This window comes from Podarcis cretensis, assembly GCF_951804945.1.
Source record: "Podarcis cretensis genome assembly, chromosome: 7".
NCBI classification, from domain to species: domain Eukaryota; kingdom Metazoa; phylum Chordata; class Lepidosauria; order Squamata; family Lacertidae; genus Podarcis; species Podarcis cretensis.
The window spans coordinates 43,531,159-43,748,233 of record NC_137176.1 but is presented as its reverse complement, the minus strand read 5'-3'; the positions used below and the strand labels follow the sequence as shown (position 1 = coordinate 43,748,233).

At 40.8% G+C, this 217,075-nt stretch overlaps 1 protein-coding gene and 2 long non-coding RNA genes across 4 annotated transcripts; 2 read left to right on the top strand and 1 right to left on the bottom strand.

Moving 5' to 3' along the window:
• Nucleotides 1-698: 698 nt before the first annotated feature.
• APCDD1 (APC down-regulated 1) lies at nt 699-45,471 on the bottom strand. The gene is made up of 6 exons (XM_079982959.1): nt 44,662-45,471; nt 34,985-35,168; nt 31,766-32,297; nt 10,989-11,310; nt 1,495-6,706; nt 699-1,306 (listed from the first exon to the last, which is right to left on the bottom strand). The coding sequence occupies exons 1-5, from the start codon at nt 44,717-44,719 to the stop codon at nt 6,255-6,257; spliced, it is 1,548 nt and encodes a 515-aa protein (XP_079839085.1). The 5' UTR covers nt 44,720-45,471; the 3' UTR covers nt 699-1,306; nt 1,495-6,254.
• A 909-nt stretch (nt 45,472-46,380) lies between these two features.
• Nucleotides 46,381-215,742, top strand: LOC307219655. 2 transcript variants are annotated; one of them, XR_013840489.1, is made up of 5 exons: nt 46,381-46,934; nt 132,087-132,166; nt 166,748-166,809; nt 207,333-207,458; nt 214,433-215,742. It is a non-coding gene; the product is annotated as an uncharacterized lncRNA (long non-coding RNA). The 2 variants fall into 2 exon arrangements; XR_013840488.1 differs by lacking the exon at nt 207,333-207,458.
• Nucleotides 95,458-101,209, top strand: LOC307219667. The gene is made up of 3 exons (XR_013840502.1): nt 95,458-95,627; nt 99,786-99,974; nt 100,942-101,209. It is a non-coding gene; the product is annotated as an uncharacterized lncRNA (long non-coding RNA).
• Nucleotides 215,743-217,075: the final 1,333 nt, after the last annotated feature.

The window sequence follows — 217,075 nt, the reverse complement described above, 5'->3', positions numbered from 1 at the left end:
TTAAGCATGCTATTGGTTTGCAGACCATTTTTCTGAAAGTTCAGGGCACCATCAACATGCTGTCCTTGACGTTAAGCTCCAAACCTTTCAAGTGTTGGTAGCAAAGTGGCTTATGAAAAGCATTTATGGGAGTCAACGGAGCAATTACGAAACTGTATTCTGGCTTTCAAGACTTGTTGATACACTCAAGAGCTGAATTACATTTTAATGCTAGGCAATTGAATTACTTTAACTTTTTATTGTGTGTTCTGTTTTGGTTTAAATCACTGAAAGTGTTGGCTTTGAAAGTAGTTTCAGTGCAGATGAGAAGACGTCAGAATGTCTGTGTTAGTCATCTACACTGCCAAGAACTGTTTTGGGTTCCCTTAATTGAAAGTTGGAAAGCAGAAAGTGCTGTTGATTAGCTATTCTTTCCGAGACCTGGAAATTTTCCTAATTGCTGAAGTTTGTATATATGTATGCCAGCTTGAAAGAGTTGATAGAAGTTACTTTAATTCTCTTTTACACTGTACCAGAATGGCTAGTTTAAAAAGTTAATACTGCTTGACTAGGATGTAGATTACATGAAACGTTAAAGTATATCCCACATTTTCAGATGTAATTTAATTGTTCATAGCATTCTTATCTTAACCCACTTTGCGTTGCATTGCATTCCTGAATTAAAAGTTTTTATGAGAAAGAGAACATGTACAAAGGTAAACAATAGATGTACTTTTATTATGAGGTTTTGAAAAGAACATGAGAATACCTAATTCACTTGATTTCTTCAAAATGTGATCCCCCCACAGCAGCAGAGTTTTCTATTTGCAATCAGTTTTAAACAGAACATCTCAGAACTAGCTAGCTTATAACAATGTTTGAGAGACTTAATATTGAAATAGTAGTTCCTTAGTCTCATAAAACCTGCTTGACTTTTTCCATGGAGCAGGGTTTCATACCCCATCCCCAAAAAATAACTATTCTCCATTTGTGTTTGCGGCCAAAGAGCTCTTAACTTTTGAAGTCTTCTTCAGAGTTGAGACAAGATGTTACCACTAGGTGGCAATGTTTTATTATACATCATGTTTATTGCAGGCCTTTCAGCAACCTCCAATCTGAATTAATTTTTGTGAGCGGTTTTGGATTCTTAACAGGGACTTGTGCTTGTCTCCCACATCCCAACTATTTTAGGCAAATGCATACTATATTTGCATTTCTAAAATTTGCTTCTATTATCTGCCCTGATGACTTGAGAAGGGTTAACTTAAAAATGCAAATAAATGTGTAAGCATTAAGTAATGGGTAAGTATGTTCATTACAGTGGGCGCTCGGGTTGTGAACGTGATCCGTGCGGGATGCACGTTCGCAACCCACAGCGTTCGAAACCTGCAGTGGCGCGTCTGCACGTGCGCGGGTTGCGATTTGGCGCTTCTGCGCAAAGCATGATTTAGGTACTTCCAAAGAAACGCAACCTGAAGCGTCTGTTACCCAAGGCATGTCTGTACTTGATTAAACCACTATGGACAGTTTAGGGGTTTGCGCAGTAGTTGCTGAATGGTGTAAATGCGGGAAAACTTTTTCTCTGTGTGCCTACAACTTGCTGCACTGTGTGACCCATAACTAATGTGGCTTCAGATTTTCAGAAACCAAGTGAAATACTTGTGATTACTGATGTTGAAGGGAAGCTTTTTAAAAGTATTGGGCTCCATTTAGTTAGGGATGAAAGCTTACATGGCAGGATTGTCTTTGATTGTTGATGCCAAGGGAAATTAAAGATCAGTTTGGAGATTTTGGGGAAAAAATCTCTCAGAAAAAGAATGAATGCTTACCCCCCAGCTATATGTTTATAATATATAAGCTTAATGGTGTATGAACCATTTAACTCATATTAAATTGCTACTTGCTATCAAACAAGATTTATATTTAACTTTATATGGCCTGATATGCAGCTGTAGATAATAGTTACTCAATATAAAATATAAACTTTGTGCACATGGACACAGGAAGAGCTTATAGTTAAAATTCTTCAGCTTGGTGGATACAACTATTGAATACAGAAAAAACTACTGAGAAGACTTCCAAGAATTTTGGTTTCATTTACTCTTTATTTAATCACATTTTCAACAAGTACTGAAACTTCCCTGGCACTTTAAACTAGAGAAGAAAACTGGGAAGAAAAAATAGTTTTTTAATGTTACAAAAATAAAATATCTTTTTAAAAAACACACACCCTTGGTTTTATGCAAATATACAACCACCTTAAAATCTCAAACTTGCTCCCAGCTCTACTCTGTTCCAACTTCCCAATCAAACATGCCTTCAAACCTGGATGGTGCCTTCCTAGAGCACTTTACCAAACTTGAAAAGAAGTGGTATAGTCACGGGAGACTTCCACCTATTTCAGTATCTGTTGGAACTCAAACTCTGCTAATAATGTAACATCCAACAAATTCTTCACTTCCCTCACTTCCCAGAAAGTGGAAGCAGCAGCAAGGGGACTTGGTACTAACCAACAGGGAGGAACTGATCAACGAAGTGAAAGTACAGGGAACCTTGGGAGGAACTGCTCATGTCCTCAGAGGCAAGAGAAAACCGAGTGTAGTCCGACATGCATTCTGGACTTTAAGATGGCTGATTTCAAAAATCTTAAGGAACTACTGTGGTCAGAAATACTCAGAAGAGAATGGAGCCCAGTACGTGATTCTTAAAGGTGAAATATTGAAGGCACAAATGCAGACAATTTGCAACAAGAAAAGTGGGAGGCACCTAAACGGGTGTGGCTGCATAAGGAGCTTACAGATGAGCTGATGTGTAAGAAGGGAATGTATAAGAAAAGGAAGGAAGGAGAAATCAGGAAGGAAGAGTATACAGTTGCAGGGAGAAGGTCAGGCAGGCCAAAGCTCAGAATGAACTCAGGCTTGCAAGAGAGGTTTAAAATAATAATAAGTTTCTTTGGTTGTGTTTGAAGCAAGAGGAAGAACAAGCAAGTAGTAGATCTCTTGCGTGGAGAAGATAGAGAAATGCTATTGGGTGACAGAAGGCGGAACTGATCAACACCTATTTTCCTCTGCCTTCACCCAAAAGGAAAGCCAGTGCCTAACCTGATGAAAGCATAACAAACAATGCAAGGAGGGAGCTGCAGCTCAACATAGTAAACCAGGTGGTAAGGAGTTCAAATCTCCAGGGCCTGATGAGCTGCACCCAAGACTAGTAAAGGAGCTTGCACATTTGATATCAGAGCCTGTGCCTATAATCTTTGAGAATTCTTGGAGAACAGATGAAGTCTTTGCAGAAGGCAGAAATATTTCACCTGTTCTCCAGGCAGGCAAATGTCCCCATCTTCAAAAGGGTGGGGAGAAGACCCAGGTTACTATTGACCAGTCAGCTTAACATTTTACCAGGAAATGCCCTAGAACAGATAATTAAAAGATGCTTTGATTACAAAGACCCAGCATGTGTATCTCAAAAGCAAGTCATGCCAGAAGAGTCATTTTTTAACAAGCATGGTAGATCAGGGGAATGCTGTGGACATAGTGTATCTTGATTTCAGTAAGGCTTTTGACAAAAGTCCCTCATATTCTTGCAGAGAAGCTGGCAAAATGTGGACTGGAAGAGGTAACTGTTAGGTGTATTTGCAGCTTGTTGACTGCCCAAACCAAAAGAGTACTCACTAATGGTTTCTTGTCATCCTGAAAAGACGTGACAAATGGGATGCCACAGGGTTCTGTCCTGGGCCTGTTTTTCAACATCTTTATAAATGACTTGGATGAAAGTATTCGGGGCCATTGGAATCGGGATTCAAGATGACCTTAACAAGATTGGAAAACGGCCTAAACGGATTTCAGTAAGGACAATTGTAAGGTTCTATACTTAGGCATGAATAACTGCACAATTATAAGATGGGGGACATCTGGTTTGTCAATAGTACGTGTGGAAAGGACCCCCCCAAGCTTAACATGACTCATCAGTGCTATGCAGGAGCAAATCAAGGGAAGTAAGTACTGCTCTATTCTGCCTTGGTCAGGCCACACCTGGAGTATTGTGCCCAGTTCTGAGGACCACAATTTAAGGAGGATATTGGAGGTTTTAAAGTAGATGTTGGGCAGCCATATGCCATGTATGATTTAGTTGATATTCCTGAACTAGATGACCCTTGGGGTCCCTTCAAATTCTACAATTCTGAGATTATTATTTTCAGGGAGGAGCCCTCAGGGAGGGCTGATGGACAGGTGAAGCTTTGTAGCAGATTCCCAATTCAGGAATCATAATCTACCCTGTGGCAGAACAGTCAAAGAATCTGCAGCCCAGAGCCAAATATATGCAGAGGTTTCTCACATCTAGTTATGGCAGATGTGGAAATACAGGTGTTGCACATGGTGCTTTTCACTGTCATTGTCAAAAGTACAAGATCTCTCTCTGAATTGTATCTCTGCTTACTTCAGCATAAATGAGTTCCCCTTTCACTTCTGCAGATGATAAAAAATAAGTGGAGAAAGCAAGCCCATGGCAGCAGCTTCCAGTGAATGTTTATACATTAGAACTATAATTCTGCTGGTAAGAATGGTCCCTTTTCCGAGATTTTGTAGACTCAGTTGCATCCTTCACTTTCTGTTTGTTGTGCCTTACCACAGGTTGTATATAGTTGTGTCCCTTTGTTGATAGAAGACTCTGATCTTATGCTTCTATGTACAGAAGGGAGAAAAGTTTCTTTATGCCACCTTCCCTCTGCAGCTTCTTATTGCTCCTTTCCTTCTTATCATGCGTCCCAATTTGTAAGTTTGTATTTTATCACAGAACACTTCCTATTATACTAAGGGACCCAACACCGTGGCTTGGTTTACCCACGACTATTTTTCACCAGTGGATTTGAAACTTGTCCCCCTTGTACATGTCAATAAATTATATGTGAATACACATGCATGAAAGAGAAGATATAATTTGTTCTTCAAACTGCTGGTTTTAAATAAGATGGTATTTAGGGAGAGTATCTTTTGATTCTGTGTTTCCTGGCCTTGTCATTGTGGCACTATGCAAAGAGGCTACTGTGAATTTAAAGCAGGAGTGGGGAATCTGTCCCTCCAGATGTAGCTGGACTAAACTCCCATCATCAATGACCAAGCTGGCTGGGGTTCTGTCCAATAATGTGAAAGCGATAGGTTTCCCTGTCCCTGATTTAAAGCAATGGAGTTTACATGACCCCCTGTCCCATTCCCAGTGAAAAAAGGAATCATTTAATATTCAGTTTGTCTACTTCACTAATAAAAGGAAACAGACTTGGCTAACATCCTGCTCCTCGTTAAACTCCATTTTTTGCCACAACCTATTATGAATTCTTTAAAAAAAGTCTTGCAAAAATAAATATATCAAGATTAAGCCTTGCTTGCTTTATTGAATTGCCCAGTCTAATAAAATGAATGTCAAGTGCATTGCATTTGGCAAACTGTCCACTATCCTGAATTTCTTATGAAGATATGGTGTAATTCACCTTGGTTTCTATATTTGAGAGATCTTGTTGCTTTCTTCCCTTTGTCTTTGCTTTTTCAAAGTTGGTGGAAAGTGGTTGGTGGACCCCTGAAATTGCTTTGAACTGTGATAAGTTGGGCAACTTATTAAAGAACATTGGCGCCATATGTCACTCTAAATCTCCGATTATTCTTAAATTCACCACCTATATATACAATCATTTAAATTATCTGTGCAGGTTTAATTTGAGATTTTCCATTCAGCATTCTTGATCCTAAAGATCATGTAATATTTTATGTAAACTCTATAAAAGTGTATTTAATATACATCCTTAGTTGGATTTTTCATATATACATATATACACTGTAACATAAGAACAATGCAGTTTATCAGTATTGACACAATACGATAAAAGCATAATTCTAGATAATCAAATTCAAAGATGAAACTGATTTGGGGAGTAGGGGCAACTGCAACAGCACAGTTGGTAGATGAAAAGTTGTGTAAGATAGTTCAGCCCAATAAGTTTTTCTTCCAAAGAACAAACTGAAGGCAGGGTTGAAGGGTGAAGAACTGCAGTTTTAAAGTGCAATTACTGTTGTGCAGTCATGTCAGGCCATGGATCAGATTGGATGAAGTTCAAAGCAGAAGCAAACTGGTGCTATTCATGATTCAAGGAGGATAAAAGGAACAACAGTTCTTCAGGCATCAAGAAAATGTCCTTTTTTTGTCTGTTAAGATGCTTTATGACATCTCCCCATGTAGCCTAAGTCCTACACTTGCCCTGATAGGAGTCATTTGAAAATGCAGTTCTAGCTGTAAATGCCCAACGTTGGCACAGTACTAACAGCCAGCATCATAACCAAAACAAAAGCACAGGGAATTTTTGCTGGTGCTCCACTGCTGTACCATCCTAGTTTGTTTTCTTCTAAAGTTTCATCTACTCTTGGTGCGGATGAAGTACATTGAATTAAGGGCATTTGGTATGAGGTGGCTCTCTTTTCTGGTCTGTCGGGACTGGATCCATCACTAGGTCTCTGGCCATTATACAACAAGTATCTCCCTCTGGCATCCTGCTCCATTTTGAAGATCTCGTACTCTGTATGCGGCAGGCGAATTCCCAAAGCAATGCAGCCATTGGTGTGAGTAACATCTTGCTGCACCCCAACTTGCCAGGATCCTTCTGCCCCACACTCATTTCCATTGAAGACATTCAGTAGAGAGGCAGTAGCTATGTCCATGGGTGTAACCTTCATATGATTCACTGCAAAAAAACAAAGAAGGGACTGTTAATTGTGCCTTGAGGTAATATGCTTTTGTCAACAGCCAGATTTCTATTTCAGGAAGAGCTTGATTCTCTTCTGTAGAAGTTTCTAAACCCATTGACCTTGAAAGACACAGCATTTGCTTCTGAACTAAGCCTTTATAAATGTGAAGAGTAACTCAAGCGTATGGAAAGAAAGAAAAAAGGGGTTTAAAACCAAAACCAGTAAGAGTTGCAAGTGAAGTCATAAGAAGAGCCCTGCTCATTAGTTCCTGGGCCCTTCTAGTTCAGCATCCTGTTCCAGCAGTGCCTAGCCAGATACTTTAAGAAAAGTACAAGCGACAGCCATTCCCGTTGTTTGCCCACAGCAACTGCTTTTTCACAGGTAAGCTTCCTGTAAACCATTTAGCTATCATAACTGATCACTATTAACAGATCTATCCTCTTCTGAATGTGTCTCAATCCCCTTTTAAATTTATCTAAGCTAGTGGCTCTTAGAACAATGTCCACAAGTTAGTGAGTTGAATAAATATGCTCTCAGATCTAGCATTTAGTAGTGGAACACTAGTAAGGTACATGGTTGGCTTATTGTGGGAATTTCTTGTAGCAGTGCTCTCTGTTTTGACTAGATGAAAATAATCATGTCATTTTAAGAGTGAGCAAAATGTAAATCAGATACAGTTGTACCTCAGAAGTTGAACGGAATCCGTTCCAGAAGTCTGTTTGACTTCCAAAATGTTCAGAAACTAAGGTGCAGCTTCTGATTGGCTGCAGAAGCTCCTGCAGCCAATCGGAACCCGCGGAACCCACATTGGATGTTTGGGTTCCAAAGAACGTCCACAAACCTAAACACACACTTCCGGGTTTGTGACATTTGGGAGCCAAAACGTTAGACTCACAAGGCGTTTGACTTTCGAGGTACGACTGTACATAGATTTAATGACACTGCTGAATTCTCAGTGTGGTAACAATGCTCAATAATTTGAGCAGTACCAGAAAACAAGCTCTCAAGGTAGCCATTTTGTTTTTGCAAATCACCCATTTTATCTTTATGGTCACTTTGTATGCCTGTACGTTGCCATTCATTTCTCCTCTCTTCCTATTGAATCAGGGATAATGTACGAATGTGGTGACATCATGGAAAACAAAGCTGATCTGAGAGTGAGGACAGGGCTTCCTGAACTGCTGAGATAGGTGACCTCAGCCAAGAGAACCATTCTCCCCACAATGAGCAAACACTTTTTTGCTCACTCCCTGAGTAACAAAATTGTCTAGTGTGGTGGTGGTTTGCTTTCTGTTGCTGTTGGGAGACTTGCAAAAAGTGTCATTTCTTGCAGCTCAGCCTCGACAGCGTTCAAAGGAATTAGTCCTTGGGCATGACCTAGATTTAATATGCTACTCTACCTTATGATATACAAAACAGGTTGCATCACCTCCTCTTCTATAGTAACCATTGCTGGTCTGTATGGTATATGTATTCCTCCTTGGCATGCTTCACTTCTCATTGTCACTGGACTATCATATGACTGCTTTACAGCTATTGGACAATGTTAAGAAAAGGTTTAAATTTCCTTAAAATATGAAATCATGCAACTGCTGTGTAACACGTATGTGCGTGGAAAGGCTACACCAAGGAAGACGGCAAACCGCCAATCTTGATTGATTTACTGACCCTTGGCCATGAACAAATATTTCAGCAAGGCATGAACATATCCTCATTTTTTCTTGTTTTAATGAGCATGACCAATGCAAGCATTTAATTTTGTTAGCAGTGTTTACATCTCTTTGACATTCATTTCAACGGAGGACTTGAATCAAAGCTTATGCACTCACATGTTTATAAGCAAGAGAGTTCTGAGCTAAAATGGACTTCCCGTACCCGTAAGCAGCCTCTGGATTGGAGGGTTGTCTATTATTGCCCTAACTTCCTTATGCACATGCTAGATAAAATAGCATCAAAGGTGACAATTACTTTATACCTTTACTCATTAGATTAGATCATGTGATTACTAGAGTGGTTCTGATCTCTGATCTAAATATAACATAAAACTACATTTAACATTCTTTTTTTTTTAAAAAAAAAGCACGCTTAATTCTGATAGTTATTTTACAGGGAAAACAGCCACATGGTGCTGATTCAGTACTTTGCTCTCAATCCAAGCTTTAAACATACATTCATAGAAATTTGTTTCCATACACATATACCCCCAGCTATCCAGTTGCTCAATAAAGCTTCATTACAGTAAGCACAAAAATTAATACACTTTTTAAAATAAGGTGCAAATTTATTTGAAATTAATTATAAATCATTTTTCCAGTTTTATGCTCTTGATTTCTTTTTTAAGCCTCTAAATGTCATCAAACATTTTAATACGCCTATTTTTCAAAGTGTAAAACTCAAATGTATTTATATAATGAGCTGGGGACAATAAATTGGGTCAGTTACTTGTTCAATTTTCACAAACATTTTTAGCTTCTGTGTTGTGGGCATACTAAGCAAATGAACTAACATTGGTTCACATAATTAAGTCTTCAAGGAGAGGGGAAAGCAAGTTCCACCAAAAAAGAAAAGAAAAAAAAGACTGATGTCTAGATAGGAAAGGCAAGAGATTAAACAGTTTCTATTTCACAACCCTGCTGCCCCAGGCAAGCCTACAAATAAAACCAAGTTGGTTTTCATGAGAGAGGACGCTATAAAACTGCACTCAAATTTCATTTAAAAATTGTTCTGTAGCCAGGATATAAAGCTATGTCTTTTAACATATACTTGCTCAGAAAGCTAATGAAGTAACCAGTTCCAAATGGAAACCAAAAACCTCAGAAAATGTCAGCTCCATTACCATCATATATTATCCACACTTTTAAAGCTTCATGTGTGCAACATCTTGAAGAATGGATAATCTATAAACTTCAGAGCTTTAAAAAAACAACCTTGATTTATATCAGCCAAGTTCTCCTAATCCTGAAAAGACTGACTAGATTTAATTTAAAAGTAATTTAAACAATTTTGTTTTGAGTTCCAGCTGAACTGAAAGGGCCTCAAGAAAGGGAATTCCAAACAAACTTAAGTTGGTCCTGTTTCAAGTTTGGGTGGCATATTTTAATAAATTTATATGAACAATTCAACAAATCCTAACAAAAATCCAGGCCCCCTTGCATGTTATTTCAACACAGAAGCAGCCCTGTTTAGATTTGTTATGTTTGACTTCATCCTTTGACTTCATAGGTTAGCTTTTATGGTCTATGCTTAAGACTGGAATGCCCACCAATTGATCACAAACCCAGGAATGCCTTTATAAAAGTGATGGGCAAGGTCTCCAAGTTTGTCATGGATGTTAGGAGTGAAGGCTTTTTGTTCCTCAACTCTGCAGGAGTTTGGTGTGTTCTCTCACCATTTCGGAAAAAGAACTCGCAGCCTTACTCTTTAGGCACAACCACCTTTCATTTTATAGTTGCCATGTGTCTTTTTCATTTGATTCTTTTAAGAACTGTTTGTAGCTCAGCTATCCCTGGGGTTCTATTTAAAAGCCAAGGAGAACTGCTTGCTCTCTTTAAGGTGACTGATACACGTTTTATATTTATTTAACACAGTTGGCTGTGATTACAACACTTTAGAATTTAATTCCATTGTTTCATAACAGGTATCTTAACTTGATTTTTTGGTAATTAGTTCATGTCTGTCTTACACTACTTCCAAGCTTTAAGTACTTGCCCTTTATTTGACACTATTTGACCTTGCTGCTTTGCAGCAAGTTTCTTTCTTTCTTTAGAAGGAAGGAAGATCTTTATTTTCGTTTGCAACAGAGCTTCCACCCCTGCAAGGAGGTGAGGACCCAGAACAAAGATGTGTAACAGCTTTTAAAGGCTTTAGAAACTGCCCAACCCCTCTTCCAAAGACCACCCAAAAGCATCATACAAGCGTCACAGAAAGAGGTGGTCTATTACAGAAATCTGAGAGTCTGGCTCCTATCTGTCAAAATACCCAATAATGCTTACTGATTCCCCTTCCCTGGCCAGTCTGGGCCATTCAACTTAGTGCAGCAGCACAAGGCAGTAATCATGAGAAGTACGGGAATATAGTCCTACTTGAAGGCAGCAGGAAGCTTAAATAAAGCATTGCATGGCTACAAGAAACTGAGCTGGTTTACTGTGAGATGGATATCCAAGAACATGTGGAGCAATTTGGTATGATATTAATCCCTCCACATATGTGTTTTGCTACGTGCTATAAAAATTATGCTGTACTTTGGAAAGAGCTTTGGTTGAAAACTAATGATCTTACCTTTAAACACGAATTCTGTTCCGCCCATCACTCTGGATGAATGTACTCCCCGGCTGTAACGACCCTTGGCATAGATGGTGAAAGTGGGGTGCTTGCAGATTGGGTCAGAATAATGATAGTAATGACCTTCCCAGGTATTGTTGTTGTCATGGAAGATGAAGTGCCTGGTGAGAAAGAGCACTTCAGGACGCACTTCGCAGCGCTGACTCGCCCATTCCCCATGTAATCCAATAGTCAAATCAGCCTTCGGAGGTAAAATTGGTGGGTGGTGTTCATCTGACCGATAGATGATCCTGCATGCTATACATGAATGGTCATGGTTCTGAAACAAAACCAACAGAAACCTTGTAAAACTGATAGAAACTTTGTAAGACACATAGTTGCTAGCAAATCAAATTTCCTTATAGGTTCAGTACTTAGAGTGCCTAAGAGATGGGTGGGCCATCAGACGCATATTTTTGAAACTGGAAACTTTCAAAAGCAGGGGAAAGGGCAGGGTACAAATAAATAAAAATAATCATTTTGTAATATGAAATGGAAGGGGAAGCTCCCCCCCCAACTTAATTGCACTGGGCATATTCAAACACTTGAGCATATTTACATCACTTTGGGATGTTTTATGGGAAGCAATTTGTAAATAAATAAGTAAGTAATTTGGTGAATTCCAGCCTACAGATAGTACTTAAGAGTAGGTGAAAGTGAAACACTTTTTCCCTTATGTGTCAACAGCAAGAGTTACCACCTTCCCTTGACTGATCATGGCCACAGAATTTAAAGTTCCCCCTTTTTGTTATCTTGGGCTCTTTCATGCCATTTCATAAATTAACAAAAAAATTTAGCTTCTGCTTTTATGCATGCTAACATTTGTAGAATTCTAAAATTCGGATCCCGTTTGCATCCCCACTGTAGTGCTAAAAAGTCCCCAGTCTAGAAGCTCCTAGAGGCATGTTCCGGGAAAACAATAATGGCAGAATTTCTGTGTGTTCCACTTACACTGCATAAAAGTTTAACAGGCAGATTATTTTACAGAACCAAAATTTGGCAAGCAACCCTAGCCATTGTAATAGCCCTTGGGATGCAAGTGTGACCTTATGCCACTGATGAGGAGTCTGTGATCTTCCAGAGACTGTTGGATTCCAAATTTCTTCAGCCCCCACAACAGGTTCTCATCCCTGACTTGTGCTGTAATATTTACTTCCAAGGTTTGCTAAGGCAACCAAGGCAGACTCTGGGGCTTCTGTGCTGTGCAAAATGGAAGTCTTTTCCTTCTCGTTGCAGGTTCTACACAGTTGCAACCACATTTGATACATGGCCAGATTTGTAATGTATTTCCATACCTCTTTTCACCTTTTGCACTAATAATGCTTTTCAGTATAACCATATTCATTTATTCCAGTGAATGATTTACTATCCTACAGCGTTCTTGGAAAAACAAACCATATAATATGTCGTGCCATTTCTATTTGAACACACACTTATACTTTTGTGACCCAAGCCTTGCTGTTCAGTCCCAGGCAAGCAGCTGCCTATTTCAGTATACCTTTGATAATTTTTTTTTTAGTCTTTAGAAGAGCTCTGGGTATTTTAACAGGAAGCAGTTGCCATGTGTTGTCTCCACCTCCCAGATACCAAATGTTAATTGCGAAATGAACAAAAGAGGGAAATGCAAGACTGAGTAGTTGAGAATGTGGATCATTATGCACAGTATCTGCATAATATTTATATTTTTAGAAGAATAAGTAACTTTCTTAAAAGGGAATAGAAGAATTTGAAGTACTGAAGTGTGCCTAAAACTGTATCTTAGCACAAAGCATTTAAGCGACACTATTGATTAAAATCTTCAGCCCCTCGTGGGGATCTCCACTGTAGCTCTGCAACAATGAAAACATTGAAGACTAAACAAAAAAACGATTACGAGAAGCCCCTGTGTAACTCCGGTCAGTTTTAGTTTTGCTGGAACTTCCCTTGCAAGTCTGGGTTTTCTTGTTCTTTCCTGAGTTAATGCAGGCTGCATCTTCTATCAAGTGCTGTAATCCAGACTGCAGATTAATCCTGGAGAGTGATGGTAGATGGGAAAGCTTTCTTTTATTGGAGGGAGTTAAGACCATTCTAGTTCCAATCACTCTATGGGAATGGGCTTGCCTCCAGAATATGTGGTTTAAGAAGGCTTATAGAGGGTTGGAAATACAGCATAACCAAACCTAGCAGTTGCTTGAGGCGGCAAGTTTTGTGGAGTTTGGCTGAAGTACCACATGACCCAAGAGTTGTACCTCAGCATTATCTGTAGTGGAATTTCAGATTTTAAAGTGGAGTTGTTAAGAGTAGCAAAAAATCTTAGGCAAGCCACACATGGTGGCCATATATTAATAATGGTTCCTATGCCCAGAATGGACACTGCACATTTGTTTCATGTTGTATTGCATATGGATTTTCTATGGTAATTTCTGTGTAGAAAAAAACGTGAAACAGCCCTACCTCCAGAATAAACACAGGAAATAGACAACTGTATGAGACATGCATACTTCCACCAAGGAAAAATGACACCATTCCTCAAGAGATATTTGTCCTAGATATAGTGCCCTTTTAAAGAACAACAGATGAATTGACCTCCGGTACCTTTTTTTGCAAGATAATGTTAATTGTCCTTACTATGCAATGCTGCAATAAAATCTGATTGAGATAGAGCATGTAAAATTGAACTTTTTTTTATTGGTTACCACGCTCCAATCTGCCTCAGTACAGCTGTAAGACAGGAGAAGACTTGCAAATTCATTGCATGCCCAAGGGAAAACCATCTCTAAAACAGTGGCAGAAGTTTGTGGCCCAGTCAATATAGCTTGTGGCAGTAAGAGCCAGTGCCAGTGTGTTCCAGACCCTGAGTTTTAAGGTGAATATAACTGGCTTGCTTCAGGCAAGGAGAGATGGAATCCAGGAATGCATGAGACAATTTGCCTTGCTATAAAGTCCTATTAAGCAAAATAGACATGCAATATATTTCCTTGGATGGAAGCCAACAAACTATCTTGAATGTCTTGGAATACTCTACATTACTTTCCAGTCACTGAACCTCATATTTATTAATCACTTTCATGTTCTCATCCCACAGATGAAAATAATAAAATTCTTCATGCTACACTCACTTCAGGTGACTGATCTTCTTTTCTTTGTGTTTAATCAACCCCAAAGCTCAAACATTCTTTTTCCTTCTATGCATTTTAATGAAATACCATGTTAACTCCCAGAATCTCCTGCCCAAATTCAATATAACTTAATATAAAAAATACAAAAAATGTATGAGGTGTACAGATTTTAAAGTGACATATTAATTCTTAGGTGAAAACAAGCATTAAAAATCTGAATCTTAATGAGTGGAAATAGAGAACAGTTTGGAAAAAACGTTCCTCTCTCTTCCTTATATGTTGCATGTACCTTTGATGCCTCCTTTATCTGGAGCTGCAGTGTGCTAAATGTATCCTTTCCCAAATGATAAAAACAGTAAGATGAAACAATTGAGCTTTTCATAATGGGAGCAAAAGGAAAGCAAATGATTGTTCTTATCCTGGCCTTGAAGCCTTCCTTATCCTACTCCTTCCTCTTTTAGTGATGCCACAGAGAAAAAGAAATCAACCCACAAATGGTATGCAGAACGATTGCATTTTTGGGTGATATCTCACTTGGCGCCTGGGAACCAATTACTTCTAGCTTTCATTTTAGCATGCTTTGGATGTATTATATAAACACCACACACATTTCTGTTCTCTTCCTTAACTTATCTGAGACCATTCTTTTTTCCCTGGTTAATGCACCATAATTTTTTAATACAAACTTTGTAAGTTTAAAGTAAAAATTATTTCAGGATTTCTCTTCCTGTTGCCTCTTTTTCTTTTCAGCCTGGCACAATTCAAACTAAAATGTCCAGATTCTCATCAGGTAAATAACCTTCGATCCAAAAACTTTAAAGGAACTGTGTTGATTTATACCAGATGATGTTTGTAGACCAAGAACTGTTTTAAAAGTTGAGAGTATTGGAAAGAGTTAAGAACAACCAGTTTTAGCCTATTAGACATGTCGACTAAGAGAACCGTTTCATTCAGCTGACTTTGGTTAGCCTTAAAAGATGTACTTAGCAGCAAGCCATTAAGCCCATAAAATTGTTGAGTTACAGGCACAGCCAACTAATGGCAGAGAAGGGCATGTTAGGTCAGGATTATTATACTCAGTATTTTAAAGGCTCTTGAATCGGTGTCTAGGTCTTCTGGGTAAGATTTCCCATGAAGAGCCCAAGGGAAAACTCTTGAGGTGTTTGATTCCAAAATGGATCTGAAAATAACTTAAAACAAATGGAAAAGTCTGGGATTTTTTGCCCTCTGTTGCCGTGGAGCTTATGCCATGTAAAAATACTTTCATAGATATTTAGCACAATTTCCCACTAGTGTTCCACAACTCTGCTATCTCAGTCCCAAGAGAACACATTACTGAATGGCTAGCATCTCTCCCCCACAAAGTGATAAGTAGCAGGCTTTCCATGACCTCATAGATGAGGCAAACATGGATAAGGCAACTCATGGGGGTGGGGGAGGACCTGAAAAATGCAATTATAACTCAAGCTTACAAATGGTCCACAGAGTTTATTAAGACTGCAAAATAATTATATGGGAATGATACTGGAAAGTCCTTTTTTTAAGGACTCAAGAGTTCAGGTATCTAGAACTAGGAAGAAATCAACTGCATCTCACTTTGTGACCCTTTGAAACCATTCTGTACCAATAAATGTAAAATGCTGAAGCCGTCTGGCTTGTCTGCTTCCATTCAATTTTATAACTCTTTGAAGGCAAAATATAGCTCATTTTCCTTTGAATTTAAACATTAGCATTTTTGTGAAATATGAGAAATGAGGCAAACAGTGTCTTTCTCAGATGCATGCTTGCATCTGTCACCTATTCTACCGAAGCAATACTAATTTGCAATGACAAATGTATATATTTTGGAAAAGAGTTTTGCAAATTCTTAGAAGATGCAGGGGATAGAATGTGAAGGAAAGGCCATCACAACAACCCTCCACCACATTTTGATATCAAAGTGATTGACTGATAAACTCTCTTCAGACAATGCTTATCCAATATGCTGAAGAGTCCTTAATTAGTTGAGGGGTATGTGGAACACAATACCAAAGTAAGTGTATCTTTGCCAAGCTAACAAATGTGAAGTCATACATACATACATACATACTGTTGAACAGCACTAGTCTATTTTGCCCCCAAAACACAAAATTCAAAAACTGTAAGAGCCAATTTTTGAAAGCTACCTCATTTAATTAATTCATTTACTAATTCAATATAACAACAGATATTTATTCTGCTATTCAGCTGTTTTAGAATATGCACTGCCAACATAATGTTCAGGCAAATTTTATGAGAATCCCAGATGACTCTTGCTAAAACACTATAGACACTGCTCAGGCAAATGAAATGCCAGAAATACTGTACATTTCCAGAAAATTGAGAAAGGGAGCCCCACTAAAGAAACTGAAACTGTGCATGTGCTCCAGAATCATTCCAACAAGAAGCAGCTAACATATCCTCAAAGTAAAAAACGGACCATCATTTTGCTTAATTTTCAGACTATACTGGATTCAAACACTGAAACGTTGCACTTTATTGGCCACAAACAAATGGGCAGGTTGAGAGGTTTATAGGGACATTCAGAAGTTCTATATATTGCTACCGCAGGGGACTTCTGGTCGGCGCCAGCGCTTAATGGCGGCTCTCTCCCCGAGCTCCGGAGAGAGGGCTGCTTCACGAGTTCGGGTCTGACCGCTACGGCGAAGCGGGGACCCCTAAAATCACAGGCGCGGAAGCCTGTGAACAAGGAGACTCGGCGGGCACCATTTGCACCCCCCTTTACTGCAAAAGAGCCTTTTTAAAGGCTCCGGAGGAGCATCGGGGGATCGTGCGGTGCTGAGAGTCGCTACCCAGCCCGTGGAGTGAAGCCGCGTCGCCATCAGTGGAGAGCGCCGATTCCTTCCTGAAATTTGGACTGAAATTGAACACCCGTAAGTAGGATTGGAAAACTTATCGGGACTTTAAAATAATTGAAATTTGGCTGAAAGTGGGGATGGTAAATAAAGGAAGTCTGCCTCCCCTGGACTGCATGAACTTTTAAAGCAACGGCACGAGAAGCTGCAATTGAAGGAAAAGTAACTCTGAACTGTTTGAACTGTTTAACCTAGACAATGAATTTGAACTACCCCCCCAGCAAGCAGGAGCAGGGGGGGACGAAAAGGGAACTAATTTTAACCTGCATGAGAGGAAAAATTAAGTGAAAATTCCTGCTGTCTCTGACTCTGGGAACGGACTGCCTGGGTGAAGCACTTTGACAGGGGACTGTCAGACTGTCAGACAAGAACTGCCGCAAAGCGGTGACTTTATTGGATACAGTTCTCTTGGACTCTATAGAAATAACATTGTTGCAACTTAAAGATTGAAAGACTGTTGTTAAAAACTTCTCCCCTCTGAGGGCTTTGGGTTTCTTTGTTGTGCTTGCTTATTGGATACAATGATGCTCCCTCTAGAGGGCTGAAAGGTAACAGCTGTAACATAGTCTGTTAAAAAACAAGTCACTGGATTTTTCCACTTAAGCTGTTCCTGTGGGAACGACCTTGGGATATGAGTGGCCCTGCAGAAGAGATAGTAACAAGATCTAAGGTTAAAACACAAAAGAAAAGGGCCTCAATAACAGGCTTACTGTCAACAGGCGCAGCTGGACAGGAGAAGGGAATAAACGCATTTATGGATTCAGTGACACAAGCATTGCTTAAAATAAATGAATCTTTAGAAAATTTGACAAAGCAGAGCACAGAGAATACTAAACAACTGACAGAACTTTCAACAAAATTGGACTTGAACACTAAGAGCATTACATCTAATACAGAGACTATAAACAAATTGGTCCAAGAAAACGCTACAATTCGAAAAATAGCGGAAGATGCTAAACTAACTGCAGAAACCACACAGGAAAGTCTAATACCAGTGTGTAAGAAGCTTGACCAGCATGAGGCGGCCTTGTCTTTATGGGAGATGCAACGGAAAGAGAAGAATTTAAGATTTAGGTTGGTCCCTGAAAGTGAAGGGGACAACCTAGTGGATTTTCTCACAAAAGAACTTTCAGATTTTTGGCAGGTAAACTTAGAGGAAGAAGAATTCAAGATAACAACTGCCTTCAGATTGGGCAGAAGGCAAGGCAGGAAGATCCCAAGGGATTGCCTGATAACTTTGAGATCTAAAGAGGAAAGAGATAAAATACTAAACTTGCATTACCAGAGAACTCTTCAGATTCAAAATGTCTCTGTGCAGATTTACAAGGACATCCCTAAATATATTTTGGAGGTAAGAACATACTTTAAGAATCTGGTTGACCTGCTGAAGAGGAACAATATACCTTCTAGGTGGGAATTTCCACAAGGTTTGTCTTTCAACTTCAAAGGAAAGAAAGTCAAAATAAGAACAGTGCAAGATAAAGAACAATTCCTGGACAGAAACGAGAAGGACCTTTTGAAAGGAGTGTTAGAATCAACGTCTGAAACAGATCTTGGAAACTTGACTTTTGGACTCAAGTCACCAACGGAAGAAGATCAGCCGCAGGGAGCGGCTGGAGGTAACTAAACAATAATGTCTCTGCAATTTCTAACTTGGAACTGTAATGGACTGAACCTTCCCAGAAAAAGGCGTGAGGTATTTCATATTTTGAAAAGAGAACAATTGGATTTGATATGCTTACAAGAAACCCACGTGACAAGGGTACACAGAAGATTGCTTATAAACAAAAGATTAGGACAGGAATTTATTTCGTCGGATAAAGTTAAGAAAAGAGGAGTGGTGATTTATGCAAAGGAGAAATTGTCCCCAAAATTGATCTTTAAAGATGAACATGGAAGAATTTTGGCAATTGAGATACAAATCCAAGGAGAAAAAATTTTGACAGTTGGCATTTATGCTCCAAACGAAGGGAAGGCAGAATTCTACAAGAAATTGCATGAGACATTAATGGACTATCTGGATTACAAGGTGATCTTGTTAGGAGATATGAACGGCGTTGTCTCTACCAACATGGATAAAGCACAAAGACAGGTGGTTTCTAAAGATGGGAGACTACCTAAGACCTTCTTTGAAATGACTGAACATATGGACTTGATTGATATCTGGAGAACAAGAAACCCTCTTGAGAGAGAGGGAACATTCTTTTCAGAGGCACAGATGACATGGACAAGAATAGATCAAATATGGACTACTAGTGGAATGGCTCCAAGGATAAAAAAAGTGGAAATCTGCCCAAAAACATGCTCCGACCATAACGCAGTGAAGATGGAAATGAAACTGACAACAGCTGGTTCCTTCAGATGGAGAATGAATGACACCCTATTTAAAGATGTTGAGATTTACAAAAAGGCCCCAAAAACTTTGAAGGACTATTTTGAGATAAATCTGAGGACAGAGGTTGAGAAAAGAGTGATTTGGGACGCAAGCAAGGCCGTGATGCGAGGTTTCCTTATACAACAGAATTCTTTAAAGAGAAAGAAACAAAATGAGAAGAAAGATAAGATTTTGGAAAAAATAAAAGAAGGAGAAAAGAAATTGAGGTCTAAACCAAAGTCTCATGAGATTCTGAGAGAAATCAAGTTTTATCAGATGCAATATATGGAATTGATGAATCAGGAGATAGAATGGAAAATTAAGCAAATGAGACAGAAGTCATTTGAATCAGCGGACAAATGTGGGAAACTTCTAGCATGGCAATTGAAGAAGAGACAGAAATTAAATACAGTCACAAGTTTGGAGGTGGATGGAAAGAACATTTTTAAACCAAATGAGATCAGCAATTGTTTTCAGAGTTATTTCAGAAGATTATATGCACAAGGGCCAGAAAATGAAGGAGATATAGAAGATTTTCTTAAGAAATATGGATTACAAAAAATTTCGCAACAAAGTATGTTGATCTTAAACGAGAAAATAACAGATAAAGAAATAGAGGGTGCCATTCAAAATATGCAACTAGGGAAATCTCCAGGGCCAGATGGACTAACCTCCAGATACTATAAAACATTGAAGGAATGGCTAATACAGCCGCTTAAGGAGGTTTGTAACGAAATATTAGAGGGGAAAAAGGCACCTGAATCGTGGAAAGAAGCTTTTATTACACTTATACCAAAGACTGAAACTGAAAAAAATCAGATTAAGAACTACCGCCCTATATCATTACTTAATGTGGATTACAAAATATTTGCTGATATTTTGGCAAAAAGATTGAAGAGGGTTTTAGTGGAGGAGATTCACAAAGACCAGGCAGGCTTTCTCCCAGGAAGACATTTATCAGAGAATGTAAGGAATATAATTGACATTATGGAGCTGTTAACTGTAAATATTAATACAAAAGCAGTGTTGATTTTTGTGGATGCGGAGAAAGCCTTTGACAATATTTCTTGGAACTTTATGAAAAAGAATCTCCATGGGATGGGGGTAGGCCAAAGGTTTGAAAATGGTATAGGTGCAATATATTCTGAACAAAAGGCAAAGTTAATTGTAAACAATGTGGTTACTGATGAACTTTCTATAGAAAAAGGGGCACGGCAAGGGTGCCCAATATCCCCATTACTTTTTATATCAGTCCTGGAGGTTCTGTTGAATATGATTAGGGGGGACCAGCTGGTAAAAGGAGTTCAGGTCGGAGCCAGACAGTACCAATTGAATGCATTTGCAGATGACTTAGTATTGACTTTACAAGAGCCGGACACTAGTACAAAAAGAGTTTTAGAGTTGATCCAAATCTTTGGTCAGGTGGCAGGATTTAAGCTGAATAAACAAAAAACTAAAGTTTTGGAAAAGAATTTAACAAATGTTGAAAGAGAGAAATTTCAAAATGAAACTGGGCTAATGGTGGCAAAGAAAGTAAAATATTTGGGGATTAACATGACATTTAAAAATGTGAATTTATTTAAAGATAATTATGATAAATGTTGGACAGAGGTTAAGAAAGATCTAGAGATATGGTCGAACTTGAAGCTTTCCTTGTTAGGCCGAATTGCAGTGATCAAAATGAATGTATTGCCTAGAATGTTATTTTTGTTTCAGACATTACAAATTGTGGATAAACTAGATTGCTTCAAGAAGTGGCAGAAAGATATATCTAAATTTGTCTGGCAGGGCAAAAAGCCCAGAATAAAATTTAAGACTTACTGATGCAAAAGAAAGAGGGGGGTTTGCCCTGCCGGACCTAAGATTGTATTATGAATCAGCAGCTTTTTGCTGGCTACTTCTTGAGAATGCAGACATTCTGGATTTGGAAGGATTTGATAATAGGTTTGGTTGGCATGCATATTTATGGTACGACAAGGTTAAAATACATAAGGGATTCAAAAACCATATTGTTAGGAAAGCATTATACAATGTTTGGATTCGATATAAGGATTTGTTGGAAAATAAAACCCCTAGGTGGTTATCACCTATGGAAGCCAAGGAGGTGAAGAAACTCAACATGGAATCTAAATGGCCAAAATATTTTGAAATTTTAGAACAAGAAAGTGGTAAATTTAAACTACAGAGCTATGAGAAAATAAAGTCTAAAGTACGAGACTGGCTCCATTATTATCAAATAATGGAGACTTTTAAACAAGACAGGAAAATTGGATTCCAGGTGGAGAAATCGAAACTAGAAACAGAATTGTTAGAACCCAATACTAAGAATTTATCAAGAATGTATAACCTGTTGCTGAAGTGGAATACAATAGATGAAACTGTTAAGCCAGCTATGATTAAATGGGCACAGGACATAGGCCATGACATTATGTTTGCTGACTGGAAACAGTTATGGACCACCGGTACTAAATTTACGGCATGTAATGCCTTAAAAGAAAATATTATGAAAATGATTTATAGGTGGTACATGACCCCAGTCAAGCTTGCGAAGATTTATCACCTGCCCAATAATAAATGTTGGAAATGTAATGAAGCTGAAGGTACCTTCTTTCACCTTTGGTGGACCTGCCCAAGGATTAAGGCCTTCTGGGAAATGATTTATAATGAAATTAAGAAGGTACTTAAATGTACTTTTCACAAGAAACCGGAGGCATTTCTCCTGGGCATGGTCGGCCAATTGGTGTTAAGGAGGGATAAGACTTTTTTTATGTACGCCACTACAGCAGCAAGGATCCTTTTAGCAAAGTATTGGAAGACACAAGAACTACCCACACTGGAAGAATGGCAGACAAAAGTGATTGACTTTATGGGACTGGCAGAAATGACCGGCAGAATCCGCGACCAAGAGAAAGAGACAGTGGAGGAAGATTGGAAGAAGTTTAAAGAAGTTTAAAGTATACCTTAAGAACTGTTGTAAAATAGAGGAGTGATAAAATGTCAAGGGGAAAGAAGATGCAGAATTGCAGCTAAAACTGTTTGATGATTCAAGGTAAAATTGAGAATGACAATGAGCTTAAACTTAATTGGCAAAAAGGGTTGTTGAAAAACTGTAAAATAAGGATGCAAAAAGGGTGAGGTATGGGGAAGTCCGAGAAAGGAGGCTTATGAAAATGAGGTTAAGAAATGATATCTTTGTATGTGTTTGTATTTGTTGATGTTTGTGTGTTGTTGTTGTTTTGTGTTAAAAATTGGAAAATTAATAAAAATTATTATTAAAAAAAAACTATATATTGCTACCGCAGATGGAAGCAATATAAAACAAGAATTTGCACCAATGAGATATGGCATATATTGCAACGAAGCAGAGTAAGAGAGCTACAGAAACTCCACTCAAAGTGGAATGCCCTTTGTGTCCACACAATATACTCTCAATACAATCTCAAGCCACGCGATACACTCTCAATACAATCTCAAGCCATTCGATATACTCTCAGTGCTCTTCTATTCTGTGCCATAACCTACTTCACAGCACCGCTCAGAACTCATAGGCATGATGGCAACTTCATAAAAAGCGTACTCCTGCTGTACCAAGTCCAGCAACTCCTTTCCGTGTGGTCAAAGGTACCCAGCGAGGGCCAACCATTGTGTTCCATTGTGAACCATACAGCAATTATTTGGTTTTGTTCTATGGCTTTAGCTGTATAATATTGTTATAGTTGTAGTTTTTGTAACACAGTTGTAGAAGTGTTTTCAAGTGTTCTGTGTTTTCAATTATATTTGTGGTTTGATAGTTAGGGGGAAAGGAGAGATGTAATGTTTATGACCAATCCATTCCTTTATCAAGAACAGGATTTCAGAATGCTCTGAGCTAAGCATGAGATAGTCCACCTTAGGAAATGGGGCAAAGGGAATTCTGGAAGGAAGAACACTGGTCTGCATAACTGTAAGCAAGGAACTATAAAATAAACATGCCCTATCTAATTAGCATTGTCTGAGTCCAGATTCTTATTTCTAAGAGCCCCAGGCCCCTGAACACATATTTGCATCCCTGAGTATTTTGTGGGGGGGGGGGAGGCATAATAAGACAGACACAGAGTGAGAGAAACTAGGGAGGTGTTATGTGAAATTGTGTACTGTTCCTCTATTTCTCTCTGGTCACTGTATAGAAACTGAAAACGCCAGTTTCAGGAAATAGCATTAACATCAAAGATAGCTGCAATCCTCTCTGACTCTGATAAAGCCTGTCTCCTTCTCATGTTCTGAATAACTGCTTTGTGCAGTTGAAAGAATTTCATAAATGATCCAAACCTTGTACTTGGTCTTTAAATATTTTGTTTAAGGAGCAGATCTAAATGCTATAAAAGTGCTAATTGTCCCTGGATTGACTGCCATTGCCTTCTAGGTCTTCTCTGAAATAGTTGTGTCAACTGGATTTGACTTTCTTAAATGCTTTGTTTCCTGCTCATCTGTACCTCAAGTCTACAATTTTTTGCACTCTATGATTTTTTTTTTTAATGTGGTGCATTTGCTATCATTTGATTGTAATTTATTTTCCAATGGCTGAAGTCAGCTGTAAAGTTACAGGAGCGAGACATTCATTTTCTGGATGTTCTGACATATTTTAAGAAAGCAACTTGACATCCCATAGAAAATACTGACATGAGGATTGAGCCTGGATGTGGCAAGTTGCAAAATTGGAGCATTATTTCAAAAATAAAAATAAAATCACACTAAAATAATCTGAGAACATCCACTGGCAGTGGCTGTGAATGTGTGTGTGGGATATAACGCACATTCCTGTGGATTGAGGATTCATCAACTGTTTCTGGTGCTATCTGTGGCATCTTATTTATCTAGACTGAATGCTTCCTGTTTTATTCTCTGAAATCATTTCTTAAGAGGCTGTTCTCCCTCACCTCTCTCTTAAGCCATTTATCTTGTCTTTAATAGTTCAAGCAGGTTCTCTCTAATCTTTTATTTTTAATCTTCTCTTTCCATATTTTCCTTCCTTCTTTGGATCAAATTACCATTTCGATTTGTCAAATTGTGTAGGACACAAATTATTTGAACATAAAGAATGAGCTGATGTTATAACCCAGAAATGATCTAGAATTCATGTTTCAACCTCAGTCTATTTCAAACTTCCTGGTCTTCGCTAGCTTCCATATCAGCTCTGCTTGAAATTCCTGGCCCAGACTGCAGACATTTCCAAGATCCTGGCACTGAATTTCTGTTAAGCACAAGTGCCAGGTACCAAAAAAGAAAGGGAAATATTTCTATGTAGTGTCTGCATATATGCATCAATATAGTACTTGCCATTTTTATTCATGAGTACATTTTACAAGTTTAAGGGAGTTGTTTTTTAAAAAAAACAAAGTTCAGGCCAGTATTTAAAAAACATATTCTAATTCGCCTGTAAAAGGAATACATTCTCATAGTTTCAGCAAACATCTCCGAGAAAGGCTTATATTTATTTATTTATTACCCATCCACCCCAAACATTTCCCCTGAAAAGGCTGCTTAGAGATATTAAAAAAACACATAAAAACCAGCTAAAAACGGAGAGGGGGATTAAAAACAATTAAAAATTTATAGAATTAAAACTATATACATAAATTATATTAAAACCATACAAATAATTACAATAAAAACAGCATGGCACCAGCCCTTTCATTTAAAGCAGCCGGTTCCCAAAAGCCTGCTGGAACAATAAAGTCTCCACCTGCTGGCAGGAGGACAACAATGAGGAAGCCAGCCTAACTTCTCTAGGGAGGCAATTCCAAAGTCTGGGAGCAACTACTGAGAAGGATAATGACTGCATCCTACCTACTCCTATGCTTCTGAAAGGCCTTATTTAATTGATCACTTTTCCAAGTCAACCATTTAACTTGCTTTGAACTATTCTAAATGATCAGAAACAGAAGAAGCAATCAAGACTCCAGCCCTGCAGAACTTGGCTGGGTCATTGCTGCTTCTGCAGCTCCTGCCACACATGCAGGGTGCAAAGTGAGGCGCAGACAGGCTGCTGCTGCAGCAACAGCCTGGATCTGGAATGATTGGGCCTGAAGCCATCATATTCCAGGGCTTTTCACTGACTGACAGCAGTAAGGATCCATTTCTTTCCCTATCATTTGATGGGTGGAATTAGAGGGCTGATGTCACTGCAGGAGGTAGCTGGCCACAAGCTGCAACGTGTGTGTTACAGAAGGGGAGAACACGGTCAAGTTTGTAATATCTACTCTGAATTATATTTGTCTAAATCAGACTCCTTGATCCCTAAAAGTATGTGCCAGCTGTGAGTCACTGAATATTGTGCAGCATTCCCCAGTGTGTGTAAAATAATGCTTTGTAATTGTAGCCTTGGCTACTGGAAATCTAGAAAAAGACAGACCACACGCAGAACCTCTTCACAATTAAATTGTGTTAAGAGTGCATATTCTTAATAACTGTCCTGTTATTGAATCACTCCAGGATCTATCTAATTTACCGTTATTTGTGTGAATTCCAACAAAGAATGCAAATTGAAGCAAATAAGATATATGATTTGGTAAAGGCATAATTTGTTTGTTAACTGCTGTAGATTGTCATATTAAATAGCTTAACATATTCATAAATATTAATAAAATATATTGGTTCTGGTGGCACAAGAGCAGAACATGATGAATGTGTCCTCAAATCAATTGATTATATAAACATACCACTATTTTTTGGCTCATTTTGTTTTTGTGTTTCTTTAACAGCTAGAATTGGCCTGGATCTCCCTAGAGACTTCTGAAGGGGCCTGACCGCAACAACCAGAAGGCGCTGCCAACTGATCTGTTTGTGGGGCGTTTCCACCCACCCCTGGCATGCTCAAAGTAAATAAATTTTCTAGGCTGCAACTGCACATGGCCTATACTGCATATTCATTTACCCTACCGTACTCATCTTTTCTTCACAAAACCACCTGATATTTGGAAATACAGTGGTACCTCAGGTTAAGAACTTAATTACCACTGTAAATGTTTTGCATGAGAGTGTGTGGCGCTGTGGGTTAAACCACAGAGCCTAGGACTTGCCAATCATAAGGTCAGCGGTTTGAATCCCTGTGACTGGTTGAGCTCCCGTTGCTCGGTCCCTGCTCCTGCCAACATAGCAGTTCGAAAGCACTTCAAAGTGCAAGTAGATAAATAGGTACCACTCAGGCAGGAAGGTAAACGGTGTTTCCGTACGCTTAGTCATGCTGACCACATGACCCGGAAGCTGTATACCAGCTCCCTCGGCCAATAAAGCGAGATGAGCACTGCAACCCCAGAGTCGGCCACGACTGGACCTAATGGTCAGGGAAGGGTCCCTTTACCTTTACTCATTTCTTTTCTTCACAAAACTACCTGATACTTGGAAATAAATGTTTTGCATGAGAGCAATCAAAATGCTGCACTGAACAGATGCTATTACCCCACTAGGAAGTGCTGCTTTAACTAGTGCAGCTACACTATTTAATAACAGTAATAATAATAATTTATACCCCACCCATCTGGCTGGGATTCCCCTGCCACACATGCATTTGGGATCATATTGTTGAAGGGTATGAAGTTTATATAAATTTTTGAATAAAGACAGTCTTTATATTTAATTATATTTAATTGTGAATAAATGCTATTTACTTAAGGACCACAAAGAAGACATTTTAGCAGGGAAAGTCTGCTATATTCTGTGTGCTTGAACAAACTTTTGAGTCTTTGGAAACGTGCTCAAATTAGCAGCTTGGCTTAGATCTGTCTGGTTTTCACTTTGGGTCTTTGATTTATCATCCTGCCGCTAAACTGCTATAAAGAATTTGGAATAAGATCAATTCTGTTCAGCTTTAGCATTCCTAACATATCCAGGAATCATTTGCTTTTAATTAGCACTCAGTTCAACCATATTAGTAGTATAAATGTGGCTTCCACATCCAATTCTGCAGCTTTATCAACTTTAAAATCTTCAAGGTTCTCTTATTTTTCATAGATGCCTTAATTATTTTAGCTGTGTTTTTATTTTTTAAAATAATAATAAAGAGGAAATGAAACAAGCCTTGCCAGACAGATTCTGTACAATACACCTGATTCACTTCAGAGGTGATTTCCTCACCCAGCACACTATGTGACCATAAAAGCCTTAAAAAAAACAAGTTGATTTAATGTTTCTGTTTATGCACGGTGTCCAGTTTCCAGAAGAGTCTGAGACTAGTGGTTTTGAACTCAATTAAGCATTTAAGCTCATTTTCAGCTGAGTCCCCGTGGACTGACAATTAGAAAAGGAAAGAAGTTCAAAGGAGAAAGGTTATAACCTCATAGCTCTATATTTTGTGTGGTCTCAAAATGCATCCTATGCTTTCATCCTTCATATATTTAGGAAAGCCATTACGACCTATAGCTAAGTTACACAAGGGGTCAAACTGCACATGATGTTCAGATGTGTAAATGTTTCTTTGAGAGTTGTTGTTGCTTTACCCAACGCAGTTGTGAGAAGCTGTAAACTGATGTGAAAGTTTGCATTGGAGGACATCTCTTTCCATAGTAGATATTTTTCCTTTCCAAATTGTTCTGTGCAAGCTCTTTGACACCCAAGAGGGGAATATACAAATGCAAATATCTTCTCATCCATGGCACCCCCCCAAAAAAAAAACACTTGGGGGCAAATTATTATGATTACAACAATTTAAAAATAAATTACAGTAGCATGACTAGGGCGAGTAATAAAAAGATGTCACAGTTAGCAAAGACCAATGTCTTCAGCATAAAAGAGAAACTATATAATGAAGGTGTCAGACACACTTCTGTAGGGAGGAAATTCTGTAATTTAGGATCTGCCACAGAGAATGCCCTCTGCTGGATCACACCCACCCCCCAAATTTCTGAGGGTGGCCCACGCCCACTGATCTACACATCCAAAATGTTCTGTAGGGAATGAAGTAGTCTTTCAAATATTTAGAACATACATCATTAAACACTCTAAATACTAATGTATTTAGGCCCCAAAACTAACTAGTGACTAATGCAGCTGTTTTAAACATGAGTTTAAACATGATATCAGTTCTAAACAGAACTCCAGCCAGTAATCTGGGTGCTACATAATGGACCAGCTGAAGCTTGAGAAGATTAGACTGCTGTGGAAGTGATATGCTCCCCACTTGGTTTTGGGTTAAATAAAGCTCCCCCCACAAAAAAACCCACAGGGGAAACATGTAGTTTTGACCCAAAATATTATGGTCATGTATATTCATGTCTGCATTAAAATCAGTATCTGCATTGGGCCCCTACTGGAAACAGAATGCTTGTCAAGATGGACCTGGTCTGACCAGCCAGGAGGTTCTTCTGCTTGTTTCTCATGAAAACATAGCCATTGTGACTTTGAATAGAAGAATACAAAATGTAAAACAGTATTTAAAAGTATTCTGTTGAAAAATAGATTGCATTTCTCTTGCTGACATTCTTTCCTAACTGACAGAAAAAATCTATTTCACCACAGATATGTAAATATTTTGCATGTCCATTCAATGGTGCTTTATTAAGTAATTATGCGAAGCTGGTTACAAGCACGGTCACTTCTGCAAAAAATAATTGAAAAATAAAGAAGAATTCTTAAGCTAGAATTAACCCAAAACTTTTCTTCTGGAACTAATTGATGACAGTTAAAGTCTCGAATGTGGTTCCAATTGCTATAGGCATTCCTTTGAGATGCCATCAGAAAAGATGTGCAGACAGCCCCACTCCAAAACTGCAGCACTCTGCTTCAATCCCTCTTTCTCTCTCTCAGTTCCTCAGATTTACACATGATTTGCTAATGACTTGTTTCTCTCCTAATGCTCTAAACTATAACCCCTGGTCTTTTGTTGTGGCTATATCACCCCCATTCTATTTCCCAGCAATGCTTTCTTTGCCTACCTTCTCAGCAACATCTGCTTTCTTCAGTAGAATTCTCCACTCCCATCATTCAGCCCGGACACTGAGGTCCAGCGCCAAGGGGCTTCTGGCAGTTCCCTCACTGCAACGTTACAGGGAACAAAGCAGAGGGCCTTCTCGGTAGTAGTACCCACCCTATGGAATGCCCTCCCATCAGATGTCAAGGAAATAAACAACTACCGTATCTGACTTTTAGAAGACATCTGAAGGCAACTCTGTTTAGGGAAGTTTTTAATGTTTGAAGTTTTATTGTGTTTTTTATATTCTGTTGGAAGCTACCCAGAGTGGCTGGCAAAACCCAGCCAGATGGGCGGGGTATAAATAAATAAATTATTATTGTTATTAATATTTTGTTCTGGCTTCAATTTTCAAGAGATATCATGGCACATATCAAAACTGTTACTTCTAGAGGTACAGAGGTACCTTGGGCAACGAACAACAACAGGAAGACAAAAGGGAATGACTTATTTGAATTCAACTAGCAGAGAGGTGATGTATCTAAACCATGAAGTATGAAACGGTCATTTGCAAACTTGGACAGTTAGAAATATTAGCCAGAGTCTGTGTTCCTTGATTTTTATTCCCTCCAATCTTGATCAGGACATTGGAGGCTAGACCTTAGCAGCATGGTTCTCATTCCAGGACAACTATCATATCAGCAATTCCAAAGACAATTCTTATGTTATACCCAGTTTCATCTTTATGACAAAAGGAAGTTCCAGGTGCTAGTGTTAGGCTTATCTCAGTGTGAACCATTATGCACTCAATGGCTGCAACCTCAAAAACCATGAAAAAAAGAGCTACTGCTCACTAGTTCATTTTATTATCTGGACCCAATGCATTCTGGCTTCAGGCCCACCTTGGCACCAAAACACCTTTAGTTGCCCTGGTTGCTGACCTTTATTGGGAAATTGGGGAATGTGAACCCGTTGCTTCTCCTTGATCGCTTGGAAGCTTTGGGTACCACTGATCGTGGAACAGCTCTATGGGTTGGGAGTTGAACGGTATGGTGGTTCCACGCTTACCTGCAGGGTTATTCTGAGAGATATGCATTTGGGGGATTCCTACTCAGGCCCTTATCAATGTGTCTGTGCTGCGGGGTCTCACAGGCTTCATGCTTTTTAACATATGAGGCTGATGGGTGAGGTCATTGGGGGAATTTGGGGCATGGTGTTATCACTATGCAGATGATTCCCAGGTCTATTTCTCCTTACCATCTGAATCAGGTAAAACTGCACAGGTGTTTAACAGATGCCTGAAGGTTGTAATGGGGTGAATGAATCCCAGCAAGATGGACATTCTGTTGGTGGGTGATTGTGTCCAGGGTTGCACTCTCTCTGAAGGAAAGGTATGTAGCATAGGGATACTGAGCATAGGCTCAGGTAGCATGGAGTGCCTTTTTCCAGTTCCCCCTTGTTTGCAAGCTAGAACCATTCCCAGATTGGAGTAAACTGGCCACAATAATCCATGCCCTGGCAACCTCTTGATTAGATTATTGTAATGCATTCCAGGTGGGGCTATCTTTAAAGATGGTCCACAAGCTGCCAGAGTTCTGAATGAAGCAGTTTACTGGATTTTAAATGAACAGGTAAATAATACACTATGAATTTGGTAGCATAAAATATGAAGAATATAAATTAGTAAAAATCTTAGTGGATGTACACTGAATCTGAAAGTGCTCAAAAGCAATGACTTAGGTAAAGTTTTATTTGCTTCTTTTTATCAGGATTTTAATGAGCGTCTGTAGACCACACAACTGTGTTGTGACCTTAAGCTACTTTTACCTGACCTGCAGATATACAAGATTTCTAGTAAAACATAAAAGCAAAGCAAAATAGCCTCTGAGATGGTTGGCTGGTCGGCTGGAATAGTTTCCAGACATTCAAGAAAAATTGAATATATTCTATTATTATCAGGAACATTTCAAAGTGCATGGAAGCTTGGAAGGGCACAGGCTAAGGGAAAAGATGGGAACCTTATTACTTAAGAATCTGTTTGCCACAACAATACTTAGAAACATGTTGAAGTGTTAACAACAAGAAACTATAGTTTGGTTAAAGGAGGCAGTACAGCTTAGAATGACAAAAGACGTAATACAGGGGTTGGGAAGCTCTGGCCCTTGAGCCCTAGGCAAGCTAATGTAGCCTGTTGGGCAGTTTTGCCACGCCCACCTGTCACTCACATGACATTGTATGATGTCAGGTGCAGGTCATGTAAAGCTGCGGCCCTCAAAAAAAATTGGGATGCAAGTCATAAAGAAGCAGCAGTAATAAGGGATGTGAGAGGGCATTGGGCAAAAGCTGTGGAGGAAATAAGACTCATGCTTGTGGCATATGAAGATCTTTGCATGAGAGTTTTTGGCTTAGGTATTTGGGGCATTTCCTGCAATAAAGGGATACTCTTTGCATGTGCCTTGGAACTGAAAACCGAAATGTTCACATACCTTAGCATTTTGAAGAGGGGGCTGGTAACTAGATGGACGATAATACATCCTCTGAGCAGGATCAGTGTGTATGTCTCCAAGAAATAACTCCTCGACCAAGTGATCTAAATTATGGTGAAGGTACTGTTTCTCTACACGGATTAGTTGAAGCTCATGCATAGCAAAATTCAGTGCTCTGGTACATTCGTAGCCATTCTCTTCTCTCCATAAATCGTAGCTCACATTCTGTTCCCAGGCTTTATCTTCTGGTACAAATCCAGGGCATGTGCGGTTCACCAACTGACTTAGTCTCTCAGCCACTGCCTCACTATGGCAGATTATCTGTATGTTGTGCAGCTGGTAATCTGCTTCAGTCCCTCCTCGAATGATCCAGGATGCTTGGCGAAGGCGAATTTTGCCACGGATAACTAAGGTATAGATTGGGTTTGTGCATCGGTTACCTCTGTAGTAAAACTGATAGGCCTTGAATGTATTATTGTGGTAGAATCTGTAGGATCTAGTGATGAATTCTGGGCCCGACCTTACTTCACAACTGTAACCAAATTGCAAATAAAAGCATAAGCTTAATGAGGTGTGAAATGAAGTATATCAAAGTAGTCAATAAGAAGATGACAGCACTAATAACACATTTAATTAACACCACAATATTCGCAATAGTGAACCAAAATAGTAATTTTTCTCATCTTCCTTTACTTAACATTAAGTTTCTGGTTTCATTTTTTAAAAGACGTTTTAAAAGGTATATTAGTTCTATGCTGCATTTGATACTTTTATTTTTCATTTTATTGCTGACTTCCTCTTTTCTCCACATTTAGTGCACCAAGTACTTAGAATTGCAAAGGTAAAGGTAAAGTGACCCCTGACCATTAGGTCCAGTCACGGACGACTCTGAGGTTGTGGCGCTCATATTGCTTTACTGGCCGAGGGAGCCGGCGTACAGCTTCCGGGTCATGTGGCCAGCATGACTAAGCCACTTCTGGCCGCTTACCTTCCCACCGGAGTGGTACCTATTTATCTACTTGCACTTTGACGTGCTTTTGAACTGCTAGGTTGGCAGGAGCTGGGATCGAGCAACAGCTGTGGATTCGAACCGCCAACCTTCTGATCGGCAAGCCCTAGGCTCTGTGGTTTAGACCACAGTGCTGTCAAGGAAGACAAAGATTTCCCCCTACAATACCATTATCTGTTCACTTTTGCCACCAGGCAGGCAGTGGTGGATCAAATGCTACTGCTGGCAGTGGCCAGAGTAAGGCCCTGAAATAGAGCATTATGGGTATGAGGCAGTGAAGGGTTAGCCATGGAGCTGCTGAGCCCCAGGCTGTTCCAGGCCCCCCACATGCACCAGCCTGGAGCTGCCACAACAGAAAATAATGGCTGGCATGAGCTGGCAGTGCTTCAGATATGACAGCTGTTTTGATGCTCCTGGCCAGGGTTTAGAATTGCTTTGCCTATCATGCTTAGAGTAAACCCATTGAAATCAATGGAACTTCAGGTGACTTCAGTGACTCTACCCTAAGCGTGAATATGTCTGGATCCAACTTAACGTCTTTTTTTCCTTCTTCAGTTTTTCTTAAATATGTATATATAACATGAATAAGCTTCTGTCAAAGCCTCTAGACCTGAAGATAAATATTCTCATAAGCTCAATAGCTTTTCAATGAGCCCCTTCCTGTTTTATTTCTGTGTGACAATGTGGTTATGTTTCTTAAGAGATAGGCAACACTTTTAATATATTTCTACTTCCATGGTGATAAAATCAACAAGGAAAAGGAATGACCACACCTGCCTGGCTTCAGGCAAGCAAAGTAATAAACATGCTTTAATGTGTTTATAAAATAAACCCAAACTAGAACATCTGAAATATTTGTGTAAGGCTTATAGTTGCACCAAAAAAAAAAAAAAAAGGTTTTTAAGCTGAGCTCTTCCTAGTCTGCTTGCTTTCTGCAAGTACAACAGATCCCTCCTAAGTGATGGGAGCCCAACATCTTCTCCCTGACTTTCCAGTGATATCTGTGGTGGATTTGAGTGAGGATTACTGCTTACTCAAACACTATTTTTATTAACTTCAGTGATGGGTTTGCCTGAATAAGGACTGCAGGACTGGGCTTGAAGGGAATCTTATATCCCAAGGAGCCTTCCTAAGAAAATAATTGCGAGTACACAGCTGTATATTTGCAAGCTGAGACTACAAAATAAATACCTCTGCCTAACTGAATGTTTGTGATCTCAGATAAGCACTTGTGCATGCTTGGGCTCGTCAGCTAAAGCTTCATAATTTCATTTTGTTAATGAACTTTGTTTTATACACATGTCACATGATACAGCAATAAAGGCAAGGATTTATTCACTCGCCCTTGCAAGCGGTCTGAATAAGCAGATGACATATGAACATCCTATGAATAGGCTGGCAATTTTCAACAACACTGTGGTTTCCAAAGTAAGGAAGACTGAAATGCCTTACTGTTTAATATATGGACAATGGCCACAAAATTCTGAAGGCTCACTTTTGTGGCCAGAAAAGCTTCTGTGTCCATAGGAGAAGTTTTCAGCTTTCCTCTCAATAGCAGACCCCGCCCCGCCCCCACAATGTAAACTGCTTTAGAAGCATTTTTTAGTTTAGGGAGGCTGCTATATTGAAAGAGAAAGAAAAGACAAAAGCTCACTGTGTACATTAAACTAGCTGTGAGTTTAAGTGGATTATAGCCTACCAAAATATAAAGGTAAAGGTAAAGGTACCCCTGCCCGTACGGGCCAGTCTTGACAGACTCTGGGGTTGTGCGCCCATCTCACTCAAGAGGCCAGGGGCCAGCGCTGTCCGGAGACACTTCCGGGTCACGTGGCCAGCGTGACATCGCTGCTCTGGCGAGCCAGAGCCGCACACGGAAACGCCGTTTACCTTCCCGCTGGTAAGCGGTCCCTATTTATCTACTTGCACCTGGAGGTTCTTTCGAACTGCTAGGTTGGCAGGCGCTGGGACCGAGCAGCGGGAGCGCACCCCGCCGCAGGGATTCGAACCGCCGACCTTTCGATCGGCAAGCCCTAGGCGCTGAGGCTTTAACCCACAGCGCCACCTGCGTCCCATCTAGTAACAAATCTGTACAGTATGGTGTCCTACTTTTCTATGTCTCTAAAGTACTTGCCTCCTGACATTAATGTCTACCAAAGCATTGTAGCATGTTTTCTATATAGTATCATCATCATGTTTGTCGGCAGTCTTACCCGGTGGAGACCCAGTGTCCCTCGATAGTAGGAGGCATTTGCACAGTAATTCGGGCTCCATTATGAAGATGTTTCAACATGTGAGGACACTGTGACTCCTTGAAAGTTCTCCACGCGCTCTTCTCTAATGATCGAGGGTGTGACCTGCTGTCTGGATGAAGAAGTGCAGAACCTTCTCCCAGCCCTGTGAGAAATCAGAGATGGCATATGAAATAAATTCAGGTGAATTTGGAGAACTAAAACTGTTTGCATATAATGACTATAATAAATAGCTTTGCTTGCTAGTAATCTTCAGATGTAAAAGACTCCTTTCATGAATGGGCATTGTACGTTTGATGTATTTAGGGTAGAGTCCCACATTATGTTCCTGTGCATAAGCACTCAAGTAGGAGGATCAGTGTATTTTATTATATAAAAATGGGCATGGAAATTGAAAGCATGTAGAATAGCTTCCTCCTCACAGTGGAATATATATAACCATATACCTAAGAGACAACTTCATGCAAGGGAAAATGCTTTATTTGTTGCCACAGATACTTACCGTATTTTTCGCTCCATAGGACGCACTTTTTCCCCTCCAAAAATGAAGGGGAAATGTGTGTGCGTCCTATGGTGCGAATGCAGTCTTTCGCTGAAGCCTGGAGAGCGAGAGGCGTCGGTGTGCACCGACCCCTCTCGCTCTCCAGGCTTCAGGAAGCTATCTGCAAGCCTTGCAAGCCCGGCGGGAGTTCCCGCGAGCTCACGAGGCTTGCGGGCAGCAGCCTGCAGCCCCAGCGAGTGTCCACAAGCCTCGCGCGCCCGGCAGGAGCTCCTGCCAGGCGCGCGAGGCTTGGGGCGGCAGCCTGTTGCCCGAAGCACAGGGAGCCCTCCGGAGGGCTCCCCGTGCTTCGGGCGAGTGTCTGCAAGCCTTGCGCGCACGGCAGGAGCTCCCGCCGGGCGCGCGAGGCTTGGGGTGGCAGCCTGCCGCCCGAAGCACGCGGAGCCCTCCGGAGGGCTCCGCGTGCTTCGGGCGAGTGTCTGCAAGCCTTGCGCGCCCGGCGGTAGGTCCCGCCAGGCGCGCGAGGCTTGGGGTGGCAGCCTGTTGCCCAAAGCACAGGGAGCCCTCCGGAGGGCTCCCCGTACTCGGGCGAGTGTCTGCAAGCCTCGCGCGCCCGGCGGGAGGTCCCGCCGGGCGCGCGAGGCTTGGGGCGGCAGAAGGGTCTCCTTCTGTTCCTTCTCCAGGTTCGCTGAAGGGCGCTGCCCCTTCTCCCTCTCTGCGCAGCACCTCTCCTGTGAAGGAGGGGCGCTGGGCAGAGAGAGAGAAGGCGCAGTGCTCCTTCAGCGACGCGTCTCTCCTGGCTTCTGCTTTAGCCCTGCGCAGCCTCTTTGGGAAGGGGGAGCCTTCATCCCGCTGCCCTGAAGAGGCTTGGTGCGGTTACCCCAGAAGCCAGAACAGCCACACGGTATCCCAGAAGCCAGATCCCTCTTGCTGTTCTGGCTTCTGGGGTTCAGAATAATTTTTTCTTGTTTTCCGCCTCCCAAAACTAGGTGCGCCCTATCGTCCGGTGCGCCCTATGGTGCGAAAAATACGGTACTTTATTTTTTTAACAGTTGTATTTTTAAAACAACAACAACAACAACAACAACAACAAACACACTCTAGGATTATCAATAACAGCATTCTGTTTATCATTTCAGAAGGCGTCAAACTCCCCCTGCCCTTTCTCTTCAAACTTCTTTACTAAACAAAGTCCCCAACTGACCACAATTGACCAGAAATTTACTGAAACAGCCAGGTCCTACATCTTTCTATACCATTTCTTTAGTTTCAGAATTTGTTTCATGTTCTAATAGTTAACATGGCCCCATAGATTTGCATGTCATGAGCTGCTATTCTGGTGCCTCACAGACCTGCTAAGTCTGTTAAATGAGGACTGAGGTAACATCAACCAGTCGTGCACATGTGTATGTGCACATGTACACAATGCTCACTTTAGAAAATAAATTTGGAAAATATACACATACATGTAGTGCATTTCTAAGTAAGTTTACTCAGAAGTATGTCCCACTAAGCTTAACAATGCTTACAACAAACTATATTTAGGATTCTACTCTTAATTATGCAGTAGAAAAGCTATTTACCAGCATCATAACTTGTATATTTGGACAAACTGTACAATATAATGACTGCTATGTGGAATGGAAAGATATGTTAAAAAGTGAAAATAATATTGAATCCATCAGTTCTTGAAACTTTCCTTAGATGCTGTATGCATATAGCAGCCATGCAGAAACATAATTCTTGGCATGCACCAGTTCCTTTACTCTGATGTTGCATTGGACAACTAGTTTGCCACTGTGATTCAGTGAATAAAGATTAGGATTGAGACTTGGATTCCAATTCCAGCTCAGTCACCAGTGTACTGTAATGATTAAAACAACTTCCAGATCTGAACTGTCATTTTTAAAGCTGCAGAACTGCCATCTTAAAATTGTTGGAAATCTAATTTATTATGCAAGATTTAATGTATACATATGGTTTTTAATACATGAAAGAATCAGAGAAAGACATGGTATTTGCATATAGGTGAATTTCTGCATTAAATATACTGAAGCTGCAATCCTGAATGCACCCACTAGTGAATAGGTCTCACTGAACACACTGGTCATGTTCAGACACTGGACTAAACCGTAGCTTAGCATAACATCAGTGAGCCATGGGTTCACGTGCTTCTTTCCTCTCCTGCACCACAAGGGAACCATATGCTGTTTTGTCCAAATTAGCATTAATAAACATTAACTACGATTTGTTCAAAACAATGTTAATGTTAACCAGCTTATCAGTTCAAAGCCAGAAGCAAATACTTCCTTACTTCTCCTTCCAACTGTGTCAGAGAAGGATAGCAGAGAGCACATGAGCACAATGATTGCTGTGGCTTGTTTACATCACACTAAACTATAACATCTGCACTGGGCTCTAGACCTTACTTCTGAGTAACCATGCATAGGATGCCTCTGTAAGGCTGTTAGTTAATATTTCCACGAGGGTGAATTAAGACTTGCTCCATTTGGTACAAAGGCTCAATAAACTGAGTTCTTGTGAAACCTGTAAACATTAACTCTGTTATTACAATATAAATACAATTCATTTTGTCTAGCAAATGTTTCAAGTGAAACTTATCAGCTTTTGAAAGTTTCCAGCAAATAAAACACAATTTATTTAAAGGAGAAGCCTTTGTTTATCTAATCAATTCCCCTAAACAAATATATAGATATATATTGATGTGGGAAACAGCTAGATAAGCTCACCACTACCGATCCTAATACACTGCAAAAAACAAGAAAAAGAAAAAAGATTACATTGGAGATTATTATTTCTCACTGCCAAGCAGATGTTTCTGTTAGTAGCTCTGCTTTAGTCACTCTGGACATCAAAAGGATTAAAGTCTTGAAAAATCGCCAAATTCATTAAGCAGGAAAGTCTAGGCCTCAGCAGAATACTGGCAGCACTGTAAAAGGTAATGATTATATATGCTTGTACAACCAGTGTCTATAGATCACATTGGGGTGCTGTAGCGCACTGCTGCAAACTCAGTGTGACAGAGAAGATAATTAAGCTTGGGGCGCAGTTTGCCATTTCCCCTAACAATAGGGTCTCCAGGAATCAGATGGCAGGATTTGTCCCTTTAACTGTGTCTCTGACTTTTCTGTGTCTTTCAGCAGGAGCCATTCACTTTTATGAAAGAAAGATGGCTCCCATTCAAGTCTGCACTTCTGGTTCTTGACGGTGGACTGGCAGCCAGGCACACAGCATGTACTTCATTGTTGGCAAAGATCAGGTACAAATGCACATCCAGATGTGTGCTTTTTGCATGTGATTCCCCAAAGGTGCTGTAAATCACTGTGTCTTTTAATACTGGTGAGAAAATACCTATTATTTGAAGCACTGCAAGCAATTTTTATTATCCATGAATCCATTGCCAATGATATGCAGCATCGCGATGTGCTCAACTTTGGATTTGGCCCAAGCTGGTCAACAGCATTCAGTACTGCATACACACATGCAATATTAATGTGAGAATTATATTTAGATCTACCTAGGCTACAAAAGTAATTGACCGAATTTATGGGGGAAAATTAATCAACTTTATTTATTGGATTTCTTACCTGTCCTTAACCAAAAGGCCCCAGGGCAAGTTATAATATAAAAATATAATATTAAAATCAGTTAAAACAATTTGCAATCAGAAGTAGATCCTTAAAATTCTTAGGCGTAAATGTTTAATTGGGTAAAAATATCCTCCCAAGATTTAAACAGTGTGTGTGGAAATATTTTAAATACATGTATGTATCAAAACTTCTTCAAGACCTACACTCCCAGCACTTAATTAATGAGAATATACATTCTGAAAGAGGGGGTTAAATTTGTTTAGTTAATAAGGAGGCAGGTTTATAATAACTCAAGTTATTAACTCATCAAAAGGAATATTTTTTGTGCCTGCAATTATGCCTTTTAATCTAATCTACCACAGATTTCCATTTTCAAAATTAACAGATGGAAAGAAAAAATATCAAACTACGGTTCAAGTGGGATCCCTAGTTTAATAAATGCATGTGATAAATGTAGAACAGTATTGGTCCAAGTCCTAATTCTTAATATTGGCTACATTTTTCACCTATTAGGGAAAGGAGTGGAGTCCTGTTGCTAATTAAATCACATAGAGAACTTTTTGTGATAGAGCAACCTATAAATGCTGTAAATTAAATATTAAGAAAATCATGTCGTAAAACAGGAACACTATCACACAAACACATTCCAAGAAATTATAAGGTGTAATATATATTTTTATGTACAAATTTTGTACATTATGTATTTGAAATGTTCAATATGGCTGCAACAAGTACTACCTTGAAGAATTAAACCAAAGATAAGCAAATGTGAATTTACCGAACAACAACAAAAATATAAATACTGCAAGGCTGGTATGTCTCTTCAAATAATTTGTGATATTTTAAAACTGAATTAGCTAAACTGTTTTGAATCCACCTTTGCTGCCCATCTTGTTAATCAGAGTTGCTAGAGCAGAATGATTTTAGCATTTGACATCTGAAACATTTGTGGCTTTTTGTATAAGCAGAGCAAACCACGATAATGGACAAGTTCCAGCTGCAAACCTCTTTTGACATTCAACAGGTTTTATTTTGATTAATGAACACAAGGAGGATTTTTTAAAAAGGCTATTCCTGTGTTGTTGAGATACATTTATGAAGCAATATTAGCATGGATCCGAATCTTGAATTGCATTTTACTTTTATATTTCCATTTGATAAGCAACCAAACTTGACTTCAAAAAGGTGTGTTAGAATTTTATTGCCTATTTATGTAAACACATTTAATATACCTCTGGATTGCCAGATGCTGTCCAGCTGGCTGAGATACAGCTATGTGATATTTTGGCAGCATTTCTTTTCAGTTATTGTTTGGCTAGCTGCTGATGAATGTTAAGGGGTGGTTAAGGGGTTAGTGTGGTTAAACTGAGTAAGAGTCAATACACAACAGTGTGGCCCAAAAGGCCAATTCCATTTCAGCTTGTTTTAGCAGAAGCAATATATCAAATAGTGGAAAATAATATTAGCGTTATGCATCAGTGATATATTAAATCTGTCTGGGACATTCTATTCAGTTTTTGAGCACTGGTTTTCATGGATGCTGATGAATTGTAAAGGGGTGGGAAACCTGTGGCCTTCCAGATGTTACTGGACATCAAATCCCACAAGCTCCAGCCAGCATGGTCAACAAACAGGTATGGTGGGAGATGTGATCCAGGAACACCTAGAGGGCTTCAAGTTCCCTACCCTGCCATCAAGGATTCAGAAGAGAACAGAGAAAGAAATATACAAAAGAAGTCATAAAAGGAAAGGACAATGGGGTACATGCTTAGAACTGAGATAAGACTATCTAGATAGGTCTATCTAGGCCACTAACTTATTTTTAATAGCAGCCAGCTTAATGCTATCAAAAATCCCACATGCAGAGTAGAAGAGCAATAACTCTTCCTGGTGTTTTTGCTGGCAAGCAGCTGTTATTCAAAGATGAATTGCCTTTGGGCACAAACGTTCCATGTAGCAAGGTGGCTAACGCCCATTGATAGACCTACCTTCCTTGAATTCATCTATTCATCTTGAAAGCCATTTAAGCCAGTGGCCATCACTACATCCCATGACAGTGACTTCCAAAAGTTAATTTATACATCATGTGAAGTACTTTCTCTTCACTATCCTGAATAAATTTTACTGGGTAGCCACGAGTTCTAGAATTACACAGAAAAATTTAAAAAATTGTGCTTGTGCTTGTTTAATTTATAGCCCATCTATCCAACAAAGTCTGTAGTAGTCGTAATATTAAAAAAAACCCACCAACCCCAGTATAAAGTATTACACAAATCTGTACCACAATCATAATCGTTGCTGAATCCTACAGATTCTTATTCATGAACAAGTTCCTGATAGGAACAGAACATTTTTATTAAGCATGTTTAGGAGTTAAGATGCACTGAAAAAAGCTACAAGTCCAAGTATTGCATCCAACTGTCTATCCATATGGTTTTTCCACATCAGTTCTCCATCCCTGTGTTGTTAATCAGTGACTATGGCCTGAACAAGTTAATTTTCTCTCTTCTCCTTTTTCTTTTTAATGTTCCCATCTGATGACACTAGTGTGTGTGTGTGTGTGTGTGTGCATGCAGACAAGGCTCCCCATTTCAACTTCTCTTGGCAGCGGCTTGTTTGATCTGACTATTGGCCTTGATTTGTTTCACATTTCAGCCAAAGTTTAAAACAGCTGGGTAATTCCAAGCAGATGAGCCTGAGAGTCTAACCCTATAATTATACCTTCTCTCCTTACTTAGCCTCTAACTTCAAACCTTCCGTTTTGACTTCTAGACGCCCAGATCACAGAATTTTAAAGTGCACCTTGGCGTCCATGCAGGTCTGTCTCAACCAGACATATTTATACAGTCTATATATTTTGTAGTTTGAGTTGAAGGGGAGGAATAAAAAACCCTTTGATGAGCAAGTCTTCTGTCTATAAAAGCAAAAGATACACAGAATGCTCATGATCTTTATTATTTACTATGTGGCATTTATGTACTTTGCGGTGTCCAAATAAAGGGGAAGATGTGATTCCTGTGTTCCAAAAACTATAGCAATGACCATTTGGGATTTTAGATATCAATAGTGCATAAAATTAGGCATGCAACTTAGTAAGGTATCTAAATAATGCAGAGTTTGCTTTTCAGATATGCTTACTCTCCACAGCTGCCACTGATGATTGCTTAGCATGTTTGAAAATTCAGCAATGGAGTTCAGTGATGGGGTCATATCTGCCTAAGTGTCACTTCATCTCCTACTGGATGGTTATCCAGCAGTGAAGAGTAAGTATCCCAATAAACCCTTTTTGAAGTGTTCAAAGACCACTTAGAAGGAAATGCTACATACTTTATAGTAGCTCTGGACTAGGTATTATTAAAACTTGAATATTGTGTCTATGGAAGAAGACGTTTTTCTAGGAAAGAGCATGGTTCCTACAAAAGGAAATCTTGCCTCATCAGTGTTTTATAATTCGTTGGATGTGGGGGCTGTCAACAAACATGGATCAGGGTAATCTGGAAGATATTATATAGTTGAGCTTTCAACAAAATCTTTCCCAGAATCTCTTGAGTAAACTTAGAAGTCCTGGGATAAGGGGGGTCTATCCTCTTACAGATCAGTAGCTGGCTGAAGAACAGAAAGCAGAGGGTAGCAATAAATGAGCAATTTTCAAAATGGAGGGAACTAAGTAGTCCCCCTATGCCAAAGATCTATATTGGGGCTATTTCATTATGATCAGGGAGGAATATGCTTCAAGTTTTCTAAGTTTGCAAATGATGTCAAATTATTCAGATTGTGGAAATGCAAAGGCAGATTACTAAGGATTATTCAGAGAGCTCTCCACATATTGGATTAGGGCAGCAAAATGGCAAACAGGTTTCAACAGAGTAAGTAAAGAGTGGTGCACACTTAACCTCAACCCAACTATATATACCCTTATATGATTTGAAACATTGTGATTATGCAAGATATGATGTGGTTGTGGTAGATAGTTCAATGAAAGCATTAACAAATTCTGCATTAGAGGGGAAAAGGCAGAATTATTAGGAAAGGACAGAAAGCAAGACTGCCAGTGTCATAATAACTTTATATAATTGTATGATGTTGTTGCATTTAGAATCTATTATACAATTCTAGTCTTGTATATGATAAAAAATATACAGATTTACGCAGAAGTGGGCCAGGTGCATAAAAGGGTAAGCAAATGATCAAGGATGTTGAGAGACCTTCTGTATGAGGCGTTGGGGCTTTTTAGTTTAGATAACAAGGCAACTAAAAATGAGCATAAAAGAGTTTTAAGATTATGGACACTGTGAGGAAAGCAGAAAAAGTTTTTTTCTTCTTCCTCTCACAATACTAGAACGCAGGGTCAGTTGATGAAATTAATTCACAGCAAATTCAGGACACACCAAGGAAAATACTTCCTCATAATAAACTTATGGAACTCATTGCCATAAGATGTGATGGTGACCAGTTGGCTTAGCCTGCTTTAAAAGAGAATGAAACAGATTAAGGGAGGGTATGTCTATAAATGACTAAGGGGACCTTACATGTTAAGAAATAACTCTTGAAAAGCGGTTGCTGGGCAGAGGTTATTGCTCTCTACCCTTCTTGTGGACTTTCCAGCTGACTACTGTTGGAAACAAGATGCTAGATGAGATGGTCCCTTGGTCTGAATCCGCTAGTGTCCGAGTAGTGTAACTGAAGTCAATGAAATAAAGAGTTTGGGCCTGTGGCCTGAAACTCTTTCCACGTGATCAAGCATGCAGAATCCAAGTTATGCTCTAAACATTTTGCCCATGGATACAATTAAGAAAACAGACAGAGGAAAAATCACGCCATATAGCCCCCAAATGGGACAAGCTAATAAAGATCAAATGTATCCTGTTCAAAGCTTTATAGGCAAAAACCTACTTTTTCACTACAGACGGCTTTTATATTGTGTCTTTCAGAACCATAAAAAATCACCCAGCCGACCACAAGTAATATACAAGATATTTCTGCATGTGGAAGGGGCACTTTCTGACTCTAGAAAACACACCACACAATTTTTGCCTTTTCCAACTAGCTAGCTTTTCTGGAGAACCGAGAGCTCTTGCTTCCAAGCACTGATGTTTGTGGCAACATTTATATCTAAAACTAAAACAGGTAAAATACAGCTTTTCACTGCGGATAGCCCTTAGCCTAAAGTGACACGAGAAAGGGGAAACCATACATAAAGAATAATTATTATTATCCACAAGTGCAGCACTACCAACGTGTGAGGCTGCTCATTACTACGATAAAATATTCAGGTTGCCACTTCGAAGAAAGATCCGCCTAAATAACAATAATAACTAATAAATTTATTATTTATATCGCACCCATCTGACTGGGTTTCCCCCCAGCCACTCTCGGCAGCTTCCAGCAAAATATAAAAACAAAATAAAACGTCAAAAACTTCCCAAGTTGTTAAAGTTGCCTAAGAGAGGAAAAGCAATAAACATTTCTCGCAGATATAACGACAGTATAACAGAAACATTGCAAATGCGTTTATCTGCAGTACTCACCATGCAAGAGCAGGGCTAGGAACAGGTATCTCAGCAGGCTGCAGCAGAGACAGGACATTTCCAGCTCTCCAGCGGCTTCCCCCGTCCAAGCCTCTCACTTTTCCTTCCGCCTCTTTCTTCCTTTTATCCTCCGGCGCTTTCTTCCTCTCCCTCAACACTTTCTTCTGCGGGAAGCTTTGTGCCTCCCTTGCAATGCCAATAATCCCTTGCAAAGCCACACACGCACACAAAATCCTTGTGCGGGAAGAAGATGAAGGGGCGGGCTGGAGAGCCTCTTCTGGGCACCCACCTGGCGGAATCAGGATCCCCGCTCTCTCTTCAGGGCCAGCGGCACGAGCAGAAGGAGGAGGCAGCCAAGTCCCAGCTCCTCGCGCGGCGGCGGCGGCTTCTGCCCGAGGCTGAACTCCACGCGCTCCCCCTCCTGCGCGGAGGGCTTTCAATACAAGGCGGTGCGCCCCATGCCGGGCGCCCCGAAGGACTCTGGGCGCGCGCAGAGAGGCGTCTGGGGCTCCTCAGGCGCCTTCCCTGCCCTCTGCAACCTCTCTGGTCGTCCCTGTTTCCCTACCGGCTTCTCCTCCGCGGCTTATTCTCCTCCTCACTGAGCTGCTGCTGCTGCCGCTGCAGAAACTCCCCTTCATATTTCCCCTTCCAGCGGGCAGAGGAGGAGGAGGGGTCGGGGAGGGGCGCTGCTCGCCTCCGGATCCCGAAATCGGACACCCTCGACTTGAAAGGAGACTACAAAGGGCTGGGAGATATGCGGAGGGGGAGGATTGCGCCGTTCCCGCCCAGGGCGCGGTCCCCGCCTCTGCCCTTCCCCTCAGTCATGGGTACCAAGCGAGTCAGATGGCCCGGGCTGAGGGGGGAAATGTCGGGACTCATCAAAGAGCTTCGTTTATCAGGCGCCTCAGCAGAGGCGGCCCGGGCAGATCAAAGAGCGGGAAATCCCAAAGAGCGGCGGTTGTGTCAGTCGCTGTTGTCGGCTTCTTTTGGCAGGGAAGGAGCTGCTCCTAAGTGCGGAGAAGCCTGCCGTGCTCCACGCACACCAGTCCCTGGGTTCTAGAGATTTCCCACTCAGTCGGGTTGCACAGATGATTTGTGGTTTAAGGGGCTATTCATTAAAAGGGCGGGGCATCCTTATAAGGCCTCTTCACCTAAGGAAAACTCGTGCGTGTGTGCATGTGTGCTCCCCTCATAATGATGCATGCAGTACCTACCACAGGCAACCACAACCAATTAAGGATTTATTTGCTTTTATTTGTATAATACAAGCAGTGTTCATTCCAGCACAGGGTTGACTCTATAAGACACCAGCTATCGCCACCTGCTACTTTGGATACGCTTCAAAATACAAACTGTTGGTTATTTCTGAAAATCTGTTTCTGGTAGTTTCATTAGGCAAGGACAGGGCAGCCCATGGGTGAGTAGAGTTTTTTTTAAAAAAAGTGATGGACCCCTGGATGGTTAAGTTCAGTCAAAGGTGACTATGGGGTTGCTGCACTCATCTCACTTCAGGCTGAGGGAGCCAGTGTTTGTTCACAGGCAGCTTTCTGGGTCATGTGGCCAGCATGACTAAACCACTTCTGGCAGAACTGAACACCATGACGGAAGCCACAGCGCATGGAAACATTGTTTACCTTCCAACCGCAGTGGTAACTATCTACTTGCACTGGCATTGCTTTCCAACTGCTAGGTTGGCAGAAGCTGGGACAGATCAATGGGATCTCACCCCATCGAGGGGATTTGAACCGCCAACCTTCTGATCAGCAAGCCCAAGAGGGTCAGCAGTTTAGACCACAGCGCCACCCTCTCCCCTCAGCGCATCTCCGCAAGGTGAGGAATTTCTTGCTAAAGCAGTGGGCTGTGCTGGAACAGTGATGGGGAAGGGTGGTGGAGCAAAAGGAGTAAGGACAGTAGTTGTAAACTAAACCTCAAACTCTGATTTGGCAGTGGATGGTACAGTGTACAGAACAATTTCTGCCACTCCCCAGAGGAGGAAGAGACATGTGTTTGTGGTAGGTGACTCTCTACTGAGCGGAACAGAGGCAGCAGTGTGTGGAGGTAACAATATGAAAAGGTTTCTTCAGCAATGTTTGAAGCAAGAAGAGGACAAGCAAGTAGTAAGCCCTCTGTGTGGAGAAGACAGAAATGCTACGGAGTGACAGAAGGAGGAACTGCTCAACACCTACTTTGCCTCTTGTCTTCACCCAAAAGGAAGCAGTGCCCAACCTGGTGATAGCAGAATAAGTGATGCAAGGTGGGAGCTACAACCCAAGGTAGGAAAAGAGATAGTAAGGGAACACCTAGCTACTTTAAATTAATCCTAAACTCCAAGGCCTGCGCCCAAGGGTAGTAAAGGAGCTTGCGGGTGTAATCTCAGTTTCTGACTATAATCTTAGAGAATTCATATACAGTGGTACCTCTGGTTACGTACTTAATTTGTTCTGGAGGTCCGTTCTTAACCTGAAGCACCACTTTAGCTAATGGGGCCTCCTGCTGCTGCTGTGTTGCTGCCACACGATTTCTGTTCTCATCCTGAAGCAAAGTTCTTAACTCAAGGTATTATTTCTGGGTTAGCGGAGTCTGTAACCTGAAGCGTATGTAACCTGAAATGTATGTAACCTGAGGTACCAGTGTATATTTTATATATATATGGAAGTTTTCAGTAGAAAAATAAACTGGAAAAGGTGGAGAGAATTCAAAACAAAATAAAGTGCTTGAAACTGGTATATGTGGGTATATAGGTAGCATGATTATTCTAATGAGTATAAAATTATCAACAGGTCATTATGCTTTGTATAAATACACTCTAGATATCATTATATTTGTCCATACGCAACCTACAACTTAAAGCAATCCATTGGTATGTTGCGAGAGTAGTCATATCTTCTATCCATTGTTCAAAGGGGGCCAGGGTGTTGATGTATCAATATCAGTCTTTTTGCAGGAGTAAGCGCACAAACTGTCCATTTATGTTGACCCGCTATCAAACCACATATAGTTGGTATGTGGTGTAGGATAATATCATCTGGCAATTTTAAATCCCCCCAAGTAATATTTATACATGTAAATGCTGCAGACATAATGTATCTTGATTTTAGTGAGGCTTTTGACAAACTGCGCCATTATATTCTTACAGAGAAGCTGGTAAAATTGGGCTGGACAAGGTAACTCTTAGGTGGATTTGTAGCTGGTTGACTGACTGAACTCAAAGGGTGCTTCCTTGTCATGCTGGAAAAAAAGTGACAAGTGGGGTGCTGGGTGCATTGTTGTTCAGTGTCTTTATAAATGATTTGGATGAAGGAATTGATGGAGTGTCCATCAAATTTTCAGATGACACCAAACTGGGAGAGGTAGCTAATCTGCAGAAGACAAAATTAGAATTCAAGATGCCCTTAACAGATGGGAGAATTGGGGCCAAACTAAACAAAATTGAATTTCAATAGGAACAAACATAAGGTTCTAAATTTAAGCAAGAAGAATCAATTATAAGATGGGGGACACCTGGTTTGTCAATAGTACAGGTGAAAAGGATTGAGGGTATACTAAAAGCTTAACATGAGTCAACAGTGTGATGCAACAGCAGGAAAAAGCTAAGGGTACTGGGAGATTACATATGCTAAAGCTATTTTTGGTCATCTGCGTACTATTCATTGCTTTTTCCTGTAGGAGTAATTGCAGTCGTTAACAGTCGTCAACAGGTTTACCATACCCATTTAGTCAATCACCCATCTCTTACTACCCTTCTGAGAAAAACCCCACCCCACCCTCCCACTATATATAAGGGTCTGGTGACTTCTTTTTCAGTGTATCTGAAGAAGTGTGCATGCACATGAAAGCTTATAACCAGAACAAGCTTAGTTGGTCTCTAAGGTGCTACTGGACTATTTATTATTATTATTATTTATTTCGACTGCATCAGATCAACACAGCTACCTACCTGAATCTATCTCCCCAGTACTTAGCCATGTAGAATAGATAACAAACAGGTTCCACAGTCTAGAGAAAAATTCCTACAGAAATAGGAAGCAGTGGAACACAACGTGAGTGAAAGCCTCTGCCACCACCAGTCCAAACTGCTGACCACTTTGAAGTTCAGCACTGCATTCTTTGTTTCACCCAGCATAGAATTGTATCTTAGAGTTCAAGACGCATTCAGTCTGGAAACTTAATGTATAGACTTGGGAACAAATAACCATTAAATTTAATAAAAGTCTCACTAAGGAATCTTTTTAATTAAAACCAAATGACATAACTGTGCAAAACAAGACTGAGCAGATAAATCAACAGCCTAAATCTGTTTCATCCCACAAAGACACAAGCAGCCTAGTCCACAAGCAAGTTGGACTACTTGGATTTAGTTGAACTAAACTGGTGCTTGGCGATCAGAAGGTCGGCGGTTCGAATCCTTGCGACGGGGTGAGCTCCCGTTTGTTTGGTCCCTGCTCCTGCCAACCTAGCAGCCTGAAAGCACATCAAAGTGCAAGTAGATAAATAGGTACCACTCCGGCGGGAAGGTAAATGGCGTTTCTGTGCGCTGCTTTGGTTTGCCAGAAGTGGCTTAGTCATGCTGGCCACATGACCCGGAAGCTGTACACCAGCTCCCTTGGCCAATAAAGCAAGATGAGCACCACAACCCCAGAGTTGGTCATGACTGGACCTAATGGTCAGGGGTCCCTTTACCTATACCTTTAATTTAAATCCAGATATTCTGAACTTCAATGTGACTCTTGTCTTAAATCTAAGTAGTTCACTTTACAGTACTGCTTCATGGATCCCTGTCACTCATTCTTGGGGGTCTATGTCCCGCAAAATTGGAATTACCAATAGCTCACTGTATTGTCATGTGTAGAAAGGAAAACAATGACTTTATTACTGCTGTGGCCAGCTGTGTAAATGAGGCTCTGTTTGTGATTTCCTATCAGTGCCATTTCAAATGTGGTAATGCAATCACAACCCAATGAATGAGCTTAAACTTTATATAACATTCCAAAACCAACACAGACTATGCCTTGCCTTTTATATTCTTTGTTTTTTTTTATCTTAAGGATATATAACTTTGCTGACTGATATATAGTAGATTTGAAATCTTCACATGATAGTCCCATATGGTTATTACGGTACTTATGAGAAATTGGGGAGGCAGGGAGTGCAACAAACCTCCCTAGATATTAACTGTTAGCTTTTCCACCAATGGCCATGATTGGGAAGAGAAAATCACAGCTATAATATCTAGTTTAAACTGGGGCAAAATATATCAAAACCTAGCTATAAAAGGGAGTTATAGAAAGTACAAAGTATCTGTGGTGTGTCATTAGTTAATAAGAATTCAGATAAGGAAATAAGGATGATCGCTATAGTAATAATAATAATAATTATACCCTGCCTATCTGATTGGGTTGCCCCAGCCACTCTGGGTGGCTTTCAACAGAATATAAATAAATATAATGAAACATCAAACATTGAAAACTTCCTGATTGAGGGTTGCTGTATAAAATATTTATAAAGCAGTTAGGAAACTTTTGAGTTCCCAATAACTTTTCTTGTTGGAAGAATTTCTATACTTCATGTATTAAACAAAAAAGTAGAGGAAAGGGAACAAATCTGGGCATAATAGAATCATCTCAAAACTTTGTGATATTACTTGGCTTTCTCTGATAAACATACACAGTTATGTAGAGAGATGCAAAGGAAAAAATAGTTTATACTGACTTAATTTATTAATTAAATTAGTTAAATCTCTCACAGAGGAACCTAGACCCCATGTGACTCATACATCCTCTTGGCTGGGTTATTCAACTTGCTGCTATTATTTCCTCCACTATACGTGTCCTGATTGCATTTTGCTTTGTACCTGGTAACTGATACCCATTAGTGTTTCATGTTATTCTTGATAAAAATTATATTATAAAAAGTCATGATATTTTAGCGGGTCTTAATAAGCAAATTACCCTTCTGGGTTTGGGTTTTGTTTTTTTTCTAGTGGGCTAATATGGCTACTTTTAGGAATACTTTGTTATTTCATCTGCCTATTCTTGAGATACTGTTTTGTGGGCATCTGAACCCTAATGCATCAAATCTACACAAACATATAATAAATTTAAATATCTTTTGTGACTTTGTCTAAATGCATGTAAAATATGTTTTTTGTGATATATTATTCTCCTGGATATATTGATAAAAACACATTTAACTTTGTACAAGAGGTCAAAAGTATAAGAAATAGCTTCAGTTGTTGTAATGTATGGCAATACAGAATAATCAACTGGCCACAGTCAATCCTTAGGGGGCAAGTACAGTGCACTGCATTGTGTGGGTTTTCTTGTATGTGAGACACTTTATTCTGAAGTTGAAAAGAGTTCAAGAACAAACATCACATACAGGCTCTCAAAGGAATGTTAGCATATTTTCTCTGTCAGATAATTTTTTTTCAAAAGGAGAGAAAATTATAGCGTTCTGTGTGTGTGGCTTACTATTAGCAGATAAATGAGTGATCAGAAAGCTATCATGTTACAAAAAGTGTCCACTGCAGCCCATTGTACTGTTATTGAACATTTCCCACAATTCAGTAGACATAGAACTATTCCACGTGAAACAAAAAGCAAAATTAACACGTTGTTTCTCTTATACTAAAGTGGACCAATGTGTCTCTCCATATTTTTACTTGTTCTTTAAAGTGCTTTTGTTGTTGTTGTTACTGTGACATTTCTAGGCCAGAAATCTCTGCTACAAGCAGCTCTCAAAGTGGCATGCAAAATAAAACATCTCTATAAACCAATCCAAATAAAACAGCCATAATTAAAACATATGACATAACAACAAAACACAGCCCAGCAGCAAAATGAAATTGCTAAATATGCTTGGAATATATCATTTTATGATTACATCAGCCTGCCAGGAACATCTTCTATGCTCTGACTAATGTTCTGTGAAACACAGCTGAGCCTTCCCAACAGACATAAGCCCATTAGGATATGGATGTAGAAGGAAGTGTTCTCTCAGGTATTTAGCACATCACATTGGGTCTGAAGCTAATAGGTAACCAGTGCAAATGAATCAGAATAAGAGTATTAAGTTCTCTGCAAAGGGACCCCAACATTCCAATAAGCTATAACCCTAAAACAATAAGTATTTGGAAATGGGAGAGTATATTTTAAGGTCAGCAAGCTTGCAGTAGTTTAAGGTCTTGGAGTGTGAAACACAACCTTGTTTCATTTAAAACCATGGAGAGACCTGATATGAATAGAGACACTGGATTCTTATCTCATTTAACATGATAAAGCTAGTTTTGGCCATCTCATCCCTTGCTTTTTCCTGTAAGACCAATTGCAGTCATTAACAGTCGTCAACAGGTTTACCACACCCATTCCCACCACCCTTCTGAGTAATACCCTTCCCCACCCTCTCACTATATACAAAGGTCTGGTGACTTCTGTTTCAGTAAAAACAAAATAAATTTTTTTTCCTTCCAGTAGCACCTTAAAGACCAACTAAGTTAGTTAAGTTAGTTCTTGGTATGAGCTTTCGTGTGCATGCACACTTCTTCAGATACACACGAAAGCTCATACCAAGAACTAACTTAGTTGGTCTTTAAGGTGCTACTGGAAGGAAAAAAAAATTATTTTGTTTTGACTATGGCAGACCAACACAGCTACCTTTCTGTTTCAGTGTATCTGAAGAAGTGTGTATGCACACAAAAGCTCATACCAAGAACAAACTTGGTCTCTAAGGTGCTACTGGACAAATATATATATCAATATATCTATATATATATATGGGGAGCCAAGACTCAGCAAACTCCAAGCACTACTGAGTTAGGAGATTATGACCTGGTTTGTATGACGTGGTAAGACAAAATGAGATTGCCCAAATGTACACACTTCAAGAGAACACCTTGCAGCTGCGCTAAGACAAACTTTATATTAGCATGACATGACAGTAAAAAGGCCCAGGGAGGAGCAAAGTGGCTTTAATCTCTCCAGGAGGCACCACATTTGTGAGACCACAGTGAACTATAGTCTGGCTTACAGTGCCATGTGAACCAGCCCAGGGTATGACCCATTGGCCTTGCAATAACCCCCAATGTTACTGCAATTAATCAGACCAGTAGCAACATCTCCTGGCCATAGCTGCACTAGGTCATGGGAGAAATGGGGGTGCAATGGGCTTGCATTTCTTGATACAGAGCTACAGCAAATGCTCCAGTCAATTAAGCAATTCTGGCTATAACACAACTGTTGGGCAATACCCAAGCTTTGCCTAGTTTTGTCAGATATCAACTGCTTGCAACAGGCCAGAGCTCAGCTCAGTGCAGCAAGTTGGTGGATCATGTCCATCTATACAGTGGATCAAACCTGAGTTTTAAATGCAGCCTTTTGGATTGGGATACATAGTTCTCATGAAAATGACTGAAGTAGGTAAATAAAAATGAGATAAGATTTGCATGTTGGAGCCTGCATGGCATGCATGCCTCCAAATGTCCTGCCCCCTTTGAAGATAAGATCACTCTTGGCTGGACATCAGTGGTTAGCATGTACAGTACTGTATATAGTAAAGCTACAACTTACACACATTTAACTTGTGCACATTCAGCTTTATGTGCTTGGCGGGGAAAAAATAGAAAGGAGGTGAGCATCAGGGAAAGAAGACATTGGGAATTCCACCCACTATTGCACCCAATGTGTTATGACTATTCGCGATTTTGGCTTTAAGTGTGCAATCCCCAGAACGTAACTCCTGTGTAAGTTGCATGCTTACTGTAGGATCAGTCTATGCTGGAGGTGAATTACATCTCTAGACTTTATTTTTGAGCCACTCAGCAAAACTGACTCGCAGTAGCATAATACAGATGAAGGGAAATGTTTCTTTCAGGTTGGCGCCCAAGCCTTTTTGTTGCATGAGGCAATACGTGAGATGCCACTCCCTGACACCAATTCCATGTACTGGCAGCTGACTGGGCTGGAAGTTGAACTTTGCTTCAACAAATTGCTACAGCATAGTGTCAATGGATCTTACTCCTCAGGGCACAATGCATAGGATTGCAGCCATGTTGATATTAAGAAGCTGGTACTATTGTGTACATTTGTGCTTTTAATGGATCAACACAGTTGTCTGCATTTTTTATTTCTCTTTGGGTGTGTGGCTATGAACTCTCCTTACGGGCACAGCTATAGGCAGCATCAGTAAGTGGGGCAGGGGCAGCAATTACCTGATCTTTTGTCACTGGTGTTGTGGCTTACTGGGAGGGAGGGGGGAGCAGCAAGAAGCAAATGCAGCAGTAGAGCCAATCTAGACCTCCTGTGAACAGGTTTGCACTGTGCTGACCTCACTACTGCTTCACCTTCTCCCTCCCAGTAATCTGCAGCAACACTGGTTGTTTGTAAATCACCCTTGGATCTTTGGATGAAGGGTTGTATACAAATTTAATAAATAATAATAAACAACACTGCTGCCACACCTTGCAAATCCATACTGGCTCCTGGGGCTATTTACTGAATCCAGCAAAATATAGAAGACAGTTACTAAATACTTAAAGCTAAATTGCTTCCCAGTCATGCATATACACTACTTTAATCTTATTATCCATTGCTGTCTATTCAAAACTGTAGCTTGCATTTTTAATGCTAATTGTTTGGTCCAGATGTTTAAAAGTCCCTTTCTTGCTTCCCAAACTCAACCATATATAAAAGGACAGTTTAAACAAAAGTTTGGGTTTTTTTTTAGTTTCAGTTCTTCACATTTCCCATAAGCCCCAGCCAACATGGCTAAAGTTCAGGGATGATGGGAGTTGTAGTCGAGTTACATCTGGAGGCCTATAGGATTCCATGTCCTGATCTATGAATACAGAATCTCTATGCTGTATGACATAAACTTTACTCTAGTCTCTCGTTCCTCCATCTTTCGCAACATTATCTGGATTAAGTTGGAATATCACCCAGAATTTAATGGATCTTATTCTCCAATTAATCTGTATAAGACTGCAGCCTAAATTTAGCATTTTGAACTTGCTAGATAGAACAGACAAATGAAAAAGAAATAAACAGACAATTTAAAGTAAATAGAGTTAAGAAATGTTTCTTCTTGATACAGTAAAGGGACAGTTGTCGAAACATGTTAAGAATTAAAGGGTCCCGTCCCCCCCCAGGATTTATGCTAATAAGCATATATATATATATATATATATATATATGCACAGAAAAATATTTATCTGCTGATGTGTGACAGATGGTAAATTGTTTCAGCTGGAGAAAAACAATAACAAACTGGGTGTAATTTACAGTGCCATCTAAATTATATTTTCCTTTGCATGTTTTAGGAGAAGAGACAGTTAAACTATATAACGTTTCTGTGTTTCCTTCCCTCCCTCACCCCATATGTGTAAGAGCCAAATCCCTTTTATGCATAAACCATAGATTGTGTCACAAGATTAGACAGCAGGCTTTTTATGAAACTAAAACAAACCATCTGTTTTGAAAGACCCGTTTAGAAAGTTTTCTGGATTTAATGAACATTAGTTGCAGTCTCTCAACATTATTTTAATTCAAAGATGGTCTTATAGGAATTAGTAAAATGGAGAATTAAAGAAATGCATGTGGCGTGAATGAGTGCTTGTCTTAACTTGCCAAAATGAAGGTTGCCTAACACTTTTCTATGTAAACCCATTTTCAGTCTATTTCTGAAGTGTTTGGAACTGAAATGTCCATGACTGTTCCATATATGTATGATGACATATTTGCTATAATAGATATTGTCAAGATGGTTGGTACCCTATGCATCAACCAGAGTGCATAGTTAATGTGAAGACACCCTTGGCCATTCAGCAATTGGATTTGAACCATAAACAGCTATGGGGCTGGCAAGAAAAGAGGCGAAAAACACCCCTGCCTATACTCACACCATGCAGTTAAAACTTGGTTATGTCACATTAACAGCCATGGAGAATCTTAGGAGTTGTAGTTTGTTAAGGGTGCTAGGAATTGTAGATATGTGAGGTCAGCAACCTTAACTGCAATTCTCAGGATTCGGGGGGTGGGGGGGACTATGACAGGGACCATGACTTGTAAAGTGATAAGGAATGCTTTAAATGTATGGTGTGCATGTGAGAAAATTGGGGTTTCTAGCATGCATTGGGGCACAGCTGGGTCACCCATGAGGCAAAGTGAGGTAAACGCTTTGGGCAGCAGGATCCACAGGGGCAGCAGATCCAGTCTCCGAGGAATTCATCACCCACTGCTTGCTGCTGCTGTAGTTGGAGCGACAACTGTGGAACACTCCTCAGAGGCTGAATTTGCCACCTCCCCGATGCCCTAGAGGTGGGAGAAGACATTTAGTGCCTTCTATTTGCCAAGAGCCCCTTGTCGTGGCGAAGGGGCTTGAATAACTCAGAGAAGCTATGAGCTATGCTGTGGAGGGCCACCCAAGACAGACAGGTCATAGCTGAGAGTTTAGACTAAATGTGATGCACCTGGAGAAGGAACTGGCAAACCACTCCAGTATTTTGCCAAGAAAACTTCATGGACATAAAAAAGGAGAAGCTCTGAGAAGAAAGTGAGAGTTTCCAAGGCATGCTCTGGTTCATGGGGTCACGGAGAGTCGAAAACGACTAAGACAACTAAACAACAACATTTGCCAAGAGACCACTGTGCAATGTTGCCTCCATAGTGGTCTCTCAGTGAATAGGGGGCTCTGGTCTCCTACTTCAGGGGAGGAAATTGTGAGGAGTGCCCTCTGGGGTCTCCTGAGCTCTGCACTGGTCCAGCATGATTCAGAGTGGGCCCCACAACTGCCTTCGATTCACACTTCAGCCATTGGGTAAGGTTGATTTGATTCCCCCTCCTTGTTCCTGATGTAGATGTTTACTGACCCCCTTCTTCCCTGTTGGGGAGCACATGCCATTTTGTGGTTTGCCTCAGATGCCAAAATGTCTTGGGCTTGTCCTGCATTGAGTGGCGAGGGATTCCTTCAACCTACCTTCTGGGTAGTATTCGACTAAACACATGCACAAGTCAGATGACTTCCAGTTGCTCAATGGGGCTTTCCATCCTTCTCACCCTCACCGTGTGCCCCCTGGTTATCCCAAATCTGATCCAGAGGCATGGAAAAACCACCAGAACAGATTTAGGCTGCACATGGGTGGGGGGGGGAGGGGAGAATGGGGGAAAGTCCAGTTATCCAAGGAGAAGTTGTTCTGCTCATGCAAAGCACCAGTGAGTGTTTTGTCGAATATAACCCTCTGTCCTGTAGATACCATACTGGTAGGGTCCTTTATGTAAAGTTTTCCCCAAGATGCAGGGAAGCCTTTTGCTTTTCCTCTGTTTTTCAGCAGAAAAGAAGGGAAGGACTCCTTCTTTTAGCTATGTATTCTGGAACAGAAGAGCAGGCATGGGGAAGTTTTGGCTCTCTAGATGTTGTTAAACTACAAGTCGCATCCATGTTCCATGTTTGTGAGCAACACAATGTGCATGGCATAAAAGATTGCTGGTTATCTAACCAATAGGTTGCAATTAGTATTATTAATCTTTTGGTGCTATTTAACTCCTGTCTGCCCAGCTTAAGATATTAAATTCCTGCAATAATGATGTGAAAGTGCTTACTTGAGCAGCCTTCCCTCCCTCCTGAAATAATACCAGTACTATTCCCTTAACACCTGTGGTATTTGATCCCGTAAATGAAACCTGGGGGTAAAGCTTGCAAAGTTGCAAATGTTGAGCAAAAAACCCCAAGCCATACAACCTTATCATAAAATAAATCCTTGTGCCCTTTTCTGCAAACAGCCCTACAACTGTTAGCTCAGGGTTGAAAATTTGCATTCCGAGACATAAATATCCTTCGGAGTGAAGCAGTGGTTTTCCACACTCCAGAATAACTTCATATGGCTCAGTAGAGGTATTCACATTTCACAATAAATACTATGCTCACCGACTTGTAGATTTAGCACTAGGTTTTTGACACTTCTGGGGAAATCAGTGGGCCTTTGTGTATGTGTCAGGGACTCTAAGCATGCTCATGGGCACCCAGGGACATACATGTATGCGTGCTCATATGGACACACAAGGAAGCCTACTACATCCCTCCAAAAGGTAATTAGTTTTTATTGTCTCATTATCTTCTGAGCAATATGCTGGGCCCTGGGGGTGCCAGTGCTCATTTTATTCCACTTGAACCTCTGCACTTTAGTTTCCAAGAAACTCCTGCTTTCTGTTCTGCTGCAGTGCAGACAGAGATGGAAAGCATAAGGAGCGTAGTGGTACCCAGATGTCAGGTCATAACCTTCTTAGCCTTCATCTGGAAGGCAGGATGACTATGGCTTTACCATCACTCCAATGAAATGTTAGTTCTCTAGCTTCAAGGATTTTGCCCATCTCCCTGATTTTATTTATTTATTACATTTATATCTTTTTCTCTAAGGAGCACAAATTGGCTTGCATGGTTCTCCTTCTCCTCAGCTAATCCCCACAACAACTCTGTGAGGTAGTTTAGGCTGAGTGACTAGCCCAAGATCACTCAGTGAACTTCATGGCCAAGCAGGGATATGACCCCTGGTCTCCTAGGTCCTAGTCTCACACTCTAACCATCACACGCCACTGGCTCTCAGATGATAGCAACACATTCAGACAAATTGTATAGTTCAGCTCTCTTGGAATTGTGCACCACTTCAACATCTAGATATGGGAATCATGTTGTATGCTGCCTTGCAAAAAACAAAACAAAAGCAAAATAATTCCTTGCTCATGTAAAACATCTCCTTGTCATACTAGTTTTTTTACGAGCATAGAAAGGTGTTTTGTTTTTAACATGAAAGGGTTGCAGCCCTTTGCATTCTTACTTGAGTAAGTTCCATGAACTCAACAGAGTTTAGAAATAAGTTCAATGGAAATCCTTCAGGTAGGCATGAATGCAACTGAATTCTATGTACATGTGCCCAGAACTGAGCTGCATTTATATCCACATGAAAAATGGCTTTGGACTTGCATTTACTATTTCAGCAGAATGGAGAGTTCTGGCAGCTCTTTCTGTTAGGCTTTGCCGCCTTCCCTAGCCAGGTGTCTTCCAGATGTTGTTGGGCTACGATTCTCATCACCTTCAGACAGCATGGCCAATGGCCAGAGATTATGGAAGTTGTATTCTGAAGTATCTGGAGGGCTCCCGATTGAGGAAGGCTGGCTCAGTCAGCTCCTTCAGACTCTGTCCTCCATTAAAAAAAAAAGTTCCCTTGGCTTTTGGGACAAAATGATAACACTATTTTTAGGGGCAAATCTACACATGCTGTGATTTGTTCTGAATTTTTTTTTAGATAGGGTAGAAGGAGATTTCAGGGGATTTAAAATAGGATATGGATAAAAAGCACAAATATTTTTCTAAACTTTCTACTGTAAAATCTCTCAATAAAGGAGAAGCCTAGTTGTCAAAAATTGTTGCCAGTATTGGACTTCCGGGTTAGCGCGATCGGCTAATGGCGGATTCCCTCCGAGCTCCGGTGGGAATCGGCTCCGCTGGGGACGGGTCCTACTGCGACGGCGACGCGGGGACCCTCAGAAACCGCAGGCGCGGAAGCCTGCAGACTTGGTGACTCGGTGGGCACCTTAAGCGCCCCCCGATCCACGAAGAGCCTTTTTAAAGGCTACGGAGAGGGTACGGAGAGTGGCGTGGTGCTGTGAGTAGACCGCTACCGCAGTGGAGCGAAGCCGTGAGCCATGGCCGGAGAGCGCTGACTTTTTTCCCTGAAATTCGGACTTGAATTAACCCGTGAGTAGAATGGAATTTGGACTTTAAAATTTTTACCTTTGAATTCGGTACGACCGGGGGATGTGCTAAAGGGAAGTCCGCACCCCCCTTACCTACAGAAGATTTAAAGCAAGGACTGGAGAGCTAAGGTGGAGAGATCTTTTCTTTTTGGTGTGATTTAAAAGATAATATTTCCATGAATTTGACAGAAGAAGATTTGTGCTGGAGAGTAAGAGTGGATTTTTAGAAGTTTTTGTCTAAACCCCCCCCCCCCGGACTCGGGAGCGTCCTGTGTGTGAGCTGGAGGAAAAGGAACAAGGAGTTTGACAGCTGTCAAAAGAGCTGTCAAACGGGCAGTTAAAGTTAAAAATTCTATTATTTAACACCTCTCTGGACTAAATTCGTTACATTTGAATCAAAGTGGTTGGGAACAAAGTAGTTATAAATAACAAAGCAACAGACTGTTGGGAAAGGAATATTAAGTAACCAGAAGCCCCCTAGGGGGAACTCTGAAACATTACAATGGCTGCAGATGGAAAATTACAGGCAGAGATAGAAAGAATGTTTTTTCTCGTGGGAATACTGCAAGAGCAGAGCATGGCTATGAACAAACAACTTATAACCTTGAACTTTAAAACAAGCAACTCTGATGAATGCACAAAGGATCTGACTGGGGAAAAATCTGCAGCCGAATCAGAAGAGATATCTCTGGAATTGGAGGAGAGGGAAGAAGGAGCGGCGAAAGTGCAGGTGGAGAGTACTAACCAGAAGCTTACATTGCTAGAACATAAAGAAGAAAATTTTTGGATTACAAATCTGTGAAAGATGCGAAAGAGGAAGGAGGAAGCCCCTGGAACACTTGGAACACTGGAATTTAAAAGAAATAAGAAATATGATTGGGGCTTCCTCTTTGAATATGGGAGATCAGTTGACCTTTTGCAGCAGCTGTTATTAAGTATTTTGGATGGAAGAGAATTTGATGAGACTGTGCCAGAGCTCCTTCGAGACCTGATGACCAACAAAGAGGATTACCAACAAAATCGGCAGAGAGAGACTGACAGAGACTTGAAGGCCTCAGATGTGAGGAATCCAGGCTAAAAACTGTTTTTGTGGACACTTATTTGGGAAAGGAACAGAAACCGGGGTAGGGAGGGAGGGAGGAACAGAATTTCAAAACTTTTATGACCTTTGTGTTTGGCTATTATGATTTATGACCTATATTTAATATAAAAAGGGGGAAATTTGTGGAAGGGAACTTGGGTCGACCTTAGAAAAGGATTTAATATGTATAAGAAAATTGGATAAGTAGAATTTGGCCAAGCAATAAGAACTATTTTTTAAAAAAAACAAAAACAAAACAACAATAATATGTTAAGGATGAGAGATAAGAACTTGCCGAGCTAATTATTTGAACTAGGATGTATGAAGGGGGGGTGGGGGGAAGTCAGGAAGTGGGGTTAAGAAAGTAAGGACATGAAACTATACATGTTTTATTTTTGTTTTTTCCTTTATGTGTGTTTGTGTTTACAAAATGTGAAAATCCAATAAAAATTTTATAAAAAAAAAAAAAAATGTTGCCAGTATTATTCTTGAAGTGAATGAGACTTGCCCAGGCAGAGAACTTTGAGGACTGGAGTCTGAATCATCAAAGTGAATGCAAGCTAGGCTTATTTTTCATATGTTTTGTATTGTGGTTAAACAACTGTTTAAGACTTTAGAAGCAGCTTGTTAGTGTCCATGTGGATATAATTTAACTGTCTTTTTTCCTCACTCATATTTGCATTTTGACATTTTAAAAGACAGTGGTAAAGTATGAAAATAAACAAAAGAGAGGAATGAGGCCATAAAACAAAGTGCTATTGTTTTCCGAAAAGCCAGATGTAATACTGGAGATTGCAGTGTGATACTTCAGTATATTTATTTTTTTAAAAAGAGAACAATACAAAGAAGTAAGAAGACTGCATATGAACAATAACAGCAAGAAATGGTTAGAAATCAGGAGCACTGAAGCTCAATTATTCTGCAAATACACCAGCATAATTCTCTGCACAGAAATTAATTTAAAAAAAGAATAACTGAAATGAGAAGGGGCAAAAACATTTTCAGACTGCATTTGTCCAGAAGCTATTTGTTTTGTGGGAACTAAAAGTTGCTATCATTTCTATTATTTTATTATTAAAAGCCAGTGTGGCCTATAATGGAATCATTGTGCAGTCCTAGGCAAGATCCATATGTAATCCAGCCTGGCCCATAAGATTGGCTGGCCATGGCTTGCTGTGAGAGCAAATAAATTGACAAGACTGGATGCACAAACCTTAGTCCAAACCTAGCTAGATTGCCTGGGGCTGTTGTGAGGATAAAATGGATGGTTGTTAAAACCATATCTACTACCTTGAGCTCCTTGGATTGAAGGTTGTGATAAAAAGGTAATTTTTTAAGACTTCTAATTTCAGTGGTTTAAGTATACCTAGCAGTGGATGTGTCTAGATGTAATGCTGAAGCATGGTTTAGTGTTACGAGAGCAAGCTGCAGTGAGCCTCAAGTCTTATGTTCCTCCTCCCCTATGCTCCTTTAGTATAGCTGTAAAGAGGAGATTTGAAGCTTCTTCTTCTCATTTAGCCGTTACCATGCCATCTGGACCTAAACTGTGTGGAACTAGGGGCTCTAGTCTATATGTGTCAATTACTACCCATCTGTACAGAAAGAGTATGTGTTCAAGTCCAACCAAAAGTTGCAGTGCATTGCAGCAGTAATTTGGGCACCCTCGGTACTTGGATTATAAGGTTTATCACAGAAATAGAAAGGCTGATATAAACAGGGTTCAAATGAGATAGGCAATTGCCTGGTTGAATCCATAGAGAGGGTTTGGCGTGGACAAAATGTCCAAATGAGATGAAGCAATGTGCAAGTATTTTGGAGACACTGCGGAGGGCTGGTGATACTTAAGAGATGGTAAGGTGATAGGTGACTGATAGGCCTACTTGAGCTTCAGATAGAGACCAAAATGTAAATAGATTGGCCTGCAGAGACATGGGTAGCTGTTCCAAAATAAGAGAGGGGAGAAGGAAAGGTCAGAAATGGAGTGAGAGAAGTGCAGATATTATCCATCATGGAGCAAAGGGCTAGAGAGGTGTTGCTGTGAGTTGCAATACTGTAGTATCAACAATGTCCTTCAATAAATCAGCTAGATCTTTTCTTCCACACATATCTTCTCCTGTAATGGAACCTGTTGAAGGACCTTCTTCCCTTCCTCTTATTGGGTCCTCAGAGCACAGGTTCCTGGCAAGAAAGGAGGAGGTCAGCAAACTTTCATCTCCCTTGGGCGCAAACTAGTGTGGTTTGCCATTTATTGAGACATCCTGCCCAGACTCCGAAGAACAAATATAACACCTAAAATGATATAACTGGCTGGGTATGCCTCTTTGCACTACATGATAAATTCTTTTGGCAACCTTTGTTGGTATTTTGGAAACTTTGGGGTGACAATGGTGATACAATGTCATCAGATAATACGTAATGTTCAAGTTTATTGCTGCCCATTTGAGATGACTGCTTTTAGTTTAATTTTTATAATGTTTTTATTGTGTTTGTTTTTTGATATGCACTGTTGTGAAGTTACTGTAAGTTTTCTATGAGCAGGGTACAAATAATAAACTGATTGATTGACTGAATTGGAACAGGGCTGGGGACAGCTGCTGTAATGCGATGTAATAATAGTATCACAGCTGGCAAAAAACATAACAGGCTACACTTATCCAAAATAGCACCCTGAAGTAACTTAAGGGAGCCACTGCATGTTCTGTTGCATTGATACATATCCATCAGGATGAAGTGACTGGCTTTATTTATGCATCAACTCCTCCTGACAATCACATGTTTCTTGCCTGTTCTGTTTGCCACAAGTCTTATTCATCCATTCACTTAATATGTACGCCACTTTTCCACACACAAAAATCAATGCTCAAAGCAGCTCACAACAAATAAATGGATTCATTTCAAGCAAACACTACAAAAACAAATTCATAATACAACTATATCTAATCTAATTATCTTCTATCTATCTCTCTATAATACAAAAAACCACATTTCAATACTATAAATATATCAAGAAACATGCAGCATCCAATAGCAAAAATATCAAGGAAGCTTCACAGTTTCATCTTAGTCCCAACAGCAGCCTGCCCATGATGTTGTTCGCAGGCCCTCTCCCCTCAGCAACTTAGGTTTCCAAGGGCAAAGTGTGGGCTGGTTGGAAACACCCCTCCCCTGATGTTGCTTATCTCTTTAAATCTGACTTTTTTAAATATTTCCTGGCCTACTTGAACCACGCCTTACAATTGATTCTCCTCTGCTACTTCATTAATATTAAACAGAAATTCTGTGCAGTTGAAGAAAACATTTACAATACAAATATTCTACAAATGTCAGATGATTCACAAGTAAAAGCTATGACACCCACAAGTAAAATCCTTAAGATATGCTTAATGGATGCTGCTTTTGGTATATGATCCTTACAAATCTGTCACATGGATAAAACATGGTGCTGTTCTATTAACACAATCACTAGGGCCTTATACTGCCTTCTGAAAGCCCATTTTCTGACCATCTATAGGGGTTCATGAATGGTCTTGCATGCTGCATTGGTTGTATGGAAAAGTCTGGTTTCCACCAGCTCTATGGATAAATTATTGATCTGGCAGTTCAATCAGTAACATATTGCAAGTTTTTTTTGTTCTTGACATATTTGTCCAGCTAACTCTAGAGATGCAGAGCATCTCCATGCTTTTATTTCAAGCTGAGATTCTATATTCCCTTACCTGAGAGTAACCCTAATTGAACTCAGTGGGATTTACTTCTGAGTTGACTCTAACCACTACATCACAATGGCTCTCTTTACATCAGGGGTAGACAACATGGTGCCCTCCAGAAGTTGTTGAACTAACTAACAGCCATCAGCCCCGGAGGGCGTGGACAGTGGTCAGAGATTATGGGAGTTGTAGTTCAGCAACAGCTAGATGACATTACATTGTCTATCCCTGCTTTACTTGGGAGAAGATTAATTACCTCAGAAAACAACTCTCCCCTTTAATTACTTCCTCTTCACAGGTTTGGAAACTGATGGCCAGGTTGCTTGAAGGCCTGTTCTAGGATAGCTTGAAGAATGTGGATGGCTCCTTGCTATCTTTAATATATCAAAACTTGTTTTAACTACTGTTGCACGTCACTCCAATCTCCAAGCAATGTGAGATTTCAGGAATACACAGGGCACTTTTCAGGGTTTGTGTTGCCTTGTGGACAATGAGGCACAGCGGAGAATAGTGTATGATATATGGTTATTTACACATATATACAACCTGAGTCTAGATGGGAGAAAGAATGCCTGGCATTATACTCCAAGAGGGCCTCTTGCTTCTCTCATAGGCACAGCAACACCTTTCCTGTTCTTCTCATGGCTTCCAGGTTGGATCCAAAACTGCCATCACATTCTGGTTTTCTCCCTTTCCTGCTTGCCAAACTGCTTGCAAAAACACGGCTATTTTTCCTTCTACCTACCTCATTGCCCACTGCAGTTCTGCCCCTCCCTCCTGAAACTATGGCCTTTTGTATCTGCTGTCTCTGGACCATAAAGAATTGATGCTTTTGAATTATGGTGCTGGAGGAGACTCTTGAGAGTCCCATGGACTGCAAGAAGATCAAACGCATCCATTCTTAAGGAAATTAGCCCCGAGTGCCTACTGGAAGGACAGATCGTGAAGCTGAGGCTCCAGTACTTTGGCCACCTCATGAGAAGAGAAGACTCCCTGGAAAAGACCCTGATGTTGGGAAAGATGGAGGGCACAAGGAGAAGGGGACGACAGAGGACGAGATGGTTGGACAGTGTTCTCGAAGCTACAAACATGAGTCTGACCAAACTGCGGGAGGCAATGGACGACAGGAGTGCCTGATGTGCTCTGGTCCATGGGGTCATGAAGAGTCGGGCACGACTAAACGACTAAACAACAACAAACAATCTGCTGTCTCTACCTCACTTAAGGGAGGGGTTTCCCCCATTTTCTGTGTGGCCCAAAGTGTCTGTTAATGGCCTTCTTAATGGGCCAATACCCATTTCTTTGTGCTCTTTTTAGTGACCCATTTTTCTGACGGTAAGAGCTGTTTGAAGGTGGAACAGACTTCCACAATTGGTGGTGGACTCTCCTTCCTTGTGGGCTTTTAAGCAGAGGTTAGATGGCCGCCTTTCATGGATGATCTACTTGAAATTCCTGCATTGCAGGCGGTTGGACTACATGACCACGGAATCCCTTCCAACTCTATAATTCTGTGATTCTCTCCAGGCGATTACTTCATCAGGAGGCCAGCCTAGCTTTTTTAAAAAAAACAACAACATGGCTTACATTTTAACAATGTCTGGTACCCCAGAATTAGAAGGGGGATCAGAATTAGAAGGGGAATCTAGGTACCCCACAAACTTATGACAGTACTATACTGAGAATGTGGGACGCAGGTGGCGCTGTGGGTTAAAGCCTCAGCGCCTAGGGCTTGCTGATTGAAAGGTCGGCGGTTCGAATCCCTGTGGCGGGGTGCGCTCCCGCTGCTCGGTCCCAGCGCCTGCCAACCTAGCAGTTCGAAAGCACCCCTGGGTGCAAGTAGATAAATAGGGACCGCTTACTAGCGGGAAGGTAAACGGCGTTTCCGTGTGCGGCTCTGGCTCTGGCTCTGGCTCTGGCCAGAGCAGCGATGTCACGCTGGCCACGTGACCCGGAAGTGTCTCCGGACAGCGCTGGCCCCTGGCCTCTTGAGTGAGATGGGCGCACAACCCCAGAGTCTGTCAAGACTGGCCCGTACGGGCAGGGGTACCTTTACCTTTACCTTTTTATACTGAGAATAATCTGATGACTGAATTTTGCTTAGTGTTCACTTCTATCAACACAACAAACCATCCTATTCTGAGCAATTATTTCAGTGCTTGGTTATGTTTTATCCCAGGGTGTAGGGCTTTTTCTTGGGGGTGGGTGTTACTAAGAAAAAGAAAGAAAGAATATTTGCCATATACAGAAGATAATCTTTTGATTTTCTATGCATTGCACATGATATAGGTAAGTCCTTGCTTCTACCCCCTTTGCAATTTAGTGACTGGCTACAGCTAGGGAAGACCTGCTTGTGGGATAGGTACTTTCCCCACTGCACACTATATGTGAAAAGGCAAGTTGCTAAACTCTAATAACCAAGATTCTGATTTATAGACTTCATTAGCAATGATTTTACACCTTCTTGCCAATCTCTTATTCTTTTTTTGAACTCCAGAACATCAAATGTTTTTGTTCTCAGGCTTTGAACTATATCTTGCCTTTTGAATTTTGACAGACTTTTTCTTTTGTGTCTTTTATTTCGCAGTTGCTCAGTTTCTTACTGACTCTGTGTAAGTTGTCACAGATGTAGACTTCAGCTTGCATGCTTGCAAAGTGAATCAGTGGCAACATCTGTTCCCCCAGAGGCATGGGTGCATCAATCCCAAACCACCCACATAGTTCTTCTACCTATGAGCGTTGGTATTTCCTGATCCAGCACTCTTTGAAGCACATTCATTAAAAGATGCAGGGTGGGGTGGGGTGGGGGAAGTTGCTGAGTTTCTGAAAGACTGTGTTTTAGATTCATGTTATTCACAAAAACTATCAAATTATATTACACTAGAGCTGCTTCATGCATAACTCTGTTCTTCACGTACATGTGCGTCCTCTGGAACTCACACCCTGGTTCATCATAATTTATAAATAATTATTTTCTAGTGAAAATAAGATGATTCATCTTATTGTGTGACATGTTGAAAAATGATTATGTAACATACAACCATGCCTATATGAATTTTTAAAAATAGTCTGTACTTTCACAGATACATAGCAGTAAAGGTGTTAGGCTATAGAAATATTCACCCAAATCCCATTTCCCAAGAACAGTCCAAACTTCTTGCTGCAGGCGATGAAAAACATGGAATGTTTTGAAGCATGAACTATTCATCTACCTAATGAAACAAACAGGAAAGAACTGAGCCTAGCAATAATGAATCTGTCATTATCCAGTTTCTAATTTTTCTAGTCTTAAGATCAAATCTCCCATTTCAGTTCGCTTTTTTTTAAAGTCCTCAGAAAAATTGCTCAACATTTTAGTTACAGGTAGGTAGCCGTGTTGGTCTGCCGTAATCGAAACAAAATAAAAAAATTCCTTCCAGTAACACCTTAGAGACCAACTTAGAGATCAACATTTTAGTTCACATTTCTCTAAATTTTCTTGCATGCATTTTTGCCTAACACAAGCGAAAGGAAAGTCCAATGCTGTAAAGAAAAATATTGCATAGGAACCTGGAATGTAAGAACCATGAACATGGGTAAGTTGGAGGTGGTCAAAAATGAGATGACAAGAATAAATATTGACATCCTGGGCATCAGTGAACTAAAATGGACGGGAATGGGTGAATTCAGTTCGGATGACCATCATATCTACTACTGTGGGCAAGAAACCCGTAAAAGAAATGGAGTGGCCCTCATAGTCAACAAAAGAGTGGCAAAAGCTGTACTGGGATGCAATCTCAAAAATGATAGAATGATCTCGATACGAATCCAAGGCAGACCTTTTAACATCACAGTAATCCAAGTTTATGCACCAACTACTGGTGCTGAAGAAACTGAAATTGACCAATTCTATGAAGACTTACAACACCTTATAGAAGTGACACCAAAGAAGGATGTTCTTCTCATTATAGGGGATTGGAATGCTAAAGTAGGGAGTCAAGAGATAAAAGGAACAACTGGCAAGTTTGGCCTTGGAGATCAAAACAAAGCAGGGCAAAGGCTAATAGAGTTCTGTCAAGAGAACAAGCTGGTCATCACAAACACGCTTTTCCAACAACACAAGAGACGACTCTACACATGGACATCACCAGATGGGCAGCATCGAAATCAGATTGATTATATTCTCTGCAGCCAAAGATGGAGAAGCTCTATACAGTCAGCAAAAACAAGACCTGGAGCTGACTGTGGCTCAGATCATCAGCTTCTTATAGCAAAATTCAAGCTTAAACTGAAGAAAGTAGGAAAAACCACTGGGCCGGTAAGATACAATCTAAGTCAAATCCCTTATGAATACACAGTGGAAGTGAGGAACAGGTTTAAGGATTTAGATTTGGTGGACAGAGTGCCTGAAGAACTATGGATGGAGGCTCGTAACATTATACAGGAGGCAGCAACGAAAACCATCCCAATGAAAAGGAAATGCAAGAAAGCAAAGTGGCTGTCCAATGAGGCCTTACAAATAGCGGGGGAGAGAAGGCAAGCAAAATGCAAGGGAGATCGTGAAACATACAGGAAATTGAATGCAGATTTCCAAAGAATAGCAAGGAGAGACAAGAAGACCTTCTTAAACAAGCAATGCAAAGAAATAGAGGAAAGCAATAGAATGGGAAGAACCAGAGATCTGTTCAAGAAAATTGGAGATATGAAAGGAACATTTCGTACAAAGATTTCCATAATAAAGGACAAAAGTGGAAAGGACCTAACAGAAGCAGAAGACATCAAGAAGAGGTGGCAAGAATACACAGAGGAATTATACCAGAAAGAAACGGATGTCTCATATACCCCAGGTAGTGTGGTTGCTGACCTTGAGCCAGACATCCTGGAGAGTGAAGTCAAATGGGCCTTAGAAAGCACTGCAAATAACAAGGCCAGTGGAAGTGATGGTATTCCAGCTGAACTATTTAAAATTTTAAAAGATGATGCTGTTAAGGTGCTACACTCAATATGCCAGCAAGTTTGGAAAACTCAGCAGTGGCCAGAAGATTGGAGAAGATCAGTCTACATCCCAATCCCAAAGAAGGGCAGTGCCAAAGAATGCTCCAACTATCACACAATTGCACTAATTTCTCACGCTAGCAAGGTTATGCTTAAAATTCTACAAGGAAGGCTCAAGCAGTATGTGGACCGAGAACTCCCAGAAGTGCAAGCTGGATTTAGAAGAGGCAGAGGAACCAGAGACCAAATTGCAAACATGCGCTGGATTATGGAGAAAGCTAGAGAGTTCCAGAAAGACATTTACTTCTGCTTCATTGACTATGCAAAAGCCTTTGACTGTGTCGACCATGGCAAACTATGGCAAGTTCTTAAAGAAATGGGAGTGCCTGATCACCTCATCTGTCTCCTGAGAAATCTCTATGTGGGACAAGAAGCTACAGTTAGAACTGGATATGGAACAACTGACTGGTTCAAAATTGGGAAAGGAGTACGACAAGGCTGCATTTTGTCTCCCTGCTTATTTAACTTATATGCAGAATTCATCATGCGAAAGGCTGGGCTGGATGAATCCCTAGCCGGAATTAAGATTGCCGGAAGAAATATCAACAACCTCAGATATGCAGATGACACAACCTTGATGGCAGAAAGTGAGGAGGAATTAAAGAACCTTTTATTGAGGGTGAAAGAGGAGAGTGCAAAATATGGTCTGAAGCTCAACATCAAAAAAACGAAGATCATGGCTACTGGTCCCATCACCTCCTGGCAAATAGAAGGGGAAGAAATGGAGGCAGTGAGAGATTTTACTTTCTTGGGCTCCATGATCACTGCAGATGGTGACAGCAGCCACGAAATTAAAAGACGCCTGCTTCTTGGGAGAAGGGCAATGACAGGCCCAGACAGCATCTTGAGAAGTAGAGACATCACCTTGCCAACAAAGGTCCGTATAGTTAAAGCTATGGTTTTCCCAGTAGTGATGTATGGAAGTGAGAGCTGGACCATAAAGAAGGCTGATCGCCGAAGAATTGATGCTTTTGAATTATGGTGCTGGAGGAGACTCTTGAGAGTCCCATGGACTGCAAGAAGATCAAACGTATCCATTGTTAAGGAAATCAGCCCTGAGTGCTCACTGGAAGGACAGATTGTGAAGCTGAGGCTCCAGTACTTTGGCCACCTCATGAGAAGAGAAGACTCCCTGGAGAAGACCCTGATGTTGGGAAAGATGGAGGGCACAAGGAGAAGGGGGCGACAGAGGACGAGATGGTTGGATAGTGTTTTCGAGGTTACCAGCATGAGTCTGACCAAGCTGCAGGGGGCAGTGGAGGACAGGAGTGCCTGGCGTTCTCTGGTCCATGGGGTCACGAAGAGTCGGACACGACTAAACAACAACAAGCCAAAGGTTGTTTGTGTGTGTGTGTGTGAGAGAGAGAGAGAGAGAGAGAGAGCGCAATTTGATGACAGGCTGGTTATCATAATAATAAGGGTTAAAAAAGTTTTTGCCTGATTTTACTTATGTATTTAAAATATGTATATACCACTTTTGAGGGTATGCTCTTTCAAGGCAGCTTTTAAGTAAAATAGAGCAGTACAATTACACACACACACACACACACACACACACACACACACAGCTAAAAGACGAAAAGGTCAGCAACTTGCAAACAGGAAAGCATTCCAAAATTACTAAAATTTGATCAAAGCCATCAGCAAAAGCAGACCAGTAATAAGTTTGGGAAACCCTTCAGGGGGAAGTCCATGTTAAAAAAGGTGAGTCTTCAGATCTTTCCAAAAGATCTGCAATGTTATGCTCTGGCAGAGTCCAAGAGGCAATGAATTCCAAAGCCACTTGGCAGATGCACAAAATTGTGAGCCGCTTTGAGCTCAATATTTGTAGTTGGAAAAGCAAAATAGAAATATTATATCAAATAAAAAATGCTCTCTGCTTTCAACTTGCCCGTTTGAATGGTCCTGAACGGAATGGAAGATGTGCACAGCAGAATTAGGCTCTTGTGCTGTGTTCCTCAAAATTTAGTGGCACTTGCACTGTATGGGAAAACCAACCGGAAGACTAATTGTATATCAAGGAGGCAGTGATTCTAACATAGTTACCCTTCTTGCCTCTGTTCCTTCCCCCTCCCTCCCTGGCAGCCGTTAAGTTTTTGAAGGTGTGAGAACCTTCTCTGACGTCCTACCTAATCAGTTGGGAGAAGGTGAAGCCCCACACACAGCTGCCTTAATCAGTCTGGGAGATTAGTGCTGGGAACCTTCTTTAATGTTGGAAATTGTTGTTGGAGGGTGGGGCATTGAAAGGAGGTGGTTATCTATAAAATCAAATGGTTTGGAGAGGGTGATTTAGAAGCTCATGCACTGACTGATTGGCTGCAGGGCCCTGCAATCTAGGCTACTTGCGGGAGTCACTTTGCCACTTTTTCGGGCTCCCAAGTGCATGTCCTGGTATGTATATATATTGCTTGCTATTTAGGAATAAAACCTTCTCAGTCATGTTTCATATTGCTTCTGAATCCCTAACATTTGGTAAGACATGCCCATGTGAATCTTCCACTTTATTGTTTCTTATAAACATAATTTAACAAATTGGCCCCTAGACTATGTTTCATTTTTATTCATTCATTCATACAAAATATATTTGATAATATTTTTTTCTGAACAGGTAGTAGCAAATCCGTAAATATATGTCTGCCACCACTGATAAAAAATGCTTTTAAAATTCTTTCCAGAACATGAGGAAAGGCAAGTGCGAAGCAGGATATCCTTAGCACAACACTCATTCTAACGGATATGGAAAGAGCCTTTGTTTATAATGGTTAAAAACACCAGTTTATGTTAGCTGGGGAAACAATGGTATCACAGAAAGCTACTGATTGTGAAGTATTTCTTTTATTGACATAGTTACCGTAAGTTCAGTGCTCTTCACTTTGAATCACAGAAGTGATTTGTGGAACATACATACATAGGCTAACATACATAGGCAAAGTGAAACTAGCCCAGTTCAGACATAACTGGAAACCATGGCTTCCCCTATGTGAATGAGCTGCTGTGAGCCTTGGGCTTGCATCGTCATCCCTTCCCTCTCCTTTTTCGTGATCAGAAGTGTCTAGCCTTTGTACTTCCATCTACTTAAGAGCAAGCACCATTAAACACAATGTGATTTTTTTCTGAGTCAACATGCATAAAATCAAGCAGGCTAGCCTATTTTCCCATATCATACTGTACTGTTGTCCATGAGTCGAGTCGTTTGCAAAGTAATCCTCTGCCTTCATACATTGCTGACTTACATGCTCATTGTGGAACTTTACACTCTTCCTTGTTATACAAATGATACAGATATGTTCCCATCTGATTTCCTTACTTGTGTTTTTGGAGGCAGATAAAAAAGTGTGATCTTTGAGAAAGGAGGAGGAGGAGAAATGTTTGTTTGTAGCTGTCTATTTTCCTTGGCTTGGCAGTGACAGGGAGAAGCTGTTAACATTATTTTGACTACGTTGTGCTGAGAAACCATTTGGCAAAAAGCCTCAGAAATGGGAAAAGAGTTTTCCAGCACTTTCATGCACTCTGTTCTGCAGTGGAGCTTGCCTTGCTAGCTTTTTAAAAAAGAAGAGGAGGAGGAAGAGGAGAGATTATTGAGTACTTCAAAGTCAGGAAATGATAGCTTTACAGTTGCTCATGCACTCTTAATTTAGCTCGCTTTCTGGTCTCTCCTGCGCAGCAACCTGCTGGTTGTCGGCAGGAATGAAGTGCTCTGTAAGCAAGAGTTAATCTTCAAAATCAATCAGCATAAAGGAAAACTGAACCAGCTGGAAAGAGCAGCACAGTAACCAAGCGATACTGTCCTGCAATTTTCTCATTTGCTAGACATGGTAAATAGTTAAGAAGGCAGTAACATCTCCTTTCCTCATCCCTCTTTTCCCAGCACCCCTGTTATTGAAAGTCATCAAGGGAAGAGAGACAATCTTGGAACATTGGTCTAAAAGAATAGTATTTCTACTTCTGTGTAGAACTTGTTTGCATTTCAATCCCCCTTTCAGCTATAACCATTCAATTATATATGAAAGAGTCAAAAAACAGCTACATTAATTTTGTTGCAAACAAGGTGCATGGTAGGGTTACCATACGTCTGGAATTTCTCGGACATATCCAGAATACTGCAGTCAGCAGCAGTGTCCGGGTGGAAATTGGGGAAATCTCTGGGGAAATCCGAACATATGATGGCCCATGTCAGCAGTGTCATTTTTGCCAATGTTCCAGAAAAATATCACAAAAGTGGCAAAGCTCAACAACTTTTCTGATCGGATTTTTGCTGTGTCAACCCTAATTTACTAGCACACACATAACACACGTCATTATATAAAATGAGTCAATCCAAACCCCTGTTAAATGTGCACTCAAAACCACTACGAGATTGTCAATAAGAAATGTTAGCCCTTTATGAAAACATTTCTTTTTCCTCAAAGATGTTCCATTTTATGTGTACAATTGCCTAAACTGTGGAACTTAAGCATTTACAAGTCTTCATATTATTATTACATTTGAATCTGGGTGAAAGTAGTGAAGTGATCTGTTACAAGGTTTCAGTTCTCTTTATGTGTGAGTGTAAAGAGTGAAATGCAAACTTCCATTTTTTAATCGACCTTTTCACTATGCTGTGACCAAGACCTGCTGGTTGACTGCAGGGTCCACTACACTGCACCACAATGCCAGTCATTCCTGGTTATCAGCAAACAACCAGAGAAAAGGCAGTAAGGCAAGGTTTAATACAGGCATAGGCACACTCAGCCCTATAAATGTTTTGGGACTACAACTCTCATCATCTCTAGCTAACAGGACCAGTGGTCAGGGATGATGGGCGTAGTAGTCCCAAAACATCCGGAGGGCCGAGTTTGCCTATGCCTGGTTTAATAGGTTCCCTTGAGCTATGGTTACCAGATTTTTTTCAGTGAATCCGGGGACACTTTTTTTTATAAAAAAAAAGCTGAATAGCAACAGGGAGCCAGTAGTAGTGAGGCCCAAGCACATTTCCTTTATTTCATTTGTATCCATGCTAGGGGGAAAAAATAATTTTGTCAAGTTAAGTGGTTAAGGCAAAAACAAAACAGAATGTTTTAAGAAAAATCAAGATGCCAGTTTCACAAAAAGTACTGCCTACCCCCTCCCACTCAGCCGCCCTACAGCTGGGGGGAGGCAGTGGGCGGACTGCTTGGAGCAGTGGAGGCTTGGGAGTCGCGGGTGGGCGGCCGTTGCCCAGGAGGGGAGCAAGGCACGTGGGTTCTCTGCCGGGCAAGGTGCAAAGCCCTTCTTTTGCACTCTTCGACCCACCTCTGCCTCTTCCTGCGCAAAAATTATCTTTCCACCCCTCCAGCTGCATATTACTCCAGGAGAGCAGGGTGTGTGGACCATGTGAATCTGTACTGCCGGGCATCCCCAGTTCCCCTTCGGTAGTGGCAGCGGCAACAGCAGTCAGCAGCCTGGAGCCAGCCTAGTAGCACAGTTAGCTCTGGCTGGCTTCAGGAGCTGCTTGCTGCTGTGGCACCCGCAATTTTTCCTTGCAGGAAGTCCCCATATGGTATGTTGCACAACTGTGCCTTGAGTGGTGCAATTTCCACAGCAAGCAACTTGGGCTCACTTTGCACCCTTCCAGTTGGGTGAAAAATAGGTCCATGGCTCAACTGCTTAGTGACCTAAGTAAATAAATACTGTTCGGGAAACGTAAGGCTATGTGTCGCCTTAAGGATACTGGCTAAGACCCTGGGCCAATGATGGGGCAGAAGGGCAAATTCGCCCGCAGCCTCAAGCTCAAAGGGGGCCTCAAATACAGACAATTTCTTCCTTTAGTTTTGTTAAATCAGGTCTATTTACATACCGTCTCAACTTAGGGCTCCAAATTTAAGCAAATGAGACACTTGATTTGGAAAAGGCAATAATTAGTGCATGTGCACAAAAGAAGGCTAGAAAATTATTTTTAAAAAACCACACAAAAACCAGTATGTCTCATGTTCTTTGGGACACCAGGGAGGCCTTTGGGAGTGCGTGTGTGCCAGTAGATACCACATTGATGACCTCTGTCACAGCCAATGACAGTAAGCATAATGCCAATAAAAATAACAACTAGGATATGGGGAGGACAGCAGAAGGTCTCTATTGTATTTACATACAGCCTTGTTTTGCACAGTGTCCCACAGTGAAGCTCTGAGAGTCAAAGTGCTCAGGGACATATTCAGAACGATGGCAATGCTAAGCGCCTTGGTAACAGACCCTGAACTCTCCTGGCATTCATATATAGAAGCTACACATGAAGAAGAGGGAAGCAAGACTGTGCCAATAGCCATACACAATCTCTATAAGCATGATCCTACTGACCCCTTCTTCTCTTGTAGCTTTTATGTAAGAGAATGCCTTAATAACATTTTAATTGATGCTGAGAGTAACAAGTTGACTTTACTTCAGGAAAAGCAGGCAGCAGGCAGTCAGGTAGGTAACATTCACCTTCCTACTGTGTTAGGTAAAGGTAAAGGTACCCCTGCCCGTACGGGCCAGTCTTGACAGACTCTGGGGTTGTGCGCCCATCTCACTTAAGAGGCCAGGGGCCAGCGCTGTCCGGAGACACACACGGAAACGCCGTTTACCTTCCCACTGGTAAGCGGTCCCTATTTATCTACTTGCACCCGGAGGTGCTTTCGAACTGCTAGGTTGGCAGGCGCTGGGACCGAGCAGCAGGAGCGCACCCCGCCGCAGGGATTCGAACCGCCGACCTTTCGATCGGCAAGTCCTAGGCACTGAGGCTTTAACCCACAGCGCCACCTGCGTCCCCTCCTACTGTGTTAGTCCTCACCTAAAAGATCCTGTAATTTAGCCTTTTGGAGCAGGCCTGGTCCTGGAGCACATTTAGCCCTCTGGTGACAGCTTCCTTGTATGTCACTCCCTAATTCAGGCAGCCTATTCTGGTGAATTTCAAGAACCATATGCAGTTGACTGGAGAAGATGATTTTTTTAAAAAAAAATATTATTGTTTAAGAGACTTTTTTCACCTGAGAAAAGGGTTAAGAAAAATATGTTAGCTGCTCTTGAAATCTCAACCACAACATCTCATCGCACCATGAAAGCACTCTTGTTTCTTCCCTCCACTCCTCCTGAACTTCAAACACTCCAGTAATCCCTTTGACCTCCAAAGGTCAGTGACTTATAAAAGTATCTTTCTTTTGGTGTAAGATCACATTAATTATCCTTCCATAGCCTCTATATTCTACACATACCCTTTAAATCCTCCCGTGAAATATAAAGATGAATATTTTTCCTAGAATTATCTGGAAAGCCCTTTCAGTGTAATAAATGTTGCATGGGTAAAACTGAGCCATTAATTTCCAATGTACGTATTTCAAAGCTATAATACCACAACAGTTGAATTCGATATTAATACTACACAAATCATGAAAGTACATCAGCCACGAGTTTTTACACCAACTGATGTCAAAGCTAATATATACATTTCTAGATACACTACAAAATATACAAAATGTATTTGAGATTCTGGCTTTATTTTCAGTGACACTAGTGTTTGCAGAACTTGCTTCTAAATAAGGATCAAGAACAGTTTCATTTATATATGTATGACCAATAGAGATGACCAATAACTTTTCTTTAAGACTAGAAAATGTCATGGCAGAGGTCAGAAACGTCAAGGGCTTCTTTATATGCAAGCTGAAGTAGGAATTTTGACAGGTGCAGCTTGACTGAAATTTCATTTATATGCTGGTAGATCATCTTGTGATTTCTTCTCTTGCTCTCCTTAATTTAACTGTGGGATGCTTTACTTGGGGGAAAGTATCATATCACATAAAGGCAGTGAAGAAAATAAAAGTATTCAGTTGATTCAATACATGATTTAAGGAATAACTGAAGTAAAATTATATGTCCATAGTATAATATTTTGGAGTTATACATCAGGTTTAAAAGACAGAAACAGTTGGAAGTTAGGATGAGTGGTATTATTACTTTTTATGAGATGTTCCTTCAGCAAGATGGTCTAGCTACGGTAATTTAAATAAAATGCTACCCGGTGTTTTTAGTTAAGCATGTGATTCTACTAACCAACTTACATTCTACAAGTACTGTATCACAGAACCTGTAATGATAGTAAGCATGAGACTAGGCAGAAAGCATTTTTTCTTCCTTGGCAGGCAAAAAAAAACGTGAGCAGCCAGATCAAAGCACAGCTCTGTGCAAAACATCAACACCTTTGCAAATGAATATGAAAGGACTTTTGCTAAAATACAAATCCAAGATTATGCAAGCAACCTCCCATTCATTTGCAAGCAAGATAAGGAGGAGATGCCTAGATTAAAATGTACAAAGGGGTTTTTATGTTCACCTATTTGTAATCTGAAGTCCATAGAGATTTGGAGTTTTCAGTTACCAATACTGAGAAATAAAATGCTTATTAAGATTTTTCCATTAAGAGGGATATTCAACCTTCTCTTCAATTTTCTGCATCATATTTAATGTCCTAAAGTTAGGCCTGTCCTTTATTGGATCTCCTGAACCATCATATTTTTTTTTTTTTAAAAAAGTGGCATTAAAACCATTTTTGAAAAAATGTGAAACTAATACAAATTATTTTCTATCCAGTCAACTACTAACATGACAAAGCTATGGCTGTCATATAGCTTCTTAAATTCTTGTTACTGACCTTGGCTGCAATTCTCAAACCTTGCTTTGAATTAAACTACTTTGGAAGCTATTGTGTGAGAATTGTGCCCTCAAAATATGTTGCATTCCAAGCCCCATTCTTTTCACTAACAAAATATAGGGTGGTTGTTTGTGCATTTTGTAAAAAGCCATTATAGAATTTCTCTAATAGGATTTACACGTTTTGTATGACTTCAGAGAAAATGTTGCCATTTCCTTTAGAGAAAATGATGCTTGAAAGGATGCTGGAGGAAGCTTAAAATGAAAATTAGGGGTTCAGTCTGAATGTGATCTCTTCTTTTTTTCCTTCAAAAAAGAAACCTCATTCTTAGTGTCTTGCAACAGTGGTACAACAGGATCACTGGATGCATAGTTTTAATTTTCAGATTAAAAGAACACAATACTAGCTCAATGGGCCCACCCCATTTCCTGTTAATCCTTTGCCACACAGATCTATTGTCCCACTTGAACACACTACAAATGAGGAATAAGCCCTCTCCCTTGAGCTACTTTATTTAAACAGGCTGAGGTGGGGCGGGGGGGAGATTCCATAGCAACCCTACAATAGCTTTTCACTTAGCCTGGACTTGTAGTGCTAGTGACTGCAACAGATCTGTATAGTTCAAATATTACAATGGATATGAAGAAAAGAGCAGCTGAAACATTGGATGTAGACTATAACACGATTAGCAGCACACAACTAATCAACATCACACCTGCCCTGTATCCCTTCCAGTAAGACCTAAGGTTGTACATACCTCTGAAAGAGGACAGATAATGGCACTTGATATTTGCCCGATAGCACAGAAATAAGATTTATATGCACCAGCACTTGAAGTGCACAGACCATGGAAATTATTTATTTTACTTCTAACAGTTAGGTCCCACAACACGAAATAGTGTTCTCACGGTAAAGCCAAGTATCATAATTGGGCTATGACAGCACAACAAAAATGAACCTGGAGAATATTAAACGAACAGCCCTCCAGTTGTTGTTCAGAGATTCCCCAACAGCAATTTTTAACACAAGGTGGTGATTTAGATCTAATGTAGCTGTAGTGGCTAAATGACAGAGCTGCAGAATAGGAGGCTGTTGGTTCAAAGCTTGTTCACCAACGCAAATTCACTATTTGGTCCTAGAGGAGCCACTCTTCACCAGCCTCAGTTTCCATTATGGGTGATGCTACTCAAGCCTCATCAAAGGGTTGTTGTAAGGTTACTGTGGTTGTATGCATATAGATACTTTCACACTTCAAGCACGGTGGATCAGTGGCCACAAGGCAACACAAGCCTGCTGTCCACTGTATAAACATTCAGTGGAATGTAGGACATAGTAAGTTGCCTCAGACCATTGGTCCAATTAGTGCAGGGATGTATGCACTGAATAGCAGCAAGTCTCCAGGGTTTCAGAATGGCATCTTTCCTAGCCTCTTCTCAGAGGTGCTAGAAAATGAACCTGACTCTTCCTGCATCCAAAGCGGATACTGTACTGTGCTACTTAGCTACAGCACACCCCTGAACTTTATGAAGGGGGCTGATATACACCATAATAACAGAGTATACAACAATATTTTTAGTGCAAAAGGAAGAATTATTCAAGAAGATTTAGCTGAACTTAGATCCCCTTCAGATCAACAGCTACCGGTAACTTTTCACATTGATTCCAATAGGACCTAAGTACTACTAAGTTTTTTGGGATGTGAATATGTTGTTACCGGAAAAACCGAGGGCTCCCTTGGACAAAATCAAGATACCAACCAGAGCAACTTGGAAGCAAATCAGCAGCCTGTAGATCTGGTCTTTATTGAAAAAGACTGTCGCGACAGGACTCCCACCGCCCACAAGGTGAAGCAAGATGGAAGCCCAGAACAAAAGAAGACCCCAACTTTCATTAGCTCCTAATCCCCTGAGTTACACCCCTAGAAATACATCATATTTACATCATGACTACATTAAAAATAGGAGGGGTTGAGGAGGGGCTTCGCAGGTAATCTGAGTACCCTGACACCTGGCCGGACCCCCTTCTCTTCCCCCACATGAGTCATCTTCAGGAAACAAAGGGTAAGGCGCAGTTTCCTGGCCCCTGGGGGGAATCCGGTCATGGTCCTTTTGACAGAGTCCGTACGGAATACACTAACGTATGCAGTTTGTTGTGTCCTTGATAGTCTTTCGTCTGAGCTCATCAAGATGACTATCAAGGTTGTCATGCCAACTGGGAAGGGTCGCAGAGTACGTGACTGCTTGGTCAAGGGATTATGGCTGACTAGGATCAGGCCACCCCCCTTTGATAGTCCTTGTAATAAGGAGCAAAATTAAAGTGGTCCGGTGAAAATCCGAGGTACGGCTGATTTATGGTGAATTTATGAAGAATACTGTCCTTGAGGTTCAAAGTACTTTTGCTTTCCGGAAGCGGCTTGCAACATTTTGATTAAATCAGTCACGGTCAATTGAACTCGGAAACTTTGTATTGAGAGCTGTCAAAGATGGAGAAAAGCGAGCGCCCGCTGCCTGCAGTACCTGCGTGGCCGCCGCAAGGGGCGCTGTTCAACAACGCTGATTGGCTGAAGCGGCAGCCGATTGACCTAGAGTTCAGGCGGCCGGTCTACTCGTAATAAAGATAGGGCGAGGTGGAATGTTAAGGGAGAATATATGAAAATAAGGGGTTCTAGCGCTTCCTTATTTACGGAATGCTTTCTTTTCTTCTTTTAGGGGATGCCCCTCTAGAAGGGGCATCTCCAGGCTAGGGAAGTTGGGAGGTGTGTATGGTGCTTGTGCATTACGATGTAATGAAGGGGGGGGGTCTCCTGCTACAATGTGAAACAATATTATGAATATATTGTAACAGTGCAGTTGTGTTTTTTGAATTCTGTATTAAATTCTTGTGCCTTGGGAAATGACTGGAGATTGGTTTTAAAAAAGAGTACTGATTCTTTCTTGGATGAATCAGCAGATTGCCTTGAGGAGAGTTCATGCATCTATGACTTATTATTACGATGTAATTCCAAAACAGCTGAAACGTCCTAGTCTGTTGTTGAGTGAAGAGGAAATGTGAGGACCACACATGGATTTTGGTGTTTAATTAATTGCCCAATAATATTGTCATTTATCATCTAGCTTATTTGGAATATATTTATACACACACACACACACACACACACCCCATGTCCTAATAGAATTACTGCCTCTACAAAAACATATTCAGATATCTTTAGTCTAGATTTCCTTCTTATGAACTAGCAAGCCTTTGTTTAAACCAAATCTATACCATTAAGGACCTCAGAGGTAGCCTGCCATTCAGTAGCCATTCTTGCAAACCTCTGGCATATGAAAGAAGGAGTTGTTGAGAAATTGTGGTTCCGTGTAGACATCAAAGACTTCAGTTTTTTGCCATTATCAGTTTGGCTTTGAAGCAGCCCTCAAGTCCATTGTTCTCAAGCGGAAACTCCAAACCCAAAGTTTAAACATTAAGTGGAAGGAAATACAACTGACATAGCCTTCAAACTTCAAGAAACCTGAGAGACTAATGACATGTTACACTTGAACACAGTACCCTGATGCCCCCTTTTAAAAGCAGAAGTGCTTCAGGGAGGGAAATGAAACTGGCAAGGGAGGAAGGTGGTATTTTACCCTTTTCTCACCTCATGTTTTCCCCATACCAAATTATCCCCAAGTGACTTTTCAAATTTATCTTTTCCCTAGCTGAAGATGTATTTAGATGTTTTCAATCAAATAATTTATTTATTTTATTACATATTTTAATATGGAACTATTCAATGGGGACTCAAACTATGCAAGCGAAGTAAACCTTTGAGCTTTTACTGTATGTGAGGAAAAAGCTAGTACAATGGGACCTCGGTTTAAGAACAGTCCTGTTTATGAACGATTTGGTTTACAAGCTCCGCAAAACTGGAAGTAGTGTCCCGGTTTGCAAACTTTACCTCGGTCTAAGAATGGAATCCGAACGGTAGAAGGGTACCGGCGGTGAGAGGCCTCATTAGGGAAAGCGTGCCTTGGTTTAAGAATGGTTTCGGTTTAAGAACGGACTTCCAGAATGGATTAAGTTCATAAACCGAGGTAACACTGTAGACTGGCTGCTTGCTTTGACCAGTAATTAGCCAGGATGGGCTGCTGGTGGGCCTTACAAGTGGATGCAAGTCTCCAGGCACTGCCTGGATAGCTAATAAACCTCAGAGGGAGGCATGGTAAGGTGGCAGAAGAGAGAAGGCAGAGGTTGTCTTGGGTGGGTGAGCAGGAGAGGAGGGTAGAAAAGAGAAAATAGTTGGTGGAGAGTGTTTGGCTCCTACCAACAACACCTCATGATGGTGGTCTGGTGGGAAGATAGACTAGGGAGTGTAGCCTGCTCCTGAATGGAGCAAGGAACAATGGGGATAGTTCTAATCTATGCTACTGTAGCTCAGTGTACATGGTTTGACTTGGAGCAAGGGTTTTATTTCCCCACCACACACACTTCCCAATTGGTGGGCTCTAGAAGAAGTGGGATGTGGCATGTGGGAAAGAGGGACCCTGGGCCACTAGGATCCCATGGGGATCTCTAACTGTATCAGAATTGTGGGAAACACTTGGAAATCCTGTGATGGGGACATAGGAAGCTTCCTCAAATCAGGGCATTGGGAAAACTGATGTGTTTTTTTTTTACCTTACAGCATCAGAGCTTTCACACAGCAGTGTACTGATCTGGCTGTGATCTAACTCTGCTGTACCATTTAGTCCTGAATTAAATCAGTTTGGTTTGGTTGATTATTTATTTGGATCCTGGTTCTACTTTGAGCTGCTCGGACATGTCTTTCTTGCCCCAAGTAATATGGCTATGCCTTCCCATTCTGGAGCAGCAGGGGGACGGGGACCAAACAATCCTGAATTAAGGGCCTTTCTCGGCTGCTGTGCACATCCGGTGCATTTTGCACCCACCTTCTCAAAAGATTCTAGTTTGCTGCTATACTGTTTGCATTATCACATGGGATTAAATTACTTTTCATCCTTGCCTCCCCTTTGTCACCACGCTGAGAAGAAAAGTAGCTGCTTTCCCTTTTGAAATGGGCATTCTGTTGTGATGGACAGAAATCAGTGGTTTTATTTTTAGTATGGCTGGCACAACCTGAAGACCAATTGTGAGAAGTGGCAAATGAGTGGGGAGAAATAGGAAATGCTCTGAAAACATGCTGCAAAGTACACTGGCATAATTTTATTTTAATGTGATAAAGTGTGTGTGTGTGTGTGTGTGTGTGTGTGTGTGTGTAAAACCAACATAAAGTTGGTTAGTCCTGATTCGTATCTTATGCACAAGACCAGTAAAAGCAGATGAGTCTTACCAGTGTGTAATGGTTCTAGGGGGTTGCTTGTGTGTAAGTCATCGCCACACCTGGCTGGGTTACCTGGGTGAACCCTTTCTGTCCGGACCGCCACCCATCTGTGGCTGTCTCAATCGCTGGCAGAATCCGTCAGTGGGCGTTTCTTGAACTTCTTCCAGCAAAGAAGTTCTTTGACGCCTAGTCTCCGCCTACTTTCCCTGCGCGGAAGTCTTCTGCGCAGGGAGGGTATGGGCAGCGAAGGACCCGTGCTCTCCCCGCTGGTCTCCGGCGAGGAGTCATGGAGCCTCCTCACCGATTCCCCCATCTGCCCCCCTTCTCCACTGGTGCTACGCTGATTTCTTTCCCCAGCAGATGGGCTGCCTCTCTCCCTCCTGGGACGCTCTCCGGCATCCCTCTAGAGTCCTCCCTCCTCCTCTGGCTCCAATGGCAGTTCCCTGACACAGTGCTTTGGAAAGGGAGTGCCTAGAAGGCTATTGATGGGGATTTGGGGATTTCCTTAAAAAAGGCTCAAAAATTTTCGAGGTGTCCTGGTTTTTACTTCTTGAAATATGGCAAGCCTAGACTAGATGGGCCATTGGCCTGACTCAGCTGGCTCCTCTTATATGTTATGTAAGATGCATCTCCTTCAATTCTGTCTTTGCACAACAGTTCTCTTTACTCTGTTTGGCACCTTAGCAAACAAGCTGGATAAGGGAGTGGTCCTGAATAAGCCAGACATACCTGCACCTGTTGTGCAGTCTGCAAAGGCAGCACCCTGTCTTCATTGGTCCTAAAGACCACCTGTCAGCTATGTGGACTTGTGGACCCATTTGCCCTGTGGGCATCAAGTAAACGCCATTAGTTAATCTAAGAGGCTTTGAATAAGAGGTGATGAGAGCAGCTCACATGCTTTTCCAGAATGCCCACAATGCCTGGTAATGAATGTGGGTGAACTATTTAGGTACACGCCCTATTTGTTCCTCCCACTTTCATCACCAGACAGAGTCCTCTGTCTTCATTCTGCAGAACCAAATGCTGATGAATAAACTTGTGGGATTCAGTGAAACTTCAAAAATAAAATAAAATAGGGTGTTGTTGTTTTCTACCTGCATGTACAAACATCTACAAAATCCAAATCTTTGTGGTGAACAAATTCACTTTGGTCTTAACTATTCCCTAATTCACCTGCTTTCTTTATGCTCCCTTTTTAGTAATAAATTACAGTTTATGTTCTGAGAGAGATTAGTTTTGCATTCCCAGCTCAGTACACTTTTATTGACTCAAGGCTACATGTTTAAAAGGAACACGTGTTCCTTCTGCTCTGTTTTTTGGTACATATCAGCTCAGATGGAGCATCTGGTTTTCAATGAAGCCCTTCTTCATACACAGTTTTCCAGCTGTGTGGACTAAGGCCCAAGAACGTCAAGTATGTAGCCTAAAACCATACAATGAACCGGTAGTTCATTTTGGGATTAGAATCCTGACCTGCTTGGCTTCGAATAGTTTCTGTCTGCTTAAATATTGGAATCACATTTAGAACGATAGGTTTATGTTTTATTTGTATTATGGCTTATAGCAGGTGGCCATTCCAAGCTAGCTTTTTTCTTTCTTTGTTTTAGGCTTCGTTGAGATTCATACTTGCACAGCCAAACCTCATAGTTCTTCAGTAAGCATAGCTAGTTACTTTGAGAGAGTTTCCCTGATGATAAATCAGTTTTACAGATCCTGTTTTTACATTCTGTAATAGATTGCTCTCACTACATTTCCACGGTCCCTGGGGAGACAGAAAGGGTGAGTGGCAGCAGAAAGGGTGAGTGGCAGCAGCAGTTGTGTGATCGTCTCTTTTGGTGGCAGGGAACAACTTTTTTAGTCTTCTCCTAAAACCTGCTCTGTCAGTGCTTAGAAACAAGCATATTAATAGTTGCAGTCACTGAGTGATAAATATGGCCATGTGTGCACATTATTACTCTGAGGGCAGGATGCTGAAAGAAAAGACTCCTTATAAAGAATAATTGGGACACCATGAGTAACACTGGAAAGGGCTACCTATGTGGATCATTGTCATCAGACTGAGAGTCCCCATGCCTCCACCAGTGGTCCCACACAGTATCACACATGCTATAGAGCCTCTGAGTATGATGGTTTTAAGCTTTATGGTTGAGTTAGAGATTTATTTATTTTTTGTTACTTATAACAGTTACAGTATTTTAAACCTATCTTCACCTCTATAACAAGGTGGCTAACAATTATCATAACACCCCCCCCCCAACAATAGACTGAAGATTGAAAAGTACAGTAAATCTTAAGTTACAGTATAATTTGAAACAGAAGAAAAGGTATGGGCCAGATTCAGCTGGCCCAGGGCACCAGTGGAAGTCAGAGCAAGGACTCCCACTAGCACACAGTGACTTCCCCCTCTGCTTCCTTGCATACCCCTCACACCCCAAATCTACTGGAGAGTCAGGAGAACCACCTAGAACAGTATATGGAGGAGGATATGGGAGATGGTTCCATCAGCACAAGTATTTTTGTTTGTTGCTAGGCAGAACAATTGTATTAGCCCAAAGTTGAATTACATGCAGTGGCTCTCCTTCCAAAGGCAGCATCTAAAAATACCTGCTGGAAAAACATTCCTGTGGTATTTGGATAAAATGCTTACTGGCCTCCTGTCTGTCATCCTAAGCACACTTAGGCCCACTTCTCATGAAGCAGCCACCATGTAAAGGCCCATTGAGATTGCATCCACAGATCTGTGGGCAGCAACTTGCTGTGTAGACTGCACAGTTGTCATGTGTCCTGCTTTAAGGAAGGCAGACCTCTAATCTAAAACAGAAAATGTGTCATCTTGAAGAGCTGCCTGGTCTAAGTCTGCTTTAAAGACAGAAAGCCAAAACAAAGAAGTACAGCAGCCTTAAAGAAAGGAGAGCATGGCTGGACTTTTCTGTAGGTGCAGGAAGTTAAGGAAGTTGTCTGCTGTGTCCATAGCAACTGTTCCATTGCAAAAAAAAATAAAAAATTGGAACTGAACTCCTTTTACTTTTAAATGAACCAGTACAAGGTATGATTTTTCAAAATGGAAGGACTTCTGCAAAACCCAAAATTGCTGTGTGCACCAGTCTTAGGTGCTCGGTAGTCATGATCCCCTTTCCCATGTGCCAATTAAAACCCCAATGGGGGCGTCATGAAGTAACACTCCCCACCGGGCTCTTTCAGATCAGGAAACACAGGCAGCTGGTTAGGCTGCAGAGTGTTGAACAAAGGTTTAATGGGAAGAAATACATTTGTTATTCATGGCTGCCACACAACAATAAAATAAGCCACATCCAACAAAACTGTGAAGAAATGCTTAAGTGTTCTGTAAATGAGACAGAAAAAATGGAAGCTTTTTTTTGCAGGTGAATAAATTGGAGGACAGATTTCAGCACAGCACTAGCTGAAACAGTTAACCCCAGTTGTTTTGTTCAACCTGGTCTATGTTCAGTCTGCTCATCTAGGATTAAATCCCAGATATACTTGTTTTTCTTTTTCCAGATCTGGCGTAACCAACTATGTATTTGGGAGCTTCATTATCTGTATTTAGCCCAGAAAGTGCTTGCTAGGAAATTTGTTTTCATATTGGGCACTGGGCAATGCTAAACTTGTAGAAATGTAGGCCTGTTGATTCAGGCAAATGAGCTATATCCATTTGTGTTTTAAGGCTCAGCCTTCCTAGAACAAATTGCACTCTGAACAAGGTGCTTTTTGGCAGCATCCTCCATTTGTTCTACTTTTGAATACCCATTTTTCCTTGTGTTTGTAGCCCATTTCATGACATGTGCATGATTTACCCCTGTCGTGTAAGATGATACATTTGCATGCTATGACCTGTAAATCTGCATTTATTAATGGCATTTATTAATGGCATGTGAACTGTTTGTGCTATTTGTTTCAGCTGTTAAGTGGTTAGTTGAATAGATAGCCCTCCACGAGCCTGGTACCCCACAGGCCTGATACGCCAGACACTTGCCTGCTCCTGAATACAGTCCTGGATTGTGCTAAGCCTAAGCAAAATAGTATTCAAAGTCATCATGCAACCATAATAGAAACAGACCCTACCACCCCAAAACACCCCCAGCACAAATGGCTATTTTTTATCATTTTCTTTGTTCTAGTTTTCTAGGTTCTTAGTTTTCTTATCAGATTCAGACTATGTCTATATGTGCCAGAACTGTAGAGAGGCTATAAGCTGCTGCTGCTGCTCTTCGTATGACAAGTTTTATGGGAGTTGCTTCTTCAGGGCTGTACAGAAAGTGTACGCAACATTTTAAAAAATGGTTCAAAATAACGGCAAAGCAATCACCTTACCCTGCCAGAAGGGTATCCCCATCCATGCCTTAGGGATGGGTGTGGGTATACCTCTTTAAGAGGCTTGTTATGTTTTGGAGATAAACCCTCTCAGAGTTTTATGTAGGAGGGTGGAACTAGAGGCACCCTGCAGATGTGTGTATGGAAGCTAGCACAGAAGAGGGTACATCACAGTGGGGACTGGATATTGCACTGCTGGTACTAGATAGGGACTTGCAGGAATATTGTGGGGGGAGGGAATCATGTGATAGGGATGTAATTTCTATCATGTGGGAAGCCCTAATAATAACCTAAACATTACATAAATGGGATGAGCATCTGATAAGTAGCCAGGTTTCTTTCATAGTACTGGTAATAATTTGGGCTGAGGGCCTGGTTTCTCTTATTGTGTCACGTGAATTAGTTAATTTAATTAACTAAATTGAAAATGAAAGGGTAATCTGATACAGAAAACTTGGTCAAAGAGAAACTTGGGGAGGCCTACTATGACTTTGGTATTTTTTTGTAAAGCAAAGTATGGAAAACTTAGAAAACAACCTTTTGATTTCCTTCCTTTTAAAAACAAAAAAATATCATTTGCATGGGGGGGGTAGTCTGTAAGACAAAGGATTTTAATTCTTTTTGATCAGAACTTGAAGAAATAGCAGTGTTCCTTTCCGCTTCTGAAGGAGTTTAAGTATATTGGTAATTTTTTTATTTAAAATATGCAATTATTTGTATAAATGGTAACATTTTGCATTCAGTAAAAACCTGTGGGTTTTCAGACATATGTATCTACTTAGGCCAAGATGACACAAAGTATTGTTCTAGGATGAAAAAAATTAAAAAGGCATCCTTTAGATCTTTTGTCCTTTTATTTCTGAGACTAAATCCCATGGCAGCCATCAAAGCTCAATGTGCTCTTACAATAACAATTTTACCAACCAGAACTATGTAACACATTCAACTTCAAAATGGTCACTCAGTGTGTGTTCACTCTTCTCCCTACCTCACCACAAGAGCGACAATGGGGATGACAGTAACACACACAGCACACAGGAACGGATGGGTGAGAATTTGTGTTAGAGGATGCTCAGTCATTGTGGGAAGCAGTGTTTCAACCTCCCCCAAGTCTGAGAGCAAGTTTGTTTACTGGGGGTGGATGGTGAGATAAACATAGAAACCTGGGGCAATTTTAAAAAGAAAGAGAAATCTATGCTTCTTTATGACAGAGAAGTTTTTTTTGCAAGTTGGTGCAATCTCTCTACTGTTCCTATGGTCACAGTTCCAAGTTCTATCTGAATCACGAAAGGTGCTTGATGTGCTGGACCAATACTTGGAAGCACAAGGGGCTGATAGTGGGCAAATAATTTGAAATGGATTCCTAAAAGAGCAGAGGTGTTACATGTTTCAAGTTATCAAGTATGGGAGTTGGGGAAACAGCCTGTTCTGGACAGGGTTGTATTCCTCTTAAAGGAGCAGGTCTATAGCCTGGGAATACTATTGGATCCAACATTGTCACTGGTAGCTTTGGAGGCCAAGAGTACCTATTTCCACCTATGGCTCATTTGTCAGCTACAGCTCTTTCTGGATAGAAATCATTACAGGTGTTGAGAAACTGGGAAAAGAGATTTTCTTCCCCTGCCCCCATGCTCATAAAGTTAAAACTTGGGAGTAGAACATGGGAATTAGAACTTGGCAGCAGACCAACAAAAAGAAGTACCGTACTTTTCAGTGTATAAGACTAGTTTCCCCCCCTTTAAAATAATGTCAAAAATTAGGGGGCATCTTATACTCTGGGCCATCTCCCCCCATTTTCTTAAATTTGAGTCCCTCAAATAGTTTCCACATATTTGGTTAGGTGGTAAGGCTGCAGCACATCACTTTTCAGTCTAAAAAAGACACAATTGCTTACTGATATTTCACCTGGTTCCTGAACAAAACTGCATTCTGTGATGGTATGAAAAATTCTCATAGGAGTTTTGACACTTGCAGAGTTTAGTTGTGAGCCAACTAATAATAACATATTCAACATTTCAACTTCAGTCTTTTTTCTGGATGGAAATGTTAGGTCCAGCGTGAAAGTTTGCATCAGAATATTTCTTTCTTTGAACTCATTCTCAGCTTTACTGTTGCCCCTTGCTATCAGTACCAAAAACAACAGCTGAGATGAGACAAGTTGCAACACAGGCAGAAGGGTAGCTAATTTGAAATTAATGGCACTTAGTAATGAAGGCACTAAAGTGAGCTAACTCAGTCTTGATACAACTATAGATCCTTAACTCTACTGAAGAATTATATTCTATCTGGTACGCAGGCTGAAACCCTACCTGCCTGTGGACTGTCTCGCCAGAGTGGTGCATGCTCTAGTTATCTCCTGCATGGATTACTGCAATGCACTCTATGTGCAGCCTTTGAAGGTAACCTGGAAACTACAATTAATCCAGAATGTGGCAGCCAGACTAGTGACTGGGAGCGGCAGCTGAGACCACATAACACTGGTCTTGAAAGACCTACATTGTCTCCCAGTACGTTTCCGAGCACAATTCAAAGTGTTGGTGCTGAACTTTAAAGCCCTAAACGGCCTCGGTCCAGTATACCTGAAGGAGTGTCTCCATCCCCATCGTTCTGCCCAGACACTGAGATCCAGCACCAAGGACCTTCTGCCGGTTCCCTCACTGCGAGAATCCAAGTTACAGGGAAGCAGGCAGAGGGCCTTCTCGGTAGGGGTGCCCGCCCTGTGGAATGCCCTCCCATCAGATGTCAAAGAAATAAACAACTATCTGACGTTTAGAAGACATCTGAAGGCCCTGTTTAGGGATGTTTTTAATGACTGATGTTTTAATTTATTTTTATTCTTTGTTGGAAGCTGCTCAGATTGGCTGGGGAAACCCAGCCAGATGGGTGGGGTATAAATAATAAATTTATTCTTATTATTTATTATCACACATCATAAATCTTACCATCTCTATATTTATTAACTAAGATTTGTAACTCTAAATGGGTAACAGTCCTTGCCACAAGAATATGAGAGATCTTAATTCCCATGGAGAAATGACTTGACATCATGGGAGGCACCTGCTCCCCCATCAAGTAAAACAATAGAAATACAGTGGTGCCCCGCAAGACGAACGCCTCGCAAGACGGAAAACCCGCTAGATGAAAGGGTTTTCCGTTTTGGAGGCGCTTCGCAAAACGAATTTCCCTATGGGCTTGCTTCGCAAGACGAAAATGTCTTGCGAGTTCCTGCGGGGTTTTTTCCCTCCCCCCCCCCCCCTTCCTAAGCCCTAAGCCACTTATCAGCTGATCCGCTGATAAGCCGCTTATCAGCTGATCCGCTAAAAGCCGCTAAACCGCTAATAGCGCTAGTCCGCTAAGCTGTCAATGGGCTTGCTTTGCAAGACGAAAAAACCGCTATACGAAGAGCCTCACGAAACGGATTAATTTTGTCTTGCGAGGCACCACTGTACTTAACTAACTGACCAATCTCATCAGTTCTTCCCTCCACCTAACAAAAGTCCTGCCCCCCAACAAAAATCTTGGCTATGACCATGCTTGACATTATCAAAAGCCACCAATATGTCCTTGGTTGAGCTGGGATTCATATTAATAATAATTTATGCCCTGCCCATCTGCCACTTTTCCAGCAGTTGATGGATTTTTGGCTCTATTGGACTGAATCTGAAACTATATTTGGGATTTGTATTGATGGTAAAACTTTACTAATCATTTCGTTTTCTCCAGCTATTTGACATGAAATATGCAAGATGGCGGGGACGCGGGTGGCGCTGTGGGTTAAACCACAGAGCCTAAGACTTGTCGATCAGAAGGTCGGCGGTTTGAATCCCCGCAAATGGGTGAGCTCCTGTTGCTCGGTCCCTGCTCCTGCCAACCTAGCAGTTCGAAAGCATGTCAAAGTGCAAGTAGATAAATAGGTACCGCTCCGGTGGGAAGGTAAACAGCGTTTCTGTGCGTTGTTCTGGTTCTCCAGAAGCAGCTTAGTCATGCTGGCCATTTCGTTTTCTCCAACTATTTAACATGAAATATGCAAGATGGCAGGGACGCGGGTGGCGCTGTGGGTAAAACCTCAGTGCCTAGGGCTTGCTGATTGCATGGTCAGAGGTTCGAATCCCCACGGTGGGGTGAGCTCCCATCGTTCGGTCTCAGCTCCTGCCCACCTAGCAGTTCGAAAGCACCCCTAAGTGCAAGTAGATAAATAGGTACCGCTTTATAGCGGGAAGGTAAACGGCGTTTCCGTGTGCTGCGCTGGTGCTGGCTCGCCAGAGCAGCTTCGTCACGCTGTCCACGTGACCCGGAAGTGTCTCCGGACAGCGCTGGCCCCCGGCCTCTTAAGTGAGATGGGCGCACAACCCTAGAGTCGGACACAACTGGTCCGTATGGGCAGGGGTACCTTTACCTTTACATGCTGGCCACATGACCTGGAAGCTTTAGGACGACTCCCTCGGCCAATAAAGTGAGATGAGCGCCGCAACCCCAGAGTCGTTCATGACTAGACCTAATGGTCAGGGGTCCCTTTACCTTTACGCAAGATGGCTATACAACGATTAATGTTTTTACCTTCAAATTATGGATTATTGTGTTGATCTTATGAGTTCACCTATGATTATGGATTTCCAAAAGCTAGGGTCATAGCATGCCTAAAGTTTAACATGACATTATCCATAACAAAACAAAGAAGACTTTTGAAGTTAAGGATAGTATTAAAAGGCTACAGTGGCTAGGATTTGTTATCACAGGAACCTTACAAAAATTGTGAAACATAAAGTGGAAGAGAAATGGTATAAAACTACAGACAAAAGACATTCTTAGTTTAATACTGTGAATGAAACTGCATTCCATTCTAGTATGGGGAAAATGCAATACATCATTCTCAGGTCTGAGATCAACAAATTGAGTGGAATCCAAAAGATCATTACAAACACATTTAAAAAGCCCTCTCATTTCCAGGATTCAGCTAAAATAACTATTTTTGATTATTTCACTTGCACTAACATGTCACAAGTAACTGATTATGGCAGTTAAGACATACGAAGGAATGCCTTGAATTGAGTCATTTAATAACGATAGTTTTCTCTCTGTGAAATAAATTTCCATTTCCCCCCACAGTGCTTTCATACTTGATGCACTCGTCTCACATACCACGATGTTGTGTAAATACTGAATGTGAGCTAGTTTTCTTCTTCTTCTTCCAGAAATAGAATGTGAAAATACTTAGGACCTGATAAGTATAGGGTACAATACAGTACGTGTAAGCCCTGGTCACACATTGCATGGGCAGCAGAGCCTCATTGCTGGCTCTGCCACTGACATCACGTGCACATTGATAGTTATGCAGAGCTGCTGATGGCTGAAGGACCTTAAAGAAGATTGGGCTCTGGTAGATGGCTAGCTGCTCTAGTGCAGCAGGATGACACATATGTCATAGAAGCATTTTGTGATTGTGATAATGTGGATTGAATAAATGTAGGTTGAGCACAACTTGCCATCATACCCATATTTGGTTTTTCCTCACACCCACATTTGTCAGGCCACCACAAAGCTACTGTACAGAAAGTGAGTGGTGATTAATGTGGTAAATGTGAGCTGGATTGCGTTGATCGGCCATTAATGAAATGCAAAGCCACTGAATTTAGCTGGTGTAAACTTTTTGCAGGTGGCCCTTCACCTGGTTCTTTCCTTTAACTTTGGAGAAGCAGGGCTCCTGTCTTTAAAGCAACTGACTAAACCATTCACTCAGATCCCAAAATATTAAGACACTCCATTCTCCTATTTGGCTCTAATACAGTTTGCTCAACTAAACATGCCATTGCTTTTGTGGTTTGGGATTTATTATAGAAGTAAATTTCATAAGTGAAAGGTTTGTGCATGTGAAAAAGAGTGGCTTCAGGCCAAACTGGTTAATCAGTGCAACGGGAGGTTAAGAGGTAATGACAACAGCAGCACTGAAGACAGGAGAGGTACTGTGCTGCCATGGCTTTAGGTAAGCGTCAATAAATATGATGACAAGATTTTAAAAACAATAATGCAGAGGCAGAAAATCAGGGCCCAAGAGTACCAGAAGACTAAGGAAATGATTTGTGGTTGTGGTTACTACATGTAGAGACGTTGCCAAAATAAGCAAAAAATACACTTTTGGTAAAATGTTTTAAGGTAATCCTGCTAAATGTTTCATACAATGGTATGATCAAACGCTGCACACTGCCACACAACCATAAGTGTTGAAACACCTATTCTTGAAACTGCCTTTCACTAGTGATGCCCATTCTGCACTTTGACTATGCTTTGTGAAAAAGAAAAGGCACTTTCTGAAAAATCTGTCAGTTTCTAAACTTAGAATCAGATTAAGAAAGGGGAAAACTGATTTACAATGATGGAAGCTTTTGTGGACATCTTTCTAGTTCACCAGAACTAGGATCAATGAAGTGAGGCGTATATTTATAAACACAAACTTGCACACCTGGGAAACTTGAAGATCTATAACAGGCATAGGCAACCTCTGCCCTCCAGATGTTTTGGGAATACAATTCCCATCATCCCTGACTACTGGTCCTGTTAGCTAGGGATCATGGGAGTTGTAGTCCCAAAACATCTGGAGGGCCAAGGTTGCCTATGCCTGATCTATAATGTTTACTGTCCAGGTCATCCTTTAGCATATTCAACATAAAGTATTTGAATGGGCTCTATGCCAGTGTTACATGTTGAATGCTCAAGGGATGCAGAAGGTATAGTCACTCCCTCCCATTTTTGAATTCAGTTTACACAGAAGTAATATAAACAGTTCTTTGTGGGATTAACAATCTATTTACGAAAAGTCATATTGCTATCATGTATGACTAGTGCTTGTAATGTACTGATAGATTCGCCAGATACATAGGCATTATAGTTAGTAAAACATAGTACAAATAGAAATTTGGGAGGAATGTGTGAATCAGCAGCAGAGATAACACATTTCCAGCTATATCTTTGGAGTTTCTTCATACTTCCCACACATATAGTTCTAAACTTAGTCTAACCTGGACTCAGACATTTTTTTTTTAAAAAAAAAACTTTAACAAAATTAATTGCAAGATGCTAATATTAATACACCCTCACACAGTTCCCTTCAAGTTCAGGACATTATTTAGCCATATCTTTCCCTTTCATTGGACGTAACCAGCAACACCATCTCTGCCTCCTCTGCTTCAAATTCTTTTCGCCACATTAGGGCTATAAGCCAACTTCTCTTCTAAGCTTCTCTTGTATGAAGCTCTATCCAGATGCATCCGGGGAGAGAGAGGGAGAGAGAGAGAGAGAATCAAAGCAGACAGTGCAGTGATTGAGCCTTTTCACAGTTAGCTGTGAAGTGGTACTCTGTTCACAAGAAAATCCTGCAATTCTCTCTCTACATCCGGCTTCTTTGATGAATCCAGGCAAGAATGTCCAGAGAAACCTCCTGTGGCTGTCTCTACCATTTAGTATAGTAAAAAGTACAGATATACAAGTGCCAGGCAGTGGTGGGCAAAAGAAATATAGACAAACATCTAGTTGGCAATTTATGTAGTCTGGAGAAGAATTTATTTTTTGCTGTGGTAGACCTAAGTTTGAGCCACTGCCTCTCTTCACCCCTTATTTTATTTTATTTTATTTTATTTTATTTTATTTTATTTTATTTTATTTTATTTTATTTTATTTTATTGCCTTACAGACTTTTTAATGATTGAGAGGAAACTTTAATATCTTACTCAGTATGTATCTAGAACAAGCATGTAATGTGCTGATGACTTACTTTGTGATTATATCTCTTTACAATAAAAGCCTGGATCCAAAGAAATGCAAGATTCAGGGAGCAAGTGTGTGTGTGTGTGTGTGTGTGTGTGTGTGGCTTTAATTTGCCTTAAATGCTCTCCCAGTCTTGCTTCACAAATTGCTTATGAAACACACACACTGTGTGTGTGTGTGTGTGTGTGTGAGAGAGAGAGAGAGAGAGAGAGAGAAAGAGAGAGAGAGAGAGAGAGACCAAGATCCAGAGACAAAGACAGTGACAGAGAAAGAGAGTTAAAATGCAGTTTGTGATGCAGAGTTGGGTATGCTGTCTGGGGGAGAACAAAGACAAAAGCCCGACCTGCTCCAGAGTACTGTATGGATTTTGCAAATTTTCAATTCAATTGTAAATGAATGTTTCTGGGAGAACTCTATGTTCAGGACAATCAAATGGTACAGTCCTCTTGGGATTTAGAATACAGGTGAGAGATTCCAAGATCGAAAGCTCCCTTATAACAAACATTTTGCATTAGTGTATGTGTGGTGGGGGGCAGTCTGGAATTGTGAGACTGGTGTACTGTGCCATGTAGTTCTTTTAAACAAAGTTTGGCTCTATGTTTGACTCCATGTTTTGTTTGAATCGGTCTAGGTAAGAGGTTTAGTTAGGTTTTGGTGCTCAAGCTTTTTGCCACTGCAAGCCAGGATATAAAAAAGGGGATTTCAGGACTTTGAAAGGCTGGTCGTGTAGAACTTTATCAAATTTACATGGTCCTGTTGATCTATTCCCTTAGACTCACTTTTGATAAAGATAACAGACATATTTGATGTTCTTCCAGCATGTACTTAGACTTACCAAGTGAATTTTCATCTGTAAATTAGTAACAATACAGCAAACACTGGGATATGTTTGGATCTAGTTTGGACTAGAAGTTAAATATTCAAGTGCTTCTTTGTATATCATCCAGGGTAGCTGGAAAACTATGCATGTACTAAGCTGAATCTCAAACTGTGTGTGAAAATAAATGTTTTATAAGATAACCAGTAATGGAAAAGAGACGAGTTACTGTTGCCAAAGCTCAGGCTTCCTCAAACTTGGCCCTCCAGATTTTTTGAGACTACAGTTCCCATCATTCCTGACCACTGGTCCTGCTAGCTAGGGATAATAATAATAATAATAATAATAATAATAATAATAATAATAATAAATTTTTATTTGTATCCCGCTCTCCCCAGCCAAAGCCGGGCTCAGAGCGGCTAACATCATCTAAATAAGACAATATGCATAATACAATATACAATATGCAAATAAAATAACATTCAACATTCATTAAAACAATATAGAGTAGTATTAACTATCAGCATTTCAAAATTAAGCAGAAATCTACTCAACAGTTACAACAAGTAATTTCTAAACTCCAATCAATAAAACAACAGCAAACCACAGTGCACAACATAATACAATACAAAATAAGAAGCAGAGACTGGAGGGTGGGGCAAGGCAGGTGGAAGGAGGCCTTGCCTGATGGAGTCTCCCCCCTCACAGTTCTTCCTCCAGGCATAGCTTCCTTATGAAGAATCCCAGGGCCAGGGGGTGGGGCAAGGGGGTGTGGAAGGAGGCCTTGGGAGTTGTAGGCCAAAAACATCTGGAGGACCGAGGTTGAGGAAGCCTGCCTATGCTCATACTTTTTGAGATTCTCTTTAATAAGAATGTAATGAGAATAGGCAGTCTTCCTATACAAGACAAGGCCTATTTCAATGAGCAGAACCTTTTGCATAGCTCTCCTTCATTCAGTAAGGCTACTTCCAGGGGATAGTGCCCATGTTAATTAAGTAAAACCTGAAGTGTTATTTTCCAGAAAAGCAGAAAAAAGCTTAAATATTTTATCATAAAGTCATTTGATATTTGTTTGTAGCCATTGTTTCCTTTGTGATTTTTAAAAACGTTCATTCAGCTTTTCAGAATCCCTCCAATTTCCTAGAGAAAGGCTGAGGACCTGTGGTCTTCTATATGTTGTTGGATTCCAACTTTCAGCAGACTGATGTGATCTGAAGAGCCACAGCTTCCTCACTCCTGTCATAGATCCAGGGTGGGATTATATCTGATACTAAAAGGAACACAAATTAATGAGGAAGGTACCATACACAGATGCTGACACACACACACACACACACACACACTCTGAATAATACAAAGGGGAAAGTTATTAATTAATTAATTAATTAATTAATAAACCTACTGTCTTTAATGTTTTGTGTGGAAAGAGATTTGGAGTAAATAGCTCTATGATCTCCCATCAGCGGCACTTGTGTTCCTATTATTCTATTTGTCAGCACTGAAACACCTGTAGTCAAAATGTAAAAGATAATGGTGTATGGGGGTACACTGGTACCCATGCAGACCTTAGGGGGAGGGGGCAATTACCCATTAGAAATATTTGCTGCTTCACACAACACAGACTTCAGGCAAACAGGTGGCCTGGGAAGCCAGAAATGAAAGTTTTAGTGTTTCTCATGTCACACTGAGTTCCCATCAGCCTTGCTATCTTTGCAGGTCAGAACAATCCTTAAAGTCCTATCTAGTGATGCTCACAAGAGGAGTACAAAATATCATTAATAAGGATCATATTGAAGGATCATCTTGCGTGAGTCAATCCAGAACAAGCAACATAATGCTTTTCTCTTGGGAATCTATTATTCTAAACTCCTGTAGAGGCTGTTTGATTTGTTAAGGGTGTTCAGTCGACTCACTAATCTTTTTTTAGGAGTCTCCTCCTTCATATTAGCAATAATTTAAAACAATAAGAAACAATAGGTTACTCAATTTTCATAAAATTTCCCCCCTTTTAATCTCCCATTCATTAAAAACTTTAACAAAATATTTTAGACTGGGAATAAAAAGAGTTGTAATGTTGACACTGAATAGTATTATTAACATCACATGGTAGAGAAAGGGTGGGGGAACAACAGTTCTGGGGTTGAATGTGTCCCTCCAGTATTCTTCCTGGCTCCCAGGACTCTTCCCAGGCTAAACCTCTCACTAGCCCTGCTCTGCACACTCTGCAAGTAGTTTTGCATGGCCTTGAAATGTTATATTGGCTCTTGCTTGTCTGGATAGAGAGTTGTGTGTATGTGTGGGTGTATGTATCTCTGATTCTTGCATAGCTGGGATGAAATGTGAATGTAATTGAAGAGCCAACATGAGAGTGAAGCTATGTACAAACTACTATTTACTCTGCATCCAGTGCCTAAACTGCATCCAGTTCCCAAACTGCTGTTTTGGGACCTGGTGTGCACACGTTAGTCACAATCCATATCTATCCTGGAATTTCTTCTGAAATACTGATTTAGTTTCAATCTGAATTGAGAAAAAGAACAACCTGGCTGGTAATGTGGACACAGTCCAAGAGAGCAGCAATATGTCATTTAGTGAGTTTGGGATAGTTTGAGTAGGATCTAATGACAATATAGAAACACTTGAAAGCTTTTCTAAAACTCCCAAGTCAATGCAGGATTTGCAGGGTTTGTTTATAGGAAACAACAGTAGTGACCCAACTGACGATTGAGAAGATGAAAGGAAGCCTTTTGGATTAAACAAGATTTATGAAATAAAAGGATTAGAGCTTCACAAAAGGCAGAATTAGGGGTTTATTTAACCATTGCAGCATGACGTGATGGGATGGGGTACAACAGAATAGAGATAAAAGGGTGAAAATAAAAAGATGAGGGAGGGAGGCAATAGCGAGGCAAAGAATCCTTACAATGTCTCCAAAACCACCTCACAAGCTACAAATCTTCTTATAATTGAAAACAGCACAATGAAACAAAACAGGTTTCATTAGCAATTCTGGCTTCTTAGCAAAGAGTGCTTGAAAGGCAAGGCATTTTCTGTAATGAGATTTAGCCTAAGATCACCCCTAAAGAAAGGGGAAAATCTGTTTTGTGGTTTGATGACCAGAATTCTGCTGCACCTTGAAAATATTCTATACGGGAGGTGCTTGTCACCTAATCAATGGGCATTAAAAAACTGGCCTAAGTTTAACCAAGTGAGCACACAAACACGCAGCAAATAGCCTTACCTGAAAAGCTAATGGACAGGTGAAAGGACATAAAAGGCAAACAGTACAATTTTGATACACATTGGTATGATTTCATCATGTACACCAATAGATTGGGTCACCTACTAAGATCATCACTGTCACACACAGATTTACGAAGGCAAATCATGATGAATGATCGGTACACAGGTTTCCTAGAGGAGCCCATAGTTTGTTTCTGTGGAAAGAACTAGTAGCAAGCAGGATGAGAAAAAACTATGGAATGCATTAAAAAAGGCACAGGGGGCAGGGGGGAGAACACACATGCTGGTTACAATCCAACAACATAGAATTAAACATGCCTAATTCTGTGTTGGATTCAATCCCTGTTTCTGGAGTGAGCAATGCGCATGAATGCATACACTCGAACAGGTAATGGGAACATCACATCTGGAATCCTTCAGGATGATTCACACACTTTCCCCCTCCTGACTCTGCAGGGAATTGGCACCCCCTGTGATGAAATCCAAACACTGGCTGAAGTTATATGGCCAAACACACAGAAAAGCAGATGGAAAGATTTCAGTTCTGTACATACATCTGTAAAATGGACAGTCTCAAGTGCTTCTGCCAAGATGACAAAGGTCCAAAGGAATTTTTGAGAGTGATCCAGAAGATGTCACACTTGTGTATGTATATTTTCCTTGACATAATCATAGTAAATACACACCTGAATTTTACTTAGCCAACCATGAGGAAGAAAATAAACAAGAGATGAGCCTAAATATATAGAACTTACATAAAAGCTAGTACAGTACCATGGACGTTTGTAATGAGAAATGAATTTTAAAATAACACATTTTGTGGGGAAATGCTTGAATAACTATTTTTCCAGGCTCAGTGCTTAATGTGCCATTCTAAAACAAAGATGGATGATGTCAGGGACTGGCAGGATGCTGACAAGTGTGCACTGGAGAAAGGGAGGATGGAGTATGACTGGGGGGGGGGGGTTGTGTCATTGATTTGTGGGAAACTGCACTGGCCAGGAGGCAAGAGACAGAGGCAGGGGAAGCTTCAGAGCTGGAGGTGGAGCACAGGATGGGTCAGAAGAAGAGGATGAAGAAGCAGGTCAGACAAGTGAAGAGCCAGGATTGAAAAGGGATGAGCAGAGGAAGTTGCCATGCCAGTGCAGTCTTTGGGTGCGTGCCTGCAGACTGTTGGGGGGATGGAAGGTACATAAACTGGTGGAAGGGTGGTTGCTACAACTGCTCGATAGAGTGCAGACCTGGGAATAGCTGCCTAGATGCTAGATTGGTGTGGGTAGGTATCCAGAGTTGTTATCTTTGACAATAAAGAGTTAACTATCTGCCGTGTGTATTCCTTTGGCTGGGAAACACTATTGACAGGTAAAATGTAGTCCTCCAGGTGTTGGATTCCAATTCTCATCAGTCCTAGCATGGCCAAAGATGAGGGAAGATGGGAGGTGTAGTCCAACAACATCCGAAGGACACAACAGATTCCCCAGTCATGCCCTACCCTAGGAAAACCTCCATTTGTGTGTATGGATAACATGTCACAAAACCTTCCTCTACTACTGAAAAAAATAAGGTCATTTTCATCTTGCACAAGTCTTTGTGTGCGCATCACTTGTTTCAGCTCACACACGCTTTGGAACTGCTGAATCAGCATTAATTTCTGTCATTTTGAAAGGACTGTAAGAAGTTTGGAACAAGACGTGATGAGGATTGTATGGCTGGTGTCAAAGGCAGCTCCTCCATCTCTGTTCCCCTTCCACCTCTCTGTCATAAACTGTCTGATAAACTGTGATCATGTGATGTATCAGAAGTAAAATTGGAAGGTGCATTCACAGCAGAAATTGCAGGTACTGCAAGGCAAAGATGAAAACAAGCCATGAGAGTGCTACATCGGCTCTGGATCTTGTAAATCTAATTCCAGCCTAAGAATTCTTAGAGATATGTGTTCTGTAGTGATTTTATGGTTCATATTGTGTTGTCATTTTATTGATTGTAACCTGTCCTGAGAACAGTTGATATAGGGTGGGTTAGAAATATAATGATAACAATTAAAACCAATGTAATTTGTCAGGGTCTGTCTTGTCAGTATTACCATAAAATCTCTAGCAGTGTTTTTTCTATCTACTTAATTGGGAAGACTTTCTACACAATTGCAGTTCTCTGAAACTTTTTAGTAGAAACAACAACAACAACTCTTTGCTCTTTAACCCATGGCTAAGTTGACTATGGTGACCCCCTACAAGAGGTTCTGTTTTGGTTGTGATTTATTGAAACTTCTTCAGTAGTGGTATATGAATCAACAAAGTTATGCTGTCAATAGCTTTCAGCTAAAGTGAAAGTATGCATTGAATTTAATGCATGGCAATGATTACATAGGTGTTCAGAATTAATGAACTGCCTATAATGAAACCGATCTTGCATCTCTGTAACACAGACTCTTTTAAGAGTAAAACTATTGCCTTGGTTAGAAAATTGACTGGAATTGCTTTTTAAATTTTTTTTTAAAAGGAAGCACACACTGAATGACAATTTAACTCGGAAATTATTCAGCACTTTAAATTTATTTACATAGAAATCATCTACCATTCTGCAGCATAAGGGGCTAGAAGGTAAATCTACCTAAAGCAGGCTTGGCCAGACTCGGCCCTCCAGATGTTTTGGAACTACAGTTCCCATCATTCCTGACCATTGGTCCTGTTAGCTAGGGATCATGGGAAGCATAGTCCCAAAACATCTGGAGGGCCAAGTTTGGCCATGCCTGACCTAAAGGAACAGAAATTGAATAAAAACCACTTTCTTGATATAAATGATAGTGGTTCTTCAGAAAATAAGTAGTGAAAAAAGATGACCAGAAGAAAAACAGCTTTAAAAACTCTTTCAAAATGCATGGTATACAATCCCTATCCCAGCTCATACACTTATGTTTGCAATTTGAACTATATTCATATGCATCAGTATATCATACAAATTTAGAAAACAATTTTTTGAACTCTTGCTTGAAAATAAAATCCCATTAAACTCAGTGGGATTTACTTCTCAACTGACAATATGCAGATACAGTGGTACCTCAGTTTTTGAACATAATCCATTCTGGTAGCCTGTTTGGCTTCTGTAACATTTGAAAACCAAGGTGCAAAGGGCCATCTGCAATTTCCATTGATAAAATTGAAAAACATGCAGCGGAAGCTGTTCGACTTCTGAGGTGTGTTTGAAAATGGAAGCAATTACTTCCAGGTCTTTGGCATTCAAAACCCGAAACGTTCGGCTTCCAAGATGCTCGAAAACCGAGGTACCACTGTAATTGGGACTGATTTTTAATCTCACCCCTGAGCTCATCACAATACTTTCTCCCTTTGTAATTATGATCAGATAAATAGTTTTCAACTTTTTAAAATCTTTATTGGTATCTATCAGAAACCAGAGATCTGATTTTCATGCAATCAAGCCTACTCATGGCCTTCAAAGAGTTAGCTCATTGCCAGATGTTTTGCAAAATGCCTGCAGATGCCTTGATATGGAATCACGAATGCTTTGCTCTTGAAAAGATTCTCACGCACCAGGGTTTTCTGTCAACAAATTGGTGGCCTAAACACATGCAAAAACTTGCAGCTGAAAAGTTTAGAGATGGGGAAAACAGGGACATTCTGGGATCAAATAAGAAGCCAGGATGGTTTTTGTAATTCCAGGACTGTCCCAGGAAAATCAGGACACTTGGAGGATATGGCATGCGTGTTTTAATGATGTTTCATTTCAGATTTTTCTCTGTAAGCTGCTTTGAACTAAACTGAGACCTGCCTGTCCCAAATCGCTGCTTTCTGCAAGGCATTCTTCCAGTGGAAGGAGAGGAATGTGCAAGTGAAACAATTTGTATTGTGAAATTTATAAGCCTTCTCTTGACATAGACTAGGCTTGGTGTAATGCAGCAGTACATTAAAAGGATAAAAAAATGGCCACTCTACCCTCTAAAACAGTAAAAACATCACAAATGCTAAAATTCCAGTCCACTCAATCAAGTTCTCAGGCCAAGGACAACTTATAAAATTAGTTCAAATGCATATCCCATTGGTAAGTCTCCAGGAGGGAAGAAGTTCTTGCTGGAACCAAAATGCCTTTTTAGGTGTGCTTGTTTTATCTCCATGTATCTCTTGTGTAAGGGAGGAAAAAGGCAGAAGTTAAGCTAATAAAAATTGTTAAAATGGGGAGGTCCCCCCCAAGTTAATATTTGTCTTATTTGTTCTTCATAAGCCATAGCTTGTTGGAACAACCAATATTTCTTGCTTCTATGCTTGGATTTCACAAGACAAATGTAGAGAACTTTAATCACATTAAAAATATTGAGGTTAGATAACAGTATGTTTTGGAATTCCTACAGCACAGGGTGGGTCTGTTAGCCCCATAGCAACATGAATATATTTTATGCCCTGTTACTCAGCAGGAGAAAGAGAAGACCCATTCCTTAGCCAGGAAACACATTTGTTTACCACATACTGGCCCCGATCCAGGACTTCTTGCATGCAACAGCATTTAAATTGCTATGCATGATTATCTTTTCTCTGAAAGTACTGGTTGCTTGTTAGGGAAAAATGAATAGAAAGAGCCTATATCCATTTCCACAACAGAGTTTGTGGGGCTGATAATATTTGGAAGTATATTCACCTGTCTGACAGTGTAGGAAAGGTCCATAGATTGGATTTTGGTTTGGGTACAGAAACTGCCTTTGTTGTTTTGGTGGATGATTGACACTAGGAGAGGAAGAGAAACAAACCTTTTTCCAGACAAAATATCCTGATGCCAGGGAACTCAGTGGAATGACAAGCTGAAGGAAAAGTAAACCTTCTTCTTGGATTCATATTCCCACTAAATGTGCCAGATTAGCTCTAGGAGCAAGGCTTTCTTTGTGGTGGCCCTGGATCTGTGGGAATTAATGCTATCTCCTGGGAAGTCTGCTTGTCTACCTCACTTGTTTCTTTTCAGAAACAGATAAATGCTTTTTATTAAGTCATATCTTTGAAAGCTAGGGCATTAGACTGCTGATTGTTGGTGGTCTTGTTCCTTATTTGTTCTTGAATACTATCTGTTTTTACCTTTTATTTTTCTGTGTCCTAACGTTTCCTCGGCATACAGCATTGAGCATTGAGAATACTTGTGTGGAAAAGTAACATATAAATAAAAGTTGTATCCATATAGGGAAATCTGTTTCATCCCACCTTGATATGTTTGAAGACTTCAAGGGTTCTATTTAACTCATCAACACCCTGATACTTAGAAGGCTTGCAATACCTTCTGGGTCATGGAAAAGGCCAAATGGTAGGATTAGAAATCCAGAAGTTACAAAGGACTAAAAATTATTAATGGTGCAACAAAAATCAGTCTATGATTGCATTGAAACGAGACAGATGCACTTTCTTTCATTATGACATGCAGTGACTCCAACAAATGTTAAAATCACAGATTTTGAAAGCAGGTCTTGTACTATCTATTATTTCTTGGGACATTTGCAGGGAAACAAAACCAAAACGTGTACTAGAAGAAGCAAAAATCACCAGTGTCAAAGCAATGATTCTTCGTTGGACTGGTCATGTTCTCTGGATGCCTGAGTATCGACTTTCAAAGCAACTACTCTATTCCAAACTTAAAAATGGAAAGTGTAATGCTGATGGTCAACAAAAGAGGTTTAAAGACTTTCTCAAGGCGAATCTATAAAATGTAGTATAAACACCGACAACTGAAAAACATTGACCTGTGAGCGCTCCAGCTGGAGGACAGCCCTTACCAAAGGTGTCATGGACTTTGAAGATGCTTAAACTCAGGACGAAAGGGAAGGCACGTTTGGCAAACCTTCACCATGATCAGCCCTGTCCCAGAAACCTACGTCCCCACTGTGGAAGGACGTGTGGATCCAGAATGGGCCTCCACAGTCACTTATGGACTCACTGTTAGGACCATGTTCATGGAAGACAGTTTTACTCCGGTGCAAGTGATCGCCAAAGAAGAAGAAGAAATTCTTGGGATAGTCATCTTAAAGAAAAATATATCAGTATGTTTTGTAAAGTTTGACACAGTGGCTGTTATTTGTCTTTTGACTTACATGAAGAAATGGCTCATCTCTGGGTCAATGTGTAATTTTTTATAGTGATATAAACCAGGTTACCCAGAATATGGCCTTTCATTTTACCAGCCTCATCTCACCTGTATGCTTCTTAAAGTTAAGCAATGGGACCATTTTTGTACCAACAGTTTATTTGCATTACAAGCTATGAATAGTGAATGTGCTGATTGATTACCCAAATGCAAATCCCTACTCATAACTTTTTTTACATAGTCTACATGATTCAGAGGTGTGTGCCACTGTATGTGCTCTATAAAGATTGACCAAAGAAAGTTGGGTATGGAAAATGATGCCTACAGTTTGGGAAGATGACCTTAAAATTTGATTTGGGAATGACTCACTTAAATCTTTGAGTTTCTCCAAACGCAGTTTACTAGGTTTAGGTTGAATGATATTTTATTTATTGTTTATTTTAAAATTTGCCAACACTGTGATCAAGTGGGCATTTAACAGCTTTACCATGAACCTAGATTGCACCTCTTCAAGTCCAGGTTGTTTGTACGGTTAGTGATCCGTTTATCCCCAGCATACTGTTTAAGTGACTGCCCACTTGCAAACTGAAGGATAAAATACATTGGTAGAATATAAATCAGTCCTTTGGATATGATCTAATATGTATCAGTTTCACTAAAAAGGCACCAAGCAATCAGAAGCATTTACTGTTTGCATGTTGTGAGTTAATTATAATTAAATGTGATTTCCTTTTGCTTTTCCTATATATGGTGTCCGAATTTTGACAGGCTAAGTATATCTTGTGAATATTTCTCAGCCAGTGACAGACAAGCAATGTACAACACAGTGATCTGGAGGGGTGTTTGTGTCAAAGTTTTTTGCCCCTCATGAATGTGACCCAGAACAGGAATAAACTGTTACATTCTAAGAGTACCAGCAGGGAGTCACAGTAAGTGTTGTTCATTCTCTTGCCAAATTTTCTACCACAAAGAATCCATACTTAACATATCAGTTCAGCTGAGACACAGCCCCGTGCCACACAAATTACTACAGCTGGTGCTGTTTTGCTTCTAATTTCAAAGCATCCAGTTCTCCTGAAAATACATTAAATATTTCAACAAACCATACCATTCTTCAGGAGCTTCTGGGGCAAAAATTCCATGTAGATGCTTCTAGAAGTGCATCTAGTTCATTCACCTCCACCTTGAAATTATGGAGGCTGCTAAATGATTCAACAATTAAGAAATATTTTTGGCTTTCCATAGAAAGATTTGTATCCAATGGTGTATTTCATGGACAGAAGGCTCTTTAGTTCAGAGGAGGTTTCCATTAGTAGAAATGAGGGGAAGCAAATTTTGCTTCAGAGGGTTGGGAGGTGGCGTGAAGAGAGAGGAAATGGGCAAAAATGGCCTTCCTCCCTGTTCTGCTGACAGAAGCTTCCACTGGATCAAAAGCCCTTCCATCTGTGCAAGGGACACCACTGAATACAATCCTAAACGTGGTGTGTGTGTATCTGTTTATTTACTAGAAAATTCCATAGTATTTGGGTGAAAGCAAACGGCCATTTTGTAATGATCTCAGGCAGGCAAGCAAGCTCCAATAAGAAATTAATGAGTCTCTGGCAGTTTTATGTACGTTTATTTACAATTTAAATCCAGAGAGCAGCTCTGAGCCTGCCACCATTAGCTACAAGTTGGTCACTCAGAGTCTCCGCCCCTGTCACAGCACGAAGGGCACCAAAGCCCAGTTCTTCCTTTCTTACACTTTTGTTGCATTTTAACCCTTTCAGCTCTTCTAGTTCGGGGAGAAGGTGGTTGAAACCCACCCCCCCCCCCCGCTATCAAAAGAAGAAGCCTCTAAATGCTGCCTTTCTCCTAGTTGCATAGCAACCCCCTCAAGGCCGTCTATCTCCTCCCTTCCCTCTGTCTGCGAGCTTTCCGTGTCTGGGAACTCCTGATGAAGGTGGGCCGGGGTAACCCACTCCTGCTAGTCTCCAGAGTCAGACTCTGTCTTCCTCTGTACTGGCTCTGTACTTCATCTCCAGAGTCTGGCTCTTCGCAGGTGTTCAATTCAGCCACATCCCTGATACATTTTAAGTAGTGCAGAAATATTACATGGGTAAGTAAAAAGGCAAGAACCTGAATAGTTCTTGCGTCAGTTGAGTGATTGTTTTACACTGTTGTACATTAATCTTATGTGAACCACATTTCACAGTAGTAATGCAGTAGTTAAGTACAAATGCAAATCATTATTGGTTCCATTTAAATCATTTTTATATAATTGCTTCTAATAGCAAACTCAAGTGATTGAGTGCTCATCAGTTTATAAACAAAATGGGGCCATCCAAAAACAAATTAGCACTTTCTACATACATGGAGGACTAATCAGACATGCACAAGTCCTCTAGCACAATATACAGTGGTGCCCCGCAAGACGAACGCCTCGCAAGACGAAAAACCCGCTAGACGAAAGGGTTTTCCGTTTTTGGAGGCGCTTCGCTAAACGAATTTCTCTATGGGGTTGCTTCGCAAGACGAAAAAATCTTGCGAGTTCCCGCTTTCCCCCCGCTTTTTTCCGCCCTTTCCCTAAGCGCTAAGCCGCTTATCAGCTGTTCCGCTGATAAGCCGCTTCTCAGCTGATCGCTAAAAGCCGCTAGACCGCTAATAGCGCTAATCCGCTAAGCTGTCAATGGGCTTGCTTCGCAAGACGAAAAAACCGCTAGACGAAGAAAATCGTGGAACGGATTAATTTCGTCTTGCGAGGCACCACTGTAATACAGTGGAGGAAAGGCATTGGGAGTCTTTCTTCTTCTTTCCTTCTCCTGACCTCTCCCTCCTCCAGAGAGTTCTGGGAAGTTCTACAAAGCTCCTGCTCAAAATTGGCCAGAGCTCTGAACAGGACCACATCTGGAGATAATGTTCCACTGCAGTGTTTAATTACAGGTTCCATTTGTTGCCTTATACTACTTCCCTTAAAACACTGTATAAAATAGAACTTAATTTGCAGGCAAACTCTTCCAGAATATTCATTAAAAACCTGTTGGATAGTGGCCATAGTAGCTAAGATTTCAAAATGGTAGAGATGTAGGTTTGTAAATCCCATTATCAAAATTTTAAAAATTGCTAATTGTTTTGCTGTGGGCAGTTTATCTATGCTTGGGTTTCATTACTTCAGCTTCCCTGGGTGACACACATGTAAAAACACCCTGCTCACATCAAATCTTTCAGCATCCCAGTTTCTGTATGAAATAGGTCCAGCTATTGGTAATGCACTCTCTATTTCTCCTGAGCACTGCCCACTAACCCCTAGTAAATATACCAACTGATTATCATTTCATTAATTGTTTTTTTGTGAGATCGATCTAAGATAATAAATGTCAAATTACTGCAAAAATTCAAACACGACATATTACTTTCTGAGACAATTAAGGTAAATATTTCCTTTTCAAAAGACACTGTTATTTTCAATACATTGTACTGGTAAGGGCACTTGTTTAATCAAGGGTTATAATTTACAAAAAACAAAACAAAACTGAATGGTTTTGGAAATGTATCACAGATGTTCAACTGAGTTAGCTTTGCAGCACTATGTTGAAGGTCACAAGGTTAAGACCTTTGGCATCATCTAATATAGCTGGTGCCCCAGTATTGAAATGAAGTCATCTGCTTCTAATGATTTTGGTTTAGTTTTGTCAAGACAGAAACCAGCATGCCTTCCTATATTGTGAGCATAATTTACTGAAAAGGACAACGGTAACATTCACTTCTCACTCAACTATATTGGATGGAAATGAAATCTTAGAGAATGACACTGAAGCTCCCACACACATTGAACTGAACTGAAAATATGGGGGAAATAAGAGTAGTAGATGAAGCAGATAAACCTGAAAGCACACAGTGCTGCTTGTCTTAAGCTTTTTGCTGGTAGATATTCCCCCCAAACAGAAAAGATATTTAAATGTTCTAACACACTACCATTGTATCAAGCTGCATGCTTGATATCCTTGCCGTATGACTAATGTAGAGAAGTGTTGCACCCTTGCTGGTTATTTTTTAAAAAACGGCTTTTAGCTGTTGCTCAGATGCTATGTAGGCAGGCATATTTCAAAAGGCCAAGCTTTGAGGGGGGAGGGATCTAATTTAGTGGAGAGAATTTTGCTTTCAATCTCAATTCAAAGTGCTGGTTATGACCTTTAAAGCCCTGTGTAGTTTGAGTCCAGGATATTTTAAGGACTGTGCTTTCCAATACTAACCTGCCTCTGTGTTGAAATTGTCAGCTGTTTTGGTGCCTGCTGTCATCAGAGGTGCAATTAGCAGTGACTCAAGACAACTACTCTTAGACTGTGGAACTCCCTTCCCCTAGAGGCTCATATGTCTTCCACATTGCAGACTTTGCACTCCACTGTGCGGACAGTATTTTGCTGAGCCCTTACCCTGAGTGATTTTTTCTGCTTAGCTCTTTATTATTGGTTTTGCCACTGTATTACGGTCTGCCTCAACTTGATGCCCCTCAGAACTCACACGACAACTCCCATGTGCCCCAGCCAGCATGGCAGTCTGGAGGACACCAAGTTGAGAAAGACTGCTGCATTAGAGTTATTGACAACTTGCCCTTCCTATGTTTTAAAACATTTTTTGTGATGTTTTATTGTGGTTTCTTTTTTTAAAAAATAATATTTATTGCTTTTAAACCTTACAAACAAGAAGAAAAAGAAAAGGAGAAAAAAGAAAGAAAAAACAATACAATACAATATATAAACAATGCACCACACAACATTAACGCATTAAACTAAACAAAACAGAACAAAAACAATTTAAAAACATGCATCATACCATTTCAATGCCTTATCTTTCATTCCCTTGTTTCATCGACTTCCTCTCACCTCCCTTTTTGTATTCCACTTCTATTAATTGTTTCAGCAATTCCTTTCCATCTTTCACTATTTTCAGTCATATAAATATCTTAACTTATTTTAACCTTATTTTCCATTAATACTATAATACTTATTTATGCTTAACTCCTTATAACACTTCTACTAAAGCCATATAATTTCATTCCAACATTTTTCTAACACTCATTAATTTTACCGTATTTCTATAAATAAACTTTAAACTTTTTCCAATCTTCTTCCACCGTCTCTTCTCCCTGTTCTCGGATTCTGCCAGTCATTTCCGTCAAATCCATATAGTCCATCAACCTGGTGATCTTCTATCCGAGGCTCTTAACTCTTTTCCAGGTCCCTTCTGCAAGTCTTCTTCGTATACTTTGTCTTCTGCTAATCTTGTTGTTAATTTCCTTCCTTTGATGCTGAAGAGTAGGTCTCGGGGGAGCTCCAACCTAGCAATGTTTTTATTCCTTCTCGACATGTCATCCACATCTCCGTGATTAAAACTAAAATCTAAAAGATATTTCAGGACGTGTTTCAAAACCCCTTCAAATCTGAAGGTCCCCACAACTCCAATTTCCTCCTGACCCAAGTCCAGATCCCAAAGGTCAATAAATCCCTGCATGAGATGATCTATCCAACTTTCCTTCTCCAGTCCAAGCAGGGTTCCAATCTGACTTTCTCTGAATTCAATCATAGAGGGCAACAACTTGTAGTCATCAAATTGCCTCTGTAAGGCTGGGGCTCTCTCCCTCTCCATTTGTATTACTTTAGGTTCAACAACCACAACTTTCTCCCTCGCTTTCTCCACCATTTGGCATGTCAAAGTAGATTCCTGTATCAGTTCCTGAATAGTTTCTGTGTAGATGTTCACTTTTTGTCCCAAATTAGTCGCTTTTTGTCCCAAAATATCAATTTTAATATTCATCACATCCGTCTTCTTGTGGAGCTGTTCCAATGACTCACTTATCTTGCCTAATGCAATCACTAAGGCTTCTTCTGTCGACATTCTCAAGCGATCCAAGGTCAATCTCACGGTTTTTTCTTGCAGCTGGAGATTCCACCAGCCCAACTCTTATAACAATTTCAAAGGCTCCCTCTAGAGGAAACAATTTCTGTTTGTATCAATCCTTTTAAGCACAGTTCATGCAGTAAGATTAGTTTCAATTTTCAACTACTTTTACTCCTTTTTAAGCGCAGAAGGAGACAATGGAAACAATGTATTTCTCTTATTTAACTAACTGTCACAGTCAATGAACTTTCCCAAAAACGTCAGTCTTACTAGCAGTCCGTTTCCAGGTTCAGAGCGGTGGTAATCCAACTTTCTTCACTCTCTCCTGCAGGCTTACACGATCCAAAAATTCCCCCCTCTTCTCCTGCCTCCAAGGGGGGGGGGTTAATGATTTTAGCCGATGGAAGTTTAATCCTTTACATAGGACTTTCCAGGACTTTAGCTTGCAAATTCTTTGCTTCAATCTATTTACAAAAGGGGAAGACGGACTTCCTGTTTGAAACCTCCCCGTTTCGGTGCCAAATTAAGACGTTTAAAAATCCAATTTTCCGTTCTACTCATGGGTAGTTGTTTAGAATCAAATTGTCCACAGGAAAAAGTCAGCGCTCTCCGGCAACAGCAATGCAGCTTCACTCCGTGAAAGAAGCAGTCAATTCGAAGCACTGCGCCGCTCACCCCACACCACTCTGGATCCCCGAAACCGGGTCTCCCCGCGAGTAGGGGAGGCACAAAAGGTGCCGGCCGAATCACACGTTCACAGGCTTCTCCCGCCTGCGATTTTTAATGGGTCTCCGCCTTCGCCGTGGCGGCCAGACCCTGAATTCCACGGAGCAAATTCCTCCCGATCAGAGGAATTCCGCCATTGCCGGAGGTGCTAACCCGGAAGTCTGTTTTATTGTGGTTTCATGTCTGTAAGCTACTTTGAAGGCCTCCTTCTGGCAGAAAAGTAAAATAAATAAAAATGCTAAACGAATAAATAAGTTGAATTGTAGGAGCCTGCATTTCCCTTTTGTTTTTCAGACTGGATGATGATGTTTTACTATTAAATTAATTTCTCTCAGTGGCACAGTTCAGTTTAGACCATTAGAATTATATGTATTTGAACTAATTCAGAAGGTAAACACCCACATTTCATTTATTAGACATGGCATATATATTAGGGCTGTGCACCAGATTCAGAGAGGGATGCAGTGTTTACTCGAATTGATTTGACGGTGTATCCAAGTTGGGTATTGTCCAGGCCAGCCTGGATTAGGTGTGGGGGCATAATATAGACCCTAATATAGGCAATTTAATCAATAGTTATTTTGTTGTGTAAGCTAAAGATGCATGGATATGGTAGGTATGCTTCCGTTTCATTCTCTGCTTCATGAATTTTTAAGAAGGAAGAGCCATATACAAATTTTACCATGAATAGACGAATCTAAAGATGCATATGGCTGTTTTTCAGAGGAAGATTTGATATAAAATTATAAGCAATTGGCAGCATTATTCCAACAAGCTTCCTCACAAAGGACATAATCCCAAATGAATGCTTTTAAAAGGGCTCATTTACCATTTTATTTCCAGAGAATAATACAGTTATGTGTGTGTTTGCTGAGAGGTCTTCCCAGATTACTTAAGTATCTTTCTAAATTCTGGTTATTCATGTACTACAAACACTGGGGTTATCATAATATATTATCCTTAATATACAGGGGTACCTCGGGTTACATACGCTTCAGGTTACAGATTCCGCTAACCCAGAAATAGTACCTCGGGTTAAGAACTTTGCTTCAGGATGAGAACAGAAATCGCACCATGGCGGCAGCTGGAGGCCCCATTAGCTAAAGTGGTGCTTCAGGTTAAGAACAGTTTCAGGTTAAGAATGGACCTCTGGAACGAATTAAGTACGTAACCAGAGGTACCACTGTAGTATCTTTTTTCTTTCTTTCTTAAAAAAAAATTTAATTACATATTTAAGTAGGAACAAAACCAAGGAGAGCAACAGCAAAAACAATGAAAGGGAAATGTAGAAGGCATGAAGAAGCAAACATTGTCTTAGGTATGTATGGTATAGGACGATAGGAATAAACAGAATAATTCAGTTACATAAGGAAGACATCAGGGTTAACGTTAGAAAAATAATAGGCATCAAAATTATATATGACAGTCAAATAAATGCCAAATTTGTCAAGCTTGTGATAATGGTTGTCTGGATGTTATCATTATTCAATTTGCAAGTGATAAGATAATGGCTTGGATCCAAAGAACCATGTGGGAAAGGAGAACTGTATTAGTGCTCCTTTTTTGGGAACTCTTGCACAAGTGCCAGTAGAATATCTGCAGGTGGGTTGGGAGATCCGGCAATGATTGGCCAGCAGAGCCATTCTTGGCATGGCTCTGCCCAGTGCTGGTGACGCAGCTGGGGTTGGCACAAGTGGGCGTCATGCCCCTGCCCCTAAGCCAGATCACAGCAGGGACCCGGATGCCTAGCTGCAACACTGCCCACTGAGAAAGGTGAGCAGACTTGTGTGCCAAGGCCCCATGACTCGCAGTTTCCTAGAGATTAATAAACACACGGACACGAGTATTTAGGTTTATGGGATCAAATAGGCTACAACTTTATGGGTTACAGATGTGAGTGATTTGGCTTAGGCATTGGGTGAAGCCAGGCTATTATCTCGACTCCTGCCATCTGCAGGGAGTCCAACTAAGGGTAAACCACCACTAGGGGATCCCTATAACTTACATCAAATAGGGACACCCCAAGGAGTCCCCACTGGGGTCGTGGCATGGCCCAATCCCACGTCTGGGCATTGGACAGGATCCACACCCAATTGCTTTACCCAGTGCCTAACCGCCACTTGAGCCCAAACGGCTCATCACCAACACCCTCACACCTGCAACCAATCCCTGATGCCCTCTGTAATACCATTCAACCAGATATCATTGCCAGCATTGGAAAGGTGTACCCTGTTGCTACAGAACAAGACCTCCTGGTCAAAGCTGATGGCAGGGTGCCGTATCACTACCTGTTAATAGCTACCAGGTCAGGACAAGCACGCCAGCAACGCCTTTCCAACAGCTGAGACCAAATTATGGCTAAGTCTGGGTATGGAGCAGCAAGCTTATCAAAGTCCTTTTTAATGTTCTAGACACATTCTATCAAAATCCACTGACATATTTGCCAAACAGTGGTATCACAATGAATATCCATGACTGGGAATGAGCAGAAGTTAATGTGTCAAGGACACAGACCAATCGGACGTGAATGACCCCATTGTGATAAAAGTCTTGCCCAAGGATAGATGAGAGGGGCACCAACCATATCTCCCTGGGGAGAACATTCCACAAACAGAGGGAGGGGCATGATTGAAAAAGCCTGTTTTCATGTTGTCACCCTCCAAAGCTCCTGTGGAGGGAACACACACAAAAGGGCTTCAGATGCTGACTGCAGGGTCAAAGTTAATTTATGTGGGGAGAGGTGGTTCCTGAGGTGCTGGGGTTCTGAGCTGTATAAGGCTTTATAGGTCAAAAACAGTACTTTGAATTGAGCCTGGGAACTAACTGATAGCCAGTGCAGTTGTGCCAGACTCAGCATTACATGCACAGGAATATGGCTAATATAATGCATTCTGAAGCAAAGAAGAACCATTAAAACAAATTGCTGATGTATCCCATTCTCATTATTGTTGTACTTTTGGCTGCAAGCAGGAAGTCCATGAAATCTTGCTTGAAAGCCTCATGAGATTTCATGCCCAATTTACCAGTCTTAAGGGCTTTGGAAAGTTTGGATATGGTTCAGATAAGCATCTGCAATTCTATGTGCTTGTTAACTCTGAAAGAACCTGTGTGGTTAGTCTTATGTTGTTGCACAGACTGAGCCCTGTGTGTCTTCCTATTCACTGTGGAATTCTGTCTAACAATTTAGAGCACAGTTGGGAAAGAAGACCTATTGACAAATGTATTCACTAACGTTGGGTGTTTTTCTTCATAAAAGTTAAATAACAAAGTCAGTTTTTCAGCAGATGTTTAACCTACAATAGAGTAGCTTTGATATTCTACATTTGAATGTTTCCTGGCCATTTCTTCTTTCCAAAAGGCACTGAAAGTCAAGGACTCATGTAGAGATGTCAGCAAGGATTCTTCTACATTTAAATGTCTGTGAAGCTATCCCACTATTGACTTAACAGGAACCAACTGTGTTTTTTGTAAATGAACTCTGGAATAAATTGTAAATAATGCCAGACATCATACTGATTTCTGAGAAGAGGTACTCTAAGATCTTTGTTCTCCTGCAGCTCTAGGTTGATGGGAGACCATGAGTATTATGGTCATGCTAGGAACAATGTCTCTATTCTCACTTACAGAAATTTTATTGTTCTTTCTTTCCATTGTTCCATAATGCCCAACAGATCATGCAACTGCTGCTTTGCACAGCACACACAGAAGCAACCTTGTACATGGCATTGCTTGAGAATTCTAATAAATAAAAATATCAGTGCAGTTTTGAAATCAGTGGTTAAAATCTTTGAAAGGTTAAGTCTACCATCTTGATTCACAACTGCATCCAGTTGTATCCAAACATAGACAAAAACCAGCTCCTTTACATCGGGAACCATAGGGCCAAATTTGGTTGGAACTTTGGTTACAATAGACAATTTCTCTCTCCTCTATCTCTCTCTCTCTCTGTGTATTGTTAGGAGGGGTTTGGGGAGAGTGGGGGAGGAAGTTGGCTGAATGTGAGATTCTTCTAACCCCTGGATCCAGCAAGTACTCGACTATAAGCCAAGCTAGTTTACGGTGTTGAGGTGTTGAGGCCTGGGTGATGGGTCAATAAGGAAAACAAAGGAAATGGGCTCTGTGAGATGGCAAATGGGTATGGCCCCTGCCCTAGCACACCATTAGTTAGAAGAACGAAACCAGAGTTTATAGTCGAGTTGCAGTGATGTGACCTAGAAGTAAAGCAACAAGCTGGAGAGAGTCAGATTAACATCTGAGATGCTTTAATCTAAGTTTGATTTCTGCTTTAATCTAAGTCTGTGGCTATGGAAGAAACAAGACCCCTTTGGGGTGTTAATGCTGTGAACCCCTCCATCATAGGCTCAGGCTGTATATTTGGGTATATAAACCATTATTATCATAAAGACACCACAGTCTCGGCTGTGTCTCATTTCCAGAAGGAAACCTGAACCCTGGGTAAATGCCTGGAACCCCTGGAATTTTGCACCTCTCAGATAGTGGGCTGACATGCAACACAATCAAAGGTTGCTTCTCTATTGCTTTAAGCTTGCAAACTCTTGGGATAGCCCTTAGCTGGGACTGTGGCTGGTGCAAGATATTGTTCTACCCGAGATAGACAAGATGATGCCTGTCTCACCACTCCACAGACATAATGGCAGTTGAATCTTACTTCAGTGCTGCTGACAGGGCAGCCCCCTCCACTGCCTTTCGGGGCACCGGGCTAGCATAGGAGTTGCAGGACAGGGTGTGTGGGATGTACAGCTCTGCCCCCCCCCAACAACTTACCATCTCTCCCTGAGATCCTTTTCTCCTACTTAATGGTAATACTGGCCCTTGTTGGGACAGAGATTGCTTTATGAGTTTCAAATATTTCGTAGCCATCCTTTATCCCTTACTCCAGAGTGGAGTAAACAAAAAGCAGGCTAGATTAAAAAGGACCTAAATGGGTGGACAAATAAGAACAGAAAGCGGAAAGAGTGTAATAGTAGCACCCTATCTCCTTGGGAAGCGTGTTCCAAAATTGGGGTTCCACCACATAAAAGGTTATTGTAGCCAGCCTATTGCCAAGTGCTGGTGTGGTTTGTTGATGGCTTAGTGCCCAAGGGGACTGCTGGGGAAGAAGGCGGGGAGACCCAAAGCAGGTGGAGCCAGAGCCAATGACAGAGAAAGCAATCCAATTTTAGCATTTTCTCCTCCCTGCTGAGTTCTACAAGGACAACACTGAGACTAAGAAGGAGGAAACTCCCAGCCACCACACTCCATAGACTGGCTGTAAGAAGGCAGGCAGGCAGGGGAAGGCTGAGGCTGGTGGGGCAATGCCGCATTCATCCTAATGGATACTGGGAAACCCAGTGGTTTCTAGCAGTGAAGCTCTCAAAGGAGGGTGCATTGCTATTACCCATAGCTACTACATATATAGTTCATGTACCCAATGCTTAGGTGCAGCTCAATGAATGTATGAGTCCCCTGGCATGAACACTGCAGCTAGTAAATCAGGTTTACTTTCCTGCAGGGGAGAGAAGCAGCAGAATAAGAAGCAGCAGCATGATCAGTGCAGTCTTGAGGAGTCTACTTGTTCCCCATACTCTGGGCTTAATTAGGAGACTCCATTCCCAATGGCATGACCTAATGGCGGCAAACAGAGTATAGTTAACACATGGGGCAAGTCTGTGATGTGGCCTTCTGGAATGAAAGATTGCAATCTGCTAGTGGTGGCGGAGGAGATGAGGGGCACAGCAGAAAGGAGGCCTGTCCATGGAGACTAAAGTGGCACACACAGGAAAGAGCTTTGTTTCCTTCACAGAAGTTTAGGAAGAGCTGGGGTGAATTTGATTTCAAAGCCCAACAGTGCGGCTGTGGCATTTGTTTCCAATTCAGCAGGAATGAGTGTATGGTTTGAACAATTCTTTCGAGGTTCCTGGTGGGGGGAAGCATAACTCATCTCAGCTGGCTGTGTTAGGAGATCAAATGACAGAAAAATTTTCACTCAAAGCCCAGGGTATCCTTCTGGCAACCAGAGCTCTTGTACATCTTCATAGATCCGTTATCCTGTGCTGCGTGGACCCAGGTTTCCATGCTGGATGGAAACTGCTCGCCTCCAAAACAATTTTACTGTTGCCAGATGTTGGCTCCCTGCCTGCTTTTACATAATTCAGCACTTTTCTTTACTCAAGATGTAACAATTTAAAGAGGCTCTAGAAGTTTTATTTTAAATGGCTTGGCAATGCATATTTCTTATTCATTTCTTCCCAGCTCAGACAGGATATACCTCCACCCCATGTTGTGGATTTTCTGCTCATAGTATAGGTTACTTCTAATAAGCAGGAAGAACAAAACCCTCTCAACACAGTCATATTTTTGTTTTAAAGGAAAACTCATGGCAAGGTGGTGCATTCTCCTTCCTGTTGATTCCTCACACCCAAACGTAATATGATTTTCGTGCTTCTCACAATACCTGCGGCAGAGGATTTATTTTTCTATACGTTTTTGTTTCTCGCTCCTACTTGCTTACACTATGTTTATACTGCACATGTAATAGCCTAAATTATCATGGATTTGTGATACTTCTCTCTGGGATTGGTATAACAAACAGCTGAAAATTGGTGCAAAGCTCTGAAACGGATGCATCTCATTTAAAAAGTAACTTGCTGTGCCGCAAGGGGCAGTGAGCATATACAACTGAGATCAGTTTGTGCAGCAAGGAGTACTTTGTAATATGTGTAGTGTAGACCTACTTCTATTTACTAAATGATTAATAACTGTTAGCTATTTAAAAAACCCATCTTGGCCAAATTTAAAATATGTAAATGGAAGGACAGATCATGAAGCTGAGGCTCCAAAACTTTGGCCACCTCATGAGAAGAGAAGACTCCCTGGAAAAGACCCTGATATTGGGAAAGATTGAGGGCACAAGGAGAAGGGGATGGCAGAGGACGAGATGGTTGGACAGTGTTCTCGAAGCTACCAGCATGAGTTTGACCAAACTGCGGGAAGCAGTGGAAGACAGGAGTGCCTGGCGTGCTCTGGTCCATGGGGTCACGAAGAGTCGGACACGACTAAACGACTAAACAACAACACAATTCCCTCTTTCTGTCCCTTCAGTTTTTCTGCAAGCAGCATTGCAATATTTATGAAGAAGGGTTATAGACCTGAGTTACAGCACTTGTTTTACTCTTCAAAGGCAGATTCCATGCTCAGTCCATGGCATCTCTGGGTTGACTCAGGAAAGACTCCTTCCTGAAACCTTGGAGAACTACTGCCAGTCTGTGTCAACAGTAGAGATGAGATGTGTTAAATTGTGGGTGAACATATCAGACGACACAGCAATTCTTCCAAAGCAGCTCTTTATTTGTAAGCTGGAACAGCACTGAACAGCAAATAGCTCAGCCGGCCTGCTTTTATAGGCAGCCGGCTATCAACATTGTAGCAACAACAACCCAGGGTTTCCCGCCTAAAGTAACTGACATGGACCTGAGTGAAAACTATATACACAATACCCCTGGTGGCCAGGCTGAGAACTTCAATACATAACACCCCTCCCCACCAAGATAAGGCATTAGTTACAATCATAGTGGTTCCATTACATACAGCAATACCCTTATTGGTTTCAGTAAGGCACATAAGCATATTAACTGACCCTATTCACCATACAGCTTTACACGTGCAGTTTGTCCAGTGAACATAGTCTTTTAAATACGGGCTACTGGCCTTGTGGATTTCCTGAGCGGAGAGTTCAGCAGCTTCTGAGGCCATGGCCTCCTCAGTGGCTTTCTGCAGTGTGAGGTCTGGCTTGGCGAGGAGATGGCGTTGCAGACGGATGTCCCAGACTCCGCAGACGATTTGCTCCATCAGGGCATCGTCTAAGTCTCGGAACTCGCAGTGCATTGCAGCTTGTCAGAGGATGGCGGTGTAGTTGTTAATTGACTCCCCCTCTGCCTGGTTCCGGTGGTAGAACACATGGCGGGCAGCAATCTTGGTCGGCTTTGGCGCGTAGTGGTTGCGGAGCTTCTCTTGAATCATGTCCTACAGTGCTGCCTGGACTGCTAAAGGTGCAACCAATGCTCGGGCCATTGCGAACACCTCAGGGACACAAGGCTGAGGAAGAGGCCCTGCTTCTGCTCTACAGACCCTCTTGTCAGCTCATTTGCTTGGAGGTAGCAGTTGAACTGAGCGAGGTAGGAGTCCCATGATTCAGAGGCTGGGGCAAACGGTAGTAGAGGCACAAGTGAAGCCATGGTTCCGATGGCGACATGGAGGCAATGGATGGAACACAGTGCTCTAGCCAGAACGGTCAGCTCTGAATTGGTTCTGCTTCATGATTTCGCTCAGTGTTTCAGCTCCGTGATTCAGCTCATCTCAGAGGGTGGCCGCGTCGGCTGTGCTCTGATGTCCATCGATCCCATCCTCGTCGCCAGTGTTAAGTTGTGGGTGAACATATCAGACGACACAGCGATTCTTCCAAAGCAGCTCTTTATTTGTAAGCTGGAACAGCACTGAGCAGCAAATAGCTCAGCCGGCCTGCTTTTATAGGCAGCCGGCTATCAACATTGTAGCAACAACAACCCAGGGTTTCCCGCCTAAAGTAACTGACGTGGACCTGAGTGAAAACTATATACACAGTACCCCTGGTGGCCAGGCTGAGAACTTCAATACATAACAAGATGGATCCCTGGTCTGAATCAGTGTAGAGCAGTTTGTTATGTTACTGTGATCCCAAGAGCTGTGGCAATGCAGATTTTGCTGTTAGCATTCTGGATGACAGCCTAAATCCACACCCTGCATTTAAAGCACATCCAGTGCACATTTAAAGCACACGACTTTCCCCAAAGAATCCTGGGAGCTGTTGTTTGTTAAGGAGGCTGGGAATTGTAGCTCTGTGGGGGGGGGGGACTGCCAGGCCAGACCCTATAAATATCTAATCAAGTAATGTTAACAGTGAGCAGGTAAATAAACATCATTTTAGGCATTGATATTCTGCCTCATGATTATTCTGAAAATACTGGCCTCTTCACATTGTGTTGCTGCCTGGCCTATAACATCAAAAATAGTAACTGAGGAGTGCCATGAGAGAAGAAAGATTCTGTTCAAGGGTTGGTGGTTGTGTACAAAGAATTGAAATCTGAAATAAATGCTAACCACACTTACCTGGGAATTCAATCTGACTTCTGAATAGATTTGGTTTGGATTGTGCAGTTAGTTGGAGTACACTTTGGCCCATAGGATGAAATGTAATTATATTACTTTGCAGAGCATGTTGGCAGGGATTGTGACAAGTCAAAAGCTTAATAGAATTATTGTGCTCTTACTTTGCCACTCCCACTCTGTTATTGAAAGCTGAATGTTTCTAAAGTGATAGGTAAGCTCCCATCATATACAAATTATAGAACGCATTTTAAAAGTCTATTCTAATGCTTACACTTGGCATACTTGATCAAGTTATTTTAGGCTCAGGAACCTTCTGACTGCTGAGCGGGGGGGGGGGGGGCGGCGGTGGCAAAACCAGTGGTCCATACAGAAGTTCTCTGAGCTGTTTTGACGGATTCATGTGTCTCTATTGCTAGTAGGTTGACAGACTGAATGAAGGCCAAGAAGGCTCCAAATGTGTGTGTGTGTGTGTGGAGGAACCCAACACGTTTTGACAGCAGTTGATTTGGGTAATTAATGGGACTCATACACTGCAACAGCAATTCTATTTTCACCCACATTTTCCCTTGTTTTCTTAAATTGAGGAAAAATGCTTTGCTTGGTGTGCAATTTGTATTTAGTACTGATGGGCGATATCATCATTGTAAGCATGCAGGGCTTGAGCAAACTGCATCCTACATATCTAAGATTCAGAACAATACATTTTCTATCCTTGTTTCAGGGTATTTATCACAATGTAGTTCCTGATGACTTAGATGGCAAAGACCGACAGCATTCAGCATATTAACATTCTTTTGTTCTGACTAGTTATGCCACAATTTCAAACCAGAGTCCCATATTCACCAGTTATACAGGAGTTGCTGGAGCTCATTTATGTTCCTGTGTAATAGATTCTGGTTCTGGCCTGTTGTTCATCAGCATCTGCTGCTATCAAGTGCTCACAGTGGTGTTTCGGGTTAAGTACTTAATTCGTTCCAGAGGTCTGTTCTTAACCTGAAACTGTTCTTAACCTGAAGCACCACCTTAGCTAATGGGGCCTCCTGCTGCTGCTGCACCACCGGAGCATGATTTCTGTTCTCATCCTGAAGCAAAGTTCTTAACCCAAGGTACTATTTCTGGGTTAGCAGAGTCTCTAACCTGAAGCGTATGTAACCCGAGGTACCACTGTAATCTGAAGTGAATTCTAGCAGTTTCTTTTCCCTTTCATTTTAAAAAGTTATGGCAGTAAAATATGTATACTTTGAATTGAACATCTGATTTTGAAGTCCAATTGAATCATTCAGAAGTGATCCTTTTAATTTGCAGTTGTTTCCCAGATCAAACATTCTGCACCCTCTGGGAATAAATGCAAAATCTTAAAGTGCAAAAGTATGTAGTAAAATCATTGCAGATTAATGTTATCTTTTCCACACTGACGTAAGTGGCAAGAGCCCACAAGAAGAGCAAGTATTTTTTCTCAGAACAATTCCCATTCGCAGTTTGTACTAATCACCATAAATTATCTCCCACTCAGTAGCAGCCATGTAAATGTGTGGGATGCACTTAGCTATCCATCTGTGTCTGAATTCCTATGTGATAGCTACTGCTTAAGATGAAATGGGTTAGGGTACCCTTCACCAACCCAGTGCCCTTCCGCAACATCTGGAAGGCATGGGACTAGCAAATACTGAGTTAGGGCACATATCTTAGGACATAACCTTGGCCCTGAATACTGCTAGAAGCTCATCTGACTTTCACTGTCTTTTCCTCACCATGTCTCCCTCAGTTGGATTCTGTCCCTCCTCCAAATAATCTTTCTGAGACTGCAGCTAGAACTACTGTATTGTGTTGTGGCAGAACTAGGTACTTGAACTAGATAATTGTGGGAGGCAGCCCAGGACATCCATTGGGCTCACGTTAGTAAAAGTAGGATGAGGGCCGGAAAACGAAGGAGATATAGAAGATTTTCTTAAGAAACATGGATTACAAAAAATCTCACAACAAAATATGTTGGCTTTAAATGAGAAAATAACAGATCAAGAAATAGAGGGTGCCATTCAAAATATGCAATTAGGGAAATCTCCAGGACCAGATGGATTAACCTCCAGATACTATAAAGCATTGAAGGAATGGTTAATACAGCCGCTTAAGGAGGTTTGTAATGAAATATTAGAGGGGGAAAAGGCACCTGAATCGTGGAAAGAAGCTTTCATTACACTTATACCAAAGACTGAAACTGAAAAAAATCAGATCAAGAACTACCGCCCCATATCGTTACTTAATGTGGATTACAAAATATTTGCTGACATTTTAGCAAAAAGACTGAAGAAGGTATTGGTGGAGGAGATTCACAAGGATCAGGCAGGCTTCCTCCCAGGAAGACATTTATCAGACAATGTAAGGAACATAATTGACCTTATGGAACTGCTGACTGTAAATATCAACACAAAAGCAGTTTTAATTTTTGTGGACGCGGAGAAAGCCTTTGATAATATTTCTTGGAATTTTATGAAGAAGAATCTCCACGGGATGGGGGTAGGCCAAAGGTTTGAAAATGGTATAGGTGCAATATATTCTGAACAAAAGGCAAAGTTAATTGTAAATAATGTGGTTACTGATGAACTTTCTATAGAAAAAGGGACACGGCAGGGGTGCCCAATATCCCCATTACTTTTTATATCAGTCCTGGAGGTTTTGCTGAATATGATCAGGGGGGACCAGCTGGTAAAAGGAGTTCAGGTCGGAGCCAAACATTATAAATTGAAGGCATTTGCAGATGATTTAGTATTGACTTTACAAGAGCCAGACACTAGTACAAAAAGAGTCTTAGAGTTAATCCAAGTCTTTGGTCAGGTGGCAGGATTTAAGCTGAACAAACAAAAAACCAAAGTTTTGGAAAAAAATCTAACAAATGTTGAAAGAGAGAGTTTTCAAAATGAAACTGGGTTAATGGTGGCAAAGAAAGTAAAATATTTGGGGATTAACATGACATCTAAGAATGTGAACTTATTTAAAGACAATTATGACAAATGTTGGACAGAGGTAAAGAAAGATCTAGAAATATGGTCGAACTTGAAGCTTTCCTTGTTAGGTCGAATCGCAGTGATTAAAATGAATGTATTGCCTAGAATGTTATTTTTGTTTCAGACATTACAAATTGTGGATAAACTAGACTGTTTCAAGAAGTGGCAGAAAGATATATCGAAATTTGTCTGGCAGGGCAAAAAGCCCAGAATAAAACTTAAGATACTTACTGATGCAAAAGAAAGAGGGGGGTTTGCCCTGCCAGACTTAAGACTGTACTATGAATCGGCAGCTTTTTGCTGGTTGAAAGATTGGCTACTTCTTGAGAATGCAGACATTCTGGACTTGGAAGGATTCGACAATAGGTTTGGTTGGCATGCATATATATGGTATGACAAGGTTAAAGTTCACAAGGGTTTCAAAAACCATATTGTTAGGAAAGCATTATACAATGTTTGGATTCGATATAAGGATTTGCTGGAAAATAAAACTCCTAGGTGGTTATCACCAATGGAGGCTAAGGAGGTGAAGAAACTTAATATGGAATCCAAATGGCCAAAATATTTTGAAATTTTAGAAGAAGAAAGTGGCAAATTCAAATTACAGAGTTTTGAGAAAATGAAGTCCAAGGTACGAGATTGGCTCCATTATTATCAAATAATGGAGACCTTTAAACAAGACAGGAAAATTGGCTTCCAGGTGGAGAAATCGAAATTAGAAACAGAATTGTTAGAACCCAATACTAAGAACTTATCAAGAATGTATAATTTGCTGCTGAGGTGGAATACAATAGATGAGACAGTTAAGTCAGCTATGATTAAATGGGCACAGGACATAGGCCATGACATTATGTTTGCTGACTGGGAGCAGTTATGGACCACCGGTATTAAATTTACGGCATGTAATGCCCTAAGAGAAAATATTATGAAAATGATCTACAGGTGGTACATGACCCCAGTCAAGCTTGCGAAGATTTATCATCTGCCCAATAATAAATGTTGGAAATGTAATGAGACTGAAGGCACCTTCTTTCACCTTTGGTGGACCTGCCCAAAGATTAAAGTCTTTTGGGAAATGATTTTTAATGATATTAAGAAGGTACTTAAATGTACCTTTCATAAGAAACCGGAGGCATTTCTCTTGGGCATGGTCGGCCAATTGGTGTCAATGAAGGATAAGACTTTTTTTATGTACGCCACTACAGCAGCAAGGATTCTTCTAGCAAAGTATTGGAAGACACAAGAATTACCCACACTGGAAGAATGGCAGACGAAAGTGATTGACTTTATGGGACTGGCAGAAATGACTGGCAGAATCCGTGACCAAGAGAAAGAGATGGTGGAGGAAGATTGGAAGAAGTTTAAAGTATATCTTAAGAACTGTTACAAAATTGAGGAGTGCTAAAATGTCAAGGGGAAGGAAGATGTAGAATTACAGCTGAAACTGTTTGATAATTTAAGGGGAAATTGAGAAAGATAATAAGTTTAAATCTAATTGGTAAAAAGGGTTGCTGAAAAACTGTAAAATAAGGATGCAAAAAGGGTGAGGTATGGGGAAGTCCGAGAAAGGAGGTTTATGAAAATGAGGTTAAGAAATTATATCTCTGTGTTTGTTTGTATCTGATGATGTTCCTATGTTGTTATTGCTTTGTTTTAAAATTAGAAAATTAATAAAAATTATTATATAAAAAAAGTAAAAGTAGGATGAGTTGGTGGCTTTTTTTTCTACCCACAAAAATGTATGGAGATATCTATGCCACAAGGCATTACATATGTTAGAGGAGTGATATGTGCAGTCTCCACAGGAAAAAATAACAGACTACTAGGCCAGTGGTATGAACTCCATCCCTCACATTAAGTGAGCACATGTGTGTGTGTGTAATATATGCAAACACATCTGCCAATCAAGAATCAGGCTTATATAAGAAATAGAAACCCTAAGGACTTCAGGGGACAATGGCTATGTGTCTTTCTATCAGAGCCATGGTGTTAGAGAGGAAATAGAGCAAAAATATAAGTGCTTATTCTTTTTCTTCTTCTATGATTCTGGTATCTTACTGGATTTTCTTGCTCATTCGCATTGCATGGCAGAGGATGCATTCTTTAATTTGTATACAAGTACAAGATTGTTTACTGAGTGACAGGGGAAGAACATTGCCTATAAATGTTGCCTAATATGCTATTCCCATTTAAGTGAATGAGATCAGAGCTGGTCTTGGAGAAAATAAACTGGATTAGTCAGTGCCCATTTGAATGAGGGTCATACATGTGTTTATACCTTTGTGACCTATGTGGTCATCAGTGGTAGTTGTGGGAGCCCACTCCACAATATTTTTCTAGGATTGTCCCTCTGTAAATCAGGAGGAGTAAAGCTTGAATTGCAAGCTGGTAGCAAAATTGTATTTCCAACACAAAATTCTTTATTTCCTTGCTCAGCACATCCTTAAGGTTGTGATCAGTTTGGAGATGTGCTGAATAAATCATTACTATAGTTAAACTCATGCTGCTGTCTACTTGTTTGGAAAGATCTGGAAATTACAATTTAAATCAGTTTTTAGTTACTTTTGAGAGGCGAGAGAAGAACTTGGGTACTAGAGGGCCAGCAAGTTTAGCAATAAGATAATTTGATGCCTGTCCAAATCAGCCACAAGTTGAGTCCGTTTAAATGAGCACAAAACCTGTATGTGAAGCCACTGTTACCAAGATTTCAACATAGAGTTTCACTACTACAGTCATTGTACAAAACTTTCCATTACTCTTTTAATGTTCGTAAAAAGATGCATTGGGAGCAAAAACGCAGTACAATAGGAACCCCAGATGATCCTCTTCATATTATAAAGTGCTTTTGCTCCCAAAGGATACTGTTGTCTTAGGTCTTCTTTTCTTTTAACCATGATTAAGACAAGAATGGGACGCGGGTGGCGCTGTGGGTAAAAGCCTCAGCGCCTAGGGCTTGCCGATCGGAAGGTCGGCGGTTCGAATCCCCGCGGCGGGGTGCGCTCCCGCTGCTCGGTCCCAGCGCCTGCCAACCTAGCAGTTCGAAAGCACCCCCGGGTGCAAGTAGATAAATAGGGACCGCTTACTGGCGGGAAGGTAAACGGCGTTTCCGTGTGCTGCGCTGGCTCGCCAGATGCAGCTTTGTCACGCTGGCCACGTGACCCGGAAGTGTCTCCGGACAGCGCTGGCCCCCGGCCTCTTGAGTGAGATGGGCGCACCAACCCCAGAGTCTGTCAAGACTGGCCCGCACGGGCAGGGGTACCTTTACCTTTACTAAGACAAGAATAAAAAGTTTTGTGGGTAGAGGTTTGTAGAGGCTGTCAAAAAGCACCAGTCCATGTTGGCTCTATGTAGTGGGCATAAAACTTTGAAAAGCTCTCATGTCATATGATTGCTTATAGTATGCAGTGTCCTTGCACCAATACTGTATGTTTCCAGTGATGTCAGCAACCACACTGGCATGCTGACAATGCACGCACATGGGTGGCACATGTCTTAAGAAGCTTTTAGGTTTTAACCCATCACATGAAATGTTGACATGAGTGAGTACCTTTTGGCAGCCTTCATATTGGGAACTGGTGGTGGTGGTGAAATAATGTTAAAATCGTCCCAAAACTCCATCTATTATGTTATATCATGGTGTGCATTTTCTGGAGCTAAACCAAACACTGTATTTAAGATGCTTTTATTCATTGCCTGAGAATTGTTTGGGTCTCTAGGTTTGTCTGGAAGCAGAATATATGTATTAGTGATCAGCCGGCCTATTATGGAGGAAAATGAGTGGGAAAATCAGTGCAGCAGAGGGCAGTATATTGAGAAACATAGAATGATTTGAAGAACAAAAATTGAGTTAGCAGATTCATTTTCTGGCAGCCTAAGTGATGTCCCTGTCCATGGACTACTGGATCAGCCAAAAATCTCTGTCTGTCTGTCTGCCTTACATTTGCTGCAGAAGTAATTTTTCTACAACTAGTGCACAATTTAAAATCCCCTGGTGGTCCTTATTTTATGTAAAGAACAAACACTGACACATTGTGTGGTCTACACATGCTGAGATGAAATTTTAACATGAATTACAAGCTTTTTTATTTTTAAAAAACCACTTGTTGGGGGTCTTATATTAGTCATTATATTGAATTAATGCTTTTCTTTGTAATTTATTGCTAAGAAGGCAATATTGTCATAATGTAACATCTGAAAAACAAACGCCATCATTTCAAGAAGGATTAAAGACAATAGCAACATAGCAACTGTTTCTGTTTGTTTGATGCTTAATCCTTGAATCTGGGTAATGCTAGGGATTTTTTCAGGAACTGTTGGTTCACATCATTAAAGATGATTTTAGCTCTATTAAGACATTTGTTAAAGATGTTTTTGCTTAAGGACTTTAGTTGAGCGGCTGGGAATCAATAGGATAATTGTATACTGAATTTTGTGACTGTTGCCACAAGTAAAGAGAAATTGGACAGAGATTCAGGAGTTGAGGACACACCAGGCAGGCAATGGGCCATTCTAGGTCCCCACAGGATCTGCTCTATCTTGGCAACTTTCATTTTCTTTGTTTCAGTGATGTTGTGTTGAGATGCCAAGTCTTCTTACGCCAACCGTGCATGCCAACAATAAAATAATAGCTCTCTAGAGAAATGTAGTTTGAAAAGTTTATGTTTTTCACAACTAGATACCAGAGATGCTGCTGAATGCCACAAAAAGGCATTTTTCTGAGTTGTATTTATTTATTTTTATAATTTATATCTCACCCTTTCTTCATTGACCTCAGGTAAAAGTTACAAGAATAAATACAAACAATAATAAATTTAAATCAGTTAAAAACCATCCATTAACTACATTTTCAGGTCCAGAAATATTATTCATCAAAAGCCTGATGATAAAATACATGTTTTCAGTTTGCTAAAAGTAAGCAAAAGGTAGTGCCAAGTGGATTTCTGAGGAGAATGCAGCCCATAACTGAGAAGGCTCACTGTTGAATTAGTTCTCCTCAGGCTTTCCCCAGTGATAGCAACATTCAGGCTGTAAACTCATAGTAAAATAAAGACTCATACAATAATAATTCACAAGTGGCAGTACAGTACACATACATTCCCCCTCCCTGCCTTTATGGTGCCATCTCTGTGAAGGAAAAGTATCTATTGACCCTCAGAAACGAATCACAAGAAACCTTCAAAACCTTGTCCACTTCTATTTAATTATCACAGATGGTTTCCATCACTGAGTTACAGAAACTGAAAGGAAGATCTTCAGTAGTGTTTTATGGCTTCCTGGCTGTTATTTGCTAGCTGTGGCTAAGGATTGTATAAAACAGGATATAGCACCAGCAGCAGAAGAAGAAAAAAACCCCTCTCCCGAAAGAGACAGCATCATGAATAAGCAAACAAGCCATGTCAGCCATTATCCAGAGACTAAAGGAGTCAAAAGACTTCAAAGATTGCAGGAACCACATTGTGAGAAAAATAATGACCACACTATAAAAACAAATACAATATTCCGCTGCTTGCTTGCAAGATCCTGGCAGCCTTTCTTCAGCTGCAGAATCAAAACATTTCTACCACCCCTGAACTTCCCGGAGAAACCTCTGCTCCTTAACACCTACTGTGATCTGAGGTCATTGGGAGCCAATGTCAGCTCAGCATAAAGAAAGGTTCACATACTCAACTGAGACCCACGTTCAAGAGAGGGAAAAAATAGTTTTGAAGGCATTTTGCTGATTCCTTTCAACATCCTCCCTTATAATTCGGGTGACTTTAAAGCTATCCAATTTCAGTGTTAATTTCAACTGGCTGGAGAAGAGCACTTAGGATACACCTTCCTTCCCTTTAAGATGTCCAGATGGATTATTTGTCTTAGATTGAAAATTCAGACATTGGGAGGGCAGAGGTTGGCATCTGGCCACCCCTCCTGTGATTCAAACTGCATGTGACACACTCATCTCTGCCCTATGCATTAGTTCTATACATGAAGCTGTTGAAACCTAAAACTAAAATATAAAATGTCAATTTCTGAGTGATGCCAAATTTGCAACATGGCTAGCTTCTAATATTTATTGTTCTGATAAACTCCCCTAAACCATGGAGTTTTGCAAAGTAATGATTCCTCCTCAGCCTCATCACTATTCTTAGGGAACAATAACGGTAGAATTAGTAGCAAATTACTGCCCATCTCAAAATGCATAAATTATGATTGTGTGAAGAGGAAACATGACAGATGAATGGTAGCTAATCTGGAGAAATTCTGTTCATCTGTTTAATACATTTTAATCCCACCCTCTCTCTGAGAAGCTCAGAGCAGCCTACATGGTTCCCTTCTCTTCCTCTTCCTTAGCATCCCAAGACAAGTAAATGTGTTCTGTGGCTTGAATCTGAGGACTTCAACATAAATATCCCTTTTCCTAATTCAACATGGCATGATATTGGCTCACTACTGACAGGGGAGAGGAGAAGAGAAAAGCTAACTTATGCCTACCATGTGCAAATTCCTGATGGGTTTATAAGTTACAAAAAACATTGAAAAGTAGATGTTTGAAGAACCTTGCACATGTTCCTTTTCAGGCATAATGTTCAAATGGGGAACTTAGAATCTTAGAATTATGGAATCATAGAGTTGGAAGAGACCACAAGAGTCATCTAGTTCAACCCTCAACAATGCAGGAATCTCAGCTACAACATCCATGACTGATGGCCATCTAACCTGCGCTTAAAAACATCTAAGGAAGGAAAGTCCACCAACTACTTAAGGAGGCTGTTCTACTGTTGTACAACTGTTACCATCAGAAAGTTCTTCCTAATGTTTAGTCAGAATCTCCTTTCTTGTAACTTTTGTTCCGGTCCTACCCTCTGGAAGTTAGGATTATTACCTGGGATAGAAATGCTAGTTAGCAGTGTGATAGCTGCATGTCTAAACCATAGACTAAAATAGTAAAACATCACCACTGGATCTTATGACTTTTGATGTAATCAGATCCTATTAAGTGACAAGGTAAAAAGCTGTTTTTTAGGGCTGAAACAGGCGTTAATTATATGAACAGATAAATAAATAAAATTAAGGAAAACCCAACTGCATTTAAGCCCTGGGTTCATAATTAACTGTGCTGCATCTGCCAAACATGCGCTATGTGGCAACATGTGAGAAACATATGTAATAACCTGCAAGGTTCAACAAGTGCTGGCATTGATGGGTTATGGGCACTATTTATTCATCCAGGCCTTTAGTTAACTGTCTATTTGTGGCATTAAACACCCTTGCCCTTGCCACACCTGTTTGTTGTTATTGTTTTAAGGTGATACTGGTTTTATATAAATTTGATTTTATTGTGTATTATGTTATTATCCCAGGATTGAATCCACTAGAATTTTCCTAAATAAATAAATGGCATATGTCTAGTTCTTTCTAGCAGTTTTATTTGTGGGAGGGGGTTATTTGTTTGTTTGTTTTATTGTGCATTTTGTATTCAGATTTTCTGTTATGAACCACCCTGGGATCGTCAGACAAAGGATGGTATACAAATTAAATCAATCAATATCATTGTCATCACATACATTAGATTGATTATAAAGCCATTGGGTACTTTATAACTGAGAAGCAGGGAGTGATGAGAATAGAAATGGAATAGGTCAAGGTTTAAATTGGCCAATTGATTCTTTGCTTGGGGTTGGGGGAAATAGGACTTATTAAGGCAATTCATTCTATGAGTCTAGCACAACTCTGAGGAATGCCAAAGAAAGCAAGATGTCAAAATCGAAGTCACCATATGTGCATCATATTTTTCCATGGGTGATCCTGAATATAAATATACATTTAAAAAAAAATGTCAACTACTGCTTTATGTGTTTATTTCTCTTTGGAATGGAATTCACTGGGTTAATTTTTATTAGCTGCTATAATTGATAGCAGTTAGGTGCTTACCTCTCACTCTCATTTATTTCAGGTTGCAGACACTATATTTCCATAGTCTGATGACTTCATGCTGGAGCTGTTTCATCAGACAAGCCTGAGCTTGAACTAAAGGTACGTAGTATTTCCTTAAAACATAGATGTTAGTGTTATTTTTTACAGGTTGCTTAGCAAATGGCACATTTTTATGGTCACTCAACAGTCTGGGGTGGCAGCAGGGGTAAGCAAGAGTGGGGGATTTCAGACAATACTTTAAATACTTTTTTATTTCAGACTGTTTTTATTTTGTGTGTGTGGTGCTTTGCATTGTTTTCACTGCTACTGTTTTAATGCTTTAATGCTGGATGTATTCATGAGGTTCTGATTGAGAGAGTGTGTGTTTGGGAATATTGTAGTATTGATTTAATTTTCTTTTTTGATGTAAGCTTCCTTGGGAAGTTTTACCCTAAATAATAGCAAATTAATAAATTTTCATTAAAAGTTGTTGGTTCTAGTGGCGCAAGATTTGTGTGTGCCCTATTTTCTTTCTGTTACTGTCATCATTTTTAATTTTTATTATGGCTAGGGGTCTTAAAAACTGAAAGGAGCCCATGATTGTACATAAGAAATTGGGTACATAACCCCAAATATCAAGTGTTAGCATTGTGGACTGATTAATATTACGCTACTGCCATGAGAAGCCTCCATAAAATGGAATGAAGCAGTGATTCAGCTGCCTAATACACTTGATTTAATCTTAAAAGTCACATTTATATAGCAATATGGCCTTACAAGACAGAAGCATTTTAGGGGAAGCAGCCCCCAAAATATTTTTATCCCACAGAATATTGTGTTGTTTGGAAAGCTTCCCCACCAGCCTATTTGATTTTAGTGGTGGCTTTCACAATGGCATAATGGCATGGTGGCTAAGCTAACAAAAGGTATTCTTAAAGACCAACTAAGTTAGTTCTTGGTATGAGCTTTCGTGTGCATGCACACTTCTTCAGATGCACACTTCTTCAGATACAGTGTGCATGCACACGAAAGCTCATACCAAGAACTAACTTAGTTGGTCTTTAAGGTGCTACTGGAAGGAATTTTTTTTTGTTTTGACTATGGCAGACCAACACGGCTACCTATCTGTAAAAGGTATTCTGTGCTCTTTTCAACTGTTTAATAATGTATGGTGTTTAGGGATATATTAATAATATTCTATAGTTCCATTTCTCTGTATACAATCAATGCACAGCCTTTGTCACTGGTGAACTCAATTATGAGAGCCTACCCCAACCCGATCTGTAGTAATAGGAGTAAAATTGAACTGGAAAAAAACCAAGTCAGCACATCTTTAACCAGGTGTTCAAGACTGTATTCTTTGAGACTGAGAATTAGATTATCTTTTGTGGGAAGAGCTGTTTATTGTACCCCACATAGAATTAGTGAAACATTTCTGTCTTCCATCCTTTTTTGGGGGGAATCCCCCTGAATATCCTGTTTGAAAAGGCATGGTAAGAAACAGTGGACATAAATAAACAATAAATACAGCATATCTCCCTATGCAAACAAATGAGATTTGTAATAACATAGCCATGGCAATAAAGAATGTTTACCTCAATTTTATATAGCATAAGCTTATAACGTTTGGGACTTAGAGAATCCCAGATTCATTTCCTCTTACAGTTCCTTGCACCACAATAAAATTGTTCTCTTACAGCTGCCAACGCATCTTCTGCCAATAGCCTTGGGACTTTCTGAGAATCTCCTTGTTTATCCAAGAACAATTATTTTCATCACAGAGAGGCTACTTTGTATGTCATGTGCAAGGTTCTTAACAGAAATGGGGGCCACTATACAATCTATATACAGAAAAGGGCTTTGCTCCCCAGGCAGCGTGAGAAAGAATCTACACGGGGTTGCCACCTAATCCATAAAAGGGAGAACAAAAATTCAAGGGTTTAATAAGGATGCTGAGCTTAAATGAACAAGCAAGCAAATAAAACTTGGGTGTGATCCATAACCATTAAAAGTAGTGGGAAATCTGCCATTTATTTCAACGAGACGTTGATTCCATTCCATTCTGAGAAGCAAAACCACCATTGTTGTGGCCAGTATTAAATAGAAATTGGGAGAAATTCATGTGTTTTTCATTTTAATACAAACAAACCTAATTCACACCCAATATGCAAACCAAAATGCAATCTGAGTTTTATGTTGCAGTTCCCCAACAAAAAATGCATACAACAATTTGTGCGTTCAGGAAAAATGCATGAGCAGAATACATTACGGTATATTAGTGAATATTGTTTGGAAAAAATTGATTATGCTGCAAAACTGCATATAAGATATCTAGGAGAAGCAGTGGCGTAGCGTGGGTTGTCAGCACCCGGGGCAAGGCAAGTAATTTGCGCCCCCTAACCCATGGATTTGCGCCCCCTAACCCGTGGATTTGTGCCCCCTAACCCCCAGATGTTGCGCCCGGTGCGGCCGGCCCCCCCTGCACCCCCCACACTACGCCACTGAGGAGAAGTATGCATGAAAATGCATACAAATGTTAATGTAGGTTATTTTAAAAAAGCATAAACCATCATAAACCAATGTGGAAAGGCAATGAATGAAATCAAAATGGGCAGATAGGTATATCTCTAATTTTAAACAATTGACAAGGTAGGAACCATAGAGCGCTCCAACTCTGAGGGCAGAACAAACTGCTATCATGGTCTGTTCATTCATCTAGAGCAGACATGTTCAACCGGTCAACTGCGATCGACAGGTAGTGATCGTGGTCGATCACCCCTGGTGATCGTGGTCGATCACGGAATTTAAAGAACTGGGGAATTAATGTCTCCACCCTCCCGCTCCCCTCTCTCTGTCCCTCTTTTGCGTCAAGTGGGCAGTGTTTGGCATTTTCTCTTGGCGATTGGGAATACGATGATTGGCTTTAGCGCTGTGTGCGTTTTTTAGCAGTGGAGTTTTAGGTGAGCGAATCATGTCATTCCCCCTTCAAAGAAGCTCAGTCAACTCTGGTCAATCCTCAATAACAATTGGTAGATCACTGCCAGTTTTTTTTTTTAATACTGGGAGTAGATCACAGTCTCTTGAGACCTGATCTAGAGAATGGGCAACCCAACCTACAGTTAATTATAATGATAATTGTATTTTTAAAGGTGCAGTGGTTTTTCTTACATCCAGAACACAATGAACACCCAAATGGGGTGAAGGTTAAAGGCTAAAGGTTTTATTAAATAGCCCAAAGAAAGCTACAAAGCATTGTCATGATCTTACACCCCTTCAGTCTTTCATTGCCGAGAACCCAATCAGCCATGGGCATGACTCCTGAGGATGGAGATGCAGCCCTTTCTGCAGTCTAGACTCTGCAGAGCTTCTCCCTAACAGAGGTATTCTCTGGGCTTGTATGCCCACACATAAATTCCCACCAAAGGGAAAGATTGGAATTGTTGTTGTAATTTAGTCATTTAGTCATGTCCGACTCTTTGTGACCCCATGGACCAGAGCACATCAGGCACTCCTGTCTTCCACTGCCTCCTGCAGTTTGGTCAAGCTCATGCTGGTAGCTTCAAGAACACTGTCCAACCATCTCATCCTCTGTCGTCCCCTTCTCCTTGTGCCCTCCATCTTTCCCAACATCAGGGTCTTTTCCAGGGAGTCTTCTCTTCTATTGAGGTGGCCAAAGTATTGGAGCCTCAGCTTCACGATTTGTCCTTCCAGTGAGCACTCAGGGCTGATTTCCTTAAGAATGGATAGGTTTGATCTTCTTGCAGTGGGACTTTCAAGAGTCTCCTCCAGCACCATAATTCAAAAGCATCAATTCTTTGGCGATGAGCCTTCTTTATGGTCCAGCTCTCACTTCCATACATCACTACTGGGAAAACCATAGCTTTAACTATATGGACCTTTGTTGGCAAGGTGATGTCTCTGCTTTTTAGGATGCTGTCTAGGTTAAGATTGGGATTACATAAGACAAACCTGGTGCTTGAGTGACACAATGGCTGCTACTCATCATTAGTATTGTCAGCATACTGTCCCCTTGATTTTCTTCTTTCATATTAAATGAAAAAAATAATTGTCTCCTTTGTCTTTAGTATCTTTGTCACTTTCTTCTGAATCATTATCTATTTGTCAACATGTTTCTTGAATTGAATGGGCTACGGTGTTCTTTATGAGACCTCGCCACACTGTTATCTCCTGAGTCTCCTCCTTAATCTACCATGGGTTTGATCTCTTATGTATCAAAAGTTTTCCAGGCAGTTGCTCCAGTCTAGTTATAGCCTATGTGTAGATAATAGAGGATGGGAATATACTTGGGGTAGCAAATGAAGGCAGCTTAGCTCTGGTTGCCACTACTTTTTAAGGGAGAGGCATGCTCCACTGTCAGATGCAATATCTCATTGAAACCAGTGATTAAAAGCAGTATAAAAATGTTGCAAATAAATGAATAAGTATCATTTTATTTTGATGTTCAGCCGTGCCACCAACATTCCCCACTCCTTAAGGAAATAAAGTTTATGTTCAAAATTTTGGACTGACTTTGCCAGCACTTCTTTCTTTTGATAGACAATTCAGTTTTATGTGCTATCTTTCAGGTGTCTCACTATATGCCACAGGAAACCAGTCTTGCTCAGGATTTCCCCACCCATCTCTTTAAACTAAAAACAACTGCAATTCACTTTAATCTCTGAAGGCTATCCAAACATTGTGCTGGAAAATGGTCTAAACCAAAATAGCTGGCACAATGTGTGTTGACAAGCTTTAAAGGAATTCTGTCATATTCTATGGAAAAAAATATTGTTTCATCTAACTAGAAATCTGTTAGATATAAATAGCTAAGCCGTCAACATTCTCATGTGTTAATTAAAAAAATGTTTTGGGAAGAAAATACAACACTGAATTTATGTGGAGAGTGTCCCAGAGAATGTTAGGAAGGCAGTAATGCCATTGTCATCAATGCAATTCTTGGGTTCCATTGACTTCAGTGGGATTTAGGGCTTATCCACACTTATCTTTCCACTGCTCTTTCCAGGTATTGTCCACAGTTTAAAGCTCCATGTCCAAGTGCCCCCCCTTTTGCTCCAGAGCTTTCCATCTGAAAACCCACTCTTTAGAGTTCAATCAGAGCAAACATCAATATGCAGAAAACCCGAATTGATGTTTGCTCCAATTCAGCTTTAAAGAGCGAGTGTTCACAGAGCAAGCTTGAGGCAAAAAAACCCAATGAAACAAAACACAGGCATGAAGTGTTAAAGTGCAGACCCCTGCCTGCAAAGAGCGAGACAAAAGTTAAGTGTGGTTAAGCCCTTAGTTGTGCTTAACGTTCTCTGGATTGTGACTTAAACCCACTCCTATTGCCTCTGCTTGAAATAAGCAACTGGCAAGCGAACTATACAGAAGCAACTTTAACACAGCAACATTACTGGAAGGATTAAAGAAAGCTTGGTTGATTGCTGTTTGTAAGTCAAGACAGAAAGAAAAATTGTGACCGACATATGGGCTGCATTTTCATAAGCAACAGGTGTGTTTCATTCTGTTGAAGGCAATTGCTGTATCTTTTCTGTTTTCTGGCAGTAACTTATGAAGGATAAGACAATCCCATTTTCTAGCTTTGAACTTCATTTTTGCTTGGCAGTCAAAGCTTCTATTCATTTCAGAGATAGTCTGCATTTGCATTACAACCTCTGCTTTTCTTGGAATGTGAGATCACTTCCTGGCATAATGACTACATCTTTACTATCTGTGATTGCCTTGTGAATTCTTTTCTAGTGTCATTCACACCAAGATATATTTTGCCCTGAGCTTGTTACATAGGTGAGCTGCAGAGCATTATTAGATAAAACTAACATTTTTAAGCCCTTAAGATTTAGCCACATGTCATACTACTGGATTAAGTGGTTTCTTAATGATGGCAGAAACCATTAAGGTTCTTATGTTTACACTCACAGGAGAGGTTACCCAACAGCTTGCTTCAGGTGGAACTCAGTACATGTCTCAGGACTGCACATGTGAATTTGCTCTGAGCAATGGTTGCATCATTGTGGTAAGCAGAGAAGGAGCCCCTTTTGTTGCAACCAACTTTGATCCCAGTATGTGGCAACGAAACAGCAATTGGTTGCATCTGCTTAATTACATTCCTTGGAACTCAACACCACAGTCAATGCAAGCAACACCTATAACTTAGGAAGACAGGAAGCTGCCTTATAGTGAATCAGACCATTGGCCCATCTACACTGTCTGCACTGATTGGCTCTCCAGGACTTCAGACAAGTTTCTCTCCAAGCCTGGAGATTCCAGAGATTTGTCAGGGACCTTCTGCATACAAAGTAGATGTTCTGCCACTGAACTACTGCCTTTCCTCATTTGGCCATCAACCATCCCTTGTAAGTGACCCACTTATTAAAATAATATTGGACTGGTGGAAACATCATTGCTCTTTTGCTTTAGCCCCATGTCATGAAACTTAGTGGGTATGACTCAAGATGCCCCATGAAAACTCATCACCTGCGTTTCTTTGTATGCAATGATATTTAAGTTTAGCTTGCACTTTTCTGAAAGTGTTCTTAAACTCATCTCAAGGTTTACTATATATAAAAAAATCCCTATAACTGGGTGCAGGTCAGTTGTCCCCATCAAATAGATTCCACCCTTTTTTGCCAGTTTTTGGGGACCCCCCCCCCAAAGCTGATCCACACTGCTCTTTTGCAGATGCTCCACACAAACTGTAGCTGGAAGTGCAAGACAAAGAGGATAAGAAATGTGACTCGTGATATATCCACATATGTCCCTGTTCAGTATTCCTGATGTTTCAGTCTTTTCTGAATAATAAGTGGCATACCAACAAACAGACACTTACCTATCAAAGAAGACATGAAGCCCTGAAAAACTTTATCACATGAAATTGTAACAGGTTTTTGGCTAGTACGGTGCAAGGAAACCAGCAAATCTCTGTGCTTGTCTTTCCTGTGTGCCCATCTGATAATCCCTACCAGGATTATTACACTGGGTTTTTTGCACTGCACACAAAAAATTAGAATAAGGATTGAGTGGAAAAGAATATACATTTTAATGATTTGGTATTTATTGCTCAGTCTATATTGATGCAGAACATAATTAATCTTTTAGCCTAAAGAGTGGCTTAAAAGTATAATGGATGTGGTAAATGTTATAATCTGAAAAAATATAAATACAAAATTGGAGGATATCTGTCATTGATGTGATTTACACTGTGCCTGCAGCTTTGGAAACAAGCATCTACCTAAGCAGCCAAAGCCAGAAACTTGCAACTTGCCTAATACTCTACCAGACCATCCCAGTTATAATTAAATACAGTATGATGCACTGAATCATGCTTGACATAAAGATGTTACTTGTTTTTATTCCCTGAAAATTCAGATTGCTTCCATATGAAGCTCTTTCTTTCTTTGCACTCTTTTTGTCTTCACATTAACCAACAAGTAAAATAAATAATGTAATTATTATCATTAAGTATTCTAAAAGTTTGGTTTCTATGCCCTCACTCCTAATTTTTCTTCTGCTTTCTTTAGTTTCTGCCTGCCTCTCATCCATACAGATCTCTCTTATATCATAGAACACCCGTGAGCCTATTTTCTTAAACCTCAGCTGAATGACAGTATGTTGAGAAATAGAATTTCAGCTTTCCACTAAGAGGAGAATGCAGTGATGTTCACAACCAAATCCATGGAGTTTCTGCTTGACACAGTTCTTCAATGGATCGCCCAGTTGGTTGGAGCATGGTGCTGATAATGCCAGGGCTGCAGGTTTGATCCCCTTGAGGGACAGTTGCATATTCCTGCATTACAGGGGGCTGGACTAGATGATCTTCAGGGTGCTTTCCAAGTCTACAATTCTGTGACTCTGTTATTCTTATATCCTGCCCCTTGTATAAGGAGAAAAAAGAAATCTCAATGACCAAATATAAGTTTCCTCACTCCTTCAAACAGCAGCACTTGTAATTTGATAGACAGCAAATTTGCATTTTATACAGGAGCCAACTGCAGAATCATAAACTGTTATATTAGAAAGGCTGTAATAGACTCATTGTGCTTCCTTTAAACATTTATTTCACATATTGATAAAAGAGGAAACTAGTCAAACAGGGTCTCTGAATTAATTTTTTTTTAAAGCAAAATACTAAACTGATCAATGTTTGGCTTTCTAGTATAGCTTTCCACATTCAGTTGTTTCTGCTTTTTTGACCCAATTTCCTCTGGACAGAAGAGACCATGAAAGTTTTGCTCTAAACATATACAGATAGGTAGCCGTGTTGGTCTGCCATAGTCAAAACAAAAAATTCCTTCCACTAGCACCTTAAAGAGCAACTAAGTTAGTTCTAGGTATGAGCTTTCGTGTGCATCCACACTTCTTCAGAAGTGCTACTGGAAGGAATTTTTTGTCTAAACATATAGTTCATTTCCCCAATTTGCCCTATCTTCTTATTATTGTACCTTGGCAACAAAGATGCATTTAACTCCAAAGCACACCATATTTTAATTACCATTTTAAATCCTTCCCCTGGGTGAGAGTATTATCCAGATGGGAAGTTTCTGAAATCTTTAATAAAGAGTCTTACAGCACCTTAAATACTAACAAACATATTGTGGCACAAGCTTTTGTGTATCTGATGAAGTAGATTGTAGCCCACAAACATTTATGCCATAATAAATTTGTTAAGTCTTTAAGGTTCCACAATTAACAGCTTTTTGAAAATCATTTCAAATGTTTACAAACTGGGGTAAGCAGCAGCAAAAATGGCAAGTCTACAGCTTATACTGAATTGGAATGTTTATACAGAGTGTATTGAGGAAAAATCATGTTCTTTTTTTCTCCAAAGAGAACCCTCTTGGGATGTTTGCTCTGAATAGATATTTCTTAAAAGGATATCATTGTTTTGAAAAATAATAAAACTACTTGTAAGATAGCTTTAATGAATCAAATATGGGACAGAATTTTTATTAGTTCAAATCCATCATGGAAAATAACCTAAATTAGTCCAATCTGAAATTAGTCCAATTTGAAATTAGTCCAATCTGAAACAGATTTTTACTGTTTCTGCAATAAATGTGAGTGTTGCATTTGCATTTGCAAATTATTAAGTGACAACAAAGTAACCCTTAAAGAAATGTACCTTCCCGGTTAGTTATTTTAACCCGTGAGGCCTCCACTGTTCATCCATCTCTTCTTTGAACACTTTTGCTTCTGAACTGAAGCATTTCAAAGGTCAATACAGACATTCATTCCTACATATGTCTAATCTTGGACATTAGAGCTTTACTTTTACCTCTATCAGAGACGCCTTGGTCAATATCTAGTTAATCTTTACCCTATATAACCTGGTCCTTGCTTTATGTGAAAAGCAAATGCCAGCAGAACTAATTATAGAATTGAGAGAGTTAAGTGAGCCTCACCCCCACCCCCCATTTTCTTTTAAAAGAGCTGCAGGGGCTGTTTGCACAGGCTGGAGTCAAGCATCAAGGTGACTTTACCTAAGATTTATTTGAAATGCTTTTTTCCAGAGAATAAAGCAATGACAAATTATATGTTTATATACTGAACGGATCTTAAGCTAGCAAGACAGTATCAATCATCCACTATAGTTGTGATGCATTGGTGTCCAGAAACCCAGCTTTTTTTATTTAGGCAGTAATTAGTGCAAAATATCTTTTGATGTCAGTTTGAAATTTGCTCTTGCCTATCAAAGTGTGATAGGTTGTTTCAATACACTCCAAGATGTGGACAGTGCTGTATATGCTGATGGAAAAGTTCAGGCATAGGCCTAATAGCTTTTAATATGAGAAAAAGAGAGCCAATATACTACTGAACATAGCTTGTTAGTGAGTAACTGAGATGCACAAGTGGAAGGATGACTTCCAGGGTACCTTGAACTTGGGAAATGCTCTGCGTGTGCAGTAGAAATGCACATAAAAAATATTTCAAAACAGCGATAGCCTAACCACAGCCTTAAGCAGCAGCCAGGGCTCAAATGCAGATGGTGAAGAGCTTCTGTGATCCAGCACTTTAGTATTGCCTGCATAGGTACAGACAACTCCCAAGAACATATGGCAGCCAGGATTCCCTGCCTCATCAATTCTGATTCTAACTTACCGCTTGCTAAGTGAACATCATAGGAACATAGAAAGCTGCTTTATGCTGAGTCAGACCATTAGGTCCATGTAGCTCAGCATTGTTTACACTGACTGGCAGTAGCCCCCCCCCCACTGGTCTTTCCCAGCCAGGGATTGAACCTGGGACTATCTAAATCCAAAGCAGATACTGTTCCACTGAGCCACGGCCCTTCCTGCCTCCCTGACCGTTGGTTCTGCCTTCTCCAAGGTAAGACAATTGAAGAAAGTTGCTCTCATCCACTTAGGTCATGGTGGCGGGGGAATTTTGAGGTGCTTGTGATATACTCCTACCCACATAGACTGTTATTCACTTCAGCTGAGAGAAAAGCTCCATGCATACATCACCTTTGCATGTATAAAGGTAAAGGGACTCCTGATCATTACGTCCGGTCGCGGACGACTCTGAGGTTGTGGCGCTCATCTTGCTTTACTGGCCAAGGGAGCCGGCATACAGCTTCCAGGTCATGTGGCCAGCATGACTAAGCCGCTTCTGGCGAACCAGGGCATGTATAGCTGCTCCTTTATTAAAACAAATGAGGCAAGCTGCATGTGCAGCAGTTCAGTCCTTGCTAGGTTAAACAACTGCCATCCTCAGAAGCCTTGGCACTAAGAAACCCCATGGAAATAAATGGGATGTAAACACATAGTTAAATAACTTGGTCAGCAGACTTTTGCTGTCACTGTTATCCTGGTGTGGTTTGAAAGGATTTGTCAAAACACTTTTGTGAGCTTTTTCTTTTTTCCTTCTTTACAACCTCCTGCCCCAGAAGTTGAAGTGGAAGAATGATTTAATAAGGAAAGGATGCTGGGTTGGTAGAACATTAGGCTTAGAGCACTTTCTTCCTGCTAGTGTTGTGGACATCTGGAAACATTCCACTGCTTCATTTTATTAGAACATTTAAGTCACCCCATTAAAAAAAAAGGGGGGGGGGAGAAACAGAGAGAGAAACAGAGTGAGTGAGTACTATAGATTATTGTTGATAGATCAGTCACAGATTGCACTGCCCACACTATTGCCACACTTAATATGGCTGTTGACTGTCCTGCTTGGAGGGTATGTGCATCATCTTACAAGAGCAATGACTCATGCCAATATTTTCCTAGTCTTTGTTGTAGAGAGAGAGCAAACTGATAAGAAACAAAGTACATGTGCTAAGTGGCTCTTTTAATAGCAGCAGTTTATTTTTGAGTAAAATGTCCACAGGTCTTGCAAATAGAATCTCAGCTGCTTACTCATACTGGCATCATGGGACCTGTTCACACAAGGACCCCGTGTCTATATTCTGCTCATGGCAGGGCACAAAACCAACCGCCAACCTGGTTCAGCATTCCTCACAATGTGTAGAACACGTTGTTTGATGTGAATGGGGCCTGTATTTGCAATGGCTGTGCACAAGTACAGTGGTACCTTGGGTTAAGACCTTAATTCGTTCTGGAGGTCCGTTCTTAACCTGAAACTGTTCTTAACCTGAGGTACCACTTTAGCTAATGGAACCTCCTGCCGCTCTGCCACCACACAATTTCTGTTCTCATCCTGAAGCAAAGGTCTTAACCCGAGGTACTATTTCTGGGTTAGCATAGTCTGTAACCTGAAGCATCTGTAACCTGAAGCGTCTGTAACCCGAGGTACCACTGTATTTCAACTCTTGCACTACACAAATGGTAGCAGCTGCCCTTGCTAATGTATGAATAACTATAACGGTAGCTGTTAAATTGCTGTGCTGTAACTTCAACAATATCAATTAAGAGAAAGCTATTTTGTTCAAAGTAACTATCACTGTTCCTTTCTCAAGGCTACCACTGCTATTACTAGACAGACTGCCAGCACTTTAAATAAATAAATAAAATCTGTTACTTGGGCAGTTCAAGTGAGAGGCCTATGTAAAGGTCATAGAGCATATAACGTTTATGCTATACAGACTGTCAAATGAGTTTATTTAAGCCAAGTTAGTAATGGCAGTAGTAGTAGTAGTTGTAGTAGTAGTAGTAGTACTGAAAAGACAGAACATTGAGGCCGTGTACACACTCCTATTTACTCTGCATCCAATGTGTTTCCGCTGCTGGTTTGGTTAATATTGTATACATGTTATTAGTCACAATCCATATCTATCCTGTATCTGTCCTGTAATTTCTTATGAAATATTGCATTTTGATGCGTCCCCCCCCCCCCACAAACTAGCTTTGATCCAAATGGGAGGAAAAAACAACCTAGCTGTGTTTTGAGCCAGAAGTGTGTACATAACCTGAGACATTCACTATCCTGTTATACAGGACTTCATTTTTGTTACCAAATCACAACTTCATTTTCACAGGCTTTTTCTAGCTCAGCACAAGCAGTGTTTTTTGGTAGATGACTCCCAGACGTAGCTACCGGTACTTTCTTGGGATGAAAAGGCCTGCTTAAAATGTACCGGCTCACCCCACTTCAGAAAAGTACCTTTGTTTCAGCCGTGGGTCATATAGTAGAGACTATCAGACAGCAGGTGCATCTTATAGTGTACCGTATTTTTTGCACCATAACACTCACTTTTTTCCTCCTAGAAAGTAAGGGGAAATGTCTGTGCGTGTTATGGAGGGAATGCCTACGGGTCGCGGGGGGGGGATCTGCTGCAGTCGTGAGCAGAGGATCCATGGTTCCCCTTCCTTCTCCGTGGCTCGCTTTGAAACAGCAAAGCGGGAGAAGAGCCGCTGAGTGGGGAGGAGAGAGGGACAGAGAGCCTGCTTCTTTAAAGGAGCAAAGCGGGAGAGGAGAGGAGCCTTCTCCCCTTATACCCCTCTTCTGCATTATTAGCAGCATCCTTCTCCACCCACCCCACGCATGCTCCTTGTCCCTTGAGTGTTTTTCCTTCCCTCCCCACTTAAAATGTGGTTACAAAGGATCCTCAGGATTTTTGCATTGGGCTACTCCAAACTCACTGTAAGATCACATTTCTGTGGCCACAGCATGAACCACAAAAATCATACATCCACTGTTTTGTTTAGAATATTTTTTTTCTTGTTTTCCTCCTCTAAAAACTACGTGCGTGTTATGGTCGGGTGCGTGTTATAGAGCGAAAAATACGGTATGTCATGGAGCAATAAATCCCATAATTACAGGTCATGAGGTGCAGCTCCCCTTTGATGTGACTTTTTTTGTTGCTCTTGCAGCGGATACAATTTGGCTGAGATATCAAATGCAGATAGCAGTAAAAATTTAATTAAAAAAATCAAAGCATTTGTTTGGATTTATTAGAACTCAAGCCAACAGGTTTCTTAAATCTTAAAGCACTTGCAGAGGTGGAGAGCAAAAGACAGCATCTTTGCAGCGTCTGAAGCCCGTGACTTTGAAAAATAATTGCTTCCAAAGATAAAGATTCTAGTAAAGTGCTTTTCATTTATTAAAGATGTGTAGATCTTCCCAGCAAGAGGGCATGTTCAATGTTCTCATTCTGGTCTCCACTCCTGTCTTTCCCTTTTACCTCTTAATAAAATCGTGGCAATAACTTTATTAAAAGGCTCTGTCCTAAATCTTTTTATGAAGCCATTTTCTTTGCTTCTGGAACTTCTGAGAAGTTTGTGCTGGTGTGGATTTTTGACCGCTAAAATCTCTGTGTTACCATGGAAGAAATTCCATGAAATAAAAGCAGTGAAATTACTGCACACTCGTAGCATAGTCTTATGCAGTACCAGCCAGTGTGGTGGGCTAGCCCAAAGGAGTTGCCCTCCTGACACTTTTGCTCCTTTATCTTATTTGGACAACACTAGGGCAGGGCAGGGCTGCAGTGAGGTCAGAGAGAGGTTTCCCTGTGGGGTGTCAATTGTGTAGGTGGCTGTAAAGTGTAGTCAAATTCAGACATGATATTGTATCCAATAAAGTCATGCCCACTCACTCAGACCCAATGAAATCAATGAATTTGAGCTAATCCATTCTCAATCCACTGATTTCAACAGACCTATTCTGTGATTTACTTGGATATTACCCATAAACAAAGTAAGGGATATAGTTGGAACTAAGTTCATATGCCAAGTTAAAAGAGCAACAGCAGAGTAACCCTGTGGGGAAAATGGAGCAGGGATGGAATTTCAGCTCAAAGCATTCAGATGATCTGGGTCATAGCAAAGGGCACAAAGGGGAAAAGGAAGTGTATGGGAGCAAGAGTGGTCCAAAAGGAAAGTACTGATTGGAAACAGGAAACCCAGAATGAGCCCTTACTCAAGTGTGAGTTTAAGAATATACAAATTATTTTCTTCACTTTCTTTTGTATTTTTTTAAAAGGAGCTGAAGTAGTTTCCATCTTATCAAATTAACTTTAACCTTCCAAAATAGTTTCCATCTTTTCAAATTAGCATGAAGATGTGCTTGAGAGTTGCAACTTTTAACCTCTGGCTACATTCCTGTTTCCAATGCACACCAGCTGAATTTGTACTTGTTATTTACTTATATAGATAAAAAGGACAGTTACAATTGGGTATCATCACTATAGCAATGGCTTCTTACCTCACATAACTTCGCACAGCAGCTTAATATAAAAATATCATGCAGATTGTAGAAGGTGATCCACAGTCGACTAGGAGTGCTGTCTTTGAGTGGCATTCAATCACATTCTAGCAGTTTCAGGTTTCACAGTTGAAGTGGATTTGAAGCTCTTGCACAAGATGTTTTCCCCCACCCCAAAACTGGGATTTTTGCAATAAGGGAAGTGACTGGAAGATGCCTTGGAAAGTGTGGCATATGCAGTGTTGTCTAACTTTCACACAGCTGTTAAAAGAACAGGGTCTCTGCCAAGAAAATGCACAGACACACCTCAGGCAATTCAATAATGGGTCTGTCATTTGGCCAAGCTCCTGAGAAACAGCTCTATATGCACTTAAGAGTAGTGTGACAAGAGATTGGAAAATGTGAGGGATTAAAATTTAGTAATGAAAGCATGTAAAATAATTTAAGCTAGTTTACACTTATACTGTTTGTACATTGATTTTATATATTCAGAGCCAAATGACTCTCAGCCAAATGAGTACAGTAAATCATTTTCATTTTTTTAAAAAAATGTTATATTTATATCCCACCTTGGGATATAATGTAGATATATAATAAGGACCTTGGGCAATGTTGTTGTTGTTTAGTCATTTAGTCGTGTCCGACTCTTCGTGACCCCATGTAAATGACCCTTATTCCCAATTTTCACCCCCAAACAATTATGTGAGCTAGTTAGGCTGACAGAGTAAGGAGCTTTGAGGCTGAGGACGGATTTAAAGCTTGGTCTCCCTAACGGCCACTGCTATACCACACTGGCACTATTTTGTTTGAGTTGACATTGGATGTGAGAAAAAGCTTTATCTGTAGTCATAATTACATAATGGCTCGTTGATACATGGCAACCCTTTCATGCTATAGACTATCAGGAATGACTCTCCTTCAGTGGAAGTCTTCAAGCAGAGACAAGACAACCACCTGGATTTCCAGCAATAAGCAGACTTGATAGTCACCAAGACTTCCTTCAACTCTATGATACTTAGTGAACTGGTCTGTAGTGAGAAGCAATTGTTTCTGACTAGTGATTTCAGAATCCTGTTGCTCTGAGGGAAATAAGTAGCCCAATTAGTTGTTGCAGTTAGCAGTTTATAGTGAACTAAAGCCAAAGAACCACACAACTAGGGATATGTTCACATTAGTGGCTTGAAATGCAATGAGGTCATTCCTCTCCCGCCCCCCCCCCCGCCCCGTGTTTCAAGCCACATTGTTATTAACATCAGAGTGTGGATGGGGATGTCTTCACCCAATGTGCATAATCTTTTCAGTTTCCTGCATCTGCAACCTGTCCTCCCAGGCACTTCTATTCGCTAAGTTGTCATCTGTGCTCATCTGTGCATGCCTGATGAATGTTAGGGTATGCTCACATTCACATTACTACTTATTCCACATTCAGTTTTCTCACTAGATTGAAACTGGTTTGAGGAAAGACTGCAGTATTTGTCGAGAAAATATAGGATCCGTATGGATTGTGACTAATGTTGTGCGATGAGGCTTCAACAATTAGCAGTGGGAGCACCCTGGATGTGGAGCAAGCTGTACTGTGAACATGCCCTAGGTTTACATGCCCAAGCAGTTCCTTATACCACATGGCAAACTTCTGCAACGGATGGGATTTGCAAAAACAGTTTTTGGTAATTATTAGCCATTTCTCTACTGAAGTCTTCAAAGCAGCAGAGAAATCGTGCAGCATAAAAAACACATACAATAGATACAACAAAAGCTAATTAAAAAACAACTTCAAAGTAAGCCCCAGGAAACAGCAGCAAATGGAATTGTGCTTATTGTTCAAAGTGGGTGGGTGGAAAGTCCCACTGTACATGCCCAGGCCATTGAACCCACCTAAAGTAGATCACTGGATTCATGCCAGTGCATTTTATGGTGGATTTAGTGGTGAAGCTTGATGAGTTGTTCTGGTTAACTACTCAGGTCTAGAAGTTATGGGGTATGCCACAGTAACAAATCAACTGTTTTCAAAGGAAACCCAGTTCTGAGAAAAAAAATCATATATATATATATATATATATATATTGGAATACTGTTTTTGTCCCTGAAAATATGGATCATGCTGAGGATATTTAACATTTTCATAAATTTTATATTGAGCTAAAGAGAGAAAAAATGACTCTCACTTTTGGAGGAAATTATCTTGTTCATCCTAATGCACTGAAGAGATTTCCCCCCCCCCCACACACACACACTGCAAAAACAATCAGTTCTACACCATTTACTTACATAAACCTGAAAAGAAATGTACGGTAATTTGGAGAGTTTTATTATGTATTTATAGTAGTTTCAGTTACTTGTTTCATAACAACACAATCCTATGCATGATTACTCAGAAATTAGTCCAATGAGTTCAATACAGCTTACTCCAAAGGGAAGAATGTATAGGATTTTAACTTTAGATTTGCTTTATTAAACATATACTTTAAGTTATATGACATTAGTTATTTAAAGTACAGTATTGTACTATTTCTGCTTGTGATTAATATAATTAATTTTAATGAAATCTGATATATCTGTAACAGAGTTAAAATAAAATCCAACTTTTAAAAACCAAATATGTTTTGTTCTTCTATGATTGAACCATCACTTTAAAAAATAAAAGAAAAAGATTATGGTAGAACCAGTACTACAAATAGCTCATGAGATAAAAAGGGACATCATGGTCTGAGCGTTGGAATAAAAAGGTGGGAACTGATCAAAGACAATATAATTGATGGTTCCATGAAGTAAAAAACTTGGGATGAGTGCCATAAGGTATTGCTGAATTTCAACACATGCATCTTGAGTAAGAAAGTGGGAGGGGGGGAACACCCACACTGTCACTACAAACAACATCAGAAACTTTAAAAGGCTGCAGTGGAAATCAAAAGGAAGAAAAAGGTTTTGCCATCTTTTGTGTTTAAGGGAAGCAAATTAACTTCTTGACATTTGCGTTATTAATTTTTATGCTTTGATGGAAATAATCTGTTGCAGTGCTTTAAAGTCCTGGGTTTCACCTCGAGGAGGGAGAAGGAGCAAAAGACTTCAAAGTGAATGATTACCTGTTGATGATGTATTGTATTTAAACACTCTGGCTGGGGATTAAAGCCAATCCTTAGGGCTGTTAACAACCTGCCGTAAACAACTAATGAATCAGAGGACTAGGGCATAACTAACCAAAGCTGAAGGATTTTCCCATTATGATTACAAGCTGTGGCCAGACTATGGCACTATTCTGATATAGTAAAAGGGATTTAGGTCACTGCATACCCTGATATATAGGGACCACTTATTATTCCTGACAACAACACAGCTCCAGCCAGGCTTTGCCTAGATATCTCCCAAAAAGTTTTTGATGTAATAAAGTAACACAGTATTTCTCATTACTGTATATCCATAGTCATCCTCAGAAGTATTGATAGTGCTATAGAGAGAGGCTGCCACATTACAGGAATTTCAGTATTAACTTGTCTTAATTTAACAGCATTTGTATACTGGTTACTCAACAGAAAACTTCTAAACAGTTTACAAAGCACCATCTAAAATACTGATACGTATTGATAAAATGCAAACATTAGAGAAAAGGTTGACATAATCAAAATATAAATAAGACCATCAAGACATCCTACATGTGTTGTATGCCTGCAGAGGGAGCCATTCATATCTCCCTGTTCCCACTCCCTGATGCCCACAGGCTGAATGTGGAATTCTGAGAAGGAAAGCTGTCATGCATATAACCTTTTATGTACTCAGGAACCCCAGTCACTCAGGTATTCCAGATCATAGCCTATGCATGTAGAGCGCTGAGCATGTGTAGGCTTTCCTTCCTCAGCCATCCACACTCAATACATGGTCTTGGATTCAACTAACCTGGTGCACAAGGGCTCCAACTAGTGCAGCAGGGCTCTCCCCCCCCCCATATACTGTTACCAGAATTTATGGAAAGGTTGGGGGGGGGAGGTTTGCCCCTCCAGCAGACATCATACACCCCCCTGACTATCAAAATCAGCACAATCACTCCTGCAAATGTTCCCACAAAACACTTCATCACACAGTTTTTTCCTATCTCTATTCAAAGGGCCATCGCTGCACATTACCAAATGTAACAATTCACTGATAAATGAATCTATGTGCTGGCTCAATGGGAAAACTTTGTTGTTGTTTAGTTGTTTAGTCATGTCTGACTCTTTGTGACCCCATGGACCAGAGCACGACAGGCATTCCTGTCTTCCACTCCCTCCCGCAGTTTGGTCAGACTCATGTTAGTAGCTTCAAGAACACTGTCCAACCATCTCATCCTCTGTCATCCCCTTCTTCTTGTGCCCTCAGTCTTTCCCAACATCAGGGAAAACTTTAGAAAGTCATATAAAATCGCTCCAGTATCGGATTTGTGCCGTTCCAACTTTGTTCTGTTCAGGAAAGGAATGGCTACCAAGGGGGGAGCCTGGGACGTGGGCAGGGGCAGCCACCATCCCCCAAGCCTGAGACCACATACTCAGCAGCCTTCTTGCCTAGATGATAATTGCTGGCATCCTGGCCCCTGAGTGCCAGACAGGTAGCCATTCCAGAAACAATAGTAAACCCAACCACAGTTTATTAGTATCTTGGTCAAGACAAAGGGGTGTGCTTAACTTGACAGTGAGAACAGGAACATGTACATACTCGCCTTTGTTCTACTTAATGTGTGTGAGGTGGAGATCAAGAGAGGGATGGGGGCAAACTTGATACTCAGGTTTCTGCCAGAAGACCCTTCCCATATTATGACATAGCTGTGATGTATATATGATGTATGTGTGATGTTTCACTAAGGGTATTGTGGGTAAAAAGGGAAACTTATATAAAAAAGGAGCCATCCTTTGTTCAGGGCTTCTTCCTGCTTCTTCCATATGGTAGTTGGAAGTCCTATTGCAACAGTTCCTACAGGCTGCTGTTTTGCTCCAATACTCTTGGCTGGTGTCTTTGTTTGGCAAATCCAAGTGAGCTTAAATTTTCCTATAACAATACCTCCCCCAAGTCTACTCTGTAGGGCAGACCCCTATAATAGTGCATGAGGGTGAGGAGATGGAGGATCATTCTGTCTGGCCAACAGAAATACACAACACTGAATTTCTTCCCAGGACAGCAACAGGGGCCACAATATGGGCCCATGTCCATTTCTTATGTGTGGAGTCCACTTCACATATATATTATGATCACATTTTAAAACATAGAACTATGGCTAAGATGGGCTTACTAAAGGACTTTAGCCTGTGTTCCCTTGAGTTTAGTTTTAACATTTTGTCCACCGGACTGTTTGAAAAAGTGATAGCTATTACTGCACTCCTTACCCTCAGCCACTCCTACTTTGTGTGTAATGTAAGTTCAGAAAGATGTGCTCAGATTATAAATGTATTGCCTGGATTCAGCATACTTTGCAAAGTTTTACCCTCCCTGCAAGAATGTGATGAGTTGTAATCTGAGACATGCATTAAATGAGCCTGGTTTCATCTATTGAAAAGTGTTGACTTTATGACTATGTGAATGGGTCCAATGTGATGGGCTAGGAGAGGAGCACAAGCAGCTGTTCTGGACCGGATATATATGGGGAACTGTCCCAAGAGGGCCAATTTTTCAGTTATAGAGTGTGTATGTGTACCACACACACACACACTTTGTGTGTGAGCACACAAACACATTTCTAATATAGACAACCACACCTGGCATGATGACATTGTTCTTGAAATGCAAAGAACTCGTTGACCTTTACAGTCTTTCTTTTTTTTTGGGGGGGGGCGATCTTTCTCACTAAAAGGAATGTAAACAAGAACGCAAACAAGAATGAAGACTTCAGATTTAGCATACACCGGCTGCTCTTTTGAGGAATAGAAATCAGCAGTATTTGCCTTTTATCAGGGGTGTGTGTGCAGTGTGGGATTGTCAGTGCTCTCAGCTAAGATTCAGAAAAGAGAACTGAAAATATGGGAAAGTAAATACAGACACAGTGAATGGAATGTAAACAGTCTCTGAGCAGCCAAAAGGCATCTTAGAGGAGGCAGGCAGACTTTTACCCCCTGGATTACTTGCTTTGAAGATTTATGGTTTGTGGAACTCTAATGCATTACTTGTGTGTATTATATAGCTTTATTACAAACTATCAGCCCAAAGCAAGAGCAGTCATGCCAAAAGACTGATGTGCATGTACAAGCTGCAGTGACCACAATACATCTCTCCCTGTGAGACTCCCTCCCTCCTTATGGGAGTCGCCTGCCTTTTAACAGGTGCAAGGTAGAAAACGCTCCAGAAGTGAAGCTTCTCCCTTCATGGCATTGCTACTAAACCTGCAAAGGTAAAGGTAAAGGACCCCTGACAGTTAAGTCCACTTGCAAACAACTCTGGGGTTGCGGCGCTCATCTCGTTTTACTGGTCGAGGGAGCCGACGTTTGTCTGCAGACAGTTTTTCTGGGTCATGTGGTCAGCATGACTAAGCTGCTTCTGGTGAAATCAGAGCAGTGCACGGAAATGCAGTACCTAAGCTGTTAATGGCTGTCACGTTGAAATGACTCTTGTACCCTAAAGAACTGTATAGAGCAGAAAACACAGAGCAAAAGAGGCTTGGGGTACCGTAAAAGCCAACAGATTCATTGTGCCATAAGAGACTGGAGACTGCTTTGCCAGGTCTACTTTATCAAGGCTCCAGCCTCCAAAAGCTCATTGCACAAGAAATCTGTTAATATTAAGGCACCCCAGTCTCTTTTGCTGTGTTTACTGTGGCAAACTAGCACTGCTACCTCTCTGAAATAGAACAGGGTTTAAAAACCAAATCACAGAGGTCTAGCCCTGGCTCTTGAGCTATTCCCTGCTATATGTTAGGTACAGGAACTCCCGCATAATCTTCACTAGACAGTTCTACAGCTTGTAAGTCTAAATGCCTGTGATCAACATTAATTTGTCCTAATTCAGTTTTTGGCAACTTAGACAAAGCATTTCTTAATGCATACTTAGATCGTTTCTAAATCTCAAAAAATTATTGGGCATTGTTTTCTGAACTGACATGCATTAATTAGTACACTCCTAAGGCAGTGCTGCGTTGGAAAGAAAACCTTGTTGTGTAAGGCACTTTCTATGCATGCATTTGAAAGCCTTGATCTGTTTGGTCCAAAAATTGTTCCCACGCTAGCTGTCCTGTCTTTTGGTTCCACAATGTTCCTTGCTGTTATTGAGCCTAATAGGTTCCATTTGCCACTTCTATGAGAAAATTGGCTTCTTCTGCTTAGGAAATATATTAGCATAAAACAGAAGATGCAGCAATCCTTTCATTAGTGACAGTGTTCATTACTCAACAAATGTCATCCCCAGATTTCTTTTTGCTTGGTCTGTCCCAGGACATGTGTTTGTAATTGGTGTTGTTTGTCAATTGTTGTTTCAGGACACAATTTAGAATCTTAGAATCATAGAATTTGAAGGAGCATGGGAAAGGTCTGAAGTTCCAGCCTCTTTTAATTATTCTGAGGCCCAGCACACGTGACTATCTTGTGTTCTTCACATTATCGTGCCTCTGATTCCAGTGTACAGTGTGACTTTCCTTTATTTCTCCACATACAGCAGCTCCAAGGGTACTGTAGTGGACAAGTGTTCAGCTGAGTGGGGTGAACGTAGCCAATGAACACAGTGAGGAGGAAAGCTCAAACTGTTTATTCAACTATAGCAGATGGCACAGAGTAGGTTGACACCCAAAGAATCTGTTCAGCTCCTTGAAGTGCACAGAAAATATTTATATGGTTCTAATACATCGTTGGGACGCAGGTGGCGCTGTGGGTTAAAGCCTCAGCGCCTAGGGCTTGCCGATCGAAAGGTCGGCGGTTCGAATCCCTGCGGCGGGGTGCGCTCCCGCTGCTCGGTCCCAGCGCCTGCCAACCTAGCAGTTCGAAAGCACCTCCGGGTGCAAGCAGATAAATAGGGACCGCTTACCAGCGGCGTTTCCGTGTGCGGCTCTGGCTCTGGCTCTGGCCAGAGCAGCTTTGTCACGCTGGCCACGTGACCCGGAAGTGTCTCCGGACAGCGCTGGCCCCTGGCCTCTTAAGTGAGATGGGCGCACAACCCCAGAGTCTGTCAAGACTGGCCCGTACGGGCAGGGGTACCTTTACCTTTACCTTTACCTTTAATACATCGTTACATGTGAAAAATGTGTGATCACAACTACTATTGGTCACACACAAGCATGTACTGCTCCATTACTAATTAACATTAAGCATAGACATGGGCCTCAAAGTGGGGGAAAACCCTTGAGGTCAGTCTTCAGTTAGACTCAAGGGCTTAGTTTCTCAGAAAGCAGGTTTTAACAGGTTCTATGGTCAGCCTCTGTCTCTACCCTCTTCCTCCTGGACATGGCCTTTTCAAGGATGCCAGGAACTCTCCAACCACAAGAACTGTGAAAATGGACAATTGCTGCCAGTCATTGTGGACAATATTGAGCTAGGTGGACTAATGGTCTGATAAGGCAGCTTCCTATGCACCTAACCCAGCTCACAGGGTTGTTGTGAGAATGAATGGGGAGACTACATAAGCTACCCTGAACTCCCTAGAGAAAGGTGGAAAATAAATAAATGTAATTAATATTTTTAATTGTTATTTTTTTTTAAATCCACAATAATTGTTAGATTCACTGAGACAACTCCATCCCATGTTGTTGTTCACCAAAAGGTGAGCACAAAAAACCACCTCAATGATTTACAGATCTTATTTTCCAGGAAAATTTATTCCTGATTACAGTTTTGGGAACTGATCTTTCTTCTTTCTTAACATGCTGAGAATGCACACTCAGCCATCATCAAAGGCACATCCTTTATGTACTGTAAACCCTGTAAACTCTATTGACTGACTTATGCTGATTTCTTGATAACAGTAGGGAAGAGAATCCTGTTGCCTTCCCCCTCATATCTAAAAAGCAATCAGGCTTGCGTTGTCTAAATTGTTTGTGATCAACTGTCTGCTTTTAAGTAAGAGGACTCATTAGAATGGATGTTGAAAGCAATCCATGTTTAGTTTGGAACTTGTGTGTTCAGTTCTTATTCCTTACTTGAGAAGAGCTTACAGGCAAACTGTAACATGCCATGTCTCTCAGTACAATAATGTTTCCCCAAAGCCAACAGCAACAAAAAGAAAAAGGTGCTAAAATAATTCCTCCTTGTGGCATTTGGCTACATCAGATTTCGTTTTGCAGAATCTGCTTTGAACCTTCAAAACTGTGTTTTGCTCATAGCTATGTCAACATCATCTCTGAGTTCCAAAAGACAGAGAACCTGACACTATTACCCTTCTGGAAATTGACATTAAATTGTCATTGATATCTGCTGGAAAGAGGGAAAGAAAGCAAATCATAGTAGAAGGACTTTAAACAACAACAGATAGGAATCTATGTAAAATCTCTGCCGCCATTTGTATTGTGTAACAACAGAAGGGCAGGCTTTCCACCCAAACAACTAACTAACTAACTAACTAACTAACTAACTAACTAACTAAAAATCTGCAGCCATGTGAGCAGCTAAGGGCGCAGCTCCATGTGACATACAAATAAGGGTAAAAAACACAAAAAGAGCTGTTTTCTTTTATTTGCATTTTTGTTATAGAGATTTAGAATGTGGTCTCCCTCAGTTCAGAAATTGATGCTCCTTTATTAAATGAGCCCCAGTACACACCCACACACCTCAGATCTGGCTGATAAATGGATTCTCTGCTGCTAGACAGCCTTTCCTGTTGGTTCCTAAATGACTTTACTCTTGTGAGGTTTGGCGAGACTGGGGGCAGGGAGGACTTTGTGGAGACAGGAGATGTTTTCTTGACCTCATCCTTAGGGTCTGGGCACTGAGAAGCATAGCATGAGAAAGGATGTTTATGAAGTTTATAACATTATGCACGGAGTGAAGAAAGTGGACAGAGAAGTTTTTCTATCTGTCATCCTACTAGAACTCAGATTCTTCCAGTGAAATTACTTGGCCATAGATTCAGAACAATCTTTACATAACAGATGGTTAGCTTAAAGGAATTTGCTGCCACAAAATGTGAAGATGACTAGTAGCTCAGATGGCTTTAAAACTGGATTAGATAAATCAATAACAGGATAAAGTCTATCACTGACTCTTAGTCATGATGGCTGTATGGAAATGTTCCAGTCAGGATTCCCCTCTGTCCCAGTTTCTGGAGAGCAGCAGTGGGAGCAGGCTATTGCCCTCATGTGCTGCTTGTGAGTTTCCCAGAGACATCTAGCTGGCCGCTATGGGAAAGAGCATGGACCTTTGGTTTGATCCAGCAGGGCTCTTCTTCTGTTGTTACAATGAAGTCATTTTTAACAGCTGCCCTTACAGTTAAAGTGATGATGTGATAAGTAGAACTTCTATATCTGGTTTGTCATGGTGAGCAGCTGAGTCCCAAGATGGACCCTATATCTCATCAATCTTGCCAGAGATATGCTTTACAAGCTAGGTTGGCTCTACCATACCAGAAGACTATGTAGCTAGTTAAACCAGGACAGTTAAAGAGACATCCCTTATCTAGAATAAATATGTGTAGATGTTTGGGCTCTTATGCTGCTTCCAGCATGGCCCACTTGCCATGCAAACTGAGCATTGATACAACTTTTCAGGGAGTTCTAAAGTAGACTCTCCACTCCTGCAGTGTTTCTGTCATCCTGCACATGGTATAAAAATTGTTTTACCAACAGATGTCATTACTGAATATGTGGACTTATAACATGATTGCCTATCACTCTAAATAACTTTTTACATGAAGGCTAGCTGCAACCAGGATTTCAACCACCCAACAATGGAAAACCTTGAAAAATCTACATTTGTCTTTGTGTTATAAAAATTTATAGATTTTTGCTATTACAGAAAAAAATGACACATAAATTGTGTCTCCAAGAGGATGGAAAACCCAGAGTACTTTTACGTTATCTGGTGGCATTTTATTTATTATGCTTCAGACTTAGCTGTTCAACATTCACCATCTACACCAACTCGAGAAATATGGGTGTTTTGATTTATATTTGTGTGTTACCACATGTTCCTCTTATTATCTTTTGCTTCTTTCTTACCTTACTTTGTATGTGGTACCCTGCTATTGCACCTTTGAGTTAGCAATGGCCATTATGTTACACACACACACCAGAGAGAGAGAGAGAGAGAGAGAGAGAGAGGCAACCCCTGATTTGCATGGGGGTCGCGTTCCTGGCGGAACGTGCATAAACTGCCCTACCTTGTTCTGCCCCACCCCTGTTTTGCCCAGTTCCGCCCCCATTATGCCCAACTGGTGTTTCTTGAGTACAAACAAGGCACACAGATACTTCTCTTTACATAGCCTTCCCCTACCAAACCCCACCTCATTTTGGGGGTGTGGGGTGTTTTTTGTTTTGAACATCTATTACATGAGAGTTTGAAAACTCTCCAGGCACATTTGGATACATTAGTGCAGTCCTGGAGTAGCTGAAGTCTTTTTTGGCTGTGTGCCTCACAAAGCACCCTAGGCAAAGAAGCAAATTTCCAGAAAGGCATGGCTTGTCATGTTACATTGCTCCACTGATGAAACTCAGATCCTCTAGGGATAGAAATATTTGTCTTGGCTAAAATGAGATAAAACTTTACCTCAGCTTACCACAGAATAAGATAAAAGGTGTTTGGATTTGTTCGCCTGGCCTCTGTACCCACTCAGTATGTGTCAGTGTCACACATTTTGAACTGAACCAATTTCTTATCTATTTTGAAAGGGATTACCTAAGCATACCGGAAGACTTATAAGCAGAAGCAACAAAACTTAGCAGGCCATCAGTAAGTATCACAGTTGCTGTAAATTAGGGGGGGGGGCGTGTTTTGAGGTAGTATAATGGGGTAAGCAGTGTTTACAAATGGCATTAGTTTCTGCAGTTCTCACCAAGAGTTTGGATAACTGTTTATATTTGCATAGCTCAGTTGATTAGAGCGTGGTGCTGATAATGCCAAGGTCATGGGTTTGATCCCCTAGGGGTGCATATTCCTGCATTGCAGGGGGTTGGACTAGATGATCCATGGGATCCCTTCCAACTCTATGATCCTATGATATTGGTGTGTGTTTCCCTGCTTAAGAACAGTGAGGATTTCTAATGGGGAATGACTGGCTTTTGTCATTACCATTTACTCTGCATCCAGTGCATTCCTAACACTGGTTTTTGAAGCCATGTACAGTGGTACCTCTAGATGCGAACGGGATCAGTTCCAGAGCCCTGTTCGCATCTAGAAGCAAACATAACCAGTGACGGCACGTCTGTGCACATGCGCGTCACTTTTCGCCACTTCTGCGCATGTGTGTGATGACATTTTGAACGTCTGCGCATGCTCAAGCGGTGAAACCCAGAAGTAACGCGCTCCATTACTTCCGGGTTGCCGCGGAGTGCAACTCAAATGCGCTCATCCTGAAGCACATTCAACCCGAGGTATGACTGTATAGCCACAATCTATATCTATCCTGTTGTTTCTGGAGAAATATTGCTGTTTGATGCATTATCCCTCAAACCAGCTTTAATCTGAACTGAAAGCTGAAGGCACAGTGCTTGCACATGCACAAATGACAACTTAATGAATAGGAGTTCCAGGGAGTGTTGCATCCCTGCCTGCTCTCCACCCATTGGCATGGAGTGACAGTGGGTGACTTAGAAACACATCAGACCTTACCAATGTTTATAACAATATGCAAATGTGACTTGAAATGCACCCCTCCCCCAAGATCTTACTGTGCTTTAAGCTGGTAATGTATATATAGTCATAGTTTTCTTGGGGTGGGAAAGTGCACTGGAAGGCACCTCCAGATGACCTGTTTATTGAGGATTCATCCTGATACGTTTCCAGGGAAATAGTCGTTGGCTATTTAATAAGTGTTCATTCTCATTTGTTTGCAGGGACGTTAGATGATGTTACCCCACACTTCCCTCATAACTTTTTTTTTTTAATTGCAAAATGCCTAATCTTTTGGGGAAGCAGATTTCTTTTGCTGGAGCACCAAATGAACTACAGTTGCACAATCTGATTTTGTCAATGTGTGATTGAACCTTGCGTGAAAATAGTGTCTGTCTGGAAGTACCTATAATATCTTCATAACATTTAGTAACAAATATACAGCAGCAGCACATCTGCTGGTTTTGCATCATATTCCCTGAACCGCCCTTCCACTCACCCTGCTTTTTAAGGAACTAACAGGAAAATCACAGCTCTCTGTTCTCCAAATGGAAACTGAAATCTGGCTCTGTAGTATTTCTTTGCCTTCTTCTTAGCTAGAGGGATGTCATGTTCTTCAAACTCTGATGTTAATCATATACCAGCAGCTAGACAGAGATGCCTAGTTATCAGGAGGAAGCTGCCATTGGTTACTTATAATTAAGGAAGCATTAAGTGATCATCCTGGACTTTGAGTGAGCCATCAGGCTAGGAAAGGTTGTTCTCCCAGTATCTGCAAGGATATATCTAGTGGCTTCTTTGAAGTGTTTTCTGCTTTGATCCTGAGTTTTAAACTGCACGAATATCCTGTATTAATGTGCACACTATTTTCAAGGACATCTGCTTAGAAACACGATGATCAGCCATTTTCCTCCACCAGGGGATCATTTAAGTATTACTATCTTTGTGGTGAAATTGAGGACAAGAATTGTTTACGTCTTTGTCCTGCGACAGATTTATATTGGAGCAGGGAACCTATTTCAGCCTGAAAGCCACATTCCACCATAGGCAACCTTCTGTGAGCCATATACTGTGGACTATATCCTCTATTCAGCCTAGCAAGAGGTATTGTCACAGTTCAATAATACATTACAGCAAGGTAAAGTCAGTAGAAGACGACACAGAGCAGGGTAGGGAGAGGTAGTCCAGGCAGAGTCCTGAGGGCCAAACAGAGGCAAAAAACATACCTTAAGGCATAAATAAAATTTGAACCTAAAACGTAAATTAAACTCTGTTGCAGAAACTAACAGGCATGGCAAGAATCACACAATAATTACTCTCTTCAAAGTACAGCAGAAATGTCACGACACCAAAAAAATAAACAGCTATGAGTTCTACAGAATAGTATAATTAGATGGAGGCATTACAACATTCATTTTCTTACTAACATGCAGTACAAAATCAAACCATTCTGATCCAATCTATCCCTCTTTTTAGTCCCCCAAGCCAATTTTATTTGTCAATTTTTCAACCAAGACTACGTATATCTCAAACCTTTTGATTCAAATATTCTTTTATAGCTCCTTCCAAAAAAAGGGTAATCACATTTCTGTAGCATTTAGAACATGCCTGCACAATGTCTGACCCACTAAGCCATATGGAGCCCAGCAGTCTTGTGTGGCTTGCCTGGTGCTGACAATTTCACTGTTCCACCATTACTAGAAGGCAAGTGAAACATTTACTAGGCCATCATATGTATCCTGGTGATAATTTTGGGTTTGCTGGGTCACACATTGTGGATGATTGCTTTAGAAGCCAATAAAATGTACCACCAACTCACAGGGCACAAAATTTGCTTCCATTGAATTCAGGAAAGTTTTGTGAAACTGGAACAGTCGAAGCTCCCTTATGTATTTATATAGGTCATATGAAACTGATTTTGAAGTAGGTGACTGATGACTGATAGATACAGATTACTGGCTTGCATTATATAGTCCAGAAAGCATACATGACCATTCCCAGCTGTGGCTCCAACATTGGGTAAAAGCATCTGCCACATTAAATTACATTACAAAGGAAAGAATAAAGGAGTCCCTTCCATGCTCTTTTACCCAGAAAAAACAACCAAGAAACTTTAAAAGCCTGAGGATTTTTTTGTCTTGTTTTTATAAATATTGATTCATCTGATTGCTCTCTACCTTCCAGGAAACAGGGGGTAAACATAGTGCAAACTCATTCTGGTATGCTCAGTGACTTCCAATTCCTGCTTTTTAGAAGAATCCATTATGAACTTCACTGGGGCAGTAATTGGATTTCTTTAAATATTCCCCAGAATCCCACATCTAGAGATTTATTTATTTTTACAGATAGATGCACTAGAACCACAGTAATTACTGAACAAGATTCCTTGATACAGACGGCTTACTGTTTTTTCCAGTGGTAGTGATTGTAGCTTGGCATGGCTGTGGCACTAACAGCATTGGCACTAACAGCATTGGCCACTTGGGGGTCTTCTGCGTCAAATCGCCAAAAAATGAACTTCAGATTGGCCAGTTGTGGCTGGTTCAGTGGACGTGGTTTAGGGAGACAGAACTGGGGGAGCTAGTCTTCTCTCAGATACATCTCTATAGTATAAATTCCAGCTGCGCTGTGAGTGAGCAGCACAGTTGGAAATGGATGCCACCCCCCACCCCCCATATCTCTTGGCTGTGCCTGAAAGTAGGCAGACAGTTCTGTAGCACAACCTTGCTGTGGAATTAATTGGTCACCATATTCAGGGCCAGGGAGGACTTTGCTTGCAGGCAAATGGGGCATGTCTGGAGGTTTTGCCTATCTCATATTAAGAGTCACAGCTTTTGACAGGAAATGCATTCAGTTGGATCCTTAGTCAAAACTAGAACCAATTTTTTACTTCGCTAAAGGGGTCCATGGGAAAAGTTTTGTCTGATTAGTTGTAGTTTCTGGATCACCTTCAAAGGTAGTCCCACATAGAGCACATTTCAGAAGTCCAAGCAAGAGATAATTAGAGCATGCACCACTCTGGCAAGACAGTCCGCGGGCAGGTAGGGTCTCAGCCTGTGTACCAGATGCATACCAGCTGCCCTGGACACAGAATTGACCTGTGCCTCCATGGACAGCTGTGAGTCCAAAATGACTCCCAGGCTGCACACCTGGTCCTTCAGGGGCACAGTTACCCCATTCAGGACCAGGGAGTCCTCCACACCTGCCCGCCTCCTGTCACCCCAAAACAGTACTTCTGTCTTGTCAGGATTCAACCTCAATCTGTTAGCCACCATATATTTCAAATATGATAAATATATAATTTCTTACTGTGCAAGAAGGTAAAATGAAGCCAAGACATTCCAATCACCTTTTTACTTTCTATGCCTATGCAACATGCACTGGACCTCATTTTAATTAGCTACTGAATGTCTTCTTAAAAGATATTCATCTCTCTCTCATGTAATCTTTTCAATTACTTAAAAGTTTAAGGTAGAAATTTTCCGTAGGTATATTTTACTACACAAGCCTACCATGGAAATTTACTCATGTTAGTCAAAATCTTGAATTCTCATTCTTTTCTAGGATTAGCAAATATGGCAAACTTGCTTCATAAATATCCTAGAAACAAATTTTTGCCTTGAAAAGGGTTTTTAATAGTCACACCCAGTTCTTGGGGTCAGATTAGGATAAGGACCAGCTGGTTAAGCCTACACTTTAGGCATGTGTAATATTTGTTAAATCTGTATGCCAAGAAATCTGATAACAATGGATGCCATGCATATCTCAGCTTGTTTTTAAAGGAGATTGTGCTCTAGAGTGTTTTCTGCGCATATTGCTTTAAAGTTCTAATATTCTCTTACATAGCATAAGGGAATAATATATATAATGGTGTTTAATAGTAGTTATATACAAGACTGCAGTATAGTATCTTTAACTTTTGTATTAATATAATTCTTACCCATAAATAAACATCATTATTGAAAGACCTAATGTGATCTGCCCATCAACATCAGTCGTGGAAACTGTAGAGGGACCAGCACAGCAATAAATTGTAGAAACCAATCTTCACATATGTATATCAACATCTTACATAAGGGAGTGCACTGAAAAAATAATAAATCAGTGTCATGCCCAATTCTTTCCCCTAGATTTCACATTTACACGGGTTTCCTTGAATGAGATGACAAATGGCCCATGAGGAAACCATGGAGTTCCAAAGGAGTCCTAAGCTCTTGATTAGATAATTGTGCCTTTAAGGTATATTGAAGCACTTGGTTCAGAGATAGCAGGGCTTACTCCAGCACCTAGGAGCTCAGTTTGGCTCTGGCTGTTGTAAGAGCAAGTTGGCTGCCTTGATGATGTCTATACCCATCAGACTATGTCTGACTAATGGGTCTTCCCAACTGATCAGCTTCCTCATCTTTCCCTTCAGATTTCTGCTATATTTTTCAAGTACAAACCCCAGTCTAGGATCTGAATGTTGCCAATATAAGTTAGTGGTTAAGGTGTCAAACTAGGGCTGAGGAGACCCAGATTCTAATGAATCTCACTGAGTGATCTTTGGCCAGTGACTCTTTCTCAGACAAACCCCCACCACAGGGTTGTTGTGAGTATTAAACCAGGGGCGGGGTAAAAACCTTGTATGCCTCCTTGAGCTCCTTGATGGATGGAAGGAAGGAGATACCAGTAAGTGGAGTAAATAAATAAACCATTGTTTCGCAAAGTGGGTGATACTGCCCGCTAGGGGTGCTGGAACGATCCAGGGGGGTGGTAGTAGCCTCGGGTGCAATTGGGGGCATTGAATAAAAATAAGGGGACAGTGGAAGCATAAAGAAATACGGTAAGTGAAGAGAAGAAAATTTTGAAAAACCATTCATACATGTTTCATCTGTTGTGTGATGACGCTTATCGCCAGGTTGAGTGCCATTGCAGGACGGCGACAACGCCTCCCTTGGCTCTGGAGGCGAGGGGTTTTCCTGGGCTTGGGTGAACCCCTTTCAGCTTCATCGGGAAGTGGAACACAGCTTAAAGAAGGTAGATTACCAGGGGGTGCTGAGTACCTTTTTTATGAAAAGGGGCAGTAGGCCAAATAAGTTTGGGAACCCCTGAGACAAACCATCTGATGGATCTTCTTTTTTCTCTCAATCAGACTGGGACCCAGTATTCTTGGAGAAGTAGTGTTTGGAGGATTTTTGCTCTATAACCTATTAAGATTGGAAGCTTGTCATCATACTTGCCATGAGAGGCTGCACACAGAAGAAGCATAGGCATGGTGTTTCTAGGTGAGTTTCTAGGCATGAGTTCCTAGGTGGGTTTCTAGGCATGGTGCAACTATACACAGCGGAAAACAAAACAAATTATATTAGCAATAACCTCTGAAGCAGTTTGAATAGCAGTTCCAAGAGATGATAAGATTTCTAGGAAACCCAGGGACAATATACAAAGGACATCTAGTGGTCTATCTATTCTAGCCCGGACAGGTGGCTTATATGGAATGCTGCAAGATATTAAGATATAATAGGAACCAAATACTAATGTAATGCTCCATGTAAGATTTAAATTATGGGTGAACTATTGCTCTATTTCAGGCTAATAGTTTGATCCAATGCACATACATTCACACATATGATTTATCTTAAGGAACCTTATGTTAGAGCAGGGATGGGGACCCTCAAGGATGGGGAATCTCAGACTCATAGTGCAAATGTGACTTTCTAGGCCTCTCTATTTGGCCCCTGAGATTATGCCTGCCACTGTGTTAGATTATAGCTATGACTCCTGATCTGTGCTGTAATCCCATGCATGCCCCACCATGGGCCCATCATGGTGCCCTTTTGCTTGTTTATCTTCCTTTAGCCACGCAGTAGTAGACCTATTGATACATGTGTGAGGATGTAACATTTGGCTGAATTTATGGAAGATGGGGAACCATGGGCATAATCCAATCCAGGCTGAAGGGCTATGAGGGGCAAAGAAATTACTCTAGGGGATTTTACCTGGAAGGGAACAAGGCCTAGACACTGCTTTACCTGCAGCACATTTGCAAAGCTAAGTAGGGAACGTCTGGTATGGTTTCAAATTGGATGGAGAAACCACATTTTAAGATTACTGTATTGCAGACGGTTGAAGAGTTGACACTCGGGGTCCCTTCCAACTCTACAATTCTGTGATTCTAAGCCTCCTGTCTGGAAGCATCCATTGTAGGGGCTCATCCACATTTTAGCTTGTGCTGCACAGGTCAGAGTGGCTTTCCCCTTGCCACTCCCTTCCAAGGGAAAATCCGTTCTTTAGCGATAGAGCAGAACAAATGGCAATCTGGGGAAAACTCAAATTGCTGTTTGCTCCAACTGAGAGCTAAAATGTGCTTTTCCCTGGAGAGAAACATCAGGACACTAGGAAATGTGAATAAGCCCTGAGTTGGTTTACAGAACCAGCACAACCAAATATTAAAGCTTTGTCCTGAACTGTGCTACCTAGATTGAATTGCTTCCCCATAACAAACTCCTTGCAGGTGGAAACAATTGTGCCAAAGGACGACTACTATTCCTCCTCCTCCTCCTCCTCCTCCTCCTCCTTCTTCTTTGTGAGTCAACATTCAAACACACAATGTTTTCCTTGAGGACACAGTCCAGGAAAAATTAACATATTGATCCTGCTGTAAAAATGGATTGCACTGAGAAGTGATCAAGGAATGACACTGTATTATTGGACCCAGACCCTTTTCAATGACTATATTTAGAAGCTTGAAGAGTTTGATCTTGAACGTTCAATTGTCCAGAGTTCCATGAGGATTGACTGATAAATTTAATAACAGGAGCAGCACCTTGCCAGCTGGCAACTATATGGGCAAGACTTTTATGCAACTTTTTGGATATCCAACACATATGTACAGTCACTTTTCAGAAACTTTATTGAAAGTTTGCATCCTGAGTAGACTTTGCTGTTTATATTATCTGACATCCACATATTCCAAAAGCTTTTCAATATGGAGCAACCTGAGGATATTTTAAAGAGAACTAAGATAATAGGATATCTGATCCAAAACATTTAACATGTGGGAAAGCTCTCTCTCCCCATCCCCTTCCTTTTTAAAGAGAAAATGCAGTTCAGTCACATAAAGCCATGATACCTATAAAAACTTCCACATAAGTGCAGATTTAGCAGTATAAATGGTCAACTTTAAAGTGCAGTTAGGACTAACATTTTCTCCCTTGGCTTCGTTTCAGAGCCTCCACATGAAGGTTTATGAACACAAAACACAGAAGGAAGATTGTGTTTGATTACACTGACTGTTAAATGTGGCCTCTTAAAAAAGCTGAACTTCTCAACTTGATTATTTTTTAAAAGATACTTCAATAGACTTGAACATTCTGTTTGTACTCTCCCCACCCCCCCTTCCCTTGTGCAGGCTTTTGCATCAAACAGATTCTGGAGATTGAAAAAAGAAACTTGGTTCAGCTGTTCAGAACTGTAAGTGAAGAGTTATATACTGTATATATAAAATGTCTGTTGAATAGTGAAGTATTTGTGATATGTCTTCAGGAAGATGTCCATATTTTACAGTGGAGCCAGAATTGTTTTAAAAATAGCAGTTGAGCTTAGTTACCTTTAGTCACATTACCCAGCATCAATTTTTGTATGTAAGATTTTCCTATTGTTCCTAAATAGTAAAGGTAAAGGAACCCCTGACCATTAGGTCCAGTCATGACCGACTCTGGGGTTGCGGCGCTCATCTCACTTTATTGGCCAAGGGAGCCGGCGTATGGCTTTTGGGTCATGTGGCCAGCATGACTAAGCCGCTTCTGGCAAACCAGAGCAGCACACGGAAACGCTGTTTACCTTCCCATCGGAGCGGTACCTATTTATCTACTTGCACTTTGAGGTGATTTCGAACATCCTTTTATATATGTGACATCCTTTTATATATATTTTTATATATATATATAATATTTATTAAGGATTTTTTAATTACAACACAAAAAGCAATACATACAAGAATATCCCATTTTATAACATATTTTCATATCCTCTTTGGACTTCCTCACATCGCCCGCTCCTACGTTCCAAAATATAGAAAAGAATTTATCCAGCAATTTATCACCTTGTCCCCACCTTAAAATCTAATTTTCCAATATTATATCTTGAATTTTAGATATATTCATTTCACTTTTGAAAACATTTAATTTAACCTAGTCATTATCTAAAAATTTTCCAATACTTAGCAACGAGTATCCTTGCTGCTGTTGTTGCATACATAAAAAATGTTCGATCCTTCTTTAACACCCCTTGGCCAACAATACCCAAAAGGAAGGCCTCTGGTTTCTTAAGGAAGGTATACTTAAATACCTTTTTCAGCTCATTATATATCATTTCCCAGAAAGCCTTCACTTTAGGGCAGGTCCACCAAAGGTGAAAGAACGTTCCTTCATTTTCCTTACATTTCCAACACTTATTATCAGACAAGTGGTATATTTTTGCAAATTTGACTGGGGTCATGTACCATCTATATATCATTTTCATTACATTTTCTTTCAAAGCATTACATGCAGTGAAATTCAACCCGGTAGTCCACAACTTTTCCCAGTCCTCAAACATAATATTGTACCCAATGTCCTGTGCCCACTTTATCATAGCCGATTTAACCATTTCATCTTGTGTGTTCCATTTTAGCAGCAAGTTATACATTCTTGAAAGTACCTTAGTCTTAGGTTCTAACAGTTCTGTTTCTAACTTCGATTTTTCCACCTGGAATCCTAACTTTTTATCAAGTTTAAAAACTTCTTTAATCTGAGCATAATGTAACCAATCTCGCACTTTGTCTTTCATTTTCTCCTGACTCTGCAATTTCCAGTTATCTCCATCTTTTTCTAATATTTCCCAATACTTCGGCCATTTGGCCTCCATATTGAGTCTTTTCCGGGCCTTAGCTTCCAATGGTGAAAGCCACCTTGGACCTTTTATATATTTGAACATGGCTATCATATCACTCCTTAACCTCCTCTTCTCCAGGCTAAACATGCCCAGCTCCCTTAGCTGTTCCTCATAAGGCATCGTTTCCAGGCCTTTGACCATTTTGGTTGCCCTCCTCTGGACACGTTCCAGTTTGTCAGTGTCCTTCTTGAACTGTGGTGCCCAGAACTGGACACAGTACTCCAGGTGAGGTCTGACCAGAGTAGAATACAGTGGCACTATTACTTCCCTTGATCTAGATGCTATACTCCTATTGATGCAGCCCAGAATTGCATTGGCTTTTTTAGCTGCCGCGTTACACTGTTGGCTCATGTCAAGTTTGTGGTCAACCAAGACTCCTAGATCCTTTTCACATGTACTGCTCTCAAGCCAGGTGTCATCCATCTTGTATTTGTGCCTCTCATTTTTTTTGCCCAAGTGCAATACTTTACATTTCTCCCTATTAAAATTCATCTTGTTTGTTTTGGCCCAGTTCTCTAATCTGTCAAGGTCGTTTTGAAGAGTGATCCTGTCCTCTGGGGTGTTAGCCACCCCTCCCAGTTTGGTGTCATCTGCAAATTTGATCAGGATGCCCTTGAGTCCATCATCCAAGTCGTTGATAAAGATGTTGAATAAGACCGGGCCCAAGACAGAACCCTGTGGCACCCCACTACTCACTCTTCTCCAGGATGAAGAGGAACCATTGATGAGCACCCTTTGGGTTCGGTCAGTCAGCCAGTTACAAATCCACTGAGTGGTAGCATAGTCAAGCCCGCATTTTATCAGCTTCTTTACAAGAATATCACGGGGCACCTTGTCAAATGCCTTGCTGAAATCAAGGTAGGCTACATCCACTGCGTTCCCTTCATCTACCAGGGTTGTAATTCTGTCAAAAAACGAGATCAGGTTAGTCTGACATGACTTATTTTTCAGAAATCCATGCTGACTATTGGTGATCACAGTATTCCTTTCTAGGTGCTCACAGACTGTTTGCTTAATGATCTGCTCCAGAATCTTCCCTGGTATTGATGTCAGACTGGGACTTCGCCTGTTCTCCAGGAATTCTCAAAGACGACTGCCAGTGGCTCTGAGATCACATCTGCCAGTTCTTTTAATACTCTTGGATGCAGTTCATCTGGCCCTGGAGACTTGAATACATCTAAACTAGCCAAGTATTCTTGTACTATCTCCTTAGTTATTCTGGGCTGTGTTTCCTCTGCTGAATCATTTGCTCCAAATTCTTCAGGTCAGGCATTGTTTTCTTTATCGGAGAAGACTGAGGCAAAGAAGGCATTGAGGAATTCAGCCCTTTCTGTGTCCCCTGTTTGCATTTCACCAGCTTCTCCTCTGAGTGACCCCACTGTTTCTTTGTTCTTCCTTTTGCTACGAACATACCCATAAAAGCCTTTTTTGTTGCTTTTAACCTCTCTAGCAAGCCTGAGTTCATTCTGTGCTTTAGCTTTTCTGACTTTGTGTCTACATGTGCTGGCTATTTGATTGAATTCCTCTTTGGTGGTTTCCCCCCCTTTCCATTTTTTGTACACATCCTTTTTTAATCTTAACTCAGTTAAAAGTTCTTTAGATAGCCACCCTGGCTTCTTAGGCACCTTCCATGTTTCCGTCTCATTGGTATTGCCTGAAGTTGTGCTTTTACTATCTCCCTCTTAACAAACTCCCAGCCATCATGAACTCCCTTTCCTTTTAGTATTACTGTCCATGGGATCTCTCTCTCTCTTTTTTTTTAAAATAATATTTATTAAAGATTTTCAAATATAACAAAAAAAAGAAAAACATCCAAATTTAAGGCCTTATTTTCAATATCATCTTTCCAGGACTTCCCCCTCCCCACCCCCTCTTGTATTCCAATTCTTTCAAATAGATTCAACAAATTCTTACCCCAAATTTTAAAATTATTATCATTAACCCAATTTAAAAAATATTTTCCCATCCCCTAAAATCGACCTGTTCCCTTCCACGAGTTCCCCTCTTTAATATAAGATACAGATTAACATAAAAGAATTTAAAAAAGAATAAAATATAATTTAACACCCTTTGGATTCCAAATTTCCCTCCCCCCTTTCCCGGTTGCGTTCCCAATGTCCATCAAATCCACTGTCTCCTGGAGCTCCCACATTTGAACCATAATCTAAGCCATAATCCTTCACCAGTCCGCTTTGCCGTCTTTTTAGTAATCTTTACCGTCTTTTAATCATCTTTAATTTCAAATGTCCAATCTTACAAAGGGTCTATCTTCCAACTTTGTCCAGTTCTTGTTTTTCTTGTTGTTCTTGATGTTCTCTCTTCTCCTCTTTTTTTTCCTTCTTTTTTTCCCCCTGCTCTCCTGCACAAATGTTCTAATTCCAAAAAGCTTGTAATTCCTCTACAGAGGCTTTGTTATTCAGGAACAAAACATTACGTCAAGTCCCTTCCATTCTTCAGTAGATAAATCTATTGTCTCCTTTAGTGTGTAGACCTCTGTAGACAAAATAGTGTTCCATTTCTGCAGTTTCCCAGGAGATAAAATGTCCGATTCAAATTCCATGCCAGCGATACTTGTAATAACCCACAGCTCCTCTAGAGGGATTATAGTAACTCAGTTTCATTCCCAATCTCACCCACCAGTCAAAGTAACTTATTATTCCTTGTTTTAAACAGTTTATATCCAATTTATAACAAATGTAACCAGCAAAGCCCTCGTAACAAAGTTCTCTTTTTGTTCTTCAGTTTTGGCAGCTCCTTTGACAGCTGTCAAAACCTCTATTTCTCCTCTCCAGGCTCTCTCACGGATCGCTCCCGGGGCTTCCGGGGGGGGGGGGTTGTATTTTAATTCACATTCCACTCTTCTCCTCCAGCCCAGCTTATAATTTTCCATCGCGAAATTAATATCTTTATCAAAAGAAAAGGTTGCGCTCGATCTTAGTTGTCAGGTCCTTTGCTTTAGCTCCTCTACAACAGGGGGGAGGTTGACTTCCTTTTTATACCTCCCCCGCTCGCTCCGAATTTAAGAAAAAATTTATTCCCCTTTTTAATCCAAGTTCCAATTACTCACGGGTTGTTCTTTTAAGTCCAGATTTTCAATGGAAGAAGTCAGCGCTCTCCGCCAAATGGCATGCGGCTTCGCTCGGCAGGGGAAGCGGAGGACTCACAGCACCACCCACCCCCCTGTCACCCGCTCCGCAGCCTTTAAAAAGGCTCCTTCGCGTGGTCGGGGGGGCGCGCAAACGGTGCCAGCCGAGTCACCATGCCCATGGGTTTCAGCGCCCATGGTTTTTGAGGGTCCCCGCGTCGCGGCGCGCGGTAGAACCCAGCCCCTGCCGAGCAGACTCCCTCCGGAGCTCGGAGGGAGTCCACCATTTGGCGATGGCGCCAACCCGGAAGTCTTTTACTGTCCATGGGATCTCACCCAGCACTTCCCTAAGTTTTATGAAGTCGGCTTTCTTAAAGTCAAGAAATTGAGTCCTAGTATGCTTGGCTGCTCCTTTCCGCTGTATAGTAAACTTCAGAAGAGCATGATCACTCGCGCCTAATGATCCTTCCACTTCTACCCCACTAACCAGGTCATCAATATTGGTTAGGACCAGATCTAAAATGGCTGTTCCTCTTGTTGCTTCTCCCACTTTCTGGACAACGAAGTTGTCTGCAAGGCCAGTGAGGAATCTGTTTGACCTTATGCTCTTGGCTGAGTTTGACATCCAGCAAATATCCGGGTAATTGAAGTCCCCCATTACTACTATCTCCCTTCCTTTTGCATGCTTGGCCATCTGTTCCAGGAAGGCATCATCTATGTCCTCCGTTTGGCTTGGGGATCTATAGTAAATTCCCACAATGAGGTCACTGTTATTCTTCTCTCCCTTAATTTTGACCCAAATGCTCTCACTTTGGCTTTGAGGTTCTAAATCTTGGATCTCTTCACAGGTATACACATCCCTGACATATAACGCCACTCCTCCTCCTTTCTTGTCTGGTCTGTTTCTCTGAAATAGATTGTATCCCTCCATTATTACATTCCAGTCGTGGGACTTATCCCACCAGGTTTCAGTGATGCCTATTATGTCATATTTAGTTTGCTGTACCAAGAGCTCAAGCTCATCTTGTTTATTTCCCATGCTTTGCACATTAGTGTACAGACACTGAAGTCCATTAATCATTCCCCCGTGTCTCTTATTTAAGGATTTTTTCCTCCCACCACTAGGTCTAGGTTTCTCTCACATGTGAATCATGTTTTTGGGGCAGACCTTTGAGTGACCTTGGGTACTAATGACGGCTACTTTAGGCTGTACTCAATTACGGTGGTTGTGGGTAGCCAACAGGATGCTAAACCTAAGAAATGGTCTTGTAGGGTTTGTTATGCATATACCTACCCATGCATATACTTACATTCTGCTTTCTTTTTATTTTTCATTCCCATTAAAGAGAAAGTACCAATTTCCCAGAAGAAATGGAACATTAGCTTCTTATTTAATAACAGCTGAAAGCTATCTTTTTTTCCTTAATGTTGGGACATTTTCTCTGGAAGACATGTTTGCAGTACAAAATGATTCCACTCTACCTCTTACGGCACCATTAACAATTTACTGTCATTTCTTTAACATACTGTTAATGTTGAACTCGGTATAATCTCTAGTACTCTTTTATATGCTGTCTGCTGGCGACTGTAGCAGACCTTATGGCTCCAACACCTATTTTCCCTAAGAAAAAGTCACAGCTACTTTAACCAAGCCAAAGTAAAACACAGTTATGAAATATGACTTTTGTCAAATAAAGTATACTAGCTAGTATCCATCTGGATCCCAGAGTGAACAAGAGAGAGAGAAGTGTTTTATTTGTCATAGTGTTAATCAACATTAATTTGCTATACTTTGGCCATTATTCCAATTAAGCTTCTGTAATGCTAAAACATTACTGCTTCTATTATGTTCTAGGTTAGAATCTCAAGTAATTATTATGTTTTACTTTAAGCCTACCCTTAAAGACAATAGATAATTAAATTTAACAGCACATGAGAATTGAAAACCACGAGTTTGGTTTCATTTTCATTCAACTTCTTGTTTCTAATATTTCAGGTATTTTTGTAATCATATTGTTTTCAAATGCATTTCTGCTCATGCAGAAGCTTGTATTATTTTGAAATGACAGACCCTGCAGCCTGTAGAGAAAGTACCTCTCTGGCTGCATTTGGCTCATTTGTTGTCCATTCCTGGTGCTTGTTTAAAGGTGTTTGAGAGCTGATTTAAAAGCTGTTAAGCATCAGCCTAGTGATGGGTGAACTCTCCTCCGCTTGATTAGGTATTGATTTGGTCTTTATAAGTTTTTTTGGTTAGCATTCAGAAATGGATTGTAGTTCTTTCTCAGTTTGTAACATTGGCTCATACATACGGAATTGCACACAGGGACATTATTGTATTGTTCCCTTGGTTTCATTCCCTTGGTGATATGATAGCCATGTTCAAATATATAAAAGGATGTCACATAGAGGAGGGAGAAAGGTTGTTTTCTGCTGCTCCAGAGAAGCAGACACGGAGCAATGGTTCCAAACTACAAGAAAAAAGATTCCACCAAAACATTAGGAAGAACTTCCTGACAGTAAGAGCTGTTCGACAGTGGAATTTGCTGCCAAGGAGTGTGGTGGAGTCTCCTTCTTTGGAGGTCTTTAAGCAGAGGGTTGACAACCATATGTCAGGAGTGCTCTGATGGTGTTTCCTGCTTGGCAGGGGGTTGGACTCGATGGCCCTTGTGGTCTCTTCCAACTCTATGATTCTATGATTCTATGATTCATTTGCCTTGCACTCATCCCACTCATTTGCCATAGCAGGGAGCTACCTGGAAGCTCAGCCACCCTACCTCCAGACAAATACACTTCCAAAATAAAGAGTGCTTTAGAGATGGCTGGGTACCAACACACACACACACTGCAAGAAACAAACAAAAGAAATGACCCCAATCTTATTTAAAGCATTTGTATCCTGCTCTTCAGTTTTAAAAAAGTTCCCAGAGGAGCTTACAAAGGTTAATAATAAGACAGCAGAGAAAATAGTCATCAAATAGAAGACTGCTTGGTTAATTGGTCTGGGTCATGAGTTTTATTGAAAGTTATGTGTTAGCTAATGTTACAAATGCCAATACACACTACCCAAAAAGCATGTGGCTTTGAGGGTCCTAGCCTATAGAATGCTGACTGTTCATGCATTCTGAGTTAGAGAAGAGCTACTTGGAGAAATGGCACTTGACTATACAGTATAGGTAAGCATTACAAGCTCAGTGATTTTTCTTGTAGCATATTTTCTAATTTGTTATTTCACCTTTGTTTTGGAATGGTCTGAAAGCAGACCATCATATTCATCTGCATGCTATTAAAGTGATTTCCACAACATTTTACTTTTGTTTTAGACTTTCCACTGTGTATCATGAATGTGCCAGTCACTTCGTAATAGGTTTAACAGCTTGTATGCATGGTTTGTAATGAACATTGTTTCCCGCCACCACTCAAAAAATGTTTGCCTGAACTGCAGCTACTACTACTGCTAAACTACTTTTTTCATAGTTAGCAACTATGTATGATGTGACTATACTGGCAATTTGAATAATTGGCTCTGTGTATGTGGGGACATCCATCACTTTCACCAATCCTTCAACAGTTAAATCCCTATGAATTCATTCGTGAACTGTGGTTTCCTGCCACGTAGTGTGTCCTTCTCCACCAGAGGCATAATCCATAAATTGGCTGAAAGCACTGAAAGTCTTGGTTGGTGCTGAGCAAAGCCTCCATCCTAATAGAGTTACTAGTAGTTGGTTATAAATGTGAACATGACAAGCAACTTATGATCTGATGAATGAGCTGACCTTAGATCACTGATAGTCTGGTTTTCTGGGAATGGAAGTTGAATAAAATAGGCTTCTTGGATACAGTTGGTGGTGCCATCAATCAACCACTTTCCCTAAACAACTCTTGATAGTGAGAACAGTGTTAGATCATATCCGTGGGGGAAGAGACATAGCTTAGTGATAGCATACATGCTTTGCATACAATCTCTGGTATCTTTAGGTAGAGCTGCTACCAGGCTGTATAGACCAGGGTTAGAGATGAAAAAAATCCCCTAAGCTAGATGGAACAGTGGTCTGATTCTTATTTAAGATACTAAACTGCAAGAAATGGGGGATAGTAGTAGAATTGTATTATTACGCGGCTGAAAATATCCTTATTATTATTATTTATTAAATACTACCCTGGTGCAGATGGCTTTTAAGCATCACTGGCAGACCGGAGTGGAGTCATCCGGCTCACAGTCTGCCAGGGATGCTTCCACACACTAGTGGGCCTCTGTTTGGCCCATTTAAATTTTGCAGTCTGGGCGGAAGTCCTGCCCATTGAAATCCTGTCTGCCAGAGATGGTGGCTGACCAGTGAGGGACCATAACTGCCTACCAACCAGAAATGGGTAAAAGGAAAAGGGACTCCTGACCGTTAGGTCCTGTCGCGGACAACTCTGGAGTTCCGCACTCATCTTGCTTTACTGGCCGAGGGAGCCGGCGTTTGTCTGCAGACAGTTTTTTTGGGTCATGTGGCCAGCATGACTAAGCCGCTTCTGGCGAAACAAGAGCAGCGCTTGGAAATGCCATTTACCTTCCGCTGGAGCGGTACCTATTTATTTACTTGCACTTTGACGTGCTTTCGAACTGCTAGGTTGGTAGGAGCAGGGACCGAACAACGGGAGCTCACCCCGTTGCAGGGATTCGAACTGCCAACCTTCTGATCGGCAAGCCCTAGGCTCTGTGGTTTAGACCACAGTACCACCTGCGTCTCTTAGAAATGGGTAAGCGATCATTAAATTAATATACCGCCTTTCATCCATAGATCTCAGGTCAGTTTACAACATAAAAATACATTATCTAATATTATCTGATAATAGTTTGTTTTATCTGTTGTATCCTGGTGGATAGCTCTCCTGCCTCTCCATGTGGAGTTGGACTGCATGGCCTTTTGGATCCCATCCAGCTTTGTGGTCTTGCTTGGACGTGCATGGGTCTGACTTAGCCAGATACCACTCATAGGTGAAAATCATCAAGTAAACAAAGCAAACTACGGTATTTTCTGTCTATGCTGCCTCTGATGAGCTTAATTGTTTGGAAAATACTGAGCTGAAAATAATACAAATGTGTTTTAAAATGTTATTTATAAAAGAAGAGGGTGAGTTGATATTAACATGATTAAAATCAGCTGTTGTTTAAAGTAATCTTCTGCATTAATCTAAAGCAAGAGGTGCTAAAATGCCTTTATGGCATGCCAGCAAGTGATAAAAACAAGAAATAGCAATCTTTATGGAAAACATTAAAGGCACAGCCTTTTAGTCTCAAAGAAAAGAGTTCATTCATGTTAAAATCAAGTTGTTCAGATACATATATCACAAAACTATTCCCTTTTCTAAAAAAGTACTTTTTACTTTAAACAGTAATAATTTCCTAATATATTGTAACTTTTCTCTAGTAGCCCTAGAATTTTGATCTGATTGGATCAGCCGGGTATGATGTGACTGGACATCAAATCAAATCCGTTTATTGTGAGGACCATGCCTGTGCACAAAAATCAACACTAAAATCAATAGTTAAAAATATTAAAATTCATTACATACTATGCCAACAATACCTTCTTCCCACAAAGTAGAAAAGGAGGGAAAACAAGCAGTGAGTTAAACAGACGATGAAGGGGTCTTTACATTGTCGATCATAAATCTTTCCCTGGCTTTCATGGCCTTCATCACAAAGACCGCTACCACATGGGTAATGCGTGGGTCAAACCAATGAATTTCTCAATTATTTTCTCTCAACATCTCACTTATCCTTGAAAGCTGTTGCGCCGAGCTTGTTTATTTACTTGGATGTTACTATCCCACTGTTCTATGATGAAATCAAGCTCAAGCAAATATATATATATATATATATATATATATATATATATATATATAAAACTCACAACAAAATGGAAAAACAGATCTAACCACAAAATAAGCAACAGAAAAACATCATAATACAACATCTTCATAAAAACATATGAGGTAAAACATATCAGAGGCTCATCTAAAAAGAAGAAGAAGAAAGGTCTTCTGCTGATGCGCTAACGGTGGCATATTAAGCATGCAAGTAGGGAAGCAGCAGGATCCTGCACGGCTCAACTCTGGCAATGCCATCATAAACAGCAACTGACAAGTATTTGGTTTAGAGACTTCCATCAGCCAAAATGCTGCTAGGGCAAGCTTCACCCAACAACATAAATAAGATGCAAAAGCTCTTTAAAAACAAAAAAAGCTATAATAAAATGGAATAAATAGCAATGTCACAGTACAACTTACAAAATATGAATCAGCTCAATCTAGAGATATGCAGACCTGGACGATCTCTTGAAATAAGTGGGATTTAAGCAAAAAGCTAAAGTCTCCCAATAACATCATGGTGGAATTGTATCATCTTAAAATTTTGAATTGTATCTTCTGGTCCAATTGCCCACCCCAATTTTACATTTGAGCATTCAATTTTTATTTATTTTTTAAAAAGATCTCATGTAAGAATACTCAGAGAATGGTAGTGTTTTTATTTCACGAGATGCCACTGAGTGGAGAGCCTCTAACAGCTATAAATTTCCCAAAGTGCACATGCGATATACTATGCACAAACACCATGTGTGACAATCCATGTCTCAATTGCCTGTTGCTTTGAGCACAGCAATTTAATTTTTTTGCCTCGACAATTTGTCATAACTGAAGCATTTCTCATTCTGCTTTATCACCTGTCTTCCCTAGAGGGAGGGCTGGAGAGAGAGAATAGATCAAAGCAAGGGCTTCCCACGAGGGCTTCCTTCAGGAAGAGGCTAGAGGCAGAGAGATAGCCGTTCTTATTCTCAACTCAGATCTAAGGTGGTTTAGCAAAAAGATGCACCAAAATACAGTATTTCATATTTAAAAACCCCAGGATAGATACAGGATAAGTATGGATTATGGCTAACATCATGTGTTCACTGCTTCCCAAACCAGTGGTAGGACCACACTGGATACAGAGTAAGCAAAAGTGTTTTCGCTTCTAGAGACAGTGTGTGTGAATTGCCAGTGACAGATAAAGCAAAGCTAGACATTAGAAATAGGTATTAAGAAAGAATTTAAAACAGAAACCAAAGGGATAGATACAGTGGTACCTTGGGTTAAGTATTTAATTCGTTCTGGAGGACCGTTCTTAACCTGAAACTGTTCTTAACCTGAAGCACCACTTTAGTTAATGGGGCCTCCCGCTGCCGCTGTGCCGCTGCTGCACGATTTCTGTTCTTATCCTGAAGCAAAGTTCTTAACCCGAGGTAATATTTCTGGGTTAGCGGAGTCTGTAACCTGAATCATATGTAACCTGTAGCGTATGTAACCCGAGGTACCACTGTACTGGAAAATATTCTTGCTATATTGAATGGCTATTAACAAATGCAAAAGGACATATCCAGTTTTAAGGAATGGGAAGCATGCAAAGATGGGGAGTAAAAAGGTACATGAGGAGAAAGGGGACAGAGAGAGGGAGGGGGAGAAAGGAGAGAGAGAGAGAGATGCAAAGCTGTGAGGATATGAGTTATATAGGTAACTGAAAAGTGTCAAGGTTTAATCAAAATTAATAGTAAATCATGACAGCAGAATTGTAAACCAGGACACCGATGATAACAAGAAAAGCCAATGGCTGTATCTCAGTAGCTATCTGATACTTTGAGTAAGGATGGGAAGGTGTAGAGGAAAAGCTAAGATAACACACATACCTCTCCCCACACTGGTTAACTTTGGTAAGGAAACATGAGTCACTGAACTAAATATAGTTGGGAGAAGATGCACTGAAAATAACACACAACACCCTGTAATTCATATGAGTATCCTTTCCCCTCCCCCCAAAACAAAACAAAAAACCTAACAACAACATAAAAGTCTCTTCCTTTTAAGTTGCTGCTTGCCAAAGTTTTGCTTTTCTTGCTGTAGAAAAAGAACCCTCTGTCTAGGGGGTGAAATTCCTCCCTTTCATTTGGTAAGGATGGTGCCACAGACTTCAAGGACTAATCTGCACGCAACAGCTCTGATGAGAAATGCCAAGAAACAGCCCACTTGGAACAGATGGCAATAAAGAGTTTTAAATTAAACAAAATTAGGAACTCACAATATACACATGAAAAATTAATTTCCAGACATAAAGTTCCACAGATGAATCAGTTTAAATCTGGAAAATATTAATATTCCCAGTGCATTACAAGGCCAGCACCCCTTGAGCTGCAGCTCATCCTTCTTGTAAAGGCAACGACATGTAAAGAATAATAAGGCTTAGGAACCAAATTATGCTTGCAAAACAGCACTGCTTGCAGTGCACCAGGGTTGCTAAATAAGGTTGTAAAGTCAGGATAGATCTGGATAGATGGCCCTTTAAGAATCACACTCTTTCTGTGCAGAATACCCACATTAAACACAGATCCAGGATATTTGGAGGATCAGCCAGGGAGAACAAGCACATAGATAGGAGAGCCAACAATGTCTTCTGAGGTAGTTAGGCCCATTCAGTATCTCACAAGCTTTTTCTTTTTCTTGGACACCACTTCCCATTGTTCCATTCAGTTGCAAAAGTTCTGAGAATAGTCCCCAGATTCTAAATATTTTCTTGAACTCACTTTGCACAGTGCAATATAGCAAAGAAGGCATTTCCACAAACCATCTTGGCTGTGAGTCCTGGAACTGCTCCCTGCCTTGCAGGCCTTTCCCCACCTGGCCTGCGTATCCTCAAACCCATTGAGGTAAAAAACCTGGGGATGCATCTTCCATGTCACATGACCCATGTGAGATCATGTCTGGGGGGGGGGGAATCAGGGCAAGATTGCAGCTCAGGATCAATGTCAAATGGGCACTGTACTCACACACAAAATAATAGGATGTCCCAGGTTTTCAGGACACTTGAGGGATGTGGGCCTAGGAGGGTGGAGCCCTGAGTGACTCTACCTACAAAAAGCTGAGGCTGCTGAACAGACATTTGGGCTTGGGGCATTGCTTATGGGGTTTTGTTGGGGGTGGGGTTGTTATTGATATTAATTTTTTGCATCTTTATTTTATATTTTATGATTTATGTGGCAGTGGTTCTGTTTGGTTGTGTACTTTTTGATGTTTTATTTATTGTTTATGACTACTTTTATCATGTTTGTAATTATGTATTTTTCATGTTGTATGGGCACCTTGAGCATGGTTTTAACTTTGGAAAGGTGGCACACAAATAAGATGATTGATTGATATGCAGGATGCAACCCATATGTAGTTTAGCATGTCTGCCAGTCCCGTGTCTGGGGTTGTGGTGATATTTCCAGTCACTGTACATATGCCGAGAAAGCTGTGGCCGGTGATCACTTCTCAGAGGATGTATCCCCCAAAGAAAAAGCCCATGTATGCAGTCGTCATTATAAGATTCTGAACATGTGTGATGCACATTTTTGGCTATATGCAAGTGCCCTCTCTGTAGGGATTTTAAAAAAACATGTTTAAGCAGCACCTGAGGATTATATATTTTTTAAGTGAGGATAAGCAACTGCTCTCATTTTGCATCTTTCTTGTTGGAGCTAAATGGTTTGAGAAGATTTAACTATTTTATAGGCTGACCCACAAAATGCTTAAATTATACTCAGTTCAAATAAGTGATTTCTTCTGGATATAGAAATCCCTGAATTTCCCACAGCAGACTGGCTGCTCAGTTCCTTTGTTGTTTACCCATAACTTTTCCCCCAGTATCCCAAATCACAATATTCTTTTCCATTTTTAATGAACTATTAAATGTCAATATTAAGAGCTGGAATAACTTGCACAACATGCTCTGTTGTTTCCTACAACACACTAATTTCCTCCATTTGTCATAAATTAATACCCTTTTGAAAAATATAATTTCCTCTAAGCATTTTCTTATGAGCGTTTACAGAAATAAATTTCCCGCTCACTATGGTTTGCAATATTTCCCAGTTCCCAGTGCATATTGTGACTCACATTCTCAGTTATGTTAGATCTCAATAACATAACTTCATAATCGCTCTCAGCCACAACATGCCTGTCTCCCAATAATATAGGATCCTCTCTCCAGATACTAGATTTATATTTATTCACTAATGCAGGAACCACTCCCACAGAGGCATGATCAGAAGGAAATCATTAGCCATGCACAAGTCTATTTCTCTATTGCAGCAAAAAGTAATCTATTCTAGCCTAGTAATTTTGTAAATATAAATAAAATATGCAAAACTTCTCCATAGGTTGCAACATTCACCAAATTTCTATTAATCCCTCCACCTCTAAATTCATCTGAAGGAATGTTTGTTTCTAAATTGCCTTTGGACCTACCAAAGGTTTATTTATTTCTATAACAGCATTGAAATTATAGCTGCTAACTGAGGTAGCTTAGAAGGGAATTACTGAAATTCATAGAGGATAGGTATATCAGTAGCTATTAAACATGATGACTAATAGAGCAATTCTAGGGCTTAGTAGTAGCCTGCAAGAAAGCCCTGAAATGGGGTGTTTGAGGATAGCGACCTGCTGGATCCAAAGTGTGGATTCTCTTAAGAGACCCAATCCTTGGAACTGTTGGAACAAAAAAAGCTCTTCCCCCCCCCCATTTCCTCCCTTGGCAACACAAGCCCTGGGGCTTGGGAGGCAGTTCTGGTTCTGTAGTTCTATTCTGCCCCACGGTTCCCCAGCTGGTATTTAGGATTATTACGCCTGTGAAATTTCCATGCCCTATAAGTAGTTCGCTGCAGAATATTAGTTGTCAGTGGACAGGCGCGCCAACTCTAGGGGGCCGGGTTGTCAGTGGACAGGCGTGCCAACTCTAGGGGGCCGAGGTGTCTTTGGGCCCCTCAATATTTGTTGGAAAGGGGTCTGGCCCCCTCAGTGTTGAGGGGGCCTGGCATGTGCTGTTACGTGCGTTGCACGTTGCACATCGCAGCTTCAGCGGCTGCCTCCTCCATACAATGTGTCCCGCGTGCAATGTGCGCTGAGCCCTCTCAATCTTGGGCACAACCTGGCGCCTCGGCCAGTGGTTGTGGGAGTAACAGCAGGTGGGGGTTGGTTCTTATTATATTCTCCATCTAGTGCCATCACTTATGTCCGATAATGTCAAACTAAATATTGCCCTTCTTTGAAATGGCCTAGTGTCTTACATAAAGGACAAATATCTTTTGGAGGATTAACATTAGGGAAAAGTCCAGATTAAAGAAAAATCAATAAGGTTATACAACTGAAGCTCTGTAGCAACACTTCAAAGGCTAAGGCCAATAAGCTCCTGGCCACCAACTAATTCATGCTATTTTCTGACAAGAAGGTACAATTCTTAATAATTATGAAAACACATGAAGAGAGAGGAAGGCAGGGAGAGGGGGGGGGGGAGAGAGAAATTCTGTGAGTATTTTATGACAACCTCCCAAAACCTCAGACGCAACACAGACGCCTATTAATTTATTCCTTTGCGTGGCCTGAGAGTGCTGACCTCCTATCTAATCCTGCCCTTCAGGGTTCTTCATTTCCAGCACTGCTCAACCCAGTCAGGCCTGTTTAACAATTCCTTTTCTGAATTAGGCTCTTTGAAGAGGCCCACTTTCTGTTCAGTGACATGAAAGAGATACTGATGCTGATTATCAAAGGCATGTGCTCTAAACCACCAAGCGTCTAATGCCCTGGGGAGGTAATATTATCTCTGCCTTTGGATTTTACATCCTCCCATTGCAAAGAAATTGGTTGTTAACTTGTAGCTCTTCTCTGTAACCCCTTTCTCTCCCCTCCTTCTTCAAACCTCTTTCGTTGCTAATTTTTCATGAGATATTAATCTGAAAGTAGATGAATTAATCGTTTAAGCAGGTAGGTCACACTAAGGCAGCATGTTATTTTTAATTCAATGCGCTAGGACTTTGAGATGAGTTGTACCAGAGTGCTTATGAGTGTTAAATCATAGAAACACAGAATTGTAGAGTTGGAAGGGACCCTGAGAGTCATCTAGTCAAACCTCTTTCCATGCAGGAATCTCAACTAAAGCTTATATAACAGATGGCCATCCAAACTCTCCTTAAAAACCTCCAAGGAAGGAGATTCTACCACCTCCTCAAGGAGACTGTTCCACTTTTGTACAGCTCTTACTGTCAAAAGTTATTCCAGATGTTTGGTTGAAATCTCTTTTCTTGGAACTTGAAGCCATTGGTTCAAGTCCTAGTCTCTGGAGCAGGAGAAAACAAGCTGGCTCCATCTTCCATGTGACAGCCCTTGAGATATTTGGAGATGACTACCATGTCTCCTCTCCATTTCCTCTTTTCCAGGCTAAACATACCCAGCTCCCTCAACTGTTCTTCATAAGGCTTGGTTTCCGGACCCTTGATCATCATGGTCGACCTCCTCTGCATACATTCCAACTTGTCAATTTCCTTCTTAAATTGTGGTGCCCATAAATGGGCACTGCACTCCAGGCATAATCTGACCAAGACAGAATAGAGTGGTACTATGACGTCCCTTGATCGATACTTCTCTTGGTGCATCCTAGAATAACATTGTTTTGTTTTTTTAAGTTATTGGCTGCTGAAGCACATTGTTGACTCATGTTAAACTTGTGATCTAATAAGGCCATTAATCCTTTTAACGTGTACAGCTAGCAAGCTGGGTGCCCCCTATCTTATATTTGTGAAGCTGGTTCCTCCTGCCTAAGTGTAAAACATTACATTGTCTTTGTTGAAATTCATATTGTTAGCTTTTGCCCAGTTCTTCAATCTGTTATGGTGATCTTGAATCCCAATTCTGTATTCTGTGGCATTGGCTACCCCTCCCAGTTTGCTGCCATCTGCAAATTTGATGAGCATCCCCTTAATCCATTCATCCAAGTCATTTATAAAGATTTTAAACAACAGCAGGCCCAGGACTGACCCCACTTGTCACTTTTTCCAGGATAATGAGGAGCCATCAGTGAGCATTCCTTGGGTTTGGTCATAGTTACCACATCCAGCCCACATTTTACTAGTTTCTCCAACAAGAATATCATGGGGGACTTTGTCAAAAGCTTTACTGAAATCAAGATACATTATGTAGACCGCCATTAAACCAGCAGATTCCACACCTATATAAACAACTGGAATGATAGTAGGCATTATGAGCTTGTCTTGTGAGAAGAGGATGAAATATCTGAGCCACTATTACTTATGAGCAAGGGTGCAAAAGGGGATGTACTTTTGGAAAAGCAAATTCTGTAAGTAGGTATGAAGAAGAGTAAGTAACTTGGGCCATGGGGAGTGGGAGGCAATAAAGTATAAAAGGTACATTGAAGCAGTGGGATGAGGGCAGTGATATATTGAGGTACATTGAGGGAGTGTGGTAAGGGAGGCAATAAGGTATAAAAGGGACACTGAGTCATGAAGAAGTTTAGATTTTCACCAGTGTTTAGATAATTAAGTTATTCTACTTAAGCCAATCAGATTGTTCCAAATAAGCTATTCTGATAAAAGTGCTCAGGCGTGAAGTGGTTTTATTATATTTTATTGATTGATTTTACTGTATTGTTTTGTATTGTTTTTATTTCAATATGACCCCTGCTCCTCGAGATCACTTGTAATAAAGGGCAGGATAGAAACCAAATAAATAAATATTGATTACAAGGCTAGTTGGTAGGATCTATGGGGATCAAATGCAGATCTCCAAGTTCAAAAACAATTGTCATACCAAGTTAGCAAACCTTTATGGTTAAGTACCACATGGCACACTCATGGGGAGGCAGTTGCCACAGAATGGGTTGGGGGAGATGAATTATATTGTTCAGATTCTGAGATTCAATTTCTGTCATCCCCAAATTGTGACAATCACCTGAGATTGGAATCTGTACTTACAGAAGTATGTAGGTAGGCAATACATGTCTCACAAACCTCTTGTAGCCTCCAAAGCAATATGGTATGATTATCTGTAGCCTCTTTTCAGAGTCCAGTTATTCATCATTTTTTGGGTGTGGGTGTGTTAAGATTCTGTTTCACATGGTTGTAAAAAATAGCTATGTAAAATGCAATTTGATAAGATGTCTGCCTTAATGTCTGCCCTGAGAAGTTCCCTCAGAAGGTTAAGATACTGAGGTATGTTGCATGAGTAGTTTCCTTCTTATTTGCTTACAACATGTTTTATTACTTACCCACTATTTTCTAATATTACTTAACCAAAAATACATTTTCTTTTTCTTCAGCAAAATGTGCATTCTTCCCTTATCAGGGCCATATGGGAGCCCAGATTAATGTTGGATTGTTTAACACAAAGTTATTTTGAAGAATTGGCATACAGAATATTCATCTGAAATATGTCAAAAATCTCTTTTAGCAAATGTATAGTTCAAAATTGGGCCACATGGAACTTTACCAAAAGAAGTGTATCTGGGCACTAGTTAAGCAACTAGACAGAAAACTGAGATTTAGCCAGAAAGTCTGACAAGAAAGCCTTAAAGTAGGAATAGAAAACTTTCAGATGCTAATATATTTTATTTATTTTACTAATTGCACATTTGGGTATCCAGTGCTAGTACACTGCATATATAGTTTTTGTGTGCAGTGCCTCTGGTTGTGGACGCAGAGAAACACCCTATTCCTGCCTCTCCCCATATGAACTGACCTGGAACCTGCAATCATAATCTGAGGCTCTTCTTTGTGTGCCTCCTCTACAAGAGGTCTGGAGGGCGGCAACACGAGAATGGGCCTTTTCTGTGGTGGCTCCCCATTTGTAGAATGCTCTTCCCAAGGATGCTTTTCTAGCACCTTCATTACATATATTTAGGTGCCAGGTGAAAATGTTTCTCTTCAACCAGGCACTCAGCTAATTAACTTTCTATGGCTTTTTAAATGTGTTTGTGGGAGGAGGGTTATTGGCTTGTTTTTGTTTTATTATGTATTTTATACTCTTCTTTTGTACTTTTCTGTTGTGAAGCGCCATGGGATCTTCGGATGAAGGATGGTACACAAATCATAATAATTGTGGATTTGGAGTACAGTGTGAATTCCTTTTGAAATCTGTGGAAGTTCAGTACTGTCTTTTAGTTCAATAAGCTATGGTCTGGTGCAGGGCAGCCAAAACCTGTGGTCCTCCTAATGTTGTTGGACCAGAATGTAATATGGACCACTGATATATAGGAAGCATATAACTGATATATAGGAAGCATACTGTTCACATTAAACAACAGTATGGATGAACCCTTCCTTACCAACAGCCACTCTCTCTGTCACTTCTCATGGTCATTTGTCTAGCTACACCGGGCATCAGTTTCCTACCAATTACTACTTCCTTTCTTTGGTTGCTGGCCTAACCTGACCACCAGCTTATATATTCCTGTGTCATATACATCCATTTGGATTCCTGCCCCAGGCTGGTTGTTGACCTACAGCGCATATATATATATATATATATAGAGAGAGAGAGAGAGAGAGAGAGAGAGAGTGGTACCTCGGGTTAAGTACTTAATTTGTTCCGGAGGTCTGTTCTTAACCTGAAACTGTTCTTAACCTGAAGCACCACTTTAGCTAATGGGGCCTCCCGCTGCCGATGTGCCGCCGGAGCACGATTTCTGTTCTCATCTTGAAGCAAAGTTCTTAACCTGAGGTACTATTTCTGGGTTAGCGAAGTCTGTAACCAGAAGCGTATGTAACCTGAAGCGTCTGTAACCCGAGGTACCACTCTGTGTGTGTGTGTGTGTGTGTGTGTGTATGAACATGTAGATTCTACAGGTGCACATTTATGAAAATTCCAGCTATAATCACACAGCTACTGCTGTATGCACAATCATTAAGATAACATCTGATCCATCTGTTTTGCTGTGGTGGCTTTGAAGCTGCATAGCCCGTTGGCCTTCTGGAGGCAATAAAACATCATTTATTTGTGATTAGCTGCATCCTGCCTGAAGTCATACATTTCTTGTAGCAGCAATATAGTAGCGAGAGGTTACACACAATAACAGTGTGTCTGTCTATTGTGCCCAAGATGCCGCAAGTATACAGATGAAACACACTGGTGGCCTAAACTGTGTGTCCAGTAAGTACCCATGAAAGACTCTAATTATGGCATAGACAGAAAGCAAAGCTTCAGCTTTTACCAAAGCATAGTAACATGCTAGAATTAGCATCCTTTCAAGACCAATGAGTGTGTGAAAAGGGGAGATCAGAATTAAGCCTTCTGCCATATTTCTCGGCTACCACACTTTTAGCTCAGTGTCCAACGAAACTGAATCACCTCAAGGTTAGTATATCTCTTATTTAGCTATAGCAATCATTACTATTACTTCCTACCCCACAAAACAAAACTGAGTGTGGGGAGTTGTTGGATCAGGATGGTTTGATAATAATGATCACCATAATCTGCTTTTGGGGTCATAGGTTACACTTGCAAGTACCAGTAAACATATTAAGTAAGTGAGTTAAAAGTGATTACAAGATCCATATATTCATGCATGGGTAATGAAATGATGAAAGGAGCTTGTTTCCAGTCAAGCAACCAAAAAAAGGTCACCTCTCACCTTTACTTCTGATGTCTCATGATTGCTTGTGCTGGAGGAGTTCATGATTTATTTATTTTTAGTCTTTGTTAAAATTCACTAGCATTTTAGTGTGTATTTCTCCTAATACCCACCATTTTTTACATGCAATTTTGCCTAGTATGCACATTTTTGCAAGCAATTTCCAATAACAGAATGCATTTTTGGTTGCCATTTTCACTATCACGTGTATTTTAATGCACCCTTTTATCTAATATATGCGTTTTTGTACACATTATTTTGGACTGGAGAACTGCATTGCGAAAGTGTGAATTTCAAAGATAGCTTCAATTCGAGGATCATTTCAAGAAGTGCAAATTAGGTAGGTTTGCATTAAAATATGAACTGAACCAATTTCACCCACATCTCTATACCTTTTCGTGTCTGTGTGATGGCTTCATGTATTTAGTTGTACATACAAAGGCTTTATCGGTACAAGTAGCACCTTGCTTGAAGGCTATGGGGCAGGATCACTCAACACATCCTTGTACCCATGTTCCATAAGACTGGAGTGATATTGTCTGATTAAAAATCATATACTTCATAAAACAACATTTTCAAAAAAATTCACTAGCTGCAAAATGTGTACATTTTTATTTAGCTGTTTTAGAACCTGTCCTTTGAGCATAATTAGATGAATGGTGAAATGGCTATGTATTGTGACTGCTTACCTACTTTAAAAAAATTTTCATATATGATCTGTTTTTTTACTTTTTTATTCTCTTTTTGTTCCCTTTTTCTTTATTCTGATATCTTACATTTCATTTCACTGTGTTATCATAAATAGCATTTTATAGAGGTATAAATAACTGTAAATATGAAAAGAGACAAAATATTCTCTAATTCCTTTTCCTTGGATAGATGTATTTGTTTTTCTCTTTTGTATTTTCTTTTGTTGTGATTATGTATGTATTTTAACTTGTATTGAATAAAAATTTATTTTTAAAAAATAGATGAATGGTGGTGATGATGATGATGATGATGATGATGAAGATGATAATGATGATGATGATGATAATGATGATGATGATGATGATGATGATGATGGTAATAATAATATCAAATCAGTGTTTTCCTCATACAAACACTCTTGGCTAGTTTCTTTGCCAGCTGTTTTTGAAAGCCTGTATTTTTGAAGACTATGTATTAACATGGCCAATTGGATCTCTGCAAGAAATAGTTTCTGAACCCATTTCCCCATTCTCAATCTTTTGCACATTAAAGTACAGAATCGTCTTTGTTTTATTTAAACATGGAGTTAAAAGAAGGCTCTTTCCCCTCTAGCTACAGCATTCGACCATAGTTTAGCAATGATCAAAGAGATGCTGGTGGTCTAAAGCCTGGATTGTTCTATTTTCCCAGTTGTCAACACTTGCCTAGCATATCCTATCGCCCAATTCTGGGTTGTTGTTTTTCTCAGTAGAAATTTTGCATACAAAGCAAGAAATGTAGCTTGTGGTTAGGGAATAATACCATTCTTTTTAACCATCCTCAGTCAGCTATTTCAGTCTTAAGCAACCACATTTCAACATTGTTTGCATGGGCATGTTATGACATATATACATGGATAACTTAAAACTGATTTTAATATATTAAATTGGTTTATTCCCCCCACACACACTTCTTTTCCACAAAGCACATAGTTAAAACTAGAAATAATATAAATACAGTAGTTAAAACTGCTGAATTTGTTCTCAAATTCTTGTTCTCACAAGATGTACTTGTGGCCACCAATCTCAATAGTTTTAAATATGAATTCGACCATGAGGATACAACTGCCAATGGTTGCTAGTTATGATGACTGTGCTCTAATTCCACTATCAAAGACTGTATGCTTCTGTATACTAGTTTCTGAGAATCACAGGTATGGACACTCCTGTTGTATTCAGGTCCTCCCTGTAGGGTTCCCATAAGTTTCTGGTTGGCCACTGTGAGAACAGGATGTAGGACTAGATGGTCTGATCCAGCAGCTGCTCTTGCGTTATTATCAATGGTTGATGTTTGAGACTTTTTATTGGGGATAATGGATGGGTTTTGAGTTACAGCTTTATTTTATACGCACTTAGCTGATGCAAGGAGTAGCACTCAACTAAATCTTTACTCAGAATAGACACACTGAAATTAATGAACATAATTAAGTTAGATCCATTAATTTCAGTTGGTCTGCTCTGAGTACAACTTAGCTGAAGACCACCCGTGGTGTTTTAACCTTTCAACTAATGATGTCTGGTTGGTGTTCCCCTCCCCTCCTGATTTCTGCACCCACTTTTTTCATTGTGACATGCAGCTGTAGCAACACAATTATGCTGGCATTGTACATTACAAAATATATTATGTTCATACAATGTTGCATTGGGGTTTCTTCCAGTTGTTACCTGGGAAGCTCAGTGGGGTGTGTGGGAAGGATTGGCCTGTAAATCTACATTTCTTTTTTTCTTTTAAGAACTGCAGTGGTTGTTTTTTTGGGGGGAGGGGCTTGGACAATATAGAATTGGAAGGGGCAAAATACATGTAGCACAATCGTTCACTTGTTGAACTGCAGGTAATTCTTGCTGCAACCCTCTTTCGATACATTTATGATGTAGCTTCCAACATAGCTCATGTCAGTAATGTTTGTAAATAGAAACAACCATTGTTGACCCATTATTAGCAACATTCACTCATTTCTCCATTCATCATTCCAACATGTCTGAAAGTGGAAGGTCAACTGACTTCTGCCTCTCTATTACAGTGGTACCTCGGGTTAAGTACTTAATTCGTTCCGGAGGTCCGTTCTTAACCTGAAACTGTTCTTAACCTGAAGCACCATTTTAGCTAATGGGTCCTCCTGCTGCTGCCGCGCCGCCAAATCACGATTTCTGTTCTCATCCTGAAGCAAAGTTCTTAACCCAAGGTACTATTTCTGGGTTAGCGGAGTCTGTAACCTGAAGCGTATGTAACCCAAGGTACCACTGTAATGAAACTTTCACTATTTAAGGAAGAGTTAGTTTTAATATATGCCTTGAAGAGTAGGTAAATATGTGCATTTGGGGACTAAGTTTGGAGCAGATGCCTCTTTGGGTACTTTAAACTATCCAAGCCTGGATAGCTCAGGTGGTTAGAGCATGGTGCTGATAATGCCAAGGTTGCAGGTTTGATCCCTGGATGGGACAGTTGCATATTCCTGCATTGCAGGGGTTTGGACTAGGCAATCTGCAGGTTCCCTTCCGACTCTACAGTTCTATAATTTCTACAATCCTTTTTTTTCAAGACAGGCTCTCCATCTGCAGTGTACTTGTTTTTTGTTTTGTTTTTGGTTTTAATCCACATACTGGGTGATTGTCAGAAGAAAAACTCTGTCAAGCAGTGGCTTATTTAAAGGGAAACACAGCTTCTTCCAACATGTATTGTAGTTGTCCAGTTAAGAAACCATAGCCCTTTTATAACCAGAGTGATTCTAGAACTGAGCAAGCCAGACAGTTTGAAGGTGGAGCCAAACCATAGCAAAGCAAGCCAACAATTTGAGTCAGGTCGGTGAAGCTGACTAAGTGCATATGAGTGCTCAAAAGAAAATACATCATTGATATATGAGGTCACTGCGACCGCCAGATGAGAATGCCAGAACAGGCTCCCTGCCTTGGCTCTGCTGTGCTCAAGCATATGCAAAGCAGAGTCTTGGGCCAGATTTTCAGCATTGAACGTGATCTGGGCTTTCCTCAATGTGAGAACCTTGCATGGATGTGTGGGGTAAACAGCTTGCATTTCATAGACCCCAATGTACGAAACAGCAGCCAAGTAATGAGACTCCACAGCTTACAAGTTTGATTCCACTAAATTTATGTATCCCTTGGGTATCATGAGAACAACTGACTTGCCAAAATAGCTGGCATATTCAAACCCAAGCCCTATGGTTTTCTTAGTACATTCTAAAGGCCTGATCCTATTACCTGCTATACTAGCTAAGTAAATGTTAAGGATCTGGTGTACAGCAGCTGCTATAAGACTAGAACGATGTCATGCTCTATGTATATCATTGCAGTGCCATACTAACTTGACCCACTGTTGTGATCGCTTAACGGCAATCCGTTAAAGGGAGGAAGAATCTCAAATTGTTTCAGTAGAGTGTATCATCAAATATTCAAATATACCAAGAACCTTAAAAATTGCAACTCTGAATACTTTTGTCTTTTCAAATATGGGAATGCTATGAGCTTTGCCAACAGTAGGTTGTGTGCAATATTAAAATTAGATCATGAACCGTAGACATTACAGATAGGTAGCCGTGTTGGTCTGCCATAGTCAAAACAAAATAAAAAAATTCCTTCCAGTAGCACCTTAAAGACCAACTAAGTTAGTTCTTGGTATGAGCTTTTGTGTGCATGCACACTTCTTCAGATACACTGAAACAGAAGTCACCAGACCCTTCTATATAGTGAGAAGGTGGGGAGGGGTATTACTCAGAAGGGTGGTGGGATTGGGTGATTGGCAGATAGCTGTGATGAGCCTGTTGACGACTCTTAACGACTGCAAGAGGTCTTACAGGAAAAAGCAAGGGGTGAGAAGGTGAAAAATGGCTTTGTCATGTATAATGAGATAAGAATCCAATGTCTTTGTTCAGACCAGGTCTCTCCATGGTTTTAAGTTTGGTAATAAGTTGCAATTCAGCAGCTTCTCTTTCCAGTCTATTTCTGAAATTCCTTTGTAATAGAACAGCTACTTTGAGATCTTGTATAGAATGTCCTGGGAGATTGAAGTGTTCTCCTACTGGTTTCTCTGTCTTGTGGTTCCTGATGTCAGATTTATGTCCGTTTATTCTTTGGCGTAAGGTTTGGCCTGTTTGTCCAATATAGAGAGCTGAAGGACACTGTTGGCATTTGATGGCATACACAATGTTAGACAATGAGCAATTAAATAGTCCCGAGATGGTATGTGTGATGTTGTTGGGGCCAGTAATGGTGTTGTCCGGGTGTATGTGGCAGCAAAGTTGGCATCTGGGTTTATTGCAGGCTCTGGTGCCAGTGTCCGTGTTAAGTCTGCTTGTAGTATTATTGTGGGTTAGGAGTTGTTTAAGATTGGGTGGCTGTCTGTAGGTTATGGAGACTTATTTGTCCTCTCAAACGCAGGATTGTTATCAACTTTGCTAATATATATTCATCAGTGTGATCTTAATGTCAGCTTAGGATAGATTCCCATGCTTCATTGCTGAGATGGTATGGACCTCCCACACAATTGAAGCCACTTTTGTTTTCATTTGGGAAGCCACTGGTTTCAAAGCAGTCCTATGTCGGTGGGAGGGGGCAGAATTCTATGTTTGCCTATAATAAACTGGCATTTTACTTAGTAGAGCTAAGAAACCCAACTGAGTAACAAAAATACTGGTTATGGTGGTTTACAATTAGCACTGAGGCAACCCTAAAGTCTCTTACCATCTAACACATTTCGGAATAAGAGTGATGTTTTCATTGACTTCAAGATAAATGAAACTAACAAGTCCAATTTGGCAAAGTATTGTCAGATTTTTAAAAGCCTCAAGCATAAGAGCTGTTGGGATCTGGGCTTGTGACTTGCAAGTTATTGCTAACATTAGCTATGTTAATCATTTCACTCTTGAGAAAATGACAGGAGGGAGAACTTTGGCTGATCTTTTGAGTTTTTATAAATCCCTTTTGGTTTTGCAGTCCCCTCTCTAGATGTATAATTACCCGCCTGGCTCCTATTTTGGTATTGTTTTATTGTTTACTCTTCTTTAGTTCAAGTCACCAAATCTGAGCAAAACATTGCCTCCTGTTGTGTTGCAAGCTTTAAAAAAGGTCAGATTTGCAGGAGCAGGGAAGCTTTGAATTACTTGCTGGTGTTTAAAGATGATATAGGAGAAAAGATCATTTCAAAGCCTCTTGCTGTGCGTTTCTTAATTAAAATTCTTTCTAAAATATAAATGTGGGGAGAAGGGAGGAGTAGGACAGACTGACTTCTCTTATTTGTTGAGTTTGATTTTTTAAATCATAATGCAGTTTTGATCATTTATGCTGCAAATATTGGTGCAAAGGAATGGCAAGTACAATAATCAACAACTAACTTAGCACCAGATGTGATCCTGCACTCAAAAGCAGCTTTGCAGACAAAGAGGAAACTGAAGTTCTATATTCAACCCAGCTTAAAGTTCCATGGATTTCAACAGAAAAGAGTTAAGCATATGTTTAGCAGCTCACTGAGCATATTAGGACTTAAATGTGCTTAAATCATACAAATTCCTGTGTATTCCAATGTGGTCTTCCAATCCTGCAATTCCCCATTTACATAGTATGTATTTGCAATGATTTAGTTAAGAGGAGTAAATTTATTCAATAAATAGAGCCTAATGTCGGGAACAAATGACCTCTACCATAGTGATTTTTTCCAGCTACATATCCCTTGCATCTGCTGACCTGCTAGAACAAAGCTTTCCAAGCTAGGGCTTAGGGACATATTTCCATATATGCTCTATCTTTTTTCCATATGGTTTACAAAGTGCCTCTGAGCAATTTGAACACAATGCATAATGTTGCTGGGGGTAGCCGAGTCTGGGTTCTCGACCATTGACTTTTGGTCTCCAATAAGTGTTAAGCGAAGACAATGAAGTACGGTGATCATTGGCCAGGGAGTGGGGGAAGAATACAGCTTTGTAATTCTCCCAGAGCATAGCATATCTGTGTCAAATGTATGTGTGTAGTATGGCAGAGTGAGAGCACATAGAGGATGGTAGCTGACTAAACTATACTCCAAGTAGACCCATTCAAACAAATGGACTTAAGGTAATCATTACTAACTTAAGTCCACTGGTTTCAATGGATCTAAGTATGCCTTAATTGGATGCCAGCCATAAAATCCATTATAGTAATACAGATAACAGATAAAATCTAAACATATTCAGAGGAGATTTTATCAGCTGTGTTAAGCAAATACATTTCTTGCCTGGTTCTAGGAAAAAGCAAATTTAAAGGCAAAACCCTAAGCAGCCTAACAATGGCTTTCACTCATGTGTAAAATTTGCAAAGGCCACCTGTCAAATCTCTGGTGGAAAACAGTATTTTTTAAAAAACATGGTAGCTGGCTGGTTGCCATATTGAAACATTGAAGTGTCTGAGAATTTGTGAGTCTTTCTTCAAAGAGTATCCTTCACCTCTTCAGTAACTAACAAATGTGCTGGCTAATAGGTATGAAGACAGCAGGCAATCACAGGTTCTTATTGACAATAGTTAATTTTACCTTTAAAAAAAAGTTCACTTTTTCACCTTAAATAGTCATCACTGATTGTCTGTGATATACACATACACCATGTACATATGATTAATATAAATGTATTGTATGAATTCCTTCCCTCACTCAAGCCTACAATTTGCTAAGCAGATCACAAATGGGTGCAACTGGAAACAGAACTTTGCACTACTTGGTTCACATCCTTTCAGATAAAAATACAAGAATTTCAGTAACATTTATTTGATTATATCCACTTTGAATTTTCTGCACAAAAGTGTATAGGCAAAAGTAACAATAATAATTCCTCCACATTACTGTACTCTTTCTCTGAGCTCTTCTGATGCCTACAAAAAAAGTTCTTGTTTAGGCATGGCTAACCAGATGTGTAAACCTGACATGTTTTTTAATCTGTAATTTTAGCTTGTAGTGTCATTTTAACTGTTGATTTTATTCTGATTTTTCAAAACATCAGATTTTATTGACAAATTTAATGTTCATTTTATATTATTTATAAACTGCTTATAGGTTGGGTTTACAATTAAGAGGTATACACATTTGCTTACATGAAATAAAATAAATAAATTACATTTGCCTGCTAGAGGCAACTTAACTTCATTTAATTTAATGCATTTATAAATGTAGATCATTGCCGTATGTTGTTTGAGGATAAAAGGGAATTAATATTTACTATGGCAAACCTGCAATTATTTAAAGTAATAAGTCATATTTAAAACACAATCTTATAGCCAGCTGTAGAGCCATAGGTTTCAGCAAAAGCCCTGCAGTGCCAGGAGAAAGCCAGATATGCTGCCACCATGACAGATACACCTGCAGAACTGCTCAGATACACTGGGAAGAGTCATATGGGAAGAGATACCCATGGGAAGAGTCATGGTTGTGTCATGGGCAACACATGGTGTGTCTGTTTGTGAGAGGAAGCAGACCATATTCTATACTCCTTCAGTTCACTGCCATATATGGTCAGCTTCGCAGCAATCATTTCTCCATCCACAGTGTAACTTTCCATCAGAATGGACACAAAGCACTTCCTCTCATGTTTGTTCACCATGCTTCTAATGCCGTGGGTGTTCCCACACTTGGGCAAGCTTGAGAAGCCCCAGCCTACTTCCCAACAGCAGGAGGGAGCAAGCTTTCTCCATCTTTACCTGGCAGTCTTTGCCTTCTCTACAGCTCCAAGTACCTCAGCAGGACCAAACTCAAAAGCCCTTCCCACCCTTTCCAGCTCCAGACTTGGAACTGGGGAAGGAAACAGGACATTGCCCCTGGCCGCATGTTTTGTCTTGGTTGCTGGGCCATCAAAATCCTGTGGCTCTCAGCACTGCTGTTATCATCGGCACATGTTGATGCCTATGGATTTCTGCCAAGCTACAGCCTACATAGCTTGGACTGCTCACTTAGCACACACACACTCTCACCATTTTGGTGTGCTCAGTCACATGGAGGACAGTAGGTGTTCCGCAACACTCCCAAACATCCACGCGGTCCCATAGTATCATAAGAACTTTTGTTCCTAGACTAACATGACTCTGGATGCTTCCAGGACCTTTGCTAACCCCATGAACATTCTGACATTTTGCAGCCTTTCTGCCGCCCCTTTTTGATGTCTTCACAAGTGGTGCTGGTTGCAGGGAATGTGCAGTCTGTGCCAAATAAACTACAGACTGCCCAGAAGAAGTCTCCTGGCACTGGCCTCTAGTTGACATAGTAAATATGCAAGAACCAGAAGGTATCTAGACCAATGTTCTTGGGTCTGCAGATGTTATTGGATAAAATTACTAGGGAAGATAAGTGTTGGAGCCACTGGCGGAGGAAGAGGAGTGCAGGGGGAATGCACCACCCCTGGCAGCGCGATCCTGGCAGGGTGCCATCATGGCTGCCCCCCCCCGCCCATGCTGGGCACCATGACCCCGCAGACAGAGCCCCGCAGGATGCGTGCCCCACCCCCAGGACATGCACCAGCCCCGCCCCGCCTGCTCTCCGCTCCCTGGTGCCAGAGCATGAAGCTCCACCACTGATTGGAGCCCAGCCAGATTTGAGGCCCCAAGGTCGAAGAGCCTAGCAAGATTTGAAGGTATAGTGGACCCACCACTTGTGCAAGGGTTTGGTTTCGGGGGTCCGCATGCAAAGGCAAAATTCTGCAAAGTCAAGAACCACCTGGAACTGTTTCCCTGTGAGGTGGAAGACTGTTTTTAGGGTAGCCATATTTTGAAGAGCAAAAAAAGAGGACACATTTGCTGGCTTCTACTTTTAACTATGGATCACTATGACTCTCATTTTACATACCCATGAAAAAGAGGATGCGCCCTAGAAAAAGAAGACATCTGGCAACCCTAGACTGGGGGTCTGGGAAAGAGGCGTGTGGGCTCTGGGATGCCACCAGAGCCCTTGTGCCTCCTTCCCAAAGTCCCATGTCTCACTTACCTGGTTTTGGGGAGGCAGCATCCAAGGGCTCAGGGATGCTGTCAGAGCCCCGCCCCCCTTAAAATTCAGTAAGCAAGAAAAACCTGCTGGGTGCATGGGGGGGGGATAAATAAATAGAGAGCAGAGACAGCAGTGGGTTTCCCTAGCTCTCCATTTATTTATTTATTCCACACCGACCAACATAAGGTTGTGATGGGGCAAGTAAAGCGAGCACAAGTTGTGGGCTTACTGTACTTACTGAACTATGGAAACTACTAATTGTTCATGAACTTAGTATGTATAAAGTACACTGCTAAAATATATCATTTTTATGGGGTGCAAACCACTTTGGGTAGAGTAATTAGGAAGGTTATTTACAAAATGAAATTAAGTAAATAGGACCCACCAGAGGTACGTGGCAATTCATCTCCAGTTTTGGGTAAACAGATTTATCTGCTGAATTCATCAGCTTGATTTTGCCTATTTCTAGCATTTTCATCTCTATACTTCCTGTGCAATTTCTTATATTTGAAATATTGATTTGGTGAAACAAACTTCCAGATGGGTGTGAAATTCTGGACAGGCCAAGGCCTGGCAGTGAAACTCTGCCCTCAAGTGGAACCATTAAAAAAGACTTGGCTAAATGAACAGTCCATATGACAATTTTCTTTTCTTAATGTCCCTTACCCATCCAGAGACAGCAGACTTTGAGAAGTTTAAGCAATACGTGGGAAAGTGACAACTTTGTAATACAGTACATCTCTACCAAGGTCATTGAGGATGTCCGATAACAAACAAACAATAATCACCCAGGTTTCTGAACCAAAAATAAAGAAATCCCCCCCCCCCGCTCACATTTGCTCTTCTTTCTGCTTTTATACTATGAATTTATGTCTCCTACAACAGAAAGAAAACCTATTGTTCAAACTGTTGGTGTTCTCTGTACAGTGTATATGAACTACAGATTAAGACTTTAGTATTGTAGGTGGCGCTGTGGGTTAAAGCCTCAGCTCCTAGGGCTTGCCGATCGAAAGGTCGGCAGTTCGAATCCCTGCGGCGGGGTGCGCTCCCGCTGCTCGGTCCCAGCGCCTGCCAACCTAGCAGTTCAAAAGCACCTCCGGGTGCAAGTAGATAAATAGGGACCGCTTACCAGCGGGAAGGTAAACGGCGTTTCCGTGTGCGGCTCTGGCTCTGGCCAGAGCAGCGATGTCACGCTGGCCACGTGACCCGGAAGTGTCTCCAGACAGCGCTGGCCCCTGGCCTCTTAAGTGAGATGGGCGCACAACCCCAGAGTCTGTCAAGACTGGCCCGTACGGGCAGGGGTACCTTTACCTTTACCTTTATTGTGGAAAGTAATTTTATCTGTAATACTTTCAATTTATTTATATATGTTCTATAATCCAGTTTTCAGTTTGGCAAACAGTATTATTTTTTACTGCCTTTTCCCTTTAAAAATGCCATTCACTATGTATTCTGCTATCAAGAGCATCGTTCCAGTGCTGCTACTATTTTTTGTGCTTGCATTCATACTATAAAGCACATTTAAAGCACATTTCTCTCTCCCCCAAATATCCTGGGAACTGTAGTTTGTTAAAGCTGGGAACTGTAGCTCTATGATAGATAAACTACGGTTCCTAGGATTCTTTGGGGGAAGTCGGGTGCTTTAAATGTATGGTGCTATGTACAACTGCCAGTATATCAGAAGCTGCTGTCATCTCTGTGTCGCTGCCCCCTGTGGTGAACAACTGGAAATTTCTTGACAGAAAGGAGTATACAGTAAAAGACTTCCTTTTTCAGCAGATCCTTGTTTGATTGAGAAGACCTTCCTGAGCTTTAAGTGTGTTTCTGGCCCTGCTTTTTTTAAAGGGAGTTACTCCTGGCTTGTTCTACAGGTCTTGCCTTCAGGTTTGCTTTCTGGTGCTAATTACTCATCAGTTCTGACCACTGTCTTGTTTCATGGCTGCTCCTAACTCATCTATAGCCTGGCCCTAACACGGATCAATCCTATACATGCCTGAAGTAACTCCCATTGAGATCAGATTTTCAGAGTTCAGGTTTGATATTTATCCTCCTAATGGAAGTCTTCTATTGCCTTCTGTATGGCTCTGATCTTATTCAGTAATGCTTTTGCTGATATATCAAAGTGTGAGATTTATTAACCTGTTGGCTTAATGCCCGTTGGAACTCAAAAATGGAAAAAGCATTGCCTTGATTTCATACTATGCTTACTTGACTTGTATCAGTTTATGGCATTTTTTGGTTTCCTCATATTATTTTAAAAGATGCTCTGAACACACTTAAGTCATAGCTGTCAACTTTTCCCTTTTCTTGCTAGGAATCCTTTTCGGAATAAGGGAATTTCTCTTTAAAAAAAGGGAAAAGTTGACAGCTATGACTTATGTGCTGTATAAATACTTAGTATGGTTATCCTTTTAGGTTCCATGATTGCACACACCAAACAAATCCTTTGAGTTCTACTAATCCCCACCACCTTCTAGACTGTGATGTCACAGTGCTGGGAATCTCAGCCAATGAGATTCCATGTACCATCACCCTCCCACCTTTCTCCCTGTCACTTAACCAGCTTTCCTCTTCCTAGTTTTTTCCTGTCTGTCCCACCTGCAGGAACATGTCACTCCTGACTAGTATTTGCCAACTTGAATTTACTGCTGCACCACTAATCGCCGTAAACATTTGTACAGTATACCAAAATGGGATGCTGGTCTTCTGGAATGTGTCCAAAAGCTTGGCATCATCTGATAGATGTTTCAACCCAACCCCATAATGCACCTGACAGTTGGGTATTATTTTATCAGTGTAAGAGGAAATTATTTCCTAAACCCAGCAATAAGGATTGTTGCCTCTTTCTTTTTCTCTCTAGCCTGGTGTACTTGCAGATACTATTCTTGTACCCTCCTACATATCTAATCCTATTTTTAATCTTACAAAGCTGTTTGCCTTTCTAATATCCTGTAGCAGGATATTAACTAGACTTTATTGTCTGCTGGTGTAGTTTTGAATGCTCAGAAGCTTGTCAAGTAACCTGAAATAACTCAGAATGAGCAGCAGAAAGCAAAGAGCCACTCCTCCACCACTCTCTAAATGCCATCACCACCCTTTTCACTATAGTCATAAAGAAACAGGATGTTGATTTTATTAGCACTGGATTTTTTCATAGATATAATCTGTTTTAGCAGCTAAACACACACAGTTGCTTTGGAGCAAAGCTGGAAAACATGAAATTGTAGTGAAGCTCAGAGAGGGAAAAGCAAAAGGAGGGAAAATACATAGCAGTGGGTGAGGAAAGCTACATCAAATTCTTGCAGTTTTATTCACCCTACATGTTCTTTTAAAAATATATTTATTTATTTGCAAATTTAACAAAGGAAAAAGATGAAAAGGGGAGAATAATGCTGTAAAAACAACAAAAGAAAGAAAAAGCAGTATGTGAATAATACCTATAATAAAAACAAAACAGCAAGCATAATCTATCTTCAACCTGTTTTATCTTCAAATCTGGATTACATTAATTTAGTGGCGCTGTGGGTTAAAGCCTCAGCGCCTAGGACTTGCCGATCGAAAGGTCGGCGGTTCGAATCCCTGCAGCGGGGTGCGCTCCCGCTGCTCGGTCCCAGCGCCTGCCAACCTAGCAGTTCGAAAGCACCTCCGGGTGCAAGTAGATAAATAGGGACCGCTTACCAGCGGGAAGGTAAACGGCGTTTCCGTGTGCGGCTCTGGCTCACCAGAGCAGCGATGTCACGCTGGCCACGTGACCCGGAAGTGTCTCCGGACAGCGCTGGCCCCTGGCCTCTTAAGTGAGATGGGCGCACAGCCCCAGAGTCTGTCAAGACTGGCCCGTACGGGCAGGGGTACCTTTACCTTTTTATATGGGTCAAATTGAAAGTGATGAGCACCAGTCTATGCAATATCTCTCTAGCTGCAAAAATTGAAGGTGTTATAAATCCTTTCGTTTTATTATTCACAGACCCTGTAATCCAAATAAAGGTGTTAAATAAACCATCTCTAAAATTACCCAAGCTGGCTAATTCACAAGAGAAACTTGCCAACCTTACATGCTAACAAATATGCCTTTTGATAGAAATTAAGACCTGGAAAACTAAAGCAGCCTTCTGATACTGGCAGCAGCATTCTCTTAAGTGAAAAACAAGGCAGAGAAATACCCCAAATAAATTTCCTAAATGTCCCATTAACCTTTTGAAAACATATATAATGAATATATAATGAAATACCATTTAGTATATATTATTCATGGCAGAATATTATTCTTAAGTGTATTAACCTTACCCAAGTACTAAATTTAAGTGATACCCATTTTCCAGATTACTGGAAACCCCCTGAATCAACACACTCAACTCCCCGGCTCAGAAGCTGTATCAGAAATTATAGGGAAGGCAGTACAAAGTCAATTCACTTGTCTCCTACCTCATGCATGAACCAAAAAGGGAAGATGCCATAACACATTCATTGTGATACCCAAGTGGGAGATCCCGCTGAACCCCAAAACACCTACAGTCAGGGAGAAGTGTGATTGGTTCTCAGCACCATCAATGGAGACAGCAGACTGTGATCTATGGATTGGTCTTTAGAAGGGCAGGTTTGTCCAGAAATTCATTTGGGCCCTGTGCTGCGAACTTTTCAGCAGGCTTTAAAAGCTCATTTATTTTGGATCACCCTCTCTTAAATAAAGCCTTCATTATTAGAGAGCTTTATTAAGATGGATGGCTTTTCTATGCCTGCAGGAATGTTTATGTTGTTTTATTTGTTTTAGCTGGCCTCTGTTTTAAAGGATTGTTAATATCACAGCTATTGTAAGTTTCTTTTTCTATGTGGTTTTTTTAATACTATGTGAGCTGCCTTGAGGCGACCTATAAATAATTCTATAAATAAAAATATAAACACTCTGCATCAGAGCCCATACAAATTAAACACACAAAACTAGGCAACACACACACACACAAGTCTAGTATACCTCCTCTAGCAATGGTTGTGCCTTCCTAAGAAGGCTTGTCTCATGCTCTGAGAGCCCAGGCCCATATCTATATTAGAAATATTAGAACACCAGGCAACGGCAGCATGGTGGAAAAATAGGCATAGCTGGAGTGAATGGGTTTGGGACATAGGTCACCTTTACTCTAGAAATACAGTTTGAGTAGACTGGATCAGTAGCGGAGGAAAATATGCCTGGTTTGGCACCATTACAGGACTGTATTCAGGGCTCGAAGTCTATATAGGTGGATCTACACTCATGGTTTATAACGTTAAGAAAAGGGTTAAGGAACAATGTAATGGACACATTATGTCTTGCTGGTAATGTTAATAATGTGTTATTAAAATACAGTCGTACCTTGGAAGTCGAACAGAATCTGTTCCAGAAGTCTGTTTGAAAACCGGAACACTCACGTCCGGTTTTCGATCGTTTGGGAGCTAAAACATTCGACTCCCAAGGCGTTCGGGAGCAAAGATACAACTATAATGCGTTATTAAAATGTAACACCAGAGGGCACGGCAGAGCAACCAGGAACCAGGCAGTAAAGGAAACTGATGTTCTGAAGGAACATTTAAGATAAGGCACATTTTGGGGGGCAGTATTCCTGTGATGTTTTAGAACAATATAGCTAATATAGTTCTAATAACATTAAAAGGGTCATTGTAGATACAGCCTAGGTTACCAGCCAGGGGCAGTAATGTAGGGTGTATAGGGTGTGTGGTGCATGAAGGGCCTACAGGTTCTTAAGTGGTCCCCCAAATACAGAAATCTTAAATTATCATATAAAATAATTTCATTGAATATGACAGTTGTATGATAAAGTTTGTTTATATTTTTATTCTCTGAAATTAAAAAATCCAAAACATTCTCTTGCTAAGCTTCTATGATATCTGCATAGTTTTAATGCTCTTAAAAAAAAAAACCCTATACCTATTCCTGTTGCCATAGTAAGTTTCCAAACTTAACATTGATTTGAGACATACTTTAGGTACCACATCAAATCAAATTTTATTAAACGGTCACAGACCAGATTAACTCGTACAGCTAGTCAGCAAAAGATAACACCGGAAAAACAAAGGACAATTTCAATACAGATTAGGCCATACTTTAGGTACATAACAATGCAAGAAGGCTTTCAGGAATAGCTGTGAACATGTTTGGTTGTGAATTTTCTTTGAAAAAGTCAAAAGTTGTCAATGTTTTAAAAAATGAAAATAGATCTTTAACACGTCAGTTAATATTATCTATAAAGATTCATATATGAGCACTTTGATGATACATGCTTCATATTTCATTTCATTTCTTCTTCTCATAATTAATGTTTCATCTCCAGTCAGAAGTTATGTAATTGGATGCTGGTGTACAATCAAATTAAATTGGGAGAATACCTCTAGGAATGGATGCTATGTGACAATATACTGTTTTTACAGAGGGGGAAGGAACATGGCTGTCCCTAAATCTTGTCTATCAGGGGTGGACATGAGCAAGAGCTACATTCCTACAAGTGCTCCCAGGCTATAGAAGGCAAAGTGTCACTCGGGGAACATCTTCTCACCAATTGACTCCCTGCCAATTGACTGGTAGTACTACACAAGAATCACTATGGATGGAGGATGACTATCAGTTGACAATGCCAGAAAGCTGTTGCTTCCTGGGGTCTGCCCTGGTTCCCACCTCAAGTGTGATGATTGTGGCTCTTAGCTGGTAGTAAGAAAGAGATCTTTATTCTGGAAACATGATACAGGCTCAGCACCAAGCATTAAGTTATAACAACTTCAAACTTCTGACTAGGCAACAAAAGGGCTTGATTGGGCAGAATAGAAACAGAGCTTAAAATTCAAGAGTCGAAGGAGTTCAGGACTACACAGGAGCTATGGAGCTATCCCAATAGATTTCAACACCCACCCGCCAAGCTTTCAAAGGTGAAGTATGGCAAGGTTATTTGTGAAATCCCTGTGCTGGGGTGGAAGCTTGCAGGCATGCACTGCACTTGGGAAGGGGAACCTGTCCCCACCTGAGGAGGTGTTGCCGGGTTCAAGGCAACAAGGCTGAGTCCTTTCTTTTCAACTCCTGTTCATCCATCCTGAGAAAGCTGGTTGTTGTCCTCCTTAGCCCCCAATGAGGCTTTCTGCTTTCCAGGAGGGAAGGGGAGAGCTGGGCTCTGAGTACTAGATTTGGGGAATGGTGAGGACTTCTCTCTTCTGTTCCAGTACTTTCTATCTTGAAATTCGAAAGTAAGTTGAGAGCAAGTGCTTCCACCCAGACTGGATAAGAGCAATAATTCCCTGCATTGGACTCTGCCCTCAGTCACTGTCACACCCATTTCATTATCCATCATTTGGGTCCTTGCCTTCTATTGCCAAACTGTTTGGGGATTTAATGAAGCTGTGGCCTATTTCCATTCCAGTGCTGGGTGTTGTCTCTCTTTATTCTTTTCCAAGCCCGTTGCGAGCACCAACTCTTTTTACAAACCACTGTCAACCGATCCCTAAATTGAGAAAGAGAGTCGTATATGCCATCTCCCAATCTCCACCCTAGAACCACACAATGTAATTGATTTTAGAAAGCAGACAACCATATTGTAGAGCAACTGAAGATCCAAATAGCAAGAAAGAGTTGTCAGAGGATAAAATTCTGTAAAACTCTTTGCCAAGTGTATCTGGTTGTTGCTTACCTCCCACTCTCTGTATGTTGATTATCTGATCCAAGCATGCTTTAGACTCCTTCATCCCTGGCATCCTTCCAGCACAAGAAACTCCTCCGTTTACAGATAATCTGACATTCCCAGCCTTAATTTTTCTCATGAAACAGTCACAAAAATGCAGATAATCTTAGGTAAAATAATAACCGCTCAGAGAAAAACAAATGCATGTAAGGCTACTTAATAAGGTTTGAAGACATACGTACATGCAGTACCTAGAATACTTTTAATCTAGCATTATTCATACAATTTCTTCTGGAGTAATTGTACAGTGGTGCCTCGCAAGACGAAATTAATCCGTTCCGTGAGGCTCTTCGTATAGCGGTTTTCTCGTCTTGCGAAGCAAGCCCATTGACAGCTTAGCGGATTAGCGCTATTAGCGGTTTAGCGGCTGTTAGCGATCAGCTGCTAAGCGGCTTATCAGCAGATCAGCTGATAAGCGGCTTAGCGCCTTAGGAAAAGGGGGGGGGGAACCCGCAGGAACTCGCAAGACATTTTCGTCCTGCGAAGCAAGCCCATAGGGAAATTCGTTTTGCGAAGCGCCTCCAAAACAGAAAACCCTTTCGTCTATAGGGTTTTCCGTCTTGCGAGGCGTTCGTCTTGCGGGGCACCACTGTATCTACTGGTCTTAGATGTCCAATGAAGCCACCAATTTTGCCACACATGACACCAGATGGGCAGAGGCTAACATGGCGTTCTACATTAGACAAGTGAGGCAGAGCCACATGCATGCTTAGTACCACCGCACCACCTAAAACAATATTATACTTCCACTTACAACAGTTTTCTGTCTGGAGCACTTACTGATATAAAAAGCTGCTATGAAAACCTGTTAGATATTGGGTTGGATCAAATGAAATTCTACACAGGGTTGACCATTGAAAATAATCGATGAAAACTAGGCATGCCTATTAATTTCAGTGGGTCTACTCTGTGTAACACTAACACTAGATACAATCCTATGTGTAATAATTTGTCAGTGGCCCTGCCTCCTCTTCCATCCCTCCCCCAATGTCTGAGGTCAAACAGATGTTGTGAAAAATGTTTAGAAACCCCGCAGCTTGAAAGGAACATGGTTCGCACAATGGACACAGAGCCAAGTCCTAATACTGGAGCAACGTGGCACAGCCTTTTCTACCAGTTCCTGGTGGTAAAAGGGTGGTGGGGTCCTTAGCTACCTCTTACAGTGGTGCCTCGCAAGATGAAATTAATCCGTTCCGCGAGTCTCTTCGTCTAGTGGTTTTTCGTCTTGCGAAGCAAGCCCATTGACGGCTTAGCGGATTAGCGCTATTAGCGGCTTTTAGCGGCTTATCGGATAAGCAGATAAGCGGCTTAGCGGCTTAGAAAAAGGGGGGGGAGGGGAAAAAACCTGCAGATCTCGCAAGACATTTTCGTCTTGCAAAGCAAGCCCATAGGAAATTCGTTTTGCGAAGCACCTCCAAAACGGAAAACCCTTTCGTCTAGCGGGTTTTCCGTCTTGCGAGGCATTCGTCTTGCGGGGCACCACTGTATATGTCACTAATAGTGTACCTTGGAGTATATAACTGGGCCATGAGTTCATAGTGTTAAAGATAATGTTTGGGAAACTATTGTCCCATCTTGTTAGTTGTTATCCCATCTTGTTAGTTGTTGCTTATAGGACCAATGGAATAACAGGACTCACTTCTCACAGACTCACTAATAGCTTGGCTACTGATGGCTGTTTTGAAAATAAGTGTGCTAAGATGTGGGGAGGGGAGAGCAAGAGGAAGAAAGGAGATGCATTTCTGAGACCATACTGCTTTTCTTAAAATGTAATGGAAGGAAGGAGCCCTCATCTTCCTGGATCTGAAGCACTATGGTCCTTAATGAGAAGCATAAATAGAAGCATTTTTGCTAACCACCAAATTAGAAACAAATGTGCAGCCCCGAAGGAGGGTTTTTCTTTGGGGGGGGGGGGTTTACCATGTGGTCTGATCTTTATGTACCAATCATTGCCTGCAGCATATAATAAAGTATATTTAACTCTTTAGAAACTTGTATTAATGCCAGAAGGAAATAAAATGCCAGGGCGGCCCACTTTCATTGATGACATACATTGCTTTCATGTGCTGCTTTCATGCTAGTCATTCAGAAAGGCTGAGCCTCTCTCTCTCTCTTCCAGTGGTAAATTGTCAAGTGGAACTGGAGTTTATCAACACAAATTATTTGGAGAAAAACAGAGAGCCAGACCTGGGTGGTGAAGTTACTAGCATTATTACAAGCTAAAGGAACGGCAGAGCCTGAGAAGGTGAGGGAGAAAAGACTATAAAACACATATTCGTTAACACACACACAGAGAGAGAGACACAACATTCAGTAACATTTCCCAGACCTTCAGTTATAAAGAATTGGTTTAACTCACAGGTGGCAAAACTAAAATATATTATTCTGCCCCACTTGATGGAAGATCCAATCTACTGAAACCTGTGGGTCTTTTTATTTCCAAACATAGCAACCCATGCATAAACACACTTTTGTTAAGCATGAGAGATTGTTCTGTTCTATAACTTCTTCTATTTCAGAAAAAAAAAGTGTGAGGGGAGGCAGGATGGGACAAACAGTATTTTTCTTTATTGGGTGGTTAGCAACCATGCCTGGCTTCATTGGGAGCTTTTAAAAATGGCTATTAGTTTCAGCGTGTGTATGATTGAAATTACAGGTTAGGAGTGAAAGATTCAGCCTCCCTCCCCACTCTGTGCACTGTGGCCCTGATAAAAACTGTCCTCTTAGCTAAAGCATCCAGGCCTGGGAGCTAATGAGGCAGTTAAAGTAGTGTCTGATTTTGCCCTTACTGTGAGCAGCCCACCTGGTTTTTCATGTCTTTCCTGCATTTTCCTTTAAGCAACATTAAGTTTTCACGAGTGTCCAGAGCCACAACCTTGCAGATTCCCTCATAGTAGTAGAAGCTGAATGTTGGAAATTTAGGAAGTACTTCTTCACATAGCACGTAGTTGACTTATGGAACTGACTTCCACAAGATGTGGAACTTTGCTGGCTTTAAAGGGAGTTTAGCAAATTTGTAACAGATACGGCTGTCAGTGACTAATAGCCATGATAGATATGTTCTAGTACTTATGCCAGAGGCAGTATGATAAAGCTCACAAGTGGGGCAAGTGATGTTGCCCTCAGGACCTCCTTAGGGCTTCCCATATGCATCTCATTGGCCACTGTGAAAGCAGGATGCTGCACTAGATGGGCCTTTGGTCTGATCTAACAGGGTTAATATTTATCAAAATACAGAAATGTATGAAGTGATTATTCTCATAGGTGTTTCTGGTGATGAGACAAGACTAGCCGAAATAAATTTAATGAATCTGAAATACCATAATTATGGAAGCTATCTCTTCTGGGTAAATGAAGGGAGATGGATCCATGCATAATATTAATAAATCCAGCAGCTCAACTGATCTGACCTATCTAATAGCAACTGACAATGTGATTTTTAAAAAAATGTATGTGATGTTGGGCCAATCTATTATCATCAGCCTCTTTATCTCCTGTAACTCCAAGGAACATTCCAATTAATAGCTGATAACACGTTACAGGTTTCTAGTGGATAAAACTCATTTTAGAGACAGAGGTATCCAGCCAAACAATGTGTGTGGAGGGCAGAGCAATTTTGAACAGAATTAATGAGCTTTGTCCTGTTCTTTTGGCTCAAACAACACATAATCTTAATGAAAGGAAACAGACACAGTTGTTCTAAGCATTTTCAAAGGAAACTGCAGGAAAGTATAAAGGGTTGCCGTATAAAAGCCGCATGTGTCACGGAGATGCTCTGATATTGTTTTCACTTGCCAGCTGTATGTAAAGTGGGAGATTATGCCCGCGGCCAAGAGGTCTTCCCACATCAGAACAACAACAGCCAAAAAGCCATGGAAATGTTGGCAAAAGCGCTCACTTTACCTCAAAATGCATTTGATTTTTCGTAAACAAGTTCCATGCATAGCCAAAAGCATGCAGACAAGAATATTAAGCTTTATTAAAACATACTTTGTTGAGAGATATAATACGAAGAGTTGTTTTCAGCAAAAACACGACATTCAGTTGCACTGGCTATTATGTAGGATGCCATGAAACTAACCCAGTTGCTGATTTTCTATTGTTAGTATCTTCTAAGGATGTGGCTGCATCAGCTGTTTGTCCTGGGGTATACCAATAATAGCTGGTGCCATGTACAACTTAGTGTGAATGGTCTCCTTCTGCTTCTGAATTTACCTACAGGGTGAGTCAGAATTTTATTAAAGAGGTGTCATCTTTTCCATAACAACTCCAGGAGTTTTCCTCACGATGTTCAGATATTGTGGGGATAATTGTCCCCTATCAGCTTGCTGCTTGAAGGAGCAAGACAGGATGTTCAGGGCCAGATTTAGGAATAGATGAACCATGCAGATGCCTGAGGCACCAAACTCAAAGGGGCACCTGTCATAGACTATCTACTTGGCTAACCATTCAACAGCTGAAACAACTAGTACAAACAGTACATCTTCACTTGTAAAGCTGGCAACACTGACCTTCATGACCAAATTTGAGTTGTTATTTCCTTTTTAATTCATGGGGAAATGTACAACATTAATGCCCATTCATCAAACAGATAATCAGATAAGTTCATACAAATAATAATAATAATTATTTATTATTTATACCTCGCCCATCTGAGGAGTAAAGACCACGTTTCTAGTGTATGCACATTGTGTCAAAAGTAAGCATATAATTTTTTCAGCGCCTTGTATGTCCCATTGTAGGTCATGGGTCCTTCTACCTGTCATTGGGTAGGGTATAGAACTACAGACTTCTTAATAGTCAAACCAAATGATTACGTTTTCCATAAATCTGTTTTACCCACTAAAGCTTCAATCCTATGAACACTTGAGAGTAATCACTATTAAGAGTCTGACCAATGTCTTCCTCACTAAGCATGCATAGGATCAAGTGGTAGGCCTGCTTACTACAATATAACCTGATGGAAGTTAATCACATTTAATTTCCCTTTAATGTGATTTAGCTATTCTCTTTGTAAAATTTAAGTCAAAGGATAGGAAAAAGTGGATTTCAGTTATCATTTGAACACCTGTTTACACATATAGTGAAAATTCTAATCCACTTTAATATGTGAGAACAGAAGAAGGACTAGAACTAGTGACTGGAAGTTGTTCCATATTCAATATGCAGATTGCAAAATGGTAATTCTATAAATTATCATCCTTCACTGCTAAGGATGCAAATGCGAGATGACTCACTGTTGTGGGTTTCTTTTTGGCTCCTTAAGAAAATGAGGACAGCTGCTAAGAATGATGAGCAACAGTATCTTTCTCATTTTTGTGTGTGGTTTTGCATCTTTTTACAGCTGCTTTTGACATTCCACTTTGACTTGTCACTTCTTGACCACCCTGTCATATTTACAGAAATGTAGCTAAAGGTGAGAAGGGGGCAGATTCCACCCCCCTTCAATATAGGATTAGGGGTGAAACATCGTTAGGAGCTGTCAACAGCAAGGCAAAGCCCAGCATTGCACTGACAACTTCTTTCCTCCCCACCCACACCAGACAACAGGCTCCAGGAGTGTTCTTTCATTTTAATTCCACAAAATGCCCTAAAACAGATTTAGCCAACATGGTGCCTTTGGTATAATAAGTACTGCTAATATTCTGGAACCTGCTGGCCCCATTGTTGCTGATTTTGGTTTTGGTCTCCAAGGTGGGCCTTGGTTTAGCAACTTTGGTCATGACTACAGGGTACACCTGGAAGACATTTTAGTCCTAGTGTTTTGTCTTTCCTGTGTTGTTTAGTAATAAGTGATATTAAAGGAAGGAGGATCCAACAATAAAATATTTCTTAACATTAGGAGTCAAATAACGAAATGTCAAACGTCTAGGATAGCGGTTCCAAAACTTTCTCCTCAAGGACCACTTCAAAATTGCAGAGGATCTTGGCAGACCACTTAATGTTTTTCCCCCCTGTTGTAGCAACTGCAGCCTACTGTGCTAGATGCTGTATGATTTTTTTGTATTTTAATTGCTTCTTTTATTTCTTATATTGTATGTTATTGTATTGCAATTTGAATTCTTTAAAATTTTCAATTTTCAGTTTGAATTCCGTAAAATTCTGGCGAGCATTTCAGGTTGCCAGATAGAACACTCTTCTTCTCCTCTCTCCATGTGCTGTTTGGAGAGTTCTCACAACACCCGCCCCCCGCCAAGCCAAAAGGAGGGGGGCATGCAGAGGGAGGAGAGGAGGAAAGCTCCATTGCACAAGCAGAAGTCCACGTACAGGGATTATGCTGACAGGGCTCATTAGGTGAATCTCACCATATGCCTTCAGAAGAGGTGGAGTAAATTTAAAAGCTCCTTTAGACATAAGTGTCAATAGACATAAAAATGACTTCCCCACCTTCTTTATAGCCACACCTACAATGCAGGATGGAATTCTGAGTAACTGCAGCTAATCACACCATACAACTAGATGTAAAATAGACCCAGCCAGGTGTACACTCTGTAGCTACATTGGTCCCTCCTCAGGTTTAGTGCATTTAGAGCACACAAATGGGAACTTTGGTATAAGAGTGCATGGCATGAACAAGTGGCCAGGGCTAAAATATATACAGTCATACCTTGGGTTGAGAACATGATCTGTGTGGGAGGCACATTCGCAACCCGCAGCGTTTGCAGCCTGAAGTGCTGCGTCTGTGCACACGTGTGATAGGATTTGGCACTCCTGCGCATGCGCGTGATATCATTTTGTGCTTTTGCGCATGTGTGAGCGCTGAAACCCAGAAGTAACCTGTTCCAGTACTTCCAGATTTCATGCTTCAGTTACAGCCCTCTCCATTGATAGTGTCCCTACTGGCATCTGGCAATAAGACAAGTGTGGAATGACCTGTTTTGAGGCATTGGGCAAAATACCAAAGGCTTCTTGACCTCAAGGTCAAGTCAGGCCTACAGGTTGAAAGTCTTCAGGGAAGGTATGTCAGTAAGGTCTTCTGCCAACAGCGACACAAAAATTTGTCATAAACAACTGAATAAAAAAGAATGTCATATTCTATCAATAGCTCATTGAATTAAACAATAACCAAACTAGGAGGCACCATTCATTCTGTACAACAATAGCAGAATCCAGTAGTGTTTTACTGGGGCATCACATGCCTTCAAGATTTAGCTTTTCTAAACTGCTCGGATTAATTAGTTTGCGTAGACTATTCCAAGGTCGGTTAAAGATGAAATATAGGCAGGATTAACTACTTTGCACTCACTTCAGAGACATTATTTATAGCATGCAATTTTATCCTTTTCCTCCCAGGCACATGTCAGAGAAAAACACATCTTGTCATGCTTTGGCATTATCTCTCATTTTCCATTACAGTAACCAGGTGGAGATGCTTTTTATTCTGTGCCAGCAACATTGCATATCCAGAACAATTTTTATTCCCCCCACCCAAACTTTTAAAAATGATTTCTCTGCTCAAAGGCATTTTTCTTGTAGCAATATAGTCCTCCTAACATATGCTGCCCTTCTATTGAATATTCTACTCATCTGTGCTTGACAATGAAATGCAATGTGTTGTAGAAAAACTTGTTTTCCAAGTCTTGCCAGCAAAGGCAACTCAGCAGAGTGACAGCAGTTATTCAGTCATAGATTCCTCATTTATGCACTGGTCTATTTATTCATCTACTTGAGAAGCTGTTAGCCCACTTTTCTTCATAAAGACTGAAAAGTGGCTTCCAATAAAAAGTACCGTATTTTTCTGTGTATAAGATTAGGTTCCCCCCTAAAAATAATGTCAAAAACTAGGGGGTGTCTTATGCATGGATACATCTCCCCCATTTTCTTAAATCTGGGTCCCCCCAAATAGGAGGCGTCTTATAGATGGAAAAATACGGTAAGAATGGGGTCTTCAAGTGTTCCATGTGGGTTCTTGAAAAACCCTTGAGAAAATCAAGCCCACAAGAATTTGAATTATCAAGTTTACCTGCATCAGAAATAGGCCATAACAGTTTGTAGTACTTTGTTTGAACCAGGACCAAGGAAAGGTCAGATTATAAGGATGACATCAATGAAGCGTCATGGTTTTTTGCCCTAGAAAAAAGTGCAGTGTACAAAGTTTCAGAAGCTTAGTAATTGTTAGCAAAACAGTCATTCTGAAATTCCCTGATACAAAGCAAGATGAAAATATCCATTCCTATTTATCTGAAGATTTATAATTTGCCTTTTGTTTCAAATGAGTTCTCAGGCATCCCCCAAAAGACAAAGAATAACATTGCAATGAAAGAAAGAGAAGACAACCTTTATTAAATCAAAGAACCTGAACATAATAGGTAAAAGGTAAAGGTAAAGGGACCCCTGACCATTAGGTCCAGTCGTAACCAACTCTGGGGTTGCGGCACTCATCTCGCTTTATTGGCCGAGGGAGCCGGCGTACAGCTTCCGGGTCATGTGGCCAGCATGGCTAAGCCGCTTCTGGCGAACCAGAGCAGTGCACGGAAACACTGTTTACTTTCCCACTGGAGCGGTACCTATTTATCTACTTGCACTTTGACGTGCTTTCGAACTGCTAGGTTGGCAGGAGCAGGGACCGAGCAACGGGAGCTCACCTTGTCGCGGGTATTCAAATTGCTGACCTTCTGATCAGTAAGTCCTAGGCTCTGTGGTTTAACCTACAGTGCCACCCACATCTCAACATAATAGGTACCTGAGAGTAAAGATAGAGATTTTAGGCACATTTAGGATAGGGGTGTGTCCAGTAGTGTTGCTTGTCTCGTGGTAAGGCTTCTGTCAACAGAACATGATGGTAAACAATTTTTGGCAATTAATTCTCCCCGCTGCAGCCCCTGTACCACCCTAAATCTGCTCTGGGTGGGTAGGTGAGGAAATAGCTGAAAATGACTTTCTTCCCCATTTTGCTAATGGAAGCTACACCATCAGCTGAGCAACACCTGTTGATACAACCAGTATGATTTAAGTGCACAATTAACTGCTGAGGTCTCAGGTATTTACTTACTTACTTACTTACTTACTTACATTGGTGTGTGGCATTCGCTGGATTGCATGGACCATATTTTATTGTCCAATTGCAATATTTTATTGTCCAGTTGCAGTTCCCAAACTGCAAGGAAATATGGCTGCACAACCACAATGTATTATGTAGGGTTTTGCCATCTGTGTGAATTTTTTTATATATCGGGAAGAAGGGAGTCAGCTAATACACTGCTATTTGCCTCATTACAGCTAAAGAGCGAGAGGACTGGGCTGCCAATTCCTGTGATTATTGGATTTTTGAAGAATGAAGACTGCTAAGCTCTGGTTCATGACAGGTAAGCTCTGATTTATGATACGTTCACAGGTATACACCAGATATGAAAGAGCAAAGTAGAAGAAAACATTAATCATTGCAGCAAATTAGGTTCTAGCAGTGCTTGCCAAGTTCTGATCCATTCAGCTGACATGCTGCAAAAGGTTGAGTGTCAAAACACTCCCTATGTTGTTAAAATGGATTAACTTTGGGCAGCTGTATTGTCATCAGTTGTACACTTCTTTTAATTAGCAGATCTACAGCAGTGTTGAAATGATGTGCCCATTTTCTCTTCACTGTTGCCAGACACTTTTGAGTTGAAAGCAATGCCAGCTCTCTGCATGTGCCTGGCCTACAGCACAAAGTTTGGGGTCTCCCAAGCTTTTCTGTTTTCTTCCTTCCTTCCTTTCACAAAACTGTTTCTAGCCCTCATTTGAGTGTATAAATGGGTGTTTGGCAATGTATCCTTGGAGATTTATGTCATGGTTCCAAACACTGGTGCCAATGTACCAGACTGCAGAATCATACATGGGTCTGCCTCACATTGCAGTAACCCTCTGAAGAAGGGTGAGAAATATTAAGTTCCCCATTGACAATCTCAGCGCTACATCACAAGCTGTACTGATAAATTAGTGAGTCTATCACAAGTACAGACACAGCCTTTAACAATTTGTTCCAGTTTGTGCTCCTCACATGAATAATATCCAGAAATAAATCATTTGAAGGGGCATATCATCTGAACTAGTTATTTCGGCCAGCCTTTCCCAGAACTGCAGCCATTTCAAAAGCATACTGCTGTGCAAATGGCTACGTACTTAGAGCTAAACTAGATCTGATATTAAATGCATCCTTGCATTTAACCTACTGTTTAATTTAAAAATATTATTTATTATATTTATTAGTTGCTTTATCTTGTCCAAGGCAACCCAGAATGTCGTACAAACCAACGAACCAACCAACCAACCAACCAAGATCCACACAGATATATTAAAACCAAGTGAGGGAAAATGCACTGAATGCAGCCCATCCACTTCTAAATGCCACAGATAGCTAAAGGCCAAAGGCCTGGTTGTAGAGGAAAGTTTCTGCCTGGCACCTCGATATATAATAATGGTGCCAAGTGAGCCTCCCCTGGGGAGAGTGTTCCACAAACAGGGAGCCACTGCAGAAAAAGCCCATTCTCATGTTGCCACCCTCTGGACCTCATGTGGAGAAGGCACACGAAGATGGGCCTCAGGTGATGGTTGCAGGGTCTGGGGTTGGTTCATGTGGGGAGAAGGCAATCCTTGAGGTACTGGCATCCTGATCCATTTAAGGCTATAAGACCTATAAGGTCAAAACCAGCACTGTTGAACTGGGCTCAGAAACTAATTGGCAGCCAGTGCAATCGGCCAGGATTGGTGTTATATGCTCAAATCATCTTGTCCCAGTGAACAACCTGGCTACTGAATTATGCACCAACTGAAGTTTCTGAACCTTCTTCAGTGGCAGCCCCATGTATAACACATTGCAGTAATCTAATATTTAAATTATATTAACTAGGTGGGGGGTGCCAGCAGGGGATTTCCTCCCAAGGCAAATACCAGCATAATTGGAGGGATTTTTGGCAGGACTGCAGCAGGGAAGAAATTATTACATTCCCTCTCCATACACACCTATTTGCATTAAAAAACAAAACAAAATCCTTCACATTAAATTCAAAGATATATTTTATTTCACATCTACTTTGGCTCTTACTTCCTGTGTTTCCTATGGTGCTTTCTTCACACAGTTGTAGGTTCACATGTGCCTAAGACAATCACGTGGAGGGAAAGAGGCAATAGAATTGACCAAATGAAGAAGATCTTAGACAATTGAGACACATACACAGCACTGTTGGTGGGCAAGGCAATTTAAGGATACAAAAGCAGGATTTCAAGCATACCTTCTAATCCTTAGTAGTCCTGCCCAACAGCTTTGTTTGAGCTCATCTAGTTTGAAGCCCTAGGGAACGCGGGTGGCGCTGTGGATTAAACCACAGAGCCTAGGACTTGCTGATCAAAAGGTCGGCGGTTCGAATCCCCGTGATGGGGTGAACTCCTGTTGCTCGGTCCCTGCTCCTGCCAACCTAGCAGTTCGAAGGCATGTCAAAGTGCAAGTAGATAAATAGGTATCGCTCCGGTGGGAAGGTAAACGGTGTTTCTGTGCGCTACTCTGGTTTGCCAGAAGCAGCTTAGTCATGCTGTACGCCGGCTCCCTCTGCCAATAAAGCGAGATGAGTGCTGCAACCCCAGGGTGAGTCGGCCACAACTGGACCTAATGGTCAGGGGTCCCTTTACCTTTACCTTTAGCTTGAAGCCCGCCCTGAGAAGCAGACAGTGCCAACCAAATTGTACAGCATAGCTGTTGGGCAGGACTTCCGTGGATTAGAGGGTATGTTTGAAATCCTGCATCCATATCCTAGAGGCTTTGTCTACCAATTGTACCCTCTCCCTGTGGTTTATCAAGTCCTCCTTCCAGTCCTTGACATACTATTCAAAATCCTGCAGAACACCGAATACCACATTCAGAATAACCTGCACAAATTGATTAAACAGATG

Coding starts and splice junctions, on each gene's coding strand:
- APCDD1 (XM_079982959.1), bottom strand. CDS start 44,719: ATGTCCTGTCTCTGCTGCAGCCTGCTGAGATACCTGTTCCTAGCCCTG. Junction 35,169..44,661: donor CCTAGCCCTGCTCTTGCATG/GTGAGTACTGCA, acceptor GATTTCTCACAG/GGCTGGGAGAAGGTTCTGCA. Junction 32,298..34,984: donor GGACACTGGGTCTCCACCGG/GTAAGACTGCCG, acceptor ATTTGGTTACAG/TTGTGAAGTAAGGTCGGGCC.